This window comes from Pollachius pollachius (assembly GCF_949987615.1).
Source record: "Pollachius pollachius genome assembly, chromosome: 3".
Lineage (NCBI taxonomy): Eukaryota > Metazoa > Chordata > Actinopteri > Gadiformes > Gadidae > Pollachius > Pollachius pollachius.
The window spans coordinates 29,576,044-29,864,401 of NC_136936.1; the positions used below are offsets into that span (position 1 = coordinate 29,576,044).

The 288,358-nt window shown below is 42.3% G+C and overlaps 4 protein-coding genes across 7 annotated transcripts; 2 read left to right on the plus strand and 2 right to left on the minus strand.

Annotated features, from left to right (window-relative positions):
• Positions 1 to 23,180: 23,180 nt before the first annotated feature.
• On the plus strand, positions 23,181 to 49,045 carry prkag3b (protein kinase, AMP-activated, gamma 3b non-catalytic subunit; the record flags this gene model as incomplete). Its single annotated transcript, XM_079733769.1, has 12 exons — positions 23,181 to 23,223; positions 26,572 to 26,687; positions 41,495 to 41,576; positions 41,674 to 41,732; positions 42,699 to 42,744; positions 44,340 to 44,394; positions 44,735 to 44,861; positions 45,728 to 45,893; positions 47,823 to 47,860; positions 48,028 to 48,174; positions 48,460 to 48,606; positions 48,971 to 49,045. The coding sequence occupies exons 2-12, from the start codon at positions 26,607 to 26,609 to the stop codon at positions 49,043 to 49,045; spliced, it is 1,023 nt and encodes a 340-aa protein (XP_079589895.1). The 5' UTR covers positions 23,181 to 23,223; positions 26,572 to 26,606.
• Positions 49,046 to 53,112: 4,067 nt separating this feature from the next.
• fer1l6 (fer-1 like family member 6) lies at positions 53,113 to 188,739 on the plus strand. Of its 4 annotated transcripts, none has more exons than XM_079733591.1 (46): positions 53,113 to 53,486; positions 60,230 to 60,315; positions 64,872 to 64,986; positions 65,194 to 65,248; positions 74,064 to 74,195; positions 74,657 to 74,719; positions 74,881 to 74,959; positions 75,216 to 75,372; positions 75,573 to 75,759; positions 76,059 to 76,160; positions 81,504 to 81,594; positions 81,712 to 81,829; positions 82,338 to 82,557; positions 82,842 to 82,950; positions 83,042 to 83,339; positions 83,479 to 83,596; positions 83,772 to 83,872; positions 83,992 to 84,091; positions 84,217 to 84,336; positions 84,939 to 85,091; positions 85,218 to 85,389; positions 111,797 to 111,921; positions 112,351 to 112,485; positions 113,915 to 114,067; positions 114,184 to 114,288; positions 114,498 to 114,560; positions 114,703 to 114,801; positions 116,404 to 116,626; positions 117,512 to 117,645; positions 117,867 to 117,974; positions 128,867 to 128,912; positions 129,168 to 129,212; positions 143,943 to 144,022; positions 144,099 to 144,227; positions 165,919 to 166,047; positions 166,156 to 166,283; positions 166,890 to 167,060; positions 168,773 to 168,927; positions 169,038 to 169,177; positions 169,297 to 169,385; positions 170,555 to 170,653; positions 179,117 to 179,237; positions 180,564 to 180,684; positions 181,097 to 181,254; positions 181,541 to 181,641; positions 186,684 to 188,739. In XM_079733591.1, the coding sequence occupies exons 1-46, from the start codon at positions 53,452 to 53,454 to the stop codon at positions 186,862 to 186,864; spliced, it is 5,649 nt and encodes a 1,882-aa protein (XP_079589717.1). In that variant the 5' UTR covers positions 53,113 to 53,451; the 3' UTR covers positions 186,865 to 188,739. The 4 variants fall into 4 exon arrangements, with proteins under 4 accessions (XP_079589717.1, XP_079589715.1, XP_079589716.1 ...); XM_079733589.1 differs by lacking the exon at positions 53,113 to 53,486 and adding an exon at positions 58,766 to 58,892; XM_079733590.1 differs by lacking the exon at positions 53,113 to 53,486 and adding an exon at positions 58,766 to 58,892 and having other exon boundaries at positions 117,515 to 117,645.
• A 92,427-nt stretch (positions 188,740 to 281,166) lies between these two features.
• Positions 281,167 to 282,102, minus strand: LOC307073808 (olfactory receptor 51I2-like; the record flags this gene model as incomplete). Its single annotated transcript, XM_079733770.1, has 1 exon — positions 281,167 to 282,102. The coding sequence occupies one exon, from the start codon at positions 282,100 to 282,102 to the stop codon at positions 281,167 to 281,169; it is 936 nt and encodes a 311-aa protein (XP_079589896.1).
• Positions 282,103 to 285,499: 3,397 nt separating this feature from the next.
• LOC307074002 (olfactory receptor 1D2-like) lies at positions 285,500 to 286,423 on the minus strand (the record flags this gene model as incomplete). Its single annotated transcript, XM_079733986.1, has 1 exon — positions 285,500 to 286,423. One exon carries the CDS (start codon positions 286,421 to 286,423, stop codon positions 285,500 to 285,502), a length of 924 nt encoding a protein of 307 aa, XP_079590112.1.
• Positions 286,424 to 288,358: the final 1,935 nt, after the last annotated feature.

Here is a 288,358-nt window from a genome sequence, read left to right on the forward strand (position 1 = left end):
AATAACAGACAATATGAGACTCCTTGAAGCAGTGTTTACCCTGTGGTTGTCATGGGAGGGTATAAGAAGAGGACATTGGACTCCATGAAGATCTACACGCCCAGCAAGGTACCAGCTCTTGGAAGGCCGTGAACATCAGGCCACAGTTGAACACCAACTACCTTCAAGATACAGAAGAGCCTGTTTTTCTTCAGAAATGCAAAGATCAAACATGTAAGAAGCTCTCCTGTCTCAGACATGGAGGCTCAGGTCTTCATGGGACCTCACGAATGCTGGTGCTACTACCAGGAAAAACAAGCAGCCTCGGTATGAATCTATGTTCACATGGAAGGGAGCAGTGAAGTCTAGGTTTAGGGACCTAGGGTCTAGGGTCCTGGGCAAACTTCTGGATTTGAAGTGTATTTTATATTAACATTATCAATATCATAAATAACAAGACTTGGTCAATGTTGTAGAATATTGCCGTGTCAAACGTGATCAATGTTTTTATCTTGACAAAATGCTCAGGTTTGATATTAAAGTTCATAGGTAAACATAAAACACACAAAGATCCTGGCCATATTTAAGAAATTCATGTATTTATGGCTGACCCATAGTATAAGTTACCTTAGTGTTTAGCAAGGGGTTCTCAATGTTTTGTGTCCATGGCACTCAACCACTGTCATTAAAAGGAACGCATCACCAATCAGTGTGCAGAGGTTTCTCAGTGTTTGCTGTCAGTCTGCAACGGACTTCAAACTGGAATTTAACCCACAGCTTAAGAACCGCAGTTGAGCCACGCTAGTGCCTGTTTCAGAAGTTAGCCACTAGCGCCCACAGCCCACCGCCTCTGCATCAGCTTTAGGATGTGTTCCCAAGATCATTTCATAAAGGATTTTATTCGTAGTAGTTTAGCTGCAACAAGCCACACAGTTTTATTCTATGATTTTATTCTGCCCTATTTTTTATGTGATTATATCCTCCAGAGTTGTAGGTGCAAACACCAATGCCTATAAATAGGACATCAGTGCAAAATTACTTTTGAAGTGAAATGTTGGAAGGGTTTTTCTTTAATATTTAATATGGAAAGTGTTGTATTTCGGTCACTATATAGTTCTAAAACTGTTTAAGACGAAGTTGACGTCCACACGGCAGACTGATGACTTAATCCAAGTCTTTTATTTGAAATCCACGGTAACAACCAGCGCGTGTTATCTAGGTCGAGCAAAGTACCAAGAGAGCCCTCTGGTGGCGATTCTGCCTAATATACCTATATGAACAACCAATAGATGCCCACCACCTAATGCCAACCAATCACATTGGGGAACCTGCAAACTGATACAACTACTGTATAACATTGTGAATGGGGCAAAAATGCTCAATCCAAACATGAACACGTGGGTATGGAAGCATATATGTAGCAAAATTAAAATGGCAATGCAATTTGCAATTTGCAATTCAATAAGTCATTACATTATGCAATTGACAATTCATTATGCAATTTAATAATGTAATTTGTAAATACGTTATTCAAAGTGTATTTTAATATGCAAAGTGACAATGAAATTAAAATTAATTCAACTCAATTAAATTTGCTAAAGTTATAACAATACAATTTTTGAGTTCCTTTTATTCAAATTGAAAAGCTATGGCGTCCCTGTGATTGCAATGCACTTCACCACGCTCTGTGTGTTGCGAAATTCAAATTACATTTCAATCCACAAAAGATTTTGCAAAACGAATCAGCCAATCGCGTCTGGGTGGGAACTACGTCACTTCCTCGTCAGACCAACTGATCATCCACGACCTAGCACTTGGCACTTTTTTTATGCCTAGCATTGTGCAAGGTTTGACTGGGTTGACGTGTATGGTAATAACGTGAAAATGGCGGAAAAGACGGTCGCGGAGCTGCTGCGGGAGGCCGCTGCAGCTCTAGAGGAGCAGCGGGATGCAGGGTCCGAAACAGCGACCACATGCCTGCACCGGATCGCACCGGGGAAGGGCGCGCAAACCGCATGTGCCACTTTTCTGCTCGTATAGGCTGCTTTACTGTCAGGGGCGTTATCATCCCTTGGATGATCTATAGGTATGCGTTGTTGATCTGAATAAACGTTGTGTCTCAGAGTGATACTGCTTTGCGTCACATTGATTCTCGTGCTCGCTGCTTTGCTTTGAGACGATCCAGAGCAAGAGACTACACCACATCAGGCGACAGAAATGATAGCGAAAGAGCGATTAACATATTTTTTTGGCTGGGTTGTAGGCAGTGGAGGAACATTAAGTTTTGAATAACTGGTGTAATTGCCTCTTCTTTTTGGAAACGAGACAAATACCACGGTCTATAATAACATGGACAGTCGGGTCACAAGTTGATGTGGCTGCCTCCTGCTCTTAGGAAAAAGACTAGTTGTGCTTTTTAGTACTGCATATGATGAAGTCTGTGGCTCAACGGCACAATGGAATGGAATCTCTACTTCAAATATTTTCCCCCAAAATGGTATGAGTTCGAATCCTGTATTTATTATAAAAAAAAACAATGCACATTTTCCATTTATTTTGGCTTAAAATGGTTCTACGTGATAAGTTTCCTCTAATTAGACTCCAAATACGAATGAGATGGGTAGGTTTCTGACATTTTATTGAAACCATATCAAAGAGGCATTCGCAAGGACAGCTACGAGTCTTTTCCCGATTTCCAACAGCTGCCGTAGCCACGACGACAGACAACACATTCGGCTGATGGTCACCAGTTAAAGGGGAATTATGCAACTTTTTTGGCTTAATTTACCTTAATATAACAGGTTAAAGTCATTGTGATGGTTCTATAACACTTTATGGGTCGATTGGTCGCTGTTTCGACTCCCCCTTGGCGGAGGAAGGGAATATGCAAGTTACTCCCCGCGACCCGCCGCCCACTCTCGCGGGAGTCTCGGGTCTTGCGAAGCACCGAATAGTTTTGTACGGCACTACAGACCCACAAACACGGAACCGGTGTGGGTACCGGATTGACTCGGCTGCCAGATCGACTCGGGGTCCTAGATGTGCAATAATGACGCACTTCCTGAAAACGTTGTCTTTTAAATGCGCATGCGCGTTTCATTCATTCCCATGTTATTCCCAAGTGTTAATGATCTCCTTTTGTTTTCTAATCTATGAATAATAATGTAATGTACAAAGATTGATCAGATGATATTTGTGGCTTTAGATTGATGGCTAACGGGAGCTAATAAACGTTTGGGGGGGAGGGGGGGGGGCTTTCATCAATATAGGATTAGTTTTGTAGGTGATAATTACTTTAACATATGTGAAAACAAAAATATATGTGTAACCGAGCGTTTTATTGTTGCCTTTACTTGGGTAATATATAAAAGCAGAATCGTTAACTCCATTCACTGAACGGGGCGATCCACTTTATTTCCAGCGCTCCCAACACAGAGTCAAAACAGCGACCCACACACAGACACTTCCGTTCTCCTCTTTCAGAATAAGAGTCCCTAACAGGAACTGGGTTACATATGCATTCATCAGTGCTTTTAGACGTGTTTCCAATGGCTCTGTTTGTGCGAAAGAAAGGGCTGTGTTCAATGAAATCAAAACCAAAATGGATTGAGCCTTCTTTTTATGTCCATGATTGAGCCCCGTTGATAAACAACCCTTCCGGGTTTTGTCCGTTGGCTTGTGTCGATACGTCAAGTGTCGGTACGTCATCTGTAAACGCAGGACCCCGAGTCGATCTGGCAGCCGAGTCAATCTGGTACCCACACCGGCTCGATATAAACACAAGTAGCGAAGGGATTGTTTCATTCATCATGGATCAGCCGACTAAAAAGAGACAGAGAAACCACGGGCGTCAGTTTGGTTTGAAATGTGCTGGGGACAGAGACGCATTCGGAAGTGCAATTTCAGAAGTGTTGGGTACAATGAGGATGCACTCTTTTTTCTCTCTTTAGTGAAAGACGGCATACCCATGTAGCTAATTACTGAGGAATAAAATGTATACAAAATCTGTCTGGCACGTTTTATGAAGAAAACGTTTTCAAAAAGCATCGGACATATGACCCACTATGTACTGCTCCATGTATCAAATATTGACAACGTGACATGATATGGCTAAGCTAACAACATAAACAAGAGGAGCTAGGAAAGGAAATTAACTGTGTGTTTAAGTTCGGAAGGGCCAAACGTGTGGCTACACACAGCACTACAAAAGTCGTCAAGATTGAAAAAGAAAAGAATATTTGTTGCACTGACACAACTGCTGAACGCTGTATCACATCATGAGCTGGCTGTTCTCAATTCACAACACGCATTCCATCAAAACTAGCCTACATCAGGCATTCTGACCAAAACTCATGCACTCCCCCCCACAATTATTGCAGAATTAAAGCAAAGCAAGAATGACCAAAAGTCACTTTGTGTCAACAAGAGACTGACTCGGTCGACTATCAATTGCAAGTTAAAACAGCAGACCACTTGAATGCAAAAAACACAAAAGACCTCGCCACAGCACCAGCAAATCTTAAGCAATAAATATCGTGTCTTACCTTTATTTATGTGGCAGTGGTCTACAGATGCATCCCGTGCAGCGGTGGCTCCCGGTGGAGCCTACCGCATCCATTTAGTTCAACACGTTATCGTTCTGATACTGTCCATGGTACTAGCAACCTGCTCTGGTGCTTTTTACCTATGTGTTCAGGCTAAAATGAAGACAAATATATATTTATTTAAGCTGTGGGTTAAAAAATGTATATAATTTTTCACAATTAAAATAAAATAAATAAATGAGGTTATTATGCTCCTTGACCTTTTGACCTCAGGTTGTCCGACCCCCATGTGCCACAAGGCTTATTTTTCAAATACATATTTTTGGTAATTTTCCACACCTAAAATTAATAACTAAAGTTATTATGCTCCTTGACCTTTTGACCTCAAGTTGTCAAACCAACTGTATAACACAGATAATAACAACCCGCATGTGCCACAAGGCTTATTTTTCAAATACATATTTTCATGGGGGTTACATGGGGGTTATTATTATCTGTGTTATACAGTTGGTTTGATATCTTGAGGTCAAAAGGTCAAGGAGCATAATAACTTTATTTATTTATTTTATTTTAATTGTGAAAAATTGCCAAAAAACTATATTTGAAAAATAAGCTTTGTGGCACATGGGGGTTATTATTATCTGTGTTATATAGTTGGTTTGACAACTTGAGGGCAAAAGGTCAAGGAGCATAATAAGTTTATTTATTAATTTCAATTGTGAAAAATTGCAGAAAATATATTTGTAAAATAAGCCTTGTGACTCATGGGGGTTATTATTATCTGTATTATACAGTTGGTTTGATATCATGAGGTCAAAAGATCAAGGAGCATAATAGCATAAGCATAATGCAGTTTGTTTGACAACTTGAGGTCAAAAGGTCAAGGAGCATAATAACTTTATTTATTTATTGTAATTGTGAAAAATTGCCGAAAATATGTATCTGAAAAATAAGCCTTGTGGCACATGGGAGTTATTATTATCTGTGTTATACAGTTGGTTTGACAACTTGAGGTCAAAAGCTCAAGGAGTATAATGAGTTTATTTAATAATTTGAATTGTGAAAGATTGCAGAAAATACATATTTGTAAAATAAGCCTTGTGCCAAATGGGGGTTATTATTATCTGTGTTATACAGTTGGTTTGATATCTTGAGGTCAAAAGGTCAAGGAGCATAATAACATTATTTATTTTATTTTATTTTAATTGTGAAAATTGCCAAAATGATATATTTGAAAAATAAGCCTTGTGGCACATGGGGGTTATTATTATCTGTGTTATACAGTTGGTTTGAGAACTGAGGTCAAAAAGTCAAGGAGCATAATAAGTTTATTTATTTATTTTAATTGTGAAAAATTGCCGAAAATATATATTTGAGAAATAAGGCTTGTGGCACATGGGTTTTTTATTTTCTGTATTATACAGTTGGTTTGACATCTTGAGGTCAAAAGGTCAAGGAGCATAATAAGTTTTCTTTTTTTTTTAATGTAAAAAATTGATGAAAAGATATATTTGAAAAATAAGCCTTGTGGCACATGGGGGACATTAGTCTGTATGTTGCACAGTTGGTTTGACATCATTCACTCAAATGGTTGAAGTGCATAATAGGTTTGTATTTTGAATGTTAAATGAATGTTGAGTATTAAACTAACTTAATGCCAGTATAGCGTGGTAAAGTTGGTTTTATATTTGACGTTGGATATTCAACACATTCGAAAAATCTATTTAGCACTGGCTACGAGGGATGAATTTGTGTCAAACCAACTTTGATGTGTTAATACAAGGCCTGTCTATATAATACAAAGCTTCTTTTGTAAAAAAAAAAAACATATTTGGATTTTATACAATTTTTAATGTTTATAAATGCTTTAAAACTATTATGCGGCTTCACCTTTTGACTTACCCATGTGAAAACACATCGGGTGCACTCAGCTAAGTGCCCTACATATAACACAAAGCCTATTTTCTCCAAAAAACACCCTTTGATTTTATACAATTTTTATAATTTTTTTTCATGTTAAATAATTTAAATCTATTATGCGGCTTGACCTTTCGACCTACCCATATCAAAACACATCTGGTGAACTCAGTTAACTGCCCCATACATAGCACAAAGCATATTTTCTCCAAAAACCCACCCTTTGATTTTATAAATATTTTTTACTCTCAAGAAATCCTATAAATCTATTATGCGGCTTGACCATTTGACCTATCTACATCAAAACACATCTGGTGAACTCAGGTAAATCCCCCACACATAGCGCAAAGCTTCTTTTCTCAAAAAACCCACCCTTTGATTTTATAAATATTTTTTACTCAAACAAAGGCGATAAATCTATTATGCGGCTTGACCTTTTGACCAACCTATATCAAAACACATCTGGTGAACTCAGCTAACTTCCCCACACATAACACAAGGCTTATTTTCTCAGAAAAATGTACCCTTTGATTTTATAAATATTTTTCACTCTAAAAAAATTATATGAATCTATTAAACGGCTTGACCTTTTGACCTACCTATATCAAAACACATCTGGTGAACTTAGCTAACTGCCTCACACATAGCACAAAGGTTATTTTCTCAAAAAACCTACCCTTTGATTTTATTAAAAACAATTGGGTTAAAAAAGGCTATAAATGTATTATGCGTCTTGACCTTTTCACCTACCCATATCAAAACACATCTAGTGAAATCAACTAACTGCCCCACACATAACACAAAGCTTATTTTCTCAAAAAACGTACCCTTTGATTTTATGCTATTTTTTTGGGTCAAAGAAATATATGTATTATGAAAAAATATGTATTATGCGTCTTGACCTTTTCACCTACCCATATCAAAACAAATCTAGTGAACTCAACTAACTGCCCCACACATAACACAAAGCTTATTTTCACAAAAAACCCACCCTTTAATTGTATACTATTTTTTTTATGTGAAAAAAGGCTATGAATCTATTATGCGGCTTGACCTTTTGACCTACCTATATCAAAAGCACATCTGGTGAACTAAGCTATCTACCTAACGAATAACACAAAGCTTATTTTCTCAAAAAACCCACCCTTTAATTGTATTATTTTTTTTACGTTAAAAAAGCGTATGAATCTATTATGCGGCTCGACCTTTTGACCTTCCTATATCAAAACACATCTGGTGAACTCAGCTTACTCCCCCACACATAGTATAAAGCTTATTTTCTCAAAAAACCCACCCTTTGATTTTATTAATCTTTTTTGCTCTAAAAAATGCTATAAATCTATTATGCGGCTTGACCTTTTGACCTACCTATATCAAAACACATCTGGTGAACTCAGCTAACTGCCCCACACATAGCACAAAGCTTCTTTTCTCAAAAAACCCACCCTTTGATTTTATAAATATTTTTTACTCTAAAAAAATGCTATGACTCTATTATGCGGCTTAACCTTTTGACCTACCTATATCAAAACACATCTTGTGAACTAAGCTAACTGCCTCACACATAGCACAAAGCTTCCTTTCTCAAAAAACTTACCCTTTGATTTTATAAAAAAAATTTGGGTTTAAAAAGGCTATAAATGTATTATGCGTCTTGACCTTTTCATCTACCCATATCAAAACACATCTGGTGAACTCAGCTAACTGCCCCACACAAAACACAAAGCTTCTTTTCTCAAAAAACTGACCCTTTGATTTTATGTTTTTTTTTTTGGTTAAAAAAGGCTATAAATGTATTATGCGTCTTGACCTTTTCACCGACCCATATCAAAACACATCTGGTGAACTCAACTTACTGCCCCACACATAACACAAACCTTCTTTTCTCAAAAAACCCACCCTTTAATTGTGTACTATTTTTTTATGTTAAAAAAGGCTATAAATCTATTATGCGGCTCGACCTTTTGACCTACCTATATCAAAACACATCTGGTGAACTCAGCTAACTGCCTCAAGAATAACACAAAGCTTATTTTCTCAAAAAACCTACCCTTTGACTTTATAAATATTTTTTACTCTAAAATAATGCTAAAAATCAATTTTGCGGCTTGACCTTTTGACCTACCTATATCAAAACACATCTCTTGAACTCAGCTAACTGCCCCACACATAACACAACGCTTCTGTTGTCAAAAAACCCACCCTTTGATTTTATACCATTTTTTTGGGTTAAAAAAGGCTATAAATCTTTTATGCGGCTTGACCTTTTGACCTACCTATATCAAAACACATCTGGTGAACTCAGCTAACTGCCTCACACATAGCACAAACTTTTTTTTCTCAAAAACCCTATCCTTGGATTTTATAAATATTTTTTACTCTAAAACAATGCTATAAATCTATTATGCGTCTTGACCTTTTCACCTTCCCATATCAAAACACATCTAGTGAATTCAACTAACTGCCCCACACATAGCACAAAGCTTGTTTTCTCAAACAACCCACCCTTTAATTGTATACTATTTTTTATGTTAAAAAAGGCTATCAATCTATTATGCTGCTTGACCTTTTGACCTACCTATATCAAAACACATCTGGTGAACTCAGCTTACCGCCCCACAAATAGCATAAAGTTTATTTTCTCAAAAAACCCACCTTTTGATTTTATAAATATTTTTTACTCTAAAAAATGCTATAAATCTATTATGCGGCCTGACCTTTTGACCTACCTATATCAAAACACATCTGGTGAACTCAGCTAACTTCCTCAAGAATAACACAAAGCTTCTTTTCTCAAAAAACCTACCCTTTGACTTTATAAATATTTTTTACTCTAAAATAATGCTAAAAATCAATTTTGCGGCTTGACCTTTTGACCTACCTATATCAAAACACATCTCTTGAACTCAGCTAACTGCCCCACACATAACACAACGCTTCTGTTGTCAAAAAACCCACCCTTTGATTTTATACCATTTTTTTGGGTTAAAAAAGGCTATAAATCTTTTATGCGGCTTGACCTTTTGACCTACCTATATCAAAACACATCTGGTGAACTCAGCTAACTGCCTCACACATAGCACAAACTTTTTTTTCTCAAAAACCCTATCCTTGGATTTTATAAATATTTTTTACTCTAAAACAATGCTATAAATCTATTATGCGTCTTGACCTTTTCACCTTCCCATATCAAAACACATCTAGTGAATTCAACTAACTGCCCCACACATAGCACAAAGCTTGTTTTCTCAAACAACCCACCCTTTAATTGTATACTATTTTTTATGTTAAAAAAGGCTATAAATCTATTATGCTGCTTGACCTTTTGACCTACCTATATCAAAACACATCTGGTGAACTCAGCTTACCGCCCCACAAATAGCATAAAGTTTATTTTCTCAAAAAACCCACCTTTTGATTTTATAAATATTTTTTACTCTAAAAAATGCTATAAATCTATTATGCGGCTTGACCTTTTGACCTACCTATATCAAAACACATCTGGTGGACTCAGCTAACTGCCCCACACATAACACAATGCTTATTTTCTCAAAAAACCCACCCTTTGATTTTATTCATATTTTTTGGTGTTAAAAACGGCTATAAATCTATTATGAGGCTCGACCTTTTGACCTACCTATATCAAAACACATCTGGTGAACTCAGCTTACTGCCCTACAAATAACCTAAAGCTTATTTTCTTTAAAAAATCCCACCCTTTGATTTTACAAATAGTTTTAACTCTAAAAAATGCTATTTATAGCATTTTGTAAAAAATACAGATTGTTTATTATAAAGGACATTTTATACCCCCAATACCATCAGTAGATCACCCGTCAATGCCATTTTGTTTTAAGACTTGATAGGTAGATTGACAAACACAAAGATTATGACACCGTCAGCAACACGCAAGCTCTGTGTTCGTCAATCTACTTATCGAGTCTGAAAAACAAAATGGCGTCGACGGGTGACCTACTGAAGTATACAATCTGTACACTTACAAAGTTTTCAATGCCTCGTTTTATATGTTAAGACCCTTATTATACTACCAAAGAAGTGTCGGGCTACTTTTAGCCTTTTAAGTGGTTTTAAATAGCGATTTAGTTTTTAGCATAACCAGTGTCCCCATCGTTCCAATTTTATAGAGTTTTGATAGAATCGGCTAAAAACAGCCAACTGAAGAAAGCGTCTATTTTTTGTGGTTTTTGTGCTCCAAAACAAACGTTTTAACTCGTTGTCACACAAAACATATCCCAAATCCATTTTACACCAGAATTACCCTTTAAGCTGGAGTCAGATCAGGTCAGAAACACATGGCAGCACCGTGCAAATAGATAGGAAGGCTGTGTGCATTTTTTTAACATTAAAAATATGAAATCAAAAGGTGGGTTTTTGGAGAAAAGAAGCTTTGTGTTATGTGTGGGGCAGTTAGCTGAGTTCACAAGATGTGTTTTGATGAAGGTAGGTCAAAAGGTCAAGCCGCATGATAGATTTATAACCTTTCTTAAAATAAAAAACATATTTTTTTGATATGGGTAGGAGAAAGGTGAAGACGCATAATAGATTTATAGCCTATTTTAATATAAAAAATAGTATAAAATCAAAGGGTGTTTTTTTTGAGAAAATATGCTTTGTGCTATGTGTGGGGCAGTTAGCTGAGTTCACCAGATGTGTTTTGATATAGGTAGGTCAAAAGGTCAAGCCGCATAATAGATTTATAGCATTTTTTAACATTAAAAAAATAGTATAAAATCAAAGGGTGGGTTTTTTGAGAAAAGAAGCTCTGTGTTATGTGTGGAGCAGTTAGTTGAGTTCACTAGATTTGTTTTGATATGGGTAGGTGAAAAGGTCAAGACGCATAATACATATTTTTTCATAATACATATATTTCTTTGACCCAAAAAAATAGCATAAAATCAAAGGGTAGGTTTTTTGAGAAAATAAGCTTTGTGTTATGTGTGGGGCAGTTAGTTGATTTCACTAGATGTGTTTTGATATGGGTAGGTGAAAAGGTCAAGACGCATAATACATTTATAGCCTTTTTTAACCCAATTGTTTTTTATAAAATCAAAGGGTAGGTTTTTTGAGAAAATGACCTTTGTGCTATGTGTGAGGCAGTTAGCTAAGTTCACCAGATGTGTTTTGATATAGGTAGGTCAAAAGGTCAAGCCGTTTAATAGATTCATATAATTTTTTTAGAGTGAAAAATATTTATAAAATCAAAGGGTACATTTTTCTGAGAAAAGAAGCCTTGTGTTATGTGTGGGGAAGTTAGCTGAGTTCACCAGATGTGTTTTGATATGGGTAGGTCAAAAGGTCAAGCCGCATAATAGATTTATAGCCTTTTTTAACATTAAAAAAATAGTATAAAATTAAATGGTGGGTTTTTTGAGAAAATAAGGGTTTTTTGAGAAAATATGCTTTGTGTTATGTGTGGGGAAGTTAGCTGAGTTCACCAGATGTGTTTTGATATAGGTAGGTCAAAAGGTCAAGTTGCATAATAGATTTATAGCCTTTTTTAACATTAAAAAATATTTATAAAATCAAAGGGTGTTTTTTTTTAAGAAAATAAGCTTTGCGTTATGTGTGGGGCAGTTAGATGAGTTCACCAGATGTATTTTGATATGGGTAGGTCAAAAGTTCAAGCCGCATAAAAGATTCATAGGATTTCTTGAGAGTTAAAAATATTTATAAAATCAAAGGGTGGGTTTTTTGAGAAAATAAGCTTTGTGTTATGTGTGGGGCAGTTAGCTGAGTTCACAAGATGTGTTTTGATGAAGGTAGGTCAAAAGGTCAAGCCGCATGATAGATTTATAACCTTTCTTAAAATAAAAAACAGATTTTTTTGATATGGGTAGGAGAAAGGTGAAGACGCATAATAGATTTATAGCCTATTTTAATATAAAAAAATCGTATAAAATGAAAGGGTGGTTTTTTTGAGAAAATATGCTTTGTGCTATGTGTGGGGCAGTTAGCTGAGTTCACCAGATGTGTTTTGATATAGGTTGGTCAAAAAGTCAAGCCGCAAAATAGATTTATAGCATTTTTTAACATTAAAAAAATAGTATAAAATCAAAGGGTGGGTTTTTTGAGAAAAGAAGCTTTGTGTTATGTGTGGAGCAGTTAGCTGAGTTCACCAGATGTGTTTTGATATGGGTAGGTCAAAAGGTCAAGCCGCAAAATAGATTTATAGCCTTTTTTAGCATTAAAAAAATAGTATAAAATTAAATGGTGGGTTTTTTGAGAAAATAAGTTTTTTTTGAGAAAATATGCTTTGTGTTATGTGTGGGGAAGTTAGCTGAGTTCACCAGATGTGTTTTGATATAGGTAGGTCAAAAGGTCAAGCTGCATAATAGATTTATAGCCTTTTTTAACATTAAAAAATATTTATAAAATCAAAGGGTGTTTTTTTTTAAGAAAATAAGCTTTGTGTTATGTGTGGGGCATTTAGATGAGTTCACCAGATGTATTTTGATATGGGTAGGTCAAAAGTTCAAGCCGCATAATAGATTCATAGGATTTCTTGAGTTAAAAATATTTAAAAAATCAAAGGGTGGGTTTTTTGAAAAAAGAAGCTTTGTTCTATGTGCGGGGAAGTTAGGTGAGTTCACCAGATGTGTTTTGATATAGAGGGTCAAAAGGTCAAGCCGCACAGTAGATTTATAGCCTTTTTTAACATTAAAAAATAGTATAAAATCAAAGGGTCGGCTTTTTTGAGAAAAGAAGGATTTTGCTAAGTGTGGGGAAGTTAGCTGAGTTCACCAGATGTGTATTGATATAGGTTGGTCAAAAGGTCAAGCTGCATAACAGATTCATACACTGTAAGACATTTCAGGTCAGTTCAACTTGCAAATGAAGGTTCACCTGCTGCCTTAAAACTGCAAGTTAACTCAATTTAAGATTACCTTTGTTTCAACTCTGAAAATAAAGTTCAAAAGGTTGATTATACTACACTGTTCTAGTTGTCACAATGTTGTTTTTTAAGTTGTCAAAGTTGACTTAACTTTTAATCACTTGTAATCATAACTTGATACCATTAGTTGAAACAAAATATAATTATACATCATTGATACATGAAAACTTTTAATCACATCTTGTTTAAACTTGATACTGTGAGTTAAAACATTTTTTTAAACATTAGCAATACAATAACATTCTTTAGCTAGTAAAACAAACAGATATTTCATTATTATTGTAACTCAGTTCTGAGTTAAACTAACTTAGCCGTATTTATACGACTCCTCATTTAAAGTTAAGAGGATTACAATTCTAAATTTGTTTCAACTTGCATGGTAAATGACAGAGCTTCACACTGAATTCTTGCAGTTGTCCAAGAACATTTATTTTATAAATACATTTATATAAACTTTAACAGAAGTTAAAGGTTTTAACATGCCATACCCAATGTATGTCTCTGTAATGTACAGAGGGTGGACTTGCAGACAGACATGACAGTCAGACAGAGGGTGGACTTGCACAGACAGACAGACAGAGGGTGGGTGGACTGACAGCGAGTGGACTCGTAGAAAGAAAGTAGGTGAGGTGGGGTTGAACAATGACGTATGTGAGATAGTAAACAGATAATCATAAAATCTCGACATGAATATGAACAATGTGGAACATTGATACATCTTAAACATGTCTTTGCATCAAAACAGGCCTCACTGAGGTTGACAACCGAGAGTGCTGAGGAAAGGGGGACAGATGGGCAGGTGTCATAAGAGGCAAAAAGTGAGATAACCGGTCCATATCGTCATATGAACAAAAACAATGGTGTACATTATAAATACTTACTTACATTTCACTTAATTTAACTGTTAATTGAACACAATTTTAAAACTGTGAATGAGAGAATAAGTATGGCGAAGTTGTAGAGGAAAAATGTGGTATACGCAGAGCTTTACAAAACATCAACATCCACGTCTAAAAGATTCTTTAACCACAATTCGAAACAAAAGTTTGTTTTCATTATACCTCAAAACTATTTTAGATTTTTCAACAATTTCAGATTTTTCAACTTCACAAGTGACACATCTGTCACGCATACCTGACTTGTGCTGAACAAACTAAGCCGATGAAAACCTGTATGCTAGTGTAAAGAACAAGGCAAGCTTCCCAGATAACTGCTGCCTCCTAGTAGTTGCTTGACAAGTGCATTTCTTTGTTTACATGCGATATCTAAGCATTTTATTTCTGAGTCCATGGATTCTGGCTGAACATTGGTCCGGTTTAATGTTCATGACAACCCTCTGAAGGAACTCAAAAGAATACTTCATATTACGTGGGTACTCAAGGTTTAGGCAGTAAATTGCACCCAGTAACATGGCACAGCCTGTGGACACATCTCGGACGTCATGTAGGATTATCTTCTCCTCTATTACCAGAGCCACGTTGAAAACATCCAATGGAAATGCATCATGCAGAGGGCCTTCGTGTCCAATCAACAGTCCAACTTGCATCCCGCTCATTAGCACGTCAAGGGTTTCACCATGAGCCTGAAAACATAAAGACAAAAACACACATCTTAACTGACTTAAACATCACTGCTAGGCTTATAGAGAAAGGCTACAAATGTCTTTGACATTAATTGAGTGAGTGTTGTCATTGCCTTTCTGAATGTTCATTGTTAAAGTATTCACCATCTTGAAATGAGCAGTAATGACCTTCCTGTCCATTGGATCTCTGTAATGTCTCTAGAATCTCACTTCTTTCCAACAACTTACTTAACAAATCTAAAATAGGAACATAAACAAATGAATGATTTTTTTCTTGTGGATTTAGCACATATTCAACCGGTTCAATCACTGTAAAAATCTTTCTGTAAAATGACTGCCTTTTACGTTCTGTGCCCAAAGGCCCTGCTCTTGAAAGAAATTTGAGTGGGTTCAACGATTGTATTTCATCAGACAATGATGTTACAACAGAGGCATCAGCTGCACAGTTATTTTCCTCCAAAACTTTCTCTATAATTGTTTTAATATTTTTATAGGCAAAGTCTCCAATGTCAAATAACTCATCAATTACTTCCTGTACTGCAGAATTTGAAACATGCAGAATTGTTTGCATACGGATAAATAAAGATGCCAACTGACGTTTAATTGACTCTCCATTTTCAAGAGGAGGTACACCCTCGGGTACTGAATCATATGAAGTTGATGCCTCAGTCCCAGAAACAGAATCCTCTTCTAGCACTGCATTTGTAAGTGCATGGTGTACAAAAAGCTCTGGTCTTAGACTGTTTATGGTGGACAACCTATGATAGCGAATTCTATGAGAAGTAAATGTTGACAGTACATTGGACTTGAAAGAGCAACCTGCAAACGGACATTTAACTGTTTCCCTGTTCCTCAAATGAGTCTTCAGATGGGCACAATATTTGATAATGTTACTAGGCTCTGAGAATGTACACAAATCACAGCATAACTTGGTCACAATTTTATGACCTTTTGAATGTTCTTTCAAGTGGTTTTTAAGTTCAGTTTGGGTTTGAAATGTGTTCAAACAGTCTTGATAAATGCAGACAAGGCCTGAACACCGCCGGTGATGTCCATGATGCTCTTTATAATGCTGTATTATTTTTCCTTGGCCACTGGAGGAAAAGGTGCAAAACTTACATTTCCACATGAACTGGAAGTGCTTGAATTCTGTGAACAGAAAAATGTATAATTAAATTAACATAACATTTATTTAGACAACTAGTGGTTAAGAACAGTTATCTATTAACTACAAAAAAACAACAACCAAAACCAATATTCTATGTTATTTTGAATTACATTTAGCTTATTGGATTACGTTTAGCTAACACTTATGCAGTATGATTCAACAACCCTGCAAGAATTAAAACCTTTATGGTGTTTAAAATATTCAGTTTGGGTTTGTTATAAGTAGTGTTGCTGCTAATTTTGAAGACTGTAAATTGTGATGTTGAATATTACCGTACATTATAAACTGAATAAAACAGAAACACAAATCAATATTATTATTCAATTCATCAGTAGTGCCAACATGAGTAGGCTCTAAAACCTCCAACCTGTTGATAATGATTAGTTAAGCATTTAATATATCCTATCCTTCCTTTCCTACCTCTCTGACTAAACATTAAAATAAATATATTTTACAATCTGTTCAACTCAATGGTTTAAACTGGTAAACAGCCCTGTGCCATCACATATCCTCTCCTCTGTCATCAGCCTAATCCTCTGTCAACCAAAGTAATAATTCAACTGTTCTCAGACACTTAACGTTAGTTAAAACAATATATTTTTTATCTATAAATGACGTTCATTTTCAGTTAATTCATCAAATTGCAAGTTGTCATGGGTAGATGTGTTCGAGCGACTTGAACTAGGTGGTAAACACTCAGTCGTGACGTGAATTTAAACCGCGTTGACGCGGCACGCAACCCCTAATACAAACACAAGACGAGACGAACATTTACGCTGTGTTAACATGTAACTAAACTAAATAAACGGACATGGAATTTAACAACGACATACTTGTTTGAGTGGTTATTGCAAAAGAACAGGTGACGTTAATGGTAAATGGTATTAAACAGAAAGTTGTAATGATGGTACTTGCAAGATTATAATAAACTGCCGTAGCGCGTCGTGGTTGATAAACGATTTGAAAACAGTATGAAGATAACGGAACACATAGACAAACACACAGGCAACATTTACACTCAAGCTGTGTTCGAAATCGTTCCCTATACACTCGTTCCCTATTCCCTATATAGTGTACATGATATAGTGCACTATATAGGGAATAAGGAACAAGAATTCGGACACTACGCTGAACATTTCTAAACGTAATTTGCGTCAGTAAATGCGCCGGGTATTTGTGTGACGCAGACAGATGCGCCCACATCAAGTAAACAAACTGGGCACTCACGACGAAAGCTGGAGGTTGTATTGATGTTGAATGTTACATTTCCTTGTTTAATTAATTTTTGAATGTTAAATATTCTATGTTATATCCCAAATAAATTGTTGACATTTCTAAACGAAAGCCGGAGACTCCATCATTAAATGTATTCGTTTTCGCGGTTATTCGGCTTCTTCTTCTCCCCTGGAAAAATACAACCGCATTGCATTGTGGTATACGGGAGTAACTTGTAGGGAACATCGTATGTACCCTATTTTAAGTCCACTATATAGTGCCCTATATAGTGGACCACTGAGAATTCGAACACCCTAGAAAATGGCGTGCACCCTATTTAGTGCACTACATCCATGATAGGGAACGATTTCGAACACAGCTTCAGTCTCTTAATAATGTCCTGGGTAGCGTATCGCTACCGTGACGGTAGCCATGCTTCCCGTCACACAAGCTCCATCTGTCTGTGTAAAACATACCGGTAACAGGGGACCGCGGAAAAAAACAGCGCATGCTGCTCATTATTATTTATCGGCATAATATCCATGTTAAAACAACTTTACTAAATGAATTGGAGTAACTAGTCAATATAAAATACAAAGTGAGCAAAGCACGAGCACGAAGTGACAGCAGCCCTAACACGCAGCCTCAACCGTTAGGTGGCTAACTAGCAAACTAGCCAACTCATGTCGGGCTCGAATAAAAACTAATGTTGCAGTCACATTTTCCAGGCTATTAAAAAAGCACAACCTACACATTTAACGTTATTACGTTACTACACATGAGGTTAATGTTAAAAGACTTAATTAGAGATAGATACGAGGCTAAACTCACCTGCTGTTCCTCAGCCTCGTGTAAAGAAATCTACTTCGACACGTTCACCACTCGTCACTTCGGTCCCCGCGTCGTGTTACTCCGCCTCGGTTCTAGGCCGTTGTCAGGCATAGTCTCTTCCCGCGTGTCGAAGTAGTCCTTGATCATTTACTACAAAGTGTCTGTATTTCGATATGATATATGACTTATCTGCGGTGTTTAAATTATTCTGTTCATGCTTCAGCCTTGCCATGAATTAAAGAAGACAATTAAACTCAAAAGTCCAAATATTAATTTTGCAGCTCTCATTGGCCCACTCCCGCCTTTTCCCCCACGCCCCGCCCCCCCATCTGATAACTTTGAAACCCAAGTTCAATCAACACACACTTATCTGATAACATTTTCAAATAGTCAACACAATTAATAACAGTAAGTTCTACTTTTTAAAACTCACGCAGATGAGTTCAAAATCCAAAACTTGTTAGAGCTCTTTGTGTTAAAGAGAGGAAGTAAGTGGACTTAACTAAACGGAGCTGTCCTGTTTTACAGTGTAGCCTTTTTGTTAACATTAAAAAATATTTATAAAATCAAAGGGTGTTTTTTTTAAGAAAAGAATCTTTGTATTAATTGTGGGGCCGTTAGCTGAGTTCACCAGATGTGTTTTGATATAGGTTGGTCAAAAGGCCAAGACGCATAATAGATTCATAGCCTTTTTTTGAGTAAAAACTATGTAAAACATCAAAGGGTGGGCTTTCTGAGAAAATAAGCTTTGTGCAATGTGCGGGAAAGTTACCTGAGTTCACCAGATGTGTTTTTATATAGGTAGGTCAAAAGGTCAAGCCGCATAACAGATTTATAGTCTTTTTTTTTGTAAAAAATATTTATAAAATCAATGGGTGTGTTTTTTGAGAAAATAAGCTTTGTGTTATGTGTGGGGCAGTTAGATGAGTTCACCAGATGTGTTTTGATATGGGTAGGTCAAAAGGTCAAGCCGCATAATAGAATTATAGCCTTTTTTTAGAGTAAAAAATATCTATAAGATGAAAGGGTGGGTTTTTTGAGAAAATAAGCTTTGTGCTATGTGTGGAGAAGTTAGCTGAGTTCACCAGATGTGTTTTTATATAGGTAGATCAAAAGGTCAATCCACATAATAGATTTATAGCCTTTATTAACATAAACAAATATTTATAAAATCAAAGGGTGGGTTTTTTGAGAAAAGAAGCTTTGTGTTATGTGTGGGGCCGGTAGCTGAGTTCACCAGATGTGTTTTGATATGGGTAGGTCAAAAGATCAAGCCACATAATAGATTCATAGCATTTAACATGAAAAAAATATATAAAAATTGTATAAAATCAAAGGGTGTTTTTGGGAGTAAATAAGCTATGTGTTCTTATGTAGGTTAGTAAGTTGAGTTCACCTGATGGGTAAGTCAAAAGGTGAAGCCGCAAAATAGTTTTAAAGCATTTATCAACATTAAAAATTGTATAAAATCAAAATATGTTGTTTTTTTTACAAAATAAGTTTTGTGTTACATAGACAGGCCTTGTATTAACACATTAAAGTTGGTTTGACACAAATTTGTCCCTTGTAGCCAGTGCTAAATACATTTTTTGAATGTGTCGAATATCCAACTTCCAATATAAAACTTTACCACGCTCCATATAATGCAATACCCTGCACGAGAGCTGCTAGTTAGCACATATTCATCGGTGACCGAACTGTTACGATACGTGAACCTCCATTATAGCTTTAGCCATGTTATACCTTTGGTGTTGTTCTCCGCCTGTAAACATGTATGTAAAAAGATTGCTTTGTAATTCTTCTTAGTTACAAGCGCTAGCAAACAGCATTGTTATGAGGCTTGAGGCTTGATGACCCAAGACGGCTCGGCCTGCCTGCCCCGGTACAGCCACCACCCACATCCGAACTTGTGTGGGTACAAGTGTCACAAGGAAATCCAGAGAACCCTCAAGAAGATGTTACACAATAGCCGTAAGGCAAAAAACAAAGTGCGTATTATTGAACAAATGAAAGAAAGGTGGTGAAAACATCTGTTATTTAGCTAGCGTAGATGTGGATGGGGAAGGGTCGTCAACGAGTTGTTACGACAGTGTTGTAAAATATCTCCTCCGAAGCTGTAGGGGGAGCTCAATGCGAGCGCAAACCAACAAAACAGCGAAGAAGTGGCTTAAGTTGCATAGTTCCCCTTTAACACTATGGACCGGTCACTAGTTGAACTTAAACACCAGTTTTCGCGCCCTTCTCCGGTGCGATCCGGTGCAGGCATGTCGGTCGCTGTTTCGGACCCTGCATCCCGCTGCTCCTCTAGAGATGCAGCGGCCTCCCGCAGCAGCTCCGCAACCGTATTTTCCTCCATTTTGACGTTATTACCATATACGTTAAATACATACATCTCCGGACCTGATTCTCCGGAATATATCCAGAGTCTGGAAGGCCTTTTAGACTGTAAACTCCAGTGGATGTAAGCCTCCATTTATGTTTTGGACAGCCTCCTGAGGCTTATACTGTAAATGATGCCAGATTCCCAACTTACCTGCAGAGCCATGGTCTATATTGTTCAGAGGGGCCAGTGTTTTGGTGCCAATCGGGAGGTTTGATCTGGGGCCCAGGGATCCTAACACAGGCCATGGCCTGGTGGTCTATTTATGGACCATGGAAGCGAAGATATTCTAGAAGTTTGACACGTCCAAGAACAAGCTATTAATACCCAGTTACCACAGCTAGCTTCAAACTGCTAGCTACAGCTAGCTGGGTATGCTGAGTATTTATCAGTGTGTACGTGTGGTGTGTGTAAATGTCAATATGTACATTAAATAACTTAAAGGCATAGAGTGAGTTCCCCTCTCTCTCTCTCTCTCTCTCTCTCTCTCTCTCTCTCTCTCTCTCTCTCTCTCTCTCTCTCTCTCTCTCCCCCTCTCTCTCCCTCTCTCTCTCTCTCTCTCTCTCTTTCAAGCTCTCTCCCTCTCTCTGTTTTTCTCTCTCCGGTTACTTTAGCGCTCTCTCTCTCTCTGTGGATACTCTCTGGCCCTGCTTTTAGCACTGGATCGTGCTTAGACTCTCAGTGGTGTTTTGACCACGATCGTAAAACAACCCCCACAGTCCAGGACACTTGGGATCTATCTCTCCTTGCCCGCCTGGCCTCCAGAGGACCCCAGACCCCCCCGCTATCCTGCTCCTCTCTGCCCAGCCATGGAGCCCTTTGCTGAGGTAAGACCCAGGTACACTGCCCTTGTGGGAGAGAGTTGTGTGTGTATGTGTGTTGTACGTGAGAGAGAGCGTGTTCAAACCAAAGGGTTTAACGATTAAAACGACTAAAGAAGGAGAGAAGGAGACATACACCTGAAACATCTCAGAGATTCTGAACCATGCAGAACATTGAACGGAATCTTCACCTTAAATGTGGAGCCCTGCAGGTATACATACACCTGTATCAGAATACACCTTGTAGCAACCAATAACGTAATAACGGCCAATACGTAATAATTTTCATGTAATAAAGCCAATAACCTAATAACTTGCCAATAACCTAATACATTTTTGCAAATAATCGAATAACTTATAACATTATTGGCTGTTTATTACTTGATTGGCCTTGTATTGAAATCCTTTGGAAATGTAATACCTGAGCCAATAATGTAATAACTGAGGTATCACTTTATTTTATTCTAAATTTCTGGAGAAAAACTGTTACATCGAGCCTTATTATTGCATCTTGCAGCACATTATTAAATATCTGACCTTACAGATACCCCTCCACAGGATGCCTTAAAGGAGCAAAGAGTCAATTTGGATATACATGTAACTCTTAGGGTTCCGTTACAGTACTCTGTGTATCCAACTTCGTGACCAGGCAGACACTTCGACGGATTTGCGAGCCTTTCAAAGTTCTGCGTTGCAGTTTTCATTGTGGTATTGCAATTCACCGCTGGAACACTAGGGGCAACGGGAATGAGACATTAGCTGACAATGACCGCGGTCTCCAAAGAGGCTGGCCCCAAAGCTTTAATTTTACTCTGGGATTCTTGAATCTGCCAAACCAGCTTTTGGGCCAGCCTAATCTGCAGAGCGAAATTAGATCGCTTGCGGATTCAGCTGGGTTAACCCAGGCTAGCACACACACACACACACACACACACACACACACACACACACACACACACACACACACACACACACACACAACACAAACATTCAGGTTATGAATATTGGTGAATAAAGCAGTCTGATATGATAATATTGAATGGGGGGGGGTTGCAGCCATATTTATGTATTATTACATAACAGCTCAGTTATTACATCTTCAGCCAAATCTGCAAGCGATCTTATGTCGCTCTGCAGATCAGGCTGGCCCCAAACCTGTTTTGGCCGATTCAAGAATCCCAGAGCAAAAGTAAAGCCTTGTTTATGATACTGCGTAAAGTGCTCTCCGTAGCCATGGAGAGCCCTCTCCATCGTCGCAAACCCTGCTGGAGACCCTCTCCGTAGCCCGACGTGTGCCTCCAAAAAATAGCATTCCAGCATCAAAGCGTCTGCGTTGTCACGGAGTTGGATACACAGAATACATAACGGAACCCTAAGAGTTACATATAAATCCAAATTGACTGTTCTGTAATCTGGAGCCAATAACGTATTAAGTTATAACATTATTGGAAAAAAGTTATTACGTTATTGGCTCGACAAGTCTACCTATATCAAAATTACATTATTGGCAAGTTATTATGTTATTTGCCTTTATTACGTTATTGGTTGCTGCACACCTGTATCAGGATACACCTGTATCAGGATACACCTGTACCAGGATATCACCATCACTCTCTTTGTGTCTGTCTGTCTACCTGTATCAGGATACTATTACTGTCTGTTTTTCTGTCACTCTGTCTGTCTGTCCGTCTCTCCGTCGGTCTGTCTGTCTGTTACTCTGTCTGTCTATCTGTCTGTCTGTATTTCACTCTGTCTGTCTGTCTGTCTGTCTGTTACTCTGTCACTCTGTCTATCTGTCTGTCATTCTGTATGTCCTTCTTCCAGGTTCCCTTATTCGAGGTAGGGGATGGAGGCCCCAGCTGGATCAACTCAGGTAAAGTGTGTGTGTGTGTGTGTGTGTGTGTGTGTGTGTGTGTGTGTGTGTGTGTGTGTGTGTGTGTGTGTGTGTGTGTGTGTGTGTGTGTGATTTAACCAATTACATTTTTTTTTGGCCGATATATGACTGACGTCAAGGTGTATGACCAATATGTTATTATGCTTTCCATTATGCTTTGCATTCTTTACAAATTCAAAACTTTGTAACACAATCAATATTGGCTTACTGGTAATCCCCCGACCGGCTCAAACTGGTTGGATAATACATCTGGATAATGATAAACAACAACAACCACATGATAATGATAAACACCAACATCCACATGATTATTATAAACGTCAACATCCACATGATAATAAAACACCATCAACCACATGTCAATGATAAACACCAACATCCACATGATAATGATAAACATCAACAATTACGTGATAATGATAATCACCAACATCCACATGATAATGATAAACATCAACATCCATGTGATAATGATTAACACCACCATCCACATGATAATGATAAACACCAACATCCACATGATAATGATAAACACCAACATCCACAGGATAATAAAACACCAACAACCACATGACAATGATAAACACCAACATCCACATGATAATGATAAAAATCAATATCGACGTGATAATGATAAACTTCAACATCCTCTGATAATGATAAATGTCAGCATCCATGTGATAATGATAAACGTCAACATCCACATGATAATGATAAATGTCAACATCCACGTGTTAATGATAAATATCAACATCAAAATGATAAACATCAACATCCAAATGATGATAAAAAACATCAACATACACATGATCGATGATAAACATCAACAACCACATGATAATGATAAACACCAACAACCACATGATAATGATAAGCACCAACAAACACATGATAATGATAAACACCAACAACTACATGATAATGATAAATGTCAACATCCACGTGATAATGATAAATATCAATATCCATGTGATAAACATCAACATCCACGTGATAAACATCAACATCCACGTGATATATAGTTAACATCAACATCCACATGGTAAACATCAACATCCACGTGATAAATCCATCATAACTGGTTTAGTATCTAAATGTCTAGTGTGCATGTAATCCTTTGACACCATCCTGCCAATCGCACAGAAATTATTTGATGTAATAATCCCAGAATGTCAAAGGCTTTTCAGGGACTCATGAACTTTATAAGCCGTTTTCATACAATTTCATATAAGGAGATTCAACCATGAGGGTGATTCAGACTTGATGCTTTATATGCAGACATCAATGTCATTCAGATATCAGTAGAATCAACGGGGGTTTAGGGGGGTGGCCTTGCAAGGAGCGGGATATGATGTAGGGTCTAGGTTTGCAAGAAGCGGGATAAGTGCGGCCACTGTCATTCTAGTTTGACCACAACCAGCATGGAGGCAGAACGGGCATAATTCATTGCAATCATCTTAAATGTTGCGGCAACAATGCATCGTATATTCCATTGCATCCACAACATCCGAAGCATCGATCGATGAAAGATTGGAGCATGAGTTAGACACAAATAGAAGAAAGGCATCACGAACAACTGCGTTACCAGGGAAAGAGGGAGTCTTTTTTTGCTTCCTTTCACATATAACAAACACTGGGGCAAATGTAGTTGATTTCTGTGTTTAACTGAGAAAACAGGGAGTAGAAGGACGAGACCCTATAATGTTGAGTTAACTGTTGTTAATAATAATAATAAAAAAAACATTTTCTATATACGCATGCAGCTTTGAAGTATTGTAATTTATTGAATAATGTGTACTTTTAGGGTTATGATAAGTAACTTTTAACGTTCACCAAGAATGACTTTGAAAAGCAGAGTCATTCCGAAATTTAAATATTTTATCAGCGAACAGAAGGCAACAGACTGATTATCATTTAGGTGCCACTCAATGAGATACCGACCGAAGCATCATCAACACGCCCACTCAAGTGCTTTGGGAAATAGACTTTATACTCCTCATTCCCATATATGGTAATTTACATTTCCTACGGAGAAAGTACTACCTCAGGGGTTGTATTATTCAGAAGATTTTCAGGGTACAAATGTCACAATATGTTGTTCACACATACATCCCATCAGGAGAATAGCAGGAGAATATCAGGACTTACACATTTATGGGAAAAGCAGCTAGTGTAAGACCATTTGATAACATTATAAAATGAGTCAATTTATGGGTTACAGGGGTATTTGTTAAATGGAAAGTGTAGTATACTATTCATGCAAATCAATTATTGAATAGCTTTTACTGTTATTCAGGGACCTAAGCGCATTGAACTTTTTAAAATGCATGGCAACTACTATTGGTTAGTTGAAAATAATATCAAACAGCTTCTTCTGAAATGGAAAATTGTGTTCATTCACAGAAGCACATAAGTGAGATATACTAAGTGTAACAACAGCTAAGGCAGCAAATTACCTACCTATAGTGAAATAGAGCACAGGCTTTTGTGAGGGGGGGGGAAATTGAGGCGGGGGGGGGGCAAGATTATGGATTGTACACTGGCTACCTGACGTGAGAGTTTGAGATGTTACTTTTATTTTTAACCAGAAAAATACATAATTGAGACAAAAAAAAATCAATTTTTCAAGTGCCCTAGACAGGCAGCAGTAGCCTACAGTGCCACATAGCCTGCACACAAAACATTCGAAAAATAAAACAACCAAAACAGTCGGCAGGGGAAGGGGAGATATCAATATCGCAAGACATTTTGGTAGTCTTGTGGTGGACTCTATAGACATAATTCATCATAATTTGTTATTGATATGTTTTCATTCTGTGTTATAGGGACGCAGTCTCTTTAAGATCGCATGACTTGTTTGTTGATATGTCGGTCGGCGCAATGTTTGAATTTAATTTGATATATGATCAAATAAAGGACATGCCGCTGCGTTGTCGACGTGAAATCTATTCACTTCTTTTATCGCAATTTCAGTCTTTGAAAGACAGAACGTCTGACCTTGGAGAGTGTGTCGACGGTGGGGCTGTTAAAACAGTCGGAGGGAGGATATCAATATCGCAAGCATTGCAATATTGCGTGGGTGCGTGCGGTGTATGTATGTGTGCGTTCGTGCTGTGTGTATGTGTATGTGAGCTGCGTGCTTCTTGGCACATGCGCACTTGACCAAGTGTGGAGGAGCAACTTGTCAGAAAGCCCTGTTATTTTAATAGTAAGATTACGTCATTTTTTCCCCAGAAAGTGTCTCCAACTCATTGGTCTACTGTGTTGTAACACTTGTGTATGTTTACTATAAAGTAAATGCATGTTTATATTAATCTATGTCCCCAGGTCCTCTGTCTGAGGCTGAGGACCGGCTGGTCTACATGAACTTCATGAAGAGCCACTGCTGCTACGACGCCATCCCCACCAGCTCCAAACTGGTGGTGTTCGACACCACCCTTGAGGTACATTGTGTTATTATCCCCACCAGCTCCAAACTAGTGGTGTTCGACACCACCCTCAAGGTACATTGTGTTATTCGGATAAGTAGGATTACAATGTGGACGTCATTGTGTTCACAATGCTTTCCTAAACAACATTATTACTGGTCTCAAGACCACAGGAGTCCATCTTGATGTTGATAAAAGCAGTTAAGTCTCGCCACACCCTTTTCTGTAGTTATTGGCTCCTGGGGCTGTTCTGTTTACGGACTTCCCTTCTAATCAAGTATAATAACACTAACTACAACAATAGGTCCTAGCACACCGGGCCCCTAATAACACTAACTATGACAATAGGTCCTAGCACACTGTGGTGGGCCCGTCATAACACTAACTATAACAATAGTACTCAGCACACTGGGCCCCTAATAACACTGACTGTAACAATAGATCCTAGCACACTGGGCCCCTAATAACACTTACTATTACAATAGGTCCTAACACACTTCGGTGGGCCCCTAATAACACTAACTATAACACTAACAATCTTATTTTATCTTAGGTAGGCCTTTTCATGTATGTATAATGATGTGTATATCATTTATACATCTAATGTGAACATATCTTTATGTTTATGTAATATATTTCATGGTTGGCAGGCATTTTTATGTATTTATATAATCAGGGGTTTCAGGTGATATATTTATAAAGATCTATATATAATGCATAAAATGTGTACATATATTGTGTTTAAGGTGATATATTTATAATGATGTATATATAATGTGCATAAATATTGTGTTTCAGGTGATATATTTATAATGATGTGTATATAATGTATTTCTAATGTAGTGTAGTGTAAATTGATTACATTTGTACAATTTGCTGTGATTACTAATGATTAATCGCTTTTACAAAGATTTAAGCTCTTAATAATGGATATTAAAATTTAAAATGATGGAATTAATGTAGAATCAACACAAAGGAAGTATTTAAATACAAATCCTGTTGTTGGATGTTGATGCTCCCTGCCCTGTCGCCCTCATACTAAGTGTCATCATCATCACTTTTTCCCTCTTGGCACACTAGTGGCCTTGGGGTGCTCATGTCTAAACATAAATTGGTCCAGCACACACAGTGGGCAGCCGCAGTGCAGCGCCCGGGGAGCAGGTGGGGGTTTCAGGTGGAGGACACCTCATCCGTGGATGAGGACGTAGGAGAGTGCTGCACAACTACTCCCCCCGCCCATATTTTTTGTGTACCGGTCGGGACTACTTGCCACCCTGCGGTTACCAGTCCAACTCCTTAACCAGTAGGCCACGGATGACCTAAGTGTGCATTCTAATGGTTCCTCTCCAAGTAGGTTATAAGAGGCGTCTCCTGATGATCTCTCTCAGTCCGTCTGTGATGACCCTTGACGGGTGATTTCTAGCTCTCCAGTTATCCAAAGCAGAAGTTACCTTCTCACTGACTGGTTAAGCACCAGGCTCCTGTCATCTAGGTCACGAAGCCAAGTAGTGTTTTGTGGTAATTAAATTTGGCTTCACAATCTGTGCAAATTACCTTTGTTTTCTCCAAAGATCCATCTGGCAACTTTTCAAATTGAAACTTTCCACCTGAACCTACTACCTTGTCCTTCTCCATCTTTATCCAGCCATAAATAATGTATAATCTCTATAATGCGTATGTACTGTATATTGTGTTCAGATTAAATATTTATTATGTATATAATGCATATACTGTGTATATATATTGTGTTTCAGGAGGTATGTTTATAAAGCATATATGTATATAATGTATATATAATGTACATCATGTTTATAAAATGTATGTCTATACATGTAATCTGGCTGTAGGTGAGTCCTGAAGCCAAGAAATATTGTGTTTAGCATTGCAGTTGGTTGTGCTAACTATAACTCTGTTTCTGTTGTTTTTGTTATTAGTAACAGACACACAGACAGAGTGAAATACAGATAGACAGAGTGACAGACAGACAGATAGACAGACAGACACTTTATTAATCCCTCTGGAAGGTTCCCTCAGGAAATTGCATGTCCAGCACCAGCAAGCACCATGTTACAAATAGAATAAGAGTTAAAAAACAAGTATGAATGTGTAAAAGTAAAAAAGGATAGTATACAAGCCAAACATGCGGGAGTGCTTAAACAGTGCAAGAAAACAGTGTATCCAACATTCAAGTTGTGTTCGGAGGGTGGGTCAGGCCTGAGGGGTATTCCATCAACCAATTTAAAAGCAAAGCCAGCCTTGTTTTGCTTAGCCTCGCTACTTTAAGCTAGAGTTGCGTTCCATCAACGTGACTTAAGGGAATCTCCGCTAAGTAACCATGGCAATTTATCCGACCAAACTAACCTGGTCGGTATCAGGCCCCCAGGAGCAGTGCATACTTCCCTAATCCACCAGTAATCAGCGGCCAAGCCCGGTATTGCAGATGTTTTAGCGGGCTGTGGACGGGTCCCTCGATTCATGGAGTCCCAGAAGTAGATATCTCCATTCACCTCAATACAAGTGGAGAACAGGAATGTGTCTCCGCAAAAAATTCTGGATATCAATCAAAGACTCATAATTATCTTTATACCATGTACTAATAAAATGTAAGTTTTCTCTTTTCAAAACGCCACCTCAAGCGTTTTGTTTTATTTATGTATTTTTTGCAGGAGAAGGAGGAGTGGGCAGTTGAAATGAGTTGTAGTGAAACAAATGTTGTTTCGGCCCGGCATTATAATTGTTAAATACTAATTGTTGTCCAGATGGCAGGAGGAGTGTGTGTGTGTGTGTGTGTGTGGGGGGTTATTAACTTATACTTCCATGGTCTGTAAACAATGTGACTGTGCTCGCTCAGATCACTTGCTGATGATGCTACAATGCTAACAATGCTAGTTAATGAGAATATTTCTGCATCCGGCCCGTCATGCACGAGGGAGTGGCTAGGTGCCCATGATGCGGAAGCAAACCTCTCGATTTTTTTTTTTTCACTTTTATTCAACATTAGTGCATGTTAACTCGCAATAGGAACATACACATTACTGCTTCAATAGAATACACTTAGAGCAGTTGAAATAAAAGTAAAATTAAAATAAACATCTTAAAATAAAGACAAAAATAAATTAAATATAAAATAGAATAAACATTGATTTCATAAGGGGGATTCAAATAATTTGTAGTTATTCATTTCAGTGGGAAAATTCTTTAAATTATTATATAGTTTCTGTGCCTTTATTTCTGTTACAAGTTTTAGTGATTTCATGTACAATTTAAATTCATTCATGAAGACAATAAATTTGGGTTAGAATGTTAGAATGTCTTCTCATGGCAGACTTCAACATCGATAAATTGCCTATATCGTTGTCAGAGTTTCATAAACAAATTCTATTATATTGGAAAATGTTATATGTGCATAACTTTTCACCACACACTACTATGCTTTGGAATAATACATATTTTTTATACCGAAATAAATCATTATTTTATCAGGAATGGTATGAGAGGAATATATGGTCTGTGGTTGACTTAATGGATACCAATGGTAATCTCTTAGATTATCAACAATTTTGCACTAAACATAAATTCAACCCATCCAAAACAGACTTTATTAAATTACAAAAAGCACTTCCTCATGGATTTGTATTTCTAACAAAAAATATATTGGCCCACCAACCTATAATACCACAACTGGGCCCATTGTCAGTACAGGGGATTTTAATCCTAGACAAAAAATGTAACAATCATTTTATGAGGAACTGCCTCAATGAAACATTGTTCCCCGGCAAACAAAACAAAAATAATATCCTACATAAATTTGATAATAAATCAATTGATTAACTAAAAACAATGTACCTAAAATTTCCTATACCCCCCAAAACAAAAGAAACACACTTTAAAATTATGAACAACATTTATCCTTCTAAAGAATTACTTAGACTACGCTTTAATATCGGTGACAATATATGCGCATTTTTTGAAAAAGACATTGAAACCACGGACCATGTCTTCTTCTCATGTCATATAATACAAACATTCTGGGTTGACATCCACAATTGGATCAAACAAAAAATAGTATTATTTCCAGCTGCTATCTCTCGTGATGATGTCACTTTCGGTATGATCTTACAAAACAAATATGATGAACTCTGTTGCAATTTAATTCTTTGTCTAGCTACATTTTTCATCCACAAGAATAGAGTTATGAAGTCAAACCTCTCCTTGATGTTCCTCTGCGCCACTGAGCAGTTTTCATAGAAATGAATGGGCGGCCATGTTTTAGTCCGCTGTCCATGGTCGGTACCAGGCTAACTTTCAGGCTTACATGAGCGGTGTTTCAGAGAAATCAGAAGGTTCTGCCAAGCCTAGTCCTAACGATTTTGTCATGAAGTACAAACCGCCTATATTTTCACTCAGGGTCTAAGATTAAATGATGCAAATAAAATAATAAAATGAATTGCCATCTATTGTTATCGTGGATATTTTCTAAACACATTTTTAGACAAATTTATGTATTCTATCATAGTTGGGAACCAGCAGTTGGGTGAGTGGTCTAGCATCTGCCCGGTAGTATGGGTGACCAGAGTTCGCTTCCTTGTTACGCATAGAATTCTTACTGTTGGCTCTTTTTGTAATTTCCTTAATATCAGAGAAATTCGGCCTAACAATTGACTTTTTTTATATAATAAATATGTCTTACAATTAGGATTGGGAATCTCTTGGCACCTCACGATTCGATTAGATTCCGATTATCGATGCATCTCGATGCAACAATTTTTATGTACATTTCCATGCGTGATTTTCAAAAATATATATGTATATCTGAGTTTGCTACTCAGAGTTTGCTAATCACTTCCTACTTTTGTGATGATCATTAAAGACATCAACAGATGAATTAACTTATCTAATATCTTATTAGAGAAAAAGTATGACTTTCTATGAACAATGCAGCTTGCATTACAACACAATATGGAAGTATGTTAAAAATAGGTTTCAGTTTTCTTTTCTTTCTAATCTTTATTTTCTATGTCATTAAAGAAAAAGCTGCTCTTGAATTAAAAGGAGTTCTTGTGTCTGGCTGTGAGTTTGCGTGCATGCTATGCGTAGGCTGTATCACAATCGTGTCAAAACTAATCAGATTGGCCAATACACACTGAAGATAAATTAAATAATTTTAAAATTACTAAAATTATCCCTCTCTGGTGAACAGAATGTTGCAGCAGGCAAACAAATTAAAAAAAGATTTTTTTTTTTATAATTCAGATTATTAATTTATCTGCATCGAGAAGGAAACGTTAGAGAGAATCGGAATGCATCGAAGAATCCATTTTTTTTCCCACTCCTAGTTACAATATCCCTAGAACCCAAATATAACTTGTTGAAACCCATGGTAAAGTTAATGTTAATATTAATGTTACTGATAAGCCTTTGTCACAATGACAAAGACACTGCTGCCTGGGAAATTGAAGCCACATCAATTCCATTCAGGTGAGTTTCTATGGTCAGTCAATTTAGAATATTCAAAGAAATGGAAAATAAATGGCATGAAAAGTTTTTTGATTTCTCCAGTAATCCTTTCTAAATTACTAATTACGTGGGGATTAAACCCCGGACGACAGGGTGCAAGTCCGACACATTACCTCAAGACTATCTCCCTGATTTCTAATCTTCGGTCAACATTACATTTAAATATGTTACGCTTAACACTACTTATTCATTAAAAAGATCGGCGATTTTATTGCCAGGCAGCCTCCCTGTTTTTATTAATGGTTACGGCGTTCCCATTTTGAGTTATTATATGCTTGTACTCCTCATGGACCTCCACAAGCAGCTTCTGTTTGCCCCTGGAACAGATCCTGCTCGGTCCTTTTCTGACATTTGATCCATGATTCGACATTCACGGTTCTGGGCTGGTTACATATCTCATGAGTGTCCGTAATCCACGATTACGTAAACCTGGCTTGAACTAACCTGAGCAAGGCGCGGCTGAACTGGGTTGATGGAAAGGGTTTAGCCTCAAGTGGAAGTTGGCGTTAGTTCCAACCGGGCTTAATCAACTAAGTGCTTTCGTTAGCGACTTTGATGGAATACCCCTCTGGTCGTTCAAGCTAGTTTTGGTCACCAGGTGACAACAATAGGCTTGATTACTGGGCGGTGCTAAGACTGAGCTTGGTTGTACACTTAAAGGTTTGTCATAGTTAACGTCAGCTGTAGCGTCAGGACCCTCCAAACAAAGACTAAGGGAGTCTCTGCGGGAAGACCTAGGAAGCTTGCTGGGCAAGCCAAGTTGCTATGTGCCATACCTCAATTATCGTCAGGATATCCACCCGGAGAAGACACCACCCTAGATCCCATGCTCGGCGCAGCAACCCTTCCAATCTGTGCCACCCATTGCTCTCTGCCTACATTGACCTCAAAGTGATGTGTGGACTCTGGTACTGCCAATCAGCGGTCAAGAAGGCAGACTCCATCTCAGCCTACGCATCCCTCATGACTCTCCACTTTCTGGCCCTTAAGGAGACTTTGATCCCTCCTGAGAACTCTGCCACTCCTGCTGCCCTCTCCACCGCCTACTCATTCTCACATACCCCAAGACCATCGGGGTGAGGAGGAGGGCCTGGAATCCTTATCTCGCTAAAATGGTCCTACCAGGTCCTTCCACTGGAACCCTTAACCAGATCTGCATTTGAAGACAGATGCCCTTCTCAGGTTCTATCCAGGAAATGGTATCCCACTTGATGGGGTGCACTCACCTGAAATAACCAACTTTTTCGCCACTTTTGACTTAACACTCACACACCCCATATTGTAACAACCCGCCGTAACCTCAAATCTCTCTCTCCCTCTACATTTGCTTCAAATGTCCTGTCTTCACTACCGTCAACTATCGACAGAGCAAGCCTCCGTCACCATGCTATCCTCCAGAAGAGGAAATGGAAGAGATCAGACTGTCCTAATGATCTATCTCAATACCTTCACCTCCTCTAAGACTTCACCTCCACTGTATCAACAGCCAAATCTGTCTTCTACCAGACCAAAATCAACTCCTCCGCCTCCAACCCCAGGAAACTGTCCTCCCTCGCTGCTGATGACTTTGCTACATACTTTACCAAGAAGGTGAAGGACATCAGCTCCTCTTTTACCCCTGCCACCATCCTCCTACACCCTATCACCACCACTGTTTTTATCCACTTTATCCCTCTCCTCCGAAGATGTCAACAAAATAGTTACGTCTAACCACGCTACCATCTGCCCCCTTGACCTGATCCCCTCCTAACTCCTCCAGGCCTTCTCGAGCGACATCCTGCCATATTTCACCCCCTTATCAACTCCTCCCTCACTTCAGGCCTTGTTCCAGCATCCTTCAAACCTGCACCTCAAGAAACCGACCCTTGACACCACTGACATCCAGAACTACAGAAAGATATCTCTTCGTTCATTCCTTTCTAAAACAGTAGAACGTGCCATCTCTTACCAACTTCCTCCTATCACTCACAAAACAATCAGCTTGACCCTCATAAGTCAGGCTTCAAGACTGCACACTCCATTGGGACAGCTCTCCTCACGGTGACTGTGTCACTCCGGGCTGCCAAAGCCTTGTCCCTCTCATCGGTTCTCATTCTCCTCGACCTGTCCGCGGTGTTCAACACCGTGAACCCTCAGATCCTCCTCACCACTCTCGCCAACTCGGCATCGCTGACTTTGCGCTATCCTGGTTCACATCATACCTGACCAATCCTAAATGTAGCAGTGTAATGTTGTTGCGCTAGATTGCAAGCAGAGAGTCTTGTTATGAGTTACATTACTAGATATGCAGAGGTCTCTTATTTTGAAGGAGCAGAGTGGCCAAACTAACGGAAGTTCGTTAGTGAGTTGTTTGCGCTCTCTTTGTTTCCTGACTTTAAAAGAGAAGGTATGCAGCTTAAGTAGGATTGTATGTCGTTTAAATATATCAGGTTATAAAGTGTACTGGTTTCCGAACAGAGTTCGAAGTATTAGGGACATTTATATAGGTTCCTGGAAGACCAATATTAGGACAAGGTGGAAGTGAATTGGGTATCTGCATGTTCAGGCCAACATAGGAGTTCTAAACGGATCCTTGAATTAAAAACAAAAGACTAACAGGGGTTCGTATTGGAAAATTGGAAAATCACACATTGATGTTGTGTGAGCATATACCAAACACGGAATGTGTATGTGATTGAAAGTGCACAGTTTCACATTTAGGCACAGTTTCCCGTTGAGTCTGTAAGGTTCTCAGGTTGAGTCTGTATGGTTCTCATCATGTGTATCATCCTGGAACCGGAGATCACTTAGCTCAGCTCGCTAGGTAGGAGCTCAGCTCGCTAGATAGCATTAGTTGTTGTCCAAGCAAAGGATAACAAGATGCCAAGCCAACAAGCAAAGAAGACAAACAGGAGGAACAAGGACAGGAGGTGAGCGTAGATAAGGCAGTTAAGGAAACTCTAGATAAGGTGGTTCAGGAAACTCTAGATGAAGCATTATGTAAAGACTGCAAGAATAAAGTAACAGGACAAGGGCCTAAAATGTGACTTGTGCCAACATTGGTTCCATGGCAAGTGTCAAAAAGTGTCAGCCATGCTATGCGAGAGCCTGTCCCAGGATAATTCAAGCCAACTGCATTGTAACTGCACATACTGTCAGCACGGAGCCCAAAGTCTCATGAGCCTTTAGACACAGATAAACATAGAATTGAACAGCAAGATAGACAGTCTCAAGAAGACAGTGAACAGCACCAGAAGAGAACACTGAAACAAATATCTGACAACCAGGGGGACATCAAGACGCAAAAAGATGAAAAACTGGATGATATTATGGCAAGAGTGGGGAAACTGGAAACGGATGAACCCAAGACAAAACACGCTGCACCAAGAGGGGCAAAAGCTTGTGATATAGACCAGATGTTAAGTGACTTAAGAGAAGATGATCTGAGGAGGAACAATATCACTATTCACGGAATAGACGAAACCGAGGATACAGATCATCAGCAAAGCAAAGACATGAATGTGCAGTCTGTCATGAAAATGGTGAGGCAACAACTGCAAGTAAGAATTGATGAATCAAACATGGTTGAATGCTACAGAATAGGGAAGGAAAATAAGAACACCATGAAGAAGAGAGAGCAGGCAGACAGTGATAGAGTAGACACAGGTGCCACAGAGGAGGATAACACAAACCCCCATTGGAACACTACTGATCGGGCTGGATGGACCTGGGATTAAAACACAAGCACTGATCAACTGCAGAAACCTGAGAGACAGTGAGTACAAGGACATATCCATACAACACGACATGGCCAAATCCCAGAGGGAGACGAGGAGAGACTTGCTATCAGAAGCTAAACAACAAGAGAAAGAAGATAAGTCGGGAAACTTCCTGTACCGAATCAGAGGCCCCCCAGAGAAGTTTCAGAGCAACTCAGAGCAAGAGTTGAACAAGAGGATATGCAACCAGACCTGATAACGGTAACTGAAGTGAAGCAAAAGAACAGGAGATATGAGGTGACAGGGCTATGAAATATACATCAACTTTGAAGACACAGCAGCAGGTAGAGTAATAATAACCTATTGTAGAAGAAACCTCCATGTACAGAAAATCAAACTAAACTCTGACCTCCAGGAATCGTTATGGGTTGAGCTAGACCTGCAGAAAGGTGACACACTAATGGCAGGTTGCATATACAGGAGCCCAGCAAGCAGCAAAGATAACAGTGTTCAATTATGTGAGTCTATGTGAAGCAGTAATTTGAAAGAACTCCTAATGATGACTGGAGACTTCAACCACCCAAAAATTGACTGGACGACGTGGAGCACACCGGGAGGTGAGAACTCTGAAGAAGCAATGTTTGTTGAAGCACTGAGAGATGGATACGTATACCAGCCTGTTGGGGAGGCAACGAGAGGTAGAGGGACAAACCAACCAAACCTACTAGATCTAGTCCTAACGAATGAGGAAGCCATGATCGACCAAATCACCAACAATGCTTCATTGGGAAAAAGTGATCACAGTATGCTGCAATTTGGCTTCAAATGCTATACTACTACTAAGGATTGCAGACAGCGGAGGTTCTGACAGCGGGACTAAGAAATCATGAGACAAGATTTTAATGAGGAGTGGTTGAACAAACTGAGCAAGAATGATACGATCAATGGGAAATTCTTGCCTCGTCTCTGACTGAGGCGGAGATGAGATGGGTGCCCATCAAACCCACAAGTGAAACACCAAATACAGTAGGCCAGTGGACCACGCAACGTGACAAGCAGTCAAGAAGAAACCTAGAATGTGGCAGCGGTATCTCGGAACGAGAGATCAGGAGAAATTAGAGTGTATACCAAGCAGAGGAATAAAGTGAGATGGAAGACCAGAAACAGACAGAAAGAAGAGGAGAAGGGTATATCCAGATGTTCAAAATCCAACAGCAAGAAGTTCTGGAGATACATCAGGTCCAAACTGATCACGAGACCTGGGGTTGGCGACCTAGAGATCTCAGACATGAACGGGACAAGGCAGATAAAGGAAGATGGGCTCAAGGCTGAAGCCCTATCAGACTACTTTGGTACAGGTTTCACTAGGGAACCTAAACGAGAAATACCATCACTACCAAGAAAGCCCAACATAACACAGTTGGATGAAATCATAATTACAGATGAACAGGTCCTGAAGAAACTATCCAATCTGAAAATAGATAAATCACCAGGTCCAGACTGTCTGCACCCCGTCTACTAAAGGAACTGAAGCATGAGATGATCAGAGCCTTAACGATCCTGTACAACAAGACTCTTGCTAGAAACAAGCAAGGTACCAGGTGAAGAAATACACTCCTCGATGTCAAACTTCTTATTTAATGACGACGATGAAGAAGCCCTGCAGCAATACACAAAATAACAACACAAGCTACAACCAGTAATTCCTACATGCACATGTCTAACATAAATATCTTCAGGAACTTAACCAACCTTGACAACAACAACTATAGTAATTAAAAATTATATTGGACTTACACGAATAATGTTAAACAGCTTAATATCCTCTGTAACAGGAACGTCTGTAATGCTGGCAAACACAATAAGGTCGACTCCTAACTGAGCCGGTTAGCGGTCTGTATTCCAATACTATCCCCTAGTGGCCGGTGGTAAACTCTGCATTCCCTCAAGTCCGGAAAGCTATGAATAGGAATAGGTTAACGGACTCAGTCCTGTATCCATTAGCCCGTCTCGGGCTCGTAGCGTCTGGTTGGCCTCCTTGCGCGGCACGGCTGTCCAAGATGGGGCGACAGCGACTGCGACGCTGGAAATACCGTGTCTGCCTTGTGTGAAATACCGTGTCTGCGCCAGACCCCAGGCCATGGCCAGGGCCTCTCCTTCGATGGCCGCATAGCGTTGCTCCGCCGAGGATGGGAACCGTGAACCGGCGAGGGTGATCCGCCATCCTACTGGGCAACAGTCAGGTATGCCAGAAGTGCAGCTACAATGTTGTTGGAGCAGGAAGTGGCCAATGTGAGGTGGAATGGGGATTCAGTGGCGAAGGTTTCATGTTGGCAGAACTTGTTGAGAGGTGAGAGGTCCACGGTCCTGCGGGGGGAGCCGTCGTGCTTCCTTGTGACTACCATACGATGGCACCATGTCACTGGTTCTCCGTATGGCACACGTTCAATGACTCCAAGGGCTTCTTCCCGAAGGAGGTCATCGTAGACTCTCTGCTGCCAGTGCAAAGGCACAATGGCCGCAGTGTGGCATGCCTTTGGCGTGGCTGCTGGGTCCACGTGCATCTCGATGGGTGGCCCCTCCATGCAAGGCAAAGCTTAATGAGGGTGTTTAATGTAGATGAGGCATATCTCTCTAGTAGCCAATCTCTCATCCGGCCATTGTTCTCCGGTGTGCAGGGGAATGGCACACCATCGAGCGGCAGGACGTAACACCACTGTCGCTGGGGGCTGTTGAGAGCCTAGCAAAGAATGCTCCCTCAATGGCTATGGGGGAGCGGTTGGCGGCTGACAGGCTAAGATTGACAGGACGCAGGTCGTCATGCGAGAATCCGCAGGCGAGGAACTCCTCTAGAGACCAAAGATCAGATTGTGCGCCAGTGTCTGCAATGGCGGATATGTTCACTCCATCTTCTGAGCCTCGTTGGTTGATGCTGTCCTGCGGTTCAACCGAGATGGTGATTAAGACTCGGGGGTGGTCTCTCAGCTTGGCCCGCCTCCATTTACCCCTGGAGAAAATGTGGTGCCCGAGCCTGATGTGTTTGGGACTACTGACAGTGCTGTGTGTCGTCCGAGTGTGGCGACGGCCCCCGCAGTGTCGGCCAGGGCGTACTCTGAGTTGAAGCGACGGAATATGGGAGATCGGCACCGATTCCATGGCAGCCTGCTGACTGTTGGTTGATTGCTGTTGTCGCTTCTGCTGTCGGCGGGCCCTATAGCAGCTGACACAAACCTGGTGGGGCTTGGTATTCCAACCGCGAGAACCCTCCGTGAAGACCTTAAAGGTGCTTTTACAGCCCGGGCACGAGGCTTGCCTAGCCCTGTCTGTTGGGACTGGGGTCGTGGCGGGGCTCATCTGTGGATTTTTCTGTAGGCGCCGGAATGATGGCAAGGCTGACAGAGTGAACGACAGGAGAGCATTGCAGGCCATTTCCTTGTTTTCAACGACTGCAATTGCATCGTTCACTGGTTTCGACAGAATGTCAGGCATCCCCAGTGTCTCACGGCGTATGTCTGAGTCATGAATCCCATTGATCAGAACATCACGGATAATGTGGTTGGTATAATCTACATCCTTGCCACACTCGCATACCGCAATATAGGCACATGTCTCCGCCTTCCCCCGCACCCTGGCGGTGAAGGCACCGAATGCTTCATCACATTCCTGGTGCAACTGAAGCAGCTCGGTGCACAGGACACATGTGGCAACCGGAATGACGGCTAGTGAATGCACGCATATACAAGCATTTGACACCGTCCCACTCAGACGACTGCTCAATAAGATCGAGAGCTACGGCATCGGAGGCCAGCTACAAGAGTGGATCAAATCTTTTGTCGTAAGACGACTGCAGAGCGTGTCAGTGGACAGGAAATTCTCTAGCTGGATGGACGTTCTAAGTGGAATACCCCAAGGCAATGTGCTATGTCCTGTGTTGTATGTGCTCATCATAAACGACCTACCAGACGGAAATAAGTCAGATAAATTCATGTTTGCGGACGACACCAAGATATGCAGAATCGTGAAAGACCAAGAAGATGAGAAGTCTCTCCAGGATGAGCTTGACAAGCTGCAGGATTGGTCTGACAAATGGCTACTCAGATTTCATCTAGAGAAATGTAAAATTATGAAGATGCAGTGGACGGAAAAAACATCCAGATACCAACTACCATATGAGAGGCCACCAAGCTCAGGTCCAAATCGAGAAGGTGACACAAAAAAAAGATCTCGGAGTTATAGCCGATGAGAAGCTCAACTTCCAGGCACACACGTCTTCACAGAAATACAAAATTCAGAGTGTACCCGGCTACATACATCAGGTCACATGGAATGATTCCTTTTCAAAACCCTGCACTCTTGACACTGGTGTCCCTCAATGCTCTGTACTGGGACCCCCTCTGTTCTCCCTATATACCAGATCCAACGGCTCTGTAATCACATCGCATGTTTTCCTTATCACTGCTACGCTGACGACACTCTCTTTCCTGCTACGCTGACGACCATCTCTTGCCCCTCCTCTGACAACACCCGGAGTGCAACAGGCATCTCAGAATGTCTGACAGATGTCAGCACTTGGACGACTGCCCATCACCCGATGCTTTACCTCAACAACACTGAGCTCCTCCTGATGCCAGGAAAAGATTGCCCTCACATGAACATACTGGTCACTGTCGAGAACATCGCTGTATCTCCATCAACAACTGCGAGAAACCTCAGTGTGGTACTGGACAATCAGTTATGGTGTACCGTGAACATAACCACGGTCGCCTGATCCTGGAGATTTGGTCTCTATAACATCCGCAGGATCCGGCCCTTCCTCACAAGGTAAGCAGCTCAGCTCCTGGTCCAAGCGCTCGTCATCTCCCGCCTTGACTACTGCAACTTGCTCCTGGCTGGATTCCTGCCTCCTCAACTAAACTTTTGCAGAGTTCCAGAACGCCGCAGCGCGCAGCGTTCAACCTACCTAAGTTCTCCCATGTGACCCCCCTCTTCCGGCACCTCCACTGGCTCCCTATAGTAGCTTGAATCAGATTCAAGATGATGGTACTGTCATACAAGGTGGTCAATGGAACTGCCCCTGCCTACGACCAACTGTTGGTCAAACCACACACCCCAGCTCGAGTGTTCTGTTCAACTACTTCAGCTGGACGTCTGGCATCGCTAAGAGCAAGTAAAAGTTGATCATCAAAGAACTCTTCTTTGCTTTGGCACCACAGTGGTGGAACGAGCTCCGTGCCAATGTAAGGACCACAGAGTCGGTCACCAGCTTCCGCAAAAGTCTCAAAACTCACCTGTTCAGAGTTGACCTAGACTCTGCATAGCCACCCAGTTTCATCTTATCCTAGCTATCTTTGTTGTATATGGGGAATGGGTTAACCTAGGGATTGTTAGTGCTTGGCACTTGGATCTGTGAACATCTTTAATGTACCAACAGCGATATATTGTTTCATTTTCTTATGATAAAATGTACTTATTGTAAGTCGCTTTGGAAAAAAAGTGTCTGCTAAAGGCCCAAAATGTAAATGCATATAATGTGTATATATATTGTGTTTCAGGTGATATATTTATGATGCGTATATGTATATAATGGGTATATATATTGTGTTTCAGGTGAAGAAAGCGTTCTTTGCTCTGGTTGCCAATGGCGTCCGTGCTGCTCCTCTCTGGGACAGCAAACTGCAGGTGTTTGTAGGTGAGCTGTCTGCCTGCCTGCCTGCCTGCCTGCCTGCCCGCCAGCTGTCTGGCTGACTATAATAATTTGGTGTGTATGTATGTGCCTGTGTCCATAGGTATGCTGACCATCACAGACTTCATCAACATCCTGCAGCGTTACTACACATCTCCCCTGGTGAGTCGTCACTCTAGAACCTTCAAGATGAAGAACCAACACAACCAAATCATTAGAACTAACACAGTGCGGTTAGCATAGTGACGCTGGTTCCCTTACTGATGGTGGTGGTTACCATGGTGATGGTAGTTAGCAAAGTGATGGTGGTAAGCGTACTGATGGTGGTACCATGCTGATGGCAATTACCTTGGTGATGGTGCTTACCATGGTCATTTTGGCAGGAGTGATAGTGATGTTTACCATAGGGATGGTTGATACCATATTGATAGGGATGGATATTATTGTGATGATTCTTACCATAGTGATGGTGGTTACCATAGTGCTGGTGGTGGTTACTATAGTGATGGTGGTTACCATAGTGATGGCGGTGATTATTATAGTGATGGTGGTTACCATAGTGATGGTGGTGGTAAAACATAGTGATGGTGGTGGTTACCATGGTGATGTTGGTGGTTACTATAGTGATGGTGGTTACCATAGTGATAGTGGTGGTTACTATAGTGATGGTGGTGGTTATTATAGTGATGGTTGTGGTTAGCATGGTGGTGGTTACCAATGTGATAGTGGTGGTAAACATAGTGATAATGGTGGTTACCATGGTGATAATGGTGGTTACTATAGTGATGGTGGTTACCATGGTGATGGTGGTGGTTACCATGGGGATGGTGGTGGATACCATAGTGATGGTGTTGGTTAGTATAGTGATGGTGGTTACCATGGTGATGATGGTGGTTACCATGGTGATGGTGGTTGTTACCATAGTGATGATTGTGGTGAACATGGTGATGGTGGTAGTTACTATAGTGATGTTGGTTACCAAGGGGATGTTTGTGGTTACCAAAGTGATGATGGTGGTTACCATAGTGATGTTGGTGATTACCATAGGGATGGTGGTGGTTACCATAGTGATGATGGGGGTTACTATAGTGATGGTGTTGGTTACCATAGTGATGATTTGTTTTCCAGGTGCAAATCTACGAGCTGGAGGAACACAAGATCGAGACATGGAGAGGTCAGAAAATACTAAATACCCCAGTTACTAGTTGCCTGTAACTAGTTCTAGTAACTAGGGGTGTAACAGTTCCGTTAAGGCACTGTTTGAGTCCCTTCAGTGTTTTAAATACTTGTTTGGGAGGTTCCATGTTTGGCGTGTTTCGTGTTTCTGACTGCTGCTTGGCGGTGCCAGACTCTACCCACTCCATTCTCTACTTATGTTCTCTACTGACGACCACTCAGCGCATCAAGCACTGATCTATACCCATCCTCCATTTTATTGGCTGTTTATATAATAAAGTATAATGAGTTCTGCTAATATAAAGTACCTGTAATAACTAGCAGTACCAGAGGTATTCACAGGCATCCATGCACAACCTATCCCAGCGGATGCCCTTTTCAAGTGAATCACACACACTCACACTCAAGACACACAGAGAGACAGGTCCAGTCAGGCATGCAGAGAGACACACAAACTATGTACACATGTTAAGGGAGGGTCCCTCAATGTTCCTTTTAAGTTTCATGTTCCTGCCTCCTTCTTACGTGGACCTGCAATGGAAATGGAGCATTAGCGCTTAGCTTAGCATTTTTTGACACGCAATGTTTACACAGGTGTTCAGGAGGGTGGCTTCTATGTGCAGACCAAGTTTATGTATCTAGCTTTCTTCCTTCTGAGGCTGACTTGGGGTTGATAAATAATGTTCGTTAATTAGCAAATATTGAATTTGCCATAACTAATTTGACATAATTTTTTACACAATAAATACCAATTCAGCCAATTGAAATCAGGAATTTCCATAGATCATGCATATCCAAACTGTTTGTCATTTTAAGCTATGGTTCTGAAGATGCAGATATTTGTTGTATATATATATATATATATATATATATAAAGGAAATTTGAAAAATTCCACCACAGGGATTACCACAGCATTACCAATCCGGAATATTAACACTCACACACACTATCAGAACCCCCCCCCCCACACACACACACACACACACACACACACATACACACACAATAGGATAATGTGTGTGAATACAGTCAAGTCCATAGATCATGCTCATCCAAACTGATTTGCATTTGAAGCTATGGTTCTGAAAAATACGATTTTTGAAGGTTTTCCAAATTCTCACTGTACAGCAAAATATATCTTGATAGACATTATAAGTCCAAGAGGCAAACATTTTCAGCATGCAAAATAGGGCATATACACCAAAGTTCAGAATTTTTAATCCATTTATAGGCTATATCCCCCAAATTTGTGAGACCAGACGTGAGACAGTAGATATAGGCATTACCAATCCGGAATAATAGCCAACCACTAGAATAACAATGAGATATACTCTATGAATACTTAATTACATGCCTGATAAAAATAAGGCGTCATTTTTTTTCTCTACCCTTCCGATTTGCATCCGTCCCAAACTGTAGAAATGTATACAGTGAAGCATCCAGTATGGTGAGGTTCTGACTGTTAAACCCCTGCCAGTCACTAGTAGGTAGTTCATCTACATCACTTTACCTTCATTTGATTTAAATGACCCAATATTTACTCTAAAGTTGATATTTTAGCCTGTCTGCCTGTCTGTCTGTCTGTCTTACAGAGATCTATCTGCAGTACTCTGTCAACAGTCTGATCAGCATCTCCCCTGATGCCAGGTAAGACAGACAGACGAACAGGGAGAAAGATTAGCAGAGAGGCAGACTGACACCATGCTACATCATTTCCTTCTTCTCTCAAACGTATTCCTTACTGTTATACTCCATACTGTGAACATCTGCACATTTTGTTGAAAAATATAGTAACTTAAATTGTTTAATACATTTGCTCTACATGTTTGACATGTTGTGTTTATATGGTTAATGTTAATATTTGTATATATATAATTAGATATTTTTTACTATGTTAATTGTTATGCACAAAAAGCCAGTACAAAAGATTTGTAGGCCTAGGCTCAGAAGCCTACGAGGCAATAAGGCACTTTCCAATTCTCTGCAGTCTATTTGAGGCCGTCTACTCTCTGCTGAAGCATAAGATCCACCGGCTTCCGGTCATTGACCCACTGTCTGGCAACGTTCTACACATCCTCACCCACAAACGCATACTCAAGTTCCTTTACATCTTCGTAAGCCACCCGTCTCTTAGCATGACCAGGGAAACACCCCTGTCTATTAGCATGACCAGGGAACTAATGTGTCTATTAGCATGACCACCAGGGAACTACCCCTCTTTATTAGCATGACCAGGGAACTACCCCTCTCTTTTAGCATGACTAGGGAACTACCCCTCTCTAATACCATGACACGGGACTACCCCTCTCTATTAGCATGAACAGGGAACCACCCCTCTCTCTTAGCATGACCAGGGAGATAACCCTGTCTATTAGCATGACCAGGGAACTACCCCTCTTTATTAGCATGACCATGGAACTACTTCTCTCTATTAGCATGACCAGGGAACTACCCCTCTCTATTAGCATGAACAGGGAACTACCCCTCTCTAATAGCATGACCAGGAAACTACCCCTCTCTATTAGCACAACCGGAGAACTACCCCTCTCTATTAGCATGACCAGGGAACTACTTCTCTCTATTAGCATGACCAGGGAACTACCCCTCTCTATTAGCATGAACAGGGAACTACCCCTCTCTAATAGCATGACCAGGAAACTACCCCTCTCTATTAGCACAACCGGAGAACTACCCCTCTCTATTAGCATGACCAGGGAACTATCCCTCTCTAATAGCATGACCAGGGAACTACCACTCACTATTAGTAACCAGTAGACTCCTTAGGGCTGCTTCCTAAGCCCAAGTGTCTCCTCTCTCCTCTGTCCTGAGGGCTCTCTATTTCCTAAGCTGTCTCCTCTCTCCTCCATCCTGAGGGCTCTCTGTTTCCTATGGTGTCTCCTCTCTCCTCTGTCATGAGGGCTCTCTGTTTCCTAAGGTGTCTCCTCTCTACTGAGGTGTGGTCTTTCTCCTCTTTCCTCAGGGTTCTCTGCTTCCTAAGCCTCGGTTCCTTCAAAAGAGGATCCAGGAGGTGGCAATTGGGACATTTAAGGAAATCGCCACTGTGCTGATCTCGGCCACCGTCTACGATGCCCTGTCTGTGTTCGTAGAGCGACGGGTGTCTGCTCTACCGGTGGTCGACCAACAAGGTTCTCCTCCCTAGAGAAACCTCTGCTGTAAAACATCTAGGTTTACTGTCGGCATATCAAATGATTTAGTTTAGATATATCTTGCAGTATTATTTTGGTAACTTGGTGGCGGTCAATTCAGAGGGTTGTTTATGAAGACAGGTGACAGGAAGGGGAGCAATTCAGGTCCACCACGGATACAGCCACATGCTCCAACTTTGTACAACCATCGATAAAATCACAAACTAAAGGTCAAGTAAGAACCAAACATTGATTGTTGGTGAGGAGACTAGATACATGAGTCAGAAGAGACCAGATACATGAGCCAGAGTCAGAGGAGACAAGATACATTAGTCAGAGTCAGAGGAGACCAAATACATGAGTCAGAGTCAGGAGCCCAGATACATGAGTCAGAGTCAGGAGCCCAGATACATGAGTCAGGGGGGAGACCAGATACATGAGTCAGAGAAGCCCAGATACATGAGTCAGAGTCAGAGGAGACCAGATACATGAGTCAGAATAAGAGGAGACCAGATACATGAGTCAGAGGGGACCAGATACAAGGGTCCGAGGAGACCAGATACATGAGTCAGAGCCAGGAGACCAGATACATGAGTCAGAGTCAGAGGAGACCAGATACATGAGTCAGAGCTGCCTGGGAGGTGTTGGTCTTGATGGTCTGCTGCCTCCTGCTGCAGGGGAATGGTTGGAAGGGTTTGTGACCAGGGTGGGAGAGGGGTCCAGGGCCCTGGAGGCTGGCAGGTCCAGAAAGATGACTGCAGCCAATCACCCTCTCAGCGGAGCGCACGATACACTGCAGTCTGATTTGGTCCTTGTAGTGGCTGCAGCGTACCAAATGGTGATGGAGGATGTGAGGATAGAATCTAGGATGAAGAGCACCACCATAGGTTGGGGCAGTTCATCCTCTGCTGGGCTTTCTTGATGGTAGAGCTGATGTTCAGGTCCCACTTGAGGTCATGGGTGATGATGATGCCCAGGAGCAGAAGGACTTCGCAAAGTGGACTGGGGAGTCGGTGACGGGGGTGGGTGTGCCTGGGTTCGTTCTGAAGTTCACAACCATCTCCACTGTCTTTAGAGCAGGTCATTGATTTACATAGTGGATTGGTTCGCAGGGGATGGTGGCAGGACTGTCCGAATGTCTTTAAATCAGCCGTAGAACTCGTTCAGTTGGTTGGCTGAGCCAAGTCATTTGTGGAGTGGGGGCTTTTCGGTTGGTGATCCGTCTGAAACCCTTCCAGACAGAGGCCAGTTGTTCGCCGAAAAACATTCCTGAAAACATACCAGTCAGTGCAGTCAAAAAACCTTCTGGTCCACTTCTTAAATGTCCACACAACAGATTTCCAGAGTTTTCATTTCTGCTTATCTGAGTTAAAGGCAAAACCAGCCATTACAACCTTCTTAGTTTTTTTTATAAAGGATGGAATAAGTTGAGCTTGGGCCCGGTGATAGGCCTTTTCAATCAATCGTTGAAGCGCCCTTAAAGTCCTGGATGACATTTAGACTGGTTCATCTTGACCTATGTTTCTTTAATTAAACCAGGTGCACGTTTGTTGATGATTGATGATGTTAAAGTTACCCTACTTCTTGGCACCTTGAAGCTGATAAGAACAATTTGAGCCATGTCATTTTGGGTTATAGGTTATTGAGTTTCATAACCAAAGCTCAATGTGGTCAGGAGATATTCCTGGCCAAAGCGAGCATAAACTAACGATTATACCAAAGGATTCTTCATCTCAGTCTAAGAACCTAGGATCTATGGGGAGTTTAGTTTTTTTCCCAAAATTAAAAAAATGGCAGATAATTCAGACGCATAAAATAAATGACCAGAGATGTATCAAAGTCTTGTAGGGTTCCCAGCTTCTCTTACTCAAACATTTCAAGAATCAGCTATGTAACTTTCTACCTGTCTGGCTGTCTCTCTCTCACCAGGGAAAGTTGTGGCTCTGTACTCACGCTTTGATGTTATCGTAAGTGTCAATCTATACCATAGCTGGCTAGAATATAAGAATATGAAAGTGTGTGTCTGTATTTATAATATAACTAGCATGTTTAACATGATGGTCTTTAGTGAAGCTAGGCTGAAGTAGTGGTGTAAAGTGAAGCTAATACGTGTGTGGGTTCTTTGATTGATCAGAATCTAGCCGCCCAGAAGAGCTACAACAACCTGAACATGAGCATGCAGGAGGCGCTGGCAAGCAGGTCCTGCTCAATGGAGGGGGTCCTCAAGTGTTACCCCTACGAGACCCTGCAGACCATCATAGACCGCATCGCTAAGGCTGAGGTATTCAACATGTATATGCACATATGTCAATATATATATAATCATATATTTGCATGTATATAAACATATACAACTATCTAATCCCAAAACTTTCTTTTAATTGTGTGGGAATTGTGTGTTTTTCTTTGTACAAAAATGTATGTATTTGTTTGTTTTGTGCTGCCCTCTTGGCCAGGTCTCTCTTGGACAAGGGATTTTAAATCTCAATGAGTCTTTTACCTTGTTAAATTAAGGTTTAACAAGATCAAATAAATAGTATTACAGTAGTATTACAATGTGATTCAGGTGCATCGGCTGGTGCTGGTGGACAGTAAGGATGTGGTCCAAGGGATCGTGTCTCTGTCTGACCTCCTCCAGGCATTGATACTCAACCCTGCAGGTATCCATGCCTTCCACTCCTGTTTACCTGGTCACATATTCAACACCTGTTCAGTTATAAACACCTGTGCATGATTTAGCGCCTGTTTGGTATATACACCAGTTTATATACAACAGCTGTTCAGGAATAAACATGTGTAGCTAATCTGCTATGAGCCCATTAAGTCTCATGCAATGCTTTGAGGAATCTCTGATCTCTGATCTTCCATCATGTCCTCCATGATCAGGGTGCATTTCGTCTCAAAACAATTTGGGACAGCAAATGAGGAGATCATGGACACTGGAGTCTTTTTTGCATTAGTTGGTGGCCTATCTGGTTTGCTCTTGTCTTCTCCGCTGTCTAATGGTCGTGGATGGAGCATATGACATTATCTATTCCCCATGTCTTGTGAGGTTTGTGTCCTTCCTTGTTTTACAGACATATATGTTCCTTAGCAGTGTGAAGTTGGAGACTAGCATTAGAACCAAGAACCGTGTCTTGGTGGGGCGGTAGTTGAAACCTTCCCATGACACGGGGGAAGAGAACAGTGTATGAAGAAGAAGCTGTCATGGGCTGACCTGGTTGTGTCTTTGAGCAAGGCATTAGTTGGCAGACTGGCGGAGGAAGGTGCCGACCTCAAGAGCTCAGGGTGAAAAGCCAACTCTCCATGAGCTCCAACACAGTAGATGCAGGAGATCTGTACTCCTGGTGTCTTAGGAATGAAGGATGAAGAACTTGATGTGATAAAACTCCTGCGATGGCACCTCTACCATGACCTGGATGTCGTATTGCTGTCCACTGGGCTTGGTAAAAGATGAAGACATTTTGTTGTACCATAAAATAATCAATGTAATTTCACCAAAGAATCAACACTCACTTTAATAAACACGATCAATGTTGGATTTGTTGTTTGTGTTGTGCGCTTATTATACCTTAATGTAGCAGCCAAACTAGGGAAATCTGAAGTTAGCATGTATAGCTTATTATACCTTCATGTAGCAGGAATAGCTTATTTATAACAATCATGATTAAATAAAAATTATAATAATAATGTAATAATAAGCTTTATTTATATAGCCCCTTTCATATCATGAAATGCACCTTAAAGTGCTTTCCAAGAGATATAATGAACATCAATAACACATGTTTAATTATATAACACGAGTATAAGACATCTTATTTATCTATAAGATAATAACAACGGTCTCAAAATTTAAACGGTTGAATTAACAAAAAGCAAGAGAATAAAGAATTTTTTGGTTCGTTGTCTTTGTACTTCCGACGTGCGTAAGAGCAGAAAGAGCTTCACCGTGCTTTTTGTAACTTGTTTTATGGGACGTTATGAAAGTCTGCACTAGACGACCAACCCCACTTATCCGTCCTTCGGAGGAGACGTAAAACCGAGGTCCTGACTCACTGAGGTCATAAAAGATCCCAGGGCACTTATCGCAAAGAGTAAGGGTTTCCCCGGTGTCCTGGCCCCCTAATCATCCTCCTCTATAATTGGCAGACTCATTAATTCCCTTACTCTCCACCTCAAGCTGGTGTGTGGTGAGCGTTCTGGCGCAGATTGGCTGCCGTGCATCACCCAAGTGAGTGCTACACACTGGTGGTGGTTAGTGAGGTCCCCCCTTCACTGTAAAGTGTCTAGATAAGCGCTATATAAATTCAATCCATTAAGGGTGCAATTTGGAACAAAGATAAGCAATCACAGATGTATGAATGTACTATCCATAAGCCTTATTAATAAACTAAATAATTGTATAATAACTTCTCAATGTTACAAGGAGGCAGTGTGATGAGGCTCAACTGGTGTAATACTCTCAGTATCTCGTTAAACATTTAAGGGATAACATGTTATTCCTGCCGCTAGGAGCACCTCAGTCATAACAACAGCCAAAGACCTAGTTTGATGACGTTGTCAGACCTAGTTTGATGACGTTATCAGACTGAGGTTGATGACGTCGTCAGACCTAGTTTGATGAGGTAGTTTATAGCTGTTTTTAAATGCATGTGGGTAGTTTACAGCTGTAGATAATGTTATGTGGGGTAGTTTACAGCTGTAGGTAATGTTATGTGGGGTATTGAAATGCTCTTTTCTTTGCGTTTTCCACCACTCCGTTCTGCTTGGCTCGACTGTTGCGGCTGCGGTAGGCCCGCCGTCTCCGGACTAAATCGACCGGGCAAAGAGAGGAAGAAGCTGCATGCCACACCTGTTCACGGTCGCCTACTAAACTGTGCTCTTAACCCACTACAATCACCCTTACGCTGCAAATCCATTAGTTCAAAACAGAACCACAGTTTGAGCAATCAGAGAGGGGCTCGTAACGAAGAAAGATCTCTCCACTCCCCTTGTTGTTAAATGTGCTTAATCAATAAATTTGATTTGATTTGGTTAGCATTTTACAGACCCGATAGGGTGTTTAGTATGGTCCACCACCGTCCTAAACGCATTCTACTTCTCTCCCCAAAAGAATCAAATCTAATTACGTTGATTTACCATTGAGCTTTTCCTATTATAGGCTACTGTGTAAAATACTGCCTAGAATTGACCAACACCACTTATATATTAACGTTTGTATCAAAGAATTATCATCATCATGCCACAACAGGCAAGAGGCAAATGAATTGTTTTGCTTCAGCCACTCTATGTGCTATGACCGGTGTCATAAAACAAACTAACCCATTCTGATTGACGATAAAAAGTTTTACATTTTAAACTTGTGCATGTTTCCGCACGTGAACAACTTTATGCCTGTCTACACTTCAAACTCGTGCATGTTGTAGAAAATGTGTAACAGAGACCCCTGTGGTCGCAGTTTACGGTGGATAACAGAATAAGGTTGAACACTGGCATGCACCTGCAGCCTGGCAGTGAGTCTGGGTCTGGTGGGTCACAGCCTGGCAGTGAGTCTGGGTCTGGTGGGTCACAGCCTGGCAGTGAGTCTGGGTCTGGTGGGTCACCTGCAGCCTGGAAGTGAGTCTGGGTCTAGTGGGTCACCCGGCGTAGCCATCTTACCTCACGACAAATGTTTGTTTGCAGCAAAACTGCTGCTGGCGATGCGCAGAGCCGATCGAAGTCGGCTTTTCTGGTTCAACAATGTTATGCTCAGTAGCCACTTTGTAGAAAATAGATAAGTAAATAACCGGCCAACATGGCCAAAAATGCTAATTAAACAAGCACTGCTCTCACACAACCAACTCAGAGAGAGAGAGGGGGAGAGAGTGGAACCCTACAAATACATTGTTGAAACGACTTGGAAAATGTTAGTACACACCCCAACTCAATATGTATCATGGGTGTAGTTGTTTTGAGATACTTTAATGCTGAAATGTTACATGAATGCCTTAACTGTAGTGGCCATACTGGCTTTTACCTTAAAATAGCGGCGATAGCAGTATTATAGCAGTTATAGCTTATTTGAGAAGGAGGTAGAGTGAAGTGCAGCTGGCTGTGAATTGCGAAGGCTCAGCTAAGATTTACTGAGCTGTATTTACCAGGGGTGGGACTGTATATCTAGCTACCTCTCACATCCTGTTCCTGATCCTCATCAACACACACGCAGCAGATGAAACCAGACTATTGACTGAGGGATGTCCCCTGGTTTTATTTACACACTCTTCCTATTGGTCAGATCGAGAATCAGAGAAATAATACACCAGGCTAATTATGCATCATAATAATGGAATTAGTAGTATTTACTTAGCATTCGTAGTATTACCATCATTATACCATTAGTAGTATTACTAGTTCATAGAATGCAGCCAAAGTAATTGCGTTGCATAAACTTCACCTGGCCAGGAATTGGCCATAAAGACTCTGGACTCAAGCTGTTTGTTTAACGACCCGGATCCTCTTGACAAACAGACTCACAGACAGCCTGATGACCCGCAGTCTGTTAAGATAATCACCTATACTACTAGAATACACCTGAGGTACTACTAACTGAGGTACTTCTAGAATACACCTGAGGTACTACAACCTGAGGTACTACTACACCTGAGGTTTTTTCTCACCTGAAACACACACTGGATTCAAAAACAAGGCTGGTAAAACTATTTGATGTTCAGTATGATTAAAACAGACCAGTACTTTGGTCATGAGGGCCCCTGGGAGCCATTCTAACAGAATAGTACTCTGGCCATGAGGGCCCCTGGGAGTCAATCTAACAGACCAGCATTCTGGTCATGTCAAACAGTGTCCGTATATTGTGTAGAATGCAGAGCTTTTAAAAAATAAAGCCAGAATTAGAAGGGTTGTTCCCGTCCTAAAAACACAATGCTCTCGATGAACAGCTCTCACCTCAACAACCAGAGAACAGGAGGAAGATGTAAGGGCAGAGGCAGGGCATTCTTACTGGGACATGCGCCTTAAGACATTAAACTTTGAGGCTGGGTGAACAGACACATCTCTCTATGGTCTGAAGCACGATGTGTGTATTCAGGTTGATCCTGGAGGAGGGAGAGGGAGGGGGACACTGATGTGATGATTGATCCTGTCATCGAATCACATGGTTTCTGTTCTAAGGAGGAGGAGAGGAAATGAGAGGGGGACAAGATAGAGGGGGAGAGAGAGCAGACAGAGTGGTAGAGAAGGAGAGGAGATATAGAGAGTCCTGAACTGACTGGAGGAGCCGCTGGGAAAACCTCCACTGTGACCTGCTTGCTTTCTGGCTTCCTTGTGGTTTGGTTCCCATTGTGTACAACAGAAGGTTCTTTGTTCTGGTTCTTGTAGTTTAGGACAGAAGGTTCTGGTTATTGGTTATCATGGTGTAGGATAGGAGGCTGTTGGCTCTCCTTCCTGAGGTGTAGATCAGAAGGTTCTGGCTCCAGACTGTGATTGTGTAGAGCAGAAGGATCTGGTTCCTGACTGTGATCGTGTAGAGCAGGTGTTTCTGGTGTTTCTGTTCTTCAGCTGAATGGACGCTACGGACAGTCCTGCAACACGCCGACGGTGAGCTACCAGAACACAAACACACACACACACACACACACACACACACACACACACACACACACACACACACAGGCACAACACTCACAACCACACAAACACACACACACACACACACACACACACACACACACAAACACACACACACACACACACCACTCACAACCACACACACATTCACAGAACCACACACATACACACACACACTCACAACCACACAAACACATACACACCACTCACACACAAACACACACACATCTACCACTCACAACCACACACACATTCACAGAACCACACACACACACTCACACCACTCACAACCACACAAACACATACACACCACTCACACACAAACACACACACATCTACCACTCACAACCACACACACATTCACAGAACCACACACACACACTCACACCACTCACAACCACTCAAACACATACACACCACTCACAAACACACGCATACTTAGTTGGGCCATCTATAGAAGTTCCGTGACCGTGGAGAGCAAAGGTTTGTTTCTCACTGGAATTGTCACCACCAAGGTTAAATTAAAAAATGAGCCGGGGTGCCCCTCACATAAATGTGGGGAAATTTTGGGAGAGCCCTATATCCAAAATGGTTGCTGTCAGCCAAGCTGGAAATTAACTTTTTAATGGTTTTGCCCACAGTGCTCCATAATACATGGTTTCTGAGACTATTTGGGTCAAGAAATTAACAATTGAAGTAGATTTATTGATTTGACCTATTTTTGACCTTCAAATTCAAGATGGCGGCCACTTTTGGCTCTTTAAATGTCAATTTTTCAAAATCGTCAAAGAGCCTTAACATTAGGCTCAAATGAAAGGTCTACTCATACTGAGTTCAGTTATGGACAGTACAATTGCAAGTAGGCTATGCAGAAGTCATCTCAAAGGTAAAAAAGATCAAGGTTTGTGGTTGATGAGAAACAAACTTTGCTGATGTTATTAGTTACCTGAACTGTGTTGATCAATTGGTCCCTTCATTTCATTATGAACTGGAAAATAATTAACACTTCTCAATGGCATAAAATATCTCTAAAGTTGTCTTCTGCAGTAATTCAAGAAAGCATACCTCACTCCCAATCAGTCAGCCCCACATCCAAGTGATGTGCAAACACGCTCTCTCTCTCTAATGTTTACGTTTCCAGGGTTTCATGTCACTGGAAAATTACTTGCTGCATTGAGACGCTTTGTTTGAGGTAAGCTCTTATATACTCAACATTACTCAATAGTCCAAAGATTATTTTATCATTATGAATGTATGACAGCAAAGAGATAATTTTATGTAGAGAAGTTATCATTGATAATTAGTGTTAGCTAAATTGGGTAGCTATCTAATGTTAGCTTAGCTGTCTCTCAATTTATGTTGACTGACATAATCCAGCTGCTTGTCATGGAAAAAAGCATAACATAGCAACATATCGAATTAGTTTGATCTAGCATTAATAAGATAACCAGCAGTTCTGACAAGTAACTAACTAGCTAGCTACTTACATGATTCGGGTTTGCAACAATGCTAGTTTCAGCCCCAATAGGCCTACCCTACCCTAATAGTTGATGACTAGCTTCTCTGGTACTTTACAGTCGTTTTTTTTCTCTTTTTTTTTTTTTAGGTTTATGTAAATGTAGCAAGAAAAACAAGGCACAATTTCCTATGAATGTGTGCTGAAATGTGGCAAGCCTTGTGAGTCATCTGATAAAATCAACCAAGGAAAATGGGACAGCTTACAATCCAAAGCTTGACAAATTCGGTCATGTTTGCACCACCACTTCGTGGCAAGATGGGCCAGGGAATCATTACATACATCAGTCATGTTATATCTCCATCTCATCTTTAGACAAGCTTGAAAAAGCCAGACGGCGCACAAACAAAGAAAGGGACATTGCTCAGTGTTCAAGTTCTGAAATGCCAGCTCAGAAGGCTCTTTGTGACAAAGAGTCAGAGGGACTATCACCAAAGCGCCTGCTTTCATCTGTGAGTGGGTCTCTTCACGACAAGAAAAAGTGTGTGTGGTGCATGCAAGGTGAGGACCAGAGGCACCCAAATAGAGTACAAAGCAAGCTGTTCAGAATCAACACACAGTCAGTATGGCACGCCTTCAAGTGCCACACAGTCCTTATAGAAGATGAACAGTTGAGGGTCTCACAAGGCTCACTGAGTCAACATCAGCACTGTCAGATCCTTTTGCAAATGCCATCATGTACCACCATGTCTTTTGGATGAAACATATCCACAATACACATTTCAAACCAGATGATGCAATGCATCTCCAGAGCGTGTCGCTTTCAGAGGCAAAGAATTTGTTCTTTAGACATGTTGAATCTGTCATCTTTACTGAGTGTGAGATCCGTTCACTACAGTCTCTTTTAGCAGACTAGAAACGCAGTGGGTATGGCTATGCAGTGGGCGATGTTAAATCATCTTATGTCAAGGACCTGCTCATTAATGAGTATCAAGACAAAATTAGCTTCAAAGATAGAAGGGAGCTTAACAAAAGCGAGTGGGTCTATGGTGTTGGGGGAGGAGGTGATTACATTGAGGCTGCAGTCTCATCCCTTGGCATCAGCGATGAGCAGCACCTCCAGAACTAGCCTCCATGGCTATCGAAGATGATGAAAGTCACAACTACTGTTCCCTGGCCACCTTGCATTGATCATCTTGAGGAAGATGAACAGTTGTGGGAGTATCTGTTGAAGCTTTTGACTTGGCTAAAACAGCCTCAGAGAAAAACTGCCGACCTCAGCCCAGCCACACTCAGTCTGGCCTCCATGATCACCTACCACATTACTGGACAGCGCACTACCACTGCCATCAACCTGGGTGTAAATGTCCACGGCATGACTCGGAGTAAAGATCTGGTAGACAATCAACACAAGAGTGGTGTCTGCATCAGCAATGCAGACACACTGCTCCTTTATGAGCACTGGGCTTTGATGGATATAGAGGCATCATCAACCTGCCCACAGGAGATTGCAGATGGCAAGCCAGTGATTGTTTTTATCGACAATGACACCCTGACAGGCAACTCAACAGGAGCACATCGAACAAATGTTATGTATGTGCAGCCAGAGAGCTAAAACAAGAAACCAGATGAAGCTCCTGCTGCAAGGCTCTCCAAGAAGAAGAAAATCTCTGCACAGCTGAGGCAGAAGTGTGCATAGCTGACAAAGGTCCATCAGTGCAGACGCCGACCTGGTAGCAAGAGTGAGCCACCAGCTCGTCCCATGGTAGTGGTAATGGCACCCAGTGAATGGCACAGCTCCACAGCGTGCTCGCTCTGTCATACATGCACTGGCTCGCATAGACACTGATGGTTCAAGACCACCACCTCAAGAGCAGCAGAATCTGGGATACAGTGGTGCTCAGTCTTGCCATCATCTACCACACAACAAGAGCAAGCCTTACTACCACACAACCTACAATGAACCTCCAAGCAAGTCAGTGGTGCATGCTATTATGGTTAAACAAGTGAATGCCATGCACAAGAAGAATATTCCATTCTCCTTTCTCGTTGGTGACCTGCCCACCTACAAGACAATCGCTCAGCTTAAGGCAGAGAATGTGCAAATGTTCAAGGACATGTCCCAATCCTCAGCGCTTTCCACCAATAGATGTCCTACATGTATGCTGTCTATAAGAGATTCAAAGGCTCTGGGATCGCAGACACTCTGGTTACAGCAGGGGTAGTAGTGGAGGGTTCTGTAGACCAAGCACTATGAGGGAAGCACTACAGGCGAGGTGTGCGCTGCATCCAGCTCTGGAGAGAGGCTCTAATACATAAACGACTAGCAAAGATTCTTGAGCATGAAGAGCTATCAGAGGACATCAAGGAGAATCTCAAGACCCTGCGCAATGCACTCACTGAAACTCAGGAGGCTCTATAGAAAGCTCACAACGATCTTGAGGAGGATGGTGATGTAAAGGAGCTGATCAACATAGTTTATGAGAAACCTGGCACAGACATGGGGGACTTTTGGGTCTCGTTCCTGGAGATGACTGACCCACTTGTACAATGTCTTAATGCATGTCATGCAAGAAGTGGTACAGAGTACCTAGTGTCAACATACAGCATACGACAACCATGATTATGGAAGGTGGTTGCCAGATTATTGGGCAATGCTCTCCTGACAGGTGTGACAGGGCTACCTTACTCCTGTCAGCCACTCGACCTTTGGATAGAAACAACTATGAATCTGAACTCGATGCTAAAGTAAGGATGGATTTAGCTTCTACAGAATGAGAAGCAACTGTTCTCAACAACTAGAAACGCAACCAATGTTGCAAGGGTGAAGTCTACTGTGAAGCAGAGCCTCAAGTCCCAGCGCTGCCATAGGAAGCATGTTGAATGCCAGCCAGCAAGGATGACGAAGGACGAGCAGGCAGTTCAGGACCTGCTGGCATGCATGAAGGATTTTGAAGCTGAGCCCTTTGACATCTCTTCACCTATACTGAGGTCGCTACAGTCTGGCCTGGTCGCCTCACCAGAGTTCGGTCATGCACCAGAGTGCATGACCTAAAGACTACCCTTTCAGATGGCCAAGCTCAGGTTGAAACCTTCCTGCAAGAGCGAGTGTTCGCAAAGATCATGCCTCTCACTGCAACCATCCACAGGAATAAGAGGCAACATTTCGCTGGAGAAATTATCTGTAAACCATCTGGTGCTCATATGAAGGTTGCCCATATGGAGAGATCGGGGCTGGCAGCCCTAGTGGACCTTGCAGAGGGATCAGGAATGATCCAACTTGAGTCAGCCCTTGAGAGGAGAGTGACTCAGGAGTGCCTTTCACTCTACAATGTAGATGGGTCAATGCGCAAGACTGTGAAGAGCAAGTTGTTAGAGCTCTTCAAGCTAGACCCAGTAAGTGAAAAACCGAGAGACCACGTTAGCCTTGTGGACATGGAGCTGATCTGGCGGCTTGCCACCCCCACACCTGAAGACAGTGATCTCGGAAGCGGGACGGTTCAGAGAACCACTAGGGTGACTACTTGGATAAAATCTGTGCTATGATCTTCTCACGCCACGCCAACGCATATCTCATCATCCTTGTCAATAACATATATGACCTTCCTTTCAGCATCAAGGATGATGAGCATGATCGTCGTGCAGCAAAACATCCAAAAGGCCCAAATTTTTTTCCCAAGCCCGAATACAGGTTCCCAGGTGCTGCTGAGTTCAACCAACTCATGGTCGATTCCGGAAATATGGTCAGACTACAGAAACTTGTAAAGGAATAGATGAAAAGACAAGTGGGTCAGGTGCATGGGGACATCATATACTGCGAGGGAGAAACGTCAACCGACCTGAGCACTGGCGTGGCTAATGGGGACTATGTCTTCAGACATCCAGAAGCAGATACAATGCTGCTCTCTGCCTATGCAAAGGTGAGAGCCAGTAAGTAAACTGGATCTGTTGTTCTAGACTGCAAGGACACAGATGTGTATGTCCAAGCAGCTTACGTCTCGCAGCAAGTCAGAGGTGATCTGCTGATTAAACATAAGCATGCGTTAATCAACTGCCGTGCTATGCTCTCGGAAGAGGTTGCAGATATCATTTTACCTCTCTATGTGATCACTGCCAGTGACCACACCTCAGGGTTGAATTAAAACATGAAGTCAGAGCAGATATGAAGGCATTTGTCCTTTCCATCATTTATGCTGAGAGTGCAGATGTGAGCTGCGGGCAGGGCAGAGTTTCCAAATGGCACAAACTGAAGAATAAGAGTAAAATCTGTCTCCCACCTGATGATGACTCTTTGAATCTTCATATGGAAAGGTCAAACTACCTTACATATTGCCAGATCCATTACAACCTACAAGAGCATCCTTCTCCCATTGGTCACGGCTGGGAACTAGTGAACGGAAAGTGTCGACCAGTGCGTCACACCCTGCCCAGCAGCTCACACCTCATGACTGCTCAGATGAGAGTAGCAGTGATGATGACAGGAGTCAGTGTGGAGATTCAACAGATTCACATGGAGAGTCTTTTTAGTTAATTCAATAAATAAATAATAATAAAAAATGTTATGTTAATAAAAACAACAAATCTTCTCCCTGCTTTCATTGGTTCCACCCCAGACATCTGATGAAATGTGTATGTTGTAATTTGACTGTCCATAACTGAACTCAGTATGAGCAGACCTTTCATTTGAGCCTAATATTAAGGCTCATGACGATTTTAAAAAATTGACATTTAAAGAGGCCAAAGTGGCAGCCATCTTGAATTTGAAGGTAAAAAATAGGCCAAATCAATAAATCTACATCATTTGTGAATTTCTTGACCCAAATAGTCTCAGAAACCATGTACTACGCAGCACTGTGGGCAAAACCATTAAAAAATTCATTTCCAGCTTGGCTGACAGCAGCCATTTTGGATATAGGGCTCTCCCAAAATTTCCCCACATTTTTGTGAGGGGCACACCGGCTAATTTTATTATTTAACCTTTATAGATGACAAATCCAGTGAGAAACAAACCTTTGCTCTCCACGGTCACGGAACTTCTATAAATGACCCAACTAACTGATGTTATACAAAGCTGTTCATTTTATTCTGATACCAGGACTCTCATCACATTTACACTTTTATTGACTTTGAATTCATTTGTAGCTTAACACATATTTCAATATTGTGTCTAATGTAATGTACTAATAATGTAATTATTAATTAATAAATAACAGTAGAAACGTGTCTGATGGGGTATGGGTGGTTGTCATAACAACAGGAAGGCAAAGGGGATGTTTGGTCTGAAGGTGAAGAAGAAGAAGAAGGTGAACACTGGCCTGGTGCTGACCAATGAGGGGGCCTTAGGTGAGAAATACTGGATAAAGAGATATATGTATATAGCTGTAGGAAAGATATACTGGGTATAGAGATATATGTATAGAGCTGTAGGTGAGGTATACTGATTTTAGAGATATATGTATAGAGCTGTAGGTGATACATACTGGGTATAGAGATATCTGTATAGAGCTGTAGGTGAGATATACTGGGTATATATATATATATAGAGAGAGAGAGAGAGAGAGAGAGAGAGAGAGAGAGAGAGAGAGAGAGAGAGAGAGAGAGAGAGAGAGAGAGAGAGAGAGCTGTAGCTGAGATATACTAGGGGTTATACTATAACCCCTAGTATATCTCAGCTACAGCTCTATATTTATATCTCTATAACCGTTATATATATATATATATATATATATATATATATATATATATATATATATATATATATATATATATATATAGAGCTGTAGGTGAAAAATACGAGGGGTTATAGAGATATATGTTCAGAGCTGTAGGTGAGATATACTAGGTAAAGAGATATATGTATAGAGGTGTAGGTGTGATGTACTGGGAATTATGGAGATATATGTATAGAGTTGTAGGCAGTGTTGGAACTAACGCGTTATTAAGTAACGCCTTACAGTAACTAAGTTACTTTTGCGGTAACAAGCACTGTAACTAATTACTTTGTCAAAATCAGTAATGCGTTATCGTTACTGCGATTTAAACAGGCTCGTTACTCGTTACTTCACGTGCATAACCCAGGACTACAGTTTCCGTGGTGGACGTGAAGTGGACGTGAGTCACGTGACGCAGCGACGCGCGAGTAAATTAATTAAAACAATGGCGGCAGTCGACGACGCTCCAGGCGTTGTATTTCTCTCATGGAAATATGCACATTATTTTTCCTTTCTGACAGTAAAAGACATAAGGAATATTTTGGTGACCTGTCACCTTTGTGGAGGTTCGAAAACTCTAGCCACATCAAAAACTAGCAATTCTAATCTAATGAAACATCTTCAGAAACAACAGGCATCTACCAAGCTAGTTGAAGACCCTGAAGGTAACACAGGTGATGCTGCTGCCGACGCTAAAGGAGAAGCCGCTCCAGCCAAACAACGAAAGCTTGATTTTACAAAGCCTGTTGCACAGTCTATAACCAGACACAGCTAAACAAATGATGGAGATGTATGGACAAAGACTGATATAGACATAGACATACTAACATAGACTACTTAAGCACTTTAACCACCATTATTGATTTAATCAGTTGTTTTATTTATCTAAACGGCCAGAGTGGAGGAAATATTATATTTGTCAAACATTAACTATGTTTGTGAGGCTGAAAGTACTTTTTATTTATTTAGTTTCTCTTTGTGAGGCTGAAAATACTTTTAAGTTTGCCCATCATTATTGATGATGAGGTCTCCAGTTGGTGGAGTTTAGCTGTTTTGAGTTAAGGTTAACTTACAAAGAACGGATAAACCTCACTGTGTTTACATTGAAAACATCTATTGTATCAGTTTTGCACTATTGATTCCTACAGTTGCTAAATGGTCTGAGGCACAGTTTAATTTTTGCACTGCCAAAACTATACTTTGTACCTGTTTCAATGGCTACGATAAATATGCCTATCAAAAGTTTCAAAACATACTGTATGTTGTGTTTTGTTGATCCACTGCTTCATCGTAGTGATACTGGGTACAATGATCAAATTTTACAGTTGTTTTGTCGAACACTATGCCACATCAACCCCAAATTAATGTGTGTGCATTTGTAGAGGGTTGGAAACAGTTGGAAACAATGGAAATATTTCATTTATTTGCACTCACACTACTACACTGCTATGGCACGTTCAGGTCACTAGGTGGCGCATGGCGCTTGTGGTAGGATAGGACTTACGTGTAAGCAAGCCAGAGGACTCAAAAGTTTCAAAACATACTGTATGTTGTGTTTTGTTGATCCACTGCTTCATCATAGTGATACTGGGTACAATGATCAAATTGTACAGTTGTTTTGTCGAACACTATGCCACATCAACCCCAAAGTAATGTGTGTGCATTTGTAGAGGGTTGGAAACAGTTGGAAACAATGGAAATATTTCATTTATTTGCACTCACACTACTACACTGCTATGGCACGTTCAGGTCACTAGGTGGCGCATTGCGCTTGTGGTAGGATAGGACTTACATGTAAGCAAGCCAGAGGACTGGCAGCCTCCCTAGCTATCCAGTTAGGGAGGTCCTTTGCCACATTAACACAATAAGATAATTTAGAAAAAAAAAAGTTACTTTCCCTAGTAACTAGTTACCTTGAAAGTAACGAGTAACTTAAAGTAACTGAGTTACTTTTGAAAGAAGTAACTAGTAACTTTAACTAAGTTACTAATTTAAAGTAACTTGCCCAACACTGGTTGTAGGTGAGATATACTGTGGAGAAAGATATATGTATAGAGCTGTAGGTGAGATATACTGGTAGAGAGATATATGTATAGAGCTGTAGGTGAGATAAACTAGGTATAGAGATATAGCAATAGAGCTGTAGATTAGATATACTGGGTATAGAGATATATGTATAGAGCTGTAGGTGAGATATACTAGTTATAGAGATACATGTATATAGCTGTAGGTGAGATATACTAGGGGTTATAGAGATATACAGCTGTAGGTGAGATATACTGTGTATGGAGATACAGTGGGGCAAAAAAGTATTTAGTCAGCCACCAATTGTGCAAGTTCTCCCACTTAAAAAGATGAGAGGCCTGTAATTTTCATCATAGGTATACTTCAGCTATGAGAGACAAAATGAAAAAAACAAAAATCTAGAAAATCACATTGTCTGATTTTTAAAGAATTTATTTGCAAATTATGGTGGAAAATAAGTATTTGGTCAATAACAAAAAGGGCATCTCAATACTTTGTTACATGCCCTTTGTTGGCACTGACAGAGGTCAAACGTTTTCTGTAAGTCTTTACAAGGTTTTCTCACACTGCTGCTGGTATTTTGGCCCATTCCTCCATGCAGATCTCCTATAGAGCAGTGATGTTTTTGGGCCACACAGACTTTCAACTCCCTCCAAAGATTTTCTATGGGGTTGAGATCTAGAGACTGGCTAGGCCACTCCAGGACCTTGAAATGCTTCTTACGAAGCCACTCCTTCGTTGCCCGGGCGGTGTGTTTAGGGTCATCGTCATGCTGAAAGACCCTGCCACGTTTCATCTTCAGTGCCCTTGCTGATGGAAGGAGTTTTTCACTCAAAATCTCACGATACATGGCCCCATTCATTCTTTCCGTCACACGGATCAGACGTCCTGGTCCCTTGGCAGAAAAACAGCCCCAAAGCATGATGTTTCCACCCCCATGCTTCACTGTAGGTATGGTGTTCTTTGGATGCAACTCAGCATTCTTTCTCCTCCAAACACGACGAGTTGAGTTTTTACCAAAAAGTTCTATTTTGGTTTCATCTGACCATATGACATTCTCCCAATCCTGTTCTGGATCATCCAAATGCTCTTTAGCAAACTTCAAACGGGCCCGGACATGCACTGGCTTTAGCAGGGGGACACGTCTGGCACTGCAGGATTTGAGTCCCTGGCGGCGTAGTGTGTTAGTGATGGTAGCCTTTGTTACTTTGGTCCCAGCTCTCTGGAGGTCATTCACTAGGTCCCCCCGTGTAGTTCTGGGATTTTTGTTCACCGTTCTTGTGATCATTTTGACCCCACAGGGTGAGATCTTGCGTGGAGCCCCAGATCGAGGGAGATTATCAGTGGTCTTGTATGTATTCCATTTCCTAATAATTGCTCCCACAGTTGATTTCTTCACACCAAGCTGCTAACCTATTGCAGATTCAGACTTCCCAGCCTGGTGCAGGTCTACAATTTTGTTTCTGGTGTCCTTTGACAGCTCTTTGGTCTTGGCCATAGTGGAGTTTGGAGTGTGACTGTTTGAGGTTGTGGACAGGTGTCTTTTATACTGATAAGGAGTTCAAACAGGTGCCATTAATACAGGTAACGAGTGGAGGACAGAGGAGCCTTTTAAAGAAGAAGTTACAGGTCTGTGACAGCCAGAAATCTTGCTGGTTTGTAGGTGACCAAATACTTATTTTCCACCATAATTTGCAAATAACTTCTTAAAAAATCAGACAATGTGATTTTCTGGATTTTTTTTTCATTTTGTCTCTCATAGCTGAGGTTTACCTATGATGACAATTACAGGCCTCTCTCGTCTTTTTAAGTGGGAGAACTTGCACAATTGGTGGCTGACTAAATACCTTTTTGCCCCACTGTATATGTATAGAGCTGTAGTGGAGATATATACTGGGGGTTATAGAGATATGTGTATAGAGCTGTAGGTGTGATGTAGTGGGATATATGTATATAGCTGTAGGTGAGATATACTGGAGGTTATAGAAATATATGTATAGAGCTGTAGGTGAGGTATACTGAGGGCTATAGATACATTTGTATAGAACTGTATGGGAGATATACTGGGATTAGAGATATATGTATAGAGCTGGAGGGGAGATAAACTGGGGGCTATAGAGATATATGCATACTTTGTGTTGTTGAGTGTGTATGTGTGTGTAGATGTAGAAACAGCCCCCAGTTCTTCAGCTCCTTTGGAAGAGGAGGGGATGACAAAGGAGGAGGTGCCAGGCGTCTCCCCCACTCCTCCTTCCCCACGCCCGCCCTCCACCAAGAGGTGTGTGTGTCTGTTTGACTCTATAGATTGTTTGATTCCTTCATTTGATCTCACAAAATGTCAGCTGCTGATCAGTTACCTTTTTCTTAATCTTCTCCTCTCAACATCCCCGAGTCTCCTCTCTCCGCCTCTCTCCTTTCCTCTCTTCTCCCCCTCTCCTCTTCTTCTCTCCTCCTCTCCTCTCCTCCTTCCCTCCTTCTCCCCCAGGTGTCCTCTGAACACTCAAATCCAGAAAGAAGACAGCAAGCCGCAGAGCTTCCAGGTAAACCTTACCGGTCAATGGATCCCATTAAAGTTTTTTTCAATTGCTTGAACACATTTTGCAAAACTTGGCTCATTGTGTCAAAACTCAACACACAAGCAAATAAGACATAACACTGAGAAATATACCATTCACATCTATGTCAAATTGAAACTCTTCTATCGAAACCTAACAATCCTTTGTCAAAATGTCACTCAGATGAAAAAATGATACACACTTGTATCATATAAATACACTTTCAGATCAGCAGCAATACACTAGTCTACTTTATATAAAACAGTGCAGTCTTTCATATTCACTGTTTCTATTCAGTTCCACAGAAGGCACGTTTTCACAACAACCAAAAAATCAAATATGCAATACTGTACATTGCAGTACGGTACGTTACAGTGCAGTAAATTCAGTTTAAGCTAAAATAAAACAAAAATGAATCAATAAACACTACTGTACTGTAAACACAGAAAAACACAGCAATTGTGCTTGGGTGGGCTTATTTATCCTCGCCTTGTGTGCCGAATCCATCCATGGATTGACCTTACATGTATATAACCGTTGGCAGTCATATACATGCCATCTTCAAGCCGAATAAAACCTTCTATAGCGTTTAGAAATGGAGAGTATACGATTTCAAATTGTTTATGGTTGGTGTACCAGTTCCGGACCAAAACAGCCTGATGGAAACAAACATTATCCCAACAAACCTGGGCTGCTCTGATCTGTCCTGTTCAGCTGCATCATGAAGTGCATCTAGAAATGTGATGATATGTTGGGTATTGTAGGGACCTATTTTTGCATGATGATGCAGTTACCCTCAAAGGCTTATGGCGGCACACAATGATATATTTCCCCCGCGCTGCCCCGGGACATGCTCAATTGCCTTTTGGCCTTTTTGTTGCTGGCTGATAGGTGTTTAGTTTTGTAAGTAAGTGTTTTCAGGTGTGTATCTAAGTATTTTCAAATACCCAATGTGTTTTGTATTTTGAATAGATGTGTTTTCCCAATGGTACACTGAGATTTAATTTTTTAACTAAGTGTCTTATGTATGAAATAGTGTGTAGTGTGCAGGAGCAAGTGTGTTGCAGAAAGGAGCAAGTGTGTTTCACAATTGTGACTAAAGTGCAAAGCAGCGCTTTTGTTTAAGGTATGGTTACATGTGTTTAAGGTATAGTAACAACAACTTCAAGTTGTGTTATTTTGGTCTAAGCATGTGTCAAGCAATTGGCAAAAACTGTTAACCCGGTGTTAGACAGGCTGTTAGACACCCTGTTGGACAGTGTTAGACACAGTGTTGGACACGGTGTTGGACAGTGTTAGACGGTGTTAGACACGTGTTATAAAGTGTTAAACACGGTGTTGGACACGGTGTTGGACACTATTAGACATGGTGTTAGACACGGTGTTAGAAAGTGTTAGACACGTGTTGGACACAGTGTTGGACAGTGTTAGACACGGTGTTAGACAGTGTTAGACACGGTGTTAGACTAGGTGTTAGACATGGTGTAAGAAAGTGTTAGACACGGTGTTGGACACGGTGTTGGACACTGTCAGACACGGTGTTAGACACGGTGTTAGACACGGTGTTAGACACATGTTGGACACGGTGTTGGACAGTGTTAGACATGGTGTTAGACAGTTTTAGACACGGTGTTGGACACGGTGTTGGACAGTGTTACATAAGATGTTAGACATGGTGTAGGACAGTGCTAGACACGGTGTTAGACACGGTGTTGGACAGTGTTAGACACAGTGTTGGACAAGGTGTTGGACAGTGTTAGACATGGTGTTAGACAGTTTTAGACACGGTGTTGGACACGGTGTTGGACGGTGTTAGATAAGATGTTAGACATGGTGTAGGACAGTGTTAGACACGTGTTGGACACGGTGTTGGACAGTGTTAGACATGGTGTAGGACAGTGTTAGACACGGTGATGGACACGGTAGTGGACACGGTTTTGGACACAGTGTTTGAAATTGTTAGACACTGTTAAAAAAGTGTAAGACACGGTGTTAGACAGTGTTAGACATGGTGTGGAAACGTTGTTAGACATGTGGTGTGTTCCGATATCCATACTTCCCATACTTACTATACTTAGTTTGAGTACTTAGGGTGTTCCAATTACAGTTTATCTCAATCGTCTGAACCTATAGCTCAATTTCTCAAAACTCTAAACACAAATCTGAGAAGAGTTAATCATTTAGTCAAAACTCCGCAAATTCTTCTCAAAACTGTTTTTTTCCACTAAACAGTAAACACAGCTATCAAATGAATATCTCTTAGAGAGCATCAATTAAACACTGGTGTGATCAATTCAAAACACTTCAATCAGAATAATATTTACATATGTTTTGGCTTCATGAGGCCATGTTACATATTCCTATGTATAAAATTGTTTAGAAATAGCTTTATCTTTTAAAGTTGTAATTAGGTGGTACATATAGTATAGACTGTTGCGATATTGTAAGACAATACTGTGAATTTACACATAAATATTGCATTGAGACAATCGTAGCAGAATAGGATACACTACATATTTGTCTATTCAATTAACTCCAATGGGCTAAACTCACAATCCCAGCTTCCCGGAGTCATACTGTACACCTATTGTTGATACTGCAACATTGTTCTGACAATACACCAATGTTACCTTATTTTGGCAAAAGTACAGTAATTGCACTGATAAGTAAAATGAAAAACACTACAGTAATAAAATGTTTAGACTGTCTTTCGGGGGATGTAATGATGAAATTCGTGCACAATTACTAAAAGGTAACAAAGAAAATATTTATTTGTTAAATGTTATTTATGGGTTCAAATCCCGGACGAGCCCCCATTATGTTACGGCACCACCACATGGTCGGAGATGGTACCAAATAACACATAGGCTGAAGACAATGGGCTGCGTTGGAAACAATGAATTCATTTAAGCATTGCTTTAGACACATGGTGGGATGATTATTAAATCAATGAAAAGAAATAGAACAAAACAGAAAGGAAACCCTAACTAAACCTAACTCTGGGGGAACAAACTATCTTCCTCCCGACCAGAAATAAAAAGTAGGTGAGTCTGCCGGGTCCTCTAACTACGCTGCTCTATCCTGAACTAATAACGTGAAAACAACCATCGCCAAACACTAACGCATAAATGATAGGAAAAGCAAGAATGTTCCCACATGGGAAATTGGTTCTTAACAGCAACTTGCAGACAGTGTAATCAATCAACTCTACACATAAGACGCAAAGTGCCGGCGTGGCACACCGTGAAACAGCCTGGCGTTGCGACACAGAAGCGGGATGCGTGCGGGATCATCCGCCGATGCCACGCCCACAATCAGTCCGCGGCGGGAACAAACAGCCTGTAGAGGGGAATCAAGAGTGGAGAAGAGCGCAGCTGCGCAAATACAATATCTGCCCCTATAATGGCGTAACACTGTAATACAGTAAAATGTTCAGCTGAACTGACTGCATAAAAAGCTTTTCGTAGGCCAAAAGAAGAAAAAAAAAGAATATAAATAAGGTGAAACAGATCTACATGTAAATCAGTCTGTATCCCACCTCCGATCCTGATCAGTCCAGAGGACCATATCTACAACACAGTATGTTCAGTTGGCCTTGCAACATATATTAAGACATCAAGGAGACTCGTAGCGACGTGACTGCATGGTATGAACTCCGTTATTTTTTATGCCCCCCTGCCCTCGTTGCCTAGGTTACATGTATACAGAACGTTCCGACGTATTACCGTATTACCTCTAATACTACATCACCCTTTCTGATTTAAGGATGCTGTCTAAGAAAATGCATAACGAAACAATAAAACTCCTGTTAATAAAACATTAATTATTTATTTCCCTCCTCTTTAGAGTTAAACTAAACACTTGCATCTTTTCAAGCAAACAGGTTTTTAAACTAAGACTGTTTTATGTTAATCTCATAAACTTTTAACCTTTATGTCAGTCTTACTGGAACTATGAAATCATGTCAAATGTAAACAGTTGCACTTTCAATTTCAACAAATAGATACTCTAACAAGCATCAACAACATTTACAACATTTGCACATCACTTTCTCTTTTCTCTTCAGTCATGGACTTAGTCTTTTAGGTACAGTCATAGTCTTTTAGGTACACTGGTGGTACTCTCACTCTGGAAAGGACAGGTCCTTCTTTTACTGGTGTCTGCTGCCCCGAGTCACAAGGATTTGCAGGTGTGACAGGTGTGTTCACCACAGTGGATGCACCATCCTCAGGTAAGTCGGTGCGTGTTGCTGGTGCAATAGGGGTGGGCGAGAGATGGTACCTGTTTCTTCGCAGCGTGCCCCTAGGTGTCTCCACATTGTAGGATCTTGGAGTGCCTGCATTTGACACCACTGTGCCTCTCTCAAGGATGTCCTTGACCCACACATGGTCACCTTGTCGGAGGAGTGGCAGGTTTTGAGCTCTGTGACGACGGTCGTAGTTCAGTTTCTGCTTCTGTCTGTATGCTTGTTCAATTATTTTTAGGCTGTTTATGTCTGTCCAGCCCGGGTTAAGCTGAGATGGGATGACAGGGACAGGTGTTCTAATGTTTCTGCCCATGAGGAGCTCTGCTGGACTGTGTCCGTTCGCCAGAGGAGCGGCGCGGTAGGCCATGAGGCCAAGGTAAGGGTCACTGGATTTCTTCAGGACACCTTTGATTGTCCTAACGGCCCGCTCTGCCTCACCGTTGCTTTGTGGGAAGTGGGGGCTGGATGTGACATGACTGAAACCCCACTCTCGTGCAAACTTTCTGAAGTCCTCGGATGCAAATTGTGGCTCATTGTCTGAGCGCACCACATCTGGTATGCCATGACGTGCAAATATGGATTTGAAGTGCTCCACCGCCGCCTCAGATGTTGTATAAGTGAGTTTGGCTACTTCAAAGAATCTGGAAAAGAAGTCTACAATGACCAGATAGTGCTTATTATTTTCTGTCTGAAATAGATCTGCCCCCACAGTGGACCATGGTCTTGCCGGGAACTCAGTGGGTTGCAGTGTTTCTTTAAAGTTGGTTCTCTCCCGACTGCATACATTACAGTTCTCTATCAGTTGTGTCAGGTCTTTGCTAAGGCCTGGCCACCACACAGATTGCTTGGCCCTCTCTCTGCATTTAGTGAGTCCCAGGTGGCCCTCATGCAGTTTGTTCAGCATCTCTGCTCTAAGTGACACTGGAATTACTATTCTACAGCCATAAAGTAGCAAACCCTCATTAACTGTTAGCTCACCTGAGAACGGCAGGTAGGGACGGAATGCTGTTTGTATGGAGAATTTATCAGGCCAGCCCTCCTTGCAGTATCTCTTCAGTGTGTGGGATACAGTGTCTTTGTCCTGATGTGTTTCTATTTCTTTAAGTCTTTTGTCTGTAGCTGGCAGGTTTGCCATCACAGTGTCCACGTACAGGCTCACCTCTTCTTCCTGTAAGCCCTCCGCTTTGTTCTCGATTGGCGCTCTGGAGAGCACGTCAGCGGTGGCGATGTCCTTGCCTGGCACATGTAAGATGGTGTAAGAGAACCTCATCAGCCGCATACGTAGACACTGTATGCGAGGTGGCAGTTCATCCAGACTCTTTGAGCCTAGCAGGGGAACCAAAGGCTTGTGATCTGTCTCTACGTGGAAGTCCTTTCCTATAAGGAACTCTGCAAATCTCTCACAGGCCCATGTTGTGGCTAAAGCTTCTTTTTCGATTTGAGCATACCGCTGTTCGGTGTTGCTCAGGGCTCTCGAAGCATATGCCACCGGCTTCCAGTCTTTTCCATTTCGTCGCTGGAGGAGAACAGCACCCATGCCGTATGAAGATGAATCTGCTGAGACAAGTGTGTCTGCATTTGGGTCATACAAGGCAAGACCCGGCGGTGTTGTAAGCTCAGCCATAATCTGTTCAAAGGCTTGCTGCTGTTGTGGACCCCAGGCCCACATGTTTGATTTCCTCAATAGATCTCTGAGAGGGCGCGTTTTCTCCGCCAGGTGAGGCAGGAATTTTCCCAGATGATTGTTCATTCCCAAGAAGCGCCTCACCTCACTGACGTTACTGGGCTCTGCCATGGCTTTCACAGCGCCCACCTTGTCAGGGTCTGCACTGACTCCAGTGGCGTCGATAAGTTGTCCCAGGAACATTATCCTGCTCCTTGAGAAGTCACATTTGTCATTGAGTGTCACCCCTGCCTCCTGCAGACGTGTCAATGTCTTCCTTAGCCTCTCATCATGCTCACTCTGCGTGGCACCCCATATGAGCACATCGTCCATCTGACATACAACACCTTCCAGGCCCTCGAGGATTCGAGACATGCGTTTTTGGAAGTGCTCTGGAGCGGACGAAATTCCAAAACAGAGACGGTTGTAGCAGTACCGCCCAAATGGTGTTATGAAGGTGGTGAGGAGAGAGGATTCTTCGGATAGCGGAATCTGCCAGAATCCAGCATTGGCATCGAGTTTAGAAAAGATCTTGGCTCCTGCAAGCTGTCCTAAAGTGTGCTCAACAGATGGTAGCGGATGCTTCTCCCTCATCACTGACCTGTTCAGCTCCGTGAGGTCGGTGCAAATCCTGACTCTGCCAGAGCTCTTGGGCACCACAACCATGGGTGCACACCATGCTGTAGGCTCCTCCACCTTCAAAATCACTCCTTGCTGCTCCATGCGAGTGAGCTCTTCTCTCACCTTTGGCATGAGTGGGAGGGATATGCGTCGCGGGGTCGAGAGAGAAAAGGGCTTTGCTCCAGGCTTCAGCACAATGGTGTACTCTCCCTCCATTTTCAGAGAAAAGATTTGGAAACTCTCTTTTCACAGTCTCTTTAGTATCCAGGCTTATGTTATTCACACGAGCAACCAGTTGAAGTGTCATGGCGGCTAGTCCACCCAGGAGTGGCGTACGTAGCCCATCAACAACATAAACTTCCTCTTGTGTGCTTTTGTTACCCTTACTGAGAGTAGCTGTAAATTTTCCATTCACCTTTAATGCTGTCCCTCCTGGTCCATAAAGAGTCTTTGTGGCTCTGGAAAGTTTGCTGAACTGGCCCTGGGTGTACAACTTTGCTGGGATTGCAGTGACATCTGCTCCAGTGTCTATCTTAAACACTGATTTTTGATTGTCCACCCTTACCTCTGTCATCCATGGGCAGGCACCTGTGGACTCCACAGAGCCCAAGAACGCAACGTCCTCATCGCTGTATTCCTCATCGCTGTCTTCCTCAGTCACTGCAGCTACATGAACTCCCGGTTTCTTTTTAGCTTGGCAGACTCTAGCATAATGTCCTTTCTTTCGGCACTGGTTACACACAGCCTCTCTAGCTGGACACTGCTGCGGATGATGCCCTTGTGTGTCCCCGCATCTGTTACATTGTGTTTGTCTTTCCAGTGTCTTTTTATGAAATGTCTGCCTATCTCGCTGCATGCTTTGCTTTGAGCCGCTGCGCTGCCACGATTGCATACTGTCTAGCTGAGTGCTACTGGCTTCTGCTTTAAAGTTTGTTTTTAGCATTTCGAGTTGCTTCTTTAGCTGCTCACTTTGTCGTGCCTTGTTAATTGCCTTCTCCAACGTCAGTTCAGGGTCCATCTGCAACTGTTCTGAAAGGCGTTTATTCCTCAGGCCCACGACTAGACGATCTCTCACCATTTCGTCGTGTAGAGCACCGTATCCGCAGTACTCAGCAAGGCAATGCAGCGCGGTGTGGAAGCTGTCTGCTGACTCGCCGACCTCTTGTTGCCTCTGGTTGAACTTAGCCCGTTCGAATATAATGTTCCTGCGCGTTACGAAATGTGCGTCCAGCTTATTTTCAACGGCACCATAGTCTCCCGCCTCTTCTGCGTTTAAATGTAGAGAAACTACAATGTCCTCTGCTTGTTCTACCATTGTGTAAATCAACGCATTGACCTGATTTTCCTCGTCCTGAGCGTCCATTCCAGACGTGATGCGAAATCTGTCGAATCGTTTTTATCCATTTCATCCACTCTTCTGCCTTGAACGAAAACGGCTCCGGAGGCTTAACTTGGTACTGAGCCATCGTTGTTCCCGCCGTCAAGCTGCTAACGCTAACTCACTGACTGGCTTATCTAACCTAACTCAGCGAATACCACTACCACTTGGCAGCTCACTGTCTTAACTTCTGACACCATGTTCAGTTGGCCTTGCAACATATATTAAGACATCAAGGAGACTCGTAGCGACGTGACTGCATGGTATGAACTCCGTTCTTTTTTATGCCCCTCTGCCCTCGTTGCCTAGGTTACATGTATACAGAACGTTCCGACGTATTACCGTATTACCTCTAATACTACACAGTAGAGCTCACCTGAGGCCTCTTTTATGCTCTGAGACATGATTGAAGTGTTGAGTTTGGACAGGTGAGAAGTGAGTTAGACTTATTGGTAATTAGTTGTTACGTTTTGAAGGCCAGTGTTTTCAGATGAACCAACGGTGCTAAATGATGAGATTTGTGCTTAGAGTTTAAAATGTTAAAAATGTGATTTAGAATTTCTACATGTGTGAAAACAGTGGAATTGTGCTTAGAGTTTAGCAGTCTGGAGTCGTGTAGTTGATACATGAGCTTCAAGTTTTCGGAATTGTGTGCATAGTTAAATCCTTTCTGTGTATACAATCGAGAAAAACTGTAACAGTGTTAGACAGTGTTAGACACGGTGTAGGCCACAGTGTTAGAGAGTTTCAGACATGGTGTTAGACACAGTGTTATACAGTGTTAGACAGTGTTAGACATGGTGTTAGACAGTGTTAGACACAGATGTGTCTTTCATTAGGGCATCACACAATGACGTGTGTGTGTGTGTGTGTGTGTGTGTGTGTGTCTCAGGTGGCTGTAAACATCACTGAGGCTAGGCAGCTGGTGGGTGAGAACATGGACCCCAGCGTGGTCATCGAGATCGGAGACGAGAGGAAACAGACGTCCGTTAAAGAGGGAACCAATGCCCCCTTCTTCAACGAGGTACAGGCTCTTCTTACTATCATGCTCTTGCTAACCTTAATGCTAGTGCTCATGCTAACCTTCATGCTAGTGCTCATGCTAACCTTCACTCTAGTGCTCATGCTCACCTCCATGCTAGTGCTCATGCTAACCTTCATGCTCCTGCTCATGCTAACCTTCATGCTCCTGCTCATGCTGACCTTCATGCTCCTGCTCATGTTAACTTTTATGCTAGTGCTCATGCTCACCTTCATGCTAATGCCAATGCTAACCTTCACTCTTCTGCTCATGCTTACCTTCATGCTCATCCTAACTTTTATGCTAGTGCTAATGCTCACCTTCATGCTAATGCTAACCTCACTCTAGTGCTCATGCTAACCTCACTCTAGTGCTCATGCTAACCTTCATGCTAACCGTCATGCTAGTGCTCATGCTAACCTTCATGCTAGTGCTCATGCTAAGGCTTGTTCTCTCTTCTGCAGTACTTTGTGTTTGACTTCTTTGCCCATCAAGAGCTGTTCTTCGACAAGGTCATCCGGCTATCAGTAAGTCGACTCATCAACCAACCAGAAGTTACCTTTTGATCCAAGATAATATATTGATCCACTCACTTTAGAATAGAGCAAACATTACTCTCCCTCTGCCTGTTTCTCTCTCTCTCTCTCTCTCTCTCTCTCTCTCTCTCTCTCTCTCTCTCTCTCTCTAGGTGGTCCATTCCAAGATGTTAAGGAGTTTTTCTGTTGGGACCTTCAAGCTTGACGTGGGCACAGTTTATCGGCAGCCAGGTGCTCCGTTCCTCATCCACACTCTCATTAGGTTCTCACCTTGCTCTGCCTGCTCTACCTCGCCCCATCTAGGGCTAGGTTTGCTACAGTAGACTAGTTGCCGTAAAGATAGTTTTTTGGTACAGACCCTACTTGGTCTCTCTTCTCCTTCTCTCCTCCACTTTACTCATCCTCTCCTCTCCTCTCTCCTCTCCTCCGCTCCCCGCTCCTCTCCTCCTCTCCTCTTCTCCTCTCCCCTCTCCTCTCCTCTCTCTAGGTCACCAGTTCACCAATAAGTGGGCGGTTCTTACTGACCCGAGTAACCTCAGCACAGGGGTCAAAGGTTACGTGAAGTGTGACATCAGCGTGTCAGGGAAGGGTGATGCCATGCCCCCTGGACAGAAGGCCAGCGATGCGGAGGAAGAGATCGAGAAGTGAGATTTAGTACCACCAACCTCCAGACATCTGAAGGTCTCGTTAGCATGGTGATCAGATAGATCACACTTGTTGAACACACCAATGAGACACGTTTACTGATCCAGGATCAGTGAAGCATCATATTCATCTGAATGATAACATCTGCTGCCCAAGGCCCACGGGCATCCTCCATGACCCAGAATGCAACTGTCCCCAGGAACCTGCTGCTCCCTGAGGGTCTGCCGGGGGATCGGCCCTGGGCCAGCTTCTACGTCCGGGTCTTCAGGGCAGAAGGCCTGCCCCGCAACAACTCCAGCATCATGGCCAACGTGACCAAGGCCTTCATCAGAGACGCCACAGCGCTCATCGACCCCTACGTGGTGGTCAGCTTTTTCAGGCAGACCGTCAGTCCATCCTCATGCTATGTGCTACGCTAACTAATGTAGCTTCAGGGTCCTTTGGTAGAAATTATTATTGGTGTGTTATTAGTGAAACGCTGCTGGCGCATTTCTGACCAATCAGTCCCCAGTGTGTGGATGGAGTTCTCCAGAGTTCTTCAACACTAAGCAGGGAGGGAGGGAGGGAGGGAGGGAGGGAGCGTTCCAAATATCTGGTTATCCTCTGATCTCTCCTCCAGCTCTCCCATCATACCTCCAGCTCCGTTAACATTCTCACTTTGTCTGATCTTTTGCTGTAACGCCAGGGCCGCACATCCACCCAGAAGTCAACGGCGGACCCCGTGTGGAACGAACAGATCGTCTTCAGGGAGATGTTCCCTCCGCTCTGTCAGAGGATGAAGATCCAGGTGAGGGTTGGGGTTCTCCTCATCGCATCAACCTCATCATATCCTCCTCATCACATCATTCTCATCACATCATCCTCACCGTATCATCCTCACCACATCATCCTCATCACATCATCCTCACCACATTATCGTCATTACATCATCCTCACCACATCATCCTCATCGTCCTCACCACATCATCCTCACCACATCATCCTCATCCCATCATCCTCACCACATCATCCTCATCATCGTCGTAACATTATCCCCAGCTAGCTCCTGGCTGCTCATGGTAGATCAAAGTGCCTTTATAGTGGGTCTGGCAGTGCCTCCATAACCACTGGGAGACTTTAGAGGTTGTGCTGGCGGGGCCCCACAAACCACTGGGGGGCTTCAGAGGTTGGGCTTGCAGTGCCTCACTAACCACTGGGGGACTTTAGAGGTTGGAGGATGGAAGGCATCTTTTCTTTCTGTGGACGGAGCATTCATTCATCAAATAGATGTTGGTTTGAACACACACACATGCACACACAAAAACACACGTTGTACAAGGCACTTTTATTGACACAGCACCATCAAACAGTCCATTCATATGGCTTTAAAAGAAGATGAAAGGACCATTATTTAAAGAGATTTAAAATAAAAAATAATGTAAAGTAATATGCAGATATAGCAGATATATTCAGATATAATTTTTCTGTTGGAGCTGTGGAAACAACTAGGCAGTGAGGTTCTGCTCACTGCAGACCTGTTCCATCGAGTCCAGCCTGCGGACCGGGAGCAGGTCTCTGAAGACCGGGAGCGGGTCTCTGGAGACCAGGACCGGTTCTCTGAAGACCGGGAGCTGAACATCAGGAGGGGGGCTCTGGAGACCAAGACCTGGTCTCTGAAGACTGGGAGTGGGACTCTGAAGACCAGGAGGGGGTCTCTGAAGACCGGGACCAGGTATCTGAAGACCGGGACCAGGTATCTGAAGACCGGGACCAGGTTTCTGAAGTTTGGGACCGGGTCTCTGAAGATCAGGACCGGGTCTCTGAAGACCGAGCGCAGGTCTCTGAAGACCGGAACCGGGTCTCTGAAGACCGGGACCGGGTCTCTGAAGACCAGAAGGGGGTGTCTGAAGACCAGGAGCAGGTCTCTTCCTACCGGGAGCAGGTGTCTGAAGACCAGGAGCAGGTCTCTGAAGACCAATGTCTTGTAATGGCTAATCACACTCACACCTCGTGGTTTAATATGTCATCTATAATTCAGTTCTCGGTCAACAAGGAAGGAAGTGCAGTGATCCCGTCACTGAAGAGACGTCAGTACCCTGTCAGCACCAAGATTCTAAAAGCCTCAAAATTCTAAGCAACAGGGTGTTTCACAAAGGGGTTTTAATACTAGTAGGAGAAAAATAATGTGCTAGACCACCCTTTATTGTTGTAAATCAATTCAATGAGGTCAAACAAATTAAATAATAAACAGTTAAAAAGTGCATAATAGGGCCCCTTTAAGACATGTTATATGCCAGGTGTTTAAAGATTACATTTTGAAATGATCAGAAGAGAGAACAGTATTTTATATATGCTACTGAGATTTGGTGAGGGTTTATTTCAACCAATGTTGCTTTCTTTTACTTTAATCTCTCTTCTCTGCCTCTTTCTCCTTTGTCATAAGAAAGTGAAAAAATTAGGGCTGGGCAACGTTACATTTTTTTTAATCGTGATTAATCACATAGTATTGGTGAGTTAACTAACGATTAATCACACTTTTAAAATTCTATTTTAAATCCACTCCAATTGGAGTTAAATGAGATTATCAAATGGAATGACACATTATCATTGATACCAAATGTACTTAATAAGCAAAAACTAGACCAAGTGATCTTGAGGGTGTTTTTTATTGACAGATTTGGTAATTGTAAACAGGCAGTTAATTAGTACAATTGTAAACCAACAGTTACCACAAGTGTAGTAAATTGAAATAAGTAGCACCACAGATTTGGAAATGGTAAACAGGCTGTCGCTTAGCTGTAGTTGAAGCAGGCAGTAAGTGGAACTAAAAAACTAAAAGGATTTCTGATATGAATGTTGACATTCTTCAAAATCACAGCAAAAAAAAAAGATTACGCTAACGCGTATTTAACACGTTAACTTGCCCAGCCCTAGGAAAAAATATATCGCTGTCAAAGATAGCTAGGACAAGATGCTACATAACTAATTACTATAACTAAATATGACATGCAATAAGTGCGTACATTAATTGCTAGGACGTGCAACATACAACAAGTAGGAGGGGTGGGACGGGGTGGCTATGTAGAGTCTAGGTGAACTTTTAGGTGAGTCTTGAGTCTTTTTCAGAACCTGGTGAGTGACTCTGCAGTCCTTACTTCGGCAGGGAGTTCGTTCCACCACTTCGGTGCCAAAACAGAGAAGACTTATTACTTTGATGATCGACTTTTACTTGCTCTTAGCTATGGTGGTACCAGACGTCCAGCTGAAGTAGTTGAGCAGAGCGCTCGAGCTGGGGTGTGTGATTTGATCAACGCTTGGAGGTAGGCAGGGGTAGTTCCATTGACCGCCTTGTATGCCAGTACCATCATCTTGAATCTGATTCGAGCTACTACAGGGAGCCAGTGGAGGTCCCGTACGAGGGGGGGTCACATGAGTGAATTTAGGTAGGTTGTACCTAGCAGTGATAGGAAAAAACATGTGATGTGATTACAGAGCCCAGGGATCTGGTATATGGTGAATAGAAGGGGTCCGAATACAGAGCCTTGAGGGCACCAGTGTCAAGGCAAGGCAAGGCAAATTTATTTGTATAGCGCATTACATACACGCAGCCAATTCAATGTGCTTCACAAAAAAATAAGGAAAAATATATTAAACCATTCACAATTTTAGCAATAATGAAAGTAAAATGTGAAATGTATATACATTGAACACCAACAGCAAAGAGTCCATTTAAAAATAAATTAAATAAATTAAAAAGACTTCAAAACAATGTGCATTAACTGCAGAAAGCGTCTGAAAGAGTTTGGTCTTTACTCTAGTTTTGCAAATGGCGACAGTTGGGAGTTTCTGATGTTCTCTGGAAGCTGGTACCAGAGATGGACGCCATAGTGGCTAAAAGCTGTTTCACCCTGCTTTGTTCTGACAGGTGGTTTCAGCAGTAATTGCTTGTGTTGTGATTTGCTGTGACGCCAGTAGTTTGGCCCAACCCCTTTCAGAGATTTAAAAACAAGCAAAAGTGCTTTAAATTAATTCTGTAGCTAATTGGGAGACAGTGCAGGGACTTTAAGATTGGGGTGATGTGATCTCTTCTTTTTGTTTTAGTGAGGACACTGGCTGCACTATTCTGTACAATTTGAAGTGGTTTAATATTGTTTGGAAAGTCCTGTGAAAAGCACATTGCAATAATAAATCCTACTAGAGATGATAGCATGTATGATTTTTTTCAGATCGTCTTTTGAGATAAATCCTCTAAGTTTGTTGAAGTTTTTTAAGATGAAAGTATGCTGATTTTGTGACCGATTTGATGTGACTGCTAAAATTCAGATAATTATCTATAAGGACACCTATGTTTTTTAACACATCTTTTGCTATTAAGCCTTTTTTTTTTCCAAGAAAGGCAGAAATCTTTCGCCTTTCCTCCTTCTTTCAAAAAACTACCACCTCAGTTTTGTTTCTGTTGAGCAGAAGAAAGTTTTGTGACATCCATTTATCAATTTTTTTAATACAATGACAGAGTTTCAACGGGGATATAGTCATTAGGCATTAGAGGTAGATGCATTTGCGTGTCGTCAGCGTAACTATGGTAGGAGATTGAGTTCTTCTTTATAAATTGACCAAGCGGCAGCATGTAGAGGTTCAATAATTGTGGACCAAAGATTGAGCCCTGGGGAACTCCACAGGTCAAAGATGTTCATGTTGAGGAACAGTTTCCAACTGTAATAAAGAAGCTCCTGTACAGTAGGTAGGATTTAAGCCACCTGATTACATTTATTATTATTATAGCCATTTTCTGGATTGTGAACTTGCACATTGAAATCCCCAGATATTATGACACAGTCATACTCGGTCAAACAAAATGGCAGACGGTAGTCAAACAAATGGCAGACAGTAGTTCACCTAGTTCTTCTAGAAGTGCTTTGGTGGCCTGTAAAACGTTGAGTGCTTTGGTGGCCTGTAAATGATCAATAATATAATCTGAGGAGAACCCTTAATAATTGCGCTCAAGTATTCAAAAAAGACAAAGTCACCGAATTATGACTGACACAGAAAATATGCATACAAAATTGTGGCTATTCCACCTCCTTTTTGTTTTAACGGATGGCACTCATGAAATTGTAATTTGGGGGGGGGGGCTGATTAAATAAGGGTAGACACATTGTTTGCCAGTCATAGCCAAGTCTCAGTTAAGAGCAAGAAATCAAGGTTATATGAACAAGTAAGATCATTGATAAAAAGATGTAAGAGAGATCTAACATTCAGTAGAGCAATTTCACTATAATGGTGTGAGCTGCTTGAACATTCTGAGTTTGTTAAGCTTCTTGCTGAAGATCTAAACCCTGTGTGTGGCAGTGGCAGTGGAAACGCGAGCCGTAACTGAGCCGCACCTAACTGCACCTTACTGTAGTACACCTACCGCACCTAATCGTACCGGACCTAACCGCACTGCTCGGTGGAAACGCACCATTAGTCTTTGTTTTCCCGGGTCATCGTTTTGAGGGTCCTGACGCTACAGCTGACGCTAACAATGATTTGCCCTTAAGTGCACAAAGAAGCTCATGCAGCCTCAGCGCCACCCAAATTGTGACGCATGGAAGTGACAAAACTTAAGCGAGCTACCACTTTCTAACAATGACAGTTAGAATTAGCACAACCAACTAAAATGCTAAGCACTAAAACTCTAAGTTTCTCTACTCTGCCTCTAGATACCAGCCTCCTCTGCCCCTATAGACCAGCCTCTATAGGCCAGCCTCCTCTGCCTCTATAGCCCACCCTCTATAGACCAGCCTCCTCTACCTCCATAGTCCAGCCTCTGCCTCTAGATACCATCCTCCTCTAACTCTAGAGGCCAGCCACCTCTAACTCTAGAAACCAGCCTCCTCTGCCTCTAGAGACCAGCCTCCTCTGTCTCTATAGACCAGCCTCCTCTGCCTCTATAGACCAGCCTCCTCCGCCTCTATAGACCAACCTCCTCTTCCTCTATAGACCAGCCTCCTCTGCACCACATATATGTCCCAATTAGGAACTTATTTTAACCAGAGATAACCAACTATTAACCAAGTGAACCAGAGGACAATCAAAGCACAAAAAGGTGTTCTACCCTAATCCCAGGAGCAAGACAACACATAACTCTCTATCTCTCTCCATCCACCAGGTCTGGGATGAGGGCAGTATGAATGACGTTGCCATAGGAACCCACTACATTGACCTGAGACGCATATCCAATGAACAGGATGGAGACAAAGGTAGGAAGAGAGAGAGAGAGAGAAAGTGTTGATGATAAAAAGTGCTAATCTCTCTCTCTCTCTCTCTCTCTCTCTCTCTCTCTCTCTCTGTCTCTCTCTCTCTCTCTCTCTCTCCAGGTTTCCTGCCTACCTTCGGTCCGGCTTGGATTAATCTGTACGGCTCTGCCCGTAACTTCTCATTGGTTGACGACAACCCCGAGCTTAACGAAGGCATAGGAGAGGGCGTGTCCTACAGGTGAAGACATTACCTGGATCATTTACAGTACCTTAACAAACTCATCACAATATTACAACTGCTTTATTACCAATATAAATCAACACACAAGTTAATGACCATATATGACATTAAGATGCTGTTTAATTACCATATGAATGAACCCTGTATTCACCAGAGATGGGTGGTGTGCAATATGTTTCCAGGTTTGTTTCCAGGTGTGTTTCCAGGTGTGTTTCCAGGTGTCTCCAGCTGTGTTTCAGGGTGTTTTTCCATGTGTTTCTCCATGTGTGCATCCAGGTGTGTTTCCAGGTGTGTTTCCAGGTGTATTTCAAGGTGTGTTTCAGGGTGTGTTTCCAGGTATGTTCCAGGTGTGTTTCTAGGTGTGTTTCCCGCTGTGAATCAAGGTGCGTTTCCAGGTGTGTCTCCAGGTGTGCTCCAGGTGTTTTTTCCAGGTGTGTTTACAGGTTTTGTTACCAGGAGTGCTTCCAGGTGTGTCTCCAGACTCACCTGTGCCTTGCTCCTCCAGGGGGCGTGTCTACCTGGAGCTGGCAGTAGAGATCCTGGCAGGGGGGACGGGCTCGGAGCCCAAACTCAACCGATTGGTCAAACCAAAAGAGTCCAAGGGGGGGAAGAGCGGGGGCAAGGAGGTCAAGACTACTGCATGTGGAGCAGGAGGACCAGGAGGAGGGGGTGCCGACGAGGACAAGGGGAAGGCAGAGGTCTTACCTGCAGAGCCCCCGCCACAGGTAGGGAGAGAGGAGGGTTCACGTGGAGGGAGGGATGGCGATGTAACGTATTCCTAACTGTTAGCCCTTAACCTCCTTAATGAGGCTCACCTGACAAAGAGTCAAGTGGTTTGTGAAAATGCACTTGTTTATTATTTATCTTATTGATGACCTCATAAGAAGCCCATCGAACAATAGAAAAACATATATGCTGTTCCTATTTGCGCCCCAAGAGGGAGAAATACACAATCTAATCCTAGCAGAATGAATGTGTCAGAGAGTGAGTGTGGGTTGCTGTGTTTCAGCTGAACGAGGAGGACAAAGAAAGCTTCCTGCTCTTCGGTTGTGTGTTTGAAGCCACGCTCATCGACAGGAAGATTGGAGACAAGCCAATCAGCTTTGAGCTTTCCGTCGGTCAGTTTCCACTCCTTTCTGCTGGGGGTATCTGGTGTCACTATGGGATGTGTTGCTATGGTAACCAAGGCCCGATGCATCCATCTTCCAGGTAACCACGGCAATGTGCTGGAGAACCCCTGCCCGTCGGGCGGGGGCTCCGGGAGCAGCAGGAGGTCTCTCCCCGAGAACCCGGACAGGCTGAACCCCTCTCCCTCCTCCTCCCCCCTCCTGACTGGGGGGACCCCTGACTCCCATCGCAGGTCTGCGCTGGGCGGATGCACCCCTGAACTTCCAAGGAGGTCTCTGCTTGCTGGGGTGACCCCAGACCCCCCGAGGAGGTGTCCCCCACAGACCAAGACCGACTCCTGCACACCTGCAGAGAAACCCCTCCTTGCCCAGGGAAACAAGTACGCCATCTTCATCATATACAAACACAAAACAAATTCAATGTATGTGTGCGTGTGTATGTTTTATTCATGAGTGCATGTATGTGTGTGTGTGTGCGTGGGCGTGCATGCGTGTGTGTGGGTGTGTGTTTGTGTGTAGGTTCTACATGCATCTGCCTCTGAGCCAGAAACCGTGTGTGCAGGTGGTCAGTCATTGGGAGGACAGAACCTACCGCCTGTTCACCTCCAACCTGCTGGAGAACATCGCTCTGCACCTGGTACACACATACACACACACACACACACACACACACACACACACACACACACACACACACACACACACACACACACACACACACACACACACAAAGACTAGGCATACATTTAGGATTAATTCTATAGACAATTATACTGGTCGGTCTTGATTGAGTCCTGATTGGGAATCCTCAGGAAAAGGGCGTGGCCGAAGCAGCAGAGCTGAACAGGAAGTCAAATCCGGGGGCGGAGCAAATCCTCAAGATTGTTCTCCAAGGCTTTTGTTTAGATGCCAGGTATTCAAACCAACCAATCAGAGTATGAGAAGTATTAATCATGCTATTTCACTACTAACACAAGTGTGTGTCTGTGCCTGCATGCATGCGTCCGTGTGTGCGTGCGTGTTTTTGTGTAGGAAGTTCATTGTGACAGTGCAGAGCAAGTTGAGCGAGTTGAAGAGAAATCACCTGACCCAGCTGGACCGGAAACGACTCACCATGTGTAAACAGGAACTGGTGGGAGGAGCTAACACACACACACACACACACACGCACATGCACACGCACAAGCACACACCCACACACACAAATGGACATGTTGTTAGTGATTAAATTCCGTGTGTGTGTACATGTGTGTGTAGGAGGGTATTATTGCAGAGGTGGAGGTGATGACCGAGAGGAAGAGGAACTCATCAGGGATAAAAGGTCTGCTGCAGGAAGCCACCAAGCTGTGCAGGCAGATCCACTTCCTGGTGGAGGAGGTATTATCCATCTACCTGTCTGTCTCTGTTTCAGGAGCTAGGTCTTGAAGGGCACAGTAGAGTCACAGTGAAGCCTGGCTTTGACCAATGAGCAAGTCCATATTTGAGATGTATTATATATATATATATATATAAATGTTCCCAGATCCAGATAGTAAGGTCATAAGCTGCGTGGTCAGGCTAACCCATCGCAGGAGAAATGTTCTGACAAATGCACTTACTGTAAGTGGCTCTGGATCAGTGTCCTTAGTGTAATTCTAAAGGAGCAGGTGTAGTTGGGTCCTAGGGGCATGCACACTTTAAGCTGCATAGGAGCTTAAAGTATGGGGGGGCTAGTCTGTTGCATGGGCCCTGACCACCTGGCTGCTGGAGACCCTAGGGAGGGCTGGACATGTTCCCCTGACCACAGGGACACTGGGGGCCCTAGGGGAGCCCTGAGCACCGGGCTGGTGGGGGCCCTAGGGGGGGCTTGACTGTTCCAGGAACCCAGACCACCGGGGTGCTGGGGGCCCTAGGGTCTTCCTCTCGCTCACCAGTTTGTATCTGGTTTGGTGCTGGGACGCCAGGGTCATCCTGTATGACTGTGTGTTTTTTGGTTATAGCCCCAGCACACACTGCCAGATGTGTTTGTGTGGTTGCTAAGCAACAACAAGCGAGTGGCCTACAGCCGGCTGAGGGCCAGAGACCTCCTGTTCTCAGGCAACCCTGAAGAGAGAGGGAGGGACTGTGGCAAGATACACACTCTGTTCCTCAAGGTACACACACACACACACACACACACACACACACACACACACACACACACACACACACATTGATACTATATAGCTATACTTTTGAAATGGTTCTATCCAGATAGACTACATTGTGTTTGTGTGTAGTCCCCAGGTAAGCGTGTGACTCCCTGGTCGGTCCTAGCTAAGCTGGATGTGTACCTTTGGCTGGGCAGCTGCAGTGAGTCTGGACACCTGCTGGAGGACCTCCCTGCAGGGTTCACCCCCATCACAGAGGGCTGGGACCACCTGGGTCCCCCAACACACCTGATACCTGCAGGTGAGAAGCACCTGGAACATTCTGGAGATGTCTCTGGGGCATTAACTGTGGAAAACAATCATTTAAATGCGGGTGGTCAAAATTATATGTTTCTACAGCGTCTGCACCCGATTGTGACATTGCGAGACTGACACTGGCTGCCATTCTCGGGTGAATTTGCGGGCGTCCCAAACGACACCCCTTAGCGTCCGATAATTTAATTAATATTATTAATATAAGCAATAATAATCTATGATATAGCTGCGAGCAGCAATGTGGGGGTCAAGCAAAATAGGACTCCATAAACGAATTTCGCTGGACAGACATAATCGGGTTAGGTGGCTACATGACGACCGTCTCAGGGTCTCAGTAATTTCACCTACAATGAAAGCTATTGGTAAATGGTTATCACAATGAAAATACATTGAAGTTGCTTTCTAAGAGCCGGAATAGACTTGCTGCTAACAACATCCCACTAGGCGCTGATGATGCCCAATTATTTGGGCATCATCAGGATAGGGTCATAAGACTATGAGCCAAGTTTGGTTTGGATACATGAAGGCCTCGCAGAGATATGAGCTCACTTCCTGTTTGACGTCCCCCTGAGGTCAAAGGTCACTAAATTGTTTGGGTGTCACCAGAATGATGTCATGAGTCGATGTACCAAGTTTGGCTAGGATATGATAAAGAGTTGCAGGCTTACTTCCTGTTTGGGGGCTTTTCCGTCAAGTATGATTAGCTGTCACGGCCAAACGGTTTTGAATTTGAAAAAGCTGTTTGACACATTTGTTCAGCCTGATCCGAAGATCATATATAGAAAGTTTCATGAAGATTGGACACAATTTGTGGCCTGTGGATATGTACAATTGATTTTGACATCTTTCAACATGGCGGCCAAATTCTGATGTTGCCATGATAAATAATTTATTAGCTCTATGAAGAGGTCTGACAGTATGACCAGACATTGAAAATAAGTTTGAATTATACTCATGTGATGAGAGAGGAGTTGAAACACATCTTCATTAATTATAGCGCCCCCTAGAGGTCAAAGGTCCCCTAATTTAATGAGTGTATGATATGTCAAAGGGCTGCTGAGATATTGGCTTACTTCCTGTTTGGCAACTTCGCGGTCGAATTTGATTGACTGTAGCGGCCAAACAGTTTTGAATTTGAAAAATCTGTTGGATGTTGTTTGTCAAGCATGGCCTGAAGATCATGTGTGCCAAGTTTCGAGATGATTGGACCAAATTTGGGATAGGAGATAGATTTTGAAGGTTTTTGAAATAAACCAAGATGGTGGAAAATCCAGCATGGCACAAAACGAGAACATAGGGTGCGTTGAACTCGGCTTGGACCAAGGAATCCAATGATAACTGTTAACTGATAACTGTTTTTGAATATTGGATGAATGGGTCAAAAGTTATAAGCATGAATGCATGTCCAACTTTGACCTGTTGCTGGTGCTGGAGCTCATGAGCTAGCGACCTCAAATTTGCTTCATGGGACTGTCCTGAATCAGTGTGCCAAATTTCACATCTTTTCACCAAGGCGTTCTAGGCCATAGACTCCCATGGCAGGTAAATAATAATAATAGGAAAAATGTACGAAAACAATGGTTGTCTCGCTGCTTCGCTGCTTGACCCCCAATAATAAGAAAACGTCCGAAAACAATGGTTGTCTCGCAGCTTCGCTGCCTGACCCCCAATAGTAATAGGAAAACGTACAAAAACAATGGTTGTCTCGCAGCTTCACTGCTTGACCCCCAAATATAATAAGAAATAAACACATATTCAATATAAAGAATAGGATGGCCAAAAATGACATTCCGGCCCCTAATTATTGCCAAGCAACAAATTACAAAACAAAAGGGAAAATATAAAGCCATAATAACAATCTATTGACATCCATTACATCATGCCTTTTTTTCCTTTTTTTACATTTTATTTTTTAAGTGTCTCTTTATCAGTCCATAAGCCATTAAAAAAGGCAAAATAAGGTCTTCATTCTACATCCGTGAGGATTAAAAGACAAAAAAGGGGAAGATGGTCGCTGTTGCTGTCTTTTGCAAGTCATACATTCTCCAATGACTGTTCTGGCAGCAGAGGTGGTATGTGGTATCGAGAAGCAGACAGCATATGATTTCTTCCCCATGACTACCTTTGTGATGGATCTGGCACAGATTTAGCGTTGCGATTTGGCTGCTTTTTGGAAGAATCATTGGATGTTTTGTTTCTTCAGGGAGAGCAGACCTGTGGCCTGTACTACAAACCTCGATTAGTGGGTAAGCGAGGTATTTTGCGCTCAAAGCCTGGGTTAGCTGGGACACGAAAGTCTATCTCTTTTAGCATCGCTGTATCACCATGGTGACTTATGCTCTCAACCAAACCTGGTCTGTCGGGTTAGATCGGCGTGTGCAGCTTCTTAGCCTTTGGCGTCACCATTACTGGGTGTTCCCGTGGACCTCGGAGCCCCGATCCCTTGGCATTGCCTGAGAATATTCTTTATGAGAGATACAGGTTCTCATCAGAGGGTATTCGCTATTTGATCGTCCTTGTTGGACCTTATGCAGACAATGGGTACCGTTGCGCATTGTTGTCTCCGTGAGAGAGTGGTAGAGTGGAGGTACCGCATCAGTCTTGAATTTCTGCATGCGGGGTTCATCTCCCAAGTGACGCGCATTTATGTGGAGCTTAAAAAGTCCCAATTCTCATTCATATGGAATACTTATTCACGAAAGGTTATGAAATTATATTTTTGTGCTTATTTCAAACTTGAACCCACATTCTCAAGACCGTGTTGGCACCACATCTATGGGCTAAAAGGCATGATGATAGACCGGCAAGATCTGAACCCCGGTCGCTGGTGTTTGGGACTTATACTAATCCACTACCCCACCGCCGCTACCTCTCAGCTATTGAAAACATATGCTATACATTTCTTACATAGGGTGTATTTAAAGGGAATTCCCTCAATTATAGAATAAGGTAGGTTGGACGTTGCTTATCCATTTTTAAATCCTCATCACTCTATTGGGATTAATGACGAACAATTCTGCATTTGGCATAGTTATTTTATAGACAATATGCAGAATCTTTTCACTTCTATGCATTTAAATAGACTGCTTGATCCATCCAGTTTGTAAAGGTGAGTAAAATGACGCGATAAACGCCCCTTTCACGTGAACACGTATTGAACCTAAAGCGGAAAAACTGGCTCAACTTATCTTATCCTAAGTGAGCTTCGTAGTACGCAGTGATCGCGAGTTGCATCTCTGTCGTGCCAGGTTTTCCCAAGAAAGCCTGGGTATGTTCAGCAAGGTTGATAGTATACCCCATCGCTCAACCTACCACCAACTCTCAGGACTCAATCCACTTCACTCCATCGCAGGGTCTAGCTTGTACAGATGGCTAGCTTTCTTCAAAGTGCCTTTAGTTAAGGCTTAGACTTTGTCTGGATAAGATTGCCTCTGCACAAAACAGACAATGGCTTTCTCCGCTTTGAGAAAGCCATGCCCAGACTTGTTTTTTGTGCTGCTTCATTTTGTGCTCCTGTTTAGCTTGACCTTGGGTTGTGTTCATTATTTGTCCTCTCAGCTGAAGAAATAGCTCTTTAATCTTCAGGTTCCCTACAGCTCTCATTAGGTCTGGCCACTTGGAAAAATAGCTCAGAAGCTTACTTGTGGGACATTCACTCTCTTTCAGCACTACGGCACAGGCATACATCTCACCTTTGACCTTAGGGTCATCGCCAAGAACTTGGCCATTGTGATGGACGGTTGGAGAGGAAGCATGGGCAATTGATCCAAAACTTAGACTGGAGGAAAATATCAGCCCTCAAGCCACGTGATGCTGAATCTGCTGGATTTAGCTTGAAACTAATGTGCCGCCATTGTGCCTCTTTTGAGAGTTTGTTTTGCCACATTTGCGTTGAATCGTTTGGTGTTACTGGCAATGTATTGAAGAACTGTCATGCTGTCAGACAAGAAAACAGGCTCTTCCATGTTGACTTCCAGCTCTGTTTTTAGCATCATGTTGATGCATACAGCTAAGACTGTAGTAGTTCCAGCCTGGTTATGGTTGTTTGCTAAAGTGGCGCTACTCTGGCCTTTCCCATGACAAAAGCAATGCTTACATCTCTCCTGTTCATCAGCCAGAGGTAAGATATTGAGCCATACCCCAATTCGCTGGCATTACAGAAATGATGCAACTGTGCTGCTGTTATCGCTCCGAAAATCTTTGGGTGCAAAGTTTCTGTTGATGTTAAATGCATCCAGTAAAGTTAAGCTACTCAGCCACTTTTGCCACACTTGAGCCATTTATTGTGGGATTTGGTCATCCCAACCCAGCTTTGTTTTACACAACCCTTGCAAGATTTGTCTTGCAGGGAGGATAACTTGTGCCAGGAAGCCATGGGGGGTCATATATTGAACTAACTATGGACAGAATGCCTCATCTGGTCACTGAGTGGGGTTTTACCTCTATACTGAACGTAAAGGTATCCTGTTCCACATTCCATTGAGCACCACCCTTTCCATGGGAAGCTGGTCTTTGTCCATGTCCAGTGTTTTAACTCCCTTAGCTCTCTGATCTTCATTGATGGCTGTCAGGATGGAGAGAGGGTTTTTCACCCATTTATTGAGCCGAAATCCCCCTTTGGCACACAGGTGTGTGAGGTTCTCATAGAGATATGTTGCTTGCTCCACAGTATTTACAGCTTTTAAGCAGTCGTCAACATAAAAGTTCTGCTGGATGGAGTTTACAATCTCAGCTGCTTAATCATTCACCTGGGTGGGTTGTCAACCCACCCAGGTCAAGTGGATAACTCCCCATGGCTCCTTGGCCTTTTGGGCATTGACACCCAATGCTGGCATCAATTGGTGTCAAGTTAACTTCATCCAGCTAAGGCCATTTTCTAATATCTATTATAATATCTAAGGAATCTATTTCCCTTCAAGGCAGCAACTTCTAATCCAGAGATTTTGTAGCTAGACAATTGCTTCTCTTGACCCATTGTCGTGAGCAATATGTCCTGCCTTCCATCATTAGCATTTAGCTGTTGCATCAACTCCTCTGTGCAGAATGTTTCTGTGCTTTCTCCATCCAGAAAGGCATATGTTTGCAAAATTGTTGTTCCCTTGTTCAATTTCACCGTCACTGGGACTGTTGAGAGTGCACTTTCTTTTATGCCAGCCCCAGTATGGTGACCCGCATTTAGGGAAAACCAAGGCACTGGACATGGATGCTTCTGTGAGTCGAATCTTAGCTGGTTGCTCTCTTTGACTTTCTTTTGTTTCTATGTGAAAGATGGTTGGATTGGTCTTGTGGCAGGTTTTACATGTCCTACGATTTTTACAGAACTTGCTCATGTGTCCTTTTTCCATGCATCCGAAGCACAATCCATTGGCCTTCATGAATTCCTTTTCTTTGGTGGGTCTGCATTTATACAACATGCGTATTTCCATTGAGTGGTCTTTGCTTCAAAACAGGCAGGGCCTTTTACTGGCATTTCTTTTTATTTATTTATGCTCCACTTTCATGTTTTTTTTTTTTTGCTTTATCTAAGACAGTGGTAGCGAAACTACTCCCCCTGCTGGACTTATGTGGAACCTTGAGTTTGGCTCTATTTCCCACTGACACTGGCATATTTATTTCACCAAACATGGGATCCAGTAGAGCAGGAGTTTTCTTCTCCATGAATTGGAGGAGATCTTTAAACTTTGGACGTCATTGCCTTTCTGGAACATCACAGACGACTTTTGTAAATATTTTTTTGTAAATGTAATGGAAATGAAACAGAAACCGCACCCGAAACGGAAAGGGGGGTGCTTATAGGCTTTACGCTCGGTTCTAGCCCTTCTGTTGATACGGAGAACCGAGCAAAAAGACTACAACCAACCTACACTGCCGTTTCCGGTTCCGGTCCGGTTTCCGTTTCATTTACAAAATGCTGGTTTACAAAATGTCAAATAAAACACGATGGACTGTGACTGGACGAGAGATGGCAGAGGGAAGTGATGGAGGAGGAAGTGAATTAGGGGAGATGGACGTAGGTGGCGGAGGGAGTTTTGAATCTAGCGAGTGGGATGTAGTGGGGAAAAATAAACGTAAGAAGAGCAGGAATAAAAATTCGGATAATAGTGACAATGATAGCGGCAGGGGAATAAACGTTGTGGAAGGAAGGAGAGAGGAGTTTAAGGTGGTTGTAAAACTTGGTCAAGAGGGAGCTTCGTTCGCCGCATGGAACCCAATAAGGTTGACTAAGTCCATCTGTAAAGTACTCGGGGAGGTAAGGAGTGCTAAAATATTGAGAAATGGCATTATGTTAATTGTTTGTAAAGATGATGAACAACAAACACAAGCAGTCTGGATGAGTAAAGTTGATGGCAATAAAGTGCAATGTTCTCTGATGAGCAACAGAAGGTTGGTTCGGGGAGTTGTGACAGGGATTCCGGTAAGAATATCGACTGATGAAGTGAAAGAAAATTTAAAAAATGTAAAAATAAGTGAGGTCAAACGTCTGAAAGCAAATTGGAATGTGATTAAAACGGATAGTCTCTCGGTTTTGATCATCTTTGGTGAAGAAAGGCTTCCGTAAAAGATCTTCCTTGGCTACATGTGTTAAGGTGTGAGACCGTATGTCCCTCCACCCCTAAGGTGTTTCAAGTGTCAAAGATTTTGGCATGTGGCGGCGATGTGCAAGGGTAAGCAAAGATGTGGTAGATGTGGTGGAGACCATGAATATGGCAAGTGTGAAGAGGGGGCAAAGCTGAAGTGTTGCAATTGTGGAGGGGAACATAGTTCAGCGTACTGTGGATGTGAAGTGAGCAAACAAGCAGAAGAGGTGTAGTGAGTCAGAGTTGCCAAGGGACTTGGCTATGCAGAGGAGGTAAAAAAGCTCTCAAGCAATATCACGTTGGTGACAAGGCAAATCGGAAATAAAAACACAGTTGCAGGAAAATGTAACAGTTGCGATAAGTTGAAGGAGGAAACTCTGATGGTGAATAAAAGTGACTTTGTTCTGTTTATGGCAGAGATAATCAACTGCTCAGCACAGACACAAAGCCGAAATGAAAGAATTAAAATTATTGTAAAGGCAGCTGAGAAGTACCTTGATGTGAAAGGGCTGCACTGGTAAACTGTTAAAGATGTTCTTGATGATGATATCAAACAATCTCAGTCATGGCCTGGATTCTGTTAATGGTGTTATTTGTACTTCAGTGGAATTCGAGAAGCTTACTAGCTAATGGCCAAGAGTTCAAGTAGTACATAGACAATTTGGGAGATAAACCTAATGTAATGTGTATTCAAGAGACATGGTTAAGACAACAGTTGCAGAGACATAGAGAGAGAAGAGTTGCGACACTCTCTGATCTCGCCGGCGGGGTGGTCACGTGGTTCATGTAAGCCTGTATAGTTCCAAACATGCCGCACTGCCATGTTCTTCTATGGGACTGACAGCAGCAATTGCAATATTGAATGGTAAATATAAATTAAAAAAACACATACCCAAGTACTTTTCTGACTATTGTTGCATATTTGTAAATGTCAGTTTTACATTTGGAGTGGTAGGGTGACAACTGAAAGCTACTTAGATACGTTTTTAAGTTTGAGGGAAAGCTTCACATTCGTGTTAGCATGGGTAACACTAGGCTACTGACTTTAGTTGCTTAACCTTAACTTTTACCTTACTACATCTGTTCTGAAATCAAAGACAATTCAAGATGTTCTTTTTTGCACAACTGGACTACTGGATTTCCTTGTTTTTGCTTGTAATTCTGATTCACTTACCCATGGCCAGAGAGCGATTGAGAAAGCAGAGTAGCAACAGTCCATTTAGGATTTAGTTTCCAGGCAACTTCTTCTGATGAGCTGACCACACAACCATGATACTTTTAAGACTAAGCCATTCACAAAGTATCAAATGTATGAATGAAATAGTATTTTTTTTATTAAACTGAGTGAGACAACAAGAGTGTGTGTGTGTGTGTGTGTGTGTGTGTGTGTGTGTGTGTGTGTGTATCCAACTGGAAAAACAAGAACGAAGTGAAGGAACAGGGATGAATATTGTGTGTGTATATGTGTATATAAATTTAGCACAAAAAGTAAGGACATTTGTGTTTGGTAGATTATTTCTCTGTACTATGTGGGTTGCACCCATGAAAAAATTGCCAAATCTTTTTAACAGGTTATTTTGCTGTTGCTATTGACACTTGTTTTGAGCTTCTGGTACCCGCACCTGTGAGCATGGGCCCTACTACTGTAAGAACAGCTACAGTCATTAAGTGTCTGCTCCAAGAATCGGCATGCTGCGTTTGACTGATCTGGATAGGGCCCTTGTGATAGGGCAACTTCAAGCTGGTGTTCCGCAAAACCAAGTTACGGCATTATTTGAGTGCACTAGTACCCTCTCAAAACTGAAGGCCAATGCTGTGTTCCAATATCCATACTTCCATGAGTACACTTAAACGTAGTACACTATCCGCACTAATTTTCAGATGTCAGTGTTGTTCCAAATCGAATACTCCATGGTGCACTAACCGGAAATTACGATGGAACGGTGAACTCTTTACGCCTAGCAGCTATTAAAAGCTATAAAAGCTATTAAAACTGCAAAAATACTCTAAATGCAGGCTTTGTGGAAAATCTGCCGACTTTGGCTCAGCCTTTCTCCGCCCTCTTCCGCTACGTAGCTACGATAGCTGCCGTTGAGTACAAAAAGTGTACATTGATCCACACTTCGCGATTTGACCGTTTTGAGTACACCATCCGGGTCCTTTCAGTACACTTATTTTCGCCCGATCCGATTCGGAACGCTGTACGTACTCAAACTAAGGCTAGTAAGTACGGATAGTATGGATATTGGAACACAGCACAAGTTCCATATAATGGGGAATGTCAAAGACAGGCCGCGAAGTGGGCGTCCCAAGAAGACGACACCCCAAGAAGACCATTTCATCACCATGTCAGCACTTCTACAGATAGCAAATCTGTGTTCTACAGATTTGCTGTCAAGGTTTGCAGGACGATATGGCCGACGGCTCTCTGCCCAGACAATCCGGAACAGACTACACGCAGCCAATCTCCGGTCTCATAGGGCTGCCAGGAGTCCTTCCATGACTGCCCTCCACCGTCAGGCCTGTTTGCGCTGGTGTCGGCAACACGTGCACTGGAACCTGAACCTCACTGGAAAAATGAGGCTTGTCATCATAGGAGGCAATCTCAATGCAGAGAGTTATAGAGATGAGATTCTGCAGCCAGTGGCAATCCCATATCTCCACAGTCTGGGACCGAACTCTATCCTCCAAGATGACAACGCTTGCCCCACAGGGCGGGGTTTATCAGAGACTACCTCCAGAATGTGGGAGTGGAGAGGATGGAATGGCCTGCTAGCAGTCCTGACCTCAACCCCATTGAACACTTTTTGGATCAGCTTGGGCGTGCTGTTCGTGCCAGAGTGACCAACACAACCACGTTGGCTGAATTGCAACAAATGCTGGTTGAAGAATGGGATGCCATCCCACAGCAGTGTGTGACCAGGCTGGTGACCAGCATGAGGAGGAGGTGCCAGCTTTTGTGGCTGTGTATGGTTCTTCCACACGCTACTGAGGCTCCTGTTTGTGAAATGAATAAATTGTTAAATTGCCGATATGTCTTGTTTCTTCAACCTTCAATCATCCAATCCACCAAACACCAGCTGTTTGGCATTGGCAGAGAAGATTTGGCAAATTCTTCATGGGCGCAACCCACATACTCAGCTCTGTTGCTCATCCCACAAGTGCATGGGTAGCACTAGGCTACTTACAAATGGGGAACCATTTGAAAGGGAACTATACAGGCTTTCGAACCTTATAAGTTATATTCCCAAAAAGCATTGTTACCACAGAGAAATAATCAACCAAACACAAATTTCCTTACTTTTTGTGCTTAGTTTATATATATATATATATAAATATATATGTGTGTGTGTGTGTGTGTGTGTGTGTTAACAAGAGAGGAATACGGTGAGGAAAGGAGACAATTAAAAAAGCAATTCAAATAAAATGGACAACTGGTTATAAAACCGTACAGCAAATGCAGATTCCACTGCCTAACATCTGCACGCTGCAAAGGAGGATGCAGCATGTTAAGCTGGAGCCAGGAGTTAAAAGTGTTTGAGATGCTGAGTGTTTAGAAAAAAATCCTCTCCACATATATCAGGCTGAGGTTTGTGGAATCAAAAACAAGTGGGAACAAGTGTGACTAAGAACAACGAAGCAAACATACAGTAAGTGTGAACAAGAACAGCAAAGTAGAGCCAGGGGGTATCAATAAATAAAACAGTTAGTCAAGTTAGTCATGTGTGGAACAAGAACAACAAATGTGTGCGTGTATATCTAACTTGAAAAACAAGAACAAAGTGAAGGAACAGGGAGGAATATTATAAGTTATTAGTAAACAAACAAAATACTCCAAATACATCAGGCTGAGGTCAAGGATAGCAAAGTGAATCAGGTCAAAAGGAAGGATAACAATCAGCAGCCGTCGCCACCAGCAGCCGCCACCACTAGCCGCCACCACCACCAGCCACTACCAGTCACCACCACCAACAGCTGTCGCCAGCACAAGCCGCTACCACTAGCAGCAGAAGTCAACACCACCATCCTTCGTCAGCTCAAGCAGCCATCGTCTTAAGCAGCAGCCACCTGCAGCAGCAGTGTTTGCCAGCACCAACCAGCTCAAGCCACCAGCAACCACTAGCAGCATCCACCACCATCAGCAGCAGCCACTGCCATCAGCATCTACCATCAGCAGCATCCACCAGCACCAGCAGCAGCCACCTGCAGGAGAATGAAAATAATCAGACAAGACCTTGAATAGCCTGTAGGTCAATGAGTTTCCCCACACCTGGCCAAATTGCTGCCAAGTTGGGGAAGGGGTGAACAGAAGCTTACTTTATGAAAAAAAAGAATGACACTACTGTCTGTGTTATAACTATATATATGTGTGGAACAATTTGTATTCATATATGTAATCCAACAGCCTTTTCAAGGGTATAATTCATCTATAGCATCAGACACACAGTACTCAGCTGACAAGCTTACACCATCAGGTTCAGCAGGTTAAACCTTAATAAAACCTGTTGTTAATCAACCTTAATGATCCTTGTAATCCTACATCAATAAATAACTAAATAAAAGTTGTCAGAGATTCACTACTGAACTTCTGGTGTAGTGATACCTTCACAGCTGGTGAAATCGAGCTGACTAACAAGCAGACAATGGCTGAAAATCGGTCGTCTACCAAGATAAAAATATATATAATTACGCTGTGCACATACAAATACATTTCAGGTTATGAATCATAAAGGGCCTATGATAAAATATAGACAGTTGAAAATTCAAAAGAGGTAGCTATTTAATCAACTTACCTCAGAAGTTACTCGGCAGCCAGCAATGGAAATTAATGATGTCCAAAACCGTAGAATGGATGTTAAGAACTGTGCGAGGCTCCATACCCCGGAAGTAGGCGCTACAACGGAGTCCAATGGAAGTGTCACCACTCTGTCTATCTATCAATCTGCACAGTTAGATTTTATTATAAAGGGATATACTGCAGTAAGAAGAGAAGGGGAAACTGGTAGTGGGGGAGGAGTTGCAACATTTATACAGAGTGTTATGGTCTGGGGACTTCACATAATTCACTTTGGGGAAGTAATGGCACAGATGCAAATGATACAGTTTATAGATGATCACAATTTAGTCAGTATTAATTCTGGGGAAGGAACACGCCATAATAGTATTGAAAATACAGAATTACCTCTTGACCTGACATTTGTGTCTAGTGCATTAGCAGGTATAAGTACTACAGGTATAAGAATGTGGTAAGGCATACTACAGCTGGTAGCGATCATTGTCCTGTAAGGATTAAAGTCGGTACCAGGGTTTGTTTTGAAAAGGGAAAGAAAATTCCTAGAAGGAAATAAGTGCTAATTGGGATTCTTTCCAAAAGATGAGTGCATACAGACTTAAAGCTATATGAGAGGATAACCAGGTGGATGTAAACATATTCAATGATGAAGTAGTTGCCGTAATAATTCAAACAGCTAAAGGAACTATTCCAGAAAGTGCAGGAGCTAGACGCACCAAGAATGTAACTTAAACATTTCCATTCACAGGATGCTTTGATTCAATATAAAAGGGCCCTGGCTATAGTAAGGAGAAAAATAAAAACTCAAAAACTCAAATTTTGGAGGATATACTGCAATTCCATTGGAAGAGAAGTACTGTTATCAGATGTTTGGGGCATGATTTGGAGAATGGGGGGGATGAAGGAATAATGAGATTCCAGTCTTGAGCAATGGGGATACAATGGTAGTTGGAAACGTAGAAAAGGCTGAACTCCTAGCTCTAACATTTAAGAAAGTTCATAGTTCAGAGAATCTTTCAGAGGAGGCCCAGCAGTGCAGAATCAGAACCATAATGAGAAATCCAAGAATTGTGGAGAGAGCAGCATGTCAGGAGATCCCTTAAACCTACACTTCAGTATGTTTGAGTTGAAGAAAGCAATTGTTAGTGCTCGTCAAACCACTCGTGGAAAAGATGGTGTTTGTTATACTATGTTGGAACAGATGACAGAGAACTTACTATCCATAGTGTTAAATTGTTCAACAGGGAAAGACCCCTCAGATCCATCTAGTTATAGACCTATTGCATTAACATCGCATTTGTGCAAGATAATGGAGAGAATGGTCACAGAGACGCTTACGTATTTCCTGGAAAGTAAAGCTCTTTTGTCTCCTTGTCAAAGTGGGTTCTGTAATGGTGAGAATACTATGGATTCAGTATTGTGCTTAGAATCCGACATCAGGAAAGCACTGACCAAGAAGGAGGTAGTAGTTGCCGTCTTCTTTGATGTAGAAAAGGCTTATGACATGATCTCGAAGGAAGGACGTCTTATTAAGTTCATATCATTGGGAATTGGTGGTAGAGTGTATAACTGGGTTTACAATTTTTTACTTGATAGAAAAATACAAGTAAGAGTAGGCACAGAATACTCAAGGACGCAAGGAGGCGTTTGCAGTCCATTGCTGTTCAACATCATGATAAATTACATTTTTTCTCTGGTTGACCAAGGTGTGGGATGGTCTTTGTATGCAGATGACAGGGCTTTGTGGATAAGAGGCCGCTCTTTTGTGAAAAGAAAAGTTCAAGCTGCGGTGGGTCAAGTGGAGGGATGGACGAAACAATGGGGATTCAAACAGTCTGTGGCAAAAACTCAGGTGATCTGTTTTTCTAGAAGACATAAAATTACACCCATAACAATAAAACTGTATGCAACCCCTCAAACAACTTAAAACAATCAGATGTCTTGGTGTATGGTTTGACCAAAAGCTTACATGAACACTCACATAACAAAGGTTCAGAATAAATGCAAAAAGGTCATTAATATACTTCGTTCTTTGGCAGGACAGGAGTGGGGAGCGAGTAGATCATCTCTACTAAACATATATCTGGCACTCATGAGATCTGTGTTTGATTATGGGTGTATAGCTTTCTTGTCAGCAGCAGAAATACATCTCAAGAAACTGGATGTGTTACAAGCGCAGGCCTTGAGAATCTGTAGTGGTTCATTTAAAGCATCTCCAGCGTCAGCAATGCAGTTTGAGATGGGAGAAATGCCTCTGAGAATAAGAAGAATCAAGTTAATTCTTGCATACTGGGTCAATCTTCAGTGGCACTGTGATACTCTTCCTGCAAAGAGCGTTTTGAAAGACTGCTGGGAACAGAATGAGTCTCATCTCATACATTTTGGATGGGTTGGTGATGCGAAAGCAGCAAATGTTGAGTTATTTTAACTACAGTACAGTTCTACAGCTTCATTCTCATCAATCCCTCCCTGGTTATTCCCCTTGCCAAGTGTTGTCCTCAATATACAGCTGGAATTGAAGAATAATTCCAAACATCTTCCTGTGTGTCGCATAGTCAAGAACTATTTTGATAAACATTTCACAAACTCAGTATTCATTTTCACAGATGGCTCCAATGATTCAGTCAAAGAGAGAGCAGGTGCAGCAGTATTCATCCCGGTGAGGGATACTTGCATTAAGAAAAGGGTATCAGACCATGTATCTGTATACACCACAGAGCTGTTGGCAGTGGTATTGGCATTACAGTGGATAGAGGAGAAGGAGATACTCAACACAGTTATTGCTTCTGACAGTTTTTCAGCTCTATCCAGCATTAGATCAGGAAGGTTGTCATTTAGAATGGATCTAATCAATTAAGCATTTCTTATAATGTACAGACTGCAAATGAAGGGCATATTTACATGTTTTATCTGGGTTCCTGCTTATGTTGGTGTGAAGGGAAATGAGCAAGTGGATATTCTGGCCAAACAAGCACACAAGATATCACATTTCTTTGAGCAAAGCTGAAGTAAAATCCTTCATCAGGACATATGCACAAAATACATGGCAGGAGCATTGGGGCATGAGTGAAACAAGTAGACATTTTTATAATATACAAAGACACGTTGGTGATGGGAGGAAGGTGGGCTTCAAATGTAGGGATGAAAATATAATCACTCGTCTCAGAATCGGTCATACAGGTCTGAATTTTTCATTGCATAAAATAGGCAAGCATCCAACTGGGAAATGCCATCACTGTTACCAGCCAGAAACTGTTGAGCATATATTAGTTAATTGTAATGAGTACAATGCCCAGAGAGACCACCTTTTTCAGACACTAACCAAGGCAGAACACACCAACTTTTCCTTATCAGGGCTTTTGGGGAAAACAGCCGGCAATGCCTATCACAGCATTAATAAGTTCCTAAGGGAAATTGATGTAGCAGAAAGAATCGAGTTTTTGTTTGTTTGTTTGTTTGTTTTATTTTATTTCATTTTATTTTTTATTATTATTTATTATTTTTTCATTTTTATTTGCTGCAATATCTCTTGTTCATACTCCAATCCAGTTGGTTGCGGTAATGTACCTGCAAGTTGGTTTGCTAACCGCCAATAAACCCTAAAGAAGAAGAAGAAATAAAACACGACAGAAACTGTATTTCGTTCAAATACTAGATTAGGAACATCAACGAACACCACTAACCGCTCGATGGGTTTCACATTTCTGAAAACTAATATTTATGCGGTTTTCTGAATGCCCATAGCCAGCTATCGTGAAGCAGGCAGGGGTGATTCGAAATTAGCCAAATACTCGAGACAGGACCAATATTCAAAATTTCGGTGTTAACCACTCTATTTCATCCTAGACAAACCAGAGAGGGGGCTCAATGTACAAAATACCGGAGTTGTCTTTTAAGGAATTTTTAACAAAGCATTTTTAAATGGGCTGTGACACAAGGTTCTTGAGTTGTGTGTACGTGTTGTGTGCGTGTTTGTACAAAGTACATGCTGTCTTTGTACTCTGATTTTCACATTGTTAATGATATTAAGTTTCTGAAAAGTTGGTAAACTGAAATTTAAAAGCCATTAACCAGAAGTATTAAAATATTCAATGGAGATCCTGGCTGCTCTGTATGTGTGTGTACGTGTGTGGGCGTGCATGTGTACCTGAATATGTGTTAGTGTGTGCGTGCATGTGTTTGTGTACCAGAGCAGCCAGGATCTCCATTGAATATTTTTCTGAACTGCTTAAGATGTGACCTTTTCTGGCAATCTGTTTAATGGCTTTTACACTTCAGTTCACCAAATTTTCAGAAATTACATATCATTAACAATGTGAAAATCAAAGTACAAAGACAGTATGTATTTTGGGCCACCTGGCTGAAAACCTGCGGAGTAGAGCAGCAACTTGAACGGTTTAACAGTAGTCAACATGGACATTGAGACATATTCATATTGTGGACCATGCTCCAACAGAGTGAGCCACCAAAATCCACCATTCCCTTTCTGAATACACTAGTCCTTTTCAGAGTTCCACACATGTACCAACAAGTCGTGTCTGTAGCCTTGGTGAAAGTTTACAATCATCCAGACCAAGGAAAAATTTCTGAGTGAACTCAAAAGTGTTGGTCAGTCTTTTGGGATAGCTGAGATGTAGTGTGTAGATCAGGCCGAACATAACCAGGAAGGCATCAGCAAGTCTAGGGAGGTTGACCACCACTTCACCTTCTAGGATGACCAGTTTTTTCACTGGGTTGTAGTGAACCGGACTCTTGGCATTGTTTCTTATGGCTATAAGGAGGGCCACTGATGCATCCTCAAGATCTGGCTCTTCCAAATCATCATCCTGAATGAATGAGATCATACACAACACAACCACTGAAACACCATGAGAACGCTGTGTACCCAAGACTGACCCATGTTCATTCTGCTGGCTGTGCTCTCAATCATTAAAAAAAGATATGGCTTCTAATTGTGGCACTACTGGGCTCTTGATTGTTATTTGATTTGAGTTCATTATTAAAATATCAGCAAAGGCTAGTGGCCATAAAAAATTATGAATGGGTTAACATAGAATGGGTATGACATTTGTTTTACTGGGATTTACCACGCATGCTTTCAAAAATCCTGAGACATCCTCACGCAGGTACACAGGAAGAGCATGGAGAACTGTCATACGCCTTGTGTGGATATTATGCAATTCCTAAGAAGAGTAAAACAGTGTAAATACTGTGACAAGTTTAATAATAAAACCTTATACCAAACAATCCCAGCCAATTGGCATACACTTACAATCAAGACAAGGAAAAGGACAGTAACATCAATTAGTCATTTATAGATTAATCAAATTAGGAAAAACTACACATAATGTGACATAAATGATTGGCAAAGGAAAGCCATGCGAAAGAGTTGATCCATATTACCCCAGACTGCATATAAAGACCAGGCCAGAGGTCCATGAGCGGTTTCACTGGTGGGCAGGTCATCACTATAGTCTGTCACCGCAAGGCAAATGTGGTCTACATCATCTTATACCGAACTCTCATCGGTATACCATTGGTAGGTTTCTCTCAGTCTTCTTCACTTCTTCAACAATAGCCTGCCTCAGATGTTCAGGACTTGAGGAATCCTCTCCTTGGGGAAAGTTTGGAAGAAAGTTGACCTCGGCGCACTTGGGTCTTTTGATGTTTGAGTATGAAATCTTTTTCCAGCATTAACAGTGACCTCCTGACATCCAGCCTTTCTCATCTTGGTCCTGGAATTGCCCATTTGAAACTTGATGCTGTACTTCCAGCCATATCATCTGGTGTCAGACCCAACTTCTTTCGAGCAGGGATGTTTGGCTACAAGAGCATGAGCTGCCATTGCTATTTCTTTGTCACTTGGTTGTTTGCCTTGAAGCCATAAATAGTGGAAGCCAGTTTTTAAAAAATGTCATGCTTTTGGTCCCTTGCCAACTCAAAAGGACTTCCGTTCTTCAAGTGTCAGTTCAACATTAAATACAAATGTAGGAATTTGAAGAGGACCCTGAGGCCACCTACTTAAACGTTCTGGGGATGAGACATCTGAAAGTGTTTCAGTTGATGCAAGAGAACTCAAATCTTGTGTGAGTGAAACATGTACAACAGCCTTTTGAGGCAACTCTTCATTGTCCATAAGGGAAGGGAGTTTAACGTCAAAGTATGGGTCTTCATATTGCAAGTTGAAGTCAATGTCCTAGTCTAATTGCTCTTTTAGAATCCTCAACAGTGCATCAACAGAGGCTGGCCAAGAGCTGAGTTTCAATTTTCTGACGCTGTCCATCTCAATGACACAAAGGATCATGTTTTGTGGGGCTTTAGTTGGCATCCCCACTAATGAATAAAGAGACATTTGAGAGGTTAAAACACTGCAATTCCAATATACAGATTATGCATTAATTGATTGTAATTAAAAACTTTATTTAATTGAAAAATGGTACAATTGCTGTTTCATAAAGTCCTTACCTTAGAGTGGTCTCAATTCTGTCTCACTTGTACGAACCTCTTTGGAGTCAACAGCAGCAAGCCATGTATCTTCTATGCAGAGAATGGGATTGTATCATTAAATTCTGATTGCAGGTGGATAGACAAGCTTGCCTGTGTGGCTGAAAGCTCGAAGGACCTAAGGTGCTCTGCATACCAGGAGACATAATTACAACAGAGAAAATCAACATTGTTATTAACAAGGTAGATCTGTGCTAGTTTGCTAAATGAGACAGTCCCCCACTGACTCCAACTGACAAAACATTCCACTGGTATAGTCTGTGCCCTCAATGGTAACCTTTGATGTATGGTAGACTGTGTCACTAGTTGTTTGTCCTCTAATGTGAGCCTGAGCTACTTCTGGTAGAGCTGAAACCAAAACAGAGTCAACCCTAGATGTTTGTGTTTGGGCTAAAAAAAATGATGGTGCACCTAAATGATATGCCATCATGTGTTGTTGTCTCATTGCCAATGTCTTCAACACATTTTTAAAGTTTTGAGCGTCATGAACAACTAATGCACAACTCGTTATGCACAAGAAGCGATGTTTGGCCTCAAATCGCATGGTCCAAACATGCACTAGAGGACCAAAGCACTTAACTAGATCGGGATAATGCTCCACATAATGATGTTTAGGATGAAGCCTAAACTCAGGGAAAAAACTCTTGCAGTTTCTGTCTGTGATCACCGATTTTGCACACAAATTAGTCCAAGGTTTCATCAGTATATGTAGGGCACAATGCTAATTCCACCATCTCTTTTAATTCCATCAAGACCAACCATGTAGCATTACCCTCTGGGACTTTACTGCCTTTAGTAAGGGAAGTAGTCTGAGCAGAGTGGTATTCTCATGCCCATTGCCTCCTATTGTTCTCCGAGTCATGAAAGTTTTGGGAATTGGCTTAGGTCACCGTAGGTTTACTTTATCAGTGTTCTGATATGGGAAAGATGTGATCTTTTGGTTCAAATACTCTAAAGTGAAGTACTTCAGTCGAATCATCTCTTTAATGCAAAGAGAAATTTTGACAGGAACAATACCTTCCAGAAGATCATGTGGTATATCTGGAGGAAGACCCGTGCTGGGATGGAAGTGCTGCAGTGACTCACGCAAGACACAATGACCTTTAAGGCGAGACACTACAGGTGAATAGGGTAATTCTTTTAAATAATAGGTATCACCATGAAAATTTCGCAGGTGATTACTCATGTCTAGATGAGAAAAAAATGTATTGCAAGTTTTTTGTATTCTAATGTTTAAACATGCAAATGATGCATTATCTAATTACATATGCGCTCATTTGCATATAATTAAAGAAAACAAACTCTGATCATGGGATAAAGCCAGGTTAATTTTTCCTTTTATTGATATATTAGATGTGGAAAAAAAATACAGAAGGATTTACGGATATCTACTTTTTTTATTCTGTAAATCAGAAAATACTGTCAAATCGATTTTTGCCATGTTTTTTGGGATAAAATGTTATATAAATCAGGCTAGGAATAATATATTCACAAATCCTTCTGTAAATGGCTTCATAATATAGCTGACTTTTTTTGGAGTATGAGAAAACTCATTTTGAGAAAATGGCATTTAAAGAAAAAGACTTCTATTAGAAAAGCATTGGTAGCAAGCAAAATACCAGGTCCTTGGTAATAACAATACACAACTTCCCAAGTACATGCAAATTGATCATTTATTAACACAAAATGTATATAAGGTCTTCCATTGGCGAGAACTGGAGACAAAAACATATACAGACACACAAATTTCGTGTGTCAAAATCAGAACGGCAACTCTGCAACCAGAACTGCAACTCAAACAGTCACCCTTCTGTTAACAGCCTAGCTGTTCATGCCTGTACCATATGTAGGCCCCTCACCCCTCTCTTGTTGGTGCCTATTGACCTTTTTAGCTGTGCTATGTGTCTTTCTGCGACGTTTCGCAGTTTCTGACTGGATGGTGTCAGCTTTGGCCATTCTTAGTATGTCTGTTTCCCTGATGGTTGTGATGGTAACAACAGTCCAAAATTTCTCCATCACAGCAAGCATGGCAGAGGCCCCCTCATTGTAGGCTGTGATGGCCATACTTGCTGCTGTCTCCACTCTACTCATCCCAACAAACACCGTTTTGGGACAACAGGTCCATATAACAGAATTGCGGCACTCAATCGCATTTTAAGTGCCACCATGCTGCATGCGCTGCAGCAGGCTGTCGCTTGACATCCGGTGGTACAAGCACTGGTGGGTGTAGCGTGTTAACAGACCTGCAGTAACGCTGCATGATATACTACATCTAACTTTTTAAAAAAAAAGAAATGGAAGCATGCATATATAATATGTCACCATAGTCTAAAATAGCTAGAAAGATACTTTGGACCAGCCTTAAATAAAGTGAGCTTAAAGTAAACCTCTGCCATCCCAGTGAAAATGCCCCATGATAAACAACATCATCACACCGTTGAAAGAAATTCAGAAAACAAGCAACGAGGGAAACACTTTTTTAGTCTGAAGTAGAAACTTAACTTTGGTCTAAGCTTTTTAAGAAGATTATCGATGTGTGCTTCAGAGTTTAATTTCTCATCAAGACAGATCCCTAAATATTTGTATGTTTTTACCCTTTCCATCAGGGTGCCATCAGCAGTTGAGATTTCAATATAAGTTAGTGATGAGCGGGAATGCGTTAAAATCATGTATTTTGTCTTTTTTGGATTTAAAACTAGTCTCAAGTTAGCTAAGGAAGTTAGTAATAAACTGAAGGCAGTCTGTAGCTCTTCTACAGCTGTCCTCACCGACGAAGCCACCGTATAAAGAACAGTGTCATCGGCATAGAGGTGTACCATTGCTGGGTCTAGGCCAACAAATAGGTCATTAATATAGATGGTGAATAAGGTACATTATCGATGTGTGCTTAAAACATTGAACTCTTGTGCAACTTCTAGAAAAAACAGACCAGGTGCCTTATCTAATAATATCTTATCTAATGATAAGGCCCCGTCCACATGAGTGAAAACAATATTTTTTCCTCTGTTTTACTTGGCAGCGTTTCAGGAATTTCTCCGTAAAGACGGACTCATTGCAAAAATGCATCTAGCTGTAGAACCGCTTTAGTACATATTCAAGGCCACTGTGTGGAGCTGGTTCTCCACAAAAAAAGAAGAAGACGAGGCAGAGAATGCTTATCAAGCCTGCGCACTGTATACAGACATACAGTCTAGATTTTCCCGGTGGCTTTTGTTGCCCCACTCCGCCCCTGCTTGGTGTACTCTACTTTTATGAGAATTGAATGAAGAGTGCACATTTGTGCTATAGTTGCAATCTTCGTATGGGTATACCACTATTTCATGTTTTTTTAAGTGTTCTTATGTGAGACAGGAGTACAGATTCAGAAAAAGGTTGCTGAAATGTGCATAAAGGGCACTTGAATGCCACAGGTTCCTGACTCTGCCCTGCACTGCTGTTATGTTCTGGAGTATGGTAACTTGGCAAATGAGTTCTCAGTGCACCAAGTGTATAAAATGTGCACATGCAATCATTATGGAGGCATAGTAGTGGACTAACTCTTGATAAGTGGCTGTCAGGGATGCGGGAAGTCAGTCCGAGGGGGGGGGGGGTGCTGAGAGAGAGTCTATATAATGACGTCATAATAAATGCTGCGCAACATCCATTGTTTACAGAGACGAGATGACGGGTGAAGTCACATTCAGGGCTCCGCTCTGATAAACACTACTGGTGTGTAAAAAGTTTAACTCTGCCAACTAGCCACTGTTATTCACAAACAAGTAAACAATGTGGAAATTAGAGTCAACTCGGCTGATACTGTGCTGAACTTCACACACTAACATGCCGACAAGTTGTTGCAGTCCGGGATTATACACAGCGTTATAACAAGGATTCAGGTTATTTCTAAAGGTTTACAAAGGAAAGTGACAATAAAAGAAAGCCTTAATTGTCATCCAGAGTTATGAGTTGTCTGATATGAGGAAAGTGACGGTTTCTCCGTCAAGTGAACCGTCCGTCTTTGCTCTTTTTTTGCCAACCAGTCTGTCCAAAACAGTCTGCGCAGTCATATGCTCCTTAGCTACTGCTTGTGACATAAGCGCATTAATTGGGGTCCTTTTCAATGCCGCCAGCTTGCTTATGGCTTCTGTATGGAAACAAGATTTTTCATGCTCCCGAAACTTTTCACCTACCTTCCGCCAATTGCCAAGCCCTCCTTTAGTGAAGTTGCCAGCATTAATTATCCCGTCTGCCCTGACAAGCTTTTTCTCTATTGCAGAGTAGCACACAAAGCGTAACGCGGTGTCGGTTTCCCTCACATAGTGTAGCCACGTCCACTGGCCAAACCAACCAACCTTAAATGACCGGCTAAAGTTCTCACTTGCCGATCGCCTGGCTGGGAAGTGAAACTTCTTTGGCTGGCAGGGCTCTTCACCAGTGTTGGGACTAACGCGTTATTAAGTAACGCGTTACTACGTTACTTTTGCGGTAACGAGCACTGTAACTAATTACTTTGTCAAAATCAGTAACGCGTTATCGTTACTGCGATTTAAACAGGCTCGTTACTCGTTACTTCACGTGCATAACCCAGGACTACAGTTTCCGTGGTGGACGTTAAGCGGACGTGAGTCACGTGACGCAGCGACGCGCAAGTAAATGAATTAAAACAATGGCGGCAGTCGACGACGGTCCAGGCGTTGTATTTCTCTCATGGAAATATGCACATTATTTTTCCTTTCTGACAGTAAAAGACATAGGGAATATTTTGGTGACCTGTCATCTTTGTGGAGGTTCGAAAACTCTAGCCACATCAAAAACTAGCAATTCTAATCTGATGAAACATCTTCAGAAACAACAGGCATCTACCAAGCTAGTTGAAAAAGACCCTGAAGGTAGCACAGGTGATGCTGCTGCTAACGTCAGCTCCGCCGACGCTAAAGGAGAAGCCACTCCAGCCAAACAACAAAAGCTTGATTTTACAAGGTGTGTCTATAACCCAGACACAGCTAAACAAATGATGGAGATGTATGGACAAAGACTGATATAGACATAGACATACTAACATAGACTACTAAAGCACTTTATCCACTATTATTGATTTCATCAGTTGTTTTATTTATCTAAACGGCCAGAGTGGAGGAAATATTATTTTTGTTAAACATTAACTATGTTTGTGAGGCTGAAAGTACTTTTTATTTATTTAGTTTCTCTTTGTGAGGCTGAAAATGCTTTTAAGTTTGCCCATCATTATTGATGATGAGGTCTCCAGTTGGTGGAGTTTAGCTGTTTTGAGTTAAGGTTAACTTACAAAGAACGGATAAACCTCACTGTGTTTACATTGAAAACATCTATTGTATCAGTTTTGCACTATTGATTCCTACAGTTGCTAAATGGTCTGAGGCACAGTTTAATTTTTGCACTGCCAAAACTATACTTTGTACCTGTTTCAATGGCTACGATAAATTTGCCAATCATCAAAAGTTTCAAAACATACTGTATGTTGTGTTTTGTTGATCCACTGCTTCATCGTAGTGATACACAAGCGCATTGCACTTGTGGTAGGATAGGACTTACGTGTAAGCAAGCCAGAGGACTGGCAGCCTCCCTAGCTATCCAGTTATGGAGGTCCTTTGCCACATTAACACAATAAGATAATTTAGAAAAAAAAAAGTTACTCTTCCTAGTAACTAGTTACCTTGAAAGTAACAAGTAACTTAAAGTAACTGAGTTACTTTTGAAAGAAGTAACTAGTAACTGTAACTAAGTTACTAATTTAAAGTAACTTGCCCAACACTGCTCTTCACCAACAGAATAACTACTTGTTGCGACTGCCGGCAGTTGCACGTTAGCCAAAGCCAAGATATGAGGATCGACCGGAGGGGGGTTAGCATCATTGTTGCCAGCGCAGTCGATATTAGGCTCGACCGGAGGGCGGGGGCTAGCGATAGCACCATTGTTGCCAGCGCCGTCTTGCAGCAATAGCGTCTGTGAACATGAACTCTCTTCCTCAGGGGTGCTGGGGAGACAGCGGGCTTTTGACAGGGAATCGGATGACCGGCTGGTGTTTTGATGAAGTTTTGCCTTCTTCGGGCCAAAAAAATCCTAAATACATCTTTTCTGCGACATGTTGCACTTGTAACAAACTTGAGTTTTTGAATTTTCCCGCCGCGCATAGCCTACGTCAGCCTACACAGACAATGTTCTAAATAAAATGAAATGATAATATGATAAATATCATAAAAAGGGTGGATGTCAATAATTTAATGAAAAATCATGTTCTATGATAAAATTATAATAAAAGTATTGATTTGTTCAGAAAACTTTCTCACTTGCAGTTACAGCCAGGGGCCGCCGGGGGGGGTGCTGCAGCACCCTAAGCACCCCCACTTCCCGCGTCCCTGGTGGCTGTGCTGCAATCTACAATGTTTAAATAAGTGTGTTCTGGTAGTAAAATGAGCTAAACACAACTTACAGTGCCAAGTCATATTAGGGGAAGCAACCTGAAAACACGTTTGCAACACTTGGTGGTTATATCGATATCCAGGTTTCATACACATTTTCATGGACGACATTTCAAAACTTCTCGATGATTTTTTAAGGATCCATTATACAATTTCCAATTAATATGAGGCGGTGACTCAGAATCCATACCATGATTACCATACTGAACAAATAGGATACACCTCTTTATATTTAATTTTAGTGCTTTAGAGCCACTTTGTCACATTACATGGACACTATTAGAATAAAACATGAATTTAGATAATAAAGATATTCACATTAAATACAATAAGCACTAAAATCCAATTTAAAAAGGTGTGTACTATTTGTCCAGTGTAATTACAATTTCTGGTCTTGATTTTGAGTCAATGTCTCATTGCACAGAAGCTATCTTATTTAAAAAATATATTACAATATTAATGTAAAATAAATATATTCAACATTAGCAATCAAAATGAATGTGTTGTAGGAAATCCATTTAGTACAATTTTGTTAAATTAAATGTCATTAATATTGTATCAGCATGACGTAAGAAGTAAGTAAGTAACTAAGTAAGAAGACTCCGCTGGGTCCAGAGAGACGTCTGTGAACGTTTGAAGAAACATGAAGTGAAGAAAGCCTCATCTGCACATATTAGCACTACGTTATGTCAACATCTTCAGAAAGTTGTTAGATGTCAGATGTTATAAATGACTTTTGAACGTTTTCCATAATAGACACACACTAACAGACATATCACAGCCAACTGGAAAGAGTTATTATGCAGGAGAGGATTCGTCTGTACATATTAAACTGTTAAATGCTATTAAATAATGCAAACAAGGCAGGCATTTTAGCATTATGTAAGCTCCCGACTTGCCTTCTTAGCAAGCTAACCATGTGGTGTTAAAGTTACATGGCTAATATGACTTACATTGTACGTGTATGAAAAACACGTTGAATTTCCAACAAATATTTTAATAAATCTTAATTTTATGTTCAATACTTAAAATTAATCAAATGGCGCTGATAGTTGGTGAAATTTCAAAATAATGTAGTAGAAATGGATAGATTCATGTTCAAGTTCGCAGCTCCTTTCCTGCTCCCACAATGTGCCTTCACACTGTGCCTTGACGTTCCTCAAACCATACTCGGTAGCTGGTGGGATTGGAACCATTCTGCCTCGGAGTCGAGTGCTCTAGTCGCTCATCTATTGACCAACCAGATAAAAAGGGAGACAGTATTCACTTTATAAATGGCCGTGTTCTTCAGACATTCTTTCGGTTGTCTCTAGAACTAAATAGAAAACAGGGTTTAGTAGAATTATTAGGAGAAAAGCGCCAATAAGCCAATAAGGCCATTGTCATGGTGATTAGAGACTTTGGTCCCTATTTTGGAATTGGTCCCTATTTGCAGATATGGATGTTTGAGGCTGATCTGGATTCATGTGGAAATGTTGGTAATGTGAGCGAGGTCAACATGACAAACTAAAGCATTTTTCGGAATAATACATTTTTAAAATAAAATTAATGAAGTAAAAGCAGCTTCTCTGCTTAAAAAGGAGTCAGTTGATGGTGGTTTGGGCATCTGGTGAGGATGCCCACTGGGTGCCGTCCGGGGAAGACCCAGGACTAGGTGGAGAGATTATATCTCAACACTGGCCTGGGAATGCCTCGGGGTCCCCCTTCAGAGCTGATCAATGTGGCCCGGGAAAAGGAAGGCTTGGGTCCCCTACTAATGCCGCGACCGACCCCAGATAAGCGGTCTTGAAGATGAGGATGTGGGGTTTTGGAATGAAAATAGAAAAGCAGGGCGGGGAATCAAAATACTTCTCAGTCTGTGTTAAAGACTGAGACTGCTGAGGCTCTGTATTTGCCATGAACCCATCAGACCTACACTATAATGACCGGATCTCTGGGTAGCATTGTGTAGCACTGTGTAGCACTGCTACTTCCTCTTTGTGTCTGAATACTTAAACACAAACAGAGACCATATTGACGGTGGACCCTGAACTGATCCAGAAGGTCCTCATCAGACTCACTAATCGTATCGTGTGTCTTCAGGCCAGCATGAGTTCCAGCTGCGATGCCACATGTACCAGGCCAGAGGGCTCATCGCCGCAGACACCTCTGGCCTGTCTGACCCCTTTGCCAGGGTCACCTGTCTGTCCACCTGTCTCACCACTAACGTAAGCTGCCTCTCTGCCTGTCTCACCTGTCTTATCTGCCTGACTGTCCACCTGTCCATCTATCTACCTGTCTTCCCTGTCTAACAGTGTCATCTATCTACCTGTCTCACCTGTCTACGTGTCATCTATCTTCCTGTCTCACCGGTCCATCTGTCTACCTGTCCCACCTGTCGCATCTATCTACCTGTCTCACCTGTCAATCTATCAACCTGTCTACCTGTTTCATCTACCTACATATTTTACCTGTCCATCTGTCTACCTATCTCACCCGTCCATCTGTCTACCTGTCTCACCTATATACCTGTCCATATGTCTACCTGTCTCACCTGTCTACCTGTCTCACCTGTCCATCTGACTACAGTTCTCACCTGTTTATCTGTCTTCCTGTCTCACCTGTCTCCCACCTGTCTCCCTTCTCCTGTATGTCAGATCATCAACCAGACCCTGAGTCCTACCTGGAACCAGTGTGTGGTGATGGATCGACTGCTTCTGTCTGGAGACCTGAAGCACATCCAGCAGGAACCGCCTCGCATCGTCATCGAGGTGTACGACGACGACGCCCTGGTCTGTATCACATACATCACATACATCTATATCACATTAATCTTGATCATATACATCTAGATCACATACATCTATATCATATACATCTAGATCATATACATCTATATTAAATACATCTTTATCATGTATATCATGGTCATCGATGCCCTAGTCTGTTACAATTCTACATATCATATCCATATATCTAATTGCTAGATCATATAGCATATACATCATAGAGCCTTTATATCATATATCTAGATCAGATATATTTCATCCTATAGATGTATCCTCTTACCTATATCATATAGCATATATATAATACAATATACGTCATGAAGCATATATATCATATTATGTATTGACATTATAAATAGTAGAGTTTCCACTCGTGTGTTGTGCGTGCTCAACCTCTAGTTGTAATTATATAGTTGTATAATGTGGAAACCCCAGTTGATAATAAAACAAATTTCTGAGCGCAAAATATTAGAACATTTTGCCTATTATTTTACAACATATAACATTTTCATCTATTTCATCTACATGTTCACCTATTACGTAATGAAGCAAGCATAATAATTTTCTCCTTACGTTATGAAGCAAGCATGATCATTTTCGACTTATAATCCGTTTTCACACGTCCTCCGCATTTTTGCCTATTTCGTATCAGGAGATTTAACCCTGAGGGTGATTCAAACTTGATGCTTTATGTGCGGACATCGATGTCGTGTAGAATCAACGGGGGGTTTAGGGGGGTGGGCTTGCAAGGGGCGGGATATGTGCGGACGCTGTCACTGTACTTTGTTTTGGTTTGACCACAGACAAAATCGAGGCAGAATGGGCAGAACTCATTGTGAACATCTTAAATGTTGCTGAAATGATGCATCATATATTCCGTTGCATCCACAAAATTCGAAGCATCGATCGATGACAGATTGGAGCATGAGTTAGAGACAAATAGAAAAAACGACGAAGAAGAAAAGCGTCGCGCACGACTGCATTACCGGAGAATGAGAGATTTTTTTTTTTGCTTAATTTCACATACATTGGGAAAAATGTAATAATAATAATAGATCGTTTTTTTACAGCGCTTTTCTTGGTACTCAAAGACGCTTACAAAAAGGAATACATACAGACAGTACAGACACTCAAACAAAAGGTGTCTGTACTGTAGTTGAAATGTAGTTGATTTCTGTGTTTAACTGAGAGAACAGGGAGTGGAAGCAGGGGCGGGTCTGGGCATGGGCGAACCGGGCAGCCGCCCGGGGCGCCATTCTTTCATGGCACGTGGGGGGCACCACGAGAAGTTAAAACCCCTGTGTTTGTGTGTGTGTGTGTGTGTGTGTGTGTGTGTGTGTGTGTGTGTGTGTGTGTGTGTGTGTGTGTGTGTGTGTGTGTGTGTGTGTGTGTGCGTGCGTGCGTGCGTGCGTGCGTGTGTGTGTGTGTGCAGGGTAAGGCAGAGTACCTGGGGTCCACAGTAGCGGTGGCGGAGGTGTCCCTGCGGAGGCAGGGTCCCTACAGCGCCCCCCAGCTGCAGTACAGCAGACTGCACCACGGCTCCCAGGACGGAGGAGAGCTGCTGGCTGCCTTCGAACTGCTGGAGGTACACACACAAGCACGTACACACACACACACATGCACGCACATGCCCGCATGCACGCACATGCCCGCACACGTAGACCCTTGATGTCTAAAGGGATGTGATTGGCTGTTCTTCAGATCCCAGAGTCTGGGGAGGAAGGGCTTCCTCCGCTAGAGGAAGTGGGCGGAGTCTATCGTGTGCCTGCTAATGTCTGCCCCGTCCTCAGCCACTATCGCCTGGAGGTCAGTGTCTGTCTGTCTGTCTGTCTGTCTGTCTGTCTGTCTGTCTGTCTGTCTGTCTGTCTGTCTGTCTGTCTGTCTGTCTGTCTGTCTGTGTGTGTGTGTGTGTGTGTGTGTGTGTGTGTGTGTGTGTGTGTGTGTGTATGTGTGTGTGTGTGTGTGTGTGTGTGTTTGTGTACACCTATTTCTTCAAGATGTGTATTCTGTAACAGGTTCTGTTTTGGGGTTTGCGTGAGCTGAGGAAAGTTCAGTTGCTATCTGTTGATCGGCCTCAGGTACATACACACACACACATACAAACCTCGATCCATGCTGTAAACACACCAATATGTCAATTGTTTGCGTGTGTGTGTGTTTGTATGTGTGTGTGTGTGTGTGTGTGTGTGTGTGTGTGTGTGTGTGTGTGTGTGTGTGCAGGTCTTCATAGAGTGTGCAGGTAAAACACTGCGATCCTCTGTGATCCAGAATTACAAGTCCAGTCCCAACTTCACCACCTTGGTGGACACCATCAGGCTGGTAACACACAGCCCACACTTAACTCACAGCCCACCCTTAATTCACAGCACACCCTTCACTCACAGCCCACCCTTAACTCACAGCCCACCCTTCACTCACAGCCCACCCTTCACTCACACCCTGCAAGTTGGACTTTTAGTTGTTTAAATGTTTTCTGAGGGCAGCATTGGAAGTGGCTAATTTGTTCGTTAATCATTCATTAAAACCTCTAGCTGAGCAGACATTAAACATTTATATAAAAAGCATGTAACACGCTAAAGCGTAAATTCCCCCCTTTAATAAACAAAAATATATATTATTTTTGTTTCTTAAATAACCCCATTAACAAAGGTGTTAATAGGAGGTTGCAAATGCAGAGGTGGTTGACTAATCAATTGTCTGGTCCTGGTCCCCAACTTACTAAACTAGTAAGTTAGTACATGGCAGTTTTCTATAGCCCTGTGGAAGTAGCAGTCTGTGAAGTTACCTGTGCAATTTAGCAAAAAATGGCGCTATGATTATTATCTGATGCCCACTGATTAGTATCTGCTTACTCACACTCACCTCTTTTCTATGTAAAAAATAAATTATGAAGTTTAACAGCCAATTTAACGTTCGTACACCCCAAGGTTTTCCTTACCTCAACTAAAGGGGGCGTTTAGTTAAAACGGTTATGTTTCAATTTGCCAGACAGTTTATTAACCTGAGTTTGACCATTTCTGACATTGAGTATTTTACCTACATGTATTCATAGCATAGATTACTCTGGCTATGCAATGTACCTTCGGTATTTCAACTTACACAATGTTTTATACAACAATAGGAATTGAAGCGCAATCATTTATTTTACGATTGAAAGATTAATACATTGATTGCAGAAGCCAAGCCTATATAGTCACATGTAATAATTCAATGCAGGAGCAGTTAAACAGCGACCTGTTCAGCAATGAGCCGTCCGTTGCAACTGTAAATCGCCTCCCACCTACTACTGTCAACCCCACTTCCTGCTGGTGCTGATTGGATGGCTGAGAGAACTAATAAGATGCAATGCTGCCCTGAGAACATATTTCAATACCTAAAAATCGAAACTGCTCACAACCCCCCCTTCACTCACAGCCCACCTTTCACTCACAGCCCACCCTTCACTCATAGCCCCACCCTTCGCTCACAACCCACCTTTCACTCACAGCCCACCTTTCACTCACAGCCCACCCTTCACTCATAGCCCCACCCTTCGCTCACAACCCACCTTTCACTCACAGCCCACCTTTCACTCACAGCCCACCCTTCACTCATAGCCCCACCCTTCACTCACAACCCACCTTTCACTCACAGCCCATCTTTTACTCACAGCCCATCTTTCACTCACAGCCCATCTTTCACTCACAGCCCATCTTTCACTCACAGCCCATCTTTCACTCACAGCCCATCTTTCACTCACAGCCCATCTTTCACTCACAGCCCGCCCTTCACTCACAGCCCGCCCTTCACTCACAGCCCACCCTTAACTCACAGCCCACCCTTAACTCACAGCCCCACCCTTCACTCAGCTTCAAGAGATACTTCATACGTCTGCTCCATAACCATCTTGTCCTCCTTCTCCTGTGCCTCGTTCTCCCCCAGGAGCTACCAGAGAACGAGCTCCTCCACCCTCCTCTCTCCATCAGTGTGGTGGACTGGCGTGCATTCGGTCGCAGCACTCTGGTGGGAAACCACATCATCAACAACCTCACCTTCTATAAACACACCCCAGCGCCGCCCTCCCCCGCCTCCCTCCGAGGGCCTCCCGGCCCTGCCTCCCCACAGGCCCCCCCTGGCCCCACACCCTCCCCTGAACCCCTGCCAGGTAAACACACACCTGGGGTCACGCTGGGGTCATGACCCCTGCCAGGTAAAAACACACCTTGGGTCACACTGGGATATTGAACTCTGCTAGGCAAACACACAACTGGGGTCATGAACCTTGTAAACTAGGCTCCATAGGGCTCCTCCGGTCAGACTGAGGATATAAATGATCTGGTGAAAATGTGTTCAGTAACAACGGGATAATGGAGAGACTAAAATACATTGAAGTCAAATATGTACAGCTGAAGGTATTTAAATGCATAAGGTATGTATTTACATAAGGTGTGTATTTACATAAGTTATATGTTTGAATGCATAAAGTATGTATTTACATAAGGTATGTACTTGAATACATAAGGTATGTATTTGCATAAGGTATGTGTTTGAAATCATAAGGTATGTATATTACATAAGGTCTGTGTATTACATAAGGTATGTATTTTAATACATAAGGTAAGAGGTTTCAATCTGCAGGTTCAGGTGAGTTATTCGTTCTTATTTAGACATTTATGTATGCATATACATTCGTTTATATACAGTTGTGGATGAGCTGAGGATCATCTAACACAGATTCAAAAGTGTCTGTATTCAACTGGACGATCATGTGGTCAGCAGGTTGAATATCTTAGTTAGTCTGCGTTAGACGGAAGTAGAGAGAGGAGAGGGGAGAGAGCAGAGAGGATAGAGGAAACAGAAGAGAGGAGAGAGGAGAGGAGAGAGAGGAGAGAAGAGGGAGAAGAGAGGAGAGAGGAGAGGGGAGAGAGGAGGGAGGAGAGGAGAGAGCACACAGTCCTGTGGCTCCAGGCTGAGTGAGGAGGTGTGATCGCTGATGTCAACTCAGGACCGTTGTGTTCTGTGGTCATCAGCCCTGTGTCTGGTCCAACAGAAGCGTTGCAGCAGGGCTCAAAGACCGGCTCTACTGTACCAACCAATCAGGACGTCCTGATCACTGTAGAGGAGGAAGCCCCTCCTCCCGCCCCGGCCACTGACAGGACAGAAGCTCCTCTCAAGAAAAGAAAAGTGAGCAAACACACACTCACTCACTCCCCACTCACAAACACACACAGAAACGCTCACTCAGTCCTCACTAACAAACACACACCGAATTGTCTGTATTATTGTTGATCTTGTTCTTTATTCGTATTCATATTTCTTATGTGTGTCTCTATGTGTGTGTGTGTCTGCCTATTCGTATGTATGTGTGTGTGTCTGCGTGTGTGTGTCTGCGTGTGTATGTGTAGAGCTTCCGCTCCTCCAAGCGTAAGAAGCGAACCATCGCTGATGAGTCGGCTGAGAACGTCATCGACTGGTGGTCCAAATACTATGCCTCTGTTGAGCGACTGGAGCAGGTAGAGAAACCCTCACACTCATGAAGAGAGAGAGACTGGAGCAGGTAGAGAGACCCCCACACTCATTGTGAGAGAGAGAGCGAGAGAGAGCAAGAGAGACTTTTGACTTTTAATTGAGACAAATCACTCAGACATGTCATAAACCATCATAAACCTGTTTTTTTTTTTATCAAACAAAAACAAAGAAAATGACAGAAGGACAGAGACGCAGACAATATACACTTAATTTAGCCCTTACTACACTTTGAAGCTCCTTGATGCACTAGCTTCTTGAAACGCTTTTGTACGTTCAGCTCTGTCATGGTGGAATTTTTTAAGGCTGCAGTAGAGGACAACAGAAAAAAATTACAGTCAGGGAAAAATCATTCAATCCTAATTTTCCGATGACCCTTTGTGACGTCCAGGAATTGTCTATCAATGGAATACAACTTCTTCTCGCCCCTCTGAAAAAGCTGTTCCAGAACATCCACACTAGCCCCCTCTACATGTTGCTGCACATCCTCCATGATAACATCCTCGTACTTATTTACATCTATCTCATAATTGGTTCTCGCCATTGAGCGCTCCTTGTGCACAGATTTTGCCCCCGCCTGGCTCGTACCTCTCTTTGCCTTTCGTTTGCCACCACCCTGCCTTTCGTTTGCCACCAGCCCTGGTGTGCTAGACGGCTGCGGCTGCGGTAAGCCCGCCGTCTCCTGCGCGCCTTCCATAGCGTCTACCTCAAACAAGGCTGCGCTAGTTGTTGGCTGCTGAGGTGCCAGAGCCAACTCTTTCTCCGTCAGTGTCACCCCAGTCTGCTATGTGGGCCTCCCCAGCGCTCCAGCACCTGAAGGACCGGGTGTCTGGGAGACCACAACAGGTCCCGGTGTTGTGGGTGTGGTACCGCCTGTCCGGGAGTCGACCACAGGTCCCGGTGGTGTTGGTGTGGTACCGGCTGTCCGGGAGTCAACCACAGGTCGCGGTGGTGTTGCTGCGGTACTGGCTGTCCGGGAGTCGACCATAGGTCCCGGTTGTGTTGCTGCGGTACTTGCTCAACTTGCACCGGCTGTGCCTCAAGCGTCTGATCCGCCACGCCTCACTTGCCGTGTTCGTGGCCCCAGAAGGCCGTCCTCCCCGCTCCGCATTCGGGCATGATCTCTTGAAATGTCTGTATTCCCAACACGTAAAACAGTTCATGCAGTTTGAGGAAATGTTCATAACATAGTTAAGTTCCAGCACTTAAGAGCAGCACTTCCCACCAACTCAGCATAGCGCCAATAGAACATCATACACCGACACTGGGGCATCCGGCATGCACCTGCAGCCATGCCTGGCAGGGAGGCGGGGCTTGGTGTAAACACCTGGTGTGGCCATCCTACATCTGGGAAATGTTGTTGTTTGTTTGCAGCAAAAACGCTGCTGGCGATGCGCCCAGTCAGGCAGAATCGCGTCAATAGATTGTTAGGTCAAAAAGAAAACATTTTGCCTTCTCCAAATATTAATTTCATCACTGAAAGGTTTTTGCAAATACAGGTAAATATCTGGGCTAGAAGGGCAAAGAACAAAATACAATGAAACAACGTCTCGATCTCCCCACAAAAAGGACGTCTCTTTGATAAGGCTTGATTTATGACGCTCCCAATCACAGCTATGGCTCCTTTCAATATCCTCCATTGGAGGTCTGCAGTTTTTCTCATCTGAAGTGGCCTGTATATCACCACCCACTCAGGCCTTACTCCACCTGCTATCCTCAATCACTCCCTCCACACAAGGTCAGTCCTTCCTCCCAGCTTCTGTCGTGGAATTGCTTGCAAACAGCTCATACACCAGTAGAAGACTGGTATAAACGTATCATATACCAGCTCTTCCTCTGGATGTTTGGCCTTTTCTGTTTGATGGTCCTTAGGGGAAGTAGTGGCCCTGTAAAGCTCTCCAGCCCAGGGACCGGGCAGTGGCCTTGTAAAGGTCTCCAGCCCAGGGACCGGATGGTGGCCCAGTAAAGCTCTCCAGCCCATGGACCGGGCAGTGGCCCTGTAAAGCTCTCCAGCCCAGAAACCGGGCAGTGGCCCTGTAAAGCTCTCCAGCCTGTCGAGTTCTTTTAGATAAGGTAATCGAATCAGGATAGTTTTTTATTCATTTTTTTTGGTAAAGTTTCGGTATGGTACCTATGAAGGAAAAAGGACGGACATTGTATATACACGCGTGGAGAGACACTCAGCTGGCCATCTATGCAAATTAGCTACCGTGTGTTTCTGCCCCCCTTGGGGCGTGCAACTGTTTAAATATCGAGTAGGCCTTCTATCTTGTGGCAGTGCAGTTATATGTGCAGTTATAACAGCTTATATGTTGGTCCTGCCCCCTTGTGGCTATGTTCGGATATTGCAGCTTATGTGGGTATTTGCGTCACAATTCCCTTCTTGGTCATCTCAGTTGACCATTATCTAAGCAATAAGCACCACTTAACACACCAAAAATATAAAGTCAAAAATAGAAAAAATCATCAACACCACCAACCTATAAGAAGATGGAAAATCCTTTTGGAGACAAAACCACATCGCGTTCTCCTATTTATGGAACGGCATGCACTTTGGCGGGTCTCATAGGAAATACAGGCCACTGTCAACAATACAACAGTAGACATATAACCAACGTGTCATAGAATCATCATGTTATACAATCATAGAGTCAAAAAGGCACACAGATAAATGCATTCATAGAAATCCCAACTAATACTTCTAGCTATGTGTAACACAAAGTTTTACATTTTCAGCATGCATTGAAAGTGAAAAGTACAAAAAATAAGTGACATAAAAATACAATTTTAAAATTTAAAATCCCCTGCAGACTCACATGGAGTTGAATGGCTCAGGTGATCTTCATGTATTGGTGTGCTGTATGTATGTGGGGTTTTTTGGACATTGTTGTAGTAATTTTCCTGTTTCCTTTGATGTCACCCGGACCTGTAATTCATGAAGCCAATGTTCGTCCCTTTCTGTCGAGGGCGCAGATCACATGGAGAGGTTACTAGCACATCATGTGAGCCTCCTCCAGACGTCCAATCGTCAACTCGGCCGTACCAAAAGTTAGGAACGTGTAACCAACTGGCTCAAAGAAATTCAACAGTCCCATTATCAGTGCAGTGATACAGCAGCAACATGTTACACTCGCAACCAAACAATACTATACAATAACAAACATAACCCGCATTGGTTGTTTAATTATTCGTCATTCAAGTAAACCAGGAATATTGATTCTCTTAGATACAGGTGTTACTACAGGTGTTGACTATCCTACATACTGCAGCTGGATCAGGTCGGGCCCCTCAGGTGATATCTCGTCTGTGTTCACCGGGTCATATCTGATCCCCATGTAAGCCTGGATGGCACCTGGCGCTTCTGGAGCGCCCACTGCTGTGGTGATCAGCCGATTCAGCAGACCTCGTATGCAGGGAATACAACAGCAACCGACCACAACTAACACGGTCACTGCCACTATCCCCGCAACGAGTACTGACTGGATCAAGCCCTTCCACCTACCAAACAGGTTCTCCAACCATCCAGTGAAAGGGTCATTAATGCCGGAGTTCTCTGCCAATTCTAACCCGAGGAATTGTAATCCTGCCAGCGCCCTGGCCACCGACCCATCCGGAGATGTGTTATCTGCCTCAGACTTCCCTTGGTCAGTGATCTGGGAGAACAACCTTAAAGAAGCCTGGGTTAGCGCCTGTAGGTACTCTTGCACTAGTTCATCAAACCTGTCTGATGGGGGCCCTTTGGACGGTGGGCTGTGTGGTCCCTGCATGGGACGCCCTGTAACTAGTTCATGGGGGCTGAGAATGCTGGTGCTTGAGGGGGAGGACCGAATGGCCATTAATGCTAATGGAAGAGCTGTCACCCAGGTCATCTTTTTCCCTACTGTCCTTTCCTTAACTTTCCCTGTCAACTGGTTCACCTGAATGTGACCTAAGGTTCGCGTTTCAACCTCCTCTGCGCTGTCCCTGAGTTTCTTCTGTCGGTCGCTTCTAAGTATCTTAGTCACCCGATTCTTAATCGTCTGGTTAGCTCGTTCTACCAGGCCTTGTGATTGGGGGTGATATACTGAGCCGAACTGGTGTTTTAGCCCTAGGTATGTTTCCACCTCCTGGAGGTGGGCATTGGCGAAGTGGCTACCATTGTCTGAGCAGATTAGCTTGGGGTATCCCCATCGGGGAATCAATTCCTGTACTAACCATTTAATCACTGTGGCCCGATCTTACCTTTTAGCTGGGGTAGCTTCTACCCATCTAGAGAACCTGTTGACGGCTACTAGCATAAACCATTTTCCATCTACCCTGTTCTCTTGTCCCATATCTGTGAAATTTATGCAAATTTCTTGAAACAGGAGCTGGGGTACGGGGAACTGTCCTTGGGTTATCTTGAACCCCCGTCTTTGGTTACAAGCTTGGCATGTCTGACAGTCCTGGACATACGGGTCGCACACTGCTTTGAACTCTGGATGCCACCAGGATCTTTCGATCCTTTCCCGGGTCCTTGCCTTTCCTTCGTGTGCCAATCCATGTTCTTTTCTCAGGAGGAACAGCAGGGCCTTGGAGGAGACAACCGGCTTCCCAGTGGAGGAGTAGTATATTCCGTCCAGGCTTTCCCTGGCCCCTTTTCCTCACAATGCTGATATTTCGTAGGGTCCTGCTGCTTCTTGCATTTCTTTGACCATCTCTTCATCTGGGTCAAGGGTTGTTTCCTCATTGACCATCATCAGGTGTACTACCGGGGTGTATCCTCCTTCTTTTAGATGTTCTACTGGGACGTATCCACCTGCCTTCTTGGCTGCTTCATCCGCCGCGTGGTTTCCTCTTGCATCCGCTGTTTGTGTCTTCTGATGCCCTAGACAGTGCATGATGGCTACTTCTCGAGGTAGTTGGGCTGTTTTGGCCAACAGCAAAATCAGGTCTGTTTGCTTTGTTTTGGTATTGGCACTGGTGGTCATCTGTCTGTCCATCATTTGTCGTCCGTTTAGTTGGGCCAGCTCGTATGCATAGTTGGAATCAGTGTAGAGATTGAGCATTCGCCCCTGGGCTATCCGTAGCCCTTGACACATAGCATACAGCTCGGCTCTTGGTGCTGAAGCGGGCTGGTCTAATATGCCACTAGCCTGAGTGCTGCATACTCCTTCCTTGGTTTGTTCCACTACAGCCCAAGAGGCTACATTTTCTCCATTGGCGGCTCTGTAGCAACATCCATCAGTGTACAAGGTTATGTCCACTGGATTAAGGGGTTCTGCCCTCAATCCTGGTTGGATTTTCACTGCCTTTTTGATTTCTTCGGCACACGTGGGGTTCTCCATCGTTGGGCTTGGGCATGGTGTCTGTCATGTTGACCCCCTGAGTGGTGAAGGTGACCATGGGGTTCCCCAATATTCTCTGGAGTTTCGCGTTCCTGGTGGCTGTGGTGATCGTGTAGTCTGAACTATCCAGGTATGCTTTCACCCCATGGAGAGTATGGACAACCACCGGGTGAGTCATTACTATGTAGGTCGTCTTGTCAAGGCTTTACTTTTTGGCGATAGCGCATATAGCTTTTCCACACTCAGGGAGTACTTTTTCTGGTGGTTCCATAGCAGAGCTGTGGTAGGCCAGGACTTTTCGCTGTCCTTGGTATTTCTGCCACAGGACTCCGTTGGCCACACAGTCTCTTACTGATACATCTAAGTGAAAGGTTTCCTTGTAGTCTGGGGCGGCCAGGGCCGCGGCACTATACATGCTTTGTTTTAGCCCAGTGAATGCCACTTCTGTCTCAGGGGTCCATTCCAAGCGGGCTTTCAGGTTTATGTGTCCTGTTTTGGTGATAAGCTGTCGCAGTTTGGTTGTCTCACCAGTGTAGTCAGGGATGTAGGTCCGGCTATATCCTGTCAGTCCCAGAAATGCTAGCATTTGTTGGACCGTATTTGGCTTTGGGTAATTTCTGATCGCGCTTTTGTGTCCTTCGCTGATCTCCTTACTATTCCCTCCTATTACTTTGCCTATGAAAGTTACCAGTTGTAGTTTGTCTTTCTTGAGCTCATAGCCTTTGTCTGCTATTGTCAGCAGTAGGGCCTCGGTGGCCTGTAGACAAGCTTATTTTGTCTCAGCTTCCAAGAGGAGGTCGGACTATTCCAGAAGGAAGGACCAGTTCTGCCAGGTCCTTCTTTAGGCAGGCGTTGAAAATGGTGGGGGTGCATCGGAACCCTTGTGGCATTCTCGTGTAGGTGTCTATACATGAAAGCGAAGAAGGGTCTTGACTCAGTTGCTAGGGAGAGGCAGAAGAATGCATTGGGAAAGATATTTGTTGTCCGTGGTGTACAACTCACGGACCGCCTGTGCCCTCTTTACCATTGGTCCAAGTTATTTGGGTTGGTGGTCGGTGCTGACTAAGAGGGAGTCATGAGGGACACTCTCCGGTTCCAGCTAGAACCACGGTAGTTGTTCTGGTGTTCGAGGTCGACTTCTGCCACCACTCCTTCGGGTCCCAGGAATATATCTCCACATCTTAGGTCCTCCAGTTTCCCATTCATCTGGTCGTATCACGGTTCGTCGTAGGGCAGATCCTGCTCGTGGGTGATGTTGAGTGTGCAGTGTCTAACAGCTCATTGTATTCCCCCATCTCCTCGATCAACATCTTCCATTCTTCATATGTCCTGTCCAGTGCTGGAGTCGTCTGTACTGCCCCTGTCAGTTCCTGCCAGTAGATGGTGGTATCTTCATGAGTTTCTGGTCTTGGGTCATCTATTAACATTAACATGTGTGCTTCGTCCGGGGCTGGGCTGGTGGGTGGTATAGGGTGACGCCCCCTAAGTCGCAGACCAATGTTATCTGTAGGGAACCCATCAGATCCCTGCCTAATAGGTTGATGGGGCTTGATGGGGTGTAGAGGATCGAATGACATCCTCTCTGTTCCAGTATATTGAAGTCAAGTGGGGTTGTGAACGGCTGTTCCATGAGTTTCCCAGAGAAACCCATGGTCTTTAAAGAGCGGCAAGATAGTGGAGGTGGGCTCCCTGCGAGACTTCCGATTGTTGATACGGATGCTCCCGAGTCCACTAGGAACATGCATCGGTGTCCACCTGCATACGCCTCCACTATAGGTAGTCCAAGCCCTAGTTCCTTCCTCGCTTGCTTGTCCTCTGGGCATCCTTATGATGGTACGGGGTACTTGGGCGCGCCCGGTGGGGGCGGACCCTTAGGGGGATTCTGGGGCTGGTGTTGCTGTGATGAAAACCTCTGTTGGGCCATGTCGGAGTGGTAAGAGGGGCAATCCTTGATCCAATGTCCAATGGGTTGGTATCCCGGCTGTAGTCATTCAGGTAGCGGGGTCTCCTGAGACACTGGTGCCGTTGGTTGGGTCGTCAGGGACATCATGGCCAGGGGTTCCCAGGCGTCTTTAGCTTTTTTATGCAGCTGGGACCTCTCCATTTGCTCTTTGATCTGCATCCTTATGAGTTGTTTCTTCATGTCTTCTAAATCTTCTTTCTTGCCTAACCGCCTCTTGTCATCAAGATTGAAGTGGTGAACGAGGTGTTCTACCCACTCCGCCAATGGTGTGGTGGACAGCGCAACCACTGTCTGTAGTCCGTTCTGGACCCCAAGTGGCAATCCCTTTAGGATTGCCTGCTGGAAAACTTTGATCGCCAGGGCGCTGTGGTGTGGGTGGCAGTCATTGTTGTCCGCCCACAGCCCTTCGGCCCTCTCTACATACGCAAAGATGGATTCTCCTGGTGCGATGGTCAGGCCGGCGATTCCCCCTTTGCTTTTGTCGGGTGGGTATAGTTTCTTGAGGCTCCTCCAGAAGAGGTTCCGGTATGTATCGAAGAAGGTTCTGGTAGTTCATCAATTCGGGCAGTTCATCAATTCGGGTCAATCTCTCCAGTTCAATAGCTTTTGTGGAGCCGTGTGCCCTGCGGATGATGGCTCGCATATCTCCTAGGGCCAGGACATATCCCGATGTCTCTGTCTTGAACTTCCTGATCCAGGGCGCTGCCCCCGCTGTGAGCAGTGGCAAGCGGGTGGCGAGAGAGACCATGTCCTGGTGGCCCCATGGTGTTTAGGTTTCTTTCCCCTCTGCGTCTGTCAGCAGAGGTACCATAAAGTTTGGCTGGAGGGGCTAGGACCCTTTCTGGTTGGGCCGGGGGTTACTAGTGATGATCGAGGTCGGAAGGTCGAGTGACATGGGGTTGTAAGGGACCTATTCGGAGAACTCCCAATCGGACTGGTCTGGTGTTGTCGGACACCGGGGACTGGGATCTTTCGACATGGTCCTCATGGCAAACGGCCCCCTCTTTCGTTCAGGGCTGTTTGTTATGACCAGGGCCGGGTTGAGGGGCTGGCGGTCGCCCTCTTTTCTGGCTTCCCTGGTGTTTGTTCTTTGTGCCTTCTCTGTATCCTCCCTTTTCCTTATCATCTCTGGTGTCGTGTGTTGATCCGCGTTGGGTCTGACTGTGAGAGTCTTGTCTTGGCTCAGGTCCGGTGGCTGCTCTCTGGGTGTTATGTGTCTTCTGTTTGATCCCTGTCCCTCTTTCAGACTCCTCCAGTCTCCCCCCCCTTCTGCATCAAAGTTCCCCTTTTGGTGCCAGGGTGTTTCATCTCCTCTCTCTGTGCCTCTCGGCGGGCCGTTCCATGCTCACCGGTCTCTTGTCCCGGTACCTCATGGCAGGCTGCTCCATGCTTTCTGGCCTCCTGTCCTGGTACATCGTGGCAGGCCGCTCCATGCTCTCTGGCCTTCTGTCCTGGTACCTCGTCCTCGAGATCAGCGGAGAGCGGGCTTCTTCTTCACTTATTATGGCACCCGGGCTGCTCCTTCCTCTTATCACTGCATTTGTCCACCTCATCTACCCCCCTTCTCTGCTTCTGTTTTTCTGATCCTCTCTATCTAGGGGCTTTCTTTTCCCCTTTGAAGATTTGTCCCTGTCATCACCGTAATACTCATCTCGTTCTCCTGCATCTGTTGTTTGGGTCGGGCCGTTGTACGAGACTTCCACCCTTTCGCTATACGGATCACTGGGTATTGCAGGGCAGGGTCTTCGGACCCTTGAGGTACAGAGTGTTCGTAGCACCCGTATGGGGGTGGAGCCAATGTGATGGTCGGAACTAGCGGGTCATCTGTGAGGCTGGGGTAGAAATTGGTGTAGAGGCTGGTCTGGTTCTCCCCTCCACATGGTGTACCTGTTTCCTCCATGGCCGCTCCTTTCAGGGTGGGTGGGGCTGGAGACTCCTTGGTTGGAGACGGGCTAGACGGCCATCCAGGAGGTGGGGGCAGAACCTCGGCAAGCGGTGTGCCGCTTGCCGAGCACATGCAAGCATGAGCTCGGCAAGCATGAATTAGTACAGATCAGGGTTATTCACAAAAAGTGTTATGATACATGCAAGTTGGCTTAACTCCTCAGAGTTAGAAATATATATTGCATTCGTACTCAGTTAACATCTTATCACAATTACAAATACCTTTACTGGTCCCCCCAGATTTCTATACGCACAGTTGTAAAACCTTGCTTTCGTACTCAGTCAACATAACATTAAAACCGCTAGGAGTGTCTATTCCAAACCTAGGCCCCTTAGGGTTAGCAATTCTTACAACCGCCAGGAATATGTTCTCCAAGCTTCAGCCCCTTGTGGTTAGCAGTTTGTTGTGTGACTAGAGCATGTCTTACTACTGCTAGGAATATGACTTCCAAACCAACGTCTTATCACAACTGGAAATACAACGGGGAGAGGCAATAGCCTATCTATTCTGGACCAGAGCACTCACGGTCTGATTGCCCGGTGTCTGCCAACGGCCTTATTTTCCGGAGATCTCTCATGGTATGATTATATAGCCAGCCGTCCGCCAACGACTTTTGATAGGCCGATTTGGGCCGGACGTCTGTCACAGTCCCAATTATACAATTCTGGCCCTTTGCTTCCTCTATATGATCTTATTATTTTAATTAAATCTCCTTCAGAGTTCTCTGCGATCGTTTATCTTTACATCAAGTTATGCTTTTCTAATCCCAGGACCGGGACTACGGAGCGTCGCGACAGGACGGTGGCTCAACAACACTTTCACCTAATATTCCAATGTCTAATCCTATGCAGATTCAGTCTTTTAGACAATAGGTTCTGATTACCTGTTATGTGGCGCCTGTGGAAGGGATGCTGAGCGTCGCGCCCGCCGCACGTCTCCGAGTCTCGGACCTCGGTCCTTCTTTAGAATCACATCAGGGTCACCAAATTGTTGTGTTCTTTTAGAAATGGTAATCGAATCAGGATCGCTTTTAACTCATTTTATTTGGTAAAGTTTCGGTGTGGTAACTATGAAGCAAAAGGAGGGAAATTGAATATACATGCGTGGAGAGACACTCAGCTGGTCATCTATGCAAATGAGCTACCATATGTTTCTGCCCCACTTGGGGCATGCAGCTGTTTAAATATGGATTAGGCGTGGGCTATGTGACGTATTACGTGCTCTGATTGGCTAAGGTTTTGAGATCCCGCCTCCGGCTTCCTCATATGTGTGATGACGCTGCCATATTGTGGCTATGTGCACTTATTACAGCTTATATGTTGGTCCTGCTCCTCTTGTGACTGTGTGCAGTTATTACAGCTTATATTTTTGGTGCTGCTCCCTTGTGGCTATGTTTGGATATTGCAGCTTATGTGCTTATTTGCGTCACAAGCCCAGGGACCAGGCAGTGGCCCTGTAAACCTATCCCCCTTCTGTAACCTTCTGATTATCATTGGTAAAACGTGGATTCATTAAAAATAGAATAGTCATATAAAACCATTCACCCTCCACACAGGTCTGTTTACCTCCTCTACCAGAGGGAGAGAGAGAGACTACAGCAGGTAGAGAGAAATGAGCATTGCATAATCTATTTAATGTATTTTTATTGTTGTCTTTTTGTTTCAGTCCAGACGGAAAGAAGTTCATCCCTTCCCCCAGGTGTTTGATAAAGGTACACCCACACACACACCCACACACCCACGCCAACGCACACATATTTCAGAGGTAGAGCAGATGGTGTCAAGCGGAGAGTTGCTGGTTGGATTGTTAGGTGCCAGGTGCCCCACTAGCCCTGCTCCTGACAGCCGTCCCCTGCATGGTGCCTCTGTGTACCAAACTTCTGGGATTGTACAAATTGAACAGATTGTATAGCCCTTTGAGTGACCACATTTCCCTCCATTCACACGCATATTGTCGTATTTTGCAGCTTCTTCTTTCCAGAATCTTCTGAGTGACAGCGTCGCTGGTTTGGGTGAGAAAACTTCAACTCAACATTATCTCTTTATCCCATTGTCATATCTCATAATAAAGTTGGTCTAGGCAATTTGAAGAAATTGTCCAACAGAGAAAGTCCCGCCCTCCCTTCAGGCCTCCCTTTTAAAGCCCCACATCCCCCCTAAATACGGGACTAGGGCTAGCTTTAGTGCGCTAGCTTTAGCACGCTATATTTAGCACCCCAGCTTTAGCGATGGGTCTGCCTGTGGAAGATTCCGGTCAGTAAGTGCATGGGCAGACAAACGGCAGCTAGACAGACAGCGTCTGTCTGGCCTGCGACCGCCACAGGTACTACAGTTTTCTTTTCGTCAGAGCATTTGATATATTGATGCTTCCAAATTTGGGCAGATATAACAAGAAATTCGTCTAAAAGAAGGGGCCTACCCTAGCTCTTTAATAAATTTACTGATTAACTCATGAACTCATGATCTATTATTATTATGTCTTTCTAGTTCTAGGGTGGCAACTACTATTGGTTAGTTGAAAATAATAACAGCTTCTTCTGTAACTGAATATTGTGTACATTTACAGAAGCACCTTAGTGAAATAAAAGTGTAAAAACAGCTAAGGCAGCAACTTAACTTAATAACTAACTAACTAAAACGAATGAATGAAAAGCAGTGCCAACATTAAAATATTTTTTAACCATTCAGCGATAAAAAGGCAACAGGATGAATATCATTTAGGGTGCCACTCAATGACCTGCAAATGCAGACCGAAGCGTCATTAACACCCCCTCTCAAGTTGTGTGAGAAATACAGACTTTCTACTCCTCGTTCACATATAAGGTTATTTACATTACCTACGGAGAAAATACTACTAGTTTTTTTTTTTAGGAGATTTTCTGGGTAAAAATCTCAGGATACACATATGGCCCATCAGGAATATAGCAGGAGTATAAATCAGGACGTACATGTATGTGTGAAAGCAGCTATAGTGAAATAAAGCACAGGCTTTTGTGGGGAAGGGGGAGAGGGAGAAGGGGGGGGGTGCGAGGGCAAGATTGCGGATTGTACATTGGCTACCAACGTGAGAGTTAAAGATGTTTTTTGCCACACATAGAATACACACAAAACATTAGAAAAATAAAACAGCTAAAACAGTCGGCAGGGGGGAGGGGGGATATCAATATAGCAAGACATTTTGGGAGGCTAAATGAGGAGAGTAATATTACATTTGAGCAACAAAGTGTAGTCTTGTGGTGGACTCTATAGACATAATTCACCATACTGTGTTATTGACATGTTTTCTTTCTGTGTTAAAGGGAAGATGTCTCGACAGGGTCAATTTTCACAAAATCAGAACCCTGAAGGCATTTTGTGAATATTTATAATATATGACATTTCTAGGGGTATTAAGGGGTGCTGAATACAAATATGCTGTATATGAAGCTCAAACATGTCCCAAAATGGCTCAAAATTGAGAAATCCAACATGGCCGCAACGCCAGGCTGAAAACTATTTTTCAGTATATCGTTTTGACTAAACAAGGTACAAACATGAATAAAATGTACTTTTGTAAGTTTTCCTACATGGGCAATTCGATGCGATATTCAGCTTTGAGATATAATGTGAAGAAACTGCTTAGATATTACAACAATAGTTGTTTTAACTATGAATAATTACTCAGTTATTATTATTATTATTATTATTATTACTATTATTGTTAATATTATCAGGCTACATTTACTTACTTTGTGTTTTGTTTTGAGGTCAAATGTACAAACAAATGTACAACAAGTACAAACCTGAATTAAATGTTCACAGGTTTCTTCAATAATCAGCTTGAAAATCACACAATTAGAGAGAAAAGGGTGGTCATTAGTGACAAAGAAGTTGTCAATCAAATAAGATCCAAAAGCAGGAAGATCCATATGTCATGGTTCTATTCATTGAACTATATTCCAGTAGAAGTTACAGTGGCAGCTTATTCGCAGTACTCTTTAGTGTTCTGGCAAGTGTTGTCAAGTTTCCTTCAGTTGCATGCGTCTATACATTCCATTTGACTCTTCTGAATAGAAAATAATAGAATAGAAAGATTACAACCAGTACAAATACAGGTACATTGGAATACATGTTACAGTTATCCTTAAAAATATTTTGTTCCTTTGTTACTTTTTTCCCTCAGTTATGTAAGGGATAATGGACTAGGAGACTGTCCAAAGTTAATACACGTTCTAGATGGTAAAGCGGCCACGACACAAAGTGAATTGTATTAACTTTGGATAGTCTAACGCCGTGAAATCCGTTATCCCGCTTAATCTACTGTTGCCACATGATATGAAACTTCACTGCATCTGAGGTTGGAGGCAGAGTCACTTGTGGACGACCTTTGCAAAACAACTTCACTCGCTTTGTTGCATGTATCAACCTCGGGCACACCATACATCCTACAGATTAATTTCTCTGTTGAATTCACAATACCTTCTGTGAGGCCAGTAAGATCGGTGTAATGTTGCTAGAACACCTGCCATGCTGTTTTCTTCCCGTGACCGCTGATCTGAGACACACTATCACAGCCACTGATGGCATGGAAGGCAAGGAGTGTGTCCACTTGATCATCAGATAGTAACTTGCGAATGTCATGTACTGGAAAATACTTTGGATCCTTTGATGTCCCGGCTTTCATGTGGAAATGGGTACATCCGATTCTGTCATGATGTGCTAGAAGTGGAAGAAGCATGTCATAACTATTGTGTCCATAGGAGCCTGGATGCAATGCAAAATCAGTTGTGTATCAACCTCCTCATGGTCAGCACTCAGAGAGGAGATTTCAAGTTCTGGATCTGATGACTTGACAGTGGTCGCTTCAGCAAACCCACCTGACACTACAACCACAGGCTCATCTTTTGGGCTTCGTTCTATCAGATGGTTTGAGAGTAGTCAAGCAAGATCTGCTTTGATCTCCTCCAGTGCCATGAAGCTCGACCAGTCTGCTGAAAGTGGAACAGAGTCATTCACGGATTCGTCATGGTACCTGCCGAAGACTACATCAACCCTCTGGTACTTCTCTTCCATCTTCAACACTGTGTCAGCAACCTTGTTGGCATTGTTGCCGAATGTTGTAATGTCAGGTGGCTTCCCAAGTGCCATTACAAGTGCTCGGCCATCAATAAGAAAGCAGCTGGGTTCCTTAAGGGGCACATCTGCAGGGGTTTGGATATGTTTTGTCAGTATATTTCCTAAAACAGATTTGTTGGTGGAATGTGAGTTCATGCTGGAGAATATTTTCTAGGTCTACCTTGCGACCTGGTCTGTAAGCTGTGATGAGCCTTTATAGAATCAGCCTGTCCACTTTGATGATGTTTGGCTTGATCTTGGAAAGTTGCACGACTTCATACAAACTAGCAAATGTTTTGGCTTTGTTCTTTCGAATGGGTGACTTCAGATCCTTGTGCTGGTCACTATCTGTAGGTTCACACAGACGTTTGTCCAGAAACACTTTCATTTGTGCCTCTTCAAGGTGATTTGAACCAAGCAGAGATTCTTGAATTTGGGGTGTGACCACGTCCTTGTTCATTATGTTCTTGAGTGTGTCCCCACCATCTTGAAACACACCGTGCTCTTGATTGACATATTCTGCTTTCATCCACGTCATCTCTTTCCATTCTACTCTTTGTGCACTCTTTGTGTGTGTACTCATCGTCTTCATCATCTGTTGTCATTCTCAGAATCGCTGTTGTCTGAGAAGCTATGACTGTTCTCAGATTAAACGACAGTGTCCATCTACTGAGGGATGCTGCTATCTTGGGGATACCTACTAGGCCTTCACTCTTTTTTCCTGTAGCGTTTAGCCACTCTGTACTTTGATCTGCTGAAACCTGATAGAAGCGCCGATCACTGCGTTTTACCACGAATTTGCCTTTCTGAAACTCTAGGAGGATTTCTGGTTGAAGAGCAGACATCTCAGCCAGGTACACAGTTCCCCATCTGGCGTAGTTTATATGATCATACTTGAATAAGAAGGGCAGCATACGTTTGAAAGCATACAGGTGGAGATCCCTCAATCCATCATGTTGCGCTCTTGTGAAACAGAGTAGGATGCTGACAATAGTCATATAGTCCCACCAGAATGCAGTATTCAGATCATCAACTGCAAGTCATGCAGGAAACTCTTTCAAGGGCTGCTAGAATCGGTCTTTATCGGTCTTTTGTCGACCATTTGTGCGATTCTATCAGCCTCTATGGACTGGCAGAGGTCGGTGAGTTCAGCTCTCAGTGTAACACCAACCTCATCCAGATATGTGTAAAGCTGTGGGAGTAGCAGTTGCCAAAGAGCCTGCATGGTAAGCTTGTGGGTCCTCATGGCACATGCATACCCCTTTCCTGCCGTGACATGCTGAGCAGCATTTGCTCCCAGAAGATCACGCTTGACCCTTAGCTCCCTCAGGCCAGAATCAACAGTGTTTTGTCCTATCACACCCAGGAAGTTCATGGCAATGTGAAGGCCTCCAAGGCAAGGTATAAGCATGTCCTTGTATTCTTCTACTGACCACTGCAACTTTGAATAAAGTGCCTCATCCACTGTCAGAAGGACATGCTGTTGTTCTACTGATTTGGAGACATGGAGCAGTCGCTTGACGACTGTGTTCAGTATATCGAGTTCAGATGCAGGAGCCTGGATGATAGGTAGGTACCCTACGGTAGTTTTATCTGGGTTGACTGTGCTTGCCTTTTGATTATACAATGTCCAGGAAGGCTTTGGTTTTTGAGCTGTCCTGGACATGAAGAAGGCTATGTCTGTAGCTTGTGCTTTCTGTGCTGCGGGAAATTCTTCAGATGACCGTGTGAAACAATCTGCTGCTAATACACCAATGATTGGCCGCTCTGTGATTCCTCTTTTTGGTGCAGGTATGATATCAGTCATTGCCTTGGGGATGTTGAGGGTTTCCTTTTCCTTCCAGAGTGTATTTGTTGATGTCAACATTGTCCGCTGAAAAATGAACAAAGCGACCCTGATTTTTTGGAACAATGGCACCATCATCCCCCATCATCATCATAGCCAGTGCAGTGTCAAGTTTGATTACCTCACGGCAACTCATAACATGAACTGCCTGGTGAAACATGTTCACCAACTCCTTTGAACCTGTAGCTTGATGAAAGGTACTGGCCGGTCCTATGTTCTTCGGAGTGATGAACTTGTCTCCACTAGCTGCGTACATAAGACCCTGTGCAATGCTGAGGACTCTAAGCTGTCGTTTTGCTGTGATCTTATTATAACCTTCAACGTCATCCTCCAGCAGGCACTGACCACCTAGTAACAAGTTGAGGAACAGTTGGGCATGCTGTCTATTGCTCTGTTTTCACTGTCTAAGTCTATCCCCTCTTGTTTTGGATGTATGTCTTATCTCTTCGGATCCGCAATGACACATGCACCATGTTCAGGAACATATCTTGATCCTTATGTTTGAATGTAGGAATCACTCTATGAATATTGGAGGTGTCATCTTTCAACATTGTTGATAAGGGAATATGCCGGTATCTGGATGGAACCAAGACAGTACGAGGTTCATTTCGAGGCTGATCATGCAGTACAACAAAGTCGTATATGCCCTCAAGACAATCAGCTATTTGTTCCTTGAAGGAGTTCCTTCGGCTTAGAAATCTAGATGGGCTATCTAATTGAGCCTCATTAGCTAGTGTAGAGTACCGTCCCACACATATGCAAGACCCAGAATATCCGCTTGATTTGCTGATTGTTCAAGTTCCTGGCAGATCCACTCTAATGACATGTCCCTGCTCAGATGTGGCTCCATACGTTTGGTCCTACAATCATACCTGTTCTTGCAAGTCATGTGATAACTTCCTTCTGCAGCTATAAGATATGTTACACAAGCTAGTCACACTCTTAAGAATGAATCACACTTTGCTGCTTGTAGGTTTCTGCTGCTGACTTTCATTTATTGTATGAGATGTCGTTTTTCTTTATGATCTTGTTGCCAAAAGATACACTGCTTCGAATCGATTGGCGGTACAATACAACTTTATTAATACCCCGTAGGATAATTTAGTTTGTTACAATAGCCCAGCAGCAGTGGAAAAAACACAGGATTAAAATAAATAAAATACAATACAATAAGAATACAAAGTATTAATACAAACAAAAGTAGACGCCAAGGGTAAACGCTAAACGAAATGCTAAAAGTAAGGAGAAAACAAGACAAACACAACAACAACAACAACAAATAGGGAAATCAAATATAGACGGTATAAACAGCATAAATTATAAATTATAAAAGTGTAAAGTATAAAGTGTAAATTGTAAATTATAAATTATGGCTATAATTTACAATTTACAAAGAGATTTTGCTCCGTAGACTAACATTTTGCGGAGTTGGAATGTATGCAGTTTGGTATCTTTTTTTAATTCTGCCTTCAATTTCCTTTCTATTTCACGTTAATTCATGTATTTTGCTTGGCAGTCCCTATGCCATAAGAATTGCTGAGGCAAGTCTCCTTGAAGTATCTCAGTAAGTCGATTGGTTGCATCTCGGAAATTGTCATAACGTAAATTCATCCGTTGTCTTATAGTGTCAGCTGACTGGAGGCCATCCTTACTAACTGGCATGAGATTTTGCTTATTGTCTTCCTGGCATATGATACATGCAACTGTGGCTCTGATGACATTAAGCTTTTTTGGGTATAGTGTATTGCTTCAGCCATGGTTTCTGACGCCAATTGACTAATTCAGACCAACAAGAAAGAGTGAGTTTTCTTAGAATACGAATGCAAAGTCTAAGACATCAATATGTATTCATTTACTAGCTCATTGAGCCAGTAATGTTAGCTAGCCACTAACGTAAGCTAATCCCAGCAACTAGCTGGCTAACATTAGCTAGTTAGGCTTCTTTTAGTGATCAAAAATGCTAAAATATATACTTCAATTATTTAAACTACATAAAACATGTCACATTATCAAAATATACACTGAACATGACTTTACCTGTTAACTGTCTCATGTATCCGATCAGCCGTTCTGAGAAGTGCGAGAAAGAATAAGCTTGGGGGGTGGGGTGGGGTGATATTGGGGATGGCAAAGATTCCATCACAGCACATTTGACACATTTTACCTCAAAACAAAACACAAACTAAGTAAAAGTAGCCGGATAATAATAATAACTGAGTAATTATTCATAGTTAAAAACAACTATTTTTGCAATATATAAGCAGTTTTTTCACATTACATCTCAAATCTGAAAATGGCATTGAATTGCCCATGTAGGAAAACTTACAAAAGCACATTTAATTCATGTTTGTACCTTGTTTAGTCAAAGATATATACAAAAAAATTTCAGCCTGGCAGTGGCGGCCATGTTGGATTTCTAAATTTTGAGGCATTTTGGGACATTTTTGAGCTTCATTAACAGCAGATTTGGATTTAGCACCCCTTAATACCCCCAGAAATGTTGTCTTGCAACTTTTGCGTCCGCACCTGAGCGTGCGCTGTGTGCGTGCGTGCGTGCGTGCGTGCGTGCGTGCGTGCGTGCGTGTGTGTGTGTGCGTGCTGTTTATGCATGTGAGATGCATTCTGCTTGGCAAATATGCACTGGACTGAAGTGTGGAGGAAAAACTTTTCTGACAGGCCTGCTATTATAATAGTAAGATTAGGTATTCACAGTATCTGTGCATACCTATTGATATTTTAGGGTTACGGTAATATTATTATATTGAATTGGTAAAGCTTATAGCTAAAAAGTTTTCAATAAGGCAACAACTTTTGTATTGCCGGTAAGCAGATCTCCAAAAATGTTTTAGTGCTTTGATTTGGCCTATAGGTGCCGCTGCAAATCCTGGTCAAAGTCAAACGATCAGCCCACCGCCCTGATTGAGGTAGAGTTCAATGCTTTTTACCTCTTGGACCCATAAAGTCAATCTGAATAGATTTCTCTGTTTAATTTGGAAGACTTTGGTAGAGTGTATATACATGTGTGATTCAAATCGCAAGATGGGATTTTGATTGCGCAAAACATGGTAGAGTAATTCCATATTCCAAATATGCTAATTCACTTTCATTATTCTTTCAATCACAAGTCCACTTCAGAAGGTCCTGGGAATTGTAAACTTGCCAGGCAGCTAGAGGACACCTCTCTATTAAAGTTTCTATGCAGGTTTTTGTCAATAGTTAATTCGATGACATCACAGTGTCAATTACAGTAATTGCTCTTAAGCGTAGTACACCTCTTGTTTTTGCAGGGCCGAAACTCACACATTAATGGCATCTACTGTTAAACTAATTTCTGTGTGTGTGTGTGTGGGGGGGGGGGGGGGGGGATAAAAAAGACTCATTGTTGAAGAACAAAGCCCCTGTCAGAGGCATAGGACTCATGACATTTCCTTGGTCGCTTGGGTAACCTCTAGTTGTATTTAAACCCATAGCAATAATGTGGAAACCCCAGTCAATAGTGTAACAAATTTCTGAGCGCATAAAACATTTTGCCTATAATTTTACAACGTATAACATTCGTTCACCACAAATGACTCTTAAAAGCAGTGCCAACATTTAAATATTTTTTAACCATTCAGCGAACAAATCAATTATTAAATAGCTTTTACTATTATTCAGGGCTGATGAGTGCATTGACATTTAAAAATGCTAGGCAACTACTAGTGGTTAGTTGAAAATAATAATCATTGAGATTAAACATCTCTTCCAGTGTTCTGGCCAAGACAGGCAGCAGTAGCCTACAGTCACGCATAGCATACACACAAAACATAAGAAAAATAAAACAACTAAAAAAGTCTGCAGGGGGGTGGGGGGGATATCAATATCGCAAGACATTTGGGGATCTCAAGGAGGAGAGATTTTAAGTTTGAGCAACAAAGTGTAGTCTTGTGGTGGACCCCATAGACATGATTCACCATACTGTGTTATTGACAAGTTTTCATTCTGTGTTATAGGGACATTGTCTCTTTAAGATCAAGTGACTTATGTGTTGCTATTCCGGTTGGTGCGATGTTTGAATTTAACGTTTTTAATATTACAAAATGAATGACACGCCGTTGCTTGTCGAGGTGAGAAATTGTCTCTTCCCTTCTTTTATTGCAATTTCTACAGTCTATAGACAGAACGTGTTACCTGGGAGAGTTTGTCGACAGCGGAGCCTTTATGTTTAAAAACATAACGTCTTACCTGGGCGAGTGTGTCGCTGCGCTGTGAACGTGTGTGTTCTTACCTAGCCACGTGAGTCGATGGTGGAGTAGTTATGTTTAAAAACATAACGTCTTACCTGGGCGAGTGTCGCTGCGGTGTTTGTGCGTGCGTGTGTGTGTTCTAACCTGGGCGTGTGTCGATGGCGGAACCGTTGTGTTTATGTTAGAGGAGCGATAGCTGCTGAACCCAAGAGCAGAACACAGAGACTGGACAGGAGTTGGAGTGAAGGTGAACAGGTTTATTTTGTATATCCAGGAGTGAGGCAGGAGGCAGGTTGGAGAGTGGGGCGCATCAGGCTGGAGGGAGTCAAGCAGGCTGGAGGTGTAGGTTCACAAAAACTATAGGCAAAGAGAACAAAGGTGAGGCACAAGATTTCAGCAGGATAAACAACTAGAAAAGTGTATATACTGGAGCCAGGTACAAGTAACTACCACAGTATCTCAAAGTACAATCAGGTGATGACTGCAGGGAAACCAGGTGTATTTGAAGGGGAGTTGATGAGCTGATGCAGGCCAGGTGTGAGCAGTTGAGAGTGGCAGGCAAAGCCTAGATACAGACAGGGAGTGTGGCCGACACAGGGGGTGAACACACAGCACCACAACTGTGGCCATGACAGTTTAAGGGCGAGTGTCGCTGCGGTGCGTGCGTGTGTGTTCTTACCTGCACGTGTGTCGATTAGGGATGTGAATAACTCAAATTTTTCATGGTTGAATAATCAGTGGGTGGTATGAACGAATAATCGATTATTCTATGTGTGCCAGCATTCACAAAGGCAGCCATGGATAATCGGCAAGAAATCACTTAATATCTTAAACGCAAAAAAATAACTACCTGCTAAGTAGTTCCAGTCAAATTGTCTGTTCAGCCTTCAAAACGAGAGCTGGTAAATTGTGAAAAATGCATTCAACTGTAATCAGAAAACGCGGTTATATGCTATAGACCAGGGGTCTTCAATTGAAATTGAACATGGTCCAGTTACTAAAAATTCCTTCCAAGAGAGGTCCGAACCTCTAACCTACTACGTCCTCATAGCCTACTTTTGCCAAATACAATCAACACAGCATATTTCCTTATAATTTCAGATGTATTTATTTTCAATTTCCAAATAGCTTACTTTTAACCATGAAAAACAAGTAGGACAAAGTAATGCACATTAACATTTCAAATAAACAAAACAGGTACATTAGGCCTGCATTTCGAGCAAACATAAAAAGTGCATAAGGCCTACACTTCAAATAAACACGAAGTGCATTAGGCCTACATTTAAAGTAAGCAAAACAGGTACACCAGGCCTACATTTCAAATAAGCAAAACAGGTAAACCAGGCCTACATTTCAAATAAACACAAAAAGAGCATTAGGTCTTCATTTCAAGTAAGCAAAACAGGTACACTAGGCCTACATTTCAAGTAAGCAAAACAGGTACCCCATCTGTAGTGACTGAGACAACCATTGTTAGATCAATCCCCCTCTTTGACAGCATCTCGTTAATAGCCTCATAAATATCTTCTCGTCTTGTGTCTGTCTCAAGTGGTGTTAGACCCAACAGGTCCTCACAGATCTCTTTCCTGTCTTGATGAAAAAAATCACACATAAACCAAAAACTGGGCATTATTCGTTACATCTGAAGACTCATCAATGGCTAAGGATGGGGCACTCTGAACAGCCGCATCAAGCTTTGACAGTGCGTCATCTGATAACATTTCGGATTTTCTGGTTGTCGTTGCAGCTGACATTGGGATTTGCTTTATTTTTTCACACAATTCATCCCTTTGTTTACCTTCAAGTAACGTCTCGGCAGCGGCGTTCAAGCACTCCTTCACAACAGTCGCGACACTGAAAGTTTTTTTATGTTGCCCCAAAATCCATGCAATCTTAAGTGAGCATTCATTTGCACGTTACTGGCCTGTAAATGAGTGTGTGAAGACTCGCGTAGACCTCTCATACTCAGCTCTCAGCACGGATATTTTCCACGCTTCTTCTGACTTATGGGGATACTTTTCCTCGAAGGATCTGTGTTTGGATTTGTAAGGACGGTTGATATTCCCGCTTTTTATCAGCGCCACGGTTTCAACACATAAAAGACACAACAAAGGTTTAGTACTGCCTTGCGGGAGAATGAACATGTATTGGTCAGTCCATTCATCTTTAAAATGTCTGTTTTCGTGGTCAACTTTCCTAATTTTCGAGCAAGCCATTTTCTTATTCCAAATTGCTCTTCTGGTAAACAAATGATTTGATTGGCTATTTTTTGAGTGACGCTATTACGCACATGCCGTGACAGACGGAGGGAGGGGGGGAGTTTGGTGAGTGCATGATCTTCGCTCTGTGAAGATCATTGCTTTTAGCTGTTTTTATGCTGTACTACGGACTATTCTGCCTTTCAATTTGTATTTCAGTGAGAAATGTATTTATTAACATAATCATGCTTTGTATAGTGAAATATAAATAAAAAAAATCAGGAAAAAAAAATGGATTATTTTAAATTGGTCATGGGTCCGGATAGGACCGTCACTTGGTCCGGACCCGAACCGCAGTCCGCCGTTTGGAGATGCCTGCTATAGACCCTATAGTATCTGTGGTATAAAGGCTGGGACGAATTTCAAATTATAAATATGTACACTTTATGTTGAAAGTATAGACCGTCGCGATTCCCATTGAAACGAATGGCGAGTTGATTCGGTCTTCAAAACGAGAGCTGGTAAATTGTGAAAAATTATTTAACTAATCAGACAACGCGGTTATATGCTCTAGACCAGGGGTTCTCAAAGTTTTGGCAGCTGAGGGCCAATTTAGGAACCCAAAATTTGATTGAGGGCCGCCAAAGGAAAAAGAAATTGGCGGGAAACGCCGTCAGCATCCCAGTGGTGAAAAGAAACATTGCACCGTGGACCTCTGGGAGTGAGGTCAAGTGAGGTCGAAATCAAGAAACTGAGGTTCATCCGTTCAAAGTAATGTACAGTCGGATTACAACAACTGTCGCGACACTGAAAGTTTTTTTATGTTGCCCTAAAATCCATGCAATCTTAAGTGAGCATTCATTTGCACGTTACTGGCCTGTAAATGAGTGTGTGAAGACTCGCGTAGACCTCTCATACTCAGCTCTCAGCACGGATATTTTCCACGCTTCTTCTGACTTATGGGGATACTTTTCCTCGAAGGATCTGTGTTTGGATTTGTAATGCCGGTTAATATTCCTGAATTTTTATCAGCGCCACGGTTTCAACACATAAAAGACACAACAGGTCTAGGTCTAAATCACGAAACTGAGGTTCATCCTTTCAGTAATGTACAGTAGGATTACAACTAACAAATGTAAAAGGATTTAATTGAAAGCTAGCGAGAGTCGACCTTTCTCTTTATATTTATTTATTTTTGTTTAAATAAATATTGATATAATAATTAAAAAAAAAAAAATAATAATTATAACTTACATCTGTATGTCATTGCGGGCAGACAGGAATGTTTCTGTGGGCCGCACTTTGAGAACCAATGCTCTAGACCCTATAGTATCTGTGGTATAAAGGGACGAATGGGGACGAATTGGGACGAATTTCGAATTATAAATATGTGCAATGCATAACGTTAGCTCTCTGGCTCATAGCTGAGTGGACTAGAATACCTCCCGTTGTCAAGTCGAAGCTAAGGTCCGTCCTATTTACTGGAGTGAACAACGTTTCCTTTGTATAAGAACCTTACGGGAGGGTAATGATTGTTCCAGGAATTAGTCAAACCCTCAGGCATTACTGGGGAAACAATGTTTTGGCTTGTGAAAAACATTATATTTGGATTGTAAAACTCATGAAAATATAAATGTTAACGGTCCAAATGTTGAAAATCTACTTTGACCCTCGGGTCAAAGTAGAGGGTAACGGGTAACGTCTTACCTGGGCGAGTGTCGCTGCGGTGTATGCGTGTGTGTTCTTACCTGCGCGTGTGTCGATGGCGGAGCCCTTATGTATAAAAACATAACATCTTAGCTCGGCGAGTGTGTCGCTGCCTTTCTCTTGAAGTACGGTGTCTTGACGTGCGGTGTGTGCGGGTGCGTGTGTGTGTGTGTATGTTTGTGTGCATGTGCGGTGTGTGTATGCGGTGTGTATGTGCTTGCTTGCGGTGTATGTATGCGTTCGCGCGTGCTGTGTGTGTGTGTTAGCTGCAGGCTGCTTGGCACATGCAAACATGAGTAACTGGTGCGACAGGCCTGCTATTATAGTAGTAAGATTATAGTATTATATTATTATTATAAAACACTTTTAATATAATTGACACCACAGCAATGTTAAAAGGAGTAATTAAGTCAAAAAAACTCATTCTACATCGCGTCTGTAAGTCATGCACCTCAAACTTTGTATCCCATTTTACAGTTTGCTGAAGTATTTTATTCGGTTGTGGCAAAACAAGAGTTCTGTAGATGCTCCTACGCCACACAGAGCCATGGCTGCAGTTGTTACGTTGGCTTTAAAGGTCCCATAGCATGCTACTTTATGGATACTTTAATATAGATATTAGTTGGCCCCTAACACAGTATTTGAAGACGTTCCCAAAATTCAGCCGTGGTGCAGAATTACAGCCACTCCGAGCCAGTCACACAATGAGCTTTCCCCAAACGCGCCGTTTCAGTGTCTGTAGCTTTAATGCAAATGAGGAGGAGAGACGAGGGTCAAGGAGGAGGTCGGGGGTATGGCCCTGAGCAGCTTGCGGCCACGATACCATGCGCTCTGTTAAAAGTGGATGCATCGCAATGGCGAGGCACACACAGCCTTTGGCCGTGTTCTGTAAATAATCTAGAACACTCCGGGTGCTCCGGCGGGAGACCTGGAGCTCGATATCTAAATAATATCATATTATACATAGATATCTATATCATATAGTACATATTATCACGGCCAAACGCTGTGTGCGCCTCCAGATGATATTATTAATCTCAAACGACTGCGTCGGGTTCTCCGACGTCTCTGGTTCTTCCACATCCACATCAATCTGAAGTAGACTGAACCACGACATGGAGGAGAAAGGGGCTCCGCGGGAAGCGGGGCTCAAGCGGGAGACAATCCCTTTCTCCTCCATATCATGGTTCATGTACTTCAGGCATTCAAAGCCAAAGTTCCTTTCAGCCAATTCCTTCTCAACCATGGCTGAGAAAACCCCCACTACCAGTCTCATTGTGGAAATACCAGAGACGAGAATCCAACGTGTTATGCGCCATAACACCAACAGCAGAATTGTTATCAAAATAACAAAGAAGTGTACAACACTTGCGTTACAGTCCTGGAGCTCTATATCCAAATAATATCATATAATACATAGATATCTATATCATATAATACATATTATCACGGCCAAAAGCTGTGTGCGCCTCCAGGCGATATTATGATTCACAAACGACTGCATCGGGTTCTCTGACGTCTCTAAAGTCAGCCTGACCCTCACAGCCTAGGCACCAGGCCAAATTACATCTGTAACCTTTGCTTTTCCGAGGCCACATCCCAAACAGGACAGAAGTCATGGTTTATTTATAGCTGTTATTTATTTTAGCTGTGATGCTTTTGATTTGACAGTCAGCAGCCAATCAGATACAGAGAAGAAGAAGCAGAAAACAAAAGGAGAGCTGACCCCAACCAAACTAGCTACACTACAGGTACACACACGCTCCCACTCCCACATATACGCTGTTAAACACATATATCCTCTTATATTGTTGTCTGTATGTGTAGCTGTATGATAAGGAGCTGGAGGTGGTGTTCGGTCCGTTCGATGACTGGGTGACCTCGTTTGACCTCTACCGGGGCAAGGCCAATGACTCTGATGGCTCCAATGACCAGAGATTTGTGGGGAAGTTCAAGGTAATGCATTTATACACGCATTTACACACTTACACGCACACACACACACACACACACACACACACACACACACACACACACTTGCATGCACATGTTGTATGAATCTAAATGTGACTTCTTATTTTGGGATTTTATCATAAAATGGAGGTGTTTTGGTGGTTGGAATTTGAGCATCCACTGTAGCAAGGAAGTTAGGTTGATGATATAAGAATAATTATCACTATTTACTCAGGACAAGCTGAGAGACTTAAACTCTCAGGCTCTTGTATGAGACTGTGGTGTGTGTGTGTGTGTGTGTGTGTGTGTGTGTGTGTGTGTGTTTGTGTGTGTATGTGTGTGTGTGTGTGTGTTTGTGTGTGAAGATGTGGAGTCTGGCCAGCACCTGATGTTGACGCAAAACTCTCTGCCCAAACACCTTTATTTAATCTAATTTTGAAGGTATTTGAACAGACCAAGGGAGTTCACTTACAATTTAAATAATTGCTGAACATAGCACAGAACTTGGGCACTTAAATGAATCAGGCAAGTGATTTGTTTAATTGACCAATGCACAGGCTTTGGTGGAATTGTCCTTTTGTTTTGGGACGTTCCTAACTGAGTGAAATCACCCAAAAGTATCAGTTGCAGTGCTTCAGAGCTTCTTTTTGTCCATTAGCAGAAGTTACCAAACTAAGTTCAGACTATTGTAGGTGGCTCCAACCCTCTAGGGGGGTCCAGGGGCATGCTCCCCTGGAAGAAAATGTTGGGCTTTTTAAAGTTTAATGCATCAATCTGCTGCCCTTGGAGAGGAAAATTAAAGCTAGATCTATGAAGAACGGCAGAGGTGTCAAAAGTATTCACATTCATTACTCATGTAGAATATATATGTATAGATACTATATATATAGTATAGATACTAGGGTTTGAAAATACTTCTGTAGAAGTTGAAGTGTCCACTAAAGCCTTTTACTCAAGCAAAAAGTGTAAAAGTACTGGTTTCAAAACTACTTAAAGATGTCCTATTATAGCACTTTTCTGGTCTTAATTTCTTATTAATGACTCCTATAGAGCAACCTGTCAATGAATCACAGCACAAAAAACGATGTAGATTTTCGGGAAACTCTTCCTCTCATCTGGGCACTTTCAGCATTCTCTGTCAACACTCGGCTTCGTCCTTCTCCGCCCCCTCGCCCCCCACCTGCCAATCCCACTCCGCTGTGATTGGTTATCTTCCGGAAGACCTGCGAAGGGCATTACCATACATGGAAAATCCGGATTGTTCTACGTAGATAAATCCCGGAAATTTGAACAAGTGAATCATGACAGGGGTCCCTAGTGTTTAGCGCTCTGCACAGCCACCCCAGACGGTCAGCAGGGAATATGTCTAAATGCATGTACGTCATTATTTGACACTTTAATATGGTTAAACATGACTATAAATCATTATAGCAACGTTTATAGGTCATGAAAGTCGAAAAAGCATAATAGGTGCTCTTTAAAGTATAAAAGTAAAAGTAATGGAAGGGGAAGAAATACCATTAAGGAAAAACGCTTAGGCCACTGAGGCACTACCCAACCTCGCCCAAAAAAGTCATTTTTCTAAAGGCCATAATGACTATAATGTTATATTAAAATGCTAATGTTGAAAAATTTGGAATGCACCTGTTTCAGCCGCATTTATGCCCATTGAAAATGAACGCATTTTAGTACAATGAAAAGGGATACATATTTTGGCAGGTTGAAAGTAAAATCTATCAAATTATGTGTCCCCCCCTTATAACTTTGGCTAGGAAAGACTAAACATGTGTTTTCTTCATTCAGTGTGCATTATAGAGAAGGGATTTATATTTTCGCTATTTTGCATATTTATAATTGCGATAGGCCTACATTATTAGGCCTATCACGATCAATGTTATTATTGTTATTTATTCACAATATTTTGCAACGACATCAGCAGATTTTACAACCTTGTTGATAACCAATATTTACAAAAACATCAGCTTTGGATGAATTCGAAGCGTAGTGTGTATTTCCGCCTGCACTGGATGCATGCGTGCTCCCGCGGCCGGGATACAATTTTTTATCGGGGGTAACTACATTTGCACGCCACAGGAATGAAAGCAAGCCGAAATTAAATTGGAGTAACAAGGCTATCTTTAAAATGTAAGGAGTAGAAAGTACAGATAATTGCGTGAAAATGTAAGGAGTAGAAGTAAAAAGTCGGCTGAAAAATAATTACTCAAGTATAGATATCCAAAATTACTACTTAAGTAAGGTAACAAAGTATTTGTACCTCGTTACTTGACAATTCTGAAGAACGGCAAAAAATATCTACCCAATTACAACACCAGAAAGCCGGAACAACTTTACCCATGAACTAGGAAACTTTCGAGGAACTTTTGGCGTTTCCAACGCAGTACCCAGGGTCTAAATTAAGTTGAGAGGGTTGAGATTGGACTAGCTGCCAACCACCAGTCTCATGCTTGAGGTCACAGGCCGATGACTGGGGTTTATATCAAATATAAATATGATTTGATCTTATCTACATTACATTTGACCATATATTTGTCATTTATTTTGTAAATGTTTTTTGTAACCGGAATTAAAATAACTTATTTATTCTAGCTTGACCCTGGTACACATAATATACTCATTTATTAATGATAAGTGCGATACAACTAACTCGTCAATGTAATATAATGGCATGTTATGGATTGATAAGAAAGCGCGATAGTGTTGTTCACTTTAACACACTAAGCTGGAGGTCTGCGGTTGGACGTTTGAGAAGGACCATCATAGAGCTATTAGTTATCACTATACTTTATATGTATAGTGAGGAGTCACTATTGATAAGGCCATATTCAATTTTCCGCAAAACCCGATATCCGCCGTGTTACACTGTCTGGTTTTCTCCCTTTCTTTCCAAACAGTTTCACAGTTTCAATCTGATAAATATATATTTTATATTGATGCAATGGATTTATAGCATTTTTGGAAAAACGTGTCATGAATTTATTGGATTTTGGGAAAAAAATGATCCATTTTAAAAATAAATATTTAAATGCCAAAATCTGGATTTTAAATTGTAATGTTATTACAACCTCAAGAAGCAATATGAAAGTTTGAAACAGAAAATAGTGGTTTTCATTATACCGCTTTCGTGGTAAAGAAAACACGTTTTTACTCAAATTGATCAAAATGGATTTATAGCGTTTTGGAACCACACTCTTCTATTGATCATCCATAGTGGTAAACTACCATCATAGACCTACAATTATCACTATCTGTTTTATGTATTGATCATCAATAGTGGTGAACTACCATCAACAACCTATAATTATCACTATATGTTACATGTATTGATAATCCATCTTGATAGCGGTCGGCGCTACCAGCCTTGTATTGTGGGACGTGAATATCTGTTGCTTGTGATCACCTGACTGTGTGCACACCATGCCTGTGGCAAGCTATGAGGTTGCCGGAAAAAACATTTAACTAAATAAAACTGTATAAACTGTGGGCTGCAGTTCTAAGCTAAACATGATCTGGGGAGCACTGGTAAAAAAAACAAGTCGTGATTACTGCCGTGGCATCTCCCTCCGATAGGCGCGAATTTGAATGTAAGCTATGCTAAAAAGTTTTCAAATCTTGTGGTAGAAAATAACCGATTTCTATCACTTCAACTTACTAAGAGAGCATGAGGAATCGAGGAGTCCGGAGCAAGTGTGACATAAGACTTTATCGTTGAACAAGCAACAACAAAGCCGAGTAGTTTGCAAAGCACCGCCGATCATAAGATCCCGGCCTCTTTTTATTCTCACTAACAAAGCTGTTTTCCATATGATATGTCCGCCCACAGCTGTCAGTCATACCTTCCTTTAAGGATGTGGTCAACATCAGCTAATATAAACACTAGGTTGAGGTCAGTACGCCTTGACCCCAGAGCCTCTGGCGTTATGTCAAGTTCCATAGTACGCGCTGACCCCAGACTCTTTGGCTCCATGTCAAGCCTTTGCTATGAATCCAGAGGTGTTTTAGCTGCTTTATGCATCTATATGATATATAGACCTGATAATACTTATAGTTAACATTAAAAGTAATGGTTAATTTCTCCCATATATCCCCCCTATTGGAACTAACAAAGTTCCAACAAAAAGAAAGCAGTCATACTTCCCTTTTTACTTAAACTATCACTAGTGGTTATCAGAAAAAACCTTTAAGCTTGATCAGGGGTTTCAACCTGCATAATTCTCAGGGATTTCAACCTGTAATCATAACATAATATGTTCAGCATGCATTGAAAATTGGCATTTCAGAAATATGTGACATAATAATATACTCAAAAATTGACATTTCAAAGATAGGTGACATAATAATACAATTTAAAAATGTAAGGTTGTCTGCAGGCTTGCATGGATTTGAATGGCTCTGGTGATCTTCATGTATTGGTGTGCTGGATACATATGGGAGGTTTTGGACCTTTTGAATGGCCCAGGTGATCTTCATGTATTGATGTGCTGGATACATGTGGGGGGTTTTGGACATTGTTGTAGTCACTGCTCCTGTTCACCGTCATCAGGCCCTGGAGCCCATGAGTCCAATGTTCATTCGTTCACTCTGTCTACAAAGGGTGTGGCTCACATGGAGAGGTCACCAGTATGACCTAAGACCTCCTTCTGGTGTCCGATTATCACAGTCCGCTCTCCTCTCCAGCTTCATTCTGATCTATTTCCACATAGAGCTTCTGCTCCCAATCTTTCGACTCATCTATGCTAGTTACCATGAGGGCCATTTCCTTAGAGAGCCTGGATGCTATCACAGATCTGACTATGGGAATCAAAAGCACTATACCTATTTTGGCTAGCACCATTCCCCACATACCAAACCTTATCTCTAGCCATCCAAACATACCCTGGTCATGGCCTGCATTATCCTTTACCTCCTTTCTTAGACGTTTTAGGTTATTCATCGCGAGTGTGAATGGTCCATCTGGAGCAGTGTTATTTGGGATGAAGATTTCATCTATAACAGCACAAACTCCTCCCCTTTCTGCTAAGAGCCAATCCAAGGCTTGTCTATTTTGCCAAGCCACAGCGCTTGTGGCTCTCAGTTGTTCACCTAAAGCGGATAAAGCATCATCTGTGTGGTTAATAAACCTTTGTTGATTGTAATAAATGTAGTTGATCCATTCCGCATTTTTAGCGATTCCGATTGCTGGCAGTAGTGCCTCAAATCCTGCTGTTATTTCGCTTTATGCCTTGAATTTTTCGGGTATGCCTCTGGGTTGTCCTATTTTGTCAATTTTTATGTTCTTGTCTGATTCATATGCTCTTTTCCGCCTGTTTAGGTTAGTACTTTCTAAGTTACCGACAGCATAATTTAGTGGTGATAATATTGCAATCTCTGTAACCACTTGCACTCTTGCGCATCTACCTCTCCACATCTTAGCAAGTGTGGGACGAAGAATGTTATTTCAGCAGATCCAAAACTGATCTGCCACCACTCTGTCCTGGCTTACGAATGCCATATCACTTCACAAGAATGACATAAATGTCTTTCTAGACTTTTGCTAAGAGCCTTGTAATTGCTGATCACTTTTAATGACAGGTGGTTGTTCTCGCAGTCTTTTCAGGTCGATATCGTGTAGTGTGATATTCCAAATTATTTTACATTGTTCCTCTGGTATAATACCTACATCGCTGGCATTCTTGCTTCCTTCGTCATTTTGGTAACATTCTAAATCCTCTTCTATATGGAAATTTGTTTCTTTTGGCAGTGTCACTTCGCCTATTTCTTTTGATAGAGTTATGTCAAATTCGTGACATCTTTTCATAATTATGTTCCAAGGCTCTCCGTCATATTTATCTTCAAGATATCTGGTGTGGTGACTCGATCCTAAGTATAGAAAACATTGTATCGAACATATAAAGTACTTATTCTTACATGGGGACGCAATACCTTCTGTTCGTGTTCTATTTGAATTGACCTGTTGGTCATTTAATTGCTTTGTCCGCTCTTCTAAGCAGAATTCAAAATCGTATTTAGTATTTATTACGTACAATGCATCCTGACGATTTTTACTACACAAATAACAGTTATCTGCCTTTATCTGTTTTCCAGTAAATTCCACCAATTTATACAACCTATTTTATTTTGCTTGTCTGAACAACTGGTCTGCCGTCCTTTCCCTAATGCGCCCATAGGGGTCAGGTTTATACTGTTTTAGGGTTCTTGCTGTTGAGTGGCGACCAATATTTTTTTAACATTCTTACTATCCTCAGGAATGGCCTGCTCTGCAAGAGTCTCTTCAAGAAACATGGGTGTCGATGTTAAGATTCCAGTCGCAATAGTTTTGGATGTGAATGTCGATATTGCGATCTCATTTATCATAGTTTCGGAATTGACCATTGATATTGCAGTTGCCAGTGTTTCTATATTATTCTCTCTTGGTATCCTTGTTGGGGTCACCTCTACTTTTGCTAGCATTGTTGTCTGTTTTATCTTACTCAGTAGCTGCTGTACCATTTGTTGCTAGTGTGTTTATTGGCTCTCTCTTGATTGTTGTTTCTTCTCTAATGGGAGTTACATTAGTGATTGCTAGCATTGTTGTTTCTTCTCTAATAGAAGTTACATTGGTGATTGCTAGTATTGTTGTTTCTTCTCTAATATAAGTTACATTGGTGATTGCTAATATTGTTGTTTCTTCTCTAATTTAAGTTACATTGGTGATTAAAGGTTGTGCTAAATCCCTGATATCAGACGTTTCATTAATAATACTTGCATCTAGAGTCGAATTTAATCTATTTGCGGTTACAAGTGAATCTTTCCCAATATCTCTAACTGGAGCTTGATCTACTTTATCGGTGGCTGTGGTTGTATTTACTTTGTCATTATCTGAAGGTTTTCCTGACTTATTTTGTTCAAATTCAACAAACTTACCTGGTTGATTTTTGATTATACAAGGGACATCTGCTTCTAGTGTAAAGTTGAATGTTCTTTCTGACACTATTTTAAGAAGCAGATATCCTTTCATTTGTAATTTGTACTCGCTGTTGTATTCCCATGTTTTTTGTAAATTTACTGTCAAACACCATTTCATTGGTTTTGGCTGAATATACACTTTACACTGACTTTTCCTCCAAGCTAGTTCACACATCCAGTGGAAAGTTAATGCACATAACGATTAGTTACCTGACATAACAGTAAACACAATTTGTTCATTAACTCGGTTTTGCGTTGGTATCTGTGCATATAAGACTATTCTCTCTTCCTTTCTAATTATTCCTGAATGTGTCAGGGCTGGATTGTCCTGTGTTTCTCTTACGCTTCCTTCAGTACCAGCCCCTGACTCCTGGCTGTTCCAGGTCTGTGTTGCCTCCTCGGGATCTGTCCTTGTGCCAGCGGAATCTGGCCCAACCCATAGAGGATCAGGAGCAGGCTCGCCATTTTCAGTATCATCGTGTGGCTGTTGCTCTTGGCTCGGCTGGGTCTGGTCCTGGGGTAGTTGATAAGCCCCGGGCGTGTCTGCACCTGGCTCCTCCTCACGCTCCTCCTCACGCTCTTCCCTTGTCCTGGGTTGAGCGGCTTTTGTGCAGTGGTTGAGGTGATACCACGTGGCACTTCCTTCCACCTGGATGGCTGTTGGTGTTGCGTTGGTGACTTTGTATGGTCCTTCTCTCCTGGGCTGGTTCCACCTCCTCCTGAACACCCTTAGGTACACCTGGTCACCTGGCTCCACCCCTCTTGGTGGTTCCTCCTCCAACTCTGGAGCTTTGTGTTTCTTTCGCTGGAATTACAAACTCATGTACAGCAGTTAGTTGTTCAAACATATTTTCCTTAATTCAATTTCTAATTACTCTAATTGAAGTCCCTTATGGGGCCCTTGAATGATAGGTGAAGGCATGGGTTGATCCGTAAGCATTTCATGCGGGGTTAGATGCGTCGTTAGGGTTAGTGCTTGCACAAATTTAGTTAATTTTTGTCTTGAGCGTCCCATTCACTCTTTCCACCATACCTTGTGATTGAGGATGGTAGACGCAACCTAGTCTTTGTTTGACATGCAAATGCTGAATCACTTGTTTGAGTGTTTTCTGAATAAACGCTTTCCCATTATCTGAGCTTATTTCTGACGGAATTCCAAACCTTGGCATGACTTCTCTAGTCAGAAACTTGATTACTGTATCCACCTTGATTTATTTTCACACTACTTCCCTCCTTGCGCATGGCCAATGCCATGTGCATTAAATGATAAGCAAACCTAACAATGCTGTCTATTGGGAAGGGAAATCGAAGCCAGTATATCCAAAACCAAAGGTCGATATTGGTGGGTTTACCATCAGCCGCCCTGAAACCGCACTGTTCCCAAAGTCATGAACTAAACCGAAAACGTTACATGCGTCAGTAGGCCTATATACCGCAAAGATTAAATAAAAGAAAACGCGACATGCCCCGTTCCAAGTCCACCACTTCCGCTGCCAGAGCTGACATATCTAACTCCTTTTCCTTCTCCACCTTTCAACAACCGGCTCTTCCTATGATGGTTCCAGCTCGTCACTTCATGATCAAGTGAGCCAGTGCTCACAGTGACTCTGCCAAGTAATCGTGACTGTGCCTGTCTTAGGTTGTCCCGGGTGTCAAGCTGGGATCTTACCCGTCGTTGGCTAACCAGCCTTCCATACTGGCTTATTGTAGGATGCCGTGCCTGGGATACAATCAATCCCCACCCATAAGGTAGTATAGATTGCAAAGTGGAGGGATGGAGACAGAGTCTTCAGTCATATCAAATGCTATCATTTTATAAAAGTGTTGCGGCAGCAGAAGTGGCATTTGAAAGGTAAACCCACTTCTTCTGAATGTAAATTGAGAACCTAGCATGTAGGATCCCTTCCCAGCAGATGTAGCGTTAATCCACCTGTTGTCCTGAACGAAGGAGATGTAAAAGAAAACAAAAATCACAATATTAAAACTTAAATTTTCAATATTAGGCGACTCACTTCTGTGTTAACCGTTACTCATAATCACAAATCCCTTCATAATTATACCCGTTTGTCCTACACTATTTAAATTGGACAACCTAATCTTCTTTTATTCTACCTATTGCTTGCATTTGATGTTTTCCACATTTTGATTCACTACTATGTACTCAAAACATCGAATCGATACATTATTTCCATTTTCTAATTTTACCTTATTGTTTTATCTGAAGTATGCTTTTAGTACCCCCTATTTTTCACTGTGGATAACATGAATTAGAAATTTAGATAACATTTTATCGTACTTATTTAGTCTAATTTTAAGTATTGTCGATTATTATTTCTAGATTATACGATCACTTTTAATAAAAGGTCTGTTATTATCATAATCCCTAAGGAAATATTTTATTTGTGTTGTCATTCTGGTACTTAGACCACGTCAGGTCTGTTGTACTGTGCATTTCTACCGCGCTCCTGCAGAGTCCTCTATGGGGTTGGTGTTCACAGTCCTTCTTTGTGAGTGAAACTGTATTTACCCCAGCGCTGGTTGACCCCTGGACTTCTGTGGACGAGCGGTGTACATGCTATGGACAACTTTAAATGCTAATTGTTCATGTTATGGAGTCTGGATAATTGTTCCTAAACCCTGTGATCACCATGTAATTATAATACTCCAATACAGGGCTCTTCTCTGATTTATTATCTCCGGGTCGGTCCGCACCCACCCTCTCTGCGTTTTTACATTCCTCTCCCTTCTCCAAACACTTTCTCCCTCTGAACCAACCTGTTTCACCAGTGCTCTGTGTACCAAGATCTATTGATCCATATCACATTGCGCTACGACTCGATGGAGAGTCTCCAAGGTTGTCGCGACACACAGAACCCACAGAGTCACCGATCCAAACCTCTTTTTCTGACCATTACCGGCCAACAATTCCTTCCTATCTCTCTTGAATCTTCCGAAAGCCTTTTCTTTTTCTTCTTCTTTCTTAACGTTCCGGGAACATTTAGTCCGTAGTCACACAATTTTTTCTAATATTTCCTTCCTGCTTGCACCCAAAACATATTAAAGGACCTCTGCGTTGTCCTTGGGATCCTTGCTGTTGATTGTTTTTATAATGTCCTTGGGATCTCTGTTGTTGATTGTACCTATACTGTCCTTGGGGTCCTTTATACTGATTCTGCCTATTTTCATTTGTTGGGTCCCCATAATTATTAAAGTATGCGTACATGTATGACAGGTGGAGTAGGTGACCATTGGCTCTGAGGCTGTTGTACTGGGGGAGAGAATGCCTGTTGTCCTTCAACTAAAATAGGATAATTTCCTGAAGAAGTGTCGGGTGCTCTTCTCTCCTCATGCGATCTACTATGCTTCTCATGTAACTTGAGTGTTAGGGGGCTTTGTAATGATTTACTGGAGCCGGGCTCAGCACCCCACCCCTCTCCTCTGTCCCTGGATCGCACTGAAGCTCTCTCTCTCTCTTTCTCTCTCTCTCTCTCTCTCTCTTTCTCTCTCTCTCTCACTCACATATACACCTCAAAAATAAGAATCCTCCGATTGTCATGCTTGGAGTTGAAACGCATGACAAGTTCATCCACATCTAATGACCTGGCCCGTCAGGACACACTACCAACCACACACACAGACACATACACACCAAGTACACACACACACCAAATACAGCACAGCAAATTCAGAACAAAAGCAAAGGTAAAAAAGTTTACTGACTTACAAGATTAGTTGTGTTCCGCTTCTGTTAGCTTTGTAATTTCTTATTATTAATAAAATTGAATTTAATTGAATTATTACCTCCATGTCCTTACACATCACTGCATCAAAAGTCCCTCCCACGGGCCATATAGTGCCTGATTTTTCTGTCCTCTTCTCCCATTTCTCAGAGATCTTTTTTATCTAATCTTTGAGCAATAGATGGTCTCTACTCAAAATCTCTACTGCTGTCGGTGCCATATTCATCTTCTTGGTGTAAAAACACTATTACTAATACAATTTATTTGAGTTTATTCTACCGGTTTAATTGTCCTATTTTATCTCTGCAGTTTTGAAAGTGCTCTCCCCGGCGCTGCTCTCTCCTCTATGCCGATTGGAATGTGCTGGGCTATTTTTAGTCCTGCTCTGCTCCTAGGCCCCCACCCTCTGCTCCTCTCTGATCACAGTCTGAGTCAGCGCAGCAGTGTTTAAATCGAGGAAGGTTTACACATTTACTTCAAACAAATTAATTATTCTCTGTCTGTATTGTGGCGAGCAGCACGGGAAGGACGAGACGGGAGCCCAGGTTGAACAATTATGCAGTTCCGTGCCCCATACACCGCACGACTACGGACTGCCTTTATTAACGACCAACCGCATGCATGGAAACCAGCGCACCCAGTAAACGAACACGTCACTCTCGGTGACGATGGCGGCAACGATGCACACATCATGTCAACACTCAACACACAACTAATTAACTACCCCAACCCATTAACCCCACTCAACCCAACAACCACACTGTCCCCGAAAGGGTCCAAACCCCCAGGATAAATGAACCCCCCAGAATCCCTTGCGCAACTGAACGAGCGCCTACACCTGCGGTCGCCACAGTATAATTTATTTATGACAGAATAAACTAAAAGAAAATGGGCTGTACAAGTCTCCAAGGTAACTTAATCCTATCGCGGCTTGAATACAGAAAGAAAACGATTTATCCAACTTTTTATAGTTTATCGTAAAAACGATCAAATCTGTTGTACAACATGCTGAGTGGAACTAGTTACTAACTCGTCTTTAATTACAAAAAAAAGGTTGACCAAGCATTGAAGCTGGCCTTTTGCAGTGTCAAAAGTAACATTACATAAAAGTACTCCAGTTCTGAGCTACTCAACCAGAACTTCAAACAAGAGACCTATTTTCTCACAACGCCAAGATCAGAATTGAAAATTCACCATCTCAATTGGTCCAAGATCTGCAGCTCAACTGGTCCAAGACTAGGATATAAAATTCATTCAAACGGCACTTTAAACAAGAAACGTATTTTCTCAAAATAATGGTTGAACACATAATTACTCGACCAGAACATTAAACAAGAAACCTCTCAAAATGCCAAGATCAGGATTAAAAATCACCTCAAACGGTACCTCAAAGGAGACTTCCGGTTTGATTGATGATGGTGTAGGTCGCAAACCAGGAGAGCTCTGTTGAAATCCTGCCTAAATTCGAATAATACAAGGTTTTAATATCACAATCATCTTGTGCAAGCTTGTGTGGAGGTATACTAAACATGGGAAAACCGAAGAAGCAAAGCCAACCTACAGACGAGCAGTCGCCTGGGAAGAACCAGGACCGCAAACCGAATGCTAGCCAAAAGGAACCGCGTGCACCTAGCCCAAATGAACAGCATGCTACTGGCAGTGCTCTGCTGACCTTGGCTGACATGGAGAAACTTCTCAACTCAATGGAGGAACGCATTATAGCCAAACTTTCTGTCCAACTTTCTGCTGACAGAGCAATTATTGACCGCCATGACCAGATGACCATGACCATCCAATGGAATCGTCACTTAACGATATGGAGGCCAGGCTGCTAACCCTTGAGTCAACCTGCACTGCCCTATCCAGAGAGAACGAGGCCTTTATACTTAAGACGGATGATCAGGAAAATAGATCGAGGTGCAACAATATCCGTATAACCGGCTTACCTGAAAAAATTGAAGGCTCGCAACCGACCGGTTTCATGGAGGTATTCCTGACAGAAATCTTCGGCGCAGAAGCTTTTCCCTCTCCTCCAGCCGTGGACAGGGTGCACAGAGTAGCAATCCCCCACAAGAAACAGGACGACCCTCCGCGCCCCTTCATCGCTCGGATCCATCATTGCCAGAGCAAGGAGCGCATCATGAAGCTGGCTAGAGAGTCTGGGTCTCTCTCTTTCTGCGGTTCCAATATACACATCTACCCCTACTACAGCACAGAGGTGTCCAAGAAAAGAGCAACTTATTCCACGGTGAAGTCACAGCTGAGAAACGCCGGCTTCGGATATCGGATGTTTCTTCCTGCCAGACTCTGGGTCAGCGACAAGAACGGTCAGAAACTTGTTTTTTTCTCTCCCGAAGAAGTCTCCACTTTTCTTCAGAACAACCGACCAGGTATTTCGCCCACTCGCTCTTCTCAATGAAACTTTGACTTTGACTCCGTAAAATCCACTCAGATGCGGGAGCGGTCACCCTGTTGCGGCTGAGCGCTGTGTTTTTTTCTGTGTAATACTGTTGTCAGCTGTGTAGCCTCCTGTTGAATGGTGTTGCCTGCATTATCTACCGAGATCTGTTAAGCTCCATGTTAAGATTTGTAGCCTATTTATGGCGTTATATTCTGCATATAGTCCACGGTTGTTGGACACGCATGGCATGTGTAACTCTAAGGATAGAATATAACTTAACTTCCAATGCAGCAGCGATTGTTTTTTTTCTTTTATACACGTATATATCTTTTATACATGTATATAACTTCTGCTGACAATAGTTTACACCTGTTCCATTTGCTCTTACCAGACATGCAGTGTCTTTGCACAGTTACATCCTTAAACCTGTATTACTTTTTAGTTATTTATTTTTTATTTTTTAAGTGTAAGTTAAGTGTTCTCTAAGATGTTAGCTCAGAGCACTGTTCCTGGCCCCTGTCCCCCTTCAGATGCCTTTCTTCACCTTGTCATTAGAATTCTTATTTATTTTATTTATTATTATTATATTTTTATTTTTTTACTTATTTTTTTATTTTATCTTTATTACTCCTTCCTACTCCCTACCCTCTTCCCAGTCCCTACCGCCGTTGCTCACTTCACATGCCATCATGATCTTGTAAGATATGACAACTACAACTAATTACACTCAAAATTGTCCTATTCACTTTGTTTCTTTAAATGCAAAGGGAATGAACACCTGGGTGAAAAGACAAAAGATATCATCCTACCTACAACAATTAAACTCAGACATAGCCTTCTTACAGGAAACCCACCTTAAGAATGACCATGTCAACCATCTTAAAAGAAGCTGGGTCGGCCAGGTGTTCCACTCACAGTTTTACGCTAAAGCAAGAGGGACAGCAATCCTCATACATAAGGACATCCCCTTTGAAGCTGAGGAGGTGATTGCCGATAAGAATGGGAGATTTGTCATTGTTCCAGTCTTGTAATTTTTGTCAATGTCTATGCCCCAAACTCTGATTACAACTTTTTTAACCATCTGCTATCTGCCATTCCCGGTGATAACAATTATAAGCTGATAATAGTAGGTGATTTTAACTGTGTACTCAGCACCCTGTTAGACAGATCTTCAAATAAGGTCCAATCCCTCACCAAATCTGCTAAAGTTATAAACGATTTCATAGCTCATGGTGGTGTTTCGGACATTTGGAGATTCAAATTTAATAATCGAAAGGTATTCTCCTTTTTCTCTAATGTCCATCATACATACACTTGCATCGACTATTTTCTTTTAGATAATAGATTATTTCGAAATATTAGCTCTTGCACATATCATAGTATTACAATCTCAGATCACATTGCCGTCTCATTTCACATAGCTTTACCAAACTGCCTTAGGCCCTCTCGCAATTGGAGACTTAAAGGGTAATTCCGGTGTAAAATGGATCTGTTTTGTATGATAACGAGTTGATACGTTCGTTTTGGAGCACAAAAACCGCATATAGACGTTTTCTTCAGTTGGCTGTTTTTAGCCGATTCTATCAAAACGCTATAAACTTGGAACGATGGGGGCACTGGTTATGGTAAAAACTAAATCACTATTTTAAACCACTTAAAAGGCTAAAAGGAGCCCAACACTTATTTGGTAGTATAATAAGGGTCTTAACATATAAAACGAGGCATTGAGAACTTTGTAAGTGTACAGATTGGAGGACATTTTAGGACATTTTATACACATAATACCATCAGTAGATCACCCGTCGACGCCATTTTGTTTTTAAGACTCGATAGGTAGATTGACAAACAAAGAGATTGTGACATCTGTCAGCAACACGCAAGCTCTGTGTTCGCCAATCTACTTATCGAGTCCATTATGCCATATTGTTAATACAAATATATTAGACAAAAAATGGTACCTCAAACAAGAAACTTATTTGCTCAAAAAATAACAAGAAACATGTTTTCTCTAAATGCCAAGATCAGAATTAAAAATTCACAAACTCAATTGGTCCAAGATCTGCAGCTCAACTGGTCCAAGATTAGCATATAAAATTCATTCAAATAGCACTTTAAACAAGAAACTTATTTTCTCAAAGAAAAAAACACTGAATTCATTAACAACTCTGAATTCAGTCACACTCCAAACTCCACTATGGCCAAGACCAAAGAGCTGTCAAAGCAAACCAGAAACACAATTGTAGACCTGCACCAGGCTGGGAAGTCTGAATCTGCAATAGGTAAGCAGCTTGGTGTGAAGAAATTAACTGTGGGAGCAATTATTAGGAAATGGAATACATACAAGACCACTGATAATCTCCCTCGATCTGGGGCTCCACGCAAGATCTCACCCTGTGGGGTCAAAATGATCACAAGAACGGTGAACAAAAATCCCAGAACCACACGGGGGGACCTAGTGAATGACCTCCAGAGAGCTGGGACCAAAGTAACAAAGGCTACCATCACTAACACACTACGCCGCCAGGGACTCTAATCCTGCAGTGCCAGACGTGTCCCCCTGCTAAAGCCAGTGCATGTCCGGGCCCGTTTGAAGTTTGCTAGAGAGCATTTGGATGATCCAGAACAGGATTGGGAGAATGTCATATGGTCTGATGAAACCAAAATAGAACTTTTTGGTAAAAACTCAACTCGTCGTGTTTGGAGGAGAAAGAATGCTGAGTTGCATCCAAAGAACACCATACCTACAGTGAAGCATGGGGGTGGAAACATGCTTTGGGGCTGTTTTTCTGCCAAGGGACCAGGACGTCTGATCCGTGTGACGGAAAGAATGAATGAGGCCATGTATCGTGAGATTTTGAGTGTAAACCTCCTTCCATCAGCAAGGGCACTGAAGATGAAACGTGGCTGGGTCTTTCAGCATGACAATGACCCCAAACACACCGCCCGGGCAACGAAGGAGTGGCTTCGTAAGAAGCATTTCAAGGTCCTGGAGTGGCCTAGCCAGTCTCCAGATCTCAACCCCATAGAAAATCTTTGGAGGGAGTTGAAAGTCTGTGTTGCCCAGCGAAGGCCCAAAAACAAAACTGCTCTAGAGGAGATCTGCATGGAGGAATGGGCCCAAATACCAGCAGCAGTGTGTGAAAACCTTGTAAAGACTTACAGAAAACATTTGACCTCTGTCATTGCCAACAAAGGGCATGTAACAAAAGATAGAGATGACCTTTTGTTATTGACCAAATACTTATTTTCCACCATAATTTGCAAATAAATTCTTTAAAAATCAGACAATGTGATTTTCTGGATTTTTTTTTTTTCATTTTGTCTCTCATAGCTGAGGTATACCTATGATGAAAATTACAGGCCTCTCTCATCTTTAAGTGGGAGAACTTGCACAATTGGTGGCTGACTAAATACTTTTTTGCCCCACTGTACCTACAAATCCACGTCACTCCAGAGTCCTGTTCTGGGAGTGGATCTAGGAGCCCGCTCGCCCTGTTCTATTGGAACTTTCCAACTAATTCGTTCTTCTACAAGACAGTCACAGGACTTAACAGTTGGCCTACAACCCATATCAATAGAGAACCACAAAGCGTTTTAGTTAGTTAAAACCACAGAGCATTTGCGGTTTGTAAGCGCACACGTCAATCTTTCCCAGGGCCCCTTTCTTTCTCTCTCTCTTTTTCTATAACAATGGTTAATTATTTTTTTTGTAATGAGCTCTGTTGTATGATCCGCTCGCACCCCGTCCTGCAGCCCAGCAGCTGGGCTGTCTTTGTTCTTCAATCCTGTTCGTGACGCCAAATATGTCGTAGAAAATCAACAGAATTCTGTCACTTCAACCAACTAAGAGAGCATGAGAAACCAAGGAGTCCGGAGCAAGTAAGACTTTATCGTTGAACAAGCAACAACAAAGCCGAGTAGTTTGCAAAGCACTGCCGATCATAAGATCCCGGCCTCTTTTTATTCTCACAAACAAAACTGTTTTCCATATGATATGTCCGCCCACAGCTGGTCAGTCATACATTCCTTTAAGCATGTGGTCAACATCAGCTAATATAAACACTAGGTTGAGGTCAGTACTCCTTGACTCCAGAGCCTCTGGCATCGTGTCGAGTTCCATAGTACGCACTGACCCCAGACTCTCCGGCGCCATGTCAAGCCTTTGCTATGAATCCAGAGGTGTTTTAGCTGCTTTCTACTATTAATATATCTATATGATATATAGACCTGATAATACTTATAGTTAACATTAAAAGTAATGGTTAATTTCTCCAATAATCTCTGCCTCTCTCTTTACTTTTTTATGTAATGTTACTTTTGACACTGATGTCTCTGAGTTCAGGAACTACCTTTGCACTTCTAGTTCAGTTTTGTTGGGGGAGGGGGGGTTCTGCTAGGGGCGTGTCCCTAGTTACTGTTATTTAGCTTTTTTCCAAAATGATCGAATAATCAACTTAGTTTTAGTTTCTACATGTTTCCGTAAGTAATTATCTCAAAACTGGAAAAGCTCCAGAGCCACAGTCTGCAGCGCAGGTTACACCGACGTAGTCTGTGAGGTTGGTTATCTTGTAGCGCCACTAGGAGGCACTGCAGACAGTTACAAAGAAGAGATCTTCATTACAGTATTTTTTGATTGCATAAACACTAAAATCAAAAGTATCACACGATTATCAAACGATTAAGGCGCCTTGAGCAGGGCACCTGAAACCCCCAACAGCTCCCCGGGCACTGCACTGCGGCTGCCCACTGCTCCGGATGTGCCGTGTGCCCCCATGTATGTGGACCTCTGACATGGCCCCTCTTCTGTGTGTGTGTGTGTGTGTGTGTGTGTGTGTGTGTGTGTGTGTGTGTTCACCGGCTCCCGGATGGGTGAAAAGCAGAAAAAGAATTTCCCCCAAAAATGGACAATAAAGGATAACTTAACTTAACACACACACACACAAATGCTTGCACACACACACTTAGACACACACTTACACACATGCACACACTGGTCAGTGCAATCACACACAAACATAGACACACACTAACACGTGTACACACATACACAGGACCAAATTTAACACCAACACTAGTCGACCATGTCGTGAACCATGGATTGACGCTGAGGGAGACTGGAGTGAGAGTTCAGACAAATCTTAGCAGATATACACTGGCATCTGTCATAAGGAAATTTCAACGGCTGTGTACTTCACATACAGTACTCTAAACATTGAGAAGTAGAATTTCTAAAAGTGTTTAAGGTTAGCAACAGCAGTGTGTAACTGGTTCCGACAGAATTAATGTCGGAACCAGTTACACACAATTAGTCATCTGAAGCGTGTTTGTTTCATATGGTGACAAAACATGGTTTTGATAAATTAGTGTATCGTTTTGACAAGAGTGTTTCATTTTGGTCTGATGTGTTCTGCTAATTTTCTGTGTGGTTGTGCTAATTGTGTGTAGTGTTTTGAAAAAATCTTCAAACGTTATTTGAAGATACTATGACGCCACAAATCCTTGACGCCAATAATATAACATAATCTTATGCCCGTGTCTTGTTCCAAAATGTTCCAAAATGTTGCAGTAGGGTTAGGGTTTGAGTCAGGGGTCAGGGGGACAATCAGGGGGGCTTGGCTCCCCAGCCCCTTGTGTCTCGCACACTGCTTTCACTATTAACAGGCAGCAGCAGACACTGACACACTACCACTGGTTCCGCAGGATGATAACCCTAATTTGTTGATACACACCACACATCCTAAGCCAATGAATGGCTCACACTGAAAGGCTTCACAGATAGTGGACTATGTGAAGGCCATGGGCGTCAATTTGGTTTGAAATGTGCTGGGGACACAGACGCAATGGAAGTGCATTTTCAGAAGTGCTGGGTACAATGAGGATGCACTCTTTTTTTCTCTTTTGTGCAGGTAATGAAAGGTTCTGAAAGAGGGCATACCCATGTAGCTTACTAATGTTGTGGATAAAAGCCACGGTCTAATACTCGAGAAGGCGAGAAGGACTAGGGTTAAATGATCAAGGCTTTATTGCGACTGCAGAGAGTAACAACATCACCTGAGTTTATTTGCAAAAGAACTGCCCCAACCAGGCCCTGAGCTCTGTGACTTCCTAGACCATTCACAGAGCTCTAAATCAAATATACGGGCCCTCCCCGGTCCTCATTAACATTTATCTTATCCCGTACTACATTCTTATACATTCAAGCAATACGTACAAAAGAGTTACATATTAAACATGTAACCTCATATAACATAACGTTATATGAGGTTAAATATTATGCATTATAGTTATATGAAGTGAGGTCTTTGATTAAAATCCGTTCATCACCTTGTTTATTAACCTGATCTTAAATCACCTTGACTTACCACGTGTTTAAGAGATGAGCCCTGTTTGTCTGTGGCATATTCAGTCATAATCCTAAAGCTGATAGTGTCTAACCGGGGTATGGATTAGTTAACTTAACGTTTAACTTGAAGCATACAGAATATACAGAAGGAGCAAACGTGTACTGGCTACACACAGCACTACAAATGTTGTCAAGATTGAAAAAGCAAAAAATATTTGTTGCACAGCTGAACACTATCACATCATGAGCTGGCTCAGGCTGTACTCAATTCACAACACGCATCCATCCAATCTACATCAGGCTTTCTGACCAAAACTCATGCACTCCCCACCACAATTATTCCAGAATTCAAGCAAAGCAAGAATGACCAAAGCAAGTCACTTTGTGTCAACAAGAGACTGACTCCACTATCTTCATCTCCACCATACCCAACACTGTACGAACGCAAACAATGGATAAGTTAGGCTACTTGGTGGCTATAGCTAACATCAATTGCAAGAGTTAAAATAGCCGACCACTTGAGTGAAAAAAACACAAAAGACCGTACAACAGCTCCAGCAAATCTTAAGCAATAAATATTGCGTCTTACCTTATTTATGTGGCAGTGGTCTGCAGATGCATCCCATGGTGTAGCCTACCACATCCATTAAGTTCAACAGGTTATCGCTCTGATAGTGTCAATGATACTAGCAACCTGGTGCTTTTTACGTATGTAAAGAGTCCAAAAAGAGTATTGGTAATAATTTTATTTTATTTAATGGTATATAATAATACCTCACCCATCTCCAAGCCAGGCTGGCAGCTCATACAAAAATAAGTAAGGGATAATGTATAGAACGCTGGTCAGTATCGGGAAAATAAGCCCAGACAGGGCAAACCGGACCCCGAAGCGAAGTGGAGGGGTCTTGTGACGCCCTGAAGGGGCTTATTTCAATGATGACCGGTGTTCTATACATTATCCCAGGGATAATGTGTACAACGGGATAATGACCAGGGATAATTATTACACAGCTACTTGCCAAAACGAAAATATTACTTCACACGGTGTGTCTGCCTTGTGTATGAAAAGTGCTATATAAATAAAATAAAAATATATACTTTTTGCAATTTATTTGTTACCATTCGTAGTGTTGATCAGCAGAGAAATAGTTTGCAAAAGTCGTTGACGTCGCTTAGCAAACAAATACGCTGGGGTTGATAACCGGATTAATTGCGGAGTGATATGAAAGACGTGAATCTGTCAGGATTCTCGTATGGACTGTTGTTTTTGTCTCCCCCTACCTGTTGTTTCTCTGTTCACCTGTCTCATTGGGTATTGATTGGTGGAGTATTTAAACACTGCCCTTTCGGTTCAGTTTGTATGCATCTGTCTGCCTGCCAGCCTGTTTACGAACCCTGCCTGTACCTGGAATCTGATTTGCCTGCTGGACTGTTTGGGAATAAATCCTTTTGATCTGCAATTGATTCCCGCTCTGAGTCGTGACAGAATCAGATGCAAAAAATCCACTTTCTCTGACAGTGGTCAATGCTTAGCCAGTTAAACACAACTTACCGGTCAGTTATGCAAGAAATATATATATGTTTTTTAAGTGGTGGGTAAAAAATGAAACTTGACAAAAACTGGTAGGTACTCGTCCCCAGCGGCCCAGCGAAATCAACGCCTATGGTGAAGGCTTATATTCATATTTGCAAATGAATACCAGATACAAAAACGTTGTTGTTACTCCCACTCATGAAGATGGGAATGTGTGACTGCCAGTCCTTTAGCTTCTTTCAGGGCTCTCTATTTGGAAGCCAAACCAATATTGTCCCAGTAGGACAACGTCCAGATCCAAATGTCATATCTGAGTTTTGCGTTTTTTGTCAACATTTAATACAATAATTGGTATGTTCCCCAGATTAATGAAGTTTACACAGAGGGCTATATAAACCTAATGGTAACGTGAGAAATAACCATTGAAATAGTAAAACACAAACTCATTGTGCGATGCCGACAGTTCTCTGGGTGGTCTCCAGAGGGGTCCATCTCCAGGTCTGGGTTTGAACATAAGATGGTGTGAAGACAGGGATGTGTTCTCTGGGTAGTCTCCCAGGTCCCCGGGGTGGGTCTTCAGACCTGGGTTTGAACATAGGATGTTGTGAGGTCTAGGTATGTGCTCGGGATGGATCAGAAGGGTAAGGTATGTGGCCTTGGATGTTTCAGGCTCTGATCATATGATGGATGTGGGTGGACGTGTGTCCCTGCAGGCCCGGTTCTTTCTGATCAAGCTGGACCAGGATGAGGAAGAGGAGGAGGACCTTGGTCAGTTACGGGTCAACCAAGGAATCCCCCCGAACGGATCCGCCAAGGTCCTGATCCGGGTCTACGTTGTCTCGGTGAGTCCTGAGTCCTATAGTTGGGGATCTATGTTGTTATGTTTTCTCTGTTGTGTTGTCTTCGATTGTGTTGTCATGTTTTTGTGTTTTTCTGTTGTGTGTCTCCAGGCATCAAACCTGCACCCTGCGGACGCGGACGGGAAGTCAGACCCATACATAGTCCTCCGCCTGGGGAGGAAGGAGATCAGGGACAGAGAGAACTACATTCCCAAGCAGCTCAACCCCGTGTTCGGGAGGTACTATTTACACCAGTTATACTAGTTTTACTTGACTGGAACGGGTCAAGCAATCTCTCAGTATTCATGCAGAATTGTTGAACATATACTTATAGATTATACTTTAGATATTCTGCTCATCTCTCCTCTCCTTTCCTCCTCTCCTCTCTTCTCCTCCTCTCCTCTCCTCTTCTCCCTCCTCTCTATCCTCTCCTCACTTCTCATCCTCTTCTCTCCTATCCTTTCCTCCTCTCCTCTTCTCCTTTCTCCTCTCTATCCTCTCCTCTCCTATCCACTCCTCTCTACCCCTCTCCCCCTCCCCTCTCCTCTTCCCCCTCCTCTTCTCCCTCCTTCTTCTCTCTATCCTCTCCTCTCTACTCCTCCCCTCTCCTCTACTCTCCTCTTCTCCCTCTTCCTCTCCTCTCTTCCCCTCCTCTACTCTTCTCCCTTCTCCTCTCCCCTCCTTCCCTCCTCTCCTCTTCTCCCTTTTCCCCTCCCTCCTCTCCTCCCCTCCCCCCTCTCCTCTCTTCTTCTCCCTCCTCTCTTCCCTCCCCTCCTCTCTATCCTCTCCTCTTCTCCCTTCTCCTCTATATCCTCTTCTCTCTACTCCTCGCTCCTCGTCCCCAGGTCGTTTGAGTTCCAGGCAGTCTTCCCCCAGGAATCCGTCCTATCAGTGCTGATCTACGACTATGACCTGGTGGGAGGAGACGATCTGATTGGAGAGACCAGGATCGACCTGGAGAACCGATTCTATAGCCGTCACCGAGCGACCTGTGGCCTGCCCAGCGAATACAGCCTGTACTAGAAGAACTATATCTATATAATACAGCCTGCGCTAGAATAAATATATATATATATATATATATATATATACATGTATAGGGCCCTATTTTAACGGTCTGAACCGCAAGTGAGAAGTGCCAAGCGCAAGTAGCTTTGTGGCCGGTTCTATGGCAATGTCGCTATTTTACCGGCGCAAAAATGACTCTTGCGCCCGGCACAAATCTAAAAAGGGTTGGTCTGAAGTAGCCTAATTAGCCGTAGGTGTGGTTTGGGCGTAACGTGCAATAAACCAATGAGAGTGCCAGCTCACATCCCCTTTAAGAGCCATGAGAGCATTTCAATCTGACGAGTTGATATTTTGACAGCGCGTCTGCAGTCTCCGATGAGACAGATGCACATGAATTTCAAACTTCAAATGGCTCAGTTTATGGCTAAATAATATGGCCTAATTCACACATGGAATAAGGTTTTCTTCCACAACTTCAGAAATACTGAGTTCTCAAATAAATTTCGGCAAAGAAAACTTAACACACATATGATACGCGGTAACTGTGGTTCTATTTAATGATATACACAATACATTATAAACATTGTTTCTTATCAGTATTGTATGCATTATCGTTATCGACTTGTGTTCCTTATATGCATGAGTCCCCCAGTTAATATACATTGCCATGGACTGTAATATGCGTTACGGGTTTAGTTTGCATGTGTTTAAACAGATGGACGCACACACGCGCGCCCGCATTCATTCACTCAACACTTACTCGCGGTAAAACAATGTTTTCTCACAATCAAATACTCATCAATCCTAAAGGTTACGGGCATGTACACGATGTCTGTGTCAAGAAAATATGTGTTTGCTGTACGGTGTTTGCAGATGCATTGATTTAAAAGTATAACCTATTACTGCTGTATTAGCTGTTCTTTCCCAAATAATTTACCAAGAATGTGCGGCTAGGTAGATGAGAGAGGCAAAGTGTATGTGCGAGGTGCACAAGCAACATTATGCATGCTCCCTTAAAATAGCATCTGAACAACGCGCCACTGACTTTAAACCAGGTATTTCCTGGTTTGTGGCGCAAGTGGTTTCTGAAACTGCAAAATAGCACCAGGGAACGTTTGCGCCAGAACACGCCTCCTCCTTTCGCCGAACTGCCCCTTGGGGCGCAAGATCATTCCCTAATTTACCGACACGTGGCGCAGGAGGGAAAAGAACGCTCTGCGCCAGTTGCAAACTAGCAACGACACATGGGCCAGTGAGAAAGTCAATTGTGCCAGATGAAAGATAGGGCCCATGGAGTATATCATGTGGCCTGCCCAGCAAATACAGCCTGTGCTAGAAGAACTAGATATCTATACATATATATGTATATGTATGGAGTATATCATGTAGCCACCTGCGGCCTGCCCAGCGAATACAGCCTGTACTAGACACCGTCTATACCCAATATAGAGTATATCAAGTAGAAATACTAGATCTGTATATAGACTCACTACATACCTCTGGTCTCTTTATATGAGGTGTAAGGTGTGCTGCTGGTCTCTCTCTATGAGGTGTAAGATGTTCTGCTGGTCTCTGTATATGAGGTGTCAGATGTGCTGCTGGTCTCTATATGAGGTGTAAGATGTATCTGTACCGTGTAGGGCGGGCTACAACGCCTGGAGAGACAGACTGAAGCCCTCTGAGCTGCTGGTCTCTCTATAGATGTATCTGTACCACGTAGGGCGGGCTACAACGCCTGGAGAGACAGTCTGAAGCCCTCTGAGCTGCTGGCTAAGCTGTGCAGAGACAGCCGTCTGGAGGAGCCTCTGTTCAGACCCGGCAGGATCACAGTGGGGGACAAGGTCTTCACCGGCAAGACCGTCTTCATGGACGAAGGTAAAAGGGGACACCCTCATCTTCATCATAGTGGTGATGAGGAAGATGATGAGGATGGTAATGGTGATGATAATGAAGATGATGGTGATGATGAAGATTGTCCTGCCCAGACGTCCCGGTGGAGTCCTATGAGCACCTGTCTCTGAAGATCCTGCACCGCTGGGGGGAGATGCCCTCAGGCTGCAGGCTGGTCCCGGAGCACATCGAGACCCGGACCCTGTTCAACAAGGCCAGACCCGGCCTAGACCAGGTAGTGGGGTGGGGGGTAAGTCTGCAAGACCAGGGATGGATGGGGTGGATTTATAATGTGTGTGTGTGGGTGCGTGTGTGTGTGTGTGCGTGCCTGCCTGCATGCGTGCATGTGCGCAGGGTCAAGTCCAGATGTGGGTAGATATGTATCCTGTGGATCTTCCTCATCCTGGACCCTCAGTGGACATCTCTCCTCGCAAGCCCAAAGGGTGAGCCCTGCGTACCTGGGCCCGTGCATGTGTTTGTGTGTGTGTCTGTTTGTGTGTTAGTGTGTGTGTGTGTTTATGTGTGTGCGTGTGTGAGTTTGTTTGCATGTGTTTCCGCGTGTGTGTGTGCCCGTGCGTGTGTCTGTGTGTATGTGATCTCCAGTTGCTTTACTGGTTTCATGTTAACTAACTCAGTTTGAACCATATAAATGACTATTTTAACAGTAAAAAGTTTAAATAAATAGGCTAATATAATCTAAATTCCTGTATAATATGACGTTATATAAGAAGGCTATAGTAGGCTATTAAAATGATACATGAGGGTATTGCTATCATTCTATCATTAGGAGTCCTACGAAATCCGTAGGAGCCCTATGTAATTGTTAGTATTATTATTATTAGGGGTCCTACGAAATCCGTAGGACCCCATCGGCACACACGCAGGTAAGAACACACACGCAAGCTCGCACATGCGCACAAACATACACGGAAACGCACACACATGCGCACACACTACACACACACACAAGCATGCGCACACACTGCACGTCAACACAAAGGCAGCGACACATACACGGTCGTTCATTTTGTCATATAAAAACTGTTAAATTCAAACATCGCGCAGACCGGCATATCAACACACAAGTGACGTGGTCTTAAAGAGAAAGTGTCCCTATAACACAACGAACACATGTCAATAACACAGAAGGCTATGGTGAATTATGTCTGTAGAGTCCACCACAAGACTACACTTTACTCTCCTCCTTGAGCCCCCCGAAATGTGCATCTGTGTGCATCAGAGAGCTAACGTTATGGATTGTACATATTTATAATTCGAAATTCCTCTCAGCCTTTATACCACAGGTACTCTAGGGTCTATAGAATATAACCGCGTTGTCTGATTACAGTTTAATTCATTTTTCACAATTTAACAGCCCTTGTTTTGAAGAATAATCACCGCGCCATTCGTTTCAATGGGAATCGCGACGGTCTAATCGGTTAGACGGCTGAATTTCGGGAACGTCTTCCAATACTGTGTTAGGGGCCCACTAATATCTATATTAAAGCATCCATAAAGTAGCATGCCTTCAATACAGGGCATTTAAGTGTGTGTGTGTGTGTGTGTGTGTGTGTATGCGTGTGTGTGTGTGTGTGTATGTGTTTGTGTGTAGGTATGAGCTGCGTATCATCATCTGGAACACTGAGGATGTGGTTCTGGAAGACACCAACTTCTTGACGGGACAGCAGTCCAGCGACATCTACATCAAAGGGTGGGTCATTAGAGTGACTGATAGATTGGACTTTGTTGTAGCAGCACACCAGCAGATGCAGCTCTGAACGGGCTTAGCAGATGGCCGTTGAGATGTCTACTGTGAGCAACGAAGAGTATACGATCAGCGTGTGTGTGTGTGTGTGTTAGAGCTTAAATCAGGCCCAGAAAATCCAGCCCGACCCGGCCCGAGCCTGTGCATGTTCTGTCCGAGCCCGGCCCGACACATTAACTGTAACTAGAAAATGCATTCCCTGCAGAAAATGTGGTGAGTGCTGTACTACAAAGTGAGGTTGAAAATATTTTTTAATTAAGCCACATAGATTAAGACATAAAGAAAATGGCTTAAATCAAGTGAAGGGATTTGAACAAAAGTTCAAATGTCTAAATGGAGTAAACAAGTTCAACATGCACACCATTTGAGAAAAAGTAAATGGTTGAAAACAAATAAAGTTACCGCTGAATGAAAAGCGCAAAGCATTGCTAATAATGCAGAAATGTAAAATGAATTGAACTGAAGAATCTGAAACGTCAAATGTATTGCCCTGCACTGTGTGTGTGTGTGTGTGTGTGTGTGTTGTGTGTGTGTGTGTGTGTGTGTGTGTGTGTGTGTGTGTGTGTGTGTGTGTGTGTGTGTGTGTGTGTCTTTAAGAGAATAGCGAGCCGGTGCGTGATTAAAAGTAGCTCAATAGAGTGGGAAAAACCGCCCAATCTGGCAACACTGCATGAACATCCTCTAAAAGTAGCCCAATCTGGCGGGAAATACCGCCCAATCTGGCAACACTGTTGAACGTCATCACGCTCCAGCGTCAACGTAAATCAATGCGACCAACTGAAAATGAAGCCGGTATGAAACTAAAACTGTGATTCTGTGAACTGTAGAATATGACGGTTTGAAACTAAAACTGTGATTCTGTAGAAAGTTTAAATGATTTCAAAATTCCGTTCAGATATTATTGAAGATACAAGTGTGTAGACTTGTTAAAAGGTTTGAACAAAGGTAAAACGGTTGAAAATGTATTTAGCTACGTCTTAAACAGTTGAAGTAGCAGACGACGGTTCTGCCGTCCTCCCATTGACTCCCTTGTTAAAAAAAGATAATATTTTAAAAGTAGAATATCTTAAAAAGTATTAAATATTTTTAAAAATCTGAAAAGAAGCGTGCGATTCCAAGCTATTCTGAATATTTTAAAATTTGAATGGAGTCTCTAGGTGAAAAATTAAGGAAGGAGATAGGTCCCAAAGTTTGTAGAGAATAATAAAGAAAGAAAGAGAAAGAAAGAAAGAAAGAAAGAATACAACTTTTGAAGAACAATAGTTGAGCACTCACCTAACTAGAAAATGCATTTCCTGCAGAAAATGCAGTGAGTGCTGTAGTACAAAGTGAGGTTGAAAATATTTTTTAATAAAGCCACATAGATGAAGACATAAAGAAACGTTAAATTGCTTAAATCAAGTGAAGGGATTTGAACAAAAGTTCAAAAGTCTAAATGGAGTAAACGATGTAAACATGCACACTATTTAAGAAAAAGTAAATGGTTGGAAACAAATAAAGTTACAGCTGAATGAAAAGCGCAAAGCATTGCTAAAAATGCAGAAATGTATAATGAATTGAACTGAAGAATCTGAAACGTCAAATGTATTGCCCTGCACTGTGTGTGTGTGTGTGTGTGTGTGTGTGTGTGTGTGTGTGTGTGTGCGTGTGTGTGTGTGTGTGTGTGTGTGTGTTAAAGAGAATAGCGAGCCGGTGAGTGATTAAAAGTAGCTCAATAGAGTGGGAAAAACGCCCAATCTGGCAACACTGCCTGAACGTCCTCCAAAAGTAGCCCAATCTGGCGGGAAAAATCGCCCAATCTGGCAACACTGCTGAACGTCATCACGCTCCAGCATCAACGTAAATAAATGAGACCAACTGAAAACGAAGCCGGTATGAAACTAAAACTCTGATTCTGAATAAAGTTAAAATGATATCGAAATTCCTTTTTGGATATTATTGAAGATACAAGTGTGATACAAGATACATTTGTGAAATGGTTTGAACGAAGGGAAAACGGTTGAAATTTGACCGAGTTAAGATGTCTTAAGTAATTTAAGTGTCATAATGGGCAGACGGCTTCAATGGGACCAACTATAGAATATGACGGTTTGAAACTAAAACTGTGATTCTGAAGAAAGTTTAAATGATATCGAAATTCCGTTTCGATATTATTGAAGATACAAGTGTGTAGATTTGTTAAATGGTTTGAACGAAGATAAACAGTTGAAAGTTGATTTAGTTACTTCTTAAACAGTTGAAGTACCAGGCTCTGCCGTCCTCCCATTGACTCCCATGTTAAAAAAAAGATAATATTTTAAAAGTAGAATATCTTAAAAAGTATTAAATATTCAAAAAATCTGAAAAGAAGCGCACGATTCCAAGCTATTCTGAATATTTAAAAATTTGAATGGAGTCTCTAGGTGAAAAATTGAGGAAGGAGATAGGTCCCACATTTTGTATAGAATAATAAAGAAAGAAAGAATAAAACTTATGAAGAACAATAGTTGAGGCTTGCATGCAGCACTCACCTAATTATCAGCCCGAGCCCGATTTCAACCCGACATTTTTTTTTAATACATATGTAACTTTGTACACATTTGTTACTTAGGCCTACTCTGCTAAATATATATGTAAGGGATAATGTATAGAACGGTCATTATCGAAAATAAGCCCTGAAGGGACTTATTTTCGTGATAATGACCGGCGACGTTCTATACATTATCCCACTTATTACACGTGTTACCTCCTCAGCTTCCACACTCCGAACCGTAGTTGGGAGCGACCTGGTCTCTACTAATTACTTGGCTCGTTGCAGGTAACTTGTTTGACTAGTGTCCCAGGTTGACATAGCCGAAGCACAAACAGGGAGACGTTGGTTGGTTGCACGAAAAATGAACTCTGCTTTATTCCTTCAATGACTCCAACTGATTCGCCCGCGGTCACACGTTCTTCCTACCCACAACACACCTGTTCTTTTTCGTCACACCCATGTGCCACACAAACATATTTTCCCCAAAAAGCCACCAGGGGGACGGCAGAGATTGCAACACGGCTACTTGCCAAAACTAAAAAATAACTTCACATGGTGTGTCTTTTTACAATTTATTCGTTACCAGCATTCGTAGTGTTGATCAGCAGAGAAATAGTGTTGATATATGTATGACATATGTATGATTGCATGTAACTGTAGTTACCTGTTCCAAACCAAAAGGAGGCGCTGTTGCGCCATGTCTGTGACCATACAAGGGAATGTCATTTTGACATTATGTGAGTAAATAAATATATTCATGACATTTTCCCTCTCTCTGAACTTGGCTCTAGGAGAGAGTGCGTCTGTTCGCGGTTCACAAATAAACTACGCCAGTTCGGCTAAAGAGAGAAATGTATTAGAATTATTATTTCGCCGTGAGAGTGTGACTCTGCTAACAAATAGTATGCGAAAGACGTTGGCGTCGCTTAGCAACCGAAGACGCTGGGGTTGACAAGTTACCGGACTGCTACCCATGCAAGTGAACGGAGCGTTCCACTGCATTGACAAGACCCGTGTATTTAGGCCTATAATCAGGGCCGGCCCAAGCCTCCATGGGGCCCTAAGCGAAATTTGATTTTGGGGCCCTCTATTACTGCCAATAATAATGATTATTGATCATTCACACACCTACTATAAACGTATTCTACTTATTCTACTCCGTCATTACGAATACACTTGTAAAACTAAATGTGAAAACTTTTTTGTTGTAGTTAGATTGTAATCAACAGTGATTAATGTAATGGAAGCAGACACAAGATTTGCAAACTTACCGAAAAATCTTTCAATTAATATTTGGCAAAGTCAGCAACTCCCCCTACTTGCCACACAGAGAATCAATACATAAAACCTCAAAGAGCAGCCCGGCATGTTTTACCCATCTATGGTTTTTAATCTGAAATGGTAGCAAATTCAGCTACAAGAGCAGCCTGGGGTTGATTAACACTTAATATTCAAAGTGATATAGTACTAAGTGGGATACTGAATGTCATCTAGGTCAATTAAAAGTAACAAAATAAACTAATCAGTTACTGTAAACACAATCTGCTTTATTATTATTATTTTAAATAAACTGCAACACCAAATATACAAAAACAGACAGTATTAAATAAAATAAAAATACAACAACAAATACTTAAATAATGATGAAAATCAACAGGCACCTAAAACAAGGTAACACACAAATGGTTGATAAATAAAATATTAAGTTGAATTAGGTCTGAAAACTATGTAAAAATATGCAAAATCTTTGTTAAAAATAGGGAGGGAAATAAAAAACACACTCCTGTAATTCAAACATTTGACTTTTATATGTAAAAAACACAGCATTGAATAAAATAAACAAAGAAATATCAAATAAAATAGAAAGTTAAATAATTACGTCTGAAAACTATGTAAAAATGTGCAAAATCTTTGGTAAAAATATGGAGGGAAATACAAAATACACTCCTTAGAACCTGTGTTTCCTGGCCTTTCTGGAGGCAAAGTCATTTATGACATCACAGTAAGAAATCCGATGGCCAACTTTGTTGTTTATGCTCATCACTGCCAGTCCACTCAGTCTTTCTTGTGCCATGGATGATCTCAAGTAGTTCTTGATTAACTTGAGTTTGGAAAAGCTCCGCTCTGCAGACGCAACAGTAACAGGGAGAGTGCAGGCTATCTGTAGAGCTACCCAAAGATTTGGGTACAACTCACAGATCTCATTTTGAGAGAGGTAAGTGAGCAGCTCAAATGGGGTCATCTGTGCTTTGGGGAGTTCTGGAAGGCTCTCCATCTCTGTAGCCAGTGCACTCCCATCAATATCAGCCTGTTCCCCTAAGGTGAGTTTGTCTCCAAGAAGTTTACACTGATCACTCCTTGTCTGTGCATCAAGCTGGCCAAAGTTGAGAAGCACTCCAAAATGGCTTCTGACCTCCCCTAGGGACTGAAAACGGTCCTCTAAAGACCGGATGCTACAGTCTACTGTAGCATTAAAAAAGGACACTTCCAGCCTCTTCATTGCATCAGCTTGTGGCTCATCAGGCATCTCATAGGCAAATAGCCTTTTTGTGGTTCGCAACCTCTTCTGCTTCAGCACTGCTTCAGTGTTCATTTGTTCACACATGTCTTTTGCTAAGACCTGTGCATCTTTGAAACCAGTTGCCCTGTAACTGATTAAATTTTGTTTGTTTTTCTGAATGAGGCTCACTGCAACATCAATCTGCATGTTGGGCGACTGAAGTAGTTTGCTTGTGGTGTTAATCTGGGAGAGAATGTCATGCCAAACCACGCAGCAAATTTGAAATCTGAATGATCCGATTTCTTCAGCAAGAGAGTGGGTCTCAACTTTCAGTATAGAGTCAGTAGTTTTTTCCCTGACTTCAAGCAAAGCTTCTCTCACCTTGTCTGCTTGGTAGCGTAATGGTTCTATACTTTTAATCCGGCTCTCCCATCGTGTTTCACTCCAGGACTTGAGTGTGATGTTCACATGCTTCTTCAAGATGGCCCACCTTTGAGGGGAACCTTAGAAGAGTTTGTAGATTTTTTCCACATTTCCAAAAAAACAAGTGGCATCCACAGACACTTTGGCAGCATCTGAAACCACAAGATTTAAGGTATGGGCTCCACAAGGCACATAAAAAGCATGTGGATTTTTTTTAAAAAGCCTAGCCTGCACACCTTTATTTGCCCCTTTCATGTTTGCACCGTTGTCATATGATTGTCCCCTACAGTCCTCAAAGGGGATGTTAAATTCTTCAAGCCTCTGAAGAATTAGTTCAGACAAGCCTTGACCTGTAGATTCAGGAGCTACAAGAAACCCCAAGAAGTGTTCCTTTATCTCTGGTGTTTTGACAAGACTTAGAGTGCGGACAACAACAGACATCTGTTCTTGATGACTTACATCTGGGGTGCAATCCAATATTATTGCATAATATTTAGATTCCTTGATTTCTGAAACCATTGTGTCCAGTATTTTATCACTTACACAGGTTATCTACTCATTTTGAATTGTTTTCCCCAAATATGTGATATGCTCAGCTCCACTGTCAATTCGTCTCACGTGATCTTTCAACACTGGATCAAATGTAGCCATGAGTTCCACTTCTTTTAGAAAGTTCCCATTGTTGGCCTGATGTAATGTGTCTACAGATCCTCTGAGTGCCAGGTTCCTTTCTGCCAATGACTGGATAATGCTGATTAGACGTGTGAGGACATCTCTCCAGCGATTCTTTTCTGCCTCTAAGAGGCCCATTTCTGTTTCATCGATAGTTTTCCCCTTTGAAAGACGCAAGGCAAATTCCTTCCATTTAACCAGGTTGTTACAGTGATCTCCACTGTTTTCATGCTGTTTCAACAGTGCACCTATGTTGACCCAATCCTTCTGTCCCTCAGTTGCCAGTTTCATGGACTTTTTTGAAAATAATTTGCAGCAAAAGCAATAGACCGCATCTTTACTTTTTGAATATGTGAGCCAGCTCCGCTTGACTTTTTCCTTTATAGGCAGTGGCCCTCTTAATACCTGTTCAGTCCTTTCTGAGTCCGTCAGGAAAGAGGGACACTCAGCTGGGTCCACTGGCGGAGCTGCTGACCCCTGCTGCAAACTGGATGCTGAAGAAGACACATCAATCTCCATGACCAAAGATGAAGGACCTATAGGGAAATTAAAATAATATTTTTGGACAAAATTATTAATCTCAGTATGTTCTGCAGTGCACTGAGCATTAAAGGCTGTTTTGTAGTTAACTTACCAGGTACAGCTGAGGTTGCAGAGAGGACAGTGGGTACAGTGGGCACAGTGGATGTAGCAGAGGATAGATATGGACCTGGGATGAAAAACATGTCCCTTGTCATATGATTATATATTATATCTTATATTATAAAAATATTCATCTCAGTATGTTCTGCAGTGCACTGAGCATCAAAGGCTGTTTTGTTGTTAACTTACCAGGTACAGCTGAGGTTGCAGAGAGGACAGTGGGTACAGTGGATGTAGCAGAGGATGGAGATGGATCTGAGATGAAAAAAATGTCCCTTGTCATATGATTATATCTTATATTATTACATCTTAATGAGATAATTTGACTAGAAATTAAATATATATGGTGACAGTTTTTCGATTACCTGATTCATCAGCCTGGGCTGCTCCTGAGGAGGTGGATTGCTCCTGGGCTGAGTCACTGCCTCCTCCAAAATACTTTAACAGTGCTCCTGGGGAAGTTTCATATAACGTATCAGCATAACAGGGAGTTGATGTAAAAGGAATATATTTATTTACTCACATAAATTACTGTGCTCTGCAGCAAACAATTGCAAACAACATACCTCAAACTGTAAGTTAACTAAATTAATTAATTAATGCAAAACCATATTGCTAGCAAACGTCACCGCGTTTGTAATTAACGTTAGTTATTAAACATTTACTATCAAACGTTGTTATCAGAAACGTTGTTTTGATGCCAAAAAGAGACCCAGAATAATATATATACACTGAGAATTAACTTATTCAAAGTATTACACAAACACAAAAACGTTAGCTTGAATAGAAGCTAAGCTATCTAACCTACCCACAAGAGAGAAGTAGTAAGACATTTTGAACTAATGTTAGCTAGCAAATTTGCTGTTATAGGCTAACGTATTTGAAACGAAATGTCAACAATAATTAGGGACTTTCCTAATTTCAGGGAACTTTTCAAAATCTCCTTGACACCAAATGTTACATTACCGAGACATACCTTTATCTTGTCGTTTTTTCTCCTCTTCATCTTTCTTCTTTTTTCTCTTTTCTGCCCCTGAGGGGTAAGTCCTTTTTTGCAACATCTTTCACCTGCTCCTAGCTCCTAGATGCTGAGTGCGCACCGCACGGTTGGGTGCACTGCACACGTTACTAGCGGAGGTCAAATGTCAAGCAGCGAGGCAGTAGGAAACTACACTGTGCTTGATATCATGTTAACAGACCCTGTTAACATGATACTGTTGTTGTTGTTTTTTTGTTTTTTTTTGTACAAGAACGGTCATTTGATAATATATGAATCATCATCACGCACACGTGAAAAAAAAAAAAGCTTTTTTATTTTTTAAGTTAGTTGCTCTTGGGGGCCCCCTAGTGGTCACGGGGCCCTAAGCAGCTGCTTAGTTCGCTTATGCCTTGGGCCGGCCCTGCCTATAATATTTCTGTTCATGGCATAGATTTCCCCTCAGATTACGCCAATAAAGCAATGATTAAAAAAACAAAACAACATACGCTCGATCAAAGGCCCAGCCCGACCCGGCCCGAGGATAGTGGTGGGAAATATCGGCTCGGGCTCGGGCAGACAATCTAAACTCTGGTGTGTGTGTGTGTGTGTGTACGCGTGTGTGAGCATGTCTGTGTCTGTATGGGCATGTGTGCATTTGTGTGTGTGTGTGTGTGTGTTCAGATGGCTGAAGGGTCTGGAGGAGGACAGACAGGAGACAGACGTTCACTACAACTCTCTGACCGGAGAAGGAAACTTCAACTGGCGCTTCGTGTTCCCCTTCCACTACCTCCCCGCTGAAAAGGTGAGGAGAGAGAGAGGAGAGCGGAGAGAGGAGAGAGGTCTCTGTCCTCTGGAGGCTGCTTTGTGAGGAGAGAGGTCTATGTCCTCTGGAGGCTGCTCTGTGCGTGGATAGAGGTCTCTGTCCTCTGGAGGCTGCTCTATGTGTGGAGAGAGGTCTCTGTCTCTGGAGGCTGCTCTATGTGTGGAAAGGTCTCTGTCCTCTAAGTGTGTGGAATAGGTCTTGGTCCTCCAGAGGCTGCTCTATGTGTTGAAAGAGGTCTATGTCCTCTGTAGGCTGCTCTGTGAGGAAAGAAGTCTCTGTCCTCTGGAGGCTGCTCTGTGAGGAGAGGTCTCTGTCCTCTGGAGGCTGCTCTGTGAGGAGCGGTCTCTCCTCTGAAGGCCACTCTATGTGAGGAGAGTTCTCTGTACTCTGGAGGCCACTCTATGTGTGGAGAGGTCTCTGCCTCTGGAAGCCTGCTCTGTGAGGAGAGAGGTCTCTGTCTCTGGATGCTGCTGTGCGAGGAGAGAGGTCTCTGTCTCTGGAGGGCTGCTCTGTGAGAAGAGAGGTCTGTCTCTGGATTCTGCTCTGTCTGTCTGTATGAGCTGAAGGGACGACTCCACTCAGTTGGAAATATGCTCAGCAGAGAATGAGACTGATTCAGCACATTCTGACCCAGCCGTTTTAATATAAGAAACAGCGATACTTTAAACTTCAGGGACTTTGTAACAACTTATTGTCTACACAGCCAGTAAAATGAGGACAAGAGATATTCTGAGTGAGAAGTGATGAGGGATGGCTGCGCAACAGAGAACATAAAGACACAGACAGCAGGAGAGAGGATATGAACATCAGGTAGATAAGGGCGAGCAGATGAGAGAGAGCAGTTGTTTCATCCTCCAGCATCATTTAAATCTTTGAACTTCAGTATCTCACAGGAAAATATTACAATCTAAAATTAAAAAAAGTTTGACGTTTGATATTTGACTTTTTGCTTTTAAATTCAAGCTTATTGAGTACACATTGGAAAATGTGCCACACATATGTCCTGTAATAAGGGAAAAACATGTTGAATAATCTCATAGTATGGAAATGGTCAAATGTCCAGTTTTCAGAACAAGAGTAATGTGAAAGACCCCTTTCAGAATGAGCTATTTGTTTTCATGACCAATATGGTCATGAAATATGGTGCGCTCCTGTCTTTGTTACTGCAAGGTGTTTTCACCTGATTGGGGCGGGTCTGTCTCATTTTCTGCTGATGATATTAAGGAGGTGTGTGTGTGTGTGTGTGTGTGTGTGTGTGTGTGTGTGTGTGTGTGTGTGTGTGTGTGTGTGTGTGTGTGTGTGGAGGTGCTGGTGATCTCCAAGCGGAGCAGTATCTTCTCTCTGGACCGTTCTGAACAGAAGCTGCCGGCCGTTCTGGTTCTCCAGGTCTGGGACTTCGAGAGGCTGTCCTCAGATGACTTCCTAGGTATGTGTGTGTGTGTGTGTGTGTGTGTGCGTGCGTGCGTGCATGCGTGTACATTCCCATTCAAAAGTTTGGGGCCACCCAGACAATTTCTTGTTTTTCATCTAAACTCACACATTTATATAGAACAGTTTTCAGGTATGGTAACACAATTGCACAAGGGTTTTCTTGTGAGTGATGGTTGCTGGAAATGGGCCTCTGTAAACCTATGTAGATATTCCATTAAGAATCAGCCGTTTCCAGCTAGATTAGTCATTTACCACATTAACAATGTCTAGACTGTACTTCTGATGAATTTTATGTAATCTTCATTGAAAAAAACTGCGCTTTTCTTAAGAAAATAAGGACATTTCCAAGTGACCCAAAACTTTTGAATGGTAGTGTATATGTGTGTCTACGTATGTGTTTGTGGCAGGCTCGGTGGAGCTGGACCTCCACTCCTTCCCCAGGGGGGGTAAGTCGTCTAAGAGCTGCAGGCAAGAGGCGCTGCAGGAGGCAGGGGACCGCATCTCCATCTTCCAGCAGAAGAGATCCAGGGGCTGGTGGCCCTTAGAGAAGGCTGGGGACCTCACTGTACGACACACAAACACACACATTATAGTGGGGGCCCTTAGAGAAGGCTGGGGACCTCACCGTACAAAACACACACTACTACACTGGGGGCCCTTAGAGAAGGGTGGGGACCTCACTGTACCATATTCTATTGTATAGACTACATATACACATCTACTAGCCCACACAAACACTCAAACATATATACACTACAAACACACAAACACACACACATATACAAAGATCTTCATTCATACATCTATGACCCATCTGACATGTTTGATTGGCATGATGCGGCCCCTCCCAGGGTAAGGTGGAGGCGGAGTTTCACCTGGTGACATCAGAGGAGGCAGAGAATCACCCGATTGGTCGAGCCCGCAAGGAACCAGAACCTCTGGATAAACCAAAGTAAGACATTGCCTAACCTGACGCTTGATCATTGTGTGTCACAAAAATGGTTCAACGCGACTAAAGCGCCTAACGCGCCTACGCAGCTAGATGAGCCCGCCCAAAACGTATTTTCCCCTGCTACTTTTCTTTTCACAAACATGGCTGAGATCACCACCATCGCTGCGCTGTATTTGTTGTGGGAGTTCGAGGAGAGTAGGAAACCCAAACGCCGCCGTGTTTGGGTGCATGATAGAGCTTAGATCAGGCCCAGAAAATCAAGCCCAACCCAGCCCGAGCCCGTGCACGTTCTGTCCGAGCCCCGCCCGGCCCGACACATTAACTGTAATTATGAGCCTGAGCCCGATTTCAACCCAACAGGTTTTTTAATACATGTGTAACTTTTTACACATTTGTTTCTTAGGCCTACTCTGCTAAATCTATATGTAAGGGATAATGTATAGAACGCCGGTCATTATCAGGAAAATAAGCCCCGACAGGGCGAACAGGACACCGATGCCCAGCGGAGGTGTCTTGCTTCGCGGCCCGAGCCGGCCCATGGGTTGGCTCGGGCTCGGGCAGACGATCTAAACTCTAGTGCATGACATCCTCCGTAGGCGCTCACAGCTGGGTGAGTTTTACCACCTCCTCATCGTTTAACCACACTGAAACGATGACTTGGTCGTCCATGTTCTTTCTGCTTCTGTGCGTCCTCGGCTCCGTCTCTCTGCCATTGACATCGGGTCAAGCTCAACACTGATTGGCTATCGCGGCCAAGCATCACGCGTAGGAGCATAAAAAGTTAAATTTTTTGAACTCCACGCTTTGGTGCGTTGGGCGCGTTATTTAGGTGTGCCTAACGCGCTGCTTTAGCGCGTGTAATGCATCTATGCGCCCTAACCAATGGTTCCCTATGCAAAAATGCTGATTTTCTACGCCTCTAACGAGTGTAACGCGTTCAGTGTGGCCGTACCTACACCTGGACTAGACTCACCTGGACTAGACTCACCTGGACTAGACCCACCTGGACTAGACTCAGCTGGACTATACTCTCCTGGACTAGACTCACCTGGACTTGACCCACCTGGACCCACCTGCACTAGATTCACCTTGACCCACCTGGACTAGACCAACCTGGACTAGACTCACCTGGACTATACTCTCCTGGACTAGACTCACAGACATATCTGGACTAGACTCACCTAGACTCTCCTGGACTCACCTTGAATACTCACCTGGACGAGACTCTCCTGGACTAGACTCACCTGGAATAGACTCACCTGGACTAGACTCACTTGGACTAGACTCATCTGGACTAGACTCAACTGGACTCACCTGGACTAGACTCACCTGGACAAGACTCACCTGGACTCACCTGGACTAGACACAGAGCTGGCTCTAGACACATGGGGCCCTAGCCAAGAGTTTCTTAAAGATCCCATGGCATTAAATTTTACTTTCTGAGGTTTTCTAACTTTTCTATGCTCCCCCAGTAGCTAGAAATTGGACTGTAACGCAAGTGTTGTACACTTCTTTGTTATTTGGATAACTGTTCTGCTGTTGGTGTTCTTCAAGATCTCTCTGGAGTGTTCTAGAATATTTACAGAACACGGCCAAAGGCTGTGTGCGCCTCGCCATTGCGATACATCCACTGTAAACAGAGCGCATGGTACCGTGGCTGCAAGCTGCTCAGGGCCACACCCCCACCCTCCTCATCATTTGCATTAAAGCTACAGACACCGAAACGACACGTTTGGGTAAAGCTCAATGTGCGACTGGCTCGTAGTGGCTGTAATTCTGCACCACGGCTGAATTTCGGGAACAACTTCAAATACTGTGTTAGGGGCCCACTAATATCTATATAAAAGCATCCATGAAGTAGCATGCCATGGGACCTTTAAAGAGACTTAAACCATACTGTAGCTGGCGCCCAACCAGTCTGGGTTTTTAGGGCCAATGGTACTATTTTGAGATTGAAGCTCCAGTATTTTGAGTATTTTTACAGTATTTGACTGTAGAGACTCACATGGACACACCTGGACCAGACTCACCTGGACTAGACTCACCTGGACTAGACTCAACAGGAGTATACTCAGCTGGATTAGACTCAACCAGACTATACACACCTGGATTAGACTCACCTAGACTAGACCCACCTGGACTAGACTCACCTGGACACACCTGGACTAGACTCACCTGGACTCACCTGCACTAGACTCACCTTGACCCACCTGGACTAGACCCACCTGGATTAGACTCACCTGGACTATACTCTCCCGGACTAGACTCACCTGGACTAGACTCACATAGACTCTCCTGGACTCATCTGGACTAGACTCACCTGGACAAGACTCATCTGGACTCACCTGGACTGGACTCACCTGGACTAGACTCACCTGGACTAGCTCAATCTGAACTGGACTCACCTGGACTACACTCACCTGGAATAGACTCACCTGGACCAGCTAAGCCCCTGGAGTTCAATCCCTTTCTCTGGCACCGAGCTCACCCCGCCGGAGCTGCCGCCGAAGCTTCGGCGGAAGTCGGGAGGAGGAGACATGGAGTAGAAAGGGATTGTCCTCCCGGAGCTGAGCTGCCGAACTGCCGCCGAGTTCCCCCAGCCGGAGCTGCTCGTCCACCGGAGCTGCTAGTCCGCTGGAGCTGCCACCTAGCTTCGGTGCCAGTTCAGCTCCCGGAGTACACCGCCGGACTGCGGCCGGAAGGCTTTGACGGCGGCCGGACTGCAGTCCGGTATCTCCGGCGCGGGGAGCTCGGAGACAGTCTGGCAGCTCAGCTCCCAGAGTACAATACCTTTCTTCTCCATGTCGCGGTTCATGGACTTCAGAGAGTCAATGCCAATGTACCTTCCCCCCAATTCTTCTCAACCATGGCCAAGATATCCCCTACTACGAGTCTTTACTTGTGGAAGTACCAGAGACGTCAGACCCAGTCTTTATTATTCATAATATCATCCGAGGCACACATAGCTTTTGGCCGTGATATTATATATATTATTTAAATATCTGTATATAATATTATTATTATGTTATATTATATTATATAGATGGAGTGTTCTAGAATATTTACAGAACACGGCCAAAGGCTGCGTGCGCCTCGCCATTGCGATACATCCACTGTAAACAGAGCGCATGGTACCGTGGCTGCAAGCTGCTCAGGGCCACACCCCCACCCTCCTCATCATTTGCATTAAAGCTACAGACACCGAAACGACACGTTTGGGTAAAGCTCAATGTGCGACTGGCTCGTAGTGGCTGTAATTCTGCACCACGGCTGAATTTCGGGAACAACTTCAAATACTGTGTTAGGGGCCCACTAATATCTATATAAAAGCATCCATGAAGTAGCATGCCATGGGACCTTTAAAGAGACTTAAACCATACTGTAGCTGGCGCCCAACCAGTCTGGGTTTTTAGGGCCAATGGTACTATTTTGAGATTGAAGCTCCAGTATTTTGAGTATTTTTACAGTATTTGACTGTAGAGACTCACATGGACACACCTGGACCAGACTCACCTGGACTAGACTCACCTGGACTAGACTCAACAGGAGTATACTCAGCTGGATTAGACTCAACCGGACTATACACACCTGGACTAGACTCACCTAGACTAGACCCACCTGGACTAGACTCACCTGGACACACCTGGACTAGACTCACCTGGACTCACCTGCACTAGACTCACCTTGACCCACCTGGACTAGACCCACCTGGATTAGACTCACCTGGACTATACTCTCCCGGACTAGACTCACCTGGACTAGACTCACATAGACTCTCCTGGACTCATCTGGACTAGACTCACCTGGACAAGACTCATCTGGACTCACCTGGACTGGACTCACCTGGACTAGACTCACCTGGACTAGCTCAATCTGGACTGGACTCACCTGGACTACACTCACCTGGAATAGACTCACCTGGACCAGCTAAGCCCCTGGAGTTCAATCCCTTTCTCTGGCGCCGAGCTCACCCCGCCGGAGCTGCCGCCGAAGCTTCGGCGGAAGTCGGGAGGAGGAGACATGGAGTAGAAAGGGATTGTACTCCCGGAGCTGAGCTGCCGAACTGCCGCCGAGTTCCCCCAGCCGGAGCTGCTCGTCCACCGGAGCTGCTAGTCCGCTGGAGCTGCCACCTAGCTTCGGTGCCAGTTCAGCTCCCGGAGTACACCGCCGGACTGCGGCCGGAAGGCTTTGACGGCGGCCGGACTGCAGTCCGGTATCTCCGGCGCGGGGAGCTCGGAGACAGTCTGGCAGCTCAGCTCCCAGAGTACAATACCTTTCTTCTCCATGTCGCGGTTCATGGACTTCAGAGAGTCAATGCCAATGTTCCTTCCCCCCAATTCTTCTCAACCATGGCCAAGATATCCCCTACTACGAGTCTTTACTTGTGGAAGTACCAGAGACGTCAGACCCAGTCTTTATTATTCATAATATCATCCGAGGCACACATAGCTTTTGGCCGTGATATTATGTATATTATCTAAATATCTGTATATAATATTATTATTATGTTATATTATATTATATAGATATATAAAGCTCCAGGAGTCAGCAAACGGCAACAATCCCTTCTCCTCCATGCTGTGGTTCAGTCTGACAGCTCATTGGTCAATGGGCAGCAGCTCATTTGCATAAATGCTACAGATACCAGAAACAGCGCATTCTGAAGGGACTGAAACAGAGGGGAATAGCGGTAGACGATATTTTTTTCCTAAAAGCCATTTCCAGCAAACAGCTTCAAAAACATGTTTTCTGGAACTCAAACACTATGTTTACTTGTTGGGAAAACACCATAATATGTCTCCTTTAATTTACTTCTGCACTACACTGTTATTATGTTATGTTATTGTCATTAATTATTCACGACACTAAGTGTGCCAGTTTTTTTTTTTTGATATGGTAATTTTGATTTTCTGGCTTTAGGGAAATGTCCAGGACATGACTTGTACTCACCACCATGTGATCGCGTGTGTGTGTGTGTGTGTGTTTTTGTGTGTGTTTTTGTGTCTGTCTGTCTTGTGTCTTGTGTGTGTGTGTGTGTCAAGCCGTCCAGACACATCTTTCTCGTGGTTTGTGAATCCCTTCAAGTGCTTCTTCCACCTCATCTGGCGGAACTACAAGAAGTACATCATCGCCGCCCTCTTCCTCCTCATCACCGCCCTCTTCCTGGCCCTGATTCTCTACACGCTGCCGGGTGCCATCTCCCAGAAGATGGTCAATGGATAACACACACTTTTTTTTTTACTTTTTAGTATCCACATTATCAGTTAGTTGTCTTATATAACTATGTTTAGTTGAATATGCGCTCTAGCCATTATCACTGCTGCAACAAAGATAACATGCTTATACTGTTAGTTTACAACCTAATTAAAGGATAACCTGATGCTACATGATACTACTGTTGGTTTATAGCCTGAATTAAGCTAACATGCTAATACTGCAAGTGCATAGCTTGGTAAAAGCTAACATGCTAAAACTGTTGGTATATCTACTAGGAGAGTATTTAAAGAGCAAGTGAACCCACTGTTTCAGCTGGAATTAACACACAGCAACTTTGTGATATTTCTTAGAGCCATTGTAGTGTATGAGGGATAAAATAAGTGATGTATTTAGGTGGTAGGCAGTGTTGTGCCTGAACGCGTTCATTGAACGATAGTTCATGAACTCGTTCATATTTTGGGCGAACGTGAACTGAACGTACTGTATTACTGCCTGATGAACGTTACTGTAAACTCATTCATTCTGGTGTCTGTGAACGGCACACTCACTTGGTTTAACTTTGTTCAATATGGGGGTTATTTGTTTATCAACACGGCGGATGCGCGGGCAGATCGCCATGTTGTTTGACCGGTTGCCATGGATCCGTGTGGTTAATTTGCAGTTGCGGTGTTGACAGCTTACTGTTACATTAAACTGTAATCAGAAAACGCGGTTATATGCTACAGACCCTATAATATCCGTTGTATAAAGGCTGGGAGGAATGTCAAATTATAAATATTTACACTTTATTTTGAAAGTATAGACCGTCGCGATTCCCATTAGAACGAATGGCGCAGTGATTATTCTTCAAAACGAGAGCTTTTAAATTGTGGAAGATGAATTAAACTGTAATCAGACAACACGGTTATATGCTATAGACCCTAGAGTATCTGTGGTGTAAAGGCTGAGACGAATTTCGAATTATAAATATGTACAATCCATAACGTTAAGCTCTCTGGCTCATAGCTCAGCGGACAAGAATACCTCATATCATCATTTCATATCATCATTGCTTGTTGGCCGAAAACGGAAAGGGGGGCTGTTCATGTTTGGTTGTAGTCTTTTCGCTCGGTTCTCTGTCTCATCAGTAGGGCTAGAACCGAGCGAAAAGAATACAACCAAACGTGAACACCCCCCCTTTCCGTTTCCGGCCAACGAGCAATGAGTCTTCCAACAGAAATCAATGGGATTTACAAAATGCGCTAAATGTGCAATAAAACACGATAGAAACTGTATTTCGCTACGATACTTGATTCAACCACTCTATTTCATCATAGACAAACCACAAAGGGGGCTCAATGTTCAAAATACCGGAAAAACGAATAGCTCACAGCAACATATTGAAAAAAAGAACTATGAACTAGTTCATCTTTTGGAACTGTGAACTTGGTTCAAAATTTTGAATTATGAACGTTTAACTGAACTAGTTCATTTTAAAATTTGTGAACTGAACTTTGAACTAGTTCACGTAGAAAGTGAACTTTCCCAACACTGGTGGTAGGTGTTGTACTATAAGTGTCCAATATTTAATCCTCACTAGGACACAGACATTAAAATAAACCGCTGCTTAGGTAGAGTGCCACACATCCACTCACAACATGGCCTTATACTATTGGTGTCCGAGAAGCTAAACCAGTGTTACCACAAAAAATCACAAGAAGTCGCTATTGGTTTTCTGAAAAGTCGCTAGAACGTGCTAGTTTGCGTAATGATGTCAAATTTGACGTAAACACGCCGCATTTACATTGTTGTGATGTGTACACTAACAGGTACTCGGGTATAAAATGCAATGTTAATGATAATATCACCACGTTTAAAGCAAATAAATAATTTTTGAGTTCACTGGCTCTTTAATGATTCACTTTATTTTCCTATTTCTATCTTCTCAACGTTTATTTGATGAATTATGTTAGCAGTTTGAATAAAAAAATTATACTTAATAATTGTTAAAGCCAGTCGCACATTGAGCTTTCCCCAAATGCGCCGTTTCGGTGTCTGTAGCTGTAATGCAAATGAGGAGGAGAGAGGCGGGTCAAGGAGTAGGGTGGGGGTGTGGCCCTGAGCAGCTGGCAGCCACGGTACCATGCGCTCTGTTTACCTTGGATGTATCGCAATGGCGAGGCGCAAACAGCCTTTAGCCGTGTTCAGTAAAGATTATAGAACACACAGGAGTCCTGGAGCTCAATATCTAAATAATATCATATTATACATAGATATCGATATAGTATAATATATATTATCACGGCCAAAAGCTGTGTGAGCCTTCAGACAATATTATGAATCTCAAACGACCGCTTCAGGTTCTCTGACGTCTCTGGTTCTTCCAGGTCCACATCAATCTGAAGTAGACTGAACCACGACATGGAGGAGAAATGGATTGTTGCCCGCGATTGTTGACCGCGGTTGTCTCCCGCCTGGAGCCTCGCTGCCTCGGCAGCGTTCAGCGCTTAGGCACCACCGCCTCGGGACCACAGCCCCTTGCTGCTCTCTACGCGAATGATATACGTCACCACCACTCTGGTACAGACATGGCGATCTCTCTGCTCCACACATTGAGCCCCACTTCCCTCGGCAGCGGGAAGTGGGGCTCAAGCGGGAGACATTCGCGGCCAACAATCTTTTTCTCCTCCATGTCGTGGTTCATGTAATTCAGGGAGTCAAAGCCAAAGTTCCTTTCCCCCAATTAATTTTCAACCATGGCTCAGATAACCCCCACTATGAGTCTCGTTGTGGAAATACCAGAGACGAGAGTCTGACGTGTTATGCCGCATAACACCAACAGCAGAACGGTTATCCAAATAACAAGGAAGTGTACAACACTTGCGTTACAGTCCTGGAGCTCTATATCTAAATAATATCGTATAATGCATAGATATCTATATCATATGATACATATTATCATGGCCTAAAGCTGTATGCGCCTTCAGACGATATTATGAATCACAAACAACACTTCCACATCAATTTGAAGTAGACTAAACCGGCGGCAGGCAGCATGTCGCAGTTCATGTACTTCAGGGAGTCAAAGCCAAAGTTCCTTTTCCCCCAATTCCTTCTCAACCATGGCTGAGATAACCCCAACTACAGTCTCGTTGTGGAAATACAAGAGACGTGAAAAAAGAACCGACGTGTTATGCGCCATAGAGTGGCGAAGTCATGCCCCTTCCGGTAGAGCCCATGGGACCTATGAGATCGAAAAATATGAATGGGTTTCAATGGAGAGAAAGTAATTATTTTCTGGTCCCAGTCTTTATATGCCCTGGATTACACATATGTTGTTCTTGGATTTAAATGATCATTTTTTATGCAAAGAAAACTAAACATTTTTGCGAAGAAGTTTGATAATGTTAGGTTTTGTGTGAGGCCACTTTGTGAACTACAGCCCCTTGCTGCTCTCTACGCGGATGATATACGTCACCACCACTCAGTACAGACATGGCGATCTCTCTGCTCCACTTCACCACTTTTTTCCAAGGGGAGGATAACAGCATCAAAAGAGGTCAAAACCATTATAAGTCGGGGTAAGTTGAGAGTTTCAGTCATCCCAATGGGGAGATTGTCGGTCTTGTCCACGCCAGTCGCTAGGAGCGTGACGTCACATACGAGACGTGTAGTCTTTCTCATTGTGTTTTCTCTACAGCCTTTAACTGAACAATTGCACAATAAACGGTCAAACTCTTGACATGAAAAATTATCATTTAAATCCACAAACAACATATGTGTAATCCAGGGCATATAAAGACTGGGACCAGAAAATAATTACTTTCTCTCCATTGAAACCCATTCATATTTTTCGATCTCATAGGTCCCATGGGCTCTACCGGAAAGGGGGTGACTTCGCCACTCTATAACACCAACAGCAAACACTTGCGTTACAGTGTGCGTAATCACACACACACACACACATGTGAAGCTCGCACGGTCGTGTCTCATAGGCAGGGCAAATTCTCTGGGGGGGCAAGGCAGAGAAAGGGGAGGAGCTTAGATCCTTTATGACGACACATGGGACCACATTCCAAATCAGCGCGCTTGAACCTCTGTTTTTTCAAAGGGCGAGCAGAACACCTAGTGCTCGTTTTACACTGAACGCAAGTTTTAGCCACTGGGGGACCATAGGCAGGCTAGGGGAACTCATGTATGTTAGAAAACCTCATAGAGTGAGATTTTCATGCCACGGGACCTAGCTCTCGTTGACGGGCTACCCGATCCATACAGCACAGCGATCCCAAAGACGACGTTACAATAAATGCGTTCGAAAAAACGATCAACAAATAGCGGTTTTCTGAATCAAAAAGCTTTTGCGAAGCTTAGCTCTTTTATTGACCAATTAATGCGGTAGCGCCCACACAAGCTACATTTTCTCAAGCAATTCTGAAGTTCCAGCGTAGCAAAGTTTTTTGCTGCACTCTGAAATAAAACTGCTTAGGATCTGTAAAAAAGTGATGCCTTCGCCAGCGTTGCCAGATTGGGCCAGATTTCCCGCCCAATCTTGGAACACTGGCTTACCCCATGACGGTGATATTACGTACACAATCCTTGGGCTGAGGCCTGCAACGTCTCTAAGATGGCAGAGGGACAGTTGTTGTCCTTTTTTAATAATCGTAATTATAATGTGTAATTAAAAAAAATATATAACTAATATTCAGATCACGCCAGTTGACTGAATCAGTGTTAATGTTTCACATAAGATTGCACGTACTGCTTACATCATTACGTTACTATAAGCGCCAACCGGATGTGATGTGTTGGGCGCGAGGTCGGAAGGTTCCCCAGCAATAAAGCAACATAATGCGAAGCTCCGCTTGATCATTTATAGTAAGTTAACAAATAAACGATATGTATAAATATCACACTGGCAACGAGGATCTAAGAACGAGTACACTGACGTTTCCCCAGAGAGCCGAAAATTGCGTGCAGAAGGAAATTTGAAGCGTAAGAGATTCACCAGCTAGATTCAGTAAGTGTGCCAGTTTGTTAGCAACCAGACTCGCAGCTTGATGTTAGCACATGGCCCGTCCATAGGCCTACCAGCATTTGATACTGAGAGGGAACCCAGCTCTATTGGACCGCGGTGGAACAAGTGGCTTCAGAGATTCGAGAACTACACCACAGCTGTAAACATAACCGGGGACCCAAGATTGAAAGCCATCCTGTTTCATCTAGCCGGCGAAAGAGTGCACGACATATACGACACAGTGGCGGCAGAGGGAGACAAGTATGCAGACATGTTCGCAAAACACTGCAAGTTTAGTGATGTGGACAATGAAATAAAGTCACAGATTATCCAAAGCTGCACGTCCTCCAGGGTGCGCGAATACGCTTTGAGGGAGGCAAATAAGACATTAAAATAACTCCTTGAATACGGCAGGACTCTTGAACTGTCTGAACTACAGTCAAAGCGAATCGAAGAGGGTTCCAATCTCACTGCTGCAGTGAATCACGTGCATAGACAATCCCAGAAGAAGGCATACCAAAAACGTCCAGTAGGTGGCAGCGACACACAATGCAGAAACTGTGGGGGTGAGTGGCAACACATAAATGAATGCCTTGCAAGAGACAAACAATGTATAGCATAACACACAGAGCAGCAAACAGAGACACGGCCATACAAGAAAGGCTATAGAAAAAAAGTCAACCAGGTAGAAACACAAAGTCAACCAGCTCAGCGTGAGTCACCCTCGAGCATTGATGAATCCTATGCGTACACTGTTAAAAGCAATAGTGATACTAAGCGGCCACTGACAAAAATCAAGCTGAATAGAAACACAGTACCAGCTCTGACCAACTCCGGTGCTGCAGTAAACATCATCAGTGAAAAGAAATATAAAAATCTGAGTCTCCAGCCCCGCCTCCTGCACACAGATCTCAGTATACTAGCCTATGGATCCAAAGATGCGCTGCCCATCCTAGGGAAGTTCACAGGCAGTGTGGAGGCACAGAACAAGTACAAAACAGATGGACATTCTACGTGATCAAAGGTGATGGCTGCTCCTTACTCAGCTACCAGACAGCTGATGAACTGGGTTTGATCAAAATTGTACACTCTATCAGCCCTCCCCCAATGAGCCTCACAGTAGCAGATGAGATTGTGAACAGCCACCCTGAGCTGTTGGATGGCATTGGTAAGCTCAAGGACGTTCAAGTGACATTACATATCAACTCAGACATGCAGCCAACTTGCCAGCCACACCGCAGAGTTCCTTTTCATGTACGTGAGAAAGTTGAAGCTGAGCTACAGAAACTCGAAGCCGAGGACATCATCAAGAAAGTGATAGGCCCAACACCCTGGGTCTCGCCCATCTTAACGCCACCAAAGCCCAAAGATCCAGAGAAGGTGCGCACATGTGTTAACATGCGCCAGGCAAACACAGCCATCCAAAGAGAGCGTCACCTGACCCCTACCATAGATGATGTCATTCATGAACTGAATGGAGCGACTGTATTCTCAAAGCTGGATCTAACATCGGGATACCACCAGCTGGAATTGCATCCCAGCAGCAGGTACATTACCACATTCACAACGCACCTGGGCCTGAGGAGGTACAAGCGCCTGAACTTTGGCATCTCCTCAGCGGCAGAGGTGTTTCAAAATGCCCTCCATCAGACAATTCAGAGCATCGCCGGGGTGAAGAATCTCAGCGATGATATCATCGTCTACGGGGCGACACAGGCTGATCACGACAAGAGCCTGACAGCTGTGTTCCAGAGACTCAAAGATCGCGGCCTCACACTGAACCGAAAGAAGTGTGAGTTCAACAAGACTCGATTACAGTTCTTCAGGTTCATATTCTCTGATGGTGGCATCTCAGCTGATCCGAAAAAGGTAGACGGCATACGCCAAGCCGACAAGCCCAAGGATGCAGCAGAGGTAAGAAGCCTTTTGGGCATGGCGAACTACTGTTCACGATCCCGGAATTCGCTAGTCACAGAGCCTCTGAGAAAGCTCACGGAGAAGAACACACCCTGGCTGTGGGTTGCGAAACAGGACACGGCGCTGAGCACGCAGAGAGAGAGTCTCACCAGCGAGACCACGATGGCATACTTCAACCCGAACAGAGAAACAGAGTTCATCGTCGATGCTAGTCTGGTAGGACTAGGGGAAATACTGCTGCAAAAGGACAAAGAAAATAAACACATCATCGCATATGCAAGCCGTGCACTCAACAATGTGGAGAGGCGCTACTCTCAAACAGTGTGAGGCGCTCGCTATTGTATGGAGCTGCGAACATTTTCATCTCTACATCTAAGGCAAAGAGTTCACAATGGTGACGGATCATAAGCCACTTAAACCCATCTGGAACAACCCGAGGTCCAAGCCGCCTGCCCGCATCGAGCGATGGGGACTTCGACTGCAGCCATACAACCTCAAGGTAGAAAAAGAGGCAACCCAGCAGACTACATGTCCCGTCACCCAATCCAAGCACAGGCACCTACCAAAAACACCCGTGCAACAAAATTAGCTGTAGAATGCGTGAACTTCATGCAGATCAACACACCAAAAGCAATAACCCTGGATGAAATCAATTCTGAGACACTCAAAGATGCTACACACAAAAAGTCAGTGCTCTCACACGCAGAAAGACCTGGCACACAGTCACAAAGGACACTGTCACAATATGAACATGTGTAAAGCGAGCTCACAGTGTCACATGAAAATGACATCATACTAAAGGGCTCCAGGATCGTCATTCCCTCACTCGAGCACAGGGTACTCCAGCTGGCACACAAGGCACATCAGGGAATCACTAAAACAAAGGCCCTCCTGAGAGAGAAGGTGTGGTTTCCAAACACTGACCGACAAGCTGAGGCGATGGTAAGAAACTGTTTGGCATGTCAAGCCACTACACCAGAAACACACAGTGAACCTCTGCGGATGTCAGACCTCCCCGACACAGTTTGGCAAGACATCAGTGCAGACTTCTACGGCCCACTGCCGACAGGTGAACACTTACTAGTCATCGTAGATGAGAACTCCTGATACTCTGTGGTGGAAGTCATGCACTCCACCTCTGCGAACTCTGTTATCCCTGTCATGGACAAGATCTTCTCGGTGCTTAGCATTCCCAGAACGGTGAAGACAGACAACGGCCCCCCCTTCAACGGTGAGCAGTTCGTCAGGTTTGCGGCCTACATGGGGTTTCACCATCGAAAGATCACACCACTATTGCCCCAGGCAAACGCCACTGCAGAGAGGTTTATGAGAACATCCCCTGGAAGCAGCATCTCTACACGTTCCTGCATGAGTACCGTTCAACGCCACACAGCACAACAGCAGCATCACCCGCTGAGTTGCCGCTAAAATGCAGGATACACACAAAGATGCCTTCAGTGAGCACACCCATCAGACTGGACAAGGATTTTCGCAGGAGAGACCCCAAGGCTAAAGCCAAAATGAAGGTGTATTAGGACACTCGCCGACATGCTGCACCTTACATCCTCCAACCTGGGGACGTAGTGTTGTGCTCTCAAACCAGGCAAAATAAACTTACAAAAGCTTACAATCCCAAGTCGTACAGAGTCACCACCGTCAAGGGCTCTATGGTCACAGCTGAGGGAATTGGACACCGAGTGACAAGAAACTCATCCTTCTTCAAAAAGCTGAACCCTGGCCTGCGTGACACATCACCAGCAGAAGAAGAGGATGAAGAAGTCAGCGCAGACACAGTCCCAGTGTTGGAAAGGTACCCAGCTAGGCACAGACAGCGTCCACAGTACCTCAGTGACTTTGATACAGCCTGAGAAAAACAGGCAATATGGACTGGAAAAAAAAGAGACTTTATCTGTAGACAAGTTTGTCTTTTCTGAATCTGAAAATGTTTATAAAGGCGATAATATGTTCCATATTTGAAAGGGCATTTGAGAAAGCACTTAATTGATTTATTACACCAGAGCAATATAATTGTTTACTTCATAGTGTTTATTGTTGTTTACAGACCAAGTGGATGTTTAGTTATTGATTATTCAAAGGAACCAGAATTGGATTTAAAAAAAGAAGTGATGTAATATTCAGATTACGCCAGACTGAATCAGTGTTAATGTTTCACATAAGCTTGAACATACTGCTGACATCATTACATTACTATAAGCGCCAACCGGATGTGATGTGTTGGGCGGGAGTTCGGAAGGTTCCCCAGCAATAAAGCAACATAATTCGAAGCTCCACTTGATCATTTATAGTAAGACAAATAAGCAATACGCATAAATATCACAATAACTAGGGTTGGAAATTCTAATCTTATGTACACTAATATAGTTTTAACATTTTCAATTATAAAAAGACAAACTGGGAAGGATTCACACAAGAACTGGATCATAAGGCCAGCCACATCAAGCCACTCCCAGATAATTACTGCCTGTTCACCAAAGTAGTCCAGAAAACAGCCAGAAGGAAAATCCCCAGAGGATGCAGGATGAACTACATCCCTGGCTTAACCCCTGACAGCGCTGAACTTTATAATGACTACATCACCATGTTTGAATCTGATCCCTTCTCCGAAGAAACAATAACAACAGGAGAACAGCTGATGACCAGTATCTCCCAAGAGCGACAAAACACCTGAAATACTCTGGTAGAGACAAAGGACATGTCAAAGAACAGCAAGAAAGCATGTGCCCTCATTTGCAAACTGGGAGGAGAACCAAAGACAACCAAAGAACACTGCAACACCACTGCTGAAGAAGTAGCCCACCAACTGCTGATAAATGGAAAAAGCCTTAAAGAACAACAACAAAATGCTAAACTAGACCGGAAGAAGTACCCCGCTGACCCAGGCTTCACAAGACCATTCACTATGACTGAACTAGAAACAGGAACACATAGTCTGAAACCAGGGAAAGCAGTTGGTCTGGATGACATTGCAACAGAACAGATCAAGTACTTTGGGGAACAAACAAAGATATGGCTCCTCAACCTATTAAATTCCTGTATGGCTACACATTTGGCCTTTTAACAGCTGTCCCCGATGGACAGAGGGCGACCAGTCCAAAAGGGGTCTTGCCATCTTCACTCACCTGAGCAGGGTTGCCCTCCCCTGCAGGGCTGCAGGATGTTGTCAGGTTGCTGTTTCCTGAATAGGAGCTGCTGAGGTCTGGTGGTACAGGGTCCTAGCCTGGCTATTACCAGACCAAGCCAATCGTAGATTGCACGTTGGTCTGGGGAAGCTGCCGTCATTTTCTTCAGCACAAGAGGCGTGATCAACAGGCCTAGTTCAACTGACTCTGTACGCGATTGGCTGTTTGCCGTCTCTTCCCTGTCATCATTGCTGGTGTTAAACCAGCCAATAGCGCACCAAGGGGAAAAGCCAGCTTGGTGATTGGCTACCGCAAAAACGTATCGGAAGAAATGTATTGCTTTTCTCCAGACCCTTGTGCAGGGCGAACTCAATTCAACGGAAGAATGGGCGGGACTACCCAGGCTAACAGGGTCCCCCTATGCAAGAGTAACTCATACAAAAACGAATTGTACCACCTCAACAACAGTGTAACAATAAACAGTGTACATGAGGAGGATGGACAGGCACAGAGGAAGGGCTGGGCCAGATGCATGAGGGGTGCAATGTGTAGTAGTGGAGATAGTATATTAACAAAGTGTTCTTACTTATAACACATCTACATGTTGCTAAATGTGAAGTCCTGTTTTTTGTTGTTGTTGGTAAGACCTTGCGCTCATCATATCACACCCTGAATTCAATTTTAATTTCAATTCAATTGCAATTGCTTGATTGGCATGACAAAAATTTGTTGCAAAAGTATACAACCATAGCAAGATATTATATTTTCCTTGAAAACTTGTTATTTTTATTGCATAGAATGCCGTTTGAGCTTTCTCTTTAAGTGAATACACATTAGGAATGAGACTTCCAGGGCAACAGATTTTCAGTGTTGTAGTAAAAGTACTTAAAGGTGAGGGGGCTCTCAATCAAAACATTAACTAAAGTCTTTTCTGGTTAAAACGACACAACTCAGCAGATCATCTTCACGTATTTATGAGCGTTTGCTTCACGTTAAGTTTAATCCCGTAATGTAATTTCATTGGAATGACATAGCCGCAACTAACGTCAGTCAAAGTAGTGTGAAGCTGCTAAATTTTGAGGAGCTGTAGATAACTTTATGACCTGTTATAACCTTTGTATCAGTCAGCGCTGTTTTCCTGCTCTTAACTATCACACTAACAATAACCAGTTATAACTTTATATCAGTCAGCTGTTATCTTGCTCTAAACCAGTGGTTTTCAAACTGGGGGGCACTCCCCCTAGGGGGGGCCCAGAGTTATGACAGGGGGGGCGCGGCGCGAGGTGGGACGCGGCGTGCGGCACGTGAGGCTAAATATAAATTATAGGCCTACATTTTTCTTCTTCACTGCTAGCTAGCAAATCATGGAAAGGTTTGTGAAAGTACTGCCAGGTAAACGTAAAGCAGAAGATGAATCCACACCAAATGCCTAAACTACCAAAACAAAGACAAGAAAATATGATGAGGCATATCACACCCTCGGTTTCACCAGTACAATGGTGGATAATGAAGAGAGACCGCAGTGTGTGTCTCAAAATATTAGCTTCTGACAGTATGAGGCCGAACAACTTAAGACGCCACTTGCAGACTTCAAATCCCAAACACAAAGATAAGCCCATTGGTTTCTTCCAAAAAAAAAAACTCAACTGTCGTGTACAACAGAGTTGCTTAAAAGACATAGAGGAGCAGCTTAATGACAAAATACGAGACAAACGTTTTGCTCTGCAGATGGATGAAGCTACTGACAGTAACAAAGACAGTTTATTAATAGCATACGTCAGATTCATTGATTGCGAAGATTTGAGGGAGGATTTGCTTTTCTGCAAACGTGTAACTACCAGAGCAACTGCAGACAAGGCTGTTCAAAATTATTGACTCTTACTTGATAGATGCTGATCTGAAATGGGAGGACTGTGTGGGGATATGCACAGATGGGGCTCAGGCAATGGCAGGGAAACGAGGAGGGCTGAAAGCGCTAATCAAGCGCGTCTCTCCCAATGTGCAGTGGACACACTGTATGATACACCGAGAGGCACTAGCGTCCAAACTATTGAGTCCCGAGCTGAATGATGTAATGACAGACATCATTGCCACTGTAAACTACATTAAAACAAGACCCGCTAAATCGCAGATTTCACAACTTCCTCATGAAACTTGCATACCTCATTGACATGTTTCAGAAACTCAATGAACTAAATCTGCAGATGCGGGCCAGCAGCCTGCATCTGCAACACACCTTCCACAACTGGCAGATAAAATCACATCGTTCACAAGAAAACTAGAGATGTGGGAGCAGCAGGTGAAAGAGGGGAACATAGACTCATTTGAGAACCTGAAATCATTCATCGAAGTCAACAAGCTCCAGAACACAATGATCCCATGGATGAAAACTCATATGTCTGCCCTACAAAAGCATTTCCAGAGGTATTTCCCAGTGCAGGATCCTGTAAAATATGACTGGATCAGAGACCCCTTCAGTGCAACACCAGCTGCTCAATTTAGCACTACAGAAGAGGAACAGTTCATTGATGTTACATCTGATTTAGCAATGAGGCTGCAGTTTAAGTCCAAGACATTGGCTGCATTTTGGATTGGAGAAGATAAGGACTACCGACTGCTAGGCAGGAGAGCTCTGGCCACACTCTTTCCTTTTGCCACATCTTACTTGTGTAAGATAGGTTTTTCTGCAGTTGCCTCGATTAAGACAAAATACAGGTCAAAGCTGGACATTGAAAATTAGATTAGAGTGGCAGTCTCACAGCTGCAGCCCCGATTTGAGAAGATCTGCAGAAAAAAGCAAGCCCACACCAGTCACTGAAAAGAAAATACACTGAAAATGAGTGTAATTCTTGCAAAGAAAATGTTCATGTTTTTGCTTATTTTCAGGGAGTTGGTAAACTTGCCAGTTTTATGCAGGGGCAGTTTTGAGGAAAGCTGTTGCATGTTGAATTTAGCAGATGCATACTGCAGTGTGACTTTTAATGCTTCACTCTAAAGGTGACTTGTCCCTATTTCAAATTTTTCATTTACATGTCACACACTGAAGTTGAAGTTCTGTCGTAATTACAGACAATGTTTAATTATATAGGATTATATAGGAGTGTGCAAGCAAAGGATGTGTCTGAGAGTGTGTTTGTGTGTGTGTGTGTGTGTGGGTGGGGGGTGCTTGACATTTTTTTAATCTACAAAACGGGGGACCTGCAAAAAAAGTTTGGGAACCACTACTCCAAACAATCATACTAACAATAACCTGTTATAAAATAATTTTTTTACGCAATTTTAAATATAAATATCTTTATATCTTTGATTCATCTCCGCATAGCACTCTTTCTCGCTGTCGTTCTTGTTCACACACACACACACACACACACACACACACACACACACACACATACACTCACTTGGACAAGCGCGCATACGCTAGAGGTGCGCGGGTACACACAACCGCAACTCGGACTATATTAATATTGAAATAATGTAACCGACCTGCTGCCCGACCCTCATCCCTGAGTCATGTGCATTTAAAACAAAGTATTACAATGTTAATACATAGCAGTTTAACGTGAGGAACCTGCATTAATGCATTAGCCTATTTTATCCCGCTTCAGCATTCATGCAAAAGTTAATGATAGCTTAACATTCACAATAAATAAGGATTGCGGCCATGGTACCATGCGCTCTGTTTACAGTGGATTTATCGCAATGGTGAGACGCACACAGCATTTGTCCGTGTTCTGTAAATATTCTAAAACACTCTGGGTGCTCCGGAAGGGGTTCTGGAGCTCTATATCTAAATAATATTATATTATACATAGATATCTATATCATATAATGTATATTATCACGGCCAAAAGCTGTGTGCGCCTCCAGACGATATTATGAATCTCAAACGACTCTGTCTCTGGTTCTTCTACTTCCACATCAATCTGAAGTAGACCGAACCGCGACATGGAGGAGAAAGGGATTGTTGCCCGCAATTGTCTCCCGCCGGAGCCACCGTGCCTCGCGTCGGTGGTGCCTCGTGGCGGCGGGCAGCAGGCAGCGGGCTCCGGTTAGAGACAATCGCAGGCAACAATCCCTTTCTCATTCATTTCGCGGTTCAGGTACTCCAGGGAGGCAAAGCCAAAGTTCCTTTCCCCCAATTCCTTCTCAACCATGGCTGAGATAACCCCACTACTACGAGTCTCATTGTGGAAATACCAGAGACATCAGAGAACCTGGAGCGTGAGGACATTCAGCAGTGTTGCCAGATTGGGCGGATTTCTGGCCGGATTGGGCTACTTTTGTAGGACGTTCAAGCAGGGTTGCCAGATTGGGCTGTTTTTCCCCACTTTATTGAGCTACTTTTAATCACGCACCGGCTCGTTATTATCTTAAAGACACACACACACACACACACACACACACACACACACACACACACACACACACACACACACACACACACCAGCAGTACAAGGCAATACATTTGACATTTTACATTTCTGCATTTTTAGCAATGCTTTGCGTTTTCATTCAGCTGTCACTTTATATGTTTCCAACCATTTATTTTTTCTTAAATGGTGTGCATGTTTACATTGTTAACTCCATTTAGACTATTGAACTTTTGTTCAAATCCCTTCACTTGATTTAAGCCATTTAATGTTTCTTTTAATGTGTCTTAATCTATGTGGCTTTATTAAAAAATATTTTCAACCACACTTTGTACTACAGCACTCACCGCAGGTAATTCATTTTCTAGTTTGTTGATATTTTTCAAAAACGTGAAACAGGATGAAATTTATAGTTTTACATAATCACCAAAATGACATTTTCTGTTGGTGATTATGTTTTAACTATTAATTTCATCCTGTTTCACTATTATGCAAAATATCAACAAATAATGACCCGTATAGTAAATAAATTCCCACCGTTGGCAAGTACAACAGCATTCAGAAGGAGAAAATGCATTTTTTATAGATTTTTGGTAAATATTTTAAACTATTAATTTCATCCTGTTTCACGTTTTTGCTAAATATAAACAAATAATGACCCATAGTAAGTACAAGCCCGCCATTGGCAAGAGCTACATCAAAAAGAATGAGGAAATTTATTTTTTATAGAATTTTGGTGAATATTTCAAACTATTAATTGCATCCTTTTTTGCTATAATGCAAAAATATCATCAAATAATGACCCGGAGTAAGTAACAGCCCACCATTGGAAAGTATGACAGCAATTACAATGAGAAAATGTATTTTTACTGATTTTTAGTGAATATTTTAAACTATTAATTTCATACTGTTTCACTTTTATGCAAAATATCAACAAATAACGACCCGTAGTAAATAAAAGCCCACGATTGGCAAGTACAACAGCAATCAGAAGGTGAAAATGTATTTTTATAGAATTTTGGTGAATATTTCAAACTATTAATTTCATACTGTTTCACTTTTATGCAAAATATCAACAAATAATGACCCGTAGTAAGCAAAATCCAACCATTGGCAAGTACAACAGCAATCCGAAGGCGAAAATGTATTTTTATTGATTTTTGTGGAATATTTTAAACTATTAATTTCATCCTGTTTCACGTTTTTCCTAAATATCAACAAATAATGATCAAGTCAAAGCCCGCCATTGGCAAGTACTACAGCAATCAGAATGAGGAAGTTTATTTATTATAGATTTTTGATGAATTTTTCAAACTATTAATTTCATCCTGTTTCACTATTATGCAAAATATCAACAAATAATGACCCGTAGTAAGTAAATTCCCACCATTGGCAAGTACAACAGCAATCAGAAGAAGAAAATGTATTTTTTATAGATTTTTGGTGAATATTTTAAACTATTAATTTCATCCTGTTTCACGTTTTTGCTAAATATAAACAAATAATGACCCATATTTAGTAAAAGCCCGCCATTGGAAAGTAGGCCTACTACAGCAATCAGAATGAGAAAATGTATTTTTATTGATTTTTGGTGTATATTTTTAACTATTCATTTCATACTGTTACACTTTTATGCAAAATATCAACAAATAATGACCCGTAGTAAGTAAAAGCCCACGATTGGCAAGTACTACAGCAAAAGGAATAAGAAAATATATTTAAATTGATTTTTGGGGAATATTTAAAAACTTTAATGCATCCTTATTCGCTATAAAGCAAAATTTCGTCAAATAACGAGCTGTAGTAAGTAAAAGCCCACCATTGGCATGTACTACAGCAATCAGAATGTGAACAAATATTTTTTGTAGATTTTTGGTGAAAATTTTAAACTATTCATTTAATCCTGTTTCACTATTATGAAAAATATCAACAAATAATGACCCATAGTAAGTAAAAACCCACCATTGGCAAGTACAACAGCAATCAGAAGGCGAAAATGTATTTTTTATTGATTTTTGGTGAATATTTTAAACTATTAATTCCATCCTGTTTCACGTTTTTGCTAAATATCAACAAATAATGACCCGTAGTAAGTAAAACCCGCCATTGGCAAGTACTACAACAATCAGAATGAAGAAATTTAATTTTTATAGAATTTTGGTGAATATTTCAAACTATTTATTTCATACTGTTTCACTTTTATGCAAAAATATAAACAAATAATGACCCGTAGTAAATAAAATAAAAAGTACTACAGCAATCAGAATCAGAAAATGTATTTTTTTATTATTATTACTGATTTTTGGTGAATATTTTGGTTTCATACTATTTCACTTTTATGCAAAATATTGCATCCTTATTCGCTATAATGTAAAATATCATCAAATAATAACCGGTAGTAAAAGCCGACCATTGGCAAGTAGTGCAGAAATCAGAATGAGAAAATGCATTTTTATTGATTTTTAGTGAATATTTTAAGCTATTCATTTCATACTGTTCCACTTTTATGCAAAATTTCCACAAATAATGACCCGTAGTATGTAAAAGCCCGCCATTGGCAAGTACTACATCAATCAGATTGTGAAAATGTATTTTTATTGATTTTTGGTGATTTTTGGTGAACTATTAGTTTCATACTGTTTCACTTTTATGCAAAATATCAACAAATAATGTCCCGTAGTTAGTAAACTCACACCATTGGCAAGTACAACAGCAATCAGAAGGAGAAAATGTATTTTTATTGAATTTTGGTGAATATTTTAAACTAATAATTGCATCCTTATGCGCTATAATGCAATATATCATCAAATATTGACCTGTAGTATGTAAAAGCCCACCATTGGCAAGTACTACAGCAACCACAAAGAGAAAATGTATTTTTATTGATTTTTGGGGAATATTTTAAACTATTCATTTCATACTGTTCCACTTTTATGCAAAATATCAACAAATAATGATCCGTAGTAAGTAAAAGCCCACCATTGGCATGATGTGAACGTCAAACAATATTTTCCATAAAAATCTGCCTATCAAAGTTGTGTCCTCAGTTTCTGTCAACTCCGTCAGATTTTCTCATAAACCACAACAAATCAGGAAATAGCATGGTCAGCTATATCCCTGAGGACCCCTTTTCATCTCCCTGCCTGTGGTGAATGCAACACTACTACAAATGCTCTGGTACGTTTCACATTTTTTGATATTTTAGACAATCAATGTCAATATTCCTATGGTCACAGCTGGACCATGTCATTACCATCTTTCTGTTAAGATACTTTTTTAAAACCATAGAGGATTGAATGTAAGCATTTTAGTGTGGTTATTGGGACACTTAGCAACTGAGGAAAAACTAGCGAGCTGCAGTGTACAATACATGTTTTGGCAGGAAAATACATGCATTACGTCAACTCCGTCAGACATCAAATCCGTCAGGTTTTATGTCTGATGGAGTTGACCTATAAGCTGACAGAGTTGACAAATCCACCAATAACCTCTTAATGTGCTAATATAATATAATTTGTGAATATAGTAAAGGGTTAAAATGTTATTTCAGGGTTTTATTTACACATAAATGTACATACATAGCATGCATTACATTATTTAACCATACACATCTGACTTGTAGAGAATGGGCAGGCAGTGGTCTGCTTATTATTGTATAACGTGTAACTTTCCCAGCACATATATCTCTGTCTCTACATGTATATGTAGAGACAGAGAGAGAGAGATGAGAAGCCAGTGTGTAGATTTTCATAACATCTGGTTATGAAAAGTACATCCCTTTTGTCAGTTGTCAGTTGAGGAGCAAAGGAGAAGAAATAGAGAGTACCAATGAAAGAGATGGGAAAAATTAAACAGTGACTAAGAGAGCAAACATGCTATGCAAGAGAAGGAAAGACAAAGGTGGAAGAAGAGAGTTACAGACAAAAAAGTAATACAAATAGACAAGATTGGAGACAGGGCAAGGAGGAATTGGAGAAAGTATTGGAGAGAGGCACAGAAAAGGTCCAGACAGAAAAGATCCAATGAAGATGCAGTGCTGGAGGCTCACACCCCTCCAGATAGTCCGCAAGATCAGAATATTCAAGAATACAATGCTAGACACAGCAGACAGTCTCTCAGACAGGAAAGGGAGAGAAGTAAAATGAGAAAAAGGCATTCAAGTGAAATAAAAACTTTGAAAGAGAATCTTAAGAAGGTAACAAAGCAACGAAACAAACTGAGAAAAAGAATATGTTGAGGAAGGAAGGCTAAAATTAAAACACCACTTGACTCCCCAAACACAGAAACAAAGAAGATGCTATCAGGAAGCAAAATTAGGAATCCTAAAATCAAGAAAGCCCTTCTATTCCACAACATCCTAAGAAGAGAGCTAAAGAAAAACAAACAAACTCCTGGGCTCTCCTGGGCGTCAGGAACCAGCACTAAGTGTGTCATCAGGCAAGATTCTAAAAAAGTATCGTCTCCTTCACCAAATCCACCAGTTTGGGATAACCTACAAGTTAATGACAGGAAAGAAAGAGACAAAGAAAAAGCCAACATTCCTAAAGGGTATAACAGAGACTGTTAAGGATTTCTTCCTGAACTCTGCACATGACCACTGATAAGACTGACACCATCACTAGGAATAAGATGAAGCAGCAGAGAATGATCCTGACAGACTCCATGATCAACCTCCACACTGATTCCCTCATTAGGAACCCCACTGTGAAGCTGACTTATTCTTCTTTCTGTACTCTGAAGCCATTCTATATTACAGCACCAAAAGCATCTGATCAAAGGCATGTCTGTGTCAAAAGCATGAAAATGCATACTTAATGCTCAAGGTCCTTAGAATGTCTGGTGTTGTGAAGTCAAACAAACTGGATGACAGTTTTCAATTAGTTTGTTGCTCTCCAGCAAGTGAGGCCTGCCTTCTTCACACCTGCTCACGATGTCTAAACCAAGGTACAGTTACAACCCAAGAGCAAGACAAAATCAAGTGTTCAGTGGAAGCAGTGGGAGAGGGTTCAAGAAGACAGAGTCAATGGAATCCACATCAACAATAAACTCGTCCAACACAGTGGCAGTCTTTCAGAGCTCATCAAACTCTATGAGCAAATACTCAGAAATGAAACCACAACACATGTGTGTTTAGTGCAAAACCAGTCAAAAGCATACAGAAACACAATTGAGACTTGTGAAGAAAGTACAGCAATTGTTCACGTTGACTTTTCAGAATCCTGGAGATGCAAGTATCAATCTGAAGTACAGGCCTGCCATTTTGGACAAAATCTGCCACAGATAAGGCTACATACCGGAATGTATTACACTAAGGGTGGAAAGGCAGGGTTTTGCAAACTTTCAGAGTCAAAGAGACAGGATGCTGCAGCAATCTGGACACACATGGATCCATTCCTAAAATATATCAAAACGAGATATCCGCAGGTTACCACCGTGCACTTTTGTTCTGATGGTCCAAGTAAACATTATAAGAACAAGAAGATTTTTTTCCTTCTGTCTTGTATCCCCCCTACACTGGGGTTTAGAAGAACAACATGGAACTTCTTCCCCACTTCCCATGATAAGGGCGCACCAGACGGCATTGGCGGAACAGTGAAAAGAACAGCTGACAACCTGGTCCTGAGAGGAAATGATGTGACAGATGGACACACATTCTTTGAAAAGGTCTCAAACAGTCTGAAGAGCGTTCAGCTGTACCACATTGCAGAAGAAGACATGCAAAGGTACGATACACTTCTCATGCATCCTCTCAAACAGGTTCCCTCAACAAGACAAATACATCAGGTCATCCCACATGATAACAGGATCCACCACAGACAACTATCCTGCTTTTGCAGCAAGATGTTGGTTTGGGGTGGCTAGGGGGTGGCCAAGGCTACTTCAGGGGGTCCATTGACCAGGGGCCTCTACAAATTCTCCTTTTTACATATATACATATACATACTTACATATAGTTATATATACTTACATATATACTTACATATACCCCTCAGTAGACAGCAAGACCAATACACAGAGCCAACTTGCTCTGATTCCTGACAGCCTCAAGCAGTTGCTGAAGGCAATTGTAAAAACTGACGAAAAGGTGGCAATGTGGGGACAGAACCTGCTGAAAGCATACCGCCCTCGATCAGGAGTTATGCCCTCCCAACTTGGACTCACAATTCAGCTTGACCACATGTTTGGATCAAAGTGGTTGATTGACCGTATTCATCACTTAAGATACTCTGAATCATATGTTGAGCTCCATCACTACAAGTATTGTTACTTGAACGTGAAAAATGGATGTGGTAGCATGGACCCAGATAGCATAATCACAGATGAAGATGTTGTGGAGTATGAGGGAGCAGAGGTCGATGCAGTCCTATCTGCAGAACAGCCAGAGGAGCAAGAGGAGAGTGGTGATGGAATGCATGAAGAAAATCAGCAAACATCTGCCCTCTTTGTTCCTGCAGAAAGCACTGATCATCAATGTGTTGGCGATAATATAGATCTCAACATTATGTCACTACAAGGAAACACAGCATTCCATGCAGTGGGCATAATCAGAGTAACTTCTCCTGCTCCAGCAACAAGATGAGCTTCATGCAACCATACCAAGGACGAACATGGCGGTTGTGGAAAAGGTAGCAACTCTCAAAGCAACAGAGATGAAAATACTGTCCTTTGTACCAAAAAATAAAGCAGGATTGGCAGACATCCGTTTGGTTCCCATAGCTGATCTCCACCAAGACCCTCCAGCTTTGAAGTCAGGGGACATTGCTTGGATGGCAGGATGGGGTATAAAGAATTACAACGCCACATTTGAACATCCCAACTGGAATGGCTTCATGAAATACATATGTCAAGAAGAAAAAGTCCCTCATTGAGTTTCTTCCAATCATTGAGGGTGACCCAAACGAGTACAGAACCATCTACACTACTCTAATGGAGTGCCGACGCAGTGGTCAGTCTCCTGCTGTCATCACGTTTGACATGCCAATACGGCTGAAAGCAACTCAGATAGTTCTCCAATCTGACTTGCCCATCATCACTAGACTAGGAGGGTTTAATCTCCTGAAAAGCTTCCTGGGCTCTATCAGGGTTATTATGGCAGACTCAGGGCTGCAAGAGCTGATACAGCTAGTTTACCCAGGCAGCAACACTGCAGAACACATTCTCTCAGGCAGGGCTTATGCTAAGGCCATCCGGTTTCACCTTCTTGCATCAGCGGCAATAACCAAGTTTGTGCTGAAAGATGTTGTGTTCAGCGAGCAGGACTATGAAGACATGGAGAACTTCATCAGGACTGCAAAAGAAATGAAAGAGGTAATTTGACCTTTCCCTAATCTGTGTCACAAACTATCTCAGAGTATGCAGGATTATATTTTATCTTTATATATAGTAATACAATTAAAACTGTCTATCTCTAACAGGTTCCATGAACACACCAAGGATAGTCACTGTGTTCAAGGAGAGGATGGAGGAGGGGTTGAAAACTTTGTCTAAGGGTCGAAGGACACCTGCACTCTGGTTCTGGTACTAATCGATCTTATCAAGGTATTTATCAGGAGTGAGCGTGTCCCAGACAACACAGGTCACCTCAGCTGCATCATTGGAATGCTGAACACCTTTGCAGCAGCAGGGCACCAACAGTACGCAAAGGGTGCAAGGCTCTATGTAAAACTAATGCAGCAGCGACAGGACTGTCCCATGTTCCAGGAAACTCTATCCAAGTTCACCGTGTATGGCAACCATGTAGTCCGGTTCTCAGACCATGAGTGTCAGGAACATGGACTGACATCACAATACAAACCACACTTATGCGTGAGGCCAATTCCTCAGGCGGTTAAAGCAGAGGGCAATTCCGGAACAAATCTGCTCACAAGTCTTGGGTTCAGACTCTCAACCACTTCTCATTTATTCACCAAGCGCTTGAAGGAGTAATGAACAAACGTGGGGTACCTATCCACACAGACATCACAAGATCCCAGATGGAGAAAGACAATGATTCTCCTAATGCTATAGTTGGATGGTTGGAGGAAGTCTACCCCTTTGATTCCAGACGGGACAGGAAGACCCTGGTATCTTTCTTGACGGGGTTCACCAGCGCCCTTGGGGACTCAGTCAATGCTGATCAGACAGAGGAGGTTGGCAGGGCCATACAGGCCAAGATGGATGGGAAAACTGTTCTTCATACAATGTAGTGCTGCACGATTAATCGAATCGCAATCACGATATCAGCCTTAGATTGTATAACCGCAAAAGGCTGCATTTTAATAAAAAATAATAATAATTTGTATTTTCTTATTTATTCTATTTATATTATTAATTTGTACTATTGAGAAAATCTAATAAGTTTGCACTGCAGAAATAGCTTTATTTTGAAAAATATATATTTTTATTATTTATTTAATTTTGTAAAATATTGTTATTTTGAAAACAGTACTGTACACATTTTTTAGTTTTTGTATTTTTTATGCTAGTTTAAGTTTGTATGTTTGAATTGAGAAATAAACATTTTAAAATGATCAGTAATCTGTGTGCATTTTCCTTGATAACCAAGCAAGTAGACTCATGACACTATTTGTTTATTATATCGCAAATCGAAATATTGTCCACAATAATCGCAATATGACTTTTTCACCAAATCGTGCAGCACTAATACAATGGAAACCAAGCACAAGGTCAAGTCATTGGCAAGCCTCAGATCTGCTCCTAAAATCAATGGAGAGATGCTAATCACTGACTCACTGAAGCTCTTCAACCGCCTCATTATAATTAGTGATTGTGAAGTCAAGACTAATGAAGCTTTGCGCTTTGAGTTGACGCCAACACCAATGTCTCTATTTGACAAGAATCAAGGTTGCGAAAGCCAGACAAGGCTGCCTTAGCAAAGTTCCTGAAGGCATTTGTGGAGCCTGTTGAAAAAAAAACCTGCACAAGCCTGGTGGTTGATGGCGGTTGGCTCCTAAACAGCGTCAAATGGGAGGCTAACCTCACATGGAAGGACATCGCTGAGAGCTACCTCCGGTTTGTGATGTCCATGGGTAGCCAGCACCTCTGGATCACTGTGGTCTTTGAAGGATATGGTAGCTCCACCATGGACCATGACCACCTGAGACGAACAAAGAATGCATGCTGTGAGATTCAGATTCGTCCAGACTTGAAAAACATTGTTCCACGGGAAAAGTTTCTTTACAACAAGAACAACAAGTCCCAGCTCATTCTGCTCCCTGATGGGACCTTCCAAAGAGGTAGGATCAGTGTTCAACAATGCTCTGATGATGCTGACACCTCCATCGTGTCTGCAGCACTAAATGAGGCAATAGAGTCCTCTGTTGAGGTGAGGGCTGAGGACACAGACCTCCTGGTTATGCTGGTCCATCATAGGGCAAACCACCCGGTCATCTTCACGACAGCTATAGATACATCTTATGATGTCGGAAAGATTCGAGAGGCACTCCCGGAGTGGTACCGTAAATACCTTTTATTCCTACATAGCTTTTCTGGCTGTGATACCGTATCAATTGTAGATTGACTACTGCTAAAAATTCCATCACTGGATGTCCTCGAGTATGGATGGAAACAAGGAAAACAAGGTTATGCACCAGTCCCTACAACAGATCCCATTGCACCGGACTACCTTCTGAAGTTAACGCTTCCAAATCAGCAATTTAACAACTAATATTGCTCAAAATAGCACCAAACCTCTGCAGTAGCATGACTAAGGTCCCTACACACGGGAGTTTATTTTTAATAAACTCCCGTTACGCTAACTAAGTTGTTGATGCTTTGTTTAATGTGTGGGGACCCTAGTCATGCTACGGCAGAGGTTTGGTGCTATATTTGAGCAATATTAGTGGTTAAAAATTCAGATTTGGAAGCGTTCGCACTGCCCCTCATAACATGGAAGCCATTTGGGCTGTTAGCGTTGCTCCGAGTAAGCTCTATACTCGATTAACACTGAAAAACAGTGTCTGGAGGGCTTACTTTATGTGTTTTCATACCGAGAAAGACCCTGGGTTCAATTTTCGCCTTTGACCCTGGGTTTAAAGGTTAATGTTTATATGTTTTAATGTTTTTCACAACCATTGTGGGCTGCGCAAGATGACCCAAATTCCACTGTGCATTTGATACTGGTTAATACATTTGCATTTTAGAGTTTTAGGTGAAGATGTTCTTAAACAATCTATAGAACTGTTGTAATTTCATCCAAATTGCTGCCCTGTTGCCTTACTTAGGAATTAGCCAGGAAGCGAAAAGCAGTGTTTTTTCTTTTATAGCTGCAACAAAAGATGTTTTAATTTTGGTAATATTTATTATTGTTTTTGATAAATCTGATTATTTTCCTGACCATTTGATTAGTTGTGTGATAAATATCTATTTCCTACGGCCTTGAGTGACCAGGAACACATTTGGAAGGCTATAATCAGAGAATTTAGTTTTTCTTCTTAAAAATCTCACAAATGTTTTGTTTAATTTGTACAGTTACTTATTGCAGCTCAACAATTTATTTAATATTTTTTATTTTTTATAACTGTTTATTTATTTTTCTATTTCATTTTAACATTGCAGTGTGCTAGAAGAAGGTGGGCAAGACAATACTGTTCAATAGTAGATCTTCATGACTTTTCGATATGTTAATTCAGTTAAACTCAATGTTATTGTTTAACTGACTGACCTTTGAGGCAATCAATTGCCTCAATTGCCTTATGTGTACTTAAAATCAATGACATAACAACGAATAAACATTGAGTTTTGCTAACATAAAATGGTATTGTTGTGAACTTATTACAGTGGTTTGTAAACTGGAAACTTTTAAGTCATATTAATCACTAATATTTGAGTTGCCTTAGCAGAAAATTGTAAGTCATATTAACTGCAAATATTTGAGTTGCCTTAACAGAAAATTGTAAGCCATATTAACAGCAAATATTTGAATTTAGCTAAATGAGCACTTTAATTCAACTGTTGCAAAAGGTACAAGTGGCCAGTCATCTAACCTTTTAAGTTCTGGAATTTTTGACTTTTAAGTTAATCAACTTAAAAAAATTGAGGCAATCGATTGCCTAAATTTTTTTGAGTTCTGGTAACTTATTCGGGTTTACAGTTTACGGTGTGTGTGTGTGTGTGTGTGTGTGTGTGTGTGTGTGTCTTCTGTTTTCTGTGTAAATGGTTAGGTGTTGTACAAGGATTACCAATACCGTCCGCAGCGTATTGACATAGAGGGTGCACTGTACTGTCTGCGCACACACTCTCTTGTCTGAAAGACGCTCCCATTCAGAATGCATTGGTTTACATTTTGTTCTGTGTAACACGAAATAAGTCAGACAATCGTGCTCTGGGGCATGATTCAATAGATTACTTCTCGTGAGCATGAGAACGAAATGTTTTTGAGGAGGTCTGCTGTAAAAAAACAGGGAAATCAGAGTATCCCTAGTACACTACATGTACCCTTTGATGACTTTATTGTTTATTTATTCAACCCATTTATTGTTTTGACACAAACATAAGTAGAGGGTACATTGTACTATCTGCGCATACCCCTTCTGAAGCCTCTCCCTCTCTCTCTCCCTCCCTCTCTCTCTTTCTCTCTCTTGTTACGTAAATTAAGCACATAAGCTGCATTACCCTCACATAGCCACATGGGAGCAGGATCAAACATATAAGCTGTAATTACTACACACAGCCTCAAGGGAGCAGGATCAAACATACAAGCTGTGATAACTGCTCCAGCCACAGAAGGCAGCATCTTTAACACATATGAGGAAGCCGGAGCTAATACGTCACATAGGCCACACCTACTCGATACAAACACAAAGCCAGGAGTTAGAAGAGGTCAGAAACATATGGCGGCCCCGAGCTACTAGATAGATATAAAGGTCTGCTGTTTGTCTCTCCACGGGCGTGTTAAATACAATTCTCCTCCTTTTGCTTCATAGTTACCATACCGAAATACTTTAACAAATAAAGTGAGTTAAAAGCGATCCGGTTTGAACTACTTTCAAGAACACGGCACTCTCTCGTTTCGTTCTGTTGAGCACGATAATTGTCTGAGAAACGCGCGTTCTGCGGAGAACGTTTGTTTCAGTTTTTGAGGAGGTCTGCTTAAAAAATCGGAAATTTTGACTAGAGGGTGTACTGTACTGTCTGCACACTCTCTCTCTCTCGTCTGAAAAACGCTCCCGTTCAGAATGCATTGGTTTACATTTCGTTCTGTGGAGCACGGTTATTTTTATTCATTTATTTTCAGTTTTCGAGGAGGTCTGCTTCAATAATGCAAAAATGGAAATATTGACACATATATATATATATATATATATATATATATATATATATATATATATATAACTACAGGGTGCACTGTACTATCTGTGCACACCCTGCCATGTTCTTGAAGAAAGTAGTCTAACCGGATCGCTTTTAACTCACTTTATTTGTTAAAGTATTTCGGTATGGTAACTATGAAGCAAAAGGAGGGGAATTGTATTTAACAAGCGCGTGGAGCGACTCACGGCTGACCTATCTTCTAGCCACGGGGATACCAACGGGGCTGCCATGGGTTTCTTACCTCCTCTCGCTCCCGCTCGGTGTTTGCATCAAGTAGGCGTGGCCTATGTGACGTATTGGCTCCGGCTTCCTCGTCTGTCTAAAGGTGCTGCCATCTGTGGCTGGAGTAGTTATTGCAGCTTGTATGTTGGGTCCTGCTCCCCTTGTGGCTATGTATAGTTACTACAGCCTGTGTTCGATCCTGCTTCCTTGTGGCTATGTGGGGGTAATGCAGCTTATGTGTTTGATCCTGCTCCCTTGTGGCTATGTGGGGGTAGTTTATCTGCTTAAATTACGTAACAACCACTTCTGAAGCCTCCCTCGCTCTCTCTCCCTCTCTCTCTTTCTCTCTCTCTCGTTTCGTGGAGCACGTTTATTGTCTGAGAAACGTGCGTTCTGTAGAGCATGTTCATTTCAGCGGAAATATTGACATAGAGGGTGCACTGTACTGTCTGCGCACACACTCTCTTGTCTGAAAGACGCTCCCATTCAGAATGCATTGGTTTTCATTTCGTTCTGTGTAGCACGAAAAAAGTCGGACAATCGTGCTCTGGGACACGATTCAATAAATTAACGTTTGTGCGCATGACCACGAAATCGCGTGATACTGTGTTGTCTATTCCTATCACGCGATTCGAATGTACTGTATACATGGCATTTACAAAAGTGGTAAGCGTACGTTCTTATGTCTCTGGCGCACACCTGACACACAAGGGCGTAGATTTGGGTGGGGACCAGGGGACGTGTCCCCACCAATATTCAAGTTGAAATGAAAAAAAGCGCCTCATGCGGTACACAAAAGGTTAAATTCCCACTTCGGTACCGCCTCCCAACATACGTCTTCCTTTTGACACTGCCCAGTCGGTTCGGTCGCGGCTTCTCGTAAGGAAAGTTCCTCTGCGTCTTTGTCGTTTATCGCATCATCTCTCCCCGCTTTCGTTTAATGCGCCTCCATCACCTTCTCTCCCATGATGGTCAGCAGCTCGCGGTTTTCACTGTCTTATCTGCTTATCACTGGTTATCACTTGCTTGATACACCTTATATAATCCAGATAACCCAGCAAACACACGCACGCACGCACAACCAGGCTACTATTCAGCAGTGGTGGGCCGTCAGGGCCAGCAGGGCCTTCTCTACTGGCCCTGTCAAAATCTAAATAGTATATATATATTATTTTTTTCAAAATTACATTAATTTGTGTTTGAACGCATCTTAATTCCATATTTTTTTCAGTACTTACAACATAATTCCAGAAGGAAAACCTTTTTTTTTTGTAAGGCTGAGCTCAGCTGAATAACGCATCGCTAGGTTACATGGACCGGCGGGGCCAGCACTAAAAGAATTGCTTGCCTTTCGCTGAAGCTGCCACCTCCAATTGGATAATAAATTTGACTGACGTGGGTATTCAGGCAATCAAATGTTGTTGTGTAGTAATAGAACGGCCCACGTGATGTCATCAGCGAATTTTTGATCGTTGGCAGTACAGAGTTGACAGGGAACTACTATGGCCACCGCCTTCACAGCACCTAGCGATCCTGTTTCTGATCTCCTTCGTTTGCCTTTTTCAAGGTGATCGTTTGGAGAGAAGACAGATTTAATTTCAAGCGGACGACCTACACCGAAGCTGGATGGGCTGGCCCAGGCCGTTAAAGGTTTTTTGCGGCACTTTACAGAGTGCAACTACAGCCGCAATGACTGGCTAACGGCTAGCACCGTTCAGAACAAGCTATTCTGCTGGCCATGTTTGCTGTTCAACATCAGTGAGGGGACATGGAACAGCGCCGGATTTAGCAATCTTAACAGCTTCACCAAGGCAGCTTTAAAACATCAGGCCATGGGTGATGGGTGAGTTTTACTTTGCACTGTGTAGGAGTGATAATGTTGTTGTGGTACTTTAGTTTATAACACGTTTTTTTTAATGATTGGAAACACAAATATATTGCTGGAATTTGGGTAGTAGGCTTAATGGTAATACTGTGTGTGGATGCCGCTTAATAAGCATATTCAGGCATGAAAATCACTCACCTTTCGGCGAAATTCGCTGTTTTGAAACCAAAATAGGTGACCTACGTGAATCGTGTAGATTTGATGAAAAAATATTTGGGGGGGGTTGGGGGGGTAGGTTCAGTTTATAGTCCTCCGTAAAGTGCTGTACTTAGACACGGAGAGCCTGTCGGAGAACCTCTCCGTAGCTTACGTGCGCATCCAATATTTTTTAACTATCAGTCGACGCAACAGAGATGGTAACGGCTGTGATTGGTCCTCTAACAAAATAATTTCCGGAAACGCTACTCGGTTTCACTTTGGACCTTATTTACTTTGTACGTTGTTTAGTTTGCACATTAAGGACCAATAAAACACCAAATAGGATTTGTAAAGCTTTGGAAGTTTATTTACAAAACTATTTACATGATTTGTTGTCAACATATAAGATCGATCGGGCGGCGAATTGCATTGCGTGACGTTCCACTCGTCACCCAACGGTGCGTACCTTTCAGACTACACGATTCTCAGATATTCCACCAAGATTTAACATGTCACACTGTCGGAAGACTGGCCACACTACAAGATTCATGTTTGAAAGATATTTAGAAAATCTAAGGTTTAGAACTGACATAAATGCTTTTTACAGTTTTGTCATAAAGGTTCCAGTAGTTTTTATATCTTCTCAATGCAGCAACTCCTCACAGTAGGTGACATGAACGATACAAAGTACACGCAGCAACAACGTAGCCTAGCAACAAAGTGTCAACAATGGATCCGGAGCACCTAGCATTAGGCATTATGCTGGCGGTCCTCTGCACAGAGACGAAAAGGAAGAAAAAGAAGAAAAGATTGTGGACTCGTTCTTGTGTTTGATCGCATTCACTTTTGTAGTAGTTACTCCTACTCAGCGTAGTGCAGTGAAGTCCGTTGTGTGGCAACCCTGGTGGTCGGGGGCTGTGCCCCCCAATAAAGTATGCGCAAGCCTGGTGTCGGAACGAGGGTTTTTATTGGAGGACCGCTCAGGGGAATAAGGAAAATCATAAATCAACTGAGGTTACTTCCACTATGGGGAAAAGGGGGGGGTAGGGTCTCCGGCCGGGCCCGTCCTGGTGTCCGGCGTGGATGCTGCTCCCGGCGTCCTTCCGCTATTCCTGGGGGAAAGTATTCCATAGGTCAGGGCAACAGCATGTCGGTCTCACCCCTGCGTCTCGTGCCTTGACTGCCGTGTGCTCGCCCTTTAATGCCCTCCTGCCACCGCCTTCCCCCAGGTGATCTCACTCCCCCTGATCATCTGTTCCTGCTTGATTGCAGGGCGGTTCCAGCCGTGTTGGAAGGGATGTATCTCCCTTGCACTACTTGTCCATGGAGGGGGCGCTGTTCCGTGCGTTGACTGGTTTCCTCCCAGTCCTCCGGCGTGGGGTTGCCACATACCCCCACCCTCAGCAGCAAGCTCGGGGTTCCTCTTGTGAGACCTAGGCAGGCGTCCCTCTGGGATAGGGCGTCTGCATTGGCGTGAGCCCATCCTGGTCGATGGACCACCTGGAAGTGGTAGTCCTGTAGGGCTAGGAACCACCGCGTCACCCTGGCGTTGGTGTCTTTGGCCGTCGCCATCCACTTCAGGGGTGCGTGGTCAGTGATGAGGGTAAAGTGGTGTCCGAGGAGGTAGTAACGGAGTTTCTCCAGGGCCCACTTGATCGCCAGCGCCTCCTTCTCTACGGTGGAGTACACCCTCTCGCTGGCCAGGAGTTTCCGGCTGATGAAAAATACGGGGTGCTCTTCTCCTGACCGGACCTGGGACAGAACCGCTCCCAATCCCACCTCAGACGCGTCTGTCTGAACCACGAAGGGGAGATTGAAGTCGGGGGTGATCAGCAGTGGCTCGGTGCATAGGGCTTGTCGTAGGTGCGAGAAGGCGTCCTCGATCTCGTCCGTCCAGGCCACTCGGTCGGGTAGAGCCCTCCGCGTTAGCTCGTGGAGGGGGCTGGCCAGTGTGGCGAAGTTGGGGATGAATCGTTGGTAATAGCCAACGAGTCCCAGAAAAGACTTCACTTGCTTCTTGGTTTGCGGTCTGGGCCAGGTCCGGATGGTCTGCACCTTTCCATCTTGGGGTTTTACACTGCCCCTCCCTACTCGATAGCCCAGATAGGGTGCCTCTTCCAGGCCCAGGTGGCACTTTTTTGGGTTGGCTGTGAGGCCGGCTGTTCGGAGTGCTCCCAGAACGGCTCGGAAGTGGTGCCGATGCAGGGCCCAGGTGCTGCTATGTATCACGATGTCATCAATGTATGCGGCGGCGTACTCGCTGTGGGGCCGTAGGACCCGGTCCTTCATCCTCTGGAAGGTCGCAGGTGCCCCATGCACCCCGAACGGGAGGACAGTATACTGGTAGAGCCCGTCGGGTGTGGTGAACGCCGTCTTCTCCCGGGCCCTCTGGGTGAGGGGGACCTGCCAATATCCCTTGGTGAGGTCAAGGGTGGATATAAACCTGGCCGGGCCCAGTCGCTCTATCAATTCGTCCACCCGGGGCATGGGGTACGCGTCAAACGCTGACACTTCATTCAGTCTGCGGAAGTCATTGCAGAACCTATGCGTCCCGTCTGGCTTGGGTACCAGAACCACCGGGCTGGACCAAGCGCTGTGGGACTCCTCGATGACCCCCATCTGCAGCATGCTGGCGACCTCTTCCCTGATGGCGGCACGGCGTGCCTCCGGGACCCTGTAGGGGCGGAGGCGGACTCGGACTCCCGGTTCCGTCCGGATGTCGTGGCTGGTTAGGGTAGTCCTTCCGGGTCGCACGGAGAAGACGTCGAGATGCTGGATCAACATCTCCCGCATGTCCTGGGTCTGGCTCGGGCTCAGCGATTCCCCCACTGGAACCTCGGGGGGGGGGTAGACGAGCGGACAATGTCAGGAGAGCCGGATCCCGGGGGGCAGTCAGTTCTTTCCATCGTTTTAGCAGGTTGACGTGGTACAGCTGGGTTGAAGGTGCGCATTTGGGCTCCCCGGTTGTACACCCGGGCCTGGGCTCGTTGGGCTCGTCCGAGGTGTTCCCGGACCAGGGGCCAGATCTGCACCATCCGGCCTCGCACCTGCTCCACGTGTTCAATGACAGTGCGGTGCGGGGAGGGTTGATTCTCCCAGGCGTCCCTTGCGATGTCGAGGAGCCCTCTCGGTCGTCTGCCATAGAGTAGCTCGAAGGGAGAGAAGCCAGTGGAAGCCTGGGGTACTTCCCGGATAGCGAATAGTACGTGTGGAAGTAGCTGGTCCCAGTTTTTCCCATCCACTTCCATCACTTTTTTCAGCATGGTTTTCAAGGTCCGATTGAACCTCTCCACGAGACCGTCGGTCTGGGGGTGGTAGACGGAGGTCCGGAGGTGGCGGACCTGCAGCATGCTGAGCAGGTTTTTTATTACTCGGGACATAAAACAGGTGCCTTGGTCTATCAGGATCTCCCTTACTATCCCCACCCTGCTAAATAAAAGCATCAATTCCTTTGCCACTGCCTTGGCCGTGGCCGCGCGGAGAGGAACTGCCTCCAGATAGCGCGTTGCGTAGTCAACCATGACTAGTATGTAGCGGTGTCCTCTGCTCGTCGGGGGCAGGGGGCCTACGATATCTAGCGCTAGTCTGTCAAAGGGGACTTCTATCAGCGGCATGGGGATGAGGGGGTTTCGTGCTGTGGGCCTCGGGGCGTTGCGTTGACACTCGGGGCAGGCCCGGCAGTAGTCCTCGACATCCCCTTTTACCCCAGGCCAATAAAACCTATTCAGGTCTGGGCTCTCTCTCTCCTCCGGTGGGGCTGTCTGTTCGGAGGCGGTCATCGTGTCTGGGGTCCCCCGGGGAATGGAGTCCGTGGACGAGGCATGTGGTTGGCGTCCCGACACTCTCGTAGGTCTTCGGGGGGACTCGTCGCCGTCGGAGTCGGACCGGGAGGGCGGGGGCTGGGCTGCCATGTAGACAGGCCGGCTACGCAGCCGGCGTGGTCGTACCCGGAGACGTCGGGGTTGGGGGGTCCGGAGCTCCGCCCCTATCAGTCTTCCAAAGATGGGGCAGTCCCGTCCAATTAAAAGGGGCATGGGGAGGTACCACCCCGGCCTGAACCGTGAAGGTTCCCTTCGGGGTTTGCACGGTAATGCGGCTCGTGGGGTAGGTCTCTGTTCGGCCGTGGATGCAGCCCACTTCGACCTCCTGTCCAAGGGCGCCGTCTGCCAGTCCAGGTTGGATCAGGGTCACCACGCTCCCTGAATCGAGGAGGGCGTGGGTGTCGTGCCGCCCCACCCGTACCGGCAGGCTTGGGGATATGGGTTTTTTGTGGGCCCAGCAGGTAGTACGGAGACAGGCTCCGCCCCTCCGGTCTGACGTACTGGCGGTGGGCATCGCGACATCCCCTGCTCCGGGACAGTGGCGTGCCAGGTGCCCCCTCTGGCCGCAGGTGTAGCACCTCCATTCCTCCCTCGGGGTCGGAGGGGCGGGGCTTCTGCGGTCAGCGGGGGTCTGTGCCGGGGGACGTGGGGACTCCGTTGCCCGTCCGCGTCGCTCGATCCGCGTCTCGCCTCCTCGGGAAGAGGGATCTGTTCCTTGGCACAGCCGCTGGGTGACTTGGTGGTTTTCGAGCAGCTCAATGAGGTCGTTCACTGTTCGGGGTTGGATCGCTGAGGCCCAGCGCTTGGCTCCGGGAGGCAGGGATCGGATGCATCGATCTATTACGAGCCGGTCCGGCCACGGGGGTCCGTCTCCTTCCGTGAGCCACCGCTCGGCTAGGCGGATGAGGTGTGAGATTTGGCTTCTCACTGAGCCGAGAGGGTCATACATCCAGTCATGGTAGCGTTGCGCCTGGGCTGGGAGACTGTGTCCATAGTGGGCCAGGATGGCCCGCTTGAGCGTGGGATAGTGCCCTGCCTGAAGCGGGGGGAGATCCCGGTAGGCCCGTTGGGCTTCCTCGGTCAGGAAGGGCGCCAAGATGTCGCCCCACTGTTCTGCGGGCCACCGTTCACGCTCCGCGGTACGCTCGTAGATCTCGAGGTACACCTCGACGTCGTCGTCCGGTCCCATCTTGGTCAGCCGCTTCGTGGGTGTGGCGTAGGCAGGTTCCCGGTTGAGCTGTTCGGCGATCCGGACCATACACCTCCGTAGGACCTCAATCTCCTCAATCTCCTCGTCCCTCGTTGCGGGCTGCTCCCCTGACTGCATCATGGTGTGGTTTTGAGGGTTTTCAGCCGAAGAATCGTGTTGCCTGCGTTCTCCACCACTGTGGCAACCCCGGTGGTCGGGGGCTGTGCCCCCCAATAAAGTATGCGCAAGCCTGGTGTCGGAACGAGGGTTTTTATTGGAGGACCGCTCAGGGGAATAAGGAAAATCATAAATCAACTGAGGTTACTTCCGCTATGGGGAAAAGGGGGGGGGGTAGGGTCTCCGGCCGGGCCCGTCTTGGTGTCCGGCGTGGATGCTGCTCCCGGCGTCCTTCCGCTATTCCTGGGGGAAAGTATTCTATAGGTCAGGGCAACAGCATGTCGGTCTCACCCCTGCGTCTCGTGCCTTGACTGCCGTGTGCTCGGCCTTTAATGCCCTCCTGCCGCCGCCTTCCCCCAGGATATCTCACTCCCCCTGATCGTCTGTGCCTGCTTGATTGCAGGGCGGTTCCAGCCGTGTTGGAAGGGATGTATCTCCCTTGCACTACTTGTCCATGGAGGGGGCGCTGTTCCGTGCATTGACTGGTTTCCTCCCAGTCCTCCGGCGTGGGGTTGCCACAGTTGGTAAACACTGCGCCAGAGCTCCAGCTGTTCGCAGGGTTCCCTCGCTTTCCCTCATGTCAACAATGGATACGTCATGGATTCCCCAAAAACTGACATGCCAAACTATTCGTCGTGGGGTTTTCGAACGTCGCAGACGAAAACATTGCAGATCGCAAGCATGTCACATTACAAGACTTTTCAAAATCGTGTACGACTCGCAAATTTGTCTGCGACAAACAAATCGGGGCAAAGTCGGGCTGAAACCGTGTAGTGTTCCGATTTCAGCCCGATTTTGCACCGATTACGACCTCTGAACCAGCCCCAGGGATTCAGTGAACTGCGAACAGGTGCGCGTACCAAAAGGGTTGGTTTACAACCAGTTCGCTTCACTCGTGCTGACCAGAGCGGGTTCCAGACCACCGTCAGAAGCTGAAAGCACGCCTGGCCTCGGCAATTTACCTGACTGAATTTGGTGAGTGATCGTTTCAATCATTTTAATATTTTCTGGTATATCTAAGTTACCCAGGAGCTCTGTTGACATAGGCTTAGCTAACGTTAGCTACAGCTTGTCAGGTTGTCCTGGCAACCGGATTTTTAGTTCTAAACAACCGAACGAGAGATGGCGTTTTCCATTGCTTCCATGTGTTTCTTTCAAAATAAAAATATATCAATTTCTAGAGGTGAAAATCACTACCAATCGAAACATTTCGAGGCGTCCATGTATTCCCCTGGGGTATTAAAAGGGAAAGTTCGTAAACGTTAGTTTCGTTTTTTTATATATATAGTAGCGCCGGTCAGGAAGAGACGGAAGAATGAGACGGGAGACCAGGTTCAACCGTTTAGTACAACTCTCGCGCCCCTTACACCTCACGACTACGAGAGTTTGTTTTACTTCAAAACAACTTCACAAATAATAGCTCAGGTTTACAACGGACACGTCACTCTCAGTGACGGTGTCAACAACAATGAAAATGAACATGAACATGTTAATAGAACACACAACCATATAACATCCCGAACCCATTAACCCCACTTAACCCTAACAACAGAATAACTTAACAAAACCCCTTTTGTCAACTGACAACCCCAATTCCCAGAATCCCCCGCGGCTCCGGAACATGGCGCCCACACCCGTGGTCGCCACACAATGAAGACAATCTATTCTCAATATTACTTGCATCATTGGTAAAGCAAATCAATTTGCAAAAAAATCGTTCCTTTTCTATAAAACGTTCGTGTGGCATAGGATTTCCCCTTGTTAATTTGGTGTGTAGAACCGAAAGCAGTTGCTATGGAAACGTAACATCACACTTTAGTACTCATTGAGCAGCTCCGGTGGAAAATGATTAGCTAACGCTACCGTTACTCTAACATTAGCTAGATATCGTTACTAAAGTAAGCTTGTATAGCTTAGGGTAAATCACAAAACAGAAAACTTACTACTTTCTAAAATCTATACAACTAATTTTTCCAGGACGTGTGATGATTTTAGGTGAGGGGACTGACAAGGTTGAAGGGTCAAGTGGTCCACCGTTCTATCAATACGGCTAAACTAGAAGTTAGTGCTAACACTAATAAACACTATTTTTTGCAGAATGAGTGTGTTAGGAGAGAAGGACTCGCCATTATAAAACAGCTGGATGCTGGATTGAAATGCAGCTGGAACTGGTCGTGGCTTAAACTGGAAGGCAAGGTCTCAGTAAAAGAGCAAGAGGTGTCCTTTCATCTAGGAGATGTATTCATCAAAATCAACAGGCAGGGATTCGCCAGATGCATTCTCTGCCGCAAAGAGATAATTTATGCTAATAAAGGCAGACATGCTCTGCAGGCTCACTGCCAGACGAACGTTCACAAGAAGAAGGTGGAGATGATAGCTTCCACTCATAGTGTTGCCAGCAGCTTCCTTCCAGCATCAGCTAGGGTGAATCCAGCAAGCCAGAGTCATGCCAACCAGGGGTCAGAAACAATCAGGCAGCAGTGGCAGGGAAAGATCCACGTACCAGTCATAAACCGCATAGCAAATGCAGAGGTAGGTGGTGTAGGCCTGTTAGTCAGCACAGGCAGTATATACAGAGTACACTAGCACTTTGAGATTGTTATTTTTATTATATCACAATCAGCTCCCGTCACTGGCAGCATCATCACCTAAACATGGAATACACTAGCTTTACATTAATTACATAATTTGTGTTCTAGGCAATGGTCCTTGGAACCTTGGCGGAGCATTCCATCTCGTTTTCTAAGGCTCCTGTAATTGTTGAGCTTGCCCACACCCTTTCCTTGGATAAACCAGCTTTGCAGGGAATTAAGCTGTCGCGGACGACAGCTTCATACAAGATGATCCATGGTCTAGGTATTTACGTTTTCTTTCTTACCTACTATTTCACTGTTTTAATTTACATTTTAGTGAACTGCACACATAAAACATGTTCCTTAAACTACCATGTTGCTATATATACTGCTATGTTGCCAGAATTACCTGTTGTATGATTTATATTGTACCAATTAGATTATGCATGTGATGTGACAAAATCTCTCAGACTTTGTGTATGGCGGACCTTCTCTGAGAGGACCTTTTCCACCCTGAAGATATTTCCCTTTTCGTTAAATTTAGACGAGAGTACCTCCAACAACAACAAAAAGGTTGGTCTCATATTAAGCTATTGCCATCAAAGTTCTTCTGTTTTTGCTTCAGTGTATGCCCTGTAAAATGTTGCATGGCTAATAAACCTTTTTATGTTGAAGATCCTCTCCATGCTCGTTTGCTACTACCATGCAGACTTGAGGAAGGTGATAGTGGAGCATTTGGGGTCCTTCGAGATCGTGAAGGTGAATGCTGCTTCTTTAGAGAAGGTGCTCTGTGAGTTCTTTAAGAAAAAACACATCCTGTGGAATAACCTTGTGAGTATGCTGATGGACTCGTGTGCTGTGATGAGGGGCAGCAAGACCGGCCTCGAGATCAGGATGCACCAATACCGTCCCAACCTGCTCGATGTTAATGGGGACTCCTGTCATCATATACACAATGCGGCAAAGAAGTTCTCAGAGCCCTTTGACGGCTACTCGGAGAAGCTGTTCAGTGATCTCCAGGTTGACCATCAGTGGAGTCCAGACCAGGTAAACAAATGCAGCTCTTGTCTAGACCACGGCTGCTGGCCCTACTGTACTGTACTGTGGTAAAACTATGGAATGTGTAGAATGTCTTTGTATGTGTCTCTTTCAAAATCTTTTTCTGTCTTTTGTCAGGTGATGTACCTCAAGGAGATAGCTATGATTCTAAATCGCCCTGCCTCCAACCCACAGAGGGGCTTTGTTCCTCATCGCTGGCTGTCTGCATACGATGCCAGCATGGCAACCCATGCCATGATGCCTGCGTACAGAGTCCTCTATTATGGCTACCTCTCCACTGCAGATAAGGAGCTGTATAGGGAACCTTTGGAACTGATGTACACCAAGTACCACGTCAACCAGTCGGCAAGAGCCCGTATCAAGGTGGTTCAGGAGGAACTCAACAGGAAAGGTGATGAGACTTGATGTTCCAATCCCTTATAATAATTAGCACTTATACTTGTTTTGAAGTTACTAATGAGGACGAATATGTATTGTGTTTCACAGGCATGACTCCACAAGGCCGTGAGAGAAAAAAGAGGGTATGTCAGAAGCTGTGGCATGAGGAGACGACAACAGTCTTACGGCTCAGCATCTACATGGGTTCACTGGCTATTCTCAAGGAGTATGTCATGGTTTTCCAGGTGGGTGTTAGCTGTGCTTGAAATTACTGCAACTTGACTGCACGTGCATGCACATCCAATGTTGGCAATCAATAAATTTCATAAGAATTAGTTTTACATACACATAGTAGCCAAACATTGGTTCACAAACTTCATGATCGGCAGCTTGAGCTCTTCCTGGCCTTCATGGCTTGCCTCGTGAAGGCTGAACACATTACTCAGGTAATTAACTCCTCCTCACACCCACTCTGCCTACTTTAGTATATATTATTGATTTTATCCCTATTTTTACTGTTGTCTGTGCTATCAGTTGAGTGTTTCCTTTTTTGTTAAGCAACCTGGGGTCTTTTGAAAGGGACTTAAGGTATTACTCCCATTAATTACTTCCCTTACATAGCTGTCTCCCAGGGCTCTGAGGGAGATGGTGCTGGAGGATCATATGCTGCTTCCCTCCAAGGAGGTCTTTGTGGGACAGGAGGCTGACATGTTCAGGAGCCAGAATCCCAATCATTCTGTAAGTACCCTGCATCACCTTTTTTCTCAATTGTTTTTGAGACTTAAAATAATGGTCAGTGTTTGGTGTTTTGTGTCAGCAGTTGGTGCCATTCCTAGCAGATGTCAGGAAAGCCTACATCACCACTGCATTGTACCTCCAGAAGAAGCTCCCCTTGGCCAGTCTGACTCTTAATGCCCTGTCTGCGCTGGACCCTCTTCTGAGAGGCCACTCACAGGCAACCATCCAGTTGAAGAGGTAAGAATAACATTTAAAGTTTTTTTTGCCATATTACCAGGTCCTTGTAGATTTTTGTTTCCTCGTGTCCTTAAACTGATTTCAAATTCTCATCCATTTTTTGGCAAGCTGAGTGGTATGCTGCGGCACCTCTTGCCAGCAGCCCAGGACATCCAGTGAGAACTTGTGCGGTTCAATGCTGACCTGACCATCCCCAGTTTCAAGGAGGGAAAGAGCGTTGAGAGGTGGGGTCATGTCTTTGACAAGCCAGATAAGTACCCCTCCCTGAGTGCGATGTTTAAATGTTGCCTCTCCATCTTTCACGGACCAAGGGTTGAGTCTTCTTTTAGTTGGATGAATGATGTTATTGACCAAAGAAGTGGCAACATGAATGTACCAACATTTAATGCAATCCAGACGGTCAAGTACACCCTGCAGTCCAGGGGGAAGACAGCCATGCAGCTCTACAGAATGGAGGATGTGAAGTTCGGGAGGTAGACAGAACACTATGCAAGTAACATCAACTCTGCAGCAGCCACATACAAACGCCAGCAGAAGATGAATCAGGAAGAAAAGCAGCAGCAACAGAGCAAGTATGGCTCCCAAGCATCTGGCAGTACTCAGCAGGCCAAGAAACAGACTGCTGAAGAAGAGAAAAGGGCGAGGCTGAGACATGTGGCAAAACAGCGAAAGCGGGCCATGGAGACACTGGTGGTCCAGGCAAAGAAGAAAAAATGAGATCTGGTTATGAGAGTATTGAAAAGTGTTTAATGTTTGTCTTGTGTATTGTGTGTTTTTGCCAATAAAAAATATGGAATATTCAAATTTTTCTTCCGGGGGAGGATACCCCGGACCCCCTTAGAGGGATTATATCCTTCTCACCTTTTTCACCCCTGACCCATTTTCATGCCTGATATTAAATGAACCCGTTCACTACTACTCCTGTGGGCTTAATATTCTGGCTGGAATAGCTGTTGTAAAATATGTGGCATAAAGGCCTACTTGTATGTTTCATTTTTGTTAATGAACTGGCGTTGCACTTGTAATATTGTCGCTATAGGCTACTTCATTGAATCTGTTGAAGTTGCGATAGCATCCGGTGAAAATAACAATAACTGAACACAGTTATTTTTGTGTCATGTGTGTGATGTGCAATCTGGTTGCAGAGTGACATAAGGAAAGATCTGATGGTGATGCTGCATTAGTCTAGCTCTGCAGTAATGCAAAGTTGTGTGCGCTGTTGTTGTTGCTGAAGATCAACAACCCTCAATCGGGAGGGTAAATTGGGGTGCTAGCTCACGCCAACAATTTACCTCGGGCAGTGTAAACACGCGGACCATGCCGGTCCGCGTTAGTGGACCGGCAAAAAGGCAGTGTAAAAACGTATTTTGAGACAGATCTGTTTTATAATTTAATAGGTGGACGGAATCTTTGTCTTTGCTTACCAAGCAGATGTGTACAATTGGAATAGTGCTATACTATATGTTTTACTGCAAATGCATCAGCAGATAATGCATCAAAAAAGTTAAAGTCAGGCATGCATCATGCGTTATTTCATTTAGTGTGTGTGTGGGGGGGGGGGGTGTATGGGTAGTGTCCCCACCAAAGCTCAGACCAAACCTACGCCCTTGCTGACACATCTGGATCGGCGGCATCATTTTTATGTAGGCCTATTTGATTTTTCTATTCGCATGGAACTCTATTCCGATCAGAGAATTGTATTCCGATTGAGGCGTATATATGATAATTTTTTATTCAGATTGAACTGCTCTTACACTTCTAATTGGATCAGAAGTGTCCATGGAAATGCGGCTATGGTTCTAATGTGTTCAACAAAAAAGTAGACATTTCAGTGTTATTTATCTGTAATTTATTTGATTAAATTGTCATTGTGATGTATGAAGTAACCCATTTCATCAATTAACGACTGCATCTTACAAGTGTGTTACGAGTGGCAGAGCGTGCACTTGTTTAAAATGCCCTGGGAATGTATAAATATTATATGAAACTTAAAACTGGACCATTTTTTCGTTAGAGTTGGATTGAAACTCAATGTAGGACCACTTTTGGAGTAGATTGGATGAACATAGGAACAAATTAATTGTTTGGAGTGCCACGGCAGAACGAATCAGGGGATGGACGCAGCTAACTTCACATCGGCACAAAGGCAATACAATGCGCTTTACAAAGGAGAAAGTCGAGAATATAGCCTAGACCAATCCCTTTAAACACAAATTCTCAAAGGGGATCAATCAAACCTACAGTTTTTGCCCAAATAAGGCAAATCCGTTAAACATAGACTGTTAAACAATATCCCGGACCTCGGAGATGATCAGAAATTGAAATTGATTGAGCCACAGAATAACCACTGTCTTATTTGTACATGCCATAGGCCTGCGTGCAGTTGTTAGATTGCACATAACATGTTTGCATATTAAGTTTTCTTTTTCTCGACTCTCGAGCATTCTCTAAGCATTCCCTTAATTAAAGGCCTCGGTGCACAAAGACAGGCGGTGTTTCCGACGCTCCTTTTACAGTAGGACCACTTCACAATGAACGTTCAAATAACCCCCAGAGTTCAGTGGCCATCAGTCCCAACATTTAGAAACAGAATCGAAAAGTCCAAGCTTGAATTAGGTCAGTGGGGATTTTGGGAGAGACTTGAGTGATGGGTCGGTCACAAACGAGCTGGTTCAAAGAGCCGGGTCTTTTGAGTTAGCGATGGGAGTCGACTTCCGGCCGCCATCCATTCTTTTTTCTTTTACTCTTTTTCTTTTTTTTAACATAAAGTTTGCCGAGGCAGAACGATATGAAGATCTCTGAGCTACGGTTGCTCCGTGCATGCTATGCGTTTGTGCAGTGACAGAATGTCACTTGCATGTAACCAATCAAGTGTGGATAGACAACGATAATTCAAGCAAGGGGATGCGCGTTGCGCTCATTTGCAATGAAAACAATCGGTTGCAGCAATTTATTGATACTAGAGTCTTTGCGTGCGCGCTCAACCTCTAGTTGTAATTAAACCCATAGCACTAATGTGGAAACCCCAGCCGATAATATAACAAATTTCTGAGCGCAGGCTGAAACCGGCTGATTATCATTTAGGGGGCCACTCAATGACATGCAGAACCGTCAACACGCCCAATGAAGTGGTGTGAGAAATTTAGACTTTCTACTCCTCATTCAAATATAAGGTCATTTACATTTCCTACGGAGAAAATACTACATCAGGGGTAGTATTATTCAGGAGATTTTCAGGGTACAAATGTCAGGATATGTTGTTCACACATACGGCACATCAGGAAAATATCAGGACGTTTGTCTGAAAGCAGCTAGTGTGTGAGCATTTGATTACATTATAAAATTTGTCAATTTATGGTAACGGGAAATTGTTTAATGGAAAGTGTAGTATACTATGCATGCAAATCAATTATTAAATAGCTTTTACTGTTATTCAGGGCTGAAAAGTGCATTGACGTTTTGAAATGCAAGGCAGCTACTATTGGTTAGTTAAAAAATAATCCTCATTGTGATTAAACATCTTTTCCAGTGTCCTGGCGAAGACAGGCAGCAGTAGCCTACAGTCACACATAGCATACACACAAAACATAAGGAAAATAAAACAACTAAAACAGTCCACATAGAGATGGGCGATATGGCCTAAAATCCATATTGCGATATACATTGCAGCCTCTTGCGATAACGATATATATCACGATATAAAATCATAAAATAACCGTTTCAGAGCAGGTTACATAGACCCTAAGGAAAGCCAAACTGCTAAATGTATTTAAAAAAAAGAGAAATATAGTATGTCATTTCGAGAACATTTGTTGTGAAACACTGTAATCATACAACATAATGTTGCAGATAAATAAAATTAGTATTGGGTTTCTTTCCTTTAGTGTAAACCATTCTAAAAGGCAGATAAGGAACAGACACTGTACTGACAATTAGGGATGGGCATGATTAATTGATGATCGATCATTGATTGTTAAGATTTTTGTCGATTATGTGATATTTTTAACCATCAAAAGGAGGTTGATCCAGCCGGAGAGGTGGTCTCGGAGACGTTGCTCAACATGGAGCAAAGAGGAGACGGAACGTCTTTTGGATATTTGGGTCCGATATCCAAAAGACATTCCGTCTCCTCTTTGCTCCATGTTGAGCCACCACCCGACGGTCCGACAAAAGCAAGTAAAAAGTATGCTGGAAAACATAACTTAAAAATGCCGATGCATTTAACACATTCCGAGTCAGGATGAGGGAGAAGGAGTTGGACCAGTCCGCAGATCAATGTATATCACGCTGGATATCCATGATTGTTGACTTTCACCGGTGCTCTATTGTAGGCCATTTTTGTATCGTTTATATCGTATATCGTTTATATCGCGCATTACTAAGTCCACACGGGGGAGGGGGGGATATCAATATCGCAAGACATTTGGGGAGGCTCAAGGAGGAGTAATATTAAGTTTAAGCAACAAAGTGTAAAGACATTTCGGGAGGCTCAAGGAGGAGAGTAATATTACATTTGAGCAACAAAGTGTAGTCTTTTGGTGGACTCTATAGCCATAATTCACCATACACTGTAAAAAAAAAAATAGCTGTTTCAACTAACAAAAGTTAGTGTCCGTAAAAAGGTTAGGTTAGCTGAACTTGTGAAGATTAGTTGAGACAATTGTGTAATGATGCAAAACAAATAAACTTTTCTAGTCAAATAAACTGAACCTTTAGTTTACATAACTTAATCAAAATTCAGTTCCTATAGAATTATTTAGTTGAGTCAACACAATCTTCATTTATTTCAACTGGAATTCCAAAGCTGAAAAGAATTAATCTACATTTCAGTCTACCTACAATATCTAGTTTACCTAACTTATTATGGTATGTCAACTTCATTACACATTTCTATTTGAGTCAACTTTCATAATTTAGTTCTTCTTAAGATTACATTTATACTACATATTTGGGAATTCTCTTTCAACTTTATTTTACATTATGCTTAAAGATCTTATCTCTATAGGTTATTGGTTGTTCCAAAGAAACCAAATCAATTCCAGTTCTTCAAAGCTTTAATAAACCAGATGGGCAAGGTAAACACAGCAACACATCCCATCAAGTACAAAACGTCCCCAAAAACAGCACAAGCTTATGGGTAAAACATCTCCTCTTTAGAATAACACAAATGAGTACTCATTACGTCCATTCAGTACCAGCAAGAGAAAGATCCCTACTGACAGATGAAGTGAGGGGAAGTGAGGCAGGAGGAAGAGAAATATTTAAACAAAGATGGTGTGTGTGTGTGTGTGTGTGTGTGTCACTGTGTTTTATTAAAGAGAAAATAAAACATTAATTAGCAATATGGGAGATGAGACCAGAGGAAGCAGATATAGGGATGTAGTACAAAAAAATTAGAGAGTGAAGCGAGAGAGAGAGCCGTGTGTGTGTGTCTATTTAGTAATTACAATAACACAAACAATAACAGATTTTGAATAACACAAATGAGTTATCTACTCATTACGTCTGTCATAACATGAGAAAAATATAAAATAAAATGATGCAGACCCAAACAGGTCAAAAAGACTTTCCAGGAAAGACCTCAAACCCGGTCTACTTCTGTCAACTCTGTCAACTCTTACAACTGAGAATGTCAGTGACCATTACAATAGTAATGAACTAGTAACAGATAGTAGTAACAGAATAGTAGAACTCAAAAGAAAACTCTCAGTCTTGGTAGTGTCTACACAGACTTCCTCAGTCCATGAACCCTGGCAGAGCAGTTCTCACTGCCGATGTTCATGAGAACCTTCTGAATGACTTTGAAGGTATATTGCAGCTCCTTCGGGTAGTCAATGTTCAGTGCATATAGCAGACCCATTAACATAGCTACTGCATGCGAGTAGTCCTTGATGCCATGAAGAATGATCTGTTCCTCTAGGACCACCGATATGTCAAGAAGATCCTCTCCTTGTTTGACTAGGACAATGCCGACATTCATTCCCCTAATCATGCTGTCCTCCATGTCTGTGGACTTCACAAAGAAAGTAAGAAATATTTTAGTATTACTTTTGTATTCTTTAGTATTTGTCTAACTGTCTATGAGAAACAAGAACAGGTTTCGGCATTATGGCCGAATATATTGAATGAAAACTGAAATCATGAAGGCACTGGCGCCATCTTTCGTATGGGCAGCTTCTACCTGAAGTGTTATTTCGACCAACATCTCTCCTTCAAGAATGATGCATAATGTTCTTTCAGCAATGTTTTGTTAGGGTTAGGGTTAGCGAACATGATTACTCATAAGAGGGTGTCACGGCTGGGGGCTTCGCAGCCTGGTGCGGCGGCTGTGTGGTCCTCGGGCACGGAGCTCTGCAGAGAGTGATCGAGGACGGGTCGTCGGGAGTGGGCTGCCGGCCGTTCGGGACCTGTACAGCCAGTGCTGCGGGGGGAGGGCACGGCACGTCCTCTCTGGCTCAGGCCATCCCAGCCGCAGTCTGTTCACGCTCCAGCCGTCAGGCAGGTGGGTCAGGAGCATCCGAACCATCCGAACCAGGACCAGCAGGTTCAGAGACAGCTTCTACCCGCACGCCATCAGACTACTGACCTGCCTCAACCACCGCTGCGAAGCTCCCAGCCAGGAGATCCTCTTATGAGTAATCATGTTCAACAAAACATTGCTGAAAGAACATTATGCATCATTCTTGAAGGAGAGATGTTGGTTGAAATAACACTTCAGGTAGAAGCTGATAGGCCCATACGAAAGATGGCACCAGTGAGTCAGTTTTCATTTAATATATTCAAACATTCATTCAATATATTCAAAGTAAATTTCCTAAACGGCATGCCATATATTGTAACCAAAATGATAGGGTGAATAAAACGGGGACAGTTTTCCACAGGCATTGGCATTAAAACATTTACAGCCAGCAACAGAGTTTCATCAATTCATTCAGTAACAATAACTAAGCTTACCTCTGCAGTCCTGAGGAACTTTGAAGGATCTTCACGGAGGAAATACGGCAGGCCCCTCAGAATGACAGCCCCTTTTGTTTGGTTGGAATTCTGTTAAGAGACAGAATACACAATTAAAGCAACTAGCCACACAAGTAGATGTAGCCATGAGGGCACCTCACTTCAATAACAATCTATGGATCAATTAAGTTAATTTAATTTAACAAGCAACAGTTTGTTCACTCTCTCAAAATGGTGCTCTGAATGAAAGTATATGAATGAGTGACAGAGTGAGAAAATGAGGGAGAGATAAATTGTGCAAGGAACAGTAAGTGTTGGAGCCATTTAGAGGTCTTTTGTGGTGAATATTTTTAAGTAAAGGAGTCTAAGGCTAAAAGTACGAGTTATGAATTATAAAGTGTATGAAATATTAATAAAATTTTCATTCATATGTATATTTATTCATTTTGTGATGAAGTGGTGATTAGTCCCTTGTGTCACCTGGGGAAATAGGTGTGTCACGCTCTATCTGGAGCCTATTGGAGGCCCTCATATAGGGCAGGCTAATTACTGTTGGACGCATTACGCATTTCGCATTATTGGACGTATTATTTCGTACTATTGGACGCATTATTGGACAGATTATTTTACATTGTAAAGCCCTTTTTTGTACAATACGAAGAACCCCGTTTTGGCCGCAAACAGTTACATTGTTTGGAGTTTTTATGTTTAGTTTGGTTCCTGGAAAGTCAACCGGAGTTATTGCTTAATAAATTAATCAACACCAAGTTAAACACTCTCTGTGCGTGCTTCCCAAGAAATGTGTGTCGGACTATCTCTGCCTCAGGAATAAATAGGGCGAACAAAGGGTTTGCCACTTCAGTAAGATTGTGTGAGTTAGTGAGCATGCTGGGATTTCTAGTGTAATGATATCACCTGCGGCATCAGCCAAATTATAAATCAATGTTATTAAACTTGAGAGTGAGTATTGATCGAAAGTATCTTTGACTGATACATTTTTGCATCCTTGAGCAAATATACTTACATCCTCCTCAAGCATGCTTAGGACCTTTTTCAGCTCTGGAAAGCTGCTGGCCCTGTAGAGCTGAAGTAGTCGTGGCAAATGCTGTCCCAGCCCGGAAAAGAAGGACCCTCTCAAGTCAGCTGAAGTGATTCGAGTGAATTCAGCTTCGATCTATTGGAAATAAAAAAAATGAAAACAGAAGACAAACTTTTTTCAGCTCGATACATACAGAAAGGTAAGCCTCCTCACAGCCTTAGGAAATAATGGTGTTTTGTGTAGCTCATCTCCCAGACTGCAGTTCTCCTTCGCAAGAGCAAGTGGCTTAACTTTTTTCTTACTATTAAGTGGGAATTAATATTTGTTTTTTACATCATTTTTTCAATAATTCTTTGAACAACTTATTTATGTTTATAATGTTGTCTTACCTGTTGCTCTGTGAACAAAGCTGGCCACTTGGTATTCACCTCTGCCACAGGTGGCTCTTCTACAATTTGCTTTCGTCGCAGGGAGAAGGTGCTGACCATCATTTCGTTGACTTTCTTCATCTCAGCTTTCTTCTTCTTCATCTCTTCCATAATGGCTAATCTCTCTTCTTCCAGAACATTTTGGGTTCTTCCTTCAGGGAAGTCAGGAAGAAAATTGACTTCAGCTTTTTTAGCTTTCTTGGTCTTCTGTTTTGGTCCTGAGGAGCGAGGATTTACCTGAAGTTCAGAGCATCCTGCCACACGAAGCTTGTTCCTGTAGTTTCCCATTTTGAATTTTAAGCTGAATTTCCAGCAGTAGGCTACCAACCCTTGGCAGACCCAGGCTCCCTCAGGCAAGGATGTTTTTTGATGAGACTTTGCGCAACAATGTCACATTCTTCTCGTGATGGGTAGGCAGTGTATGAGTACATTGCTTCTGCTAATTTGTCAAGTATCTCAGATTTAGTGTCTTTTCTTATATTAAGCAAGGTTCCATTCTCTTGGTAGGCTTCATTACCCCTTTTAAGCTGCAACTCAACATCCTAACAAAATCTAGGAATCTCAAATGCATCAGGCCACGGCCGATGGCGGGGGGAGATGCCCTCGGAAGCCGGTGAAGTGGGTGAAGACAAAGATGAAGCGGATGAAGACAAACTTGCCGTATCCAATGTTGAATCAGTGTGATATGACTCACTGGCCTGCTTGACAGTTATCTTCAGTGTTGCCTTCCCCTCAGGAAGATCAGACAAGCTCATCAGGTTGCAGAGCTCATTGTCAAACTCTCTGTCTTCATATTGGACCACCAAGACACCTTCCAACCCAAGCTTACTTTTTAAGAATGAATAAAACTCATCAAGAGTCTCTGGCAGACTTCCGGTTGAGCATGGAGACGGAGTAGACAGGCGAATCGTGGCTCCAGAACAATTTTAATTTTTATTTGATTTTTTTGGAGCTACAGCTGACTTTGGGGTTACCCCTTTTAAAATAAATACTTTTGTTGCATTACCGGTCCTCAAAAATGTCGGGGAAGTCAAAAAAGATCGACAAAATGCAGATTCAGGCCACAACTAGCAACCTAGCTAGCACGGGCGCGGCCAGCAGGCTAACCAACACTCCGACTAAATGCCCTGCTACTGCTACGGAGGCCATGGAGACAGCGTTACAAAACTACTACCAGCGGACTTGGAAAATCTGCGCTCTGTTTTACTCACCGACCTCACTGAAACCGTTTCATCCCTGCTGGCCAAAGCTCTGCCCCCAGTCAAGGCATCCCTCGGCGTCATTCAATCCACAATGGATCTACATGCCCGGCGCATTACCGATGTGGAAGCTGGACTATCCGACTATAGTGACAGAGTTGTCGTGCTGGAGAGCGAACATGCCACGCTGAAAACGGAGTACAATGTGCTGGTTGACAAGTTGGATGATTTGGAGAATCGTTCACGAAGACCCAACCTGAGGGTGGTGGGTATCCCGGAGAAAATGGAAGGCTCGGACCCGGCCAAGTTCATGACGGAGCTCTTTACAGAGATCCTCGGGCCCGAGTTCTTCCCTACACCGCTGAAGCTGGACCGAGCACACAGGCTGGGGAGGGCGAACGCCGCCGGAGGGGATAACATCAGAGCTCGGGCTTTCATTGTGCTTTTCCACAACTACCAGGATAAGGAGCGTGTCTTTGGGAAGAGAAGGGACAACTTGTGTTTTCGTGGGCACAAGATCTTTTTCTACCCCGACTTCAGTGCATCCCTGGCCCGAAGGCGCGCAGCCTACAACGACATCAAAGCCAGACTGTACAGGAAAAATATCCGCTTCGGTCTTCTTTACCCTGCTCGCCTTCGTGTGGATTATGAGGGACAAACATTGTATTTTGACTCTCCCGCTGCTGCCCAAGTGTTCTACGATTCCCACTGGCAGGACTGATGGTATGTAACTCGAAAGTGATCTCTAAGATAGAGGCCTGAGTGGCGATCGCTATGTTTAATTTAACGCCAATTTTTTTCTGGGTTCAAAGTGTGTTATTAATGCCAATATGGAAAACGTTATCTCTTTGGCTTAAACCGCAAAGTTTATCCAAACTACTAAATTTTTTACTTTATTTTTTATATACAAATATGTTGGGTACCTCGTTTAGCAGTTTCATTTACACTGTACCGCGGTGAAGTTAGTTTTAGGTTGGATATTCGACAGATATTCAGTCCAGTTCCAGCCGCGACTTCACGGAGATTTGCCCGGCAATAGCAGCAGGAGAACGGTTAGCACACCTCGCAGAGCCTCGCGGTGAATCGCTAGAAACTGATTTAGGGACCGTCAATAAATTACTTCACGTAAATATATCAATACAAAATACTTGCAGTTTTTTCAATAGCTTCCATGCCATGTGACCCAGTGACTCCAAACCAGTATCTAATTGTATTATTAAACCCTGAGAATAAGACACACCACTTGTTATGGTATTTTAGTGCTTCCTCTATTTTATATGAATATTAATAAGCAGGAATTATCATATTTCTTTCAATAGCTTCCATGCCACGTGACCCAGTGACTCCAAACCAGTATCCAATTGTAGAACTAAAGCCTAAGATTAGGACACACCACTTTTTATGGTATTTTAGTGATTTCTCTATTTTATATGAATATTAATATGCAGGAATGATCATATTTCTTTCAATAGCTTCCATGCCACGTGACCCAGTGACTCCAAACCAGTATCCACTTGTAGAACTAAACCCTGAGAATAGGACACACCACTTTTTATGGTATTTTAGTGCTTCCTCTATTTTATATGAATATTAATATGCAGGAATTATCATATTTCATTCAATAGCTTCCATGCAACGTGACACAGTGACTCCAAACCAGTATCCAATTGTAGAAATAAACCCTGAGAATAGGACACACCACTTTTTATGGTATTTTAGTGCTTCCTCTATTTTATATGAATATAAATAAGCAGGAATGATCATATTTCTTTCAATAGCTTCCATGCCACGTGACCCAGTGACTCCAAACCAGTATCCAATTGTAGAACTAAAGCCTAAGATTAGGACACACCACTTTTTATGGTATTTTAGTGCTTCCTCTATTTTATATGAATATTAATATGCAGGAATGATCATATTTCATTCAATAGCTTCCAGGCCATGTGACCCAGTGACTCCAAACCAGTATCCACTTGTAGAACTAAACCCTGAGAATAGGACACACCACTTTTTATGGTATTTTAGTGCTTCCTCTATTTTATATGAATATTAATATGCTGGAATGCTCATATTTCATTCAATAGCTTCCATGCCACGTGACCCAGTGACTCCAAAGCAGTATCCAATTGTAGAACTAAACCCTAAGAATAAGACACACCACTTTTTATGGTATTTTAGTGCTTCCTCTATTTTATATGAATATTAATATGCAGGAATGATCATATTTCATTCAATAGCTTCCATGCCACGTGACCCAGTGACTCCAAACCCGTATCCAATTGTAGAACTAAAGCCTAAGATTAGGACACACCACTTTTTATGGTATTTTAGTGATTTCTCTATTTTATATGAATATTAGTATGCAGGAATGATCATATTTCATTCAATAGCGTCCATGCCACGTGACCCAGTGACTCCAAAGCAGTATCCAATTGTAGAACTAAACCCTAAGAATAAGACACCACTTTTTATGGTATTTTAGTGCTTCCTCTATTTTATATGAATATTAATAAGCAGGAATGATCATATTTCATTCAATAGCTTCCATGCCACGTGACCCAGTGACTCCAAACCAGTAGGCTAGTGACAATGCCCCCCAAATTCTGAGATACCCCTACCGGAGGTAGAACTAAACCCAACAATGTTTTTCCTCATCTCTAAGGTCTCCCATACATGAAAGTGATTCTTGGCTAAAATATTTTTACTGCTAAGATTGTGAAATTGACAGATATTGTTATATACCTCCAAACAAAAAAAGGCCTAAAATATAGCCTGTCCGTATTGGAGTTAAGACATATAAACTAATGCAGAATGATAACACAAGCTCTGAGAGCTTTGAGACTTGGCAAGTTTGTAGCCAGGGAGTCAATGCACCTACTGGAACAAGCTGGATGTGAATATCTTGATGTATGAAGTAGATGGAGACCTATAAACACATACCTAAAATAAGCGGACAGTGAAAAAAATTATTTCTATGCAGAATGTTATCATTTACTTTGTAGTTGCTTTGCCAGGCATTATCATAGGAACACATAAGATGGCTTTATGGAATGGTGGGATTGTGCTGAATCCAGCAATACCAAATATGTATATGTAGTATGAACAATAAAGATGGTATGTCACTCAATGTATGAGGTGTCCAAAATGAAAGAAAATGAAACTCTGATATAAAAGTCCAAAGCTGCAAATTGCAAATTAAGTAAGAGGTTAGTGCTGCTCTATACTACACATTTAATAATGACACAAATAATATAGCACATTGTATATATACTGTATATATCTATACAGTTCATTTGGAAACAAAGACTGAAATTGAAAGATGACACGTTTACAGTGACTACTTGTACTGTCCTCGAAACTCATAAAATGGCTTGTTGGAAGGATGTCATTGCGCTAAATCCAGCCAACCAAATATAAAAATATAATATAAATATATTATATATATAATATAAAATAAACCATGCAACCATTCATAATTAGATGTTTTAGCTGTCCCAAATGAAAGAACTCATTGCATTGCAATGTGCTGTAGTGTCCTATCTGAGGCGAGTCTAGTTATGGCTTAGGGCCTGGCAATAGCACACACAGGAGACCAGGAGTCAGGATTGCAGTTTGGCATTGATGAGCCTTTTAATAAAACTATTACTTAAACTATAACATTTCATTGTCACTCATCCACATCATCATCAGTGACAAAATGAGTCACATTTGGACAGTCTGGAAAAGAGCAAGAGCAAAACTCAGTGCAAGTCAATCCCACTGCAAGACACTGGCATTTGGTGGTATCATTGCATTTTCCATCTTTACAGTACATATGGGTGATGTCTCTGACTTCTTTAGGTGCTGGTTCCTTCTGGAACATCACAGGTTCAATGGACCCATCTTCTCTGAGCTTCCATCCTCTACCAACTGGGTTCCAGAGATGAGGCCTGGCCAGGTGGCTGTGACGCCACACTGCTGTTTGATACAAGGCTCTCAACACATGTTGCTGGAAGGCATCTTCTGTTGGAGGTAGATTTGCTGCAGATGCATCTGTGGTAGATGCAAGTGTGTACCTCAGCTCATCCAGATTGGTGCAAAGATGTCCATCCACCCTTTTCTTTTGGCCATACAGGAGCAGGGCATATTTTCTTGCCACAGGCAAAGCTTCTTGCAGGCTTCCAGAAAGTCCAAACTTAGTCATTTCCTTCAGCTCACTCAGATGGGACTTCAGTCTTGTGAAGGCAGTGGTCTTCCCAATTCTGTATAAGCTGCTTGTTGTATCGCAACCTGTGAGGGCATGGCATGCAGGCAAACAATCACAAAGAACCGGTCCAAGCTTCTGAGTGATTGAACAGACTGAGATGAATCTTTCCTTCAGGCCATGTCCAGAGTGCATGAAAACTGCAGAGGATCCAAACATTCCTTTGCTTGTATAGTAGATCAGCAAAACCAGCACATCTGTGTCATCACATTTGACTATTAGACGAGAATGTGACCTTGCAAGGTGTATTGCATGTAACACCAGTCTCGTATCTGCCTCCTCCTGGTCACTGTAAAGCTCTGTCAAATTGTCGATGCCTGACTTCCTAACCCTCTTTACTTCCTCACCATTATCAAATCCACCAGCCAAGATAACTGTGTTCTCTGAAGAGAGTCTCATCGGCCCAGTACTTGTGATGTAGTTACTCACAAAGCTACATAGAGCAGCCTTGTTTCCACTTATCTTAAGGTATTTCCTATAGTTTGGAACACTTGCTTGTCCTGTGATGATATGTGTTCGTGTGGTTTGAATGGTGCCTCTTCTTTGCCTCTCTAGATCTTTGACTGAGTGTTGATGGTCATATCTGTCAAACACTACAACAACACAGCTGATGCCTTCCTTTCCCATTAACATTGTGATCTTTTTCCAGACACACTCGGCCAGGTCGTTGAATGTTTGAAAGGCTGAATCATGGAGAGTCTGTATAAGAGCCATGCCATCGATGATGTATGCTGATGGTACGTCAACATTTGGCAGCTGCTGTGACTCTTCAACAACAGCCTCCAGTTTCTTGGCAAGGTCAGCTTTAGTTGTCTTCCTCATGCTTCCATCATCATAAAACAAAGAGGGCGGGACAGCTGCGAGTTCATGAGACATCACAGTTTCCATGGACACCTCTCGCTGCTTGGAAACAGCCAGTAACCTTCGAAAGAGCACATCTGAGTCCATGTGAACCTGTCTAGACTGGACTCCAACTGATGTTTTCATATCCTTGAAGGTTGCACACTGGTTTCTTTTCTCAGGCTCCCAGAAGCTCTTTGTTCTTTTTGATTTTGCCAGACGTTCTTCAATAAAGACGGCATTCTGCTTTGCACCATCTTGGAGGAAGCTTGAGAGCCCTTTTGCATCCTTCTCAGATGCAACCTGACCACTTGCAATATTGATCAATTCCTCAGGAATGCTTTCAAGATCAAAAGGATTCTGTCTCTGCTCCACAGCTTCCATTATCTTCTGTATGTCTCTCTCGTCTCTTTCCGTTCTGGATGCTCCATGCTCCTGGTGTACTTTTTGGCCCTTTGCATCAGTGTCACAAAGCTCTTTCATGGCATCCACATATGCTGTGGTCACATGTCTTGTCATCAGCCATCTTGTGAGAGCTCCCTTTCACAATGTAAAACCAACAACTCCACCCTGACTCTTGCCTTCACGATTAATGGTTTGCTCCAGTGCCTGATCAGATGCCACACAGTTGAAGCTTCGATGCTCAGACCGGCGAACAACAAACCCACCTTGCTGCATGAATGTGTATGCTTCTGGTTGTTCATGTTCAAGAGCTTTCATTTCTGCAACATAGACAGGCATGTACTTGGAATAATTGGTCCTTCCAGCAGCTCTGAACCAAGGCATAACTTCACACATGCAATTCAGGTGAAGTTGAAAGTCAGCTTCGCGTTCTGAGCGAAGGATCCGTAGCAACAGATCAGCACCATTTAGGAACATTATCCAGTATCCAAATGTTGCTGATTGCTTAACTCCCTCATTTGTGAACTTCTGGATTTTCTTCTGAATCTCATGGAGTTCAGTCTCCACCTCACCGATGAACTGTTGAGCAGTGGCCTTGTCATTACCATGAAATGCATGCTGTACATCTCGTAGGAGTTGCTCTTGTTCTTCAGTCATTGCACATTGGCCTTGTTTTTCAAGCCATGATTGCATAGCTTTCCAGAAGAGCCTGAACAGAGCCTCAGAGGCTAGCTTTATGCTCCTTACTCCTCTTGCCAGCTGTTTCCCTTGAAGCATCTGTCGAGCTGTTCCCTCTGCATACACATCTGACCCAGTATGTATGTCAAAGAATCCACCATCGCCATACAGCTTTCCGATGCTTGCCAGGTAAGCCATCGTGATATGCATACCTCCCAGTCTCATTGTGATCTTTCCTTGTAAAGGAAGTGGTTTGCTCCACATTATCTGTTGTGCTTTACTATAAATAGCAAGGTCTGCAGTCACAAGAATATGGTCCTGTCCCAGGTCTGCAGCAAGCTGTACAAGTCTTATCAAAGATGTATAGATGGTGGACAATTCTGAGGGTGATTCTCTTATGAAGGGCATGTAGAGTACACTGGCTACTGAACAAGCAGTGTCTGACGTGAAGGCATTGAATGCAGACCATGAAGGGACATGCTGCTGATTCTCAATTACATTTCGGGACAGCTTCCATACCAGATCTCTGTCTTCAGCTGCTTTAGAGACTGTTGTGTTTGTGTTTAGTAACTCAGGAAGTTCAGGTGGTTCTGGTCGCTTTGTTGATTTGATGTATCTGTCAATTGAAATGAGAGGATAATCTTGTGATCATATGCATTGAATATTATATCACTTTAAAACTTCACAGCATACATTCACTTCACTATTAAACATTTCATCCACCCATTATATTTTTAGCAGTGCATGTGAATAAGTGGATACCATAACATTAAAACATAAAAATAGATTTAAAAAAAATGTCAATGTCAAAAATAAGTACCTGTGAAGTGTATCTCCATTCAGGTCGAATGTGTTTAAGGTGGTGAGGGACCTCTCTGGAACCCGTGCTAGGCATGTATCTGCTGTGGAGACTTGGCCTCTTCGGAACACAACAGAAGCCATAGCATGAGTTGTATGCTTCCCATCCAGGGTATCTTCATTTTGGTCAAAGTTGTCGATGGCTGCATCAACAATTCCATGTTCAGCGACTCCAGTGAGGCCTGTTGGGATGTAGACACCTCTTTCTGTCCTTGATATCTGGTCTGCTGCCACAGATGTGAGGAAATGCCTAACCTCTGTATAGGAAACACAGTGCCCCATTGCACTGAGCTCATCGATGAGTGTCTTACTACCAAACTCATGATAAATCAAAATGGCGAGTCCCAGTGTGATTGGCGTATGGATGTGACGGCTCTGCCCAATGAGATCATGACAGATTGCTATCACACACAGATTGTCCTTCGAAGCTGGGTCATCATCACATGTTTGGTAACCTCTGTGGGCACGTGAATCAACACACCAGTTCACAAAATCATACAGGGTGTTAGGTACATACTTGCTGCATTGACAACGTGATAGACGATCACTGCTGACATATGATTTACTGTCATGCTCTACCTGCTCCATGCTTTTCCTCAATATGTCTGCAGCCCTGAGTAATAATTGAGTTTCAGAAAGACTCTGACTTGTCTCTGGAAGTGTTGTCTCATAGTCTTCTGTATGTTCTTCAGTCTTTTCTCTGAGTTGAGCAGCTTCCCTCAGTGCACAACCTACAGTCATAGTCTCCGAACACACCAGATCTGACTTTCCTGGACGTGGAACAAATACCAGCCTGTCTTTGTAATGCTGCATCAACTTTCCCTTTAGTTTCCAGGATCTGTATTTCTTGTGTTGGACCGTGGACACATCTTCCTCAGAAATGCTCATTAGTATGTCATCGTAGCTATCAGTCAAATAGTTGAGAGTTCGAACTTTCATATCCTTGGACAACACTGTTTTATCAATTTCTTCAGTTAGCTTGATAAAGGCTTTGTCATAGACATTTGTCTGCTTCTTTTCAGATTCTTTTCTTTGTCTGGCAGCTGCTATATTTCATTCAGAGATGTAGTGTGCAAGACACTTTTTATGGTATTTAGCATCATATGCAAAGAGATCTGGGCATGAAAGAATCCGAAGATGTACATCTTCATCAAGCCTTTCAGAAGCTGCATGAAGTACCTTTTCTCTGGTACTCGTGCCTGTACCAGTTGAAATGGCTGTCAGAGGTTCTGGTCTAGTGCTGGCCTTCTCACAAATTAAACAATCTCTCCGTATGTTAAATGATGCTGTATCAGACCTACTCAGCCTTCTTGGCACAGATGTGCTCTCACTCTCAACATCTGCAACTTGCTGCTCACTGTTTTTTTTCTTGCAGTAGTTTGCTCTACATGATACATGATATGACACTTTAATTTTGGCTGAAAGTATGTCATCTCTATATGGAGCAAAGTTTTTATGGACATCATCATCTCTCTGCTGAGCAAGAGTAAGTATGCGTTGGAGGCCTTCTACTGTGGGGTTTTGGACATAGGGATCTTTTTTCTTGCCCTTTTCCAAATGATTCCCACAAATGATACAAAGATTTGGATCCAATGTCTGTAAGACATCCTCCATAATTCAACTGACTAGGAAAAAGGGAAAATAATATACATTTTAGAATTAGAATTTTTATCATAAAATGTTAAATTACACATTCACTCAAGGGCTGAACGATTTCAGGAAAAGATCTAATTGCGATTTTTCTGGTAGATATTGCACATCTATTCTATAAACAAGGGGTGTCAAACTCAAGGGGGGGGGGGAGTTGACGCGCCAGGGTTACCGCGTCAAGACGCACGTCAACGCGTTAACGCTGAAATGCGATATGCCGGCGGGCCAATTGCTTTACATTAATTGGGGACATTACATTATAACAGGGTCCGAGGTCGGAATTGTTGACGGGGGGAGACTTTTCCGTCATGCACTCGTCGTGCAAATGCTTGTGGTGATTTCTCAAGTGCCGGTATAAATAGTTGACAACATATCTCGGGTCAGTCAGGAACACGGAAGAAACCGCGGCTTTGGCGATCACGAGATTGCGTTGTCTGAAATCGCAATTTCGACCAGAAAACGATAAATCGTTCAGCCCTAAAATATAATAACATAATAATATAATAACATAATATAAACAAACATAATAAAAACATAACATAACATAATAATATAATTCACTCTACAGTTTTGTTGCTAGCAGAAAGAATGGTGCTAATTCAGAGGGCTAAGCACTTTCTTAGCTAGGCTATTGTTAAATAGCCTAGCTAAGAAAGTGCTTAGCCCTCTGAATTACAGAGGGCTAAGCACTAATTTACTTGTATGATTCTAGGTCAGCCTTTTGACATGAAATGTAATGATTGTAATGCAATGATTTACCTGTCAGTTTAGGAAAATATCCATGAAGACAATGATGTAGCTAGCTTCATCATTGGTCACATCAAAGGTCAAATCAAAGGTCACATCAAGGGGGTAGTGGGTTCTACTTCCCACTTCTGGTCTGGAGAGACCAAAGCTGCCAACATTATTTCCCATTATTCAGTAATTACTTGACTACAAAGAAATTCAAGTGGATGTAAATATTTTGATATAGGTGTTCTTTTCAATTATAACCTGATTCAATTGGATCTTTCTTTCTGTATGAACTATATAATACAATGTGCCATATTAAAAATATAATCATTAAATGTATTATAATATACAGCAGCACTTACCTCATGTAAGTTAATTTGCAGTATTATTGAATTTATCAACATTCCTCTGACCACTGATATTGGGCATTGGACTGGTTTCATTTTCTTTCATTTTGGACACCTCATACATTGAGTGTTCATCAGTTCATTGTTCATACCATATATAGATGTTTGGTATTGCTGGATTCAGCACAATCCCACCTTTCCAACAAGCCATCTTATGTGTTCCTATGATAATGCCTGGCAAAGCAACTACAAAGTAAATGATAACATTCTGCATAGAAATCATTTTTTTCACTGTCCGCTTATTTTAGGTATGTGTTTATAGGTCTCCATCTACTTCATGCATCAAGATATTCACATCCAGATTTTTCCAGTAGGTGAAGTGACTCCCTGGCTACAAACTTGCCAAGTCTCAAAGCTCTCAGAGCTTGTGTTATCATTCTGCATTAGTTTATCTGTCTTAACTCCCATACGGACAGGCTATATTTTAGGCCTTTTTTTGTTTGGAGGTATATAACAATATCTGTCAATTTCACAATCTTAGCAGTAAAAATATTTTAGCCAAGAATCACTTTCATGTATGGGAGACCTTAGAGATGAGGAAAAACATTGTTTGGTTTAGTTCTACCTCCGGTAAGGGTATCTCAAAAACTAAAGCCCTTTCTGACTGTTTGTCACTAGCCTACAGTATCCAATTGTAGAACTAAAGCCTAAGATTAGGACACACCACTTTTTATGGTATTTTATTGTTTTCTCTATTTTATATGAATATTAATAAGCAGGAATGATCATATTTCTTTCAATAGCTTCCATGCCACGTGACCCATTGACTCCAAACCAGTATCCAATTGTAGAACTAAACCCTAAGAATAAGACACACCACTTTTTATGGTATTTTAGTGCTTTCTCTATTTTATATGAATATTAATATACAGGAATGATCATATTTCTTTCAATAGCTTCCATGCCACGTGACCCAGTGACTCCAAAGCAGTATCCAATTGTAGAACTAAACCCTAAGAATAAGACACACCACTTTTTATGGTATTTTAGTGCTTTCTCTATTTTATATGAATATTAATATGCAGGAATGATCATATTTCTTTCAATAGCTTCCATGCCATGTGACCCAGTGACTCCAAACCGGTATCCAATTGTAGGACTAAACCCTGAGAATAGGACACACCACTTTTTATGGTATTTTAGTGCTTCCTCTATTTTATATGAATATTAATATGCAGGAATGATCATATTTCTTTCAATAGCTTCCATGCCACGTGACCCAGTGACTCCAAACCAGTATCCACTTGTAGAACTAAACCCTGAGAATAGGACACACCACTTTTTATGGTATTTTAGTGCTTCCTCTATTTTATATGAATATTAATAAGCAGGAATGATCATATTTCTTTCAATAGCTTCCATGCCACGTGACCCAGTGACTCCAAACCAGTATCCAATTGTAGAACTAAAGCCTAAGATTAGGACACACCACTTTTTATGGTATTTTAGTGATTTCTCTATTTTATATGAATATTAATATGCAGGAATGATCATATTTCATTCAATAGCTTCCATGCCATGTGACCCAGTGACTCCAAACCAGTATCCACTTGTAGAACTAAACCCTGAGAATAGGACACACCACTTTTTATGGTATTTTACTGCTTCCTCTATTTTATATGAATATTAATATGCAGGAATGATCATATTTCTTTCAATAGCTTCCATGCCACGTGACCCAGTGACTCCAAACCAGTATCTATTTGTATTACTTAACAGGTAACATCAAACACAGACCAGTATCCATTTGTATTACTAAACAGGACACATAAAACACACCTCTTTATGGAATTTTACTGCTTCCTCTATTTATTAACTGCAGGCTTAGTTAACATATGCCTTTGCAAGTTCAACACTTTTAGTTTCAAAGAAACACTATTTGCACAAGATACATTCCCAGTCTCCTTTCTTGGCCTTTTCATAACTGTTGCTGTCCATTGCCAAACACAGGGCATGAAACCATCGTTCACAGTCATCACACTGGACCTGTTAAAGTGAAGAAAAACCAAAACATTAATTATTTTATTTCTACTTTTTCTATAAGTATGTTTACATGCTTGTGTCAGTTGGCTTTCTATTAGCTGTACTCCAGTGTCTACCTACTTGTTATGTATATGTTGAAGGGTAGTGTGTTGAGGGTCTTAAGGATCAGCACAATCAAATAAATCAAATCAAACAAATAAGTAAAATATAATAAGTAAAGACTAGGCTACATTCAGCCAAACCAAAGTCCTTTGGTAATGCTAATGGTCGGTAATGGTTTGGTAATGGTCGACACCATACCTCACGTAACTGAGGGACTAGGACAGCACATCATAGTTTCTGTCCCTCTCGCCTCCCCTATCCAACTAACACACATCGCTTATCTGTTAAGGTATGGCCACACTGCACGGGCGTTGGCGTTGAAAATCAGCATTTTTGCATGGGGAACCATTGGTGCAGGCGCGTAAACGTGTTACACACGTTAAAGCGGTGCGTTAGTGGCGTTAGACGCTGCTTGACACAGCGGTGCGACGTTGTACTTGTAAAATAGTGAATAAACAAACACCGTGCAGCAATCACCTATTTCCTAAAAATGATTATGCTTTATGCAGCGGCAATACGCCTTTAGCTTTGATATTTCAGCGCAACTGCGTAATTGAAAGACTAGGGAAATGTTTGGTGCGGCCACAATACGGACGCGTGAAGACGCGCCAATAGCCGCGGCGTCAGAGTCTACATCACAATTCTACATTGGAACTGCTGCTTCACAACAACTCACCCAGTCTGTAATGGGAGGTCCAGATCCCGGAGGCTTCACGGCTGCACACATTGCGCAACAAGTGTGCTCATCAAAGACTGAAACAAAATAGTAGAATTTTTATTTATTTATTCATTTACATAGTATATTGTAATTATACTATATGTGTGCTTTACAGTATATGTACCTGATGCCTTTAGGATTTCGAGAGCCAGATCTCTTCTCTCCTTTTTCATGGCCTTTTTGGATGTCTCAAATTTAACATCTGGGATCTGAGGAAATGCCTCCATCACTGCTTTTGCCATCTAAACAGAAAACACTTCTGTGGGTGTTTCTCCATTGGATATTAAATACACAGATACTGACATCAAACATGGGAAACATTTTACTGAAGAATTTGACTAGAATGTGACTAGAATGCCTCCCAAAACATTTAACCGATTTGTAACTTGTCAACTGTGGCAACCCGGCCGTTGCCAATTAAGAAGATGAGGAGCACCTGAGGAACCGATGGAGAAGCAGCTTAAATAGCCTGCTGCTCCACTCATTCGGGGCTCTCTCAGCCATGTGGCTCGTGCTGAGAGGGAGCGACGGTCTCGGGAGAAGCCGGGAGCGGGAGCCATGCTGACCTCACGACGGACCGGACCCGGAGATCCCTCACCCTTTTTACCCCATAAGTGGAAGAACTTTCGTTGTCTTTTGTTTTACTTTTTTTAAGTGGTTATACGCAATAAAAACCATTGACCCACACCCTATTTGGTCTGTCTCCTTCGGAAACCTCAGCCGCCGACGATCGGGGTTGCCACACAACACATTGCATTTTACGTTTGCCTAATGTTATGAAATGTAATAATCTTTCACACACATTTCGTACATGACATAATGAACACAAAATCTCTTTAGCTTACCTTGACAACAATGACACCGCAGCTACTTCCATCCTGTTGAACTGGGTGGCTCATAACTCCCCCTTTCCACCTAATATCCAACCAGTCTTCTTTGCCATGGCGTGTCCTCCGCATCCTTAAGTATTCCCTGAATAACGTTAATTTAATACACTTTAAATAGGGATTTTGTTACAGTTGGTAACACCAGTGAATAAACAAAGTTTGATGGACTGGTGCAGATCAGCCATAAATGTTACTGACTGAATACTGACCTCTACACAATTCTCATTTACAGCAGTTGTCAGTGTTGTATGTGAATATTAATGTAAATAACTGTTATTCACTTTAAACATTTAGATATATTTGTATTAGAATTTTCAAAACTAGCTGAAATGTTGATTTACTGTATTCTTTTAGCAGCGTGTTCAGAGTCCTCAAGCTCTGATGACAATCGTGCTGGATCCATCAGAAATACTGTGCTGGTTTCTGCATTAATGTACTGTGACAGAACAAAGAGGAACATAACTATTAATATTACACTAATAGTTCAGTGGTGTGCATTAAAAGACTAATAATACAGAATACAAAAGTATCAAATAAAAAAACCAACAATAAAATAATTACAAACCAGTAAGTTCCATTGGTTGCCGTTGACTAGCACAAATGACAGAACAGCTTCATAGTTGTCAAAGTTTACCTACAAGACCAAAAGGATGAAAACAAACACATAGAGAGGCTAAAATAATCAATAATCTCAGGTAATGTACTTGATTTGAATTTTGACTTGTTGATTCTCAGACAATTTTTTATTCCATGTAGCTAATATGACCGTGAACCCACCCCCACATCATCACCATGCACAAGCAGACCTACAATCACCAAACACATTACCTTTGGTAAACTGTGACGAGGTAGGTCAGTTCTGTCACTGAACAAAATCCCACCTGCTGAGTAGTGATTCATAATGTAGACGGTGTCCACCACATTGAATGTGTGGGCAGCAACATGAAACAGGCCCTCAATAACCTGGCAAAAACAACAAGATAAAATAAATAAATGATAATTATCCAATTAATAAACTTTCTAAAATTGGCTGTACTTTCCAGCATTTTAAGAGTATCAAAGTATCTGAACACTCTTGATATAAGTCTTAAAATGCTAGATAAAGTAAATGTCACAGTGCCGAGTGAAACTGATACTTAAAATCACACAGTCACGTACCTCCCCTGTCAACCACTGGTATGGTCGAAGTGAGCATAGCTCACTATGGTGGATAAGGATGCTGCGCCCCTTAATCTGTGAAGGGAGTAGTGCAACAACCATTTCTGTGTCCCTCTTTTTCCACAGTAATGTTAACTGCAAGAAAGAATTACAAGGAAATGCCAATTTAATAGCCTTATCTTTGGAAAACGGCACAATTCTAGCATATACATAATATATATATTAGCATATAATATTTTTCCTTTTAGTGCTACCATGACAAAGTTTCCACTAGGCAATATAACATTTGAACCGGCAGCCCTTTAAGCGTATACACAACTTAGGTGGTTTCAGATGTAGATTAAAAATCAAGCTTGTGCTGCTACAAAACAGTTTTGTCTTTTATACCCAACTTTGTAAGGTTGGAGGGAGAATTGTCTTGTTTTGTCACAGTATGTATACATACATACTACAATACACTACATGTTGTGTATTGTGCAGATTAAACAATTACTCAACTTATGTATGTGCTCTCTATTTGATGGTATTGCCATTATTTCTCTTTCCTACTTTGGGACCACAATAAGAATAAGAATGGCATTTTGTGTTTATCTTTTCAAGTTTTGCCTTTCATAGCAGAGCTGCAATGTCAAATTGTTCTGTTCAAATAAATTTAGATCAAATAAAATGTTTGCCTTTATTTGAATCTGATACTGCCACAGCAAAGAAATATATACTATATCTATGTATCTAAAGAACCATTTAAACACATATTAAGTGTTAAACAATATTTACCTGTGCATCTTTAACTTGTTCATCCTGAGCCTCTTTTCTTTTCTTCACTTCTTTGGCATGTAGGCTCCTGGGGTTTGGTAGTTTTTCTGGTGGATTGAAGTACTTGGACTTGGACTTGGACTGACCTGTAGAGCTGTCCCGCTTCTTCCACTGTTCTTCATGGTCATCATCTGGCCTGCGAGAACTTGTGACTGTTTCATCCAGAATCTGAATTGGCAGATTATGTTGCTCAACGTGCTCTACATATCTTCCCTGCATTGAGGCAAACATTTTGGATATGAACTCTGCAGGTCTCAGGTACTTTTTTTTTAACAAGATAGAGTGTTTGACCAAACCAAACCAGAGTTCAACATGGCAGTTGGTATCCCTGTTTTTTTCTCTTCCATTTGTTTCGATGGTTGTGCATTTTCCATGCCGTGACAGATCCCCAAGCAACAAACCACCCCACAATGGGAAAATTCCCATATAGTTTTTAAACAGCACATTGATGACACCAGGACAGAGGTAATGGTTGTTTATGCCAATGCCAACAGGATCTTCTGTTAGGATGTCACACTGTGCTTGGTCACGCCTGGCTTGAAAAGCATGCGTAAAAGGTGACTTTCCAACAGCACTGTTAGCAGATTTCTCAGTGTTGCTTTCCTCCTCTCCCATCACATGTCCACTTTCTTCCAGCTTTATGTCCTGGATTTTCAAAACACACTTGTCGAGGTATGTTTTGCTCTGTTTCACCAAATGAGTGTACTCCTCTGCATCAAAAAGCACACACATATGATAAAAAACCTCATGGGCCACCTGCATACTTGTGCAGTTCAGGAGGTAAGCAAAACTGAATGTTGCATATTCTTGTATGCCTCTGTCTCCTGTTTTCCTGCCAAATGCTTGTGACACAGCCTTCATGATATGTGCAGAGCACAGATGCAGCACAGTGAACTTGGGAATCTGTTCACTTTGTCCAGACACTATTCCAAATGCTCTGATGAGGTACATTGAAATATTCTCCTTGTTGAAGGACAGAAGCACGCTGTTAATTAGAGCCCAACTATAATCAGTCTCAACCTGTGTTATTCGTCTTTTTGTTGTATGTGACAACTTCCTCTGGAATTCCATTAGCCAATAGGAAATGGATGGAATAGAATGGCTGTTGGTTATGAGTTCTGTGACGGGCAAAGGAGGCTTATCCTTGCCCATGCCTGGCAAAACTAGAGCATAATACAGTACCCTTTTGTTTTGGTCAGGAATTTTCTGCACCACACCACCTGTAGCATCAAGGTAGAGGGCGGTTGGTGTTTGTTTTAAATGTTGAGCTAAAATATTGATTCCAGTATCAGTTTGTAAATGTACAGCAAAAGGATCAATTTGCAGGCGCTGAAGATAGCCTTTTGAGGATGCATGACTGCTGCTCTCTTTAATGACCTTTTGTGTAAGCATGAGTTCAAGCATTACATCATCATGGAGCCTTGCACTCTTTTTAACCTCAGATGAAATTGTCTTTAAGACATCCTTGGTGAGGCTTCTGGTGAAATTACCAGCCATGATCTCTTCCACAGGTGTGTTTTTTAACATGCTGTAATAATAATTGCTGACACCATTGCTTACAGCTTTAGCAATCTTTCCTCTTCGTAGGTATTTGGCTGGCCTAAATTTTCTTTGGTTGTTACGGTGTCTGACTTCACCAAAGCGTAAAACTTATTCTTTTATCCGTTGATTTTGGGCTGCTTTTTTTTGAAAAACTGTAGACAGCCTTGCATCCTTCAAATGTACAGCGTGCTGAGGCACAGAAAAATGGGGATTTTATTTTACGGCTGTAACTTGTCTTCACATGCTGATACTTGAAAGCAAGTGTACAAGATGGATTTTCTTTTAAAAATTCATCATACAGTACATCAGTCCATGGAGGACGTAGACGTTTCTGCCCATGTTTTGGTTTTAATTTGTTCCATTGTTTTCTAGTGATTGTAATTCTGAACATTTTTGGCCCTGCTTTGCACCTTCTGTAGCCTGTTTGTTGATCTGATTTAGTGCATTTTGATTCTTTTCCTTTCCTTTTCCTTTTTTGCTTAGTCTGGTCCACAGTCTCCTGACATTCCTCTCTGCTCTCTTTTACACTGTCGCTGTCAGTCTGAATAATATATATTTCTTCATCTGCATTGTCCCTGTCTTCTTCACTTGATGGTGTCTGCTCTTCTTCACCTTTCTTGCTCAAACTTTCTCCATCCTGCTCAGTAGCCTGAAATCCTTCTCTCATTTTTTTGGGTCTGTGTATTGTTTATTTCGGGACCTTCTCTGTTCTCAACAGTCTCTAGATCAGACAATATATACATGTCTCTACCATCTGTACTGTCCCTGTCTTCTTCACTTGATGGTGTCTGCTGTTCTTCACCTTTCTTGCTCAAACTTTCTCCATCCTGCTCAGCACCCTGAAGTCCTTCTCTCTTCTTTTTTTTGGTCTGTGCATTGTTATTTTCAGGAACTTCTCTGTCCTCAACAGTCTCTAGATCAGACAATATATACATGTCTCTACCATCTGTACTGTCCCTGTCTTCTTCACTTGATGGTGTCTGCTCTTCTTCACCTTTCTTGCTCAAACTTTCTCCATCCTGCTCAGCACCCTGAAGTCCTTCTCTCTTCCTTTTCTTGGTCTGTGCATTGTTATTTTCAGGACCTTCTCTGCCCTCAACAGTCTCTGTATCGGACAGTCTACTCATGTCTCTACCATCTGTACTGTCCCTGTCTTCTTCAATTGTTGGTGTCTGCTCTTCCCCTTCATCTTTCTTATTGTCCCTTTCTCCATCCTGCTCAGTACCCTTTCGTCTTGTTCTCTGCCTTTTCTTTTCTAAAAATTAGGACAATGTTGGAGATATTATAATGGAGATATGGCTAACAAGATACTTACAACACCATTTAATTTGTAAATTGAGTCAAAGTATAAATGACAATATGACAATAGATAATAATAACAAGAATAAGAATAATTAATTGTATTTTTAGGGCGCCTTTCATGACACCAAAGGTCACCTTACAATGCATAGATAAAAACAGTAAACAGTAGCAGTAAAAAATAGGGGTGCAACGGATCACAAAACTCCCAGTTCGGATTGTGTCACGGTTTTTGAGTCACGGGTCGGATCATTTTCGGATCAACAACAACAATAAAGATAACAAGACAAATGTCACTTTAAATAACATCTTCAAATGTGTAAAAACAAAATAAAGTGAAAAATTAGGTAATAATTCAATTCAAAAGGATAGTCAATATTTAAAAAATTGCAATCCGAGGCATTATTCCTTCTTCTTTTTAACATGGATACTAAATAATCCCTAACCATGGATTTACAATTCAGGATGTCTGCATTGCCTTGGGAGAGTGTTGACTCTAAACTCTCCCCACATCTTCTTTTTTTTCATCAAGTATGGTAGCGAAATACAGTTCCTGTCGTGTTTTACTTGGCATTTTGTAAATCCATTGATTTCGGTTGGAAGACTCATTGCTCATAGCAAAGGAAGGTTGGTTGTAGTCTTTTCGCTTGGTTCTAGCCCTACTGTTGATACGGAGAAACGAGCGAAAAAACTACAACCAAACATAAACATATCCGCTTCCGGTTCCGGTTTCCGTTTAAATGGGATTTACGGAACGCCAAATAAAACACAACAGAAACTGTATTTCGCTACGATACTTCATGATGTTGTTAATACCGGAATTGTCCTTTAAACATGCGCTGATCATGTGAACGAACAACTGTTTTTTTTTATCAGCCGATCCGCGGATCACTTGCGTCCCGAACCTTGAGGGTTGATCACGGGAAACCCGTGAACCGTTGCACCACTAGTAAAAAAGTATCACATCAATAAAGACAGGAAAACAAGAGACATGAGAATGAAGGATAGAAGGAAAGTGCACGGAACAATGATCATGCACCCTAGAGCATGCGTCATGGCAAACACGATTCTAACCAGGCACGGCGTTATGGGTGGGCCCGACGGACCAGGGACCAACCACTGTTCAACGGGCCCACCCGAAACTTTTCTTGAAAAAATAAATAAAAATCTTCTGAAATGCTTCATTTTTTCAATGCAGCAACCTTTGTTGATATCGATGCTTGATCCGATTTGCGCAAAAGGGGAATTATCTTCGTGGATAACCGTGATTGGCGTTATTATCTCGTAGTATAGGCTACAATTGAATGCATCTTCTTTGTAGGCCTATTATAAGCCAAGCTCAGTCTGTTGCTAATGATATCGAAATATTGTTGAAAACTTAAAACAATTAAAAAATCTGAAATATTCTGCCTCATGTTATACGAGCATAAACAAACTATGTGGGAAATATTCGATTCCTGACCACTTTTACAGTCTATAGGCCTTAGGTCTACAGACCTAATGGCCTAAAGCCATTACGCACAGCCAGGTGCGTAATGGAGATTCCAAAGCGCCCTTTGGTCAAAACCGATTTTTACACGGCCGGACCCTACTGGCGGTTTCTTTTTTATGTAAATGCGATAAGACGCTCCCCGGTACAAGAGGGGGTGCGGGGGGGGGGCTTGGTTTTTAATTTAAGGACCACACACAATTGGTCTGGCCCATCCACAACTCGAATCCTGGCGCCGTGCCTGATTCTAACTCCATACTCAACAAAGTAAATTAAGAACAGTAGGGTTACCTGCATGAAGCACAGCTGTGCGGACTCCTCTTCTGTCTTCATCCCAGATGACCCTTAACCACTTTAAACATTTGTGGTAATTGCCTTTTGTGGTGTTTGCCAAGGCAAGTGAAATTGAGGACCACTGCTCAGATGTAACATTTACTTTAAATCTGTGATCAATAAAGGACCTGAGAACAACATCCGTACCACCAGCTTTTTGCCAAAGGTCTGTAGCTCTTTTTCTCTGGCCTTCTTTGAAGCGCACCATTTTCAGCAAGTCTGACTGCCTGCTTCTTACGAAGTTCTCTGTGATTTTCCAAGTTCGGGTTCATTATCGCCACCTAATGATGGTAATAATTATTACATATCTTGCTTCCTCCAGCAATGGTGAAACACATATAGCCTTATACATATGCTATTATACATATATAGATATTAGTGCTGTCAGTTAAACGCGTCATTAACGGCGTTAACGCAAACCAATTTTAACGGCGTTGATTTTTTTAGAGCGTGATAAACGCGATTTATTTATTTAAAAAAAAGAAGAAAAACTAGAACTGCAAGCAGTAATGCAGGGGTCCAAGAAGTGTGCATTTCGCCGGCACAACGCGACAAGAAATGTGCATTTCGCCGGCACAACGCGAAGCAAGTATTCAAAACGCTACCGTGAACAACATGTGGATATAAAGGTTTTGACTGTGGGAGCTTCGGTGTGGGAGTTATAGCCTAAAACGCGTTTTCAGAACATTCCATTGGCCAAATAGGAGATAGACAATGTCGTCGTTTTTTGGCGCCGCCCTGTGGCGACATTTTCCAAAGACAATTTTTTCTTTGCCAAATAACTCCCGCCCACATTAATAATTCTTGGCCATATTTTCTATATAGACTCGGGTTTGCCCCTTGATGGTTCCCTTATAGTTTGAAGAACATTCCTCTGGCCAATTAGAAGATATACAATTTCCTCGTTTATTGCGCCCCCTAATGGCGAAAAATTCCGTTTTTTTTATTGAACGCCATTAAGGGTAACACCGACATGTGTCTAAAATGTGGGCTTGATCCGATGTCTAATTTTGGTATTTTTTGAATTTTTGCATTTCGGCGTAAAGCGTAGCTAATAAACAAATGTTCAAAACGCTACCGTTTCGTCGTTGAAGGTCGGATCAAAAAAGTAATGCAGGATTCCTTTTTGTGTGCGTCTGAAGATGCCGTGTGCAAAGTTTGGTGTTGATTGGTCAAGAAATGTGGGAGGAGTAGCGAAAATACAGTTTTGCGGTTTTCGCGATTTTGCGAAAAAAAATTATAGACGCAAATGGGCGTGGCCTATGCCAAAAGATGCAGCAGACTCCAGTGAATAAGTGGGTACAAGTTTTTGACTGTGGTAGGTTCGGTGTGGGAGTTATAGCCCCAAACGCGTATTCCTTGGTATAGCGCCACCTAGTGACCGGCGTGTCTGGATTTTGTCGTCTGCGTAGTCCGAAGAGATCTGGATCTAGTCATGTAATTGGCGTGTGTGCACCATTTACGGTTTGGGCTGTGGTACCACTTTTAGGGGGGTAAGTATAATAATAATAGGAATAATAATCCTTAGAAAAACAATAGGGATCCAACCTGTTGGCTTGGACCCCTAAAAAAGAAGCAGTATCCTGACTGCTACGTTCAAGGGATTATGTTTGTATGTTCATCGTTTAATTGCACTAAAGGCTTTTTTTTGTATCGTCCTGTTTTGATCAATATATGCCAATGTTGTTATCAATAAAAAAACATTTGCAGAAGGCAAGCCGATGCACTTCTCCATGTTGATAAGAGCATTAAAATGAGAAAAATGAATGGGACAAAGAAATCAAGGGATATTTAGCATAGAAAAAAATAATCGTGAGTTAACTAGGACATTAATGTGATTAATCGCGATTCAATATTTTAATCCCTTGACAGCAATATATATATATATATATATATATAGTATAAATAATAGACATACACAAAATAATAGATGGACACAAATTGCTGCTTGAAAATATGTGAACCTCTTGAGCGTTATTTTAATTATTATTATAATTCTATATTGAATCAGAATCAGTTTACTTTTACAATTGGATACTGGTTTGGAGTCACTGGGTCACATGGCATGGAAGCTATTGAAAGAAATATGATCATTCCTGCATATTAATATTCATATAAAATAGAGAAAGCACTAAAATACAATACAAAGTGGTGTGTCTTATTCTTAGGGTTTAGTTCTACAATTGGATACTGGTTTGGAGTCACTGGGTCACGTGGCATGGAAGCTATTGAATGAAATATGATCATTCCTGCATATTAATATTCATATAAAATAGAGGAAGCACTAAAATACCATAAAAAGTGGTGTGTCTTATTCTTAGGGTTTAGTTCTACAATTGGATACTGGTTTGGAGTCACTGGGTCACATGGCATGGAAGCTATTGAAAGAAATATGATCATTCCTGCATATTAATATTCATATAAAATAGAGGAAGGAATAAAATACTATAACAAGTGGTGTGTCTTATTCTAAGGGTTTAGTTCTACAATTGGATACTGGTTTGGAGTCACTGGGTCACGTGGCATGGAAGCTATTGAATGAAATATGATCATTCCTGCATATTAATATTCATATAAAATAGAGGAAGCACTAAAATACCATAAAAAGTGGTGTGTCTTATTCTTAGGGTTTAGTTCTACAATTGGATACTGCTTTGGAGTCACTGGGTCACGTGGCATGGAAGCTATTGAATGAAATATGATCATTCCTGCATATTAATATTCATATAAAATAGAGGAAGCACTAAAATACCATAAAAAGTGGTGTGTCCTATTCTCAGGGTTTAGTTCTACAAGTGGATACTGGTTTGGAGTCACTGGGCCACATGGCATGGAAGCTATTGAATGAAATATGATCATTCCTGCATATTAATATTCATATAAAAAAGAGAAATCGCTAAAATACCATAAAAAGTGGTGTGTCCTAATCTTAGGCTTTAGTTCTACAATTGGATACTGGTTTGGAGTCACTGGGTCACGTGGCATGGAAGCTATTGAAAGAAATATGATCATTCCTGCTTATTAATATTCATATAAAATAGAGGAAGCACTAAAATACCATAAAAAGTGGTGTGTCCTATTCTCAGGGTTTAGTTCTACAATTGGATACTGGTTTGGAGTCACTGGGTCACGTGGCATGGAAGCTATTGAAAGAAATATGATCACTCCTGCTTATTAATATTCATATAAAATAGAAGAAGCACTAAAATACCATAAAAAGTGGTGTGTCCTATTCTCAGGGTTTAGTTCTACAAGTGGATACTGGTTTGGAGTCACTGGGTCACGTGGCATGGAAGCTATTGAAAGAAATATGATCATTTCTGTATATTAATATTGATATAAAATAGAGAAAGCACTAAAATACCATAAAAAGTGGTGTCTCCTATTCTCAGGGTTTAGTTCTACAAGTTGATACGGGTTTGGAGTCACTGGGTCACGTGGCATGGAAGCTATTGAAAGAAATATGATCATTCCTGCTTATTAATATTCATATAAAATAGAAGAAGCACTAAAATACCATAAAAAGTGGTGTGTCCTATTCTCAGGGTTTAGTTCTACAAGTGGATACTGGTTTGGAGTCACTGGGTCACGTGGCATGGAAGCTATTGAAAGAAATATGATCATTTCTGTATATTAATATTGATATAAAATAGAGAAAGCACTAAAATACCATAAAAAGTGGTGTCTCCTATTCTCAGGGTTTAGTTCTACAAGTTGATACTGGTTTGGAGTCACTGGGTCACGTGGCATGGAAGCTATTGAAAGAAATATGATCATTCCTGCATATTAATATTCATATAAAATAGAGGAAGCAATAAAATACTATAACAAGTGGTGTGTCTTATTCTTAGGGTTTAGTTCTACAAGTGGATACTGGTTCGGAGTCACTGGGTCACGTGGCATGGAAGCTATTGAAAGAAATATGATCATTCCTGCATATTAATATTCATATAAAATAGAGGAAGCAATAAAATACTATAACAAGTGGTGTGTCTTATTCTTAGGGTTTAGTTCTACAATTGGATACTGGTTTGGAGTCACTGGGTCACATGGCATGGAAGCTATTGAAAGAAATATGATCATTCCTGCATATTAATATTCATATAAAATAGAGGAAGGAATAAAATACTATAACAAGTGGTGTGTCTTATTCTAAGGGTTTAGTTCTACAATTGGATACTGGTTTGGAGTCACTGGGTCACGTGGCATGGAAGCTATTGAATGAAATATGATCATTCCTGCATATTAATATTCATATAAAATAGAGGAAGCACTAAAATACCATAAAAAGTGGTGTGTCTTATTCTTAGGGTTTAGTTCTACAATTGGATACTGCTTTGGAGTCACTGGGTCACGTGGCATGGAAGCTATTGAATGAAATATGATCATTCCTGCATATTAATATTCATATAAAATAGAGGAAGCAATAAAATACTATAACAAGTGGTGTGTCTTATTCTTAGGGTTTAGTTCTACAATTGGATACTGGTTTGGAGTCACTGGGTCACATGGCATGGAAGCTATTGAAAGAAATATGATCATTCCTGCATATTAATATTCATATAAAATAGAGGAAGGAATAAAATACTATAACAAGTTGTGTGTCTTATTCTAAGGGTTTAGTTCTACAATTGGATACTGGTTTGGAGTCACTGGGTCACGTGGCATGGAAGCTATTGAATGAAATATGATCATTCCTGCATATTAATATTCATATAAAATAGAGGAAGCACTAAAATACCATAAAAAGTGGTGTGTCTTATTCTTAGGGTTTAGTTCTACAATTGGATACTGCTTTGGAGTCACTGGGTCACGTGGCATGGAAGCTATTGAATGAAATATGATCATTCCTGCATATTAATATTCATATAAAATAGAGGAAGCACTAAAATACCATAAAAAGTGGTGTGTCCTATTCTCAGGGTTTAGTTCTACAATTGGATACTGGTTTGGAGTCACTGGGTCACGTGGCATGGAAGCTATTGAAAGAAATATGATCACTCCTGCTTATTAATATTCATATAAAATAGAGGAAGCACTAAAATACCATAAAAAGTGGTGTGTCCTATTCTCATGGTTTAGTTCTACAAGTGGATACTGGTTTGGAGTCACTGGGTCACGTGGCATGGAAGCTATTGAAAGAAATATGATCATTTCTGTATATTAATATTGATATAAAATAGAGAAAGCACTAAAATACCATAAAAAGTGGTGTCTCCTATTCTCAGGGTTTAGTTCTACAAGTTGATACGGGTTTGGAGTCACTGGGTCACGTGGCATGGAAGCTATTGAAAGAAATATGATCATTCCTGCATATTAATATTCATATAAAATAGAGGAAGCAATAAAATACTATAACAAGTGGTTTGTCTTATTCTTAGGGTTTAGTTCTACAAGTGGATACTGGTTTGGAGTCACTGGGTCACGTGGCATGGAAGCTATTGAAAGAAATATGATCATTCCTGCATATTAATATTCATATAAAATAGAGGAAGCAATAAAATACTATAACAAGTGGTGTGTCTTATTCTTAGGGTTTAGTTCTACAATTGGATACTGGTTTGGAGTCACTGGGTCACATGGCATGGAAGCTATTGAAAGAAATATGATCATTCCTGCATATTAATATTCATATAAAATAGAGGAAGGAATAAAATACTATAACAAGTGGTGTGTCTTATTCTAAGGGTTTAGTTCTACAATTGGATACTGGTTTGGAGTCACTGGGTCACATGGCATGGAAGCTATTGAAAGAAATATGTTCATTCCTGCATATTAATATTCATATAAAATAGAGAAAGCACTAAAATACCATAAAAATTGGTGTGTCCTCTTCTTAGAGTTTAGTTCTACAATTGGATACTGGTTTGGAGTCACTGGGTCACATGGCATGGAAGCTATTGAAAATACTGCAAGTATTTTGTATTGATATATTTTCGTGAAGTAATTTATTGACGGTCCCTAAATCAGTTTCCAGCGATTCACCGCGAGGCTCTGCGAGGTGCGCTAACCGTTCTCCTGCTGCTATTGTCAGGCAAATCTCCGTGAAGTCGCGGCTGGAACTGGACTGAATATCCGTCGAATATCCAACCTAAAACTAACTTCACCGCGGTTTACACTGTTGCATTGAAAGTTGATTCGAAATTCGTGAAGTGAATGTCTAATAGCCGAACACCTTTTGAGGTTCTCAGTGTGTTTCTGGGTCTCCTTAATTTTTCTTTTTTATTCCCAGATTGATTTTTTTCTTTTCTTTTTTATAGTTCTTGTATTGGCCTCCCTTAGACGCCCTCAAGTTGCCTCTCACTTGTCAACGGTGACACGTATGTGACCTTGCTGTCGCAGTGTTAAATATGCTATGTTACGTATGCTGTAGCTTTTGTTAATATGTTAAATAATGTGTTTTGTTTTCACACACCCACCTCATATGGAGCCAGGTTCTTGGAGGATAGTATAGCTAGTTAGCTTTAGACTAACCTAGTAATAGAAGGTGGATGCACTGGTGGTTCTATGTATACCTGCGGTTCTCTTTGTTTGGGAAAGGGGGCCTAGGATTGGGTTGTTTTGGGTTTTTGCTGTTGTGTTGTGTGTTGTGCCGTGTGTGTGTTTTTTTTTTTTTTTTCTTTCTTTTTTTTATTATTATTATTTATTACGTTTCTCTCACCTGTGTTACTTTTGTCGCAACCTCTGGCTACTACTCTCATGGTTGTTTGCCCACACTTATTTTTCCAAACTCCTTCCATGCCAGCCCACTCAGTTCAGTCCTAAAGTATGACCAACATTAACTCTGGTAGTGTAACGGACCACCCAGTAAGATTTATTTCATGGAATGTCAAATCTATGAATGGTCCAGTTAAACGTTCTAGGGTTTTTACTCACCTTAAGAACTTGAAGGCTGACATTATGTTCTTACAGGAAACACACTTAAAAACAACAGACCATGCAAGGCTACACAAACCTTGGATCGGTCAGGTGTTTCATTCTAATTTTAACGTAAGAGCCCGAGGGGTAGCAATACTGGTAAACAAAAGGATCCAGTTTACAGCCTCAAACATTATCGCTGATCAAAATGGGAGATATATAATTGTCACAGGTCTTCTATACCAGACCCCAGTTCTTTTAGTTAATGTTTATGCACCCAATTGGGACAATGTCAATTTCATGGACACACTCTTCTCCTCCCTCCCAAACTTGAATACGCATCCTCTTATTTTCGGGGGTGACCTAAACTGTGTTTTGAACCCTGCTCTAGACCGCTCTAGCCCCAAATCTTTAACTCTTTCTAAAACGTCCACTTCCGTATCAACCTTCATGAACGAGAACGGTTGTGTGGACCCTTGGAGAACCTTAAACCCAGTTTCTAAATCATTCTCTTTTTTCTCGGGTGTCCACCACTCCTTCTCCCGTATAGATTATTTTTTTATTGACAGAACACTTATGAGCTCCGTCCATTCAGTTGACTATTTGGCCATAGTGATCTCAGATCATGCTGCCTTACAGTTAGATATTTCTTTCAGTCTACATAAAAAGGTGTGCCCTCTCTGGAAATTTGACGCGTTACTACTCTCCGACAAGGACTTCTGTGCTAAAATATCTCAATCTATTGACACTTTCATACTCACTAATAAATCAGATGAAATTTCACATTCGTTATTCTGGAAGACATTAAAAGTGGTTTTGCGCGGAGAAATTATTTCTTACACTTCTCACAAGAATAGTGAACAGAAAAAACAGCTGCAAGTTCTGACTGATTCTATTCTCAAACTTGATGAACAATATGCTAGAGACCCTTCCGAGGAGCTGTATAAAAAGCGATTAAACCTACAATCTGAATTTAATCTATCTACAAGGACAGCGGAACGCTTTGATCTTACATTCTCGCGGTTTATCATATGAATTTGGTGACAAAAATAGTCGGCTGTTGGCACATCAGCTCATGTGCCAGGCAGCCTCTCGGCTGATACCTCAAATTAGAGACGGGTCGAATAATCTTGTTTCTGACCCCCAAGACATAAACAAAGTTTTTGAGACCTTTTACACCTCCCTTTATAAATCTGAACCGCCGTCTGACACGAGTTGTATGGACAATTTTCTTAACGATTTGGAGTTCCCCACTATGGATCCAGAGTTGGCCATTGATTTGGAAAGACCTTTGCAAATTGATGAGATTAGAGAGGCTATTAGATCAATGCAAAGTGGCAAGGCGCCGGGTTCAGATGGCTATGGGACTGAGTTTTATAAGACATTCTCCGACAAGCTTGCTCCAATCCTATTAGATATGTTTAACGAGTCATTGGCGAATGGTTCCCTTCCCCAAACACTTAGTCAAGCAGTAATCTCACTCTTACTTAAGAAAGACAAAGACCCCACAGAATGCGGATCTTACCGTCCAACTTCACTGCTTAATATAGAGAGCAAAATCATTGCTAAAGTTTTAGCCAAACGTCTTGAAAGCACACTTCCTCTGATTATCTCTGATTATCAAACTGGCTTTATCAAGGGTTGGCACTCATTCTTTAATATCCGAAGGCTCTTAAATATTGTCAATACCTCTGGCCCTTCTCCGTTCCCGGAGGTCATTGTCTCCTTAGATGCGGAGAAGGCCTTTGACTGTGTAGAGTGGGGATATTTATTTGCCATTTTACACAAATTTGGGTTTGGTGGCAGACTTATTTCATGGATTAGGCTGCTCTACGCCTCCCCCTTGGCCTGCGTCTCCACAAACTCTATATGCTCCCCATACTTCCCACTTTCCAGGGGAACGCGACAGGGGTGCCCGCTGTCTCCACTACTTTTTGCCATAGCAATTGAGCCCCTTTCTATAGCGCTTAAGGCCTTACCCCATTATCAAGGTATCACTCGGCATGGTGTGGAGCATAGGGTGTCTCTTTATGCAGACGATCTTCTACTTTATATAACCAACCCAGTGCCCTCTATTCCTTTGATTCAGTCCGTCCTTAGAAATTTCGGCCCATTCTCAGGCTACAAACTAAATTTTCATAAAAGTGAATGGTTTCCCATTAATGCTCTGGCTCAGATCATCCCACAGTCATCAATACCTTTTAATTTGTCTCGGCAGGGTTTTAAATATTTAGGTATCAAGATTACTCACAAACTAAATTCCTTGTTTGAGGCCAATTTCACTCCTTTAGTAGCCAAAATGAAATCTGATTTTCAACGTTGGAGCAGTCTGCCCCTGTCACTTTCAGGCAAAGCACAATGCGTTAAGATGAATATCTTGCCTAAGTTTTTGTATGTATTTATGTGCCTTCCTGTATTTTTACCAAAGAGTTTCTTTTGCACACTAGATCGGGAAATCACTACATTTATATGGGGAGGAAAGGTCCCTAGGATTAGTAAAGCAGTTTTGCAGAAGCCAAGGAATAGGGGTGGCCTCGCGCTCCCTAATTTCATGCACTATTATTGGGCTGCCAACATACACAAACTTGTTTACTGGTTCAAAAATCCTGATGCGGACTGGTGTAACCTTGAAGCCTTGAAGCCATGTCATTCGTCTTCCTTATCTGCAGTGGTCTTTTCCTCTCTCCCTCTTTCCCCATCACGTCATTCCTTAAACCCTCTGGTGCAGTCCACTTTAAAAATATGGATACAATTCCGCCGACATTTTAAGTTTTCCTCAGCCTCTTTTCTCGGGCCGATTGGCAACAACCATCTATTTGCTCCCTCCATTTTGGACTCAACCTTTACTCTTTGGGCTAGGCTAGGCCTTAATAGCTTCTCTATAAGACCTCTTTGATGGTGGTATTTTTCCAAGTTTCAACACTTTATGTCTTAAATTCAATCTGCCACGCACAAATTTTTTCCGTTACCTTCAGGTCCGCAACTTTGTGCGCACAGAATCCGATTCCTTCCCCGGGCTCCCCCAGGAACTACGATGGGAGAGCCTTTCTGAACTATCTCCTACCCGGAAGGGACTTGTATCTGTCATTTATCAAGGCACAATGTCACTTAACAATGACACGCTCCCCAAGTTAAAGTCCAAATGGGAAGGAGAACTGGGTATGATATTGGCAGCTGATTGGTGGACATTGGCTTTGGCTAGGGTGAATTCCACCTCATCCTGTGCTCGACTCAGTCTGATCCAGTTAAAAGTACTTCATAGAGCCCACCTTAGCAAATCCAAACTTCATGAAATTTACCCTGATTCTGATCCACAATGTGTTCGCTGTCACACTGCAAGAGCAGACCTTACAACATATTGGTCTTTAATTTTTGATCTATTTGCAAAGCTTTTAAAGCGGAGCATAAAGCCGTGTCCGTGTCTTGCCATTTTTGGAACACCTGAAGAGCCCCTCCCTTGTACCTCCAATGAGGTTGACATGATTGCTTTTGCAACACTTTTAGCCAGGAGAAGGATACTTCTGTCTTGGAAGTCGCCTACTCCCCCTGCATTCTCAGCCTGGCTGAAAGACATGATGTCATTTTTGCAATTAGAAAAGATAAAGTTTACACTCAGAGGATCTAGTGAGCGTTTTAAGAAAATATGGCAACCATTTGTCTCTTAGTTTAATGACTTCCTTCCTTCTGACTGAATTTGTTATTTTTTGTGTTTTTCATCCTTTTTATTTTATTTTATTTTAAATTAATATATATTTTATTATTATTATTTTTTTATTATTATTATATGTTTTTTTTTTCTATTAATGAACTGTCTTTTGATGTTTGTTGTTGTTTTCGGTTTTCCAGAGGGTAAGTTCTAGGGGTGGGGGGTGGGGGGGTTACGACGAATGTGAAAAAAAAAACGGTGACCTGTATATTGAACCTTGTGTTTGTTTATTCATGCTTTCAACAATAAAAATTGTTCTACAAAAAAAAAAAAAAAGAGTCTGGCAAACTATCAATCTGGATCTTCTGAATGTCATCTTTACTGAGAATGATACGCAGCAGCATGTTGGACACTGGAATAATAAAATAAGTATTAATTTCAACAGTTACCGCGTTTGAGATTTAAGATACAGCACTTGAATTACTTATAAATACCTGTTGTGGTGCAATACCAAAGTGTTGTAGGGTACAGAAGTGGATCTCACTTCATTCAAGCCAACAGGAAGTTATCTTCAAGCTCCCCCAGCGGGACAACAAACCACAATGGCAGATCTTCAGTGCTCTGCTGTGAAGCTGAGAATGACAAAACATGAAAAATAGACTTAATTGAAGCAAGATACAGGGGGTGGACAAACCATAAACACCATACAATGCAATCCAATCCTGGAGTCGTACAGTTTGTAAAAAGGTCATTATGTTTCTGTTTTGTTTAGGTGTGTAAGAGAAGTGCTGATTTAAGGGCGCACTCACACTTGACGCACCTCAATGCAGCAGAAAGGCTTTAGGAGAAATGAGAAGTCTGTCTTGAACCATATATCCTGACAGGGGGAAGTAGTCCTTGAGCTCCTCTGGTTGAACAACAAGCAGTTTTGCAGAGGGATTTTTGCAAACCTCATAACATCTCAAGTGCTCAGTGTACCAAGCTGTGTATGGTTCCACAACAAAACAGGGCTTATCTTCAACAATTAGCACATTCAGAATTTTCCCAAAATCCGGAAGTCCACTTGTGCTTCCAGTTGATAAAAACATTCCTTGTGTGTACTGAGTTCCATGTGAGAAGGCAGTTTTTGCAAGAGAAACAGCAGTCACATTTCTGAATTTCCTCTTGATAGTGTCTTTGACAGAGGGGTCAAAAATGTCAGGAGAGACAGTTGATATTTTTCTCACTTCCATTGCTGGTTTGAACAGGTTAGGCATGCCCATGTAATATGCCAACATGAGCTGATGCCTGGAGGCTAAAGTTAGCAGTACATTTTTAAAGTTATTAACATCTCGAACAACTTTCTTAAAAAAGCTATGCTTGGCCTCAAATCTAATCGTCCAAAAGTCAAGCAAAGGCCAAAAACAACGAATCAGATGGGGATAATGCTCTAAAAAATGATGTTTTGGTTTAAGCTTAAACTCAGGAAAAACCTCCTGTTGGCGGTGTTCACAGATTCTGGCTTCAAGATAAAACAGATTTTCCTCTGTGAATATGGGGGATGCTAGAATTTCCACAATGTCTTTAATATCTAAGATGATACCCCAAGTTGTGTCATTCTCTGGTATTTTATTGCCAATAAGCAAGGGTAGCAGCCTCAAAAGTGCCCAATTTTCATGGCCATTCCCACCAACAGTTCCTTTTAATCTAAAGGCCTTGGGAATTGCCTGTGGCCTATTTGTCTTATCGGAGAATGTATACGGAAAATGCTAAATGGCAGTATTCAGTTCTTCTAAGGTAAAGTACTTCTCGGCAATCAATGTCTTTAAACACAAACACAACTCCACAGGTACTATTCCTTCAAATAAGTCATGCAAGAAGTCTGGTGGAAAACCTGTTACACAGTGAAAGTAGGTTAGTTTGTTTAGAACACAATCCCTTTTCACTCCATCAACAACAAGACCCTCATTCTCTTTCACTGTTTGAACAGCTTCAGTGTGCAATATTTTTGTTCTCAGTGGAAAAAAACCATCCCTTACAGAAACAGTCTGAATGGCATCATAGCTAGCTAAGCAGAATCTACAAAATTTATTAACACGAAATGACTCTTGAAACCCAGCCAAAGAATGAGCTCCTAAATTGTCTGATGACACATACAGGACTGTGCCTTTCATACAAGTACCCAACCTATCAATGTAAAATCCCTGGTTTTCAAGTACAAGAAGATCTCTAAGAAGTGGTTCAAAAATTGGTCCATAACCAAAAGTCTTCACATCATTACTATTGCACAGTACTGCAAGGTATATATTGGATATGGCTGATCTGTATTTGACAGGCAAATCTGCAAATACCCAATAAATCGCAGTAACTTTATGTTTCTTCCTTGAAGTTCCCAAAGGGTTGCATACTTCAAATTCACCAATATACAATCCTAGAGAAATACATACATCTTCCCCTAGAAGCAGTGTATTCTCTTTGAAGTATAGCCCATCACGAAATTAGTTGTACTGGCCAGACTAAGATGTTACATTTGACTGTTCAAGGATTTTGTCAATTACATCACCCCTGTTCAATAATTTTGGTAACAGGGTTGAAATGGGAACATATACAAACGTTTTCTTGTGCAAACCATCTAAAACATATTCAATTGGCTCAATTACATCAAAATGTTCCTTGTAAAAGGTCTGCCTTTTGTATTCAGTTCTCAGAGGACCACTTTCTGAAAGACAGCTAAGAGGGTTGGTTTTCTGGAGGGTTTCAGTCACTAACTTCAGTGTGGCATCATCTATAGTTAAGTTATGCTCTACAAGAACTGCTTCAACAGTGTTTTTTGAAAGTTCACCAGCTAAAACACCAATTTCATTAAGTTCATTAATTATTTCCTGTGTAGCAGACTTGGATACATGCAAGATTGCTTGCATGTGAAGAAGCAAAGATGCAAGTCTTCCCTTAATTTTTTCACCTATGTCATTGCCACGTTCATTGTCAGAATATTGGTTATCATCTGACTGGACGTCAACACAATTTTCATCTGCCAAGTGAGTGTTATCTTCAGAGTGTTCTGTTGGTGGGCCAAGAAGAAGCTCTGCCTTGAAATCTTGCAAAGAGTTGGAGTTGTGATATCGACTTTTGTGTGATGAAAAACTGGAGTTAACGCTTGATTTAAAAGCACAACTATTAAAAGGGCAAATGACAGTTTCTTTATTTCTCAAATGTGTGCCAAGATGACGAAAGTATAGTTTAACGTCTGCAGTTTCTTCAAAGTCACATAAATGGCATCTAATTCTGAAGTTCACCGGTTCACTGCTACTAAATCCATGTTGTCTCACATGTGTTTGGAGAGCCTTTTGTGATGGGAAATAGCACACACAATCGCTGTAAATGCAGGGGAGAGCTGCATAGTGCATATCTTCTTCCATAGTGACCATGACTGGATCTGTAGTGTTCAAGGATTCTTCGACGATTTCTTGTGACGTACGTGCAAAACTCACATATCCATCTCATTGATCAAGAGGAGGCGAAATGGAGCATATCAGACCAGGACCTAAAAGATAAAATGTCATGTCAGTATAATGGCAAGAGTTACAATACACCCTACAATTGCAACACAGTCAATTTACAAACAGTTAATACGGGCAACAATGCAAATTAATATGGTGAAGTTTCAGTGTGACAGAGACACAAGCGTCCTCTCAAGTACAGTAACTCACTGTCACTCCTGTGTAGGGCTTTGACTCTGAACTTCGTTATTCGAATATAATTCGAATATCAAAAAATAAATCAAAATTTGAAAGAATATTAGGCAGCCCTTAAAGCTAGGGTAGGCGATTTTGGAGAAAACAGCTGTTGAGATTCCGTTGCGTGCTCTCTGGTCCCTCCCTGCCACGCTACCTGCTGTAGCTCCTCCCTCCGAACGTCAGTTATGCGCGTTCATGTGAATTCAGTTACATTGATTGGAAGACGAAACGCCATGTCCGATTCCGAAGTAATTAAACATTAGTGCTGATAACTGCATTAGTACATATATAGTTGATGGTATCCGGGGAATGGGGAATTTATGGGCCGTTGATGAAGACATTGCTACTCAGTTGTTGTCCGCCGTAGTAGTGCAAAACTGTCAGACTGCTAGGCTCGTGAACGCTCACGCAGGGACGCACGAACGTCGGTGCCAAGGTGACGGACAGTCCCACAGCCAATAAGAACGGAGAATCGGAGCCTCGCTCTGATTGGTCAAAGTGTACATGAGCGTTGGCAATTTTTTGGGGGGCCACACAGAGGCAGGGGAGAGCAAAGTGATGAGCAGATATTCTCAGAGCACTTCGCCTACATAAAGCTGACTGGCTATTATGACATTTTTCGCCAAATATTTCAGTAAAAAAATCGCCTACCCTAGCTTTAACATTCGAACCTGTTATGGGCAGGCCAAGAGCGAGAGACGTCGGAAACCCGACGCAGTCTAGTCTATTCATAATATTGTAATGACCACGGAAGAGGCAGAGATTGAAACTTGATTAGACAGCGATTTATCAGAAACAGGTGATTAAGGGCTATACAAATACAATTTAATTGAATTTAATATTTGTCTTTTCTCTGAATAACGTAAAAGCACAACAGAGAAAGTGCTGTGCGCCGCTCTGTCTGTGCGCATGCGTGGCTCTTTTTCGCGCCTCTTTTTTCGCGCCGTGACATTATCAGCTATGAATGTGTTTTAGTTTTTTAGTAACTACTTACTAACTTTGTGAGAAATTGGACGTGAGACCTAGAGTCACATGGTCATCATGACATACCCCTGAAAAACCAATCCATCCGAGCTGGGCTGAAACTAGCTAACTTACCACAAGCTACATTAGCTACTGCTAAGTTAGCAGTAGCTAACTTACCAAGTTAGCAAAAGACAAGACAAAACACATTTAATTAACTCAACCCACCGTGATGACAAACTGTTGAGCAGGCACCAGTTTCTTCGTGAGGAGAAAGGAGAATGTCTCTGTGCGACGGCTGTGGGTTTCTCCGTCACATTGAGCTCACCTGCCGGGTACACAATCAGCTCGGCCTCACACTGGAGATAGACGGGGGGTCACGCGCGACACGTAGTTACGCTGAAGTTTAACTATATCAGAGTTATCAAGAAATGGCTTTACAAAATAGTTTTCTCTCTCTTTTATTTTCAAATAAACTATCTATCTTAGAGATCTCTGATTCTAGCAGGGTAATCCAAACTACCGAACCGACTTCGATGTGGTGAAAATGAGAGAAAATGGCGGCAGCAGAAAGGTTTTTTGCCTGTCAACGGTTTTTTTGGACTGTCATTGGCTGACGTAGGCAGCCAATGACAGAAGCGATTATCCGTACATCCTTTTGACTGACATTCTTAATTTCAATTGAATCATGTTTCTTAGTTTGAAAACATTTCACTAGTTGAGAAGACATAAACACAAAATTGAGAGTTATCCCAACTGTTTCAATAATTTGTAGTCATACTGACAATGAATTAGAAGTTACCATGACTAATGGGCACAACTATTTTTTACAGTGTACTGTGTTATTGACATGTTTTCGTTCTGTGTTATAGGGACACTGTCTCTTTAAGAATCACGTGACTTCTGTGTTGATATGCCGGTCGGTGCAATGTTTCAATTTAACGCTTTTTATGTAACAAAATGAACGACCCACCGTTGCTTGTAGAGGTCAGAAATTGTCTCTTCCCTTATTCTATCGCAATTACTACAGTCTATGGACTAAACGTGCTATCTTGCTGAGTTTGTTGACGTGTTTAAAAACATAACGTCTTACCTGGGTGAGTGCAGCGACACTGTGCGCTGTGTGAAAATGTCATTTTTACTTTGGATACTAATAAGATTTATTGAATAATTTAAGTGATGTATAGGCCTACACATATGCATCATAAGTTAAAACGGGCTGCATCTGGCTGGATTATAAAAGGGATAAGCCGTTTGGGAGCTGAAAGAGCCCGCTCTTGTTCGTGAGCTGATCCTTTTGATCCGGCTCCCTAAATATAACCGAAATTCCCATTTCTTGGGCCAAAGATCCACAGTGAATGAGGGTCGGCAACTATCCCCAATGACAAATGTCAGTGTAGGACACTACAGCGCATGAAACTAAGAAATAGTCATATTAATTAATTACAAGTACAATGATAATTGTAATGCAATTTATATTAATGACCTCATGTCGGAATAGCGGGATGTTTGAAAACACAGGAAGAACTCTAGGAAGAAGAATTAGCGTTTAAGAATGCAAGAAAGCATTTAAGAATGACTTTACAACAAAAGTGGATGCTTTGAAAGAAGTATTGAAAGGTGTCAAGCACCTATGTAACGCTGCTGACATTTAGTCTACCAGAGTTTCAAGCTTTTTTGGTGTGACAGCACACTGGATTCAGGACCGCCTGGCTACAGCACTAGCATGCCGCCATTTCCCAAGTCCACACACATACAATCGAATTGCGGAGACACTGGATGAAATTCAAACAGAATATGGGCTGTCCCAGAAACATGTTGTTGCTACAGTAACAGACAATGGGTCCAATTTCGTCAAAGCATTTAAATAATTTAATATTTCAGCAGTGTGTGTGGAAGAGGAGAGTCAAAATGATGGAGAAGATCTCTCATTTATCGCAATACACTCTTCAGACTCCGAGGAAAATGAGACTGGCATTATTTAACCAACTCATTTGCATTGCGCGTGCCATACTCTAAGTTTAGTTGCTACAACTGATGCAAAAAAGGCCATGAAAGAACAATCTAGCTTGTTTCGTCTTAACAACTGTACAATGGGAAAATGTTCTGCACTGTGGAATGCAGCAGGAAGGCCTAAAAGCGCTGAAGTGCTGTCTGCAGTACTAAAATTCAGGTTGAGCTCTGCAGTATCCGCAAGACACTCACTGATCACATGAAAAAGTTAAACCTGCCATTATTTAAGGATGCATAGGTGGAGTATATCGAAGAATATACCAAAGTCCTGAAAACACTTGCCCAGGCAATTGATCGACTGCAGAGTCAGTCACCGTGCTATTACGCAGAATTAATTCCAACCTTATTTGCAGTAGAGGCAAAGCTTGAAGCTCTGCATGCCAACACCCTCCGTTTCTGCTCACACCTTCTGCATTCCATAGTGAATGGTTTCCAGCGCAGATTTGGTGTCTTTCTAGAACTTCGACCTTAACTGAATGAAGCTATCCTGGCGAGTGTGACCCATCCGTACTTTAAGATGTGCTAGCTGCCTCCACGAATGGCAAGTTAAAAAAAAAAGAATCCAAGAACTGATGCTTCAGGCTGCCGCAGATCTTGGGCTTGTGACTGAGAGTGAGGCTTCAAACGCAACTGCTACGGTAGAGGAAAAGGATGACTTCTTCATCTTCTCAGAAGACGTGGAGGTTTTCCAGAAGCCAACTCACAGCAAGGCTGAGCTAGCTCTCCTTGCTTGACCGCGATCTAGGATCTACGATGGATTGCTCTTCCTTGAGTCCCCGGATGTTAACATTGAATTTCATACATTGAATTTTGCAGGTGACTTTGGCATGTTGAATTAAGGGACGTTGAAAATATTTAAGTTCAATTTTTTTAATGTTGAATATTTGATTTTGAATTTTTTAAGATTGAAAAATAAAGGTGAAAATGATTTGTTGAAAATTAGTTATATTCAGAGGCAAAAAATCCAGATACGTTATTTCAATGCATTAATATTCAGTGCTTAGAATTCAATAGCTTTTTATTTTCAAAATCCGATGGCACAGATTTACTTCCATATAAGAATGATTATACCATCTGAATATTTGATGATATAATTATTATTCTCTCTGCTTCTACAATCATTAGTGTAGAGCGTGAACAGGATTGGTGGACCCACTGCCCCTGTTGTATCCAAATTCTGCAAGATTTGGCCCCTTTGAAAGCGTGCTATTTATTCTAATTTGTTGAGATCTGTTGATTAAGGAGGAATGGAACCACTTTATGATGGTTGGGCTAACTTCTAGCTCTATCAGTTTCTGGATCAACAGCAGGGGTCATACTGTGTCAAACGCAGAGCTAAAATCTGCATAGAGGACTCTTGCATATGTTGCCGGGGTTTCCAGATGTTTGTTGATTAGGTGGGTCAGGCTAATGACAGGATCCTCCGTACTGCGCCTGGTCCGGTACGCAAACTGGAGTGGATCTAAGTGGGGGGCTATCTCAACCTTCAGCATGCGTGCCATTATTATTATCATCTCTAGATACATAACAACCCTTGTTAGTGCAACTGGTCTATAGTCTTTATTTTCAGCCAGACACTGAACTTTAGGGATTGGTATTACGATGGATTTCTTCCATAGAGCAGGCATCGTGCTCTTGTCTAAGGATCGCTGGGATAAGGGACACCAAGCAGCTTGTTATTTTGTTTCACCTTGAAGCTGGTTATGGTTTCATACCGTGTCACCAGTTGTTTTCTCTCAGCCTCACTCTCAACTCCCTCTGTACGCTCTTCAGCAACTCACTGTCACCGTCCCTGAATGCCTTCTAATTATTTAGCAGACCGTAAAGTCACTGGTGATCCAGGGTTTATTGTTTGCAAAGCACCTCACCTTCCTAGCAGTGACTGAGTTGAAAACGTCACATGCTGTGTCGGCATCAGCTGACGGCGGTATGTAAACAGCAATGGCAACAGCATAGGTAAATTCCTTCGGGAGATAGTATAGATGACTAACAGCTAACAGTTCGATGTTAGGGGTGCAGATGCGCTCCTTTACAGTAATATGAGAAGGTGGCTGGCCGTGCTTTATTTAACTTTACTCATACATATTTTTGACCTTTTTGGTTTCTCAACATCGGCATTGTTACATTATGACCAAGACACACTTTTTTCGTATTGGACTACAGCAAACTAGCAGTTTTATTGACCTATTATCTGATTCTCCGGCATGGCATGTGGAAATACTGCGGGACGAGTACATCAACCGCAGCGAGACCCGAATAAAGCGTGAAGAAGCACAGAGGTTGTCTTGGAGGTGTACGAAACAGGCTACTGTCTCAGGCTCATCGACCACCTTTGCCCAGTATTTGCTGCTTGCAAATGTCCAATCCTTGACGACTTAAGAGCCAGTATAAAGTTCCAGCGGGACATCAAGGACTGTAACATCCTTTGTTTATCGGATCGGATCCCTGATAGGATCTCTGGACGAGTGATCAGGACCTGCGCTGATCTTCTGGCTCCAGTGTTCACCCCCATATTCAACCTCTCTCTTGCCCAGTCCACAGTCCCCACATGCTTCAAGATGTCTACCATTAACCCTGTGCCCAAGAACACCTCCCCAGCCTGTATGAATGACTACCGTGCCATAGCACTCACCTCGGTGGTTATGAAGTGCTTTGAGAGGTTGGTGAAGGACTACATCTGCTCCTCTCTTCCAAGCAATCTGGACCCACTGCAGTTTGCCTACCACTCCAACAGATCCACAGACGACGCCATCTGTGAGGTCATGCATGCCACCCTCTCCAACCCTGACACCGTGGGGGGTGGGGGGGGGGGGGGGGGGGCTATGTCAGACTGTTGTTCATAGACCGTTCAACACTGAACAGTCCCCAACAGGGTGGCTACTAAGCTGCATGACCTGGGCCTGAACCCATCAATGTGTGCCTGGATCTTGGACTTCATGACTGCCAGGCCTCAGGTCGTCAGAGCAGGAGGGCACACATCACACTCCCTCATCCTCAACATTGGTGTCCTCCAGGGTTGTGTGCTGAGTCCTTTACTGTACTCCCTGTACACCCACGACTGCCACCAGGCACACCCTTATACAATTGTGAACAACGAACAATGATGAACGGGCGTTCACGTTGTCAGGTCTGACACCCTACAGGGGTGTCAGACCTGACAACGTGTTGCCAGGACAACAGCCTCCTCCTTTACTGGGCACAGGAGGTACATCCCTCTCCTGGGACACCAGTGGAGAAGGTGAGCAGCTTTAAATACCTTGGAATCCGCATTTCCAAGGATTTATCATAGACTTTTCACACAGACTCTGTGTTGAGGAAGGCAAGGCAACGCCTATATCTCCTCAGACAGCTAAGAAAATTCAGGGTCTCCCAACGTAACCTGAATTATTTCTACTCTGCCACTTGTGGCAACCCGGTCCCGACAAAGCTGCCATGGAAGCCAAGGGGACAGGTGGCGCAGGGGGTCTACCACCCTTCTCCCCCAGAGGGCGCCGGGGACCACATCGTTGCAGCCCCACTTAAGGAAAAGGGGAAACACCTGCGAGGCAGAGAGACCAGACGCAGGTGAGACAGATAAAGGGCAGTAGAGACGGGCTAATGGGGGAACGTGTGGGTCCAGTATAGGATTGCGGACCGGATCGAGATTCGCTTCCCGGACGGACCACGGCACGAGAGACCAGGACCCAAGGAGGCCGACGGGCCACACAGACGGATCGCCGCCTCCAACGATCGGGACAAGATCGAGGGAGAATGATCGAGAGAGGACCGGAACGTCCACAGAGGCTCAGGGAGCCCAGATTTTGATTTAGTTCTGCCGGGACGGGAGATTCCCCCTTTGTATATTTTAACTTGAATAAATGCGCCGTTGCCAGCTGCTTTCGCAACAGAGATGTGTATTGATTGGGGGGAGGCGGGGCACGACGGAACCGGGTTACCACACACTAAACAGAGTATACTGACTGGAGCTATATCTGTCTGGTACGGGAACAGATCCTGTCGGGACCAGTGATCCCTGCAGAGGGTGGGGAGGTAAACTGACCATGGGCACCCAACTCCCCCCTCTGCAGGACTTATCCACCAGACGCTGTACCAGCAAAGCTAAAAGGATTATAAAGGGTCCTCAACAACCCAGAAACAGACTTTTTGTGAGAGACTACGGAAAAGTTTTTCCCCCCAGGCAATCATTTCCCTGAACTCTGTCATAAGTGACACCAGACCACTGGAAAATCCCCCCCACCCCTCCCCCTGCACTTTAACACTTTAACCCTGGCCTTATAGCACAATACATTTTGTACATCTCCCTGTCTATCCAGTTTTGCTTTTACATATATTTATAATGTTCTTCATTTTATTTCGTAAAACTTATATTGTATTTCATTTTTTATTTTTTTTACAGATAGTGCCGGGTATGTCACACATACATTTTGCTATATATCCTGTATGTGTATGTGACAAATAAAAACCTTTGAATCTTGCCATGTTGAGGTTCTTGGGTTCAATGCAGTTGTGTCTTCAGTTTGTTTTTTGTTTTTTGCCACCATAGAAGACACCCATTCAGTTCGCTCTGAGACAGGAGTGATGACGCCTAGGTCCTTCATCCTATCACGCTCCGCCTTCACTTTATCCTGCATGGCTAGTGGAAGGCGGCCTGTTGGACGGACGACAGGCTGTACATTTGGATCTAGTCTCATAGAGTGTGATCGGTAGTTTACAAAGTTCCTCCTTGAATAGATCAGCATACTCATACTGGTGGGGCAGGTTGGCATTGTCATTCACATTGAGTTGATGCACTTCCTTATTCAGTGTTACTAGTTGCATGCATATACATGCTGGTAAGCATAGCACTGGCCAGACATTTCTCTCCATGATGTGAAACTGTAGTGCATATGGCTGGCCTGCTCGGTGACATGACAAGACAAATGAACCAACAGTGTTAATCTGATTTCCTCCATATGCCACCAATTTGATGATTTTTGAACACTCTACTCCTTCTCCTTTCACTGCACGTTTGAACGCATCATATGATATGACGTCGCATTTTGCCCCTGTCTCGACTTTCATTCCGATAGGCTTGCCATTGAAATCAACAGCTGTAAAAGCTTCACTTTTCTCTTTAGCATGAGACTCCATTGTGTCAACATTCTCCAGTATTATTCCATCAACATAGTATGATTTATCTATGACACTATCACTTGTCTTGGACTAGTTCCAGTTGATTGACAGATTTCCTAGACACAACATTTTTTTTAAATGGTTCAGTTTCTTGCATGTGTAACACTGTTGACCATATGCTGGACAGGTTACTCTCTTAACTGCGTGGCTGCCTCCACAATTGTTACAATTTCTGATGGGCTGTGCTTTCCTTTCTGACTATGATGTCTGTCTTGTCTCAAATCTCTGTTTCCTGGCAAATTTGTACTGCACTGTGTCAACGTCAGCAGACGTTTGAGGTGTTGATTATGTTCTTGTGTGCTGATTTAACAGCTCTTCTTTTTGACATACAGATATAGCCTAAGTCAGAGTAAGTTCACTATCACGCAGCACAATCTTTCTCAAACTGTCATTATTCATACCACATACAAGTCAATATCTGACGAGTTCATCTTGCAGAATTAAAATTTTGCAGCTCTTCGCTTTGATCCTTAAATCAGTGACATATAATCCTTGACATATAATTAAATTGTCTCACCTTGGTTTTGATGCCCTGTGTTGAACTTGTGCCTTTCTATTGTGTTTTTTTGTGAGGATTGCACATCTGCCGAAATTTCCTCTTCATACAGCGTTTGTTCGTGCTGGACTAAACGAGAGAGAGAGAGCGAGAGAGAGAGAATTAGTAGGGTGGCTGATAATACAGTGAAAAGATGTTGTGAAGGGGTTCAGACATATTTTGACCAATCCGATATTGATGATCCTCATCTTCAACGGCCTGATGATCATGTCCCCTACTTGACAGAATACCTCCATCGACCGGACATCAACACCACACGCACTGACCACTCCGCTGATGCGTTCACAAACACACACAGGACGCACATTATGAAAACTGATGTGTCACTCACAACGTGGCTCAGATGTGAATCTTCCCTGCTTTGTGCACCACTTACAAGACCAGACAGCCCCGGAGAGGACAGCAGGGGGAGACTGGCTGTGATGATCCATTCCACCTGAGGAGTAAAACCACTATAACGTGGAGCCTTCCCCTCTGGGAGGTTAGATGTGGAGGTGGAGAAGATTTCAACGACCCCAAGAGGTACACAGGCCCACACTCCACGCTGCCCCTGCGTTGTCCCGATGAAGCTGCATTAATAATGGCATACCAGAAGGAAGAGCTTGAAGAACCTCATAAAAGCACTTCCGAATACATTAAAAGAGTTTCAGATTTCAACTGTGACATCATTTTGTGTCAAAAGACAAAAGACAAAACACATCGGCTCATGTTTTCTTAAGTACAGATTATTTGTTAATCCTTGTATATTTTTACCCTATGTTATATGGTTGTTATAATCAAGTAAGTGCCAATATGGGAATTAGAAATGTTAAGAGATATTTATTTAGTTTCATTATTTTAATACATTGGTTATTATGATAACCCATGTTAGAAATGTGTGGCTAGTATGATACATAATGTTTGATTATGATCAGAAGGGAGGATTTCTAATGGAAATGTCCATAAGACACTAAAACATTATGGCCGTTTCTCAATTCGCGTTCTTTTCTGTACTTATGTACTTGCGTTCTTGTGAAACGTCATCAGTCGTAGCCCAAGTATTGTTCCAATTCAAAGTTTGCATCAAGTCAAATACAGTCGAATGACCCGGAAGTGTTCTTGATGTGTTCTTAAACTGGCCATTCCATAGAGGATGCATCGGAGGTGACTTGTGTGGACTTCGTTAAATATCCCAGAATGCATTTCCCAGCATAGTATCAGAGTGTACTATGGCAGCGGCAATGAAAATCCCGGTCGGATCCATCCGATCGTGTGTATGAGTGTGTGTGTGTGTATGTGTGTGTTTCTGTTCTAATCTCTGTATTTCTCGCTCATTCGTAATTCTTGTATCAATACTCTCCAACAATAACTCCTACAATCTTTTTCCCGCCACTTTTTATATGTAGGGTACAGATGTGCGTGCCGTATGTATAGCTTATACACACGACACACATATCTTTTAATTTATACACACGACACGCACGTGTCGTGTCGTGTGTATACATGCATCTGTCAAAAACATACCAATACCTTATACATATAAAGGCCTATGTTTTTTTTTTAAATATTAGTAAGTAAGCTATGTTAATAGGCTATATAGGAACATTTAAAAAATATAACAAAAATGTAGGCCTATTCATTTAAAATATTTACAGACCATTTTAAAATAAAAGAGGCTGGGGTTTTGTTTTATATATTGTTCAGTAGTATATGCCTACATGAGGCCGTAGCACAGTTAACAGACGAGCTGAGGTGGTGACGTCATCGAGTCCACTGCTGTTCGAATTGCAGGTGCGTTGTCCCGTCCTCGGAAGATTGTAGTTGGAAGTTCGAACTTGCCAAGTTCAAACTTCCAAGTCTGCAAGTCCAAACTTTGCGTACTTGTTATTGAGAACCAGCTTATTATCTATAGTAACCATCTCACAGTTTACCGCCTCGGCTGACTAAGACGCAGCAGTACCACAAGCTACTTCCTGAGATAGCCGAAGGGAGTGGTGGCCTCACTATCTGCAACTGTGCCTCAATGACGTTTCCCTGCTTCAACACTGGAGTGGGCCCCCTGTTTGGAGCTCACTGCAGTGGGCCCCCTGTTCAAGGCTCACTACAGTGTTCCCACTGTACGGGGCTCACTGCTGTCTTCCCAATGTACGGGGCTCACTGCTGTTAGGGCTCACTGTTCGGGGCTCGCTGCAGCGCTTCAACCTCTGCGAGGCTGGTCATATTGTGTGGCCTCTCTGCAGAGACTTCTTTATCATATACTTTTTTTTACCCTTTATTGTAATACACTCTTTAAGTAACTCTTTATTATGAGTTGCGTTTCTCAATACAGTCCACCACAGAGGGAACAGCTTTTAGTGAATAAATTATCAATTCAAGATCATAAGTCACAATGTCTGTATGCTTACACACTAATGCATGTTTATTTTCAACAGTTGATTCTTATTCTAAAGGCAGTGAAGTATTAAAAGGATATTGTGATGGTGCTGTAAGCTTTATTTTCTAAGTTATTGATTTTGACCATGACAACATTCTGAAAATATGCCTTCTTATTTCTGGTAACTTCAGGCCATACACTAGAGGGTTCAATATTGGAGGAATCACTACAAACTCCAGTGATAAAATTGTAGCTACAATTGGATTGAGCTCATTAGGGTTAAAACGGCTAAGGGCGATATCGCTAAATGCTGTAATGCAATAAATAACATACGTCACAATGTGGGGGAGACATTTCTGTAACACCTTTCCTTTAAACTCTGACGAGCTTTTACTACAAACAAGATAAATTTGCAGGTAAGTGTACAGCACATAAAATAGAGGGAGAAAAATCGTACTGACAGTCACAAACATGCCAACAACGTTATTGAGTGTAGTGTCAATACATGACAATCTGACAACAAACCAGGGTGCACAAAACACTTTCTGTATCTCATTACCACATAATGGAAGCCTAATAGACAATAAAACGATTGTGGCCAAAGAAAAGGCAGGGCATAGCCATGCCAATAATGCTAACTTGGAAATAGTTGTACAAGAAATTGTACTGTTGTAATGTAAAGGATGACATACAGCAATATACCTATCATATGCCATAATGCTCAGAATAGTACATTCATAGGATGCATAGGAGTATATTATGTATACCTGAGTGAAACAAGCCGGACGTGAAATCAAATGGGTGTCTGATAAAAGGTCTTGTAGAAGTCTTGGGAAGAGTCCAGCTGACCCATACAGGGAGTTTATAGAAAGACATGACACGAAAATGTACATGGGTTCATGTAATGATCTTTCTTGTGATATAGTTAATATTATCACAAGGTTAGCAGAAACAATAAAGGCATACAGTAGGAAACAGAAGACAAATGCTAGGTAGCGGTAGGGTCCTATGTTCACAAACATTGTGAGGTTAAAGTAGACCTCAAAAGTACCATTTTCCATTTCATCCAGTCACAGTCCTTGAGGATATTTGGCAGCTTTTTAACTTAAGTTTGCTGTCACCTGTATGGAGTGGAAATGCAGCAGGAATGGTATTTAGAGAAAAGTAAAATGATAAGACCAATCAAAACAGTTCAGTTCAGCAATTTAGATGATCTTTGGCCTTTTGCAATGGCTAACCTGATCCGCTAAGCTCTGCATGACCGTTCTCATAAACAAACCAGTGGAAGAGAACTCAAATGCATCTGCATTTTGTAGGCCACACCAACAGCACCCTTGGGATCTTACAACTGATGTCATCTAAATTGTGAACCATTCATCTAATCCTTATTGATTCATTGTCATTCCCACCTGTTCTTTACAATACACGCCTGTTTGTCAGTGTTGGTATGACCATTTAAGCTATTGTGTCGGCTGCCTAGTAATAATCTGTAATAAATGGATGTTACTATGAACGTATTTGTTTGAATCGCTGAATTTATTATCGCAAAACCTTTTCGTTTGGCAGCAAACTGCAGATCTTTTAATGCTTTGCTGAACATCTGCATATATTGTTTTAAAGATTGTGGCCATAACGTCCTTGCACATAAGAATACAATGCAGTTTTTCACAATTGTTTAAACACATTAATTGGAACATCAGACACAATGTGCACAACCTGAAACTTGTGTACCAACTGCCAAACCAATTCTTCTGAACTCCAAGCACATTTTCTGCTTTAGACTCAGATGCCCATTCCAAACCACACATTTTTCACAACACTACACCCAATTATCTATATCTTGCAAACTCTTCCTGAATTTCCTCTATTCCCCCTCTTGGTGTTCACACAGAGCACACTGCCAATAACATTTCTAAACTCCAAAGGCTGTTTTACAATTAGCAATCTGCCATTTGCTATAGAAGGGTCACAGAAGAAAGCCATGACACTAGATAATTACAGACATTGAGTAGTAGTAGTATCACTCTATGAGAATGTTGATAATGGTGATGATGAACATCGTTATTCTAATTATGGTTATCATTATTTAGGATATTATCCATCTTATGGTGGGAATGTACTGGATATAAGTATTGACCCAATGACCCTGTATGTAGGCGTGTTTGTTTGTCTGTATATACTGTATGTAGGTAAGTGTATGAAGCTTCTGCCCCTACACTTTGGTTACGACCAATAGAAATGCATTAATTCGTTCATTCATTCATTCCAATGTTTTGTTTACAGTATTGCCTATTATTTGTAATCTCTTTCATTTAATCCTGTTTGCTGTGATTTACAGCTAAATTAAATGGTAATATTCTACATCCAACAGATGACAGTGTAACACTGAACATGCAAAAGCATATTACTGATGAAGCATTCATATAGTGTTTTCCATTCATACTATAGTATTTTCCATTCTGCACAACAGTGTTCAATGAGTGCTTAGAAATGTCTACTCATATGATGTATGTGTTTGTCATTTGAAGAGAAAATAGCATTTGAAAATAGCACAGTTAACACTGTTTTGAGGTGTGCTTTTGCAAGAGAAGTGTAGGATTTTGCATTTTGTGTGTGAGTTTTGAGATTCGTGTTTAGGGTTTTGCGAAAGTGAGGTAGTCTATAAGGAAATGTGTTTAAGCAATTGAGAAAAACTGTTATAACCTGCATATGAGTTGACGGTATAGTTTGCCATGCACTAATGGGTATAAGAAATATAAGAGTAGTCTTTTATACCGCTATAACCTGCTAATAATAAGTAGTATTAGTAGTAGATTAGGTAGATTCAGTAGAGAGGCAGGCTGGTTGTCAAAGTCAAGTGTAGAGCTTCCCTTCTCTAAAGGTGCTTTCACAACTCAGCGGTTTGGTCCATTTGAATATAATCATGGGTTGTTTCCCCATTTGTACGGTTAATTAGGAGTGGTTTGAACACTCATTTGAACTGTGGTGCGGACCAAACAATTAAACTTTTATGCTGTCTATGGATTTCCTCAGCTCCCCTCTCTTCCTGCTGATCTTTGCACAAGGAATTCAGTCAGACTTGGTACTGTTGTACTGTAGTAATAGCGTTTGAGTTTCTCTCCTTTGTTTTATCAATTGTATTGCGTCTGTCAACAACTTCAGTCAATATGTTATTTTGTTTACAAACGCATCGCTGACTACTGCCTCCTTTTAAACACCGCATTTGGGTCCACACCTTAAGCCATGCTGTAGTAGTCTTCCAATTGAGTTCAGTTTGCTAAAGGTGCATGTTGGTTGAATGTATACTTTTGCAGCAAACTGGACATAATAAACATATTGTCAGCCAGATAATCTAGACATTAACTTTTACCAGATAAAAATTAGTTGGTGCTATCGCGGTCAGACAATGTTTGTTTGTCTTCCAATGTCCATTGTGAACGTGTACCGAACCAAATTAAAATGCAACAAATTATAAACTCAACCCTGAATTGGACTTAGTCTACTGACCTAAATTTGGGAAAGTCCCCTAAATTTCCCCAAAAAATATTGTTGGTGTAATGCAAAAAGACTGTATAAAATAGATATTAAAGGGGTGATATTATGCCAACAGTTGTGAGTGTGATTAGCCGTTACAAGCCATTTGAAATTCTGCATTTTCCTGTTTTAGTGACATCACAAGTGGGAGTGTCCACCTAGATGTAGTCTACCAGCCTAACCAGTGCACTGTAGAAAATGTTGTTTTTCTATCCATCTTACATGAAGGTGGACACTCCCACTTGTGATGTCACGAAATGCAGGAAAATGCAGAATGGCTTATCACACTCACCCTGTGGCCTGAAATAACCCCTTTCGAACTGACTTTCGATATGTGTCATTTGGATGAAGCAATTGCGTATTTTTCTTCTTCACCAAAAACAAAAGCAACTACGAAACGAGTAGGCCTACTAGTTAGATTTGCATCCCTTATAATAAATATGATTACACGTTATAAATCAATGCTGAAGAATTAACAAAACACTTAAAAATAAAATAAAAGTTTATAAAAAATAAACTTTTATTTATATATAGTCGAGACAGATGACAAAATTCTTAGTCTGGACAGCTCTTGTATTTTTCTGAAAAGCAGATTACCTGTTATCATTTTTTTAAATTAAATAACAACAATGCATTGATTCATAAAGTAGGAACCGCTAAACACACCTTTAAAGAAACATTTACTTTGCACATCTGGTCTTGCAACATGCTTCTCACTACTGCAAAGTTTAGGTTTAAATGATTAACACTTCTTTGTTAAAGGTATATATATGTATAATATATCTAGGTATTGCACCGGCCTCCTTGGCTATTATCAAACATATTGTAATACATGACATGAAATTTAGGGGGATTATTATAGAATAGCCTCCAAGTTGGATCAATCTAACAGTTGAAATCTGTTCACGGTGGACTGTTCAAAATCTACTTGGTCTTTAAGAAACCTCCAAGTCTGTTTCGAACTTTACTGAGATTCAGTCCATAAATGAGAGGATTGAGAATAGGAGGAAAGGCAAGAAACTGTACAGCCATGAAGTTCCTGAGATTCTGTGGTACAGATGGTGTTCCATATCGAGTGTACAAAAGATCGAACAGTAAGGCAATGGAGACATTTTGTAGACAGAGTAAATGTGGAAGACATGTCTGCATGAACTTTTTCTTCCCTTCTGTGGATCTTAAACATGTTTTGACAAGTGTCACATATGTACAAATGATAAACACATAATGGCAAAAGTAGAAAAGGATTGTTATAAAACCAACAATATTGTTGGTGGTTGTTGAGGTGCAAGAAAGTTTAACAATGGACCAGTTGGCACAAAAGGGTTTATCTATGTGAGACCCACATAATTCTAGCATTGATGTCATCAATATTACAACAACCTCAAGACACAAGGGTACAACCCAGGACATGCAGACTAGAAAGGCAACTCTCTCTTTAGTCATGATTGATAGGTATTCTAGAGGGCGACATATAGCCACATGTCTGTCATAAGCCATCAGAGCCAGAATAGAGAAGTCCCCTGCAGCATAGGAGTATATGACAAACACCTGTACAAGACACTCAGAATAGGATATGAGATGAGTAGAGGACAGCAAATCAAAGAAGAATTTGGGGTAAAATCCGGCCGTCCCATAAAGTCCATTGATGCAGAGATTACACAGGAAGATGCACATGGGTTCATGAAGATGTTTGTCTACTATAATGGTAAGAATTAGAGCAATATTGACCAGCAGAATGACAAAATAGCAAAGTAAAGAAAGAAAGAAAAGGGGGAGTCTCTGGTTCATTGCCTCTTCTAATCCAGACAGAGAAAACATAAAAGATGTATTAAGCATTGCACGCATCATTACATTTCATAAATTATGTATTGACCATTACACATATCGATACAGATCGTAAATGATGTATTCATCTTTACACATATCAATTTGAGAAAGAAAACTGTTCATACTCAACAAATCCAAGTCTTGTAATTCAGATCATACTCCTTAGACATGCAAAATGCTAACAAGCTAAAATATGGTTTGATGCCATCCATCACCGCGTTCAACACCTTTTATTCATTTCTTGAAACGCATCCAGTCAGTTATTACTGCCTCATCTTAAACAAAAGGGGCAGGATCAAGACTCCCCATTGGCTACATCTTTATTCTCCTTATTCAAATTGTCATTACATCGTTTTTCAGAACCTAGTTATGCAACAATCTTATATTGAATGAATGTATATAATGTATTAACACAATAATACATCTTCTCATCATCTTGAAACCATGTGAAAGTTTGAAATTTTTATGTAAATCTTTACAGTCGGCTCAAAGCCCAACAAGTAGGCTTAAATGTTCATTAATATATAATCGGTTTAGCCACGTTAAAACCAGATCCACTTTATCGTCCTGAAGGAAAATCTCCCCCCCCGAAAAAAAAAAAAAAAAACTATTTCCTCTAGTCCCCACTCACTATGAATGTAAAAAGAAAAGCCTCTTGGCCCACTTTTCGGGGGGTAGACCGAATGTTTGATTGACATTACCAGGTTAGCCAAAACTGCTTTCAGTAAGAAGTGTTCAAACCTTAGAGGGCAAGTTGAGTCCATATTTAGGTAATATACATTTAGTCCACTATACCGATAGTGTTACATAGTGGTATCTCTAATATCCTTGTTTAGGCCTATATTTGTAAACAAGACTACACTTAACATGATTTACTGATGGCATATATTTAAAAAAAAGAAACTACCCACTTGAATGTCTTTAACTGGCAATGTGCTTGTATTGAGTTGATGACATAACACATACTTTCTACATCATAGCCTATATAATTTTATTGTAAAGCCTGCTATAAAATTTGATTGATTCGTTTGGGAGACATTCTGGTTGTTTCAAACACTAGGATATCCACAATGATTAATTCAGTTTGAAGTTCAATCTTTTCGCTTTTTTGATTCTTAATCTCAATATATTAGAGATTATTTTAGATTAGTTTTGTATGCACATTGACAATGTTTCACAAATAAAGTGCCACACAATGCCTTTAATAAAAGGAATTCTAAATCTGAAAAAAATCTGTCCCATTGCATTGTTTGGTAACACTCTATATTAAGATACACATATTCACCATTAACTAGGTGCTTATTTATATTAGTAACATACTGGCACTTTATTAGTAATTATTAGGCACATATTAATACCTTATTCTGTATAACCTTATTTTACCCTTACTACTCCATTAATTAAGATTTCACCCAATATAACCTCCTAATTATTGTTTAATTACTCTCAATAAAGCCGTTATTGGATATGAGTAACAACGCTAATAACCAAGGCATCATTGGGGCCTTGTAAAGGGCAATAGCACAAGAAGAGTCATTACCTCTTTATTGCGCTGAATTAATATACTCTATTCTTATGGAATACAATGCAAAACTACAAGTGGTAATATTACCTGTATTAACTATTAATTAAGTCTTGTTAACTCAAAATATGTTCCCTATTCTAAAGTTGACACCTCTTCACATTTAGTTAAGTCATTACAGCATACAACTAGTAGTTAGAAGACAGCCAAGTTATCACGAATGTAGGTTTTGTAGTGCCGAGAAATGGGAGTCGGAGGCAGAGTATCCAGCACTGAGTTTTAATTAACAACTTAAAACCAGTACATTCCAAAAACCAACAGGACTGAACTGAGACGGTCGTTCCGTCTGCTAAAAGAGTCTGTGCTACGCCCCTCACCCATAGTTCCGTGGGTGAATTATGTTAAGCACCACACAAGCCCCCCCAGAATTCACC

Bases quoted from the DNA above. Each gene is read 5' to 3' on its own strand.
- fer1l6 (XM_079733589.1), top strand. From the start codon at position 58,831: ATGGGGACTATGTCTTCAGACATCCAGAAGCAGATACAATGCTGCTCT. The intron at 83,873-83,991 runs GTATTCAAACCA...GTTTTTGTGTAG, and splicing joins GGCTTTTGTTTAGATGCCAG to GAAGTTCATTGTGACAGTGC. The intron at 169,386-170,554 runs GTGAGCCCTGCG...GTTTGTGTGTAG, and splicing joins TCTCCTCGCAAGCCCAAAGG to GTATGAGCTGCGTATCATCA.